The sequence below is a fragment of the Eurosta solidaginis genome, chromosome 5, assembly GCF_040869045.1.
Source record: "Eurosta solidaginis isolate ZX-2024a chromosome 5, ASM4086904v1, whole genome shotgun sequence".
Taxonomy (NCBI): Eukaryota; Metazoa; Arthropoda; class Insecta; order Diptera; family Tephritidae; genus Eurosta; species Eurosta solidaginis.
Genome location: NC_090323.1, coordinates 61563270 through 61851627, shown reverse-complemented (window position 1 = coordinate 61851627; position 288358 = coordinate 61563270). Strand labels below are relative to the sequence as shown.

Here is a 288358-nt window from a genome sequence, read left to right as displayed (position 1 = left end):
AAGTTCAAAGTGTAAACCATATTTCCCCACCCCTCGATTCCACCACAACCGACTCTGGCCAATACGAAGGCGACACCAACATATACGATCCGGAGAGCGAGGAACAATCATGGCAGGACTACTACAACACTTACGAACAACAGGAGCACCAGTATCGCCAAGACGACGCAAACGAATACGTGGACGTTCATTTTTTAGATTAACTCCCTCATCGCTTCCTTACTTTGAATGTAAAACAAGCGATGGCAGAATACTTAAATTCCTTATCGACACTGGTTCAAACAAAAATTACATTCAGCCCGCGTTAGTTACAAACCCTAAACCAAATGACAGCGTGTTCTTTGCAAACTCCGTAGGCGGAAAAATAAGGGTATCACATCATACCGAACTTAACCTTTTTGGCCTTAGAGATAAAAAGCTAAAGTTCTTTATCCTACCAACCCTGAAATCCTTTCACGCCATAATTGGCAACGACAGCTTAAAACAACTCAAAGCTGTTATTTACACCTCTAACGACTACATGCTTATAGAAAACAAAATAAAAGTACCCATTAAGCAACAAATTTCTAAGTCAGTGAACAACATAGAAATAAAAACTGAACATATGAATCCAGAACAAAAAGTCATTATCGGGAATTTAGTGCAACAGTTCCCCACATTATTCGCCGAACCCGATAAAAAACTAACATACACCACTAGAATCGTCGGCGAAATCCGTACAACAAACGACTCTCCAATTTACACCAAATATTACCCTTATCCAATGTCTCTAAAAAATGAGGTTGAAAAACAGGTCAATAAACTTGTCGAAGATGGGATTATACGACCATCTCACTCCCCCTATAATTCCCCAGTTTGGATCGTTAACAAGAAACCAGACTCTGCAGGAAATAAACAATACAGGCTAGTAATTGACTACAGGAAGCTCAACTCGGTTACTATTGCAGACAGGTACCCCATCCCCGAAATAAACGAAGTACTAGCGCAACTAGGACGTAATGGGTTCTTTTCCGTCATCGATCTGAAAAGCGGATTCCACCAAATACCCCTGAAAGAATCAGATATCGAAAAAACCGCATTTTCCATAAACAACGCAAAATATGAATTTACTAGACTCCCTTTCGGACTGAAAAACGCACCATCAATTTTCCAACGCACCCTCGACGATATACTACGGCAACACATAGGGAAGTTGTGTTACGTCTACATAGACGATATCATAATTTTCAGCAAGACAGAACAAGACCATGCTAAATCCTTACAAATAATTTTCGATACACTAGAGCAAGCCAATATGAAAATCCAGCTAGACAAATGCAAATTCTTCGCGCAGGAAGTAGAATTTTTAGGATTCATAGTCACTGCAGACGGCATTAGAGCAAATCCATTAAAGATTGAAGCAATAGAAAAGGTACCTATACCAAAAACACTAAAGGACCTCAGATCTTTCCTAGGAATGTCTGGGTTTTACAGACGTTTCATTAGGGACTACGCCAAAATAGCAAAACCCCTTACTCTCATCTTCAGAGGGGAGGAAGGACGAATGAGTAAACATTTATCCGCAAAAACAGCAATAACCATGAACAACGAAGCAATAGACGCCTTCAATAAAATAAAAAGGACGCTTACGTCCAACGACGTGATGTTACAATACCCCAATTTTGGTAAAGAATTCCATCTAACTACCGACGCCTCCAATTACGCAATAGGAGCAGTGCTTGAACAAGATAATAAACCAATTCTATTCATATCTAGAACCCTATCAAAGGCCGAGGAAAACTACGCAACAAATGAGAAGGAAATGTTAGCCATCATTTGGGCCCTCAAATCTTTGAGAAGCTATCTTTACGGCCCTGCCGTAGTCAAAATTTTCACAGACCACCAACCTCTTACATATGCCCTCAGCAACAAGAACAACAATAGCAAACTGAAGAGATGGAAAGCCATCTTGGAGGAGTGCAACTATGAGATCAAATACAAGCCCGGCCACACAAACGTCGTAGCGGACGCACTTTCTAGACCACCACAAGAAATAAATTCATTGACACCCACCCAACACAGCGACGAAAGTTCAGGTCAAACCCTTATTCCCTACACCGATGCACCCATCAATGCATTCAAGAACCAAATTTTTATTTCAGTAGGAGAAATTCCTTCATACCAATTTAAGATAATTTTCCCCACCTACCACCGTCATATTATAATCGAAAGAGATTTTACGGAGGAAACTCTCACCACCCTACTTAAACGATACTTAAATCCTTCAACAACAAACTGCATAAGAACCGAAGATAGCATTCTGGGCAAAATCCAAACAATATACCAAACTCATTTTAGCAGATACAGAGTACTCTATACCCGCAAATTCATAAAGGATATCTTGAACGAAGCGGAACAAGAAACAGAAATCATAAAGGAGCATAATAGAGCTCATCGAAATGCAGTAGAAAATAAAAAACAGCTTTTAGATAAATGCTATTTCCCGCAAATGACTGCTAAAATAAAAAGAATCACAAAACAATGCAAAATATGCAATGAAAATAAGTACGAAAGACATCCGACTGCCCCAATCATACAAGCAACCCCAATTCCCAATTACCCAGGACACATTGTCCATATCGATATATATCACACAAACAATAAGGTTATCCTCACAGCCATCGACAAATTCTCTAAATACGCCCAAGCGAAAGTACTTAGATCAAGGGCGACAGAGGATATAAAACAACCCCTTCAAGAATTGCTAACCTCTTTTGGTATCCCAGAAAAAATCGTTATTGATAACGAAAAATCCTTAAACTCTGTAACCATAACCTTTATGCTCGAAAACCAATACGGAATAGAGATTTACAAGACACCCCCTTACACCAGTACTGTCAACGGTCAGGTTGAACGCTTCCATTCCACCCTTTCAGAAATAATGCGATGCGTGAAAAGTGAAAGGACGCACGACAGCTTCGAAGATCTACTTAACAGATCACTCTGCAAGTACAATTATTCCATCCATTCGACAATTAAGAGAAAACCAATAGAAGTATTTTTCGGAAGGACTGTAAGTACCGACCCCGAACAATTGGAAAACCACAGGCAAGAAAACATAAAAAACTTAGCTGAAAAACAAATAAAAGATTTAGAATTCCACAATAAAAAAAGATCAATCTTCAAAATGTACAGTCCCAATGACATCATCTATGTCAGAATAAACAAAAGAGTAGGCAATAAGCTTACACCCAGGTACAGGAAGGAGGTCGTCAGAGAAGACAGGAACTCCACAGTCATAACCCAATCAGGTAAAACGGTGCACAAAGGGCTGATAAGGAGCTGATAAAAATATAACAAAAAAAAAAAAAATAAAAAAATAAAAAAAAAAAAAATTTTTTTTTTAAAGAAGAAAAATCACTTTTTCTCATTTCTTATCTTACCTCCATGTAACGAATTTTCCATCGATTAACACGCCATAGGCGAACGATTTAACAAATAAATTTCACAAAACTTCGAATAAATAGAGTAAGGAAATTTCATAAAATGGTCGTATCCCCAAAATTTTTATTTTTTTTTTCTCTCCAGCCTACTCGCCTGCTCTACCCAGGGAGAAGTCCAAATTCACGACTATTCCTCATCCCACTTAATAACCATCGATAATGGTTTCTCCAAAATCAAGGATGGCACCCTTAACTTTATCCACATCATTGATACCGCAGTCTACCGTCAAGTTCTGCAAAACATTACTGAGATGATAGACAAAGTTTTAACCACCGAAAATCCTATTTATCCCACCTTGCAACACGAGGCCCAACAAGCTATTGAAATGTTGGAAATCGTAGAGCCTCCTCATAGTCCCAGACAAAGAAGATCCCTAGATATCCTTGGCACTGCCTGGAAATACCTGGCAGGAAACCCAGATCATGACGACCTAATTATGATAAATGGTAATTTAGAAAAACTAATTAACAATAATAATAAGCAATATTATATAAACAATGCTTTTAAGCAGCAGATAAATAATTTAACGAAAATCACTAACGATATATTAAGTACCTTTCAGAACGAAGAGATAATTGTAAACGAAATCGCTTTAAATTTACAAAATAAAATTAGGCTTATAAAAGAAGAAATAATTAACATAAAATATGCCATACAATGGGCTAGATTAGGTATTATAAATTCCATGATTTTGAATAGGAAAGAAATTGAGATATCCATTAAGGAGTTTAATAAGGAAAATATGCCCTTCAACACAATGGAAGAGGCTCTAGAATTAGCCGAAGTTAGCGTATTAAGCAACTCAACTTCTATTTTGTACGTCTTGAAAATTCCATTAACTACAGAAGTAATTTATAACAATTTTATTATAAAATCAGTAATAAAAAAAGGTATAATGATTAATTTAAAATTCAATAATATTATTCAAAATAAAGAAGAAATATTCGGAAAAAAACTAGTTGTAAAAAATATAATTCAATTAGCATTTGTAAGCAAGACGAATTGTTAGATTTAAAAAATGACTTTTGTATAACTAACCTAATTAAAAGCCTTAATTCTTCGCGCCCCATGATAAATTGCCATCACATACCAAGAGACGAGCTAATTGCCCCAGGAATACTATTCCTTAACGATTACCATGGCAATATAAGTATCAGCGGAGATATGCGCAAAATAAATGGCACCTATATAATGAACTTCAAAAATGAGATGGTAATAGCTAACGGCAGAACTTATAGGAATTTCGAAACACCTCCTTTAAGGGTGATGACAGCAATAGCACAGCCAAATCCAAGGGAGGAGAGCTTCACCAAACTTTTGTCACTCGAAGCCCTTAGCGAGTTACACTTGAACAACACTATACAAATCCAGACCCTCCAAACAGAAAACACGGCCAACCGAATATTCTCAGGGATTACCATAATCCTAGTTATCCTTGTCATTGCCAGCCTAAGGAGGCACTGCAGTAAAAAAACAAATAAACCTATAGAGCAACCATTACAATCAATCACTCAAGGCAGCCAGAGCCAAGAAACAACCAGGCAAGTCCAAGTCCCAGTACCCGAAGTAAGGACTTTTCAAATTTTTCAGACGATCGAGGACAACCGTCTTTAAGAGGGGAGGAGTTAACACCACACACATTTAAACTTCACAAACATTCACATAGTGGGTTGCCTGCATTCTCTAAGTCACATCGCAGCACACGAGCATGCGATAAACGCTGACTAAGCATATTCACATCATGGGAATATTACTGATGACATGATATCAACAACATAAGCCACCTGCATTCTTCACTCCAGTTACAAAACGCGCATGCATATGAAATAAATGCTGATGCCTCACTACCGCTCCGTGGGAACATAGTTCACACTGCAAATACTGCGCATACCTTAGCTTCATATTTCTATACGAGCATCCAACAAACGTCAACCGCGCGTCACCAGCGGATGGGAACATTGGCAGTGATACGATACCACTGCAACATATGAAAATACCAACAACGATGCGACGCCGCTGCAATTGGGCCGTCGCTAAGAATTAATAAAAAGCCATACTAATATAGTTTTAAGTTCAGTTGTATTTCAGTTGTATTTCAGTTGTATTTTGCTCATGTAAAAGTAATAAAGTGAAAAACACCGGCATAAGCCGGCAAAAAAATAATTTTTTTTAAGTTTTAAACCCACAACGGGTTAACTTGTGCCTTAGTTCTATAGGTGAACGCCTTTTCGAGATATCGCCATAAAGGTTGGCCAGGGGTGACTCTAGAATGTGCTTGTACGATATCGGTATCAAATGAAAGGTGTTAATGTGTATTTTAAAAGGGAATGCGCCTTAGTTCTATAGGTGAACGCCTTTTCGAGATATCGCCATAAAGGTGGACCAGGGGTGACTCTAGAATGTGTTTGCACGATGTGGATATCAAATGAAAGGTGGTAATGTGTATTTTAGAAGGGAGTGATCCTTAGTTCTATAGGTGGACGCCTTTTCGAGATATCGCCATAAAGGTTGGCCAGGGGTGACTCTAGAATGTGCTTGTACGACATCGGTATCAAATGAATGGTGTTAATGAGTATTTTAAAAGGGAATGTGCCTTAGTTCTATAGGTGAACGCCTTTTCGAGATATCGCCATAAAGGTGGAACAGGGGTGACTCTAGAATGTGTTTGTACGATATGGGCATCAAATGAAAGGTGTTAATGAGTATTTTAAAAGGGAATGGGCTTTAGTTCTATAGGTGAACGCCTTTTCGAGATATCGCCATAAAAGTGGACCAGGGGTGACTCTAGAATATGTTTGTACGATATGGGTATAAAATGAAAGGTGTTAATGAGTATTTTAAAAAGGAGTGATCCTTAGTTCCATAGGTGGACGCCGTTTCCAGATATCGCCATAAAGGTGGACCAGGGGTGACTCTAGAATGTTTGTACGATATGGGTATCAAACGAAAAGTGTTACTGAGCATTTTAAGAGGGAGTGGGCCTTAGGTCTATAGGTGGACAAATTTTCGAGATATCGCCATAAAGGTGGACCAGGGGTGACTCTAGAATGTGTTTGTACGATATGGGAATCAAATGAAAGATGTTGATGAAAATTTTAAAAGCGAGTGGGCCTTCGGTGTATAGGTGAACGCCTTTTCGAGATATCGCCATAAAGGTGGACCAGGGGTGACTCTAGAATGTGTTTGTACGATATGGGAATCAAATGAAAGGTGTTGATGAAAATTTTAAAAGCGAGTGGGCCTTCGGTGTATAGGTGGACGCCGTTTCCAGATATCGCCACAAAGGTGGACCAGGGGTGACACTAGAATGTGTTTTTACGATATGGAAATCAAATGAAAGGTGTTGATGAACATTTTAAAAGCGAGTGGGCCTTAGTTCTATAGGTGAACGCCTTTTCGAGATATCGCCATAAAGGTGGAACAGGGGTGACTCTAGAATTTGTTTGTACGATATGGGAATCAAATGAAAGGTGTTGATGAACATTTTAAAAACGAGTGGGCCTTCGGTGAATAGGTGGACGCCGTTTCGAGATATCGCCACAAAGGTGGACCAGGGGTGACTCTAGAATCTGTTTGTACGATATGGGAATCAAATGAAAGGTGTTGATGAAAATTTTAAAAGCGAGTGGGTCTTCGGTGTATAGGTGGACGCCGTTTCCAGATATCGCCATAAAGGTGGAACAGGGGTGACTCTAGAATGTGTTTGTACTATATGGGAATCAAATGAAAGGTGTTGATGAAAATTTTAAAAGCGAGTGGGCCTTCGGTGTATAGGTGGACGCCGTTTCCAGATATCGCCACAAAGGTGGACCAGGGGTGACTCTAGAATGTGTTTGTACGATATGGGAATCAAATGAAAGGTGTTGATGAAAATTTTAAAAGCGAGTGGGCCTTCGGTGTATAGGTGGACGCCGTTTCCAGATATCGCCACAAAGGTGAACCAGGGGTGACTCTAGAATGTGTTTGTACGATATGGGAATCAAATGAAAGGTGTTGATGAAAATTTAAAAGCGAGTGGGCCTTCGGTGTATAGGTGGACGCCTTTTCGAGATATCGCCATAAAGGTGGACCAAGGGTGACTCTAGAATGTTTGTACGATATGGGTATCAAACGAAAAGTGTTACTGAGCATTTTAAGAGGGAGTGGGCCTTAGGTCTATAGGTGGACGAATTTTCGATATATCGCCATAAAGGTGGACCAGGGGTGACTCTAGAATGTGTTTGTACGATATGGGAATCAAATGAAAGGTGTTGATGAAAATTTTAAAAGCGAGTGGGCCTTCGGTGTATAGGTGCACGCCGTTTCCAGATATCGCCACAAAGGTGGACCAGGGGTGACTCTAGAATTTGTTTGTACGATATGGGAATCAAATGAAAGGTGTTGATGAACATTTTAAAAACGAGTGGGCCTTCGGTGAATAGGTGGACGCCGTTTCGAGATATCGCCACAAAGGTGGACCAGGGGTGACTCTAGAATCTGTTTGTACGATATGGGAATCAAATGAAAGGGGTTGATGAAAATTTTAAAAGCGAGTGGGTCTTCGGTGTATAGGTGGACGCCGTTTCCAGATATCGCCATAAAGGTGGAACAGGGGTGACTCTAGAATGTGTTTGTACTATATGGGAATCAAATGAAAGGTGTTGATGAAAATTTTAAAAGCGAGTGGGCCTTCGGTGTATAGGTGGACGCCGTTTCCAGATATCGCCACAAAGGTGGACCAGGGGTGACTCTAGAATGTGTTTGTACGATATGGCAGTCAAATGAAAGGTGTTGATGAAAATTTTAAAAGCGAGTGGGCCTTCGGTGTATAGGTGAACGCCTTTTCGAGATATCGCCATAAAGGTGGAACAGGGGTGGCTCTAGAATGTGTTTGTACGATATGGGCATCAAATGAAAGGTGTTGATGAAAATTTTAAAAGGGAATGGGCTTTAGTTCTATAGGTGGACGCCTTTTCGAGATATCGCCATAAAGGTGGGCCAGGGGTGACTCTAGAATGTGTTTGCGCGATATGGGTATCAAATTAAAGGTATTAATGAGGGTTTTAAAAGCGAGTGGCCCTTAGATGTATATGTGAAGGCGTTTTCGCGATATCGATCAAAATGTGGACCAGGGTGATCCAGAAAATAATCTGTCGGGTACTGCTAATTTATTTATATATGCAATACCACGAACAGTATTCCTGCCAAGATTCCAAGGGCTGTTGATTTCGCCCTGCAGAACTTTTTCATTTTCTTCTACTTAATATGGTAGGTGCCACACACAAAGTTTTTTCTAAAGTTATATTTTGCGTCAATAAACCAATCAAATTACCATGTTTCATCATTTTTTTCGTATTTGGTGTAGAATTATGGCATTGTTTTCATTTTTCGTAATTTTCGATATCAAAAAACTGGGCGTGGTTATAGTCGGATTTCCGCCATTTTTTATACCAAGATAAAGTTAGTTCAGATAAGTACGTGGACCAAGTTTAGTAAAGATATATCAGTTTTTGCTCAAGTTATCGTGTTAACGGCCGAGCGGAAGGACAGACGGTGGACTGTGTTTAAAAACTGGGCGTGGCTTGCACCGAATTCGCCCATTTTCACAGAAAACAGTTACCGTCATAGAATCTATTCCCCTATCAAATTTCAGAAGGATTGGTAAATTTTTGTTCGACTTATGGCATTAAAAGTATTCTAGACAAACTAAATGAAAATGGGCGGAGCCACGCCCATTTTGAAATTTTCTTTTATTTTTGTATTTTGTTGCACCACATCATTATTGGAGTTGAATGTTGACATAATTTACTTATATACAGTAAACATATTAAATTTTTTGTTAAAATTTGACTTTTAAAAAAATTGTTTTTAAAAAGTGGTTTGCGTGGTTTTGCTTATTTTTATTTAGCACATATATAGTATTAGTAGTACGTTCCTGCCAAATTTCATCATGATATCTTCAACGACTGCCAAATTACAGCTTGCAAAACTTTTAAATTATCTTCTTTTAAAAGTAGGCGGTGCCACGCCCGTTGTCCAAAAACTTACTACTTTTCTATTCTGCGCCATAAGGTAAACCCACCTACCAAGTTTCATCGCTTTATCCGTCTTTGACAATGAATTATCGCATTTTTTCGGTTTTTCGAAATTTTCGATATCGAAAAAGTGGGCGTGGTTAAAGTCCGATATCGTTCATTTTATTCCGATATCGTTCAATAGCGATCTGAGTTGAGCGCCCAGGAACCTACATACCAAATTTCATTAAGATTCCTCAAAATTTACTCAAGTTATCGTGTTAACGGACAGACGGACGGACGGGTCAATCAAATTTTTTTTCGATACTGATGATTTTGATATATGGAAGTCTATATCTATCTCGATTCCTTTATACCTGTACAACCAACCGTTATCCAATCAAAGTTAATATACTCCGTGAGCTCTGCTCAACTGAGTATAAAACAAGTAAGGAAGGCTAAGTTCGGGTGTAACCGAACATTACATACTTAGTTGAGAGCTATGGAGACAAAATAAGGAAAATCACCATGTAGGAAAATTAACCTATGGTAACCCTGGAATGTGGTTGTATGACATGTGTAACAAATGGAAGGTATTAAAGAGTATTTTGAGAGAGAGTAGGCCATAGTTCTATGGATGGACGCCATTTAGGGATATCGCCATAAATGTGGACCAGGCCTGACTCTAGAATTTGTTTGTACGATATGGGTTTCAAATGAAAGGTGTTACTGAACATTTTAAGAGGGAGTGGGCCTTAGGTCTATCGGTGGACGCCTTTTCGAGATATCGCCATTGAGGTAGACCAGGGGTGACTCTAGAATGTGTTTGTACGATATGGGTATCAAATGAAAGGTGGTAATGAGTATTTTAAAAGGGAATGGGCTTTAGTTCTATAGGTGAATGCCTTTTCGAGAAATCGCCATAAAGGTGGACCAGGGGTTACTCTAGAATATGTTTGTACGATATGGGTATCAAATGAAAGCTGTTAATGAGTATTTTGAAAAGGAGTGATCCTTAGTTCCATAGGTGGACGCCGTTTCGAGATATCGCCATAAAGGTGGACCAGGGGTGTCTCTAGAATGTGTTTGTACGATATGGGAATCAAATAAAAGGTGTTACTGAGCATTTTAAGAGGGAGTGGGCATTAGGTCTATAGGTGGACGCCTTTTCGAGATATCGCCATTAGGGTGGGCCAGGGGTGACTCTAGAATGTTTGTACGATATGGGTATCAAACGAAAAGTGTTACTGAGCATTTTAAGAGGGAGTGGGCATTAGGTCTATAGGTGGACGCCTTTTCGAAATGTCGCCATTAGGGTGGGCCAGGGGTGACTCTAGAATGTGTTTGTATGATATGGGTATCAAATGAAAGATGGTAATGAGTATTTTAAAAGGGAGTAATCCTTAGTTGTATAGGTGGACGCCTTTTAGAGATATCGCCATAAAGGTGGACCAAGGGTGACTCTAGAATGTTTGTACGATATGGGTATCAAACGAAAGGTGTTACTGAGCATTTTAAGAGGGAGTGGGCATGAGGTCTATAGGTGGACGCCTTTTCGAGATATCGCCATTAGGGTGGGCCAGGGGTGACTCTAGAATGTGTTTGTACGATATGGGTATGAAACGAAAGGTGTTACTGAGCATTTTAAGAGGGAGTGGGCGTTAGGTCTATAGGTGGACGCCTTTTCGAGATATCGCCATTAGGGTGGGCCAGGGGTGACTCTAGAATGTGTTTGTACGATATGGGTATCAAATGAAAGGTGGTAATGAGTATTTTAATAGGGAGTAATCCTTAATTCTATAGGTGGACGCCTTTTCGAGATATCGCCATAAAGGTGGACCAAGGGTGACTCTAGAATGTTTATACGATATGGGTATCAAACGGAAGGTGTTACTGAGCATTTTAAGAGGGAGTGGGCATTAGGTCTATAGGTGGACGCCTTTTCGAGATATCGCCATTAGGGTGGGCCAGGGTGACTCTAGAATCTGTTTGTACGATATGGGTATCAAATGAAAGGTGGTAATGAGTATTTTAAAAGGGAGTAATCCTTAGTTCGATAGGTGGACGCCTTTAAGAGATATCGCCATAAAGGTGGACCAAGGGTGACTCTAGAATGTTTGTACGATATGGGTATCAAACGAAAGGTGTTAATGAGCATTTTAAGAGCGAGTGGGCATTAGGTATATAGGTGGACGCCTTTTCGAGATATCGCCATTAGGGTGGGCCAGGGGTGACTCTAGAATGTTTGTACGATATGGGTATCAAACGAAAGGTGTTACTGAGCATTTTAAGAGGAAGTTGGCATTAGGTCTATAGGTGGACGCCTTTTCGAGATATCGCCATTAGGGTGGGCCAGGGGTGACTCTAGAATGTTTGTACGATATGGGTATCAAACGAAAGGTGTTACTGAGCATTTTAAGAGGGAGTGGGCATTAGGTCTATAGGTGGACGCCTTTTCGAGATATCGCCATTAGGGTGGGCCAGGGGTGACTCTAGAATGTGTTTGTACGATATGGATATCAAATTAAAGGTATTAATGAGGGTTTTAAAAGAAAGTGGCCCTTAGATGTATATGTGAGGGCGTTCTCGCGATATCGACCAAAATGTGGACCAGGTGATCCAGAAAATCATCTGTCGGGTACTGCTAATTTATTTATATATGCAATACCACTAACAGTATTCCTGCCAAGATTCCAAGGGCTGTTGATTTCGCCTTGTAGAACTTTTTCATTTTCTTCTACTTAATATGGTAGGTGTCACACCCATTTTACAAAGTTTTTTCCAAAGTTATATTTTGTGTCAATAAACCAATCCAGTTACCATGTTTCATCCCTTTTTTCGTATTTGGTATAGAATTATGGCATTTTTTCATTTTTCGTAATTTTCGATATCGATAAAGTGGGCGCGGTTACGGTCGGATTTCGGCCATTTTTTATACCAAGATAAAGTGAGTTCAGATAAGTACGTGGTCTAAGTTTAGTAAAGATATATCGGTTTTTGCTCAAGTTATTGTGTTAACAGCCGAGCGGAAGGACAGACGGTGGACTGTGTATAAAAACTGGGCGTGGCTTCCACCGATTTCGCCCATTTTCACAGAGAACAGTTAGCATCATAGAATCTATGCCCCTACCAAATTTTAGAAGGATTGGTAAATTTTTGTTCGACTTATGGCATTAAAAGTATTCTAGACAAACTAAATGAAAATGGGCGGAGCCACGCCCATTTTGAAATTTTCTTTTATTTTTGTATTTTGTTGCATCACATCATTACTGGAGTTGAATTTTGACTTAATTTACTTATATACAGTAAAGATATTAAAATTTTTTGTTAAAATTTTAATTTAAAAAAAAATTTGTTTAAAAAGTGGGCGTGTTCTTCATCCAATTTTGCTAATTTTTATTTAGCACATATATAGTAATAGTAGTAATGTTCCTGCCAAATTTCATCATGATATCTTTAACGACTGTCAAATTACAGCTTGCAAAACTTTTAAATTACCTTCTTGTAAAAGTAGGCGGTGCCACGCCCATTGTCCAAAATCTTACTAATTTTCTATTCTGCGTCATAACGCCAACCCATCTACCAAGTTTCATCGCTTTAACCGCCTTTGGCAATGATTTATCGCATTTTTTCGGTTTTTTGAAATTTTCGATATCGAAAAAGTGGGCGTGCTTATAGTACGATATCGTTCATTTTAAATAGCGATCTGAGATGAGTGCCCAGGAATCTACATACCAAATTTCATCAAGATACCTCAAGTTATCGTTTTAACGGACAGACGGACGGACGAACGGAAATGGCTCAATCAAATTTTTTTTCGATACTGATGATTTTGATATATGGAAGTCTATATCTATCTCGATTCCTTTATACCTGTACAACCAATCGTTATCCAATCAAAGTTAATATACTCTGTGAGCTCTGCTCAACTGAGTATAAATATTCGTACAACATTCGCTGAAAAGTGCGGCAAACACGAATGCACATAAATTAGAAAAAGCGTATTTAGAGTCAGCTCTTTTGATAGTAAAAGTAGTTTTCCAAAAAACTTCTGGAGGAACCTTAGAAATGTCTTCAAAATAGAGGAACTGCGGCATTTGTGGTATTGCGTTTAGTTTTTAGGTAATTTTGGCTTAACCAAAATTCCAATTCTCCTCTTTTTCGTCACATTTTGTTTTGTGAAATATCATCTATAGCGTACTTTATCAAATGTTGTAGACCACCAACAGTGTACAATTTATAAAACGAAATTCGGGTGAGCCCGAAATGCCGCTTCCCCAAATATTGGCGGGTAATGTGGTACGCAAACGTAGGCTAATTTGGCATAACATACCATTTAACCCGAATACTAAACAGATCAGTTTTACTAAATAAAATATTAAATAAATTCTTTTAAAATTTACCAATTTTATTAATAAAAGATAAATAGCTTCTCATAAGATAAAATAAAATGCCTCCTTGGCACGTTGATATTAAAAATGAATAAGATATTTGAAATATCAAAATTGCTTAAAAACTTCAATTTGTACAAGTCTCGCAAATAAAAATTGGATTTTTTTTGGGAATGCGGACGTTATAAGCCCAAACCGTATCGCACTGTAAACAAGCACTCCATTCTGATATATTTCTGTCGTCCTTCCAAAACTTTTCGCAAAAGGAGCAAGTTGCTCCGTCTGGAGGCATTTCCCCAAAATCCCCTTGGTTCGATTCTGCCTAGACGACGCACAGTGGCGCCTTTTGAGTTTTTTCTTCGCAAAAATCATAACTTTTGAACCAATGAAGATTTTTTAAAAATTTAAAATGCAAATGAAATCTAATTATTTGAAGTTTTATTGTATAAAAGCTCAGAATGTCACAGATACAGGGTGCTTCCTCAAATTCGAAAATTTTTAGAAAAATGCAAAAACAAAATGTTTTTAGTAAAAAATAAAATGAGATTTGTCTTATAATGACGTATTTAGGCATTAAATAAGATAAACTAATGATTTTGATAAGACAGCTGGCGCTGCCAACTTATGATAAAAAGTTGTATCTAAGTAGTCACGTAACCAATAATTACCAAAATCGATAGACGTATTGTTTCTTTTAAATGGCAATACTCTTATAAAACTCAAATGTCCGTTTTTGGTGCCACAATAACAAGGTGCTTCAAAATTCAACGTAAAATTTTACATGTTTTTTTTTAATTTACACGCCAAATAAGTATTTTATTAATAACTAAAAGTTATTGAAAGTGGTTCAATGAAATTATATTTGAGCTTAAGATTAAACAGCCAACGAATTTTGGAAAAAGGGAGTGGCACTGCCCATTTATGCTAAAATGATCTTAGTAACCGCTTTACCAATATGTACCAAACTTGATAGACGTATTGATTTCTATAAAAATTTAATACTCGTTTGAAGGCGAAATGCCTAAGCTTTAAAACAAATTTGATAAACTTTAGAGAAATGCAATAACGAAAAGTATATATTTATAAATTACTAAATTAATTCTTTTTTTTTTTAAATAAAAAATTAACTTGTACATAGATATCTTATTTTTCAGTAAAGTAACAAAATTGATTAGTAAATCTCTTTTTCATTGTTATGATAAAAATTGAGAACCTTATTTTATCTTAACATAGTCATCGTCACTGGAACCATTTCTGAGCTGTACGCATCTGTAAGATCCTTTTGTGTTCTTACATACCTCATAGATGATATGACTGGATCAGAAGAGATAGCTAACATGTTGAAAAGGTCTTCGTTTTGTCTAACTCGTTATACTTTGCAGGTGTTCATACATCTATATCTTTTGTATTTCTTGTTCTTAAATTCTTGAGCTTCTTCAGACAATTCTCCTAATGGTAATCACTGGTACTCTATTAAATCTTTTCCATGTGCTAAAATTTTATGTACCGTTGGTGTAAGTTTCTTCTCAAGTTACTTTTGATGCAGCAACTCTGTAATTTTAGATGCATATTCTCCAAATTTGGGTCCATTAGCTCGTTCATGGCAGTTTAAAATATTTAAAATTACTCCCAATCTTTTCACAATATCTCTATCAACTCCTGTTATGCGAGCAGTCACTTCATCGTTTTCAAAAAATCTTCTTGAGGAGTTACCATCATTTGTATTTCCGTATCCATACTTTGGACAGTCAACTCTAAGGCCAATCTCTTTATAGAATTCATCCTGAATTATTTTTTTTTTCCTGTTTTATTTCTTCTTACATGTTGTATTGTCGTCGAAAACTTCTCCATGTCAGCTTCAAAACAAATTCCATACATCTTATCCTAGCATGCAAAGGAGATATTCCATACTCATAATTTAGTTCGTCAGTAATTGAATCATCAAGATTTTCAAGACTTCTTCTCGTATTTAAATAATATCGGGCGGCACAATATAGTTGATGACGGACGTGGATTTTTCCAATATTCTGAAGCTTCATCTTTTACTCGTAATGGAACAATAGAAGCCATAAACATATTACTATCTGTAATTGTTTCATCGTCTACATTTATTCTTTGTTTATATGCGCTTTGTCCTGATGATCCATCACAGCCCCACTTAGTTATCAATACTAGCTTCTTTGGCAGTGATTTCAACTTTTCTTCAGTAAAAATGTGAAGGAGTCGTGTAGACGTATGATCGTTTAGGTTTTGTAGCTCAATTTCAACTGATAATTCGGTTATTTTAGGACTTAGAGGAACTGCTTCTTTCTTGGCTTGAGTAATTTTTTTGTATCCAGGTAAAATATCGGCATTACGTTGCAATAATGACTTACGCAATATAATACATTTTTTCTTCGTTAAACCGATATCTATAAACAGCGCCAAAGCTTCTTCGGGAGTGTATTTCCTAAGTAGCGCATTTGGTGGTGTGGGAAAGCTGTTTTTGATCCCCTCAGTTGCACTGGACTTGCTACCGCAACTGCTTCTGTTATATGACACTTCACGTTTTCTTCGTCTTTTTTATATTTAATAGCCAGTGCTTCTGAAAGATGAGTCGTGGCCATAGCTTTTGTAGTATCAGACAGCTTCCTTTTCCTTGTGTAGGTAGAACACTCATCTATGGGTTTTGTTGGTCTCCCTCTAGTTGGATTGGTTGACGTGCTAGGCGTTTCTTCGTCCAAAAAAGTTTTGTCAGCTAGCCACTTTTCATGCTTACCTAGAAATTTTGAATTTTTACGATATACGTCCTTCCATTTTCTTTCTATCATAATGTATTTTAAACCAATTTTTTTCTTCCAGGCCTTCCTTTTCTTTAATGCTTGTTTCACTCGCTAATTCTCTCATAATAGCCTCAACGAAGTCCCGTCTTGACTTTGTAGATTTAAACACCGCAAATAGTTTCGAGTTTTCTAGACACATATTAGAATTGGCTTCGAGTGTATCTGACTAAATATTAACCTGTGAACTATATTTAAAAATACTATTCACTTTATTTAAGTAAACAGAATACTTAGTTCCTTAATCTCCAAAAGACGAATGAAAATGTGCATTGTATGATGGATAGCTTTATATACCTACTCAAATTATTAAAACGAATATTTGATGTAAAAAGTGAAGTTGCAGCTGGACGCAGGTAAACTTTATGAATTTAGGTAACTGAATATTTCACAAATAACTACTCTTAATTTGACGGAGCACATATTTTAACATTTTTTTTTCCATCAAAATTTTAAAAAGGGCCTAAAAATAGGCATTTCGAAAAACAGGTATATCCGCCAACTTTTAACAAAAAAAAACTATTTTTTTTGTGTTTCAATCCTAAATTAAATTATCTTTAATTGCTATACAAGAAAACGACAACCGGCCACCTTATTTACTCACAAAAGCATTTTAAATACAACGAAAAAGAAGAAAATTTTCAAATTTTTCCCAATGTTGAAAATTGGTCAACTTTGAGCGGCTCTACCTGGTAAACTATATTTTTCTGTAAAAAAAAACAGTTGTATATTCTTGATCCCTGGAAAATTCTCTTTTAGAAACATGTATTAGATTTAGCGAACGCTTTCATGATTTTTGCCATGCTTTAACGGCAGAAGCGCCACTGTGCGACGCTTACTTGGGAGTCACTGGTTAATTCTTCACATGCAGTTTTTCTAGCTTTAGCTGCTGGTTTTTTGAAGGTTTCTTTTCTTTTTTAGTTTTTGGCTTCACTTTTTCGCGGACCTTCCGAATGCTTTCTTCGAACTGATTCTTATACGGTGGTTTTATTAATACTGTCGCTTTTGACTTTCTTCCTCTTCCGGTAGCAAATGGCTTCTAATCTTTGGCAATTTTAAAAACTGACATGGGAAAACGGCTCCTTTACTGGTTGATGCCACAGGTTCTGGAGAAGTCACTCGATTTGTATTAGATGTCGGTGAAGTAAGAGTACATCCAGTCTCCGAAGTTGCATTATTTTGCTCGGAAACTTTAGATTTTTCGGCAGTTACGTGCTCATACATATCATTTGCAGCAATATAGTCTGCATCAGTAAAAATATTTCGATAGAATACCAGTACATCTGAAACCGTTAACTGCAACCTGGCCAGTCCGAACCTTATAATACGCTTTGGAAAAGAGACCAACTAAATCGAATTTAGTAACTTTTCGTTAATCTTCTGTCATAAAACGTTTTAATTCGTTACTGTAATAAGTCTTGAGTGGGCTCATGTCTAGCGGCTGCATTTTATGAGTGGAATGCGGAGGCAATGATATCATCACCACTCCGGTTTCACGAGCTAAGTTGATCACTTCAATATTTATTCCTGTAGTGTCCATATAAAATCAACATTATTGGATCTATTTCTTGGTGTTTGAATATTTAAAATAAATCTGACATAGAAGGCAGGCTTAAATCGTCATTTTTCATTACAAAATCGTCCAAGCGTCATTCTAGTTGAAAATCGTCAAAATGACGACGGCGTCGTCAATCTGTCAACGCTGGTCACAAGAGTGATTAACAGCCCACCAACAACTTAACAGCCGCCTGCTGACAGCAATTGGGACAAATGTCGCATGTAAGTTCTCTTATTTATGACTTTGTGTCTATTCTCTTAACTAACACTCACATTTTTATTGATATAAGGAGAGTATCGTGATTAGCAGAGATTTCGTAGCGTTTGTTATTGACATTGTAGGCAGTGCATGGACTTTTAAAAAGAGAATGTTGGTAGACGAAAAATTAAAATAGCGGTAGAAGTTGGTAGATTTTTTTTCCAAGAAAACAATAGCTACACTTTATACATATATACAAAATAATTCATATTTTTTTTTTTAAACTTTACCGATACGTCTAATTACAACAACCAGTATTTTTCTGCCACACTGGCATGTGATCGTTTAATTAAAACTTTTTTATTTTCGTTCAAAATTATTCATAAAAAACTGATGAAAATAGCGTAGGAAAATATGTGCGAGTATATGACTACTACATTTCTTTCATAAACAAATTTATTTCTTGTATTGAAGTAGTGCACAAATTTTTCAAAATAAAAACCAAATTCTCAACAACAAAAAATTGTCAGAAAAAAAACAAAAGAAAAATCTAGTGCCACATGGGTGGTATGAAATACAAGTAACAAAATCACCTTCTACAAATTTAAATTTTTAGAAAATCTTATTAATTCAATTGGAGGTTGAAATAAAATCCGTCCGATACAATACTCTTTTATTAATATTTAATTGGAAATGCTTGAAATTTTTAATCCATTTCGCTTGGCGACTACGACCTTTCTGCGGCTGCATAACTGTGAGGAAATATTGCCAAGGAGCACATTTATTCACTCAAATTTTCAAACAAATTTTCTTCTAGAGGACTATTTTCAGTTCCCAATTTTATCCATCCTTTAAAAATACCGTCGGAAAATATCTTTTCTATTTTTTCCTTATCATATAACATTAGTGATCGCCATTAGTTGTTAGGAATTTCCATGAAAGTCTTGCGAAATGGAAAAGTTTTAAGTAAGGGAACAATCGTTGTCATTTGACTTGATTGAATATGTTTTGCATCAAAATATTCCAAAAGGTGTAATTTTTCGTCTTCGAAATTGAATCGTTTCTTAATTTCCGTACAAAGACAAATGTTGGTCGATTTTTGGGCTTTGTAGGCAGAAGTGGTAGAAAATAAAAATGGGCTAAAAAGTTGGTAGATCTACCAATAAAGTGGTAAAGTCCGTGCACTGATTGTAGGTTATTTTGCGAAATCAAGCTGCTCTCCTAGGTTAGTTTTTTTATTTTGTCTCTACACTACATTATCAATAGCTTTCAATTATCATTAGTTTGCTAAGTTAATTATTAGTTTTATCTCATTTTCTTACAGGAAAACCATATGTTTATACATTTTCACTTTAGTATTACTTTGATACGAGGGCTGCCTAACAAGTCTACAGCTTTGTAAATATTTAAAGTAAATCATGCCATTTTCGTTAAAAACATTAAATAAATTAATTGTACGTTTTGAAAATGAAATAATGTGGTAGTGAGTTTTGTTTATTGTGGGATGGTTGACCCTTAGGTCGGTTGTTTGGTTGGGTTTGGCGATGCGAAAAACGTATCTCTAAATGGTTGGGTAGGGGAGAGGGGAGGAGCAACTCCCAGGGGTTGAATGACGTAATCTCTACTCCGCTTATTGTCAGTGCGCTTTAAATAGATGGGTATTTTAAGTCACTTCGGTAGGTTGTTTTTGGTTAATCTACTGTTTCATTTTCTTTAGAAATTTTATGTAGTAATTTTCGTGCAAAAACGGTAGCGGGCAAGAACCACCTCCCATTCCGACGACCTAAGATCGCGGCGAACGCTAGCATGCACAAATTCCCCTGCCAGCACGCTCCAAGTTGATGACTTTATCACAATATCGATGCTGATGTCATAGTAAGGAAAGAAATCCACTCCCAATATGACTTCATCAACGATCCCTGCCATAACGAATTTGTGTAGTAACATAACCTTCCCAATTAAGACTTCACATACCACTTCTACCTGGATTTGGTTATGCTCGCCAGTAACCGTACGCAATCTTGCTCCAGGTAATGGCTTTACTCTCCTGTTGACCAAATCAAATCGGTTTAAAGAATGAGATGCGCCCGTATCTACAGTCAGTCAGATAGATATCACAGGGTATTCAATAGCTGGGGCAAGTTCTCGATCTATACATCTGACTCGCTCTTGCTTATCTGCGTTTACAACCGTATGCGTTTACGAGCAGTCAAGTTGCCACGACCGGTGCTGCAATGATGCAATTTGACCTAGGTTACCGCACTTGAAACACTTCATAACTCGGGGATTTTTCTTTTGTGATCCGTTCAGTGTTTCAAAAATTTTGTCTACCCAATCTGGCCTTTCCACTTTCACGCGATGAGCTTTGTATGCGGGCTTACACAAAAGTGACGCTGTTTCCTGAGTCAGTGCTGGGCTACCGTTTCAGCAAATGTTGGCTTTGGGTTTGCGTATGTCTCTCGCATCGTTTCCACATCTCGTATGCCATTTATAAAGCTCTGGACTTTTACCCTCTCGGTGTATTCCGCGGGTGCGTCCAATTTGCTAGATGAGTGAGCCCTTCAACATCCACCGCAAATTCCTGCAAAGTCTCATTCACTTTTTGGTACCGGTTTTGCAACTCAATTTGATATATCTGTTTCCTATGCTCGCTTTTGTAACGTCTCTCTAGAGCGGCCATCAATGCTTCATAACTGTTCCGCTCGTACTCTGGAATAGTCTGTAAGATTTCAGCTGCAGACCCTTCCAATGCCACGAACAGTGCAACAATTTTATCTTTCACATTCCAGTTGTTCAATGCTGACGTCTTCTCAAATTGAAGCTTGAATACCTGGAAAGGAACAGAGCCGACAAAAGATGGAGCTTTTACCTTCGGATTGCTCGCTGGAACAGCTGGGCGATTTAGTTGTAACTGCTCCTTAAGAATTTTCAACGCTTCTATCTCGACATCAATTTTTTCCTCGAGTTGTACAATTTTTGCATCCTGCTCTTCCAGTTTCGCAAAGAGCTGCGATGATACCTGTTCCGAAATTTGTGTTGACATTTCAGATATACGTGCCTCTTGCGCATCCAGTTGAGATGACATATATGTCTTCTGTTCTTCCAGTTGAGATGACATTTGCGACGACATTTCTGAAATACGTGCCTCTTTGAGTACTCAATCCAGTACTCAAAGAAAAGTATCCGAAACTCGCGGAAGAGGAACGCATACTCCCCAGGGAAACGCGTGTCACTCTTGCTCAACTTCGTTCTAGATACTGTAACAGGTTAAACTCTTACCTATCCAGAACCAACCCCGGCATACAAAATGTATGCCCCGCTTGCAATATGTCCCCACATGACACCAACCATCTCTTTAATTGTAATGTGGAACCAACGCCTCTAACACCCCTTTCCTTATGGTCCACCCCTGTTGAAACAGCAAGTTTCCTTGGACTCCCGTTAGAGGATATTGATGACAATTTGTGATCGGTCGCGGCTGTTAGGTGGGCAGAAGCATTGCTACAACAACAACAACAACAAATACGTGTTTCCTGTGACTCCTGCTTAGATGCCATTGTCGATTTTTGTGCAGATATTGCAGTCAATATCATGTTAAAGTCTGTGCTCGTCACTGTCTGCAGTGTTTCGTTTTTTTTCTTCCATTTTTGTTGTTGTCTTGTCGCTATCAGAATGAATGACATACTCTTCAGCATTGATTCCTTCAAATAGCATAGCTACCCTTAGTCGTCTTTGTAGCTCGGATTTATTGCCAGTAGTATCCAATCCGCGGGCTTCCAACTCCTCCTTCAGTTGCTGGATCTTCAATTCACTCAACTTAGCCATGTCCAAGTTGTGTTCAAAATCTTCGGAATTTATTCAACAATTCCTCTTCTGACACCAATTGTAACGAATTTGGGAAATTTCGCTTATTTGCAACCTTGTACTAACGTTCGTATCGCTGAACTGTCGATTAAATTACTCCAATATTCTGTATTGCAATATGATATTTATTAGATTGCTTTGGGAGTAGTACTTCACAATTATACGTCACAACTAATAGCGTGTTTAAATGAAACTGATCATTGTTTACTCAGTTTGCGCTGCTTTTAAACCCTCCGTTGCTTCATTCGCATATTTCTACTAAAGTGTAGACTTTTCGCCTTCTGGAATTGCTGTATATCCTGCTTGGTAATTTCTATATGCATGTTTATTTGTAGTTTATGTTTATCTTCCCTGCCAACCAACGCTAACCGCTTTTTGTCATTTTCACCTCGAATTCCAACACAACTCATATTTTTCTGAAAAATACTAACACCACCGCACTTTTGTGGTGTATTTTCCAAAATTCATACTCGCCTAAAAGTATGTATGAGCTGGCTCCTGGCTATTGAAGCCATGTTATTTAATTAGAAACTTTGTACAGCAACCGCAGAGAAAGAAGTAAATTGGCGAGGATCTTTAAAAGTGGAAATAACACAGCTGCTCCTGGTCAGAGATGGCTGAGGGCCGTTGCCTTGTAAAGCGGTAAAAGAATGGAACATTTTGGTTGTATATTGGATCTTGGGTCGTAGATGTTGAAGCGCCATTTAGCGAAAACAACAAACTGACAAGTAGAGCGTCTTTTCCACTGTTTCCAGTTAGAACAGGTGCTACCGTTGACAAAGTCAGACGGCGGGCCAACAGACGCGCACATAAGCATAAATACAGCGCGTCCCCAATTAACATGGCCTTGGTTGTTGGAGGTTGGATACTATCGTCGTGATACACCATTTAAAGAAGTAGGCCGAGAGGGTATAGCCATGCCATATCATTTTATTCTATTTCATTTCACTCAATTTCCTTTCGTTCCGCTCTATTTAGTTTCATATTATTTCATTTCGTTTAAATTCGTTTCAGTAAATTTCGTTTGATTTCAATTCGTTTCACTCAATTTCATTCCATTTCAGCTTATCTTATTTTATTATATTTCATTAAGTTTAAATTCGTTTCAATATATTTCGTTTTATTTCATTTCTTTTCATTCACCTTCATTTCCTTTCAGTCAATTTCACTTCGTTTCGTTCCATTTTATTTCAAGTTTCGTTATTTTATTTTATTTCATTTTTCACTTTTTATACTCAGTTGAGCAGAGCTCACAGAGTATATTAACTTTGATTGGATAACGGTTGGTTGTACAGGTATAAAGAAATCGAGATAGATATAGACTTCCATATATCAAAATCATCAGTATCGAAAAAAAATTCGATTGAGCCATGTCCGTCCGTCCGTCCATCCGTCCGTCTGTCCGTTAACACGATAACTTGAGTAAATTTTGAGGTATCTCGATGAAATTTGGTATGTAGGTTCCTGGCCACTCATCTCAGATCGCTATTTAAAACGAACGATATCCGACAATAGCCACGCCCACTTTTTCGATATCGAAAATTTCGAGAAATCGAAAAAGTGCGATAATTCATTACCAAATACGGATTAAGCGATGAAACTTGGTAGGTGAGTTGAACTGATGACGCAGAATAGAAAACTGGTAAAATTTTGGACAAAGGGCGTGGCACCTCCCACTTTTAAAATAAGGTAATTTAGAAGTTTTGCAAGCTGTAATTTGGCAGTCGTTGAAGATATCCTGATGAAATTTGGCAGGAACGTTACTCTTATTACTATATGTCTGCTTAATAAAAATTCGCAAAATCGGAGAACGACCACGCCCACTTTTTAAAAAAAAATTTTTTTAAATTCAAATTTTAAAAGAAAAGTTAATATCTTTACAATATATAAGTAAATTATGTCAAAATTCAACTCCAGTAATGATATGTTGCAACAAAATACAAAAATAAAAGAAAATTTCAAAATCGGCGTGGCTCCGTCCTTTTTCATTTAATTTGTCTAGGATAATTTTAATGCCATAAGTCGAACAAAAATTTACCAATCCTTGTGAAATTTGGTAGAGGCTTAGATTCTAGGACGATAACTGTTTTCTGTGAAAAAGGGCGAAATCGGTTGAAGCCACGCCTAGTTTTTATACACAGTCGACAGTCTGTCCTTCCGCTCGGCCGTTAACACGATAACTTGAGCAAAAATCAATATATCTTTACTAAACTCAGTTCAGGTACTTATCTGAACTCACTTTGTATTGGTGTAAAAAATGGCCGAAATCCGACTATGACCACACCCACTTTTCGATATCGAAAATTACGAAAAGTGAAAAAAATGCCATAATTATATACCAAATACGAAAAAAGGGATGAAACATGGTAATTGTATTGTTCTATTGACGCAAAATATAATTTTAGAAAAAAACTTGGTAAAATGCGTGTGACACCTACCATATTAAGTAGAAGAAAATGAAAAATTTTTGCAGGGCGAAATCAAAATCCCTTGGAATCTTGGAAGGAATACTGTTCGTGGTATTATATATATAAATAAATTAGCGTTACCCGACAGATGATGTTCTGGATCACCCTGGTCCACATTTTTGTCGGTATATCGAAAACGCCTTCACATACACAACTAAGGGCCACTCCCTTTTAAAACCCTCATTAATACCTTTAATTTGATACCCATATCATACAAACACATTCTAGAGTCACGCCTGGTCCACCTTTATGGCGATATATCGAAAAGGCGTCCACCTAGAGAACTAAGGCCCACTTCCTTTTGAATAATCATTAACACCTTTCATTTGATACCCATATCGTACAAACATATTCTAGAGTCACCCCTGGTCCACATTTATGGCGATATCTCGAAACGGCGTCCACCTGTGGAAATAAGCATCACTCCCTTTTAAAATACTCATTAACACCTTTCATTTGATTCCCATATCGTACAAACAAACGCTAGAGTCAACCCTGATCCACCTTTATGGCGATATCCCTAAATGGCGTCCACCTATAGAACTATGGCCCGCTCCCTCTCAAAATACTCTTTAATACCTTTCATTTGATACACATGTCATACAAATACATTCCAGGGTTACCCTCGGTTCATTTTCCTACATGGTTATTTTCCCTTATGTTGCCACCATAGCTCTCAACTGAGTATGTAATGTTCGGTTACACCCGAACTTAACCTTCCTTACTTGTTTCATTTCATTTTAATTTCATACCACTTCATTTCACTTTATTTTACAATATTTTATTTTATTTTATAAAACTTTATTTTGTTTTATTTTTATTTTATTTTAGTCTATTCTTGTTTAATTTTATTTTACTTTTTTTGTTTTGCTTTATTTTATTTTATTTTATTTTACTTTACTTTATTTTGTTTTGTTTTATTTTATTTTATTTTATTTTATTCCATTTCGTCTCCTTTTATTCCGTTTCATTTCATTTAACTTCTATATTTTTAATTTCATTGAATCTTGTTTCATTTTCTTTCATTACTCCTTATATTACTTCATTTAATTTAATTTTGTTGCATCTCACTTCGTTGAATTTTTTATTCATCTAGTTTTATATCATCTCATTCCGCTTCATTTTGTTTAATTTTTACTCATTTAATTTTCTTTCGTTTCATGTCATTTCCGTATCGTTTGCATTGTTTCATTTCACTTCCCTTAATTTCATTCCATATAATTTTATTTTATCCTATTTCATTTTTCATTTCATTTACTACATAGCATTTTACTTCATTTTGTTCTATTTTATTTCATTGCATTCGATTTAATTGAACTTATTTCATTTTGTTCGGTTGTTCCATTTCATTTCGTTTGATTTTATTTAATTCCATGTCATTTCATTTTATATTATTTAACTTGAACTAATTTCTTTCATTTCATTTCGTTTCACTCCATAATATTCTATTTTATTTAGTTGCATTTCATATAATTTAATATCATTTCGTTTTATTTCATTTCATTTCGATGATTTATATTTTTTACATATCATTTTATATAATTCTGTTTCATTTCATACAGTTTCATTTTAGCTTCTTTTCCATATCATTTCATTCCGTTTAATATCATATAGTTTCATATTATTTCGTTCCAGTTATTTTTTTCTGTTTAATTGCACTTCTTTCCGTTTCATTTTATTTTGACTCATCTCACTTCAATTCATTTCATTTCATTGAATTTATTTTTCTTTTAATTCGTTCCACTCCATTTTTTTATGCCAATTCAATTTATTCAATTTTATTCCATTTCTTTTTCTTTAGTTGCATTCCAATTTTTTTTTTTTACTTTATTTTATTTCATTTTATTTATTTCATTTTTTTTATTTGATTTTTATTTATTTACTTTAACTAAATTTTCTTTTATTCTTTTATTTTATTTTGTTTTGCTTCATTTTACTTTATTTAATTCAATTTATTTTATGTTATTTCTTTATCGTTTTTAATTTTATTTCATTTTATTCTGTTATTTTATTTAAATTTTATTAGTATTTTTTATATAAAATTTATATGAAATTTGTAAATAAAAAAAATTTATAAAAATTATGGAACATTTTGTTGGGAATTTTTTTGGAAATAAATAAGTGACTAAAAAATTTGGAACATTTATAAATTTTTGGTTATCAGGAAAACGGTTTTTGGGTGTTTTAAAGGACCGTCTGACAACACTGCACATTGATGTTCACAGCTGTCATTTGCACCTAAAAGTATGCAGTAGTTGCCGACTGACAGCACGTACACGAACTTTTCACCATGGATAATATCAGCGCCTCGCCGAACAAAATTATCCAATTTTTTGGGCAGCGTCAGTATATGATTACCCAAGTTTTTATCCACTCATGGTTGATAGGGTTATAGCCATATGCGTGTATGCGTGAGTACTACTTCGGCTGAAGATTACATGTGTTTGTGAGTATCTCTTCGTTGCCTTGCATGTATGTGTGTAAATGATGATTGATTTGTTTACGTACACATGAGTGGCAGCTTGCTTTATTGTTGTTGTTCCTTTATTTGTTTAGTATTAGCTTAGTGATGCTAATATTCGTTACAATATTATTGATATAATAAGCCTCTAATCCGAAAACTATGGTTCCCAGCTTAAGGAAGAGTATACAAGATTGAAGCACTCAGATTTGCGTTTATTACGCGAAAACGGGAAGCAAATTAAAAGCTGCATTCATAGTAAGAGAACAGCTATACTAATGTTTTTTTGGAATTCTCAAGATGTGGAGATGCCACCAGAAGATTTAAGAGATTAAAAAGGAAGGAATACGGGAAGTATATTTTTTTATATACTGCAAGGTAGTATACAAGTATCTAGAAGTGGTAGTGTGCCTGCCTACGTCAGGCCAACATTTAGTACTGTGCTTGATATGTATAACAATGAGGATTGAGATTGTCTTTGAGGACCATTTATGGCTAAAGCTAAGTCGCCAGGGTGGGGTAATGAGCTTAGTCTTGTTGCATTGCAGAGAGTAGTTATATACATGAAGTAAGCCTCAAAGTACAAGAAATACGCTTTATGCCTTACTGGACATTGCCACGGCATTCACCAATATCTTGCAGGTGCTGGGAATCTGCTTCACAACCGGCGATTGCTAGCTTAAGAGGAATGCCATCCATCTCTTTTAGGGAAAACCAGCTTGCATGGGACATTAACTCTTTTAAACCGTACAAGTCTCCGCGTCCCGATGGAATGATTCTTTTGGTGCTTCAGAGATCTTCGAAGGTTTCTTGAAGCTGGATATATCCCTTTTACTCAAACTGTCTACCGGTGGGTTATTGTTCCAACTCTTGGAATGTGGTCAAAGTCATCCTTATTCCATTCCAATGGTGGGGAAAGCTCTCTCGTCTCCCTTTAGAGTCTGTATGTAAGAATTAAAATTCCTCAACAAATATGTTGTAAATACGGGAGCAGCTCTGCATTCAGTTGTGACACAGATAGAGAGTTTCTCGAGAGCAATATATTTGTGCTGGGTAGATTTCTTCATGTTGAAGGTCCCTTCAAGAGTGTCTTATCAGCGACAATTGAAAGGGCCCTATCAACACTGAGAGTCGAATCGACTCCGTAAGTACTCATCAGCAGATTGTTGAGCGGTAGAACAACAGCGGCGAAGTAGGGAGAATCGAGGTCCTTCGTACAACACCTACACTGGCTTGCTTAATTCTATCTGTTTGAAATCAAGAGCAAAATGGCCGCACATCGGGGGCAATACGGCTTCTTGGCGCAGGATATTACCTTGCGAATTACAGGTACTTCTGCACTCTACCCTTCAACCTGGGTATTACTGTTTATTGGTAAGAGAGACTGGTGAGCCTGTGCTCGGAGTGATTAAGACTGCATGCAAGGCTTTGGGGTGGAGTGTTCTTGCATGAACTGGGGACTTTCTGGAAATTAAGGCTTCGAGATCACTGCAACGTCTTCCCGGTGGAGGTGGTCGCTATAAAGTTTAGGTAGATGGGATGCTATCAGTCACTGTTACTGTTAGAGAAGTTACCATTTACACACTAAGTTCTAGCACCTTGAGGTCGAGAACTGTGCCAGATTGCTTGACAGCCAGCTTGCAGTGGAATATTTCAGCCGAATTTCAATATTTGACCACCACTAAGCAAAAATTATTTGTTCTGTAACGAATGATTTCAAAAGCTAATAAAATAAAAACAAAAACTCAATGAACAATCTTATACTGATTTTTATTCGTGTCTTCATAGAAAATCGCAGAATACAAAAGTTATACCTTAATATATATTTAAAATTCGCATTTTGTAGGAAACAGATTCAAATATGGATTCTCTTCAACAATCTTTTCTACATACACGTACCCAAAATAATCAAGAAACCCGTCAAACAAAATGAACCACTACGTTGAATTTTCAATATATTTTACAAGATATCCCTGTCATTTCTACAATAAACTTACAGGTTATATGTACGTTGTTGGAAGCGCAAAAGTGCCCTCTTTCTGATTACCTAAAAGTTTTGTTCATAGACCAAACATAAATAAAGTTATAAACAAATATATGAATTAACCTATGAAAAGGGGGGTTTTGACCCCTAACTCCTGAGTTTGAAGTATATTGAAAAATGTAAGTACGTAGAGTCTACGTGCTCGACTAGATCTACAAATTATACAAATTGTATCTACAATTGTATATTTCCTCTCCCAAGCAATGCAATTAATATTAGATCATGATATTGGCGCCACAATTGAGCCGGAGGGTTGGTGCCGGGGTACAGAAATGGCAGAACATGCTATAGACGTGTATACGGATGGTTCCAAATTACTGGAAGGGGTTGGGTCTGCAGGCTACCAGATTACTGCAGCGTTTTCAAACGCAAATTATAGCTGTGATGAAAGCAGCAGAAATTCTGGAGGAAGCGTGCTTAAGCTGCAGTCGCGTCAATTTATATATTGATATTCAGATTGCCATTAAGGCAATAATCTCACACAGTACTTCATCAATCTGGAATACCAAGAAGCATTGCAAAAACTTCGCTCAAGCCGTACAATACATCTTTACTGGGTTCCCGGTCATAAAGAGATAGAAGATAACGAAAATGCCGATGAGTTGGCAAAGGAGGGTGCAACACTCGCTGAGTCGACGATAAACGTTCCAATTCGTTTGCGATAAATCAAAAGGAGACAGGAGTTACATTTGATCCATCAAGCAGGAAAGGCGTGGTCAAAAGCGCAGCGCTGCAAAATTTCTAATATATTGGACTCACAAAGCCTTGTCAGTAACAGCAAGTTTAGGAAGTGTGAGCTTCAGGAAGAAACGGCTGAGATAAAAATCGGAGGTTTATCTTCGAATTAAAACATAGTTCAGGCACCCCGTGAATATGTTTATTCAACAAATCTTGCGATAGGGTGATACATTTTCCCATACCCAGGGTACTATAAGTTTGATTGGATAACGGTTAGTTAAATTTTGGAACGAGCCTGGCACCACCCAAAATTTGGAAGTTTAACAAGCGTGATCAAAAAGCCGTTAAAGATATTACGTTGAAATTTGGCAGAGGCACTATCCTTTCCAAATTATATAGGTTGAGTGAAGATAACTAAAATCGTTAAAGACCACGCCCACTTTCCTAATGGTCTAACCTTAACAAAGTTTACAATAACTCTATGGTATTTAACTACACTTCAATTTACATTCAGCTAAGAGCAAAACTTAACCCAATTTTGAAAATGGGCGTGATACGCCCTTTTTTTACTATTTCCAATATACCTTTAATGCCCTAAGTCGAACAAAAATCTCCCAATCCGAACGAAATTTGGCATAAATATTTTTTTCATAGCTACAACTGTTTACTCTGAAAACGTGTGAAATTGCTGGAAAGCCACGTCAACTCTTTTATAATAGCTCTAAAAATGTGTCTGTAAAATTCGAAAAGCTATATTTCGCTTAACAAAGAAGCTATATAAATAAGAAATTTCACAGTTTCAGTGGCAAGTGCAAAGCTGGTATGTAATGTTAGGTTTCACCCGAACTTAGACTTTCCTACTTGTTTCAATAAGAGTTTTATTGATATTAACATGTTTTTCCGTGCCGATAAAGTGTCCCATTTGCTCGGCTGTCTAGACGAGAGAGATTCGGTATTTTGAGGAAATCACCTCCACAGACCAGCGTTTTTTGGTTCTGTTCCTCGTTAATATGCAAATGTGTATGAATCAAAAGAAACATCAGCATTAATAACTGGGAAATCAAAAGCAATAATGAATAAAATCCCAAAGCTAAATGAAAAGTAGTTGGTACAGGATATACATAAAAGTAAACATCTAGCAAAGATGACAAATTTCGACTGCAAATACCACAATTCCTAATGCATTTACGGGTGTGTGTGTGTGCAATGAAGGAAATTGCATGCCAAATGCAAAGGTAAAAGTTATGCAAATACAAACAACTAAAATAATTTCTAAATATTTACATATTCATATCTATGCACGAATATATTTTTATCTCCAGTAAAGTATGTGTATGGAGTATTCAAACAAACCAAAACAGTACATTTGCTTTGAGTTCCTTGGACACTGTGTCAAACCGCAAATGAAATATAAGTTAGTTAGGTAGGTAGCTCCTTTGCGCTTACATTTTGAGGTATTTTTGAGTGTAAGTAAAGATACCTTAATACAGAAACATAACTTAATTACTGTGAATATCAATAGCTCAGCTTTAACTTAGATTAATTTTAAAGTATTTATTTTACTTTCTCTAAATAAAAACAAAATTCTCTTAGATTTGGCTCGTTAATATTTCAGGGCCCTGATTTTTGATGTAATTGATTTTTGAATTTTGAAGGAATAAAATAAACTTTAAATATTTCTAAAAAATAAAATATATATTAATTTTTTTTTTTACAACAAACTGCCATTCATTTTGCTTCAATGTAGTTGTCCTCACGCATGCATAATAAGTTTCTGGCGATCGCTGGTATAGAGAGAGACAAAGCCTGACTCACTTTTTGAATAAAGTGGAGTGGGAGTCGCAATTTGGGTATGAATGGGAGTGAGAGAGCACGAGGGAATGAGAGTGCAATTTGGAGTGGATGTGAGGGTTGGAGTGGGAGTGAGAATTGAAGAGGGAGTGGAAGTAGTGCGGGAGTGAGAATTGAAGTGGAAGTGCGAGGAGAATAAATAGAATGAGGGATGGATAAAAAAACGAAGAAAAATGGAGGATAAAGTAGACAAGAATTGCATAGAGAGGGAATAAGAATAGCGAGGCTCAAATTTTGAATTTAGACAAACCAATTTTCTGCCAGGAAAAAGTCTGCCGGGTACACTAGTAGTTTATAAAAGAAAAAGAAAAATTGAAAGTATTATAAATTAAATTGGCGGCAACCGTGGTGTGATGGTAGCGTGCTCCCCTTACCACACCGTATGCCCTAGGTTCACACCCCGGGCAAAGCAACATCGAAATTTCAGAAATAAGGTTTTTCAATTAGAAGAAAATTTTTCTAAGCGGGGTCGCCCCTCGGCAGTCTTTAGCACACGCTCCGGGTGTATTTCTGCCATGAAAAGCTCTCAGTGAAGACTCATCTACCTTGCAAATGCCGTTCGGAGTCGGCATAAAACATGTAGGTCCCGTCCGGCCAATTTGTAGGGAAAATCAAGAGGAGCACGACGCAAATTGGAAGAGAAGCTCGGCCTTAGATCTCTTCGGAGGTTATCGCACCTTACATTTATTTTTTTAAGTATTAAATCAAATAATGAGCATGGTGAAAGAAGGGACGGATTTCGTCTGTTTATTCTACAGGAAAGTCTTACCATGGATCGGGTATTGCTGTTCCCATGATCTAGTGTAAAAAACATTCATATAAAAAGGTTTGGTTTCAATTCAACATTTATTTAATAATTTCTTCAAATATAATTGATTTTGTTTACAACATTTTTGAGTTTTATGTTACATAACATTATCTGTTGTCTTTTTTTAAACCTGATTATTATTTTGTATAATTTAGCGCATTTACAAACAAACATTGTTTCGTTAATTTTAGATGCGTCAAATGTAAACATTCAGACTTGATTATGGTATGAAACATCAACATACTCTTATAGGCATTTATTTATATAATTTACCTAAAAATAAGTTACCACTTAGACATTAAAATAATCTATTTTCTAAATTTTTTGTTATAAAAGAAGCATTTCAATATATTAAGCATATTCTTATTACTACCAAACCTAAACTTATTACATTAAATGTTGACACGTTTGTTTGAACTCTCTCTTCTACATTTACATATTTTATTGATCTAAATTGTTCATTTACATAACTTCGATATACCACAAAATACCAAAATTTTATAATACCTTGTAAGGACGCAAAGCGGGCACACCGAAACATGTCAACATAGTTTCAGGCGCACGCAAGGCGCAATAAAACCAGACAGGTGAAGTCTGTGTCCCCACATGACACCAACCATCTCTTTAACTGTAGTGTGGCCAAGGCCTCTAAGACCCCTCTCATTATGGTCCACCCTGTTGAAACAGCTAGTTTCATTGGACTGCCGTTAGAGGATATTGATGACAATTTGTGATTGGTCGCACCTATTGGATGGGGCGAAGCACTGTTACAACAACAACAAAAACGAAAACAGGCTAATTCAATAGTACAACAACAAAAATCTTAGGTCCCCATAATATTGTCATGAATTTTAAAGTAGTATGGGGGAAAATTTTGGTCGATTTTGCCACTTTTTAAGTACCTTTGTAATGTATTGTACGGAAAATGAAAGAAAACAGTGGAAATGGAAACGAGAAGTAGAGAAAGTTGGATGGAAGTCGAAAAAGTAACGAGAACTACAGGAAGAGGTACAGTGAGAGTAAAAGTAAGAAGAAGAACAATGGAGTAAAATGTAGTTGACAGGGAGTTTAAGAATAGAGATACAATTAAGGAAAATCGAGAATATTTACGGAATAATGACAGGAAATATGGAATTGAATCAGCCGATTAAGGTTAACTTGAAAAGACAGATGGGAGAGTAAATAAGAGAGAAAGAAGATGGTTAGACAGATGGCTAAGAGTACGAACAATCTCTGTCGGGTTTAGTCAGCCCGAACTGCTTAAAATAAAGTTGTGGTAAGCCACAGATTTCTTTTTCGCCATCAAATAAATCTATAAGCTCTGATTTTTTGAACCATTGTTGCTGTAAAACTTCTGCCGCTATATATGTATTTTTACACCAGGCACCTCTTTCTGCACAACGCTTGGTTTACATAGATGAACATAGATAAATGTAGGGTTTTGGGATCATATAACATCAATGACATTGTTCCAGTTCGTCAGTCATCCCATTGGCGTCAACAGTCTATTTCCTATTCCTCAATTGTGGACAGAGAACGAAATTCAACCATTCAGTTTCGTTGACTAAAAATTTTCCACTTCCTCTCAGGAAGAGGAAATAAGCCCTCCCACAAAAGGAAGTACAGACCGCAGGCGTTATTTTTCTGCTTGTTACTTCATATTTCAGACAGGAATTAACGTAGAATTTTTTTTAAGACATTGAAAAAATCATTGGTGCAGATAAGTCAAGTAGGTAGTAACACTTAAATTTTTGAGGACAAGTATTGTCAAATGTGGCTCCAATCTGTAAAATTTACTTCACCTGTCTGGCTTATTGCATCAGGTTGCAGGCGACGATTTTTTTTACACGACAAAATTTGCAATATTTTTTGGTCAAAGTTCACTTGGAAATTAGTGACTGTTTATATTTAAAATCAGGTGGAAATAAGCTAACATTAAAAAACGTAATTTAGTAAGAATTAAAATGACTTTTCTTCAAATTTTTATGCGTAATTTAAAATGCCAGATTTTTTCTACAGTACCATTTACACTTTTTTTATTTTCTATTTGCTCCGAAAAGTTGCTCTATAGAAAACCGTAACTTTATATTTCAATTTAAGTACATGCAAAAAAGCACTGCACAAATATGATTAACCCTTTATTAATATAAGCACAGCAGCAGTAACATTTCACGGTTAGGAATTCGATAACTAACTCGTCCCGCTAATTTTTCTAGTGAACTTTTTAAAAATTTCTAATTAGTTCTAATTATATTACATAGTTGTTGGATGATATTGGCAAACGTGAGCTGGAGCTTTTACGCAGGTATTGCAAATTTATAGGCGATTAAAGGGTGTGAAATCCGTTGCTTAAGCAAAAAAAAAGTGTATACAATTTAAGATTTGTGTGATTCTTTAAAAGTATGTATTTATACTGGAAGTAATTTTTGCGCCGTGCTAAAACTCTCAAAAAGTAATCCATATCGGTGCCCTGGAAAGTAATATTTTTTGAAAATCGTATACCAATTTCACACACACGGTTAATGAAATATTTAGTCAAGCTTTCTAGATCCAAGCCCATGTTGAAGTCAAACTACAATATAAATACAAAATCTTAATTATGTCTTTATTGCTTTACTGATGGAGACACAAGTCTACACCTTTTACAACTGTATTTGAGAAAAGGGAAAATATATTTTAGAAATTTATTAAATTATTGTTTTTAATTTTTTCTGACATAGATTTGTCGTTTTCGAATTACATTTGCCCCTTTCTCATATCCGATTTCACTGTTCCCAAACTCATTTGGCTATTTATCAAATACATTTGCCCGTTTCTCAAATACACATTCCCTTTTCTCAAATACATTTGTCCCTTCTCTCAAGTACATTTGTTCCTTTCTCATATACTTTTGCCGAATTCTCAAAAACAGTTGCCCTTTTCCCAAATTTATTTGACAATTTTTCAAACACATTTGCCCGTTTCTCAAATAGATTTTACCATTTCTCTAATAAAATTACCCCTTGATTTGTCAAATTCATTTGGAAAGAGTGTAGTTTTGTCGGTCCATGGGCTAAGCTACAACAAAGGAAATAAGTTTGCAAATAAGATGACCAGGAAAAATTTAAGAATGGACACAGTATATGCGGAAGGTCGATATTATTATATTGAAGGAGCGGCCTTGCGTTGTACCAACCGGGATGATTACGAGATCTTTACGATCAAGTTTTAATAGGAAAGGAACTAGCTTCTTTCTCAAGCCAAACCAATCTACTGTGAAGGTATTTACGGATGTCATCACAAGAATGCTCCTGCATTGGTACATAACAGCAATCTGCCTCTGCAGAAGTTGCTAGGATTCGAAGGAAGAGAAGTCGATTCGTTTTTTTTTTATATTTATTTTCCGACAGGGTGGATAATTGACATATATTGGAACGTCACCCATTGTCAACGTACAGGACTGCAAACAAGATCACTCAGATTTCTGGGTGCGACTTCGTAATCATCCCGGTTGGTTCATAGAAAGTCCGCTGCTCTAATAAAATATTATCGAGATTTGCGCATATCCTCTGTCCATTTCGAAATCTTTCCTGGCCATCTAATTTGCAGCCCGGTTCAAGTTTGAAAGATGCACCATTCGCTCCTACTTAAGTTTATCGAAAAAGCAATTGGTTCGTGGCGGACTACTAGGAGGTAGTTTGGTTGGACGAACGAGCCACCACCCGGCACTGGCTGAGTGCATTAACAAGGGACGAAAATCTCCCAGTGAAAGTGTGGTAAATTCTCATTCACGCGCTCTCAACCTAATCTAACATTAGTCGTGGAATCCCCAAACCCATGCCGACAGCTCTATACTGCGTGCATATGCACATATATCATTTTTGTTTTAATGCCAGAATACTTCTCCATCTTATACTTTGAGAGCGTCCCTTGTTTATAAATATAACTAAAGCGTAAAAGATGAGATGTGGTTTTAACTTAATTGTGAAATTTTGTTGAAAAGAGCATCAAGCTCGGTAATGGCAGTTTTATTTGCATAAAACATGTGGCAAACTTTACAACTGTTCATACCTTATATACCTTAATAATTAAGACCTTTATAAGTTCGTGATTTTCAAAAATAAGTTTATGTGAAGAACTTCCATAAAGCGTTGATCGTTGCGCGTTTCATTTATTAAATGGAAAACAGATGTCGACATGTTATTGACAACCGATATATACCGAAAGATTTTTTCCTTTTTTTTTATTATATAATAACGGAACATACAAAAAGAAACACCCTTCAAGTACCCAAAAGCGCCATAAAACCTATGTTTAGAGAAGCTTTGTGAAGAGCTTTCCAAATTATATTAACTATCAAACGCTGTGCTTAGTTTTAAACTTCCAAGTCACACATCATTGAAAAGTGCGCCTAAACATATGCTGCGCCGAAATGATGTTAACAACCCGGCATTAAATGAGAATGAGTTTATGTAAATTTGCAAACTGAAAGCGAAAAAAGTTCAATGGAGTTGATTTTGTTATAAACCATGCTGCATAATATTAGTGCAATTGACATTGGATGGCACTTTAAATTATATTTAACTGTATCCAACAAACGCGGATTTTTTCACAGACAACGTTGTAATATCACCAACCCATTGATTTTGATTAAAACATTTAAATGTAGACTTTTAGGCTTCTCGCGTGTATTTTATATGTACTTAAAGCCACGTATGTATATTTTCATTTAATACACATGTATTTGCTTTTCTGTTTAATTTCTGACATGCTATTATTTTCATTACTCGCTTATAACTACGCATCTGCATTAACTACACTTAATTAAAATGCTATTAGTTATGTATATTTTGTGCAAAACAATTTAAAACAAAAATACATTTACATTTCCACGAATTTTGTTCGCGCAACAGCCATATTTATATTTAAGGTATGCATATAAATTATCGATTTGTGAAACCCTTAGAAATTAATTTTTAATTAAAATTTATTATTTTATGCCTAAAAGCTCTTAACATGATATTTATACATTAAACGTTAGCATGCTTCACTACCGATGCAAAGCATATATCGCTGTTTGGTTCATTAACATCGGTGCTGTAGCAGCGATGTTTCACCTCTATGAACATCGATACCTCGTTCTTTAAACGATTTTTTACCATAGTTTTTTTTTCAAAATTTAACTTTGTGCCAGCCTTTACGTTTACCTCATATTGGTAACCTAGTGAACTCTTAAAATGTGCGAATGTTAGACGCATAAACGAGAAATATATAAGCAATTATTCAGAAAGGCTGTTCACGAAAAGTTGAGACCATGTGAGAAAAATTATGAAAAACCAACTGAGTGGTATATAAGCAGCTCAATCTATGGAATGATTGATCAGTTTTATTTTAACACGCTGTTATCGAAGTTCGTAAATAGTTTGAACTGTGAAACTATAGTCCCATTATTATGGTGAATAACGAAGCTTTTAATATACGGAAGATTGAAGTTAATTTATTGGATAGTTCAGTGATTCGAGCTGATAACAGATAGGTAAAAAAAAATTAATTTAAGGCGCGATAACCTCCGAAGAGATTTTAGGCCGAGCTTCTCTTCCAATTTGCGTCGTGCTGCTCTTGATTTTCCCTACAAATTGGCCGGACGGGACCTACATGTTTGAGTTTTCACTGAGAGCTTTTCATGGCAGGAATACACTCGGAGCGCTTGCCAAACACTGCCGAGGGGTGACCCCGCTTAGAAAAATTTTCTTCTAATTTAAAAACCTTATTTCTAAAATTTTGATGTTGTTTTGTCCGGGGTGTGAACCCAGGGCATACGGTGTGGTAGGCGGAGCAAGCTACCATCACACCACGGTGGCCGCCAATAACATATAGGTCCCGTTTGGTAAAAAAATAAATTAGTATTTCCCATGACGAAAATACATAGGTGCATCGTTTATAAGTATGGATCTTTTTGACATCGATATATATTTTCTTTGACTATTTTTATGAGCGATGTTACAACCCTATACCTCATCATACAAACAAATAAAAATTGTAATGGCTTTGTCCAAGAATTCCACCAAAAAATATCGGGTAAATTCTAAAAATTTACTAAAAGGCTAGCTAGTAGTAAACCATTTTACAGGAATACCCAAAATTACTCACTTTTTGTTAGCTATAAGAAATTAGTTACAAAACTATTTTTCTACTCACCAACTTATAGTTAACTCGTAGCTTCGTTATTTTTCTGCAGGAATACTATCCCTTTTTAATTTATGAACTGAACCACTCCTATTTAATAAAATTTACATTCTAAAACTATCTTGATTGATTAATGAGATGAAGCTTTTTGTGAGGTTTGCTCGCAAACATATCTTGAAGGCCTATGGTATGCCTAATATTAGCTTGGTGTCAGATTTTTCAATTGGTTCTAATTTTCGAGACATGCATACCTGAAGTTTTCAAAAACACGCATCTCCACTCTTCTTGAAACTTCGGTTGTGTTCGAATAGGAATATACAGTAAGGCTTTCTAAGTAGGTCCTGGTTTTCGACTGCATTCGCCAGGTAATTTCGACACCAGGACGACTTCTTTTATTAAATATATACATATACCATGTGAAAGCACAATAACTTCCTTTTCATCCCCCTAGTCTGAAAAAGGCCTGCCAAAAGGGAAACAGTTGCCCCTCAAATAATTTATATTGTTTTGGTAATGAAATGGTTCACGTTATGGAAGAACCAAGAATCCAAATATCTGCAGTTATAGGATATGGAATGCTATAATATGTTAATGTAGCAGTAGTGTTTGGTATTGATATGCTGTGTAGGAGAACGTACGTAAGATTAGTCCATAAACTATAGAGTAATTTGGGAGCAATTTGCGTGGTAAAGTTGATATGAAAGAAACTGTGTGATAACAGTTTACTATCGATGGGTCATTTGCGTGTTATTCATTTTATATCGAGGAGGTATGTAATGGGCGTGTTATGGATGAGGTATATACGAATTATCGATTTGTTAGCAAAGTATTATTCATTTTCTTTCGATTGCAAAGACTATGTTTTTTTTATTTTATTTGACGAGTTACCCGTTTATTTTGAAAAAGGTTGTCGATTTATTGTCGAATATCAACTGTTTGAATATCAGTTTTACCAATTCGTTATCGGCGTGTTTAAGTTATCGATTTATTAATGAAAACTTATCGATTAGCTAGCAAAAAGTGATATATTTATTACCTGAGTTTTATCAATTTCCTATCGGCGTGTTACCAATTTTCTATTGAAAATTTATCGATTTGTTATCAATTTCTTCCTGTAGTGGTACCAGTATGTTATCGATGCATCTAGCCGACAAGATACCAATAAAAGTCGATGAATCGGCTATAAAAACTGATAACTCATTAATAAAATTTCGATACTATACAATCACTTTGTTACATCGATTTTTATCGATAAGAAGCCCGAAATTATTTCTGCTAAAATCTCCAATGTTCAACTTCAAACTCTGGGCGAGCTTTGGCTTACTTAAAAACATTAGTTTCCCAGAATGTTTTCACATCGAACTTCATAAATACGAGAACTCATGACTTCTTTCATCATTTGTGAACTTTTTTCGGAAACTTTTCAGGTAGTTTAGGAGTAATTCTGGGCTTGCTTCGTGAAAGCGTTTATCGTAGAAGGATTATTGGCAGGTACATATTGAGGATCGAAATAAAATAATACGACGGATAATTCCGTGAATGCTTTAAGATTACTGGGGAATCTTAGAAAACTTCAAGAAATAATGCCGAAATAATTTCGAAGGAATCTGAAAGTCCCTGAAAATATTCTCAAATCCGATGTTTATGTAGGTATCGATGTAAGGATGCAAGGCGAAAATTTAGACACATATCCATAGCTTAATTCACAAAGATCCCAATCAATATATTTTACCAAAACATTGCAATGCAAGGAGGGTGCAACGTAGTTAATACTGCATACAATGAATGTAAAAATAAAATGATTTTTTATTTCTCATATAAAATTTTGAATTTTTTGGTTCGTACCTGGGAAATTAAGCTAACGATAAATACCCCGATGTATAATAACCAATGGTTGGTTTAGTATTGAGTATTTATTCAGTAATTAAACATTAGTACAATTAGACTTAGTCTTTTATAGTACAACAGCAAAATTATCAAAAATATAAATACTTGGGGAAACAATAAAATGGAGATATCAGATACATAATATCTTAAAACTAATGCAAATAATGGTTGTTGCTGTTGTAGCGATAAAGACTCCCTGGAAGGTTTTGGTGTTTATGGTCGCCAAAGCCTCGGCTGATAAAAAAAACAAAATTCGTCGCGGTTAGGTGAGGTTGACAATTGGGTTGGAGAAGCTATATATTCCGCTGGCACAACCTCTTGAATCATTTGGGTATTTTAGTCACCTCTTACGACAGGCATACCTGCCGTGGTTATATTCTAAGACCCTTAACCCGCTAGGGTACCAATAGTTGGTCATTTTCAGCATTGGCCACATTTTTCGAATATTATATTAAATTTTATGGGATTACATATCACACACAAAGATCAATAGGGAGCAAACTCTAAAATCTGAAATTTCGAAGCTACTACTAGCTACTAGTTAAGATCTCCATTAATCAGCGAGAAAATACTTTGTAAAAACTAAAAATGCATTGCCTCATATGGGGTCAGTTTTTGCATTTTCAAAAAATTCCGATTTTTTGAGCTGATGCTTGTTTTAATAAAGATGTCCGAAACGTAATCTTAAAAAAAATTTAATAGTTTTCATGAAAAATTTTAGGCGTTTTCGTAGAGGTGGAACTTATAATAAGCCTATGGTTTTTCAAAAGTTTTTTTGTTTCGGTGAAGCACGCTAATGTACATATTTTTTATGTTTATTTTTACATGATTTTATGAGTATTCAACTTCTAAACTTAATTCATTATTATTTTACTACTATTTATTACATTTATTTAAGGGTATTTTTAATTAATATTTTCTGTTCGAAATTACTAACAAAGCTCTTGACTGTTTTAACTGTAGTACATTTTTGTACTACCTATATTTTTAATGCCTAAAAGTATGCAAACATATGTACGTCGATCTTTTGGTAGCTCAATATTGAATGCATGTAGTTTTTATGTTAAAAGTGAAGGGTGGAAATTTGTTCGCGATATTTGTATGTATGTATTGATCTTTTTCTTTGTTATTATTATTTTTTTTAAATTATGTAATATAAAAAGTATATAAATGGTTTGGGTGAGAGAATTTTAATTTAATTTATAATGCACTTATTTTAAACCACCAAAAGCGGGGCTCATATTGTACGCTAATTTGCTACTTTTAGGCGGCGTGAACCTAAATTATACTCATGCGCTTTTAAAAGCTTAATTCAGTCAAGTTGTATATTAATTTTAAAATCATATTTAACAAACCATTACAACTACACAAAATATCTCTACGCTAGTTGACAAATATTTAATTTTCATTAAAATAACAATTTTCAATACTCTGTAGATTTAGAGCTAAAGATACACACATAAACTTTTGTTGCTTAATTTAGTTTTAAATAATATTTTTTTATTTATATACACATACTATTTTAAATTTTCTAAAAATATTTTCCAAATGCAATACAGTTAGCTAGAATTTTTAACTAAAATATATAAATTTCCATTTCATAAAAAAACAAACAAAAGAAAACATAAATCATCCAAGAAGTATGCAAGCGTTTATGCACTTCAAAAATATGTATAGCACTTATGGACTTGCATTTATACGCAACTTTTAATGACTTGATTATAATTGTTAAAGCTACAAGTTCATATATTCAAACTTTTTTGTTTATTAAATCCTATTTTATGCACTCGTTTGTATATTAATGTACATACAATTGAATCCTGCGCACTCTTATTGTACTTATGTGCATGTTACATTTGTTGCATATTTTAAGGCGCATAGAATGAAATAAAAAGGGTGAGAAAAGCAATTAAGTCCGTCACAATTAAAAACTGTGTACATAAATGCTCCTTCAATCATTCAAAAGAGTCATTTGAGCGTGAAGTGTAAAGGAAAAAAGAAAATAGAAAATAAAATCAACAATGCATAACTCTTGTGGAGGGCGCAATGCTTCCACTAAGGATGAATGGACCAGAAACAAAAACTTGGAAAACTTATTTTAATATTTGACTTGGAAATGACATACCATAGCCTCTTTGAGTTTGGAAATAATGAAACAACTTATGTATTGTATACTTTGACCTGGCGCTAGCGAGTTCAGAGAAAAAGCAACTGGTGAATTGGTGCCACCAACAACTTGTCGATTTGTACAAAAACAAGTAGGGTTTGGACAAAAAGAAGTTCTCAGGACCCCAGAACAAATTAACATGCTGAATTAATATTTTTTAATCAGTCAACCTTCTCGCCCTTAGTCATGTTAAACTGTAATATTTTATTTCGCGACGCTGGATCAAAGTACACCTGCTTTCTTTTATATAAGGAATTTTTGATAGAGGCATAGCTTTTGGACATGCCGAGAAATATGACTTTGATACGATTGATTTTGATATGCTCTTTGAAGAAGCTATTCACAGTTAATGTTTTATTGGCAATAATTCAACGATAAAGCTTTAGTGATACTTGTCTGCTGGTATTTAATACTAAGTCCGACCATATATCAGAAAGCTGCGAAGTCAATGTCCCACTTCCCTTTGAAAGATTATACACGGTAGAAACACAATTTTTCCCTCTAAGAGAAAAAACACATCTTGCCCAGTCTTATTATGACGTTATTTTTTCTTGCCTCATACAGAATGAAACCTGATGATGCATCTCGACAACCACCGCAGAAGTGCTTCCCCAACGAAGTTCCTTTTAGACTCCTCAGTGTAAAGCGAGATTGTGTCCTTCCTATGCATCCCGACCCTCAATGTAGTTCCCTCTTGAAGGGCACTTCGTCTCATGACTTTAGTTAAAACCTGGCGATGGCGTTTGATATTCTTTTGAAGGAGTCCCGTTGTACCTCCTTCTGAGGAAATTCCTATAACCATGCTGCTAGAGTTCCAACGCCCTGAATCACGACGTCTTACTGCTGAGCATGTTGCAGATTCTCGTGTGTGAAGTATATGGCTTAGCAGTATATTCAGTTCGACAATTGGACACGATTTAAGTGCCCCTGTAACCCGCCCGAAGGCTGCTCCCTGTACTATATTCGTCTTTTTAAATTGATCGTTATAGAATAGCTCCAAATGTTAGTACGGGACTGGCGACGGTCATATAGCCAAATCAATTGGGTTCTGCACCCCAGTTTCCCAGATACTTGGTTCTCGCGGAAAGTGCGAGGATAGTACCATTTAGGAAGAGAACTCAACGCTACATTGGCGAGTTATTAAGCCGAATCTAAGCACGACCAACGGCACATGAATGAGAGAAGAGCCACCTGTACGTGGTTACGCCAAGGTGTATATCAGGCATGCTTAACCAACGAATCGATATCATTTCGTTACGATAATTAACGATAATAAACGAAACAAAGTCATTTCGTTTCGTTACGATAATCAACGTTAATAAACGAAACAAAGTCATTTCGTTTCGTTTATTAACGTTGATTATCGTAACGAAATGATATCGGTTCGTTGGTTAAGCATACCTGTGTGAGTAATATCATCTTCGCTCTTAGCTGATTACATGTGTGTGTGACTATTTCCTTTTCTTCTTTGCTCTAGCTGCTGATTTAACGTACGAGTATTCGCTATAAGCTTTGCTTTTTACATGTGGATACATGTGGATACATGTGTGCGTGGCTGCTTTGCTGTTGTTGTGCATTTATTTACTAGCAGCATAGTGACGTACCAAACTGCTAATATTCGCCACAATATATTGAACTACTATTGCTTAACGCTTTTCTCCACTTGAAATGAAGATTTGCCTTCAAGAAGAGCTGTTTAATCTAGTTTATGCATAGTTGTACTAGACAAAAAAATATTGACCTGAATCATTGAATTAAAAAAGTTGCTCAATTTACCAATGAAATTTACTTTTTATACTGAATTAGCTAAAAGTTTTACACTTGGGCGATATTAAATTATTTTATTTAACCTACTTATCTACTATTATTTATATTTATTTAACCTACTTAACTATTAGTAACTTATTTATAAAATGTAATTAATGAATAATTTCATTTCAGGAGAATAATTTTGCACTTTAGCTGCAATATCGCATTCGGGATTTTAAAAATGCGTTTCAATCACCTGCAAATGAAATGGAAAAGTGAAAGGGTTATTAAAATAAAAGTTAAAAATGAAAGATAAATATATATGTACATACATAAAATGATTTGTTTTGAGACAAAAAAATGAATACCCAGATATACAGCGAGGAATTACTTTCGCCAACAAATGTTAATTTCACCTGATTAGGCAATCGAAGATCTCTCCCAGCAAAGGAAAATCAAGCTTCAACACCAAAGGGGATAAATATTATAAGAGACGTCACCAGTTACTTTGCGTAATGCTTTTGGTTAGGGTAATCGCAGGTTTTTTTTGGGCGAGATGTACATAGATGTCTTCTATACAATTCGTGGGGTAGTTGTGTTTATTTTTCCGACTATATTTAATTAATTAATTAATTATCTTTCCAAAAATCACATTTGCATAAGATTTCTACACGGCATGGATAGATGCGAGACAATTAAAAATGTCCCCCTCACAGAAACAATTAGAAATCAATTTTTTTGATTTCCAGCGAGCTACTCGCCACTCGTAGCAGACTGGTGGCTCTTATTTATTTATGCCCTTTGCCAACACTGGCAATATTAAAGGAAATGGCTTTGAAAGTATTCGAAAGACAAGTTTTTAATCTCTAAGGCTTTGTCTTAGATTCAAGGGTTATGAGAAAACCTACTTCACAAATGTCGTATTTTGGTTAAAATTTCTACTGGACGTAGTTAATGGATACCTCTAAGATTATAAGGCGTATTTGCAATGTCTGCACATTTCTAACAATTGTATCTGCGTACTTGTCACCGGAAGGAGTCATAACTGAATTGTTGGATATATTTCAAAAGAGTTTCTAACGTTGTATAACAAAAATAAAATAAAAAAAGAATTATTTGGGAAAGAATGGCTTTAGAACAACAACTTTCGACTTTTTTATTTTTTTAACTGGCTCGGGGTCAGGTGTAATAGAACACACACTTGACCTCGAACCAGCTTAACTCAAAAATAAACTAATGAAGGTCAACAAATTACCTTAATACATCTAATATAAGAATATAGGGTTTTAATATATAATTTAATACTTAAATCAGCTTCATTAAGAAACGGCGAATTAGGGTAGTTATTTTCTTATTAATCACTCGAGTGGTAAATCACCAATTTTTTTGACAGGCTTTTAAAAACAAACTATTTCAACCTAATTGAAATAGTTAAATAAGCACTTCACTTCATAAGAAAAAGAGGCATTGAAAATACAATTAAAGATTGAATTTAATTTTGTTAGGTTGACTGAAGGTTTTTATACTATTAGTATCCAAACTATCTCCCCCGAGACTCAGAAGATGCGTTATTATTCGTTGAAATTACCTAAAGGACCTTGGAGTCTGTCAAAACCCCAATGATTATTGAGAGAACAGTCTTAGCGAAGCCAATTATTTCGGTAGACCTCCTACCATCCACCTCTCGTCAGAAGGATCTTGCTACCCTGGAGGTTGTGTCCGCCCAACACTTGCTGACCTGACTCGATACCCAACTATGCTTCAGCCATCATCACCCGGTTCATTGTACCGATGCAGGCTAAGAGATACGCTTGATAGTTGCCCGGGATATCACTATGGCCCGGACCCAGATAATCTTAATCATAAAATAGTTCCATGCAATCGCAAGCGAGGTGAAGCACTGCCAAAACAACACTCAATAGCACTATAGTTGAACTCAATGCCTTAATAGCCGCTTGTCTATAAGAGTAGCATATCATTTAATCTACCGCATTCTTAATCACGGCAACTTCCGCTTGGAAGGAGCTGCATTGATCAGCCAACCTATAATTGTGGCTTACACTTATCTCTTTACAAAATACCCCCCAACCAACCATTCTTCCAGCTTCGAGTCCTCAGTAAACAAGTTAATTGGTACCCTCAGACTCCTCTCTCGGGGTGAAGGTTGCCACGGGAGTAGTTATCGGCACACAGTAGTACCTTCCCGATATAACTACTGGATGAACGTGTAGCGTGCTAGTACTGACACTAATATTTTGGTGGTGCTCGCCGTGTCCAGTGCATTCCACCAGACCAGCACGCTATAGAAGTATATATCCTAACTTAGTTCTTTGTGTTCCCGAGGGAAATGTTCTGATGCTTTTATCAAATGCAGTAGAATAATTGAAGATAAAGATTTTACGAATTTCGGAAGTCGACTGATTTGCCAAATCACTTTTTATTGAGCATTTTTATTTTTGTTTAATTTTCAGTAAAGTATTTTTAGGGCGGCCGTGCCGAGTACAAGTCGTCATACGCCAAAATCGTGTAAAGCCTTTTTTGTCTATTTTAAAAAATCTTTGCGCAATTTCTGGATATCGGGCATCAAATTTACCTGTTGCTTATTTATATTTTTTCGACTTAAATAAAGAATATTTTGGATGAATATTAATGTATTCTAGCACAAATTTGTACAGATTAGTGTTTTTAAACGGTTTTATTTAGCTTGAGTTGACAGGCAGGCCGCACGGCCGATGTGAACGAATCTTGTAATTGAAATTTAAGTTACTTCCCGATAAGTTACAAGCTTGAAACTTGGAATATAGTTCAGAACCCGATGACAATGCAATAATAAGAAAAAAATCGCCGCTAGGTGGCGCAAGGATCGAGATATTCGCAAAATACGCATTTGTGGTCCGATTTGGCTCATATTTGGAACACATAATACATGCAAGAATAGAAATCGACCTGTGAAAAAAAATCTCCGCTAGGTGGCGCATGGATCGAGATATTCGCAAAATTCGCATTTGTGGTCCGATTTGGCTCATATTTGGAACACATAATACACGCAAGAATAGAAATCGACCTGTGAAAAAAAATCGCCGTGATTTGGCTCATATTTGGAACACATAATACATGCAAGAATAGAAATCGACCTGTGAAAAAAATCGCCGCTAGGTGGCGCATGGATCGAGATATTCACAAAAATCGTATTTGTGGTCCGATTTGGCTCATATTTGTAACACATAATAAATGCAAGAATAACAAGTAAGGAAGGCTAAGTTCGGGTGTAACCGAACATTACATACTCAGTTGAGAGCTGTGGAGACAAAGTAAGGGAAAATCACCATGTTGTAAAAAGAACCTAGGGTAACCCTGGAATGTGTTTTTATGACATGTGTATCAAATGGAAGGTATTAAAGAGTATTTTAAGAGGAAGTGGGCCATAGTTCTATAGACGGACGCAATTTAGGGATATCGCCATAAAGGTGGACCAGGCCTGACTCTAGAATTTCTTTGTACGATATGGGTATCAAATGAAAGATGTTAATAAGTGTTTTAAAAGGGAGTGGGCCTTAGTTCTATGGGTGGACGCCTTTTCGGGATATCGCCATAAACGTGGACCAGGGGTGACTCTAGAATGCGTTTGTACAATATGGGTATCAAATGAAAGGTGTTAATGAGTATTTTAAAAGGGCGTGGGCCTTAGTTCTATAGGTGGACGCCTTTTCGAGATATCGCCATAAAGGTGGACCAGGGGTGACTCTAGAATTTGTTTGTACGATATGGGTATCAAATGAAAGGTGTTAATGATTATTTTAAAAGGACGTGGGCCTTAGTTCTATAGGTGGACGCCTTTTCAAGATTTCGCCATAAAGGTGGACCAGGGGTTACTCTAGAATTCGTTTGTACGATATGGGTATCAAATGAAAGGTGTTAATGAGTATTTTAAAAGGGAGTGGACCTTATTTCTATAGGTAGATGCCTTTTCGAGATATCGCCATAAAGGTGGGCCAGGGGTGACTCTAGAATTTTTTTGTACGATATGGGTATCAAATTAAAGGTGTTAATGAGTATTTTAAAAAGGAGTGGGTATTAGTTCTATATGTGGACGCCTTTTCGAGATATCGCCGTAAACGTGGACCAGGGGTGACTCTAGAATGCGTTTGTACAATATGGGTATCAAATGAAAGGTGTCAATGAGTATTTTAAAAGGGCGTGGGCCTTAGTTCTATAGGTGGACGCCTTTTCGAGATATCGCCATAAAGGTGGACCAGGGGTGACTCTAGAATTTGTTTGTACGATATGGGTATCAAATGAAAGGTGTTAATGATTATTTTAAAAGGGCGTGGGCCTTTGTTCTATAGGTGGACGCCTTTTCAAGATTTCGCCATAAAGGTGGACCAGGGGTGACTCTAGAATTTGTTTGTACGATATGGGTATCAAATGAAAGGTGTTAATGAGTATTTTAAAAGGGAGTGGACCTTAGTTCTATAGGTGGATGCCTTTTCGAGATATCGCCATAAAGGTGGGCCAGGTGTGACTCTAGAATTTTTTTGTACGATATGGGTATCAAATTAAAGGTATTAATGAGGGTTTTAAAAGGGAGTGGCCGTTAGTTGTATATGTGTAGGCGTTTTCGAGATATCGACCAAAATGTGGACCAGGGTGATCCAGAACATCATCTGTCGGGTACCGCTAATTTATTTATATATGTAATATCACGAACAGTATTCCTTCCAAGATTCCAAGGGCTTTTGATTTCGCCCTGCAAAACTTTTTCATTTTCTTCTACTTCTTTCTACTAGGTGTCACACCCATTTTACCAAGTTTTTTTCTAAAGTTATATTTTGCGTCAATAGACCAATACAATTACCATGTTTCATCTCTTTTTTCGTATTTGGTATATAATTATGGCATTTTTTCATTTTTCGTAATTTTCGATATCGAAAAAGTGGGCGTGGTCATAGTCGGATTTCGGCCATTTTTTACGCCAATACAAAGTGAGTTCAGATAAGTACCTGGACTGAGTTTAGTAAAGATATATCGATTTGTGCTCAAGTTATCGTGTTAACGGCCGAGCGGACTGTCGACTGTGTATAAAAACTGGGCGTGGCTTCAACCGATTTCGCCCTTTTTCACAGAAAACTGTTATCGTCCTAGAATCTAAGCCTCTACCAAATTTCACAAGGATTGGTAAATTTTTGTTCGACTTATGGCATTAAAAGTATCCTAGACAAATTAAATGAAAAAGGGCGGAGCCACGCCCATTTTGAAATTTTCTTTTATTTTTGTATTTTGTTGCAACATATCATTACTTGAGTTGAGTGTTGACATAATTTACTTATATACTGTAAAGGTATTAACTTTTCTTTTAAAATTTGAATTAAAAAAAAAAAAATTTTAAAAAGTGGGCTTGGTCGTTCTCCGATTTTGCTAAATTTTATTAAGCAGATTTACAGTAATAAGAGTAACGTTCCTGCCAAATTTCGTAATGATATCTTCAACGACTTCCAAATTACAGCTTGCAAAACTTCTAAATTACCTTCTTTTAAAAGTGGGCGGTGCCACACCCATTGTCCAAAATTTTACTAGTTTTCTATTTTGCGTCATAAGTTAAACTCAGCCATCAAGTTTCATCGCTTAATCCGTATTTGTTAATGAATTATCGCACTTTTTCGATTTTTCGATTTTTCGAAATCTTCGATATCGAAAAAGTGGGCGTGGTTATTGTCTGATATCGTTCATTTTAAATATCGATCTGAGATGAGTGCCCAGGAACCTACATACCAAATTTCATCAAGATACCTCAAAATTTACTCAAGTTATCGTGTTAACGGACAGACGGACGGGCGGACGGACGGACGGGCGGACATGGCTCAATCGAATTTTTTTCGATACTGATGATTTTGATATATGGAAGTCTATATCTATCTCGATTCCTTTATACCTGTACAACCAACCGTTATCCAATCAAAGTTAATATACTCTGTGAGCTCTGCTCAACTGAGTATAAAAAGCGACTTATGAAAAAAAAATCGCTGCTAGGTGGCGCAAGGATCGAGATATTCACAAAAATCGTATTTGTGGTCCGAATTGGCTCATGCTTGGAACACATAATACATACAAGAATAGAAAGAGACCTATCAAAAAAAATCGCCGCTAGGTGGCGAAAGGATCGAGATATTCACAAAAATCGTATTTGTGGTCCGATTTGATTTGGTCCATATTTGGAACACATAATACATACATGAATAAAAAGCGCCCTATGATGCCCGATTTGGCTCATATTTGGAACAAGTATTGCATACAGTCCAGTAGAAGTGACATCAAAATATTTTGGAGTTGGAGGAGGGACAAGCATACGTGGCGCAGAGGCGAGTAAAGTCTTTGGAAGGATTATGTATTGAGGACTTAGGTTGTAACATATTGTCAGGAAAGAGTACTTGTAATAATGAGTCACTAAATGAACTAAATATAATGAGAAATAACAGGAAATTAAATAAAGAATAAAAACTTAATAAAATAAAAAATAATTAAAAAAAATTTTTAAGTTAAACGGTTTTATTGAAAACAATACTTACATGAAATATAAAATAATACGAAAAGCTAGAAAATAATTAGGTAGGTCCTAAGTACTAGTCATCACACTCCTCACTAATCTAGGGTGTTGATCAGACAACTAAATAAAAGCGTTGGACGCGTCATATTTCTATTGGCAGTCATATATAAGACCAACTGAACCTTCATCAGGTTATGCTACGCCTCACATTTTTAGAAATTTCACGCGCCCAACGCCTTTATTTAATTGCCTGATCAACGCCCTAGAATGGTGAGGAGTGTGATGACTAGTACCTAGGACCTACCTAATTATTTTCTAGCTTTTAATATTATTATTATTACTTCATGTAAGTTTTGTTTTCAATAAAACCGTTTAACTTAAAATTTTTTTTTTTTAATTATTTTATTTCGTCACTTGAACCACTTTTCTGTGTTCCCTTCAATTTAGTAAGTGACAAATTTCCAATAAATGGCACCAAAATTTCTCTTTCAGTCACACTCATAACATCGACTTTTCTGCCTTAATCGCTTTCCCCTTATTCGAACATTGCTCAGAATAAGAGGAAAGGGAGAAGTGAATCAATTCCCAAGGATTTTATATTCCGAATAAGAGGAATAGGAGATGGGAAAAAACTCGCATGGAATTTTTATTTAGATTTATTTGAAAGTACACAAAAATCACAAGAGACTTGTTTCCTTTTTCTCGCAAAATGCATAACGAATTGCGGCCAAACGCAGCCTTACCGAAATTAACAAAAAAAATATTTATCTTTTGTTGCCTTTATATAGAGCAGCAGCAAATAACCCCGGGACATCTTTACTCTAATTAATGTGTCAAAGTGATTAATTTGCTTTATTAATGTGGCAAACAATTTTATATACGTATAAGTTTATATTTAATATCATTGTAAATACTAGCTTTACCCGGCGTACGTTGTAACGCCCGAGATCGAATGAATGTTTCGTTATTTTTTCTGTTTTGTTTGCTGCTAATTTAATTTATTGTTCTGTAAATTTAATGGAATTTTGTACTCATATTTGGTGAAATTTTCTGTTAAAACATTTTATTATTTTATTTCATTGTAATGCATGTGGGACACAATAGTTTTGGTTTATGCGTTCGGTGCAAAGATAAACAATTTTGTTTGTTTCAACTCTAGAGCAAGCAACATATAACTGGCCATGGGAAAAGCACGGACTCTCTAAATTTAAGCCTGCAACAGTAAGCTACTGTCCTTTTGCTTTGTTAATTTTATTTGCAAAAGCAAGGCGTACAGGAAACTGTAAGCGCTTCAAATTTAATGGCAAATCTGTAGGAATCATTGGGATTCATGGTATGAGCATGATTGTTGCTTCGATTACATTCGGCATTAATTTCTAAACGCAAAGTCTGGTTCCATTGCACAATTTTGGTGGGTTTAAATTCCGAAGAAGCATGATTGGTGAGCCAATTTTCAAAGTTGATATATGCGCAGGCATTCCAGGTGGTTCTAAAGAGTTTAGAAATTCAATTGGATAATTCACAATTTTATCTTCATCTAAAACTCCTACACAACTACACTTCAACAGGAAATTAGTTTTGAATGCGATCATTGACTTTGTTAACATGATCAGTTTTGGGAGCTAAGATAGTTCGCTCGCATAGCCAAAATACAAAAACATTTAAATTTAAAATTCTTAATTCTGAAATACGAAAACTTTCGTCTTGATCAACGGAACCTACAGCCAAAATTTGGTGATGATTGAAGTATGGGAAACACCTTTTCATATGGAATACAAACATATAATTTTATTTTTATAGAAGATGTAGATAAATTGAAGATAACGAATTTTTTTAACAGCGGCAGATTACTAAACGTCCAAAAGGCATAACAGCCAAACTCAAAAATGCAGTCAAACTTTAGGTGTTAAAATAACTTAAGTTTGTACGGCAGCCATAGTTCATAAAATCCCATTTGTAGGGAAGTTGCCACGCCCCTCTTTTCCCTCTTCCACATTTTACTTGAGGTGTTGGGACTTAACGTCATGTAGTTCCTTACCAATTTCCTACCTTTAATACATACAGAGATATACAGTAAGATATATTCCATTTGTATGGGAGGTGCCACGCCCCCTTTTTCCCAATTCCACATTTTCTTGGTGGTGTTAGGGATTGACCTCACATAATTCCTTACTGAATTTCAATGTTCTGGCATGTACCTATACCTTAAAAGTTATGCAGTACCAAAGATTCCATTTGTATGGGAGGTGCCACGCCCCTTTTATATATCGAAATTATTTTTAGCCTAAAACCTTCCCGTTGATCGAAGGAACCTATAACAAAAATTTGGTGATGATTGAAGTGTGGCAAATACGTTTCTATAGCGAACACACACTCACACATACACACACACACACACAAACCCACACAGAATATGATTTTTATATATGGGGTATTCCATCCCATTTCGACCAAGCTTTTCTTCTTTTTCTAGCTTACGAAAGACGTTTTTCAGAAGTTTTTCAAATTTTTTCATCCAACTCAAAAAAAGTTATGAATTTTTAAAAAAACACCTTTTTTGTTTTCAAAATGCTATAACTTTTTCAAAAATTGACTGTTTGGGATCTTTTTTTTTAATTTGTTTTTAAATGCACTTTTCGGAAAAAAACCAAAAATATTTTTAAAGTTTTTTTTTGTAATTTTTCAGTTTTTCGACATTTTTCGAATTTCGCCCTTTTTTTCTCATAAAAAACTTCAATGAATTAATTCTGCAATCATCCGCACTAATCCCGGAGTGGGCCGAGAATTTTTTTTTTTTTTTTTATTTAATTGAAAAAAAAACTTTAAAATCTTTTTTGTATTTTTTCCGAAAAGTACATTTAAAAACATATTTAAAAAAAATTATCCCAAACGGTCAATTTTTGAAAAACTTATAGCATTTTGAAAAAAAAACACCGTTTTCGAACTCAAAATAAGTTTTAAATATTTTGAAAAAAACGGTGTTTTTTTAAAATGCTATAACTTTTTCAAAAATGGACCGTTTGGGATCTTTTTAATTGGATAACGGTTGGTTGTACAGGTATAAAGGAATCGAGATAGCTATAGACTTCCATATATCAAAATCACCAGTATCGAAAAAAAATTTGATTGAGCCATGTCCGTCCGTCCGTCCGTCCGTCTGTCCGTTAACACGATAACTTGAGTAAATTTTGAGGTATCTTGATGAAATTTGGTATGTAGATTCCTGGGCACTCATCTCAGATCGCTATTTAAAATGAACGATATCGGACTATAACCACGCCCACTTTTTCGATATCGAAAATTTCGAAAAACGGAAAAAATGCGATAATTCATTGCCAAAGGCGGTTAAAGCGATGAAACTTGGTAGATGGGTTGGCTTTAAGACGCAGAATAGAAAATTAGTAAGATTTTGGACAATGGGCATGGCACCGCCCACTTTTACAAGACGGTAATTTAAAAGTTTTGCAAGCTGTAATTTGACAGTCATTAAAGATATCATGATGAAATTTGGCAGGAACGTTACTACTATTACTATATATGTGCCAAATAAAAATTAGCAAAATTGGATGAAGAACACGCCCACTTTTTAAAAAAAAATTTTTTTTAATTCAAATTTTAACAAAAAATTTAATATCTTTACTGTATATAAGTAAATTAAGTCAAAATTCAACTCCAGTAATGATATGATGCAACAAAATACAAAAATAAAAGAAAATTTCAAAATGGGCGTGGCTCCGCCCATTTTCATTTAGTTTGTCTAGAATACTTTTAATGCCATAAGTCGAACAAAAATTTACCAATCCTTCTCAAATTTGGTAGGGGCATAGATTCTATGACGGTAACTGTTCTCTGTGAAAATGGGCGAAATCGGTGGAAGCCACGCCCAGTTTTTATACACAGTCCTCCGTCTGTCCTTCCGCTCGGCCGTTAACACAATAACTTGAGCAAAAACCAATATATCTTTACTAAACTTAGCCCACGAACTTATCTGAACTCACTTTATCTTGGTATAAAAAATGGCCGAAATCCGACCATAACCACGCCCACTTTATCGATAGCGAAAATTACGAAAAATGAAAAAATGCCATAATTCTATACCAAATACGAAAAAGGGGATGAAACATGGTAACTGTATTGGTTTATTGACACAAATTATAACTTTGGAAAAATCTTTGTAAAATGGGTGTAACACCTACCATATTAAGTAGAAGAAAATGAAAAAGTTCTACAAGGCGAAATCAATAGCCCTTGGAATCTTGGCAGGAATACTGTTAGTGGTATTGCATATATAAATAAATTAGCAGTACCCGACAGATTATTTTCTGGATCACCTGGTCCACATTTTGGTCGATATCGCGAGAACGCCCTCACATATACATCTAAGGGCCACTCGCTTTTAAAACCCTCATTAATACCTTTAATTTGATATCCCTATCGTACAAACACATTCTAGAGTCACCCCTGGCCCACCCTAATGGCGATATCTCGAAAAGGCGTCCACCTATAGACCTAATGCCCACTCCCTCTTAAAATGCTCAGTAACACCTTTCGTTTGATACCCATATCGTACAAACATTCTAGAGTCACCCCTGGCCCACCCTAATGGCGATATATCGAAAAGGCGTCCACCTATAGACCTAATGTCCACTCCCTCTTAAAATGCTCAGTAACACCATTCGTTTGATACCCATATCGTACAAACATTCTAGAGTCACCCTTGGTCCACCTTTATGGCGATATCTCTAAAAGGCGTCCACCTATAGAACTAAGGATTACTCCCTTTTAAAATACTCATTACCATCTTTCATTTGATACCCATATCATACAAACACATTCTAGAGTCACCCCTGGCCCACCCTAATGGCGATATCTCGAAAAGGCGTCCACCTATAGACCTAATGCCCACTCCCTCTTAAAATGCTCAGTAACACCTTTCGTTTGATACCCATATCGTACAAACATTCTAGAGTCACCCCTGGCCCACCCTAATGGCGATATATCGAAAAGGCGTCCACCTATAGACCTAATGTCCACTCCCTCTTAAAATGCTCAGTAACACCTTTCGTTTGATACCCATATCGTACAAACATTCTAGAGTCACCCTTGGTCCACCTTTATGGCGATATCTCTAAAAGGCGTCCACCTATAGAACTAAGGATTACTCCCTTTTAAAATACTCATTACCATCTTTCATTTGATACCCATATCATACAAACACATTCTAGAGTCACCCCTGGCCCACCCTAATGGCGACATTTCGAAAAGGCGTCCACCTATAGACCTAATGCCCACTCCCTCTTAAAATGCTCAGTAACACTTTTCGTTTGATACCCATATCGTACAAACATTCTAGAGTCACCCCTGGCCCACCCTAATGGCGATATCTCGAAAAGGCGTCCACCTATAGACCTAATGCCCACTCCCTCTTAAAATGCTCAGTAACACCTTTTATTTGATTCCCATATCGTACAAACACATTCTAGAGACACCCCTGGTCCACCTTTATGGCGATATCTCGAAACGGCGTCCACCTATGGAACTAAGGATCACTCCTTTTCAAAATACTCATTAACAGCTTTCATTTGATACCCATATCGTACAAACATATTCTAGAGTCACCCCTGGTCCACCTTTATGGTGATTTCTCGAAAAGGCGTTCAACTATAGAACTAAAGCCCATTCCCTTTTAAAATACTCATTACCACCTTTCATTTGATACCCATATCGTACAAACACATTCTAGAGTCACCCCTGGTCCACCTCAATGGCGATATCTCGAAAAGGCGTCCACCGATAGACCTAAGGCCCACTCCCTCTTAAAATGCTCAGTAACACCTTTCATTTGATACCCATATCGTACAAACAAATTCTAGAGTCAGCCCTGGTCCACCTTTATGGCGATATCCCTAAATGACGTCCATCCATAGAACTATGGCCTACTCTCTCTTAAAATACTCTTTAATACCTTCCATTTGATACACATGTCATACAACCACATTCCAGGGTTACCCTAGGTTCATTTTCCTACATGGTGATTTTCCTTATTTTGTCTCCATAGCTCTCAACTGAGTATGTAATGTTCGGTTACACCCGAACTTAGCCTTCCTTACTTGTTTTTTTTAAATTTGTTTTTAAATGTGCTTTTCGGAAAAAATTCAAACAAATTTTTAAAGTTTTTTTAAAGTAATTTTTCAGTTTTTCGAGATTTTTCGAATTTCGCCCTTTTTTTTCTCATAAAAAACTTCAATCAATTCTGCAATCATCCCCACTAATCTGGGAGTGAGCCGAGAATTTTTTTTTTTTTTTTTTATTTAATTGATTGATGAAATTTTTTTTGTATTTTTTCCGAAAAGTACAGTTAAAAACATATTTAAAAAAAAATTATCCCAAACGATCAATTTTTGAAAAAGTTATAGCATTTTGAAAAAAACACCGTTTTCCAACTCAAAATAAGTTTTAAATATTTTGAAAAAAAAAACGGTGTTTTTTCAAAATGCTATAACTTTTTAAAAAATTGACCGTTTGGGATCATTTTTTTTTGTAGATATGTTTTTAAATGTACTTTTCGGAAAAAATACAAAAAAAAATTTAAAGTTTTTTTTTTTCAATTAAATAAAAAAAAAAAATTCTCGGCTCACTCCGGGATTAGTGGGAATGATTGCAGAATTGATTGAAGTTTTTTATGAGAAAAAAAAGTGTGAAATTCGAAAAATCTGTAAAAACTGAAAAATTACAAAAAAAAAAAACTTTAAACATTTTTTTGATTTTTTTCCGAAAAGTACATTTAAAAAAAAAATTTTAAAAAAAAGATCCCAAACGGTCAATTTTTGAAAAAGTTATAGCATTTTGAAAACAAAAACGGTGTTTTTTTAAAAATTCAAAACTTTTTTTGAGTTGGATGAAAAAATTTGAAAAACTTCTGAAAAACGTCTTTCGTAAGCTAGAAAAAGAAGAAAAACTTTCAGCTAATTCTATAGGGGTCGGGTTCAAAATTGGTCGAAATTGGATGGAATACCCCATATATAGACGTCCCGAAAAAGGCCTGCAATTGAAAGATTTTTCGTTTATTAAAACTGTGAACAGTGGTCTTTGCCTTGGGACTCATTTAGATTGTGCGCTTTCAGGGAACACAACATTTAATCTAACATTGCAAACATGTTTGCTTTTATTTAGTTAAGGATGCTTTTTCTTATGAACGGCGAGCTAAGCCACCGGCCAAATGAAATAATTGTTCCAAAGTTTCTTTGAAAACCGCCGTACCAAGCATAGCTTTAACACATAATTGCATACGAAATATGCAATGTGTAAAAGATTAAAATATGCAAAAAGAAGGCAATTGGGAAAAACTTTACAACAACTAAGACATGACGTAGCTGAATGCGTTTGTAACCATTTCAACTATCGTAGGAGTGCGGGTTCGACTCCCACTCCCGGGAGAAAAGGCTTTGAAGAGATTTACAAGGTATAATCGAAACACCTGCGGCCTGTCCGTCCTGATGTCACGTTGTTTAAATTTTTCCCAAATTATTAAATTAATTTAATTTAATTTAATTTGACGATTCCTTTCGTGCAGTTGAGGTATACCGTAAATCTAGACCATCCACTAAAACGAAACCTTCAGAGTACCTTTAACAGACGATATCGTCAACGCTGGTATCGTTAAGTAAGCGTCTTGTTCGCCAATCAGAATGAGGATGTAAGACGTCACTACACTCGCATATGTATAAAACCGCAGCGATTTAGAGATACTAAAGAGCACGACGTAAACAAGCAACTATTCGGCAAGGCTGTTCAGGAAAAGTCTAGACTCTGGTAGAAAATATTGACGAACCAACTGAGTAGTATTTATGGAGTGCCATCTGACGAATGATTACGAAGTTTGATTTTAGCTCGTTGTAAATTGTGCGTATAATTTGATATGGTAATGTCAAGTTCTACTACCATTATTGCATTGCATAAAAGCATTTTGGAAGTTGAGAATTAATAACGATAATAGCAGGCAAGATATAAAATAGGTAGTCGACGGTTTTTATAAAACCCGTAATCAGGGACACATTTTAATACATTTTTGTTTTTTTTTTTACTCGAAAAAGTCGGGTTTAAAAATTTTCCTAGGACAAAATTTATGGGATCCTGACGTCCCCGAGAGCATTTTCATGGCGAATCATGCTTCTTTTTATTTCTCGGATTTTTTAAAAAATTCCACAAATAAAAATAAGATCCGGAGCTTTATTTTATAAGTCAAAAAAGTTAAACGGTTTTTATGATGTGGATATACTATAATTGGTAAGTTGTGGTGCATGCACTCGTTTAATAATATTGCCAATAAGAAATTCTGTTAACGTTTTACCCAACATTTTTTGTCGTATTTCGTCTGTGCCTTAAGCCCCCATTACTGATACTTAGCATAGACTTGACTTGACTTGGCGTAAACTTGGCAACTTAGCCTCGATTATACTCCACTTGGCGCATAAAATCTGGCATCATAATCAGCATTGAAATTTATTTTTAAATAAAAGTCAATTTGTATGACAAAATGTCAAAATGAAATGGAAACAAACAAATGGCTCTCAAAATGTAAACGTCACTTAGAACTTACATAGAAAATCAAAATTCAACAGACTTCAAAGTCAAGTTAAGTTTTGAGTAATCAGTAACATGCAATGTTCATTGAACAGAACTATAAGTGACAGTTCGCAAGCCAAGTCAAGTATATGCTAAGTATCAGTAATGGAGCCTTTAGTCGCGGCCACCATTGCAAAGAGTTAGTGTGTTCGCCTAATGCACCCAGGATCTCAGGATGAAGTAACGCGACCTCTTACATCAAAAATCATTTAATAAAGTTTTCTGTCTGTCAGTCTGTGTCCGTCCATTTGTTTTTTTCGACCCTGTATATAATATACTACGTTTATACTTACGCAAATATGGCTTTGATACATTGCGTTAAAAGTCAAAACACATGTGTAAACAGTTTTTCATATCGTTGTGAAAATACGAAGCGGTGCGACTTGGCTTCATTTTCAAATCGGCAGTTCATATCTCCAGATGGTTAAAACGACCGTATAAACACTTTTCGAATTCAATGCCATAATATATGTTTACAAGTAGGACACGTGTGAGAAGGAAACAAGTTCTTTCTCTTTCTAAGATACTGCCGTTTGACACTGACCGAAGTGTCAAGTGGAACGAGCGTGGAACTTTAGTTTGCCACTGAACGAAGGTCAAATTTAACGGGGTTGCTATCGTCGAAAGCGACACAGGGAAACAAAAAAAGAAGCGGAATATCAGATATGGGTTGCTGTGGTGGTAACTTTTCTTGAACGAATTTAGTATGAAAATGTAAAGTTCACCTATATATGTTCTACAGACAATTATAAAATAGTATTCGAAAAAGCATACTTATGCCAACATTAAGAATAAAAACACGAGTGACACATTTTTCTACCCGTTCAACAGCTCTCCGCGAAAAACAGTTTAAAACCCTCTTCGGCTGCAAAAACATTTCCAAAAATGTGGAAAGAGGTATGAAAAAACACATTTTGTCCTGGTTCAAGTAATCCAAAGGCAAAACTGTTCGCATTATTGAAACCGTGACCAAAATGCGCCTATTAATGCCCCCCCCCCCCCACGGTTTTGGTCCTCTTTCAGCAATTATCCCCGGTAATAAAATATCACAAATTGAAACTAAAATTGTCCAAAATATATGAATTTTAAAGAGAGATGTAATTAAGTGCTCGTTTGAGAGTAAATAAGGGTATTTTACAATAAAGTTTTTACGCAGTTTTCGTTAGCAGCTACTACACTTTTTTTGGGCCCAAGAAGTACAACAGTACCAAATAGCATCCACGAAAACTGAACAAGAATAAGCTTTTTGATCAGGTGAGCATGGCTGCATGTGTGCGTGCTGCTACATATTCTACTTGTAAACCTTTACAATGTTCAATGCGAATTGAAACTGAGTTATTTGGCACAGTTTCCTCAAAATTTAATTAGGTTCCGTAAAATAAAGGTGATGTTTTGTAATTTAAGATTATTAACATAAAAATCCCTATTTATTTATTTCACACGATTGCTTTGATATCGATAGTAATGCAAGTATAAATGCTTCAAGTAATTCTGTGGTGAACCAAATCGGATTAAAACCATATGATTATTGCATTGGTATAAACAAGGTAATATATGCAATTAAAAATATTCTCTAAATTTTATTACGTATTTTTTTTACTCATGATTTCAACATTTAAAAATAACTGTAAATTTTATTGCTTTACTCTGCGTTTTGTGTTCATACATTTAATTCCCTTGTACATTCAAACCTTTCATTTGCATACCTTCAAATTTACATACATACATTATAACTTTGTATTTCTAAGAAGTTTCTGTAGCCTATTTTGTGAACTCAACTGTGAAACAATTGTTTTCTGCTTTGTCTACCACTTAAGCAAGAATCTGAATAATTTGCTGGATAAGTGCCTGAGTTGAAGATGAAGACATTATGTTATAAAATCAAGAAAACAAACATCCACAAAAACAGTCTGAGTTTATCAAATTTATGTATGTACTTTGTGTTTATGTAAAAAAAAAACAAGCCAAGCAATTTCGTAATGTAATGCACGAACGGGCATATATTATATTATTTATAAGCTTTTATTTAGTTTCACTTCTGTTGTATGTAATGGAATCTTGCAAGTTAAATTTGATACATTTCCGGTGTCCGATTGAGCTGAAATTTTGCACACATGTATAACTCCGATGACAGTGCAATATTACTTTGCGAGAATTCGATAAATTAATCGATAGCACAGTTATCGGTAAAGATTTGTGTTTACTTTTGCATAACAACCTAATACTATGTTCAAACAGAAAAATAAATTGAGGAAATTTCGATTTGAATTGAGTGCTGTTCATACAACTCGATTTAGCTTACACAATAGTAATTTGATAGCTGGTTGGCTCATCTCTACAGCAAGAACATACCTTTGTTCAGACTGTCAAAATGAACACGCACATTATCAGGCGAATGAAATGGAATGAAAACATAAAACTTTGAAATTTTTGTGTGTTCTAAGAAAATGTGTTCAATGTTTTGGTTTCATTTTGATTTTGCCATCTTCTTTTGAAATCCGTACTCCAGTGAAATGAAAGACATAAAATCAGCTGATTATATGAGCCAACCATATAGTTCAGCCATGCGTAACTGACGTTTAAGTATACTCAATAAACACACTTTACAATGTTGCATTTGCAGTTTGAAACAATTTATTACGCAATTTTTTTTAAATTGGCAATTTATTATTACAATTTATTATATGACAAATTGCGTAATAAATTGCCCAAATAGTATAAATTGCCAATTTGGTGTGTGTTTGAACCTAGTATAAGCCCCATACAAACCCGGCGGTACCTAACCGTGGATTCTGAGACTTATGCGGCAGTTACCCACCGACGTGTGCCGTACGTAAGGACGTTTGTCGTACGAAGCACGTTTGACCGAACTCTCAAGCCCGTAGGAATCAATGTGTGCGTCTGTGTACATGTACATAACATATTTGTGTGTGTATTGTTTACAGATAAGCACTGTTGCCATTGACCATTTTGCATGTATGCTTATGGAAACATCAACTTTTTCCAATTTAATTTTTGATATTGTAAAAGGCCGGAATACATATTAAATAAGTATAAATAGATTAAATATTTATAATCAGCACTTTTACATAATTATTTCGAATTATTTTCACAATTTTTCAAACTTTAATTAGGCGTTTTTGCATAAAATTGCAAACGGTCAAAAATTAGCGTACAAAAATTTACTAGGCAACTATGTCTAGTGAGAGAGCGATCAGCTGACACGTTCTTACGGAAAAAATCAAAATTGTTTTGATTTCTACGTTCCGGGCTACGTACGTACGGGCGTTGTACGTCGGTGAGTTTTCGTTTACATTGCACACTCATAAGATAGGTCGTGTCAGCTGACACGTTTTTGGTACGTACGTTCGTGAGTAACTGCCGCATTAGACGTGGTGAATCCCACGTTTGCGAAAAGCGGAGACACAACCCTCTGTTGTATTTCTGTGTATAACCAACATAGCTAATTTTTTTAGGCTATTTAACTCTGTAATCTTTGCTGTAGTTTATTTTGCTTTTGGAAAAATGACCTATTTGAAATAAGCTGGGTGAAAGATATTGGCATAACAGCTTAAGTTAAATCAACAATGGAAAATCTTGTAAAATTTGAGCAGATGTGGCAATTTCGCGCGTTCATTGAACGAAATATTGACAATCTATTGATCATCGCTAGGAAATTAGCTACATTTCATCAACTAAGCAGCACTTTAGCAATACTACCGTTATTATTTGGCTGCACAAACACACCCATATTAATTGTGCATTAAATCTAAAATATAAAACTCAAAAATGACTCAGGTTGTTATGTCCGTAGCATTTATTTGGTTCAAATACACAACCAATAATAGCCAAAGCCATAATAATTTACACGGGTCGTCAATTCTTTCTCTTATTCAAAAACTGAACTACCAGCGCTACAGTCATCAGCTCAGTGTCATCATTGCCAGTAGCGCCAATAACACCAAACTCGTGCCTGACACACAAAAGTCGTTTCACTCAATAGCGCAAGTGAAAGGTACTACGCACTCACTACTAAGTCGCGTCAAAAATTCGCTTGGAGTCATTGCGTCAATGAGCTACCATTGATCTGGCACCGCATTGGCGTTGGCGCCATGCAATTTACATCACTAAAATTGCGATGCGAATGCTCAGGCTCATGACTTTTTTAATCCTGATGGTGAAAACGAAGCAGGGGCAAAACGTTTGGTGTATTCCTGGCGCAGCCGTCCCCTCATTATCAATTCATATTTCTCATTATCAATTTATGTATTCTCAATATGAAGTAACATTTTTCACTATCAATTTATATTGTCTCAATAAGAAGATACGCTTCTCATTATCATACTATATTTTCTCATTATAAAGTTGGATTTCCCATTATCGATTTGCGTTTTCTCAATAGCCGTGTTTTTTTTACACGCGTATACGTTTCGTTTGCGCGTGAAAAAAACGACTATCCTCGCTTAGATAATGCTTAGGAGACCCATCTAGCGGCTGTGGTTAAACACCAGCTACATTAACAGGGTGTAGCGAAAAGCGGAGACAAAACCCTCTGTTGTATTTCTGTGTATAAAATATAGCTGAATCAGTTGTGATAAATAGTGGTCGCGCATATAATACACAGAATTAGTGCAGAGGGTGAAACATAGACACATATTTCAGTTACATCTGAGTATAATGCGTATTGAAATTTAGTAGTACTAATTTTATACGTAGCAATTTCAGAGGTGTATTTAAAGTGTGTCGCTTAGCAGTCCATATAAAGTTTAAGCGTAAACGTATATAGATTAGAAAAAAAAACACAGCTAATACAAACTTATATTTCTCAATACAAAGTTATATATTCTCATTATAAAGTGGAAAAGGTGTAGTGCGTAAACGAACTGTCAAATTTTGTATGAAAAATCATTCAACATTTCATGGTGTAAACGCGATAAACTCAAAGGAATGCAACCTTGCAAACAACTGCCGTTATTTTCATGTGTAAAAATTATGTTATATAACGAACGCTAACGCGGTTTAGCTGGAGACATTGATGCTTTATCGGTAACCGTATCGGTAACCTTATAACAGCTGATTCGACCAACTTTATGAGAATCAATGCAATCGATTATTGATCGATTATTGGTGCCGCTAAGGTCGTAACCCTATCGTAGCCAACCAATTGGGTTTTGGTTTACCGTCGTAACAATAAAAAGCTGTTTACGTTAGGGATACGGATACAGCGATACGACATACGGCACCAATGACTCCGGCTTTTGGCTGTTATCGGTAAGTATTGCATACTTTTCTGCGCACTTGATTTTGTTTTACAGATTTTTGGCGATGGAATTTTAGCTGAGCGAAAGTTGGAATTTTATTTTAAAACATATTTCACCCACAGAGCCTTCACATATACAACTAAGGGCCACTCCATTTTAAAACCCCCATTAATACCTTTAATTTGATACCCATATCGTACAAACGCATTCTAGAGTCATCCCTGGTCCACTTTTATGGCGATATCTCGAAAAGGCGTCCACATATAGAACTAAGGCCCACTCTTTTTTAAAATACTCAATAGCACCTTTCATTTTATACCCATATCGTACAAAAAAATTCTAGAGTCACCCCTGGCCCACCTTTATGACGATATCTCGAAAAGGCATCCACCTATAGAACTAAGGCCCACGCCCTTATAAAATACTCATTAACACCTTTCATTTGATACCCATATTGTACAAACGCATTCTAGAGTCACCCCTGGTCCACGTTTATGGCGATATCCCGAAAAGGCATCCACCTATAGAACTAACGCCCACTCCCTTTCAAAATACTCATTAACACCTTTCATTTGATACCCATATAGTACAAACAAATTCTAGAGTCACCCCTGGTCCACCTTTATGGCGATATCTCGAAAAGGCGTCCACCTATAGAACTTAGGCCCACTCCCTTTTAAATTTATCATTAACACATTTCATTTCATACCCATATCGTACAAATAAATTCTAGAGTCAGGCCTGGTCCACCTTTATGGCGATATCCCTAAATGGCGTCCATCTATAGAACTATGGCCCACTTCCTCTTAAGATACTCTTTAATACCTTCCATTTGATACAAATGTCATACAAACACATTCCAGGGTTACCCTAGGTTCTTTTTACAACATGGTGATTTTCCCTTACTTTGTCTCCACAGCTCTCAACTGAGTATGTAATGTTCGGTTACACCCGAACTTAGCCTTCCTTACTTGTTTTATACTCAGTTGAGCAGAGCTCACAGAGTACACTAACTTTGATTGGATGACGGTTGGTTGTACAGGTATAAAGGAATCGAGATAGATATAGACTTCCATATATCAAAATCATCAGTATCGAAAAAAAATTTAATTGAGCCATGTCCGTCCGTCCGTTAACGCGATAACTTGAGTACATTTTTAGGTATCTTGATGAAATTTGGTATGTAGATTCCTGGGCACTCACCTCAGATCGCTATTTAAAATTAACTATATCGGACTATAACCACGCCCACTTTTTCGATATCGAAAATTTCGAAAAAGTGCGATACTTCATTACCAAAGACGGATAAAGCGATGAAACTTGGTAGGTGAGTTGAACTTATAACGCAGAATAGAAAATTAGTAAAATTTTGGACAATGGGCGTGGCACCGCCCACTTTTAAAAGAAGGTAATTTAGAAGTTTTGCAAGCTGTAATTTGGCAGTCGTTGAAGATATCATGATGAAATTTGGCAGAAACATTACTCTTATTACTATATGTGTGTTAAATAAAAATTAGCAAAATCGGATTACGAACACGCCCACTTTTAAAAAAAAATTTTTAAAAGCCAAATTTTAACAAAAAATTGTATATCTATATAGTATATAAGTAAATTATGTCAACATTCAACTCCAGTAATGATATGGTGCAACAAATTACAAAACTAAAAGAAAATTTCAAAATGGGCGGGGCTCCGCCCTTTTTAATTTAATTTGTCTTGAATACTTTTAATAACTACTATTGTTACAACTCATAAACGGATGAATGAATTTAAAAAATTCTACTTTTCAGTAAAACTTTGAAATATTTACCTTCGATCTGCATCAAAAAAAATACTTGATTCCTATCTGATATCAGCCAAATTGTTTAAACAAAAGAAGCATTTTTACCAAAAAATTCGTGTATGTGATTGTTCGGTGTCAGCTGTGCGCTCTAATTGCTTTTGAGTGAGGCATGATGCGACACATACGTACATATGTACATAGCATTCGCTGCGTTATTTAACTTTGGGCGTAGGTTTATAGGCATGTATGAATGTACATATGTATGTATTTTCATATCATATCAGCTTGACATAGGTATGTATGGCTTTGGCTGGCACAAATCCTCGGGCTGAACCCTCCCAGAGGGTTCCGGCTGGTAATATGCACAACAGTTTCCCCTTCCAGGGGAGTGCTAGCTAAGTTTAGGAATCATTTCCATTTGTGCCCCAGCTCCTTAATAGCTAAGGCATATGGAAATGGTTTTTAAACGTGGCTTCAAGGTGGGAACTGGACCACGCCCAGTTGAAAAGGTGGTTCACCCTAATCCAGGGTGTTATGCGATTCCGTGCCCATTGGATGGTTTGCAGTCAGGAGCATCCGACTGTATTCTTACGGAGCCTCCCGGATACCGGTCCACCTCCGGGAGTAACGGCGACTTGCTGCGGTATGGGGCTCTACGGCAGTCGACCGCATTGTTTCCCCTATCCGTTAACTTCAGGCTGCCGAACGGTCTCACCTTAGTAGGCAGCTGACGAACCAGATGTAAAATGAACAACAAAAACCTGGCCTCGGATCCCTGCACGGGTAAAGATGCTGCCCTTGGACTAGGCATTAAAAAAGCCCACAATTCGTCGGGAACCGCACAGACGGCGCCGACCAGGCATTCACGGCAACAAACAAATCTTCGGCCACCTGTGCAAGCTAGCGGAAGAACTAAACCCCTTGAGGGCAAGTCCAATTCCGCAGCAGCCGGCAAAACTAGCCCCAAAGAGGGAAAGCAACGTCCGACTGAGCAAGCACAGGAGGCCCGTCCCACGCCCGTACCGGGCACCTCTTGTCAGCAGGTGGCTGGTAACAGCACTAAATCCTCCACGGGCAAAAGTACTGCCTCCACCGCTGCAAAGCTACCTCGCAAGCCGGCTGAACCCCAGCGGAACATTCGCAATGCCGTCAAAATCGTTGAGAAACTTGGCAACTCTCCCAGCGATAAGTTGACGGCAGAGCAAAAAAGTTCTCTGGCTTGGGCCAGGAAGATTATTGCTGCCAAGAAGAGCAGCAACAACAACCCCATCCCCCTTCCTCTTCTGCCACCAAACTACCTTCTGACTCGAAGATGCCGGCCCTTAAGAGACAAAGGTCTATGGGAAATGCCTCGAGCGATCGCAAAAGGCACCGGCGTTCGACCGCTACTCCCCCTGCCCTGACCAAACCCTTCAGCGAGGCGGCTAAGGCTAACTTTACGCTGGCGGTTTTGAACCGCGGTAACCCGGATGGGAACATAACCCCGGATAACTGGAAGGATGTCCATAACGGCCTACTCAAGATCTTTAAGGATATCACGACCAAGTATCCGGGGCCGGCTTCCACTATCCGTGATGGCGGCTGGTATCAGGGTAGGTTCAAGCTTGTTTCCTGCGCCGATGAACGCTCGTGCAAGCTCTACAAACTCGCCATACCTTCGCTAGGACAGCTGTGGCCTGGGGCCAGGTTGGATGCGTTCGGAGTGGAAGAAATTCCGAACAGACCGAGAGCTTGGGCCTGTGTCCCAGACGGCATATCGGATCCTGGAGAGATCCTGGATACCAACGCGGAGTCGAATCAGGGGCTACCTTAGAGCGATTGGAGGATAGTCCGGGTCGGCGAGACAAGGGCGAATCAGCGTTATGTTGGCTTCATCATAAACGAGGCTTCTCGCCCTTGGCTTGACGAATGTGGTGGAGTATTAAGCTACGGCTTCTACTCCATCACGTGGAAAATTCGAAGGGATGGTACGAAGGAGGAAACACCGGACGAGGGTGAGCCTGTACCTCAGGGCGAGGGGTCAGACAGAAACACCCCGAGTGGATCTGCCGCTCATGGCACTGGGGAAGGGACCGCCACCGCGCCGGAGGATCTGGTGATTGGGGATACCGCCTCGAGCGAACCCGCAACCGCCACAACGAATCTCACGGACCCATGCAACACCTTGAGTGGACATGGGGCCTTTATCGAACTGGCACGCAGCACTCCAGATGCCGAGAGCGATACACTCTCGGTATCTGAGTTTGGGGGCCAGTTCTTTACGGGCATGGACGAGCAGCTTCTGCTGGAATCCGACCAGTCGGATGCCGAATTCGACGATACTATCGTAGAGGAGGCATCCGACGATGCGGATTAGCAGAGGATGGACGTCGATGCCGCAAACGAACCGTAACGGGCGCGCAGGTACTGCAGATAAATCTGCACCACTCTAAGGCAGCCTCGGCTGCCCTAATCTTACGCCTCAGCACAACGTATGAGGACGTCGTTCTAGTCCAGGAGCCTTGGGTCGTTGGCAGCAACGTCTGCAAGCATACCTGCAAGTTGCATTCGCACAACGAGCGGAGAATGGGCCACTTCTAGTACGGAGATTCTGGAAACCCTGATCAGCACTCACTTTCCAGGCTGCATATCTCAACCATATATCTTAAATACGCAATCTAACCCAGGGCCATTTCAACCCCTGGACCACATGGTAAGCGAAAAAGGAGTTATCTGGGCAATCAAGTCCTTTAAACCCTTCAAACCTCCGGGAACGGATGGAATATTTCCCGCTGAATTGCAAGCTGCAAGCGATCTTATAAGCCCGCTGCTGTCTAAAAACTACAAGGCTTACCTCAACCTGGTCTATATCCCCACGGAATGGACCAAGGCAAAGGTAGTCTTCATACCCAAAGGAGGCAGGATATCGGGCAACAGTCCAAAGGATTTCAGACCAATAAGTCTGGCCTCCTTCCTCCTAAAAGTTCTAGAACGATTGCTGGACCCCTACGTTAGACGATCGGCAAATAAGGCACGAATCTCCAACAACCAACACGCCTACTCTAAGGGCACATCCGTAGAGACAGCTCTACATGCTATCACTACTAAGATATAGAAGGGTCTTGCCTTTAAAGAATTTATGCTGGGTATCTTTCTCGACATAGAAGGAGCCTTCAACAACGTTATCCCAGCAGCGGTCACAAAATATTTACGTTCACTAGGGGTGGAAGAGCCTCTTGTGAAATTCGTCGAGCTCCTTCTAAACAAGAGAATAATTATCTCTGAGCTGGGTAGCTCATCGTTAATAAGGTATACCAACAGAGGAACCCCCAGGGGGGCGTTCTTTCTCCTCTACTATGGAACCTGACGGTGAACGCTCTGTTATCTATACTACAGCCCACCGGTTGCCAAGTCATTGCATATGCCGACGACATAGCCTTGATAGTTACCGGCAAACACCTTCCGGTGCTTAGCGAACTCTTGCAAAGTGCTCTTAATCTAACAAACACTTGGTCTATGGAATGCGGACTCAGCATCAGCAGTGAAAAAACTGAGATGGTGCTTTTTACCCGCAAACGCAGTATACCGGAATTTACCCTCCCGTCCCTAAACGGGAAGGAAATCAAACTCTCTACCGAGGTTAAATATCTCGGAGTTATTTTAGACAGGAAGCTTGACTGGAAGCGAAATGTGGAGGAACGATCCAGGAAAGCAACAATGGCTCTCTACGCTTGTAAGTCGGCAATCGGAAAAAGGTGGGGTCTCCAGCCACGCATAGTCCATTGGATCTATACGGCAGCTGTGAGACCCATACTCTTCTACGCCGTCACCGTATGGTGGACGGCACTCGATATCGAATCTAACAAGAGTAAAGTAATGAGAGTACAGAGGATGGCGGCAATGCTCACCGGCGGTGCCCTTCCCTCCACTCCCACCAAAGCTCTTGAAACCATATTATTCCTTCTCCCAACTGATCTATATGGTAGATACTGTGCCTCCTGCAACGCGGCAAGGCTCAACGCTATCGAACCATGGAGGGACTGCAGGTTTGGTCACACCCGGATCCTGAAGCAAGTCCCCGAAACCTTCTTGAAATTGGACCATACAACATCGCCCCGTTGCTGTGACAACAAATTTTCCACAAGAATCCCAGAGAGGAACGAGTGGGCAAACGGCGTGGAGCCGGGATCACACGAAATCTCCGTTTTTACAGATGGCTCTAAACTAAACAACAGAGTCGGCAGCGGGATATTCTCGGAGAAGCTCAGTCTTAGCGAGAGCTTTCGCCTACCTGATCACTGCAGTGTTTTTCAGGCTGAACTCATAGCTATCTGGGAAGCAGCCCGCTATCTTGCTAACCTGCAGGTAACCAATTCTATTTCAATTTTCTCTGAAAGCCAAGCTGCCATAAAATCTTTGCAATGCAGTAACACCTCGTCACTAGTGGCATTGAAGTGCAGAGAAACCCTCAACAAACTAGCTGAAAATTGCAACCTAAGCATAATATTGGTTCCTGGCCACTGTGAAATCTCAGGAAACTGCGCCGCGGATGAGCTAGCTAGGGAAGGCACCAACTTGCAAACAATAACCTCCGCTGGTTGGGCCAGCCCTCCTCTAAACACTTGCAAATACCAACTGCGATCTCTTTTCACGGATCAGGCAAACGCCAGATGGGCGAGGGAACCTACATGTAGTATATCCAAGCAAATCTGGCCCAAGCTGGATGAAAAGAGATCGCGATCGGTGATATTGTTAAACCGTATCTCTATAAGCCCACTAGTGGGCCTTCTTACAGGTCACTGTCTCATGGGCACTCACGGTGCCTATATGGGCCTGCAGACAAATGACTTCTGCCGCAGCTGTAGGGACGAGGAGGAGCACTATCTGTGCCACTGTCCCGCACTGTCAAAAACCAGGTACCAATGCCTCCACAGACACTCTTTTGGGTGCCTTGCGGCAACCCAAACGAAATCTTGCGTTTCATTAGGCAAACGCGCTGGTTTAGCTTCACTGGGGCCTAAACTTTCTTCTTCTTCGAAAGTAGGGTAATAGGAAATAGGAGCCCCCGCGTGGTAGCACAACGGCCTACGTGAGTCTCCGCTCGGACAGCGGAGGCAGCCACTCTAACCTAACCTAACGTAGGTATGTGCATACATACTTATTACTTATGTAACATAAATGGTTAATTGTTAATGCAACATAAATAGTTAAGAATGCAAACATCTCTTGAAAAATACTCTTTCGTTAAAAATATTAAACATTTCTTTAAAATTCTTCAAAAAAGTTTTATTTTTTGGTATTTTTGCATGTATCACTATCACTACATATTATAAAACAAGTCGCTTTTGCTGTTTGTACAATGTGGGCATCAAATGGAAGCTGTTTATGAGTACTTTGATACGGGGTATTTTTCGTACCCGTGGGTGACTAGGGTCTCGATATATAGGGCAAAATGTGAACCCGGGTGCCCCTAGAATGTGTTTATAGAATATGGATAACAAATGAAAGCTGTTGATGAGTGCTTTAGTACAGGTTAATTTTCATATCTGTTTGTGACTAGGGTCTTGAGATATAGGCCAAAACGTGGATCAGGGTAACACTAGAATGCGTTTTTACATTATGGGTATCAAATTGAAGCTGTTGATGAGTTCTTTAGTGCAGGGTAGTTTTCATACCTATAGGTGACTAGGGCCTTGAGATATAGGCCAAAACGTGGATCACGGTAACCCTAGGATGTGTTTTTACATTATGGGTATCAAATTGAAGCTGTAGATGAGTGCTTTAGTGCTGGGTAGTTTTCATACCTATAGGTGACTAGGGTCTCGAGATATAGGCCAAAACGTGGAACAGGGTAACACTAGGGTGTGTTTTTACATTATGGGTATCAAATTGAAGCTGTTGATGTGTGCTTTAGTACAGAGTAATTTATACCGCTGGGTGACTAGGGTCTCGGGATATAGGCCAACACGTGGAGCCGGATACCCCTAGAATGCGTGTGTAATATGGATATCAAATGAAAGTTGCTGCTCAGAGCTTTAAAGTAATTTTCATTGTGATATTCGATTTAGTCGCATCAACCTGGCAAAACTGATAAATATGCATGCGAAGCCGAAAAAAAGCATGAATTGATAATACCCACATACCTATATACATACGTCCTATTCGATTTTCCTGAAAATTGGTATATAAATTTACCTATATTAGTATTTACAATCCTTTTTTCGGGGAAATAGACCAGAGATGAGCTGGGAATGAGAGTAGGACTAGGATTGCGACTCGGAGTGGGACTGGAACTCGGAATGGGACTGGAACAAAATACATACCATCCTATGGGACTGGCAATAAGGGATGAAAAAGAATGGGAAAAACTTGAGAGAAGAGAAAAGAGGGAAGGATAAGGAGACTGAGAAAGAGATATAGTGAGACGAAAATAGAGATAGATGAAGCAAAAAAGACGAAGGGAGGAGTGAATAAAATGATTAAGAAGAAGTGAAGAGGGGAGGGCAGAGTTAGAGCGAAAAAGCTTATTAAAATGTATGCAGATAGACCAAATTTAGGGCAGAACAACGTCTGACGGGTCTGCTAGTATGACATAAATACAACTCATTGTAGTGTCCACAAGGGTCGTATTTAAATAAATACCACATCAGGCAAGGCTATACCTTGGAAAAAAATAAAAATAAAATTACAAGGCGCAACAGCCTACGCGGAAACTTGGATCTTCGTTGTGGTAAGCGAAACCGCCACATCACATCGACCACTTTGAGGAAGACGGTAAAACATCTAGTGGCCGACCAAAGTAAGGGCTTATCGGGACGGACGCAAACGCCCACCACATGCAGTGAGGAAGCTTCGATATAAACACTCCTCGTGAGTCAATTTTCGATTACCTTTTTACAACTAACCTAGTAGTTTGCAATGTAGGTAATGAACGAACTTTTATTTCCAAAAACCATAGAGAGGACATTGACCTCACTATTTGTAGTAAATTCATTTATGGGTGGGTCAAAAAATGGCGTGTTCTTGAGGAACATTCCTTCTCAGACCAGCGGTATATTGAGGTAATGTTAGAATTTTTCGTTGGTCAGCCCATAGCAAGACGTAGCTCACGTAATACAAACTGGGAACTATATAATGAGCTGTTGGCAAGAGAACTACCAGCACTGCCCTCACAAAGTCCCTCATCAACGGAGGAGCTGAAGGGTCTGGTAAAAAACTTCTAAGCGTATACCTCAATGGCGGTCCCATGATTTGGATTTACTTTGTAAATCTTGTAGAGAACAATTCAACAAAGCCAAATGCCTCGATAATGGGCTAAAATACAAGTGCAAACTAAGGACTTACAAAAAAGTCCTGAGACAAGCGAAGAGAACTTCGTGAAGAAGTAAAACCCTGGAGGTGCTCCTGGACACACTTCCCGGGAAACATGCCCAACCCACCTGAAGTACCGGCAGCAAACCAAGCTGTAAATATACCCATCACTGAGGAAAGGGTTAGGTGGGCAGTTAAAAGTTTTAAACCGCTCAACTTATCTGCTTGCTTGGCTCTAAACTATATTCCGTGTGCATGAAGGAGCGCCACGGTCATATTCATTCCTAAGGCAGGCAAAGTTTCTCACTACGAGCCGAGGGACTACAGACCTATCATTATTTCATCCTTCGTACTCAAGAACCTTGAGAGGATAAATAGCGATTATCTCACTGCCAACATGAATAGGAACTACATTTCTGGCTGTTTGAGCGACTGACGTAGTCGCCAACAGCCAACCCTTCTATTTAATAGAAATTAGTCTTAGAAAACTTGAATATTGAAGTTTGAATTTATTTACATATGTACCTTTTACGTATAAGTACGCATCCTGAAGTATTTGCACGTACAAATACGTAATATCCTATATTACGTACTTATTCTTTATTAGATTTAAGTATTTGCAATGTTTGTATTGTACGCTAACACGTAAGCGTATTTCACCTCTCTGGCAACCCCAACAATGTGTTGACAGATGTGACTATGTACACACATACATATATTTATTATTGTTTTTGACATTTCATTATTTTATCACTAATTCGAAACTTTTCTCCACCCGTGTGTGACAATAAAATTGTATAAATCCCTCAGATTAAAGAAAGTAGTAGTTTTTATTTAACACTATAAAGTGCCTTTTCACTCGGTTTGCAAGTTGTATAGTTCACCTTGATTAATTATAACGATTTCGGCGTGCGTATCCCTACATACTGCACGAATTAAATTTTCCTGCAAGTGATTTGTGCACATACTAACCACCATCGAGATACCTGTGTTCAAGTTGTTGATACACCTGGACAGGATCTACCGCCACCGCCGCTACACCGACACCACATCATCGCCTCACCACCGCATCCGCAGCAGCCACATACAAGAAAGAAAAGAAGGTAAATTTGTATTGCCAGCCCCCGAAACAGTGGTCCTTCGTTGCCATCAAGCAGCCAGGGACACAATAAATACCCATTTGCCAAAAACCGTGAGTATTAAATCGAATTTAATATCTGCTTCCCAGTACGGAAATACACCCCCATACGAAAAAATATATATAGAGCGGAAAAATTTGACTCTCGAGGATTGGTGATTCCCGCCAAAAATCCTCATTTCCCGCCAAAACTTCTCGTATATACCTCTTAATATACACATATACCTTTTCGTATATACACATATATATATATATAGCAATAACCCCATATTGCACAACTCAATACGGTACATGTGCATAAGAAAAAATTATTAGTTAGCTACAGTGGGCACACTCGCTAAAACTACCCCTTAAATTTTAATTGCGACAAATCGCTAAATATTTTGAAAATTTTTTCATTTTAAATTAAAATATTTCTAGTCGGCAATTAAATATATTGCAAAACCTCTGCAAATTTCTCATTTTCCCCCACTTGAATAAATATTGAACAAATATTTTTCTTCACTTGCGTTCACACATCTATACAAACGCATACACAAAATTAATTACACAAATAAGCGGCAATACAAAATCTCATACAGTGGTACAAGAGTGGTTCAGTGCGTACACTAGCGTTTAAAAAATATATCTCTTCTGTGTAAAGCTAAAATTTTCCCGAGTAATCTAGTATTTCACTCTGTATCCCCATTTATACAGTCCACAAGAATATCGATAGAGAAATTAAGATAATTACTCATATTTACATATATATATATTTGTATTTTTCCCACGTATATTAAACCCTCACGCATATATACATATTAAATACAGTGCACCGCGGCACAGTGGTCAACTTTCAAATTAATTAAAACCTCTTTATTTCTGAAATTTGTCCCCCTCTCTCTATTGGGTTTTACACATACTCAAACCCCTCAATAAAATTTAACTTAAAAACTTTTTTTAGTTTTGGAAATTATTCTCTCTTGCTATTTAACGTGAGTATTTAAACGTAACTCCCTCACATAGTTAAAAGCAAATACTCTCTATTCAAAAAAAAAAAAGTTTTTTCTCTCTCTTAGTTAAATTATATTATATTTCCTCAACTCTAAGCGTCATAAAACAAAGCTCAAAAATGAGTGACGATGAAACCAAAAAAAGTGGCTCCAAAACTCAAGGAGTTAGAAGATTTAAAATCTCGTCTGCCCACAAAAAATTTACATCCGAAACGGACACTTTTATGGAATATTGTGCTCGGTTTAGTTCGACGTCGCTCCAAGACAACACTGAGTCCTCACTTAACATAAAAAACTCAAACATAGAAAAATTCTGGAATAGATTCCAACACGTCTTCGATAAAATTGTTGAAACCCCAGATCAGGAACTGCCCGAAGATTTTCCAACATCTGCTAATAGCAAATACAGGTTAGGTTAGGTTAGGTTAGAATGGCTGCCCGAGGGCACACTTAGGCCCGTTGTGATACCACGAAAAACACCGTTACCTTTCCTCTTCGAACCATTTTGAGGACCTGATGTAAGCTACCAGGTCCTTGACGTCATGCTCCACAACCTGACTCATAGTATCAAGAAATGGAGCTCCCAGAAAGCGCTGCCGTGCTCCGCTTAGCGCTGGACAGTTGCAAATGAGGTGAACCACCGTTTCCTCCTCCTCATCTTCTTTACAACTCCTACAGCAACGACGATAAAGTGCTCCTAGCCTTTCTGCATGCCTACCTATGAGGCAATGACCGGTTAGTGCCCCCACAAGTGTGGAAATTGTATCCCTTCTTAGGTTGTACACGTGACGGGACCTTTTAGGATCCCATTTAGGCCAGGTTTCTTTCGATGTTTGACATCCCGGTGTTTGTAGCCATCTTTCGTCGGCTTGACGGTAGATGTGCTCTTTTAGCATTAGCTTGCATGTGGACAGGGGCATACCCAAGCGTTCTTGTCCAGGAAGAACCTGATTGGTTGTACCCTGCCTAGCGAGTTCATCTGCAATGCAGTTTCCCTCGATATCCCTATGTCCAGGGACCCATGTGAGGTGTACACGGTTCTGTTGAGCCGGCGACAGTTTAGTGCTAGTTCAGAATTGAACGAGTGGGAGCCCAGATATTTTATGGCAGCTTGGCTGTCGCTGAAGATAAAAATTTCTTTGCCGACAATGTATGTCCCTATCCTAGCTGCGGCTTCCATTATGGCTGCAACTTCGGTCTGGAATACACTGCAGTGGTCGGGTAGTCTGAATGAGAGCTGGAGGTCAAGGTCCCTTGAGTATACTCCACCCCCAACTCTCCCGTTTAGCTTGGAGCCGTCCGTATATAAGGAAATGCTGTTGCTCATAGCAAGGCACTTATCCGACTCCGTCCAGTCATCCCTGCTAGGTATGTTTATCTTAAAGTTGGTTTCCGCAACTGTTGTGGTCGCACAGCGATCCGTGCTAGGAGGGAGAAAACTGTATTTGTTTAGTATACTTGAGTGTCCTGTGGTCCTGTTGTTCCAGCACGACAACTCCCTTAGACGCAGGGCTGACGTTGCCGCTGATCGATGACCAGCCAAATCCAATGAAAAGATGTCAAGAATGACCTGAAGAGCTTTGCTAGGCGTTGTTCTTAGAGCCCCGCTTATGCTTATCATGCTGGATCTGTGGACTTTACCCAACAAGTTTTGGTTTGACGCCTTGCTCAAAGCTGGCCACCATACGACTACCCCATACAGCAGTATGGGTCTGATAATCGCGGTATAAATCCATCTGCATATGTTGGGGGTGAGTCCCCATTTTTTGCCAATGGCTCTTTTACACGTATATAATGCAATGTACGCTTTCTTTTGTCGCTGGATAACGTTGTCCTTCCAGTTCAGCTTTTTGTCTAAAACTACGCCTAGAAATTTGGCTTTATCTGCCAGGCTTAGGCGCACCCCATTTAGTTCTGGTAGGTTCAACGATGGTATTTTGTATAGTTTGGTATATAAGACAAGCTCTACTTTATTGGAGTTGACGCTGAGTCCACATAGGGAAGCTCACAAGGAAACCTCTCGCAATGCTACCTGCATCAAGCCGCACAAAGTTTGAGGGAACTTGCCTCTGTAGATAATCGCTAGGTCATCAGCATATGCCACGACCTTCCCGCTCCCCCAACTAGTATCTCTTAATAGCGAGTTTACCGTTAGGTTCCATAGTAAAGGGGAAAGGACACCACCCTGGGGCGTGCCCCTTGCGACAAATCGTGTTATCTCAATCTTCCCTAGTGAGGAAAGCACTTTCCTTCCCCTGAGCAGTTGATCAATTAGTCCCACTAGGGGTCTATTTACGTCCAGATCAGTTAAAGCATTGTTAACGGCGTCTGGACTTATATTGTTGAATGCTCCTTCAATGTCTAGGAAGGCCACAAGACAATAATCCTTTTCGAACAAGCAAATACAGGTCCTGTCTAATAGCGTATTAAGACAAAGAAGCCCAGACAGAAGACCAGCTTCAGTTGTGGTTATGAAAAATGGCCCTCATTTCGTGACATGTTCACAGCTGTTTACATTAACCACCCGAAACTCTCCCAAGCGCAAAAATTGTATCACCTCAGATACAAAACCCAAGGAAAGACAGCTCAAATAGTCAACCAATTTCCCTTGACTGATACCAACTTTGCCTTAGCGTGGGAAGCCCTAAAGTCCCGATACGAGAACAGACGAGTTCTCGTAGATAACCAAATACGGGCCCTGATGAACTTAAAAACTATCACTACCGAAAACAGTGAGGATATACAAAAGTTGCAATCATCGATAAATAATTGCCTGCAAATTCTCCCCATACTTATTTATCTGGTTACCTCTAAACTCCCAGAAAATACAGTCACGTTGTGGCTTCAAGAAGAGAACTTCCTAACTGGTCCCAAATGGGCCAGTTCCCCACAAATCGATATGAAGTCGTAGAGCGAGTCGATCAATGGCGACCAAATAAATTTAAAGCCATCACCCAAACTAGGCCATCATTTAAACCCCAGCAGTCGCATCGCTTTCAAAATAGATCGATCTCCCACACCCAGTCTCATATGACAGAGCAGCGGACAATGTACAAGTGCGCTATGTGTAAAACCTCATCTCACCCCCTTATAAGTTGCTTCAAATTTAAGAAGCTGTTGACCTCTGATCGCAGAAGGTTTGTGAGAGAAAACAATATGTGTTTCAATTGCCTCTCTCAGTCACACATATTGAAAGACTGTTCCAGTACTCAAACTTGCAATCAATGTCAAGATCGGCACAACTCAGTTCTTCACGAAGACAGATCTCAAATGCCGAAAAGACAACCCTCACGATTACAAAAGACATCCTCACAAGCCACGACCACGAATTCCACAACCTCCTCCGGTAATACTCCCGATGAAGCGAATCCCCTGGATGAAAGCCCTTCATGCTCGCAGAAAAGCCAAGTCCAATCGTTTTATTCCGAAAACGATTGTGAAATCATTTTACCCACGGCTATCGTATCCGTAGAGCATAGAGGAGAAATTTTCAAACTCAGAGCGCTTGCAGATCAGGGATCTGAACGAACCTTTATCTCTACCAGAGCCCAACATAGACTCAAACCCTCCAGATTTGAAATATCAGGGATGGGCGGCAAGGTAGTTCAGACCTCAAACAAATTGTGCTCTCTGACACTGGTATCCCCCGATTTTAAAACCAGAATAAGTGCAGAGGCAATAGTATTACCCCGGCTAACAAAAATGCTCCCCTCGCTTAAGCTCACTAGCGAGCTTCAAGCACAATGGGCACACCTCAACCTCGCAGACTCGAACCGTCACTCCCCCTCGCAAATAGATCTTGTCCTAGGCAGTGATGTAATACCGCAAATCATCCAAAATGGCGTTGAGAAACTTCCCCCCCCCCCCCCCCCCCCCCCATCTTCTAGCGCAGAAAACCATTTTTGGATGGATTCTGAGCGGTAGATCCCCTGTGATGGTCAACTCTTTCTGCATGCAAGTGTCAGAAGTGACGAACGAAGATCTTAACTCTCTATTGCGAAAATTGTGGGAATTGGAGGAAGTTCCCACCAAACCCCAAATAACCCCAGAAGACGAGTTTTGCGAGAATTTCTACGCAGCCACAACCTCACGTGATGATAACGGTCGTTATATCGTAAGGCTGCCGTTTAAACCCAGCTTCCTAGAGTCAATCTCATTATCCCACTCTCGGTCTTCAGCTCTAAGCCAGTTTCTTGGAATGGAGAGAAGTTACCAGAAGAAAAGGGATCTAAAGACTCAATATGATAGTGTCCTAGAAGAATACCTCACCCTAGATCATATGGAGGAAACCGGCTCCTATGAAAAATTTGACGGAGGAAAATGCCTCTCATTTTATCTTCCTCATCACACAGTTGTCAAACCCGAGAAAAAGACATCAAAGTTGCGGGCCGTGTTTAACGCCTCAAAGAAGTCGGCATCTGGACATGCGCTCAACGACGTTCTTTATACTGGCCCTACCCTCCAACCCGATCTGATGCTTCTGATTCTCAAGTGGCGAACATACCAGTTTGTTTTCAACGGAGACGTAGAAAAAATGTATCGTCAAATTATAATGCACGAAGACGACAGAGACTATCAGAGGATCGTCTTCGCTCATCTCCGAGCGACCCCATAAAAGACTGTCGTCTGAAAACAGTCACATTTGGTGTGAACTGTGCACCCTACCTCGCCCTACGTACTCTTCACCAACTGGCCAAAGATGTAGAAGAAACTTTCCCCAAAGCCGTCCCTGGTTTGACGAAAGAAACATATGTAGATGACAATCTCTCTGGCAGCCATGAAATTCTCTCTGCTGAAACACCTCTCTCCCAAGCCATCCAAGTGTTAGCGTCAGCAGGATTTTCATTAAAGAAAATAACGGCCAATCACCCCAGTATAAAAAAAACATCAACGAAGAGAACTTGCTAGACACCAATCTTTTGGAATTCGAGAAAGCAAGCAACACCAAAACTCTCGGCATACAGTGGAACGCCCTGACCGACACGTTTTCGTATAAAGTGGGCTCAATACCGTTCTCGTCCGCTAGTACAAAACGACAAATTCTCTCCTCGGTCGCAAAACATTTTGACCCCGCAGGGTGGCTTACGCCGATTATGATTCATGCCAAGATTTTACTCCAAGAGTTATGGATAGACGGAACCGGCTGGGACGAACCAGTGAAGCCCCTCCGCTTCATTAAACGGACGCAGTTCGCAAAAAATTTACCCCACATCTCAAATATAAAGATACCTCGACGGGTTGACTACATCCCGAACCAGCAGGTTGAACTGCATGGTTCCTGCGATGCGTCAGAAAAGGCATATTGCGCCACTATATATCTGCGAACAACCCACGATGCCACCACGTCGTCCCACCTTCTGGTCGCTAAAGGCAAGGTTGCTCCTCTTCGCACTACCACTCTTCCAAGACTAGAACTATGTGCAGCTCTACTCCTTGCCCGACTAATCGCCGTCGTACAATCCCATCTCGAGCTCTCTCTTAAAAATCTTTACATATGGTCTGACTCGAAAATTGTGTTAACATGGCTCCAAAAGCCTCCCCACGCTTGGAAAACTTTCGTATCCAATCGAACAACTGAAATTATGGATCTCGTCGGAAGCGCCTCCTGGAAGCATGTAGGCTCTCGCGACAATCCAGCAGATATGGGCACAAGAGGATGCAAACCCATGGACTTGGAAAATTCTTCGCTGTGGTCGAATGGCCCTACGTGGCTGACCCAGCCCACCGAAGCCTGGCCAAAACCATCTACCCGCAGCATCATCCCGCCTGAAATGCGCCGAGTCGAAGCACTACACTCAGCTGAAGATGACCCCGATGTGTTGGATCGATTTTCCTCTTTTCCTCGCGCCCTCAGGGTCATGGCATATGCCTTCAGGTTCATTAATAATCTCAAGGATCGAATTCGAGGTATTAAACCCGCTTACAATCCCTCTCAGTCTCATGAAGATCTCCGCAAAACGAAAAATAAAATTGTGACGTTAACGCAAACCCGATATTTTCCTCGCGAAAGAGCATGCTTGGAAAATGCAAAACCCATTGATAAAAGAAGCTCTCTACTAACCCTCAACCCATACCTCGATGAAAACTGGCTCCTCAGGGTTCATGGTAGACTAGTTCATTCGACGTTGACTTACAATGAAAAACACCCCGTTATTAAATTCGGACAAATCTAGATTCGCTGTCCTCTATATACAGTACCTCCACGAACTTCTCCTCCAAGCCGAAATACGTCTAATGCAGCAATGCCTCAGACAGGATCTCTATTTCCACGACTGAAACCCCACATCAAGAGATGCATCCATCAGTGTAAAACTTGTACCCTCCACAAGCAGCAAATGCGATCGCAAATCATGGCGGCCTTGCTCCCGGAACGATTCACATACGCTCCGCCTTTCACCACTATCGGTGTCGACTTTGCGGGGCCTTTTCAAATAAAAGCCTCCTTGCTAAGGTCTCACACCTTACTGAAAGGCTACGTGGCCGTTTTTGTCTGTTTCGTGACAAAAGCTGTCTACCTTGAGCTGTGCTCGGACCTAACAACCAATGCATTTCTCGCAGCATTTGCTCGCTTCGTCGGACGTCGTGGATATCCTGCCACAATGATGAGTGACAACGGGAAAACGTTTATTGGAGCTAAAAGAGCGACCGAAAAGGAGTTCGTTGACTTAATGAAAACTGCCTCTCAAGAAGTAATCGCGAAATACTCTCCCCAGGGCATCAATTGGAAATTCATTCCGCCCGGAGCTCCCCACATGGGCGGCTTGTGGGAGTCTGCAGTGAATAGTTTCAAACTGCATTTCAAAAGGACTGCAGGAGCCCACAAGTTCACATTTGAAGAATTTACCACCCTCTTGGTAAGAATTGAAGCCGTATTAAACTATCGTCCTATCTCACCTTTATCCCAAGATCCCACCGAGTTTACCGCGCTGAACCCCGGCCACTTTCTCAGTGAATCACTCGGATTTATCTCTTATAAACCGATGGGACAGGGTAAAAAGCTTACATCATCAATTCAGCAAACGATGGAAGGAAGACTACCTAAAGGATCCCCAGAAAATGCAGAAGTGGAAAAATCCACAACCCGAACCCAAGGTCGGTGAGTGTGTCTGCATTCACGACGACTCACTTCCCCCGACCGAAAGGCGCCTTGGACGCATTGAAAAAATACATCCAAGTCCTTCCCCCGACCGAATGGCGCCTTGGACGCATTGAAAAATACATCCAGGTCCTGACGGCCATATACGTGTTGTTGACGTTCGTACTTAAAACCGGCACCCTCACACTACCACTTGTCAAGCTCTGTTTCCTCCCTCAGACTGAAAGCCCACCCTCTCGGGCAACCCCGGAGAATTCGTAGCTACTCTCAAACCACCTCTGCCCACTCTTACCACATCTCCTTCACTAATATGTCATATTTCGTAGCTGAAATCCCCTGTATCAGTATTTCTCCCCACTAAAATTCTTTTACAACTGTAATTACAGATCGCTATGGATCGTGAACATCGATCGTCGTCACGAAGGCCAGTGCGGTCGGAGATCGTTGCTCCCAACCGCGCCAATGAATCACGCAGCTCGACGCTAATAACGGATTACCGACGGTGCCGCATATGCATCTACCGCCACCGCCGCTACACCGCCACCACATCATCGCCTCACCACCACATCCGCAGCAGCCACATACAAGAAAGAAGGTAAATTTGTATTGCCAGCTCCCGAAACACTGGCTATCAACACGCTTACACCAAAGGGAAATCTGCGGAGAGTGCGCTGCACAGCCTAGTCTCTACTATCGCAGCATCCTTGTTCGAAAAGGTTTATTGTTTTGGGGTCTTCCTAGACAGCGAGGGAGCATTCAACAATACCGCCGTCAACAATACTTTAACGAGTCTGGCTATAAACAGACCCCTAGTGGGACTCATCGATCAACTGCTCAAGGGAAGGAAAGTACTTTCTTCACTAGGAAAGACACGCTTTGTCGCAAGGGGCACATCCCAGGGTGGCGTCCTTTCTCCTCTACTATGGAACCTAACGGTAAACTCGCTATTAAGGTAAACTACTTGGGGGAGCGGGAAGATTTTGGCATATGTTGATGATCTAGCGATTGCTTACAGAGGCAAGTTTCCTCAAACTTTATGCGGCTTGATGCAGGTAGCATTGCGAGAGGTTTCTCTATTGGCCTCCCGTTGTGGACTCAGCGTCAAATCCGACAAAGTTGAGCTTGTCTTATATACTAAACGATCCAAAATACCATCGTTAAACCTAACAGAACTAAATGGGGCGCGCCTGAGCCTGACAGATAAGGCCCAATTTCTAGGCGTGGTTTTGGACAAAAAGCTGAACTGGAAGGACAACGTCATTCAGCGACAAAAGAAAGCTTACATTGCATTATATGCGGGCAAAATAGTGATTGCCAAAAAATGGAGACTCACCCCCAACATATGCAGATGGATTTGTACCGCGATTATCCGACCCATACTGCCGTATGGGATAGTCGTATGGTGGCCAGCCTTGAGTAAGGCGTCAAACCTAAACTTGTTGGGTCAAGTCCACAGTTTCAGCATAATCAGCATAAGCGTTTCTCTAAGAACCACGCCTAGTGAAGCTCTTCAGGTCATTCTTGACACCCTTCCATTAGATCTAGCTGGTTGTCGCGCGCCGGCAACTTCAGCCCTGCGCCTAAAGGAGTTGTCATGTTGGAACAGCAAGACTCCTGGAGACTTTAGTATAATAAACAAATACAGTTTTTTCTCTCCTATTACGGATGGTTATGCGACCACAACAGTTGCGGAAGCCAAATTTAAGATAAACATCTCCAGCAGGGATGGCTGGACGGAGTCGGATAAGTGCCTTGCTATGGGCAGCAGCATTTCCATATACACGGACGGCTCCAAGCTAAACGGTAGAGTTTGAGGTGGAGTATACTCAAGGGACCTTGACCTCCAGCTCTCATTCAGACTACCCGACCACTGCGGTGTATTCCAGGCAGAAGTTTCAGCCAGCGTGGAAGCCGCAGCTAGGATAGGGACATACAATGTCGGCAAAGAAATCTTTATTTTCAGCGACAGCCAAGCTGCCATAAAATCTCTTACCTCCTAGCCGTTCAATTCTGAACTAACACTTAACTGTCGCCGATCTCTTCAAGAGATGGCCCAACGAACCGTGTACACCTCACATGGGTCCCTGGACATAGGGGCATCGAGGGAAACTGCACTGCAGATGAACTCGCTAGGCTGCGTACAACCAGGTAGATTCTTCCTGACCAAGAACGCTTAGGTATGCCCATGGTCACATTCAAGGTAATGCTAATAGAACACATCCACCGTCAAGCCGACGAAAGATGGCTACAAACACCAGGGTGTCGAATAGCGAAGGAAAACTGGCCAAAATGGGATACAAAAAGATCGCGTCACATGTACAACCTAAGAATGGATACAATTTCCACACTTTTGGGGTATTAACTGGTCATTGCCTTATAGGTAAGCATGCAGAAAGGTTTGAAGCGCCTTATCGTTTATGCTTCAGGAGTTGTAAAGAGGATGAAGAGGAGGAAACCGTGGTTAACCTCATCTGCTTTTTGGTTTCAAGATAATCTGAGCCAGGCTCATGACACCAAGGGCTATCATGTCCTCAAAATGGTTCGAAGAGGAAAGGTAATGGTATTTATTCGTGGAAACACAACGGGCCTAATATCACTGGCCTAAGTGTGCCCCCGGGCAGCCACTTTAACCTAACCTAATCTAGGCATAAGAGTATAATTATTCAGAGTATAACAAGCAACAAATTAGAGGTAAACATGCAAGAAGGTTAGCAGCGCGTCGATGCTGCAGGAGTTGTAAAGAGGATGAGGAGGAGGAAGCGGTGATTCACCTCATTTGCAACTACCCGGCACTAAGCGGAATACGGCAGCGCTCAAAATGGTTCGAAGAAAAAAGGTAATGGAGTATTTTCGTGGTATCACAACGGGGCTAATTGTGCCACCGGGCAGCCACGCCAACCTAACCTAACCTTTGTGAGGAGCTTAACTAAGGGCAGCGCATCAGGGCCATTTACAATTTTCATAAAATTTTCGTGCCTGGCATTAACATATCTATAACGTATCTACTGCCAATTTTACGATGGTTATAACCTTAAACAGTTTTTTCAAAAGAGTGAGCGTGATTATGACCCAATTTGGCTTAGATCTATGTATATAAGTAACCAAGGGCCATAATTATGTAAAATTTCAAAGTGAGACTAACGGCGTCTGATTAACGGCTTGCAACTACACTGAATTTGGGCGGTGCCACGCCCATTTGCTAAAATTTTACTCAATTTCATCACTTAGCCAGCATTTGGTAATGTTTTTTTTTCGGTTTTCAAAGTTTTTGTGGTTTTTACATGATTTGGAGCAATTCCAATGCAAATATAATTTGACATATGAGCACATGCACTTAAATTGGTGCAGATATCTTAATTTTTGGTCAAGTTATCTTGTCTACGGATGGACGGAAGCACAGACCAATCTGTCCTGGATTCTAAAAAGCCAGTATACCAAATTTCGTGAAAATATCAAAATTTGTGCTACAGTAACCACGTTACCGGATAGCCAACACAGACAGACAGATGGACAAGCCTCAATCAAAATCTTTTTTAAAGCTGAAAATATTGATATAATTAGTGATCTATATCTATCTCGAGGGTGGAGCCGTGAGCAGCAGTCCACACAAAAGCGAAAAGTTTCTGAATGCCATTCACCATGGAATGACCAGCGCGATTCTTTTGCCTGCGGGTCAAGCAGCTCACAACTTCTGGTCGCTTTCCGCCAAGTATCCTCTGGGTAGCCACTAAACTTCTGCTTAGTGGTGAGCTGATGGGAGCAGCGGACAACCTGGCTAGGCCACCCTAAATACTCGGAGAGAGGGGGGGGGGGGGCTTTTTATTGGCAGCACCAGTCCACCACAAAGCAGCAAGCGGGTGTCCATCTTGGATGAAGCTATAAAAACGTACACGTAATATTTGAATCGCCACTGAACGGATTTTGCGCTGGTATTGTGACGCGCCAACAACCAAACTCCAATGAAAACCAACAAAACGCCTCCGATGAAAAGACAACATTTAACTGATGACGACCATCCAAAGATTTAAAAAGTAATGATTTCAGAGCATGCACTTGGAATGTCCGTTTCCTAAATGGAATTGGTGCAGGTGCCCGGCTGATTGATGTCCTCGTAAAGCAAAATCCGACATCAGCGTTCTTAAAATCGCATATAAGGTCCTCTCAAGTGTATTGTGGGAAATATTGGAGGCCACTGCGAATCGGCTGGTTGGATCTTATCAGTGCGGCTTCAAACCTTGTAGATCTACCATCGACCAGATTTTCAAAATACGTCAAATCTGGGGAAAATACCACAAAAAAAGGATTGACACACATCACCTCTTCGTCGATTTTAAAAAATAACAATTTCAGAGCATGCACCTGGAATGTCCGTTTCCTAAATAGAATTGGTGCAGGTGCTCGGCTGATTGATGTCCTCGTCAAAGCAAAATCCGACATCAGCGTTCTTAAAATCGCATATAAGGTCCTCTCAAGTGTATTGTGGGAAATATTGGAGGCCACCGTGAATCGGTTGGTTGGATCTTATCAGTTCGGCTTCAAACCTTGTAGATCTACCATCGACCAGATTTTCAAAATGCGCCAAATCTGGAAAAAACACCACAAAAAAAGGATTGACACACATCACCTCTTCGTCGATTTTAAAAAATAACAATTTCAGAGCATGCACCTGGAATGTCCGTTTCCTAAATGGAATTGGTGCAGATGCCCAGCTGACTGATGTCCTCGTCAAAGCAAAATCCGACATCAGCGTTCTTAAAATCGCATATAAGGTCTTCTCAAGTGTATTGTGGGAAAATGTGGAGGCCACCGTGAATCGGCTGGTTGGATCTTATCAGTGCGGCTTCAAACCTTGTAGATCTACCATCGACCAGATTTTCAAAATACGTCAAATCTGGGGAAAATACCACAAAAAAAGGATTGACACACATCACCTCTTCGTCGATTTTAAAAAATAACAATTTCAGAGCATGCACCTGGAATGTCCGTTTCCTAAATGGAATTGGTGCAGGTGCCCGGCTGATTGATGTCCTCGTAAAGCAAAATCCGACATCAGCGTTCTTAAAATCGCATATAAGGTCCTCTCAAGTGTATTGTGGGAAATATTGGAGGCCACTGCGAATCGGCTGGTTGGATCTTATCAGTGCGGCTTCAAACCTTGTAGATCTACCATCGACCAGATTTTCAAAATACGTCAAATCTGGGGAAAATACCACAAAAAAAGGATTGACACACATCACCTCTTCGTCGATTTTAAAAAATAACAATTTCAGAGCATGCACTTGGAATGTCCGTTTCCTAAATGGAATTGGTGCAGGTGCCCGGCTGATTGATGTCCTCGTCAAAGCAAAATCCTACATCAGCGTTCTTAAAATCGCATATAAGGTCCTCTCAAGTGTATTGTGGGAAATATTGGAGCCCACCATGAATCGGCTGGTTGGATCTTATCAGTGCGGCTTCATACCTTGTAGATCTACCATCGACCAGATTTTCAAAATGCGCCAAGTCTGGGAAAAACACCGCAAAAAAGTATTGACACACATCACCTCTTCGTCGATTTTGGAGCCGCCTTGCTGCTAGGTCTGAATTTGGTTTCCCTGCAAAACGTATACGGGTGTGCAAAATGAAATTGGGCCATATACTTATGTAATACTCCTATATTGCTAATACAAAATGCTCGCAATGAGGTTTGAATTCAAAATCGAAAAAATACAGTCTACAAAATTTTTGTGATTGTAACAGCATAAGTGTCTCAAGAAAAAATTTAAATTTAGGTAAATTCGATTATTGAATACAAAAATTAAAACATTTAAAGAGCAATATATCGGCACTCTGATGTTTGTGAGTGTACCTAGCCTGTAGCGGCAATATATGAGTTAGGCAACAACTTCAGCTCAGTAAGAATTAGGGAGCACCTCTCCGAGCCCTTTGAAACTAAGCTAAGTTTCAGTGAGAGCGGTCCTCTCTCCAGGTGGAAAACAATTTAATCTGATAAATTGAGGAATATATGACTAAAATTCTCTTTTCTGAAAAATCGGTTATATGGGGGATATATGCTATAGTGGTCCGATGTCGCCGGTTCCGACAAATGTCTAATCGGACATCTAAATATACCCGCTCACCAAATTTTATCAAGATATCGCAAAAACTCAGGGACTAGTTTGCATACAAACAGACAGACGGACATGGCTAAATTAACTCAGCTTTTCATTCTGTTCATTTCGGTATAATTATCGGTCTATCTATTTCCCTTTAAGGACTTACAATTTTGAGATTCGTGGCGAAGTTAACCCTTATGCGTATACATAGGTCTGGCCAGACCGACACGAGCTTTAACTAATTTTTGTTTACAGAATAGTAAAACTATAAATCTAAGATCCAACGATATTCTAAAGATATAAAATATCTGCAGCTTTAAAGCAAACTTTTTTTTAATATTTATAAATTAAGGTTTTATTACAAAATTTCAAAACTTATACGTTACCGTACACCAAAGGTTTAGCGAGACCTATAAGATTATTAGTGTAAAATCAATAAAATTCGTTACATCCTATGCACCTTTACTTTGAAAAAAACAACGGTAGAAAGACCAAGAAAAATAAAAATTATTACAGTTTCAAAGAAATATTCTCCCAGCTGTTTTCTAAATGTGGTAAAATGTGGTCACAAGATCGTAGGGCATAAAAGGGTAAGCAGCATTAGTTCAGAAAATTTATAAAAAATACCCTTATATTTATGTATAGTCGAGGAAAAAATTGTTTAAGTAAATTGCTGTTTTCATCAAATTTTATTTTAACTTCATATTATTTTACTAAAAAAGTAAAATAAAAAAGGTACATGAAACTGGTGTAGCCATAAGGGTTAATACGCCATTTCATTTTCATGAAAGGAATAAATATCACGAATGTTACTCGTACGCCATGTATCTCCCAATGTCGTTTCAGCAATATCTTAAGTTACTAAATAGTTAATACTGGAATACATTAGTTAAAATATACTAGTCATAGTATAAATATAGCTTTGTTAATTTGAGCTCGATTTCTTGATTTCCGAAAAATGTATCAACGTTAGTATTAGGTTCCCTGTCACATGTGTCATATATGATTCATGCTAGCAATTTTGTACCGTGTCCGATACGCCCATTTATCATATATGAGCAACTTTAGATATATCTTATACTATAGAAATTACTTAAACATGGTGAGCTATTTCTGTTTTTCGTATGGGACGTGGCTGTACAGACTTTGTAAACTGTAAACTAAAAAAAAAAATTAGCATAATAGCAAAATTGGCATTTCAAATTACTATAGTATTAAAGACGTAATCCTTTGTAAATTAAATAATAAGAAAAGACATATAGTACTAGATGCCATCGCTGTTATAAATATGAACCTGCATGGCTCTGTGTAGTACAAGAGTATGTATGTGTGTGCTCAAGAGTAAGTAAACCCCTCTATGTTCTATGGCATCATTCCAAAGTATGCAAATAGTTTATTCACTTTTGTTATTATTAATAAAGCACGAAATGAAATGAAAATATTGTGACACACTGTTGTTTAACCATCCGCCTTTTTTTTTGTCGCTATAGTTGACATAAATTTCATCAAACAAACAGAAACTCAAAAGAATCAAATCAAGTCCCAATACACAATTGTGGTATGATATTAGCAGTAAGAAAAGCAGATGTTGGGAATACATGGATTTTGGTATGTGATTTCGGCAACCACTCAACTATTAATCGGCTTCTGATTAAACACTCCGAGAAAAAATCGTTCTAAAACGAAAGAAACACGTTCAAAATTAAGAACATTCGTTGACAAAAGTCTGTTAAGTACGTCTTTTCTTAACTTGTGACCGACGGGCTTGTTTTAAGAATAGTTTTTCCAAGCACACAGTTCGTATTTTATGACCACTTCGGTATTGATGTATGAACCTTCTGTGCTCATTTCAAGCACTGCTTGGGCTTGATTTAAGGTGTTTCGTGCTCACGCTTTGAGAACGATTTGTGGTCGATTTAACAGCTTTCGGTCTCAATTCAAGAACGGGTTGTGCTTGATCATTGGTGGGAGTGGGAAGGTACCATTTAGTGTTTTTTTTTATTAATAAATATTTTTTTTTGTCGTTAATAAAAAAAATTAATAACAAAAAAACTAATGTTAAAACCAAAAAGGTAAGAAAAAATGGATAATTTTAATTTTTTCATATATTTCTCTTATTGAGAAATTCTTCTTATTTGATGATGCAATTTGAATATATATTTAAAACATTTCATAACAAGTTTGAGAATTACCTGTGCATATGTGAATGGAATTGAAAGAAAAATAAGATTTAAAAAGTAGAATATAAAAAAATTGTTTTAAAAAACTTCAGACTTCGACGGTGATCGAACTCGCGCCACACGATCGCAATCGTAACATCATAGCCGCTGGGCCACTACAACTGCTTGATAGCTTGTGCCAAATGTTGTATTTAACATTGTAGTGCTCAGGAATTATACCGTTTCTTTTTTATTAAACTTAATTTGGTGAACTGGCGGCCACCGCGGTGTGATCGTAGCGTGCTCCGCCTACTACACCGAGTGCCCTGGGTTCACACCCCGGCAAGCAACATCAGAATTTTAGAAATAAGGTTTTTTAATTAGAAGAAAGGTTTTCTAAGCGGGGTCGACCCTCGGAAGTGTTTGGCAAGCACTCCGAGTGTATTTCTGCCATGAAAAGCTCTCAGTGAAAACTCATCTGCCTTGCAGATGCCGTTCGGAGTCGGCATAAAACAAGTAGGTCCCGTCCCGCCAATTTCTAGGAAAAATTAAAAAGGAGCACGACGCAAATTGGAAGAGAAGCTCGGCCTAAGATCTCTTCGGAGGTTATCGCGCCTTACATTTATTTATTTTTTTTATTAATTTAAGAACAATGTTCTCATTAATATTCATTCATATTTTAAGACCAGTCGTCCTCTTTCAAGAAAATGGGGGTCAGTTCAATAACAAGGTTGTTGTTTTGAGAACAGGTCGTTCGTTTTTTTTCAAGAAAAAAAGTAAGAATATGAAAAGCTTGAATTGAGTCCGGTTGTGCTGGATTATAGAACGACGTTTTTCTCTGAGTGTATGCAAGCCTGTAAAGGCAGGCATATAAATTTAAGCTCTACGTTCTTGCAGCAGGAGTCACCAACTGAAGTCAACTGTAAATGATGACATTGGTGAGTCAAGCACAAACCACGAAGTGGGATGATCACAAAATTAATCCGTACAGAGATGAAGCTGATAAACAGCAAACACATGTGTACATTTACGAACATATTGTCCTCCATTTACATATCCTATGTCAGTGCTTACATGCGACAGGCTGGCATAAATATTCAAAGTTAGCTCACATCCACTCTTTGAAAAGGAGGAAACAGTACACCGCTAAAGGCAACAAAAGCGCTTAACAGATGAGAGTCAACAGAGCTTTGTTTGTGTTCAGGGGTGAAGTGGAAAGGAAACAGGATGGAGGGTTAATCACCTCACTTTCGTTTATATAATAAGAAGTTTAAATGTAATAGAATCCCCTACGGCTTGCTTCGAAAATCGGCTGGATTAGTAAGTAAATTATACGAATTTCAACCACTAAAAAAATAAAAAAAAATGTATTTGAAAGATTGAATTTTTTTTATACAAATTGGCAAAACGGAACCTACATATTTTATGCCGATTCCAAACGGCATTTGCGTGGAGGGAGAATTTTGGCTGAGAAGCGTCGGACAAATACCAAGTTCTGTTCTGTTTCTTACCTTAAAATAAGCAGTCTTTGGTTTCGTCCTTAAATATTTGTATTTGTTTCAGTTTTATTGGCGGTTTAAAAACTTTTGTCAGCCCCATCTTCATTCTCACAATGAATGTGTAAGGCCTTTTTTAATACATGGTACAAAATAAAAAAATTAATACAAAAGTCGATAGCTCGTCGGCAACACGCCTTTAGTCTGTCATACGGAAGAGAAAGCCCTTCAAAAATAAATCGATAACACGGCGATCGATAGCAAATCGATGACCTGTATATAGCAAATTTATAGCTCGTTGATAAGTGTTGTTATCTATAAAAGCGCTTAAATACATCCATAACAAACCAATTGCCGATATCGAATGGATGAAAAGCCAATATCTCGTCGATAACGATCGCCGATAACATTTAAATAAAAAGTTTACAACAAACCGGTAACTTGTTAATAACGCTTATTACAGAAATTATTTAAAAATAGCTCCAAACTCATTCCGGAATGGTTCCTAAATATTCGCGGTATAATTCTGAAAAGGTCCCGGATTAGTGCCGAAGTAGTCTGAGATAACGCGAGAAGCTGAAACATTTTAGTTTTCCACGCGACCAACGAATCACATTAATTTTCTATGCGAGAAATTGAAACGTGTGAGGCTTCCCCGCGAGAGGCCGAAATGTGTTTGCTCTCTACGCGAACAACGAATCGTGTTAGTTTTCTATCTGCTTGAAGCACGTTTATATAATTTTTTTTTTTAATTTCGCATAACAGTGGATTCGAACCGTTGAAACAAAGTTTTGGGCGATGAATATGAATGCTACCCCAGCGTACATCATATCTTCCTACGTCTCTGCTAAAGTTACATAAGTAGCCTGTCATGTGTGCCAGATTGTATTTCTCTTTAGCCGCAAGCACAACCCGCCCCAACATCAATGGGCGGTTTTGGATTCGTGCTCATACCTATTTATACACATACGTTCACACACATACACGGATAAAAATATTAGTACAATAATGAAACTATTGACTTTTTTAAGAGAATCTTTAAAAATGTGTGTGTTTAGTAAAAAATCTTGAATTACACACCACGTTGTTTCCATTTATTCGGCTAAATATAAACTGAACTTAACAAAAGGGCTTAAATCTTAAACAAAGTGGTTTAAAACAAAATCCGGAAGTTTAAAGTTTGCTGGCTCGTTTAATTGTATTTGTGATTAGCAGAGATCGGAAATAAATGTTCCCAAATCCGATATTTCTAATCACTCCCTAATAAATATTAAATACCGGTACTGCTGGTTTTGGTTTCTCACAGAGAATAACCGTTTTATTTGCAAATTATAGGAACTGGATCGTGGACGAGAACAACCGATTCTCGAAAAAAATTTCATTAGGGCTTACAAACATATATGTTATGTGTATCTACATTAATTATTCACGGCCACCGTGGTGTGGTGGTAGCGTACTCCGCCTACCACACCACGATCATGGGTTCAACTCCCAGTCAAAGCAACATCGAAAATTTAGAAAAAAGTTTTTTCAATTAGAAACACATTTTTTTCAAGCATAATCGGCACTTGACATTGATATGGCAAGTACTCCGAGTGTATTTATGCCATGGAAAGCTTCTCAGTGAAAATGCGCAGTGAACATAAAACATTTTGGTCGCATCCCGCAAATTTGTAGGAAAAAATTAAGAGGAGCAAGGCGCAAATTGGAAGAACAGCTTGGCCTTGAATCTCTACGGAGGTTATCGCACATTGTATTTATTTTTATTTTTTTTTTAATACCCATATTTCCTCCTTTGCCAGATATTGATAGATATTTCCTCGGGATAAAAAGTTACCAAAGGTTCCTGGCTGCTCAAACTACAAAAAATAATCTGAAAAAAGTGGGGAATGGAAAAGGGAGATGAGGAGAGTATTTGTTATTGTTAGCGATTTTTTATTGAAAAGTACTATGTACGTTATCGAAAAGTAGACGGTTTGCTATCGATAACAACCATAATGAATTAGGTGCTCACATTTTAGTTATAGGTTTTTTGTCGGCGTGTTATAGACAAAGTACATCTGAGTTATCGATTCGTTATCGCACGGTTATACATTTTTCATCGATAACCAACGTTATCGATTTAATAACGAAGTTGTTACTGAAAAGCTTTCAATTCGTTATCGAAAAGTTACTGATTAGTTGTCGAAAAAATAATGATTTTTTATCGGAATGTTACCGATGTTCGTTATTGAGGCTTGTCTTCGATTACAATAACACTTCGGTAATACGCTGATAACAAATTTATATGTATATTTCGATTTTAAATCGATAACTGTTCAACAAATAATCGACAGCTTTTCTGCAGTAAACCGGCAACACGACGATTATAAACCGATACCAGCTGTTATCGATAACAAGTACCAATAATATGCCGCTTATAATAACATCCCGATAACTTTTCGTACACATAAATGAATTATTCCGAACCCTAACAAAATGATTCCAAAATAATCCTGAATTGGTTGCAAATTTTATCCCCAAGTTATTTTGAAATGACTTAGATTTGATCACTGGATGATTACATAGAGACTGTCGCGAAATAATACAGGAATAGTTCCGAAATGATCTCGAATAAGCCGTGCAAAAAATTTCGAAATATTTTCTTACACATTGTCAAAATGATAAACCGAAAAAATATAATATAATCGCAATATGATCTGAAGATAAACGAGAAATTATCCCTAAAAAAAGCATCCAAATGATCTTAAAATGATCTCTAAATAGTCTTCAACCCGACTATAAACCCGAAAACCATCAAATTTAAACAAATAATAAAACAGTCGGTAATATAGAAGCAATTTTTTTTTTAATGGTCAGAACAGCATAAATAAAATTTCTTTGTCTTCATTTTTAAATTACTTCAATTGTTAACCAAGCCAAACATTTATGTATGTAGTCCATAAAAGTTTTAATTTAAACTAAAATTTTTAATCATGTACATGCACATATGCGATAGTATTAAAATTGCTATGATGGCGTAATAAACAAGCATCGGTACGTAACTTCCGTCTGTACGTGCTAATACCACGTTGACAAAGAAGCAATAAGAATATGCGAAGTATGTAATAAAAATAAGTAAATATAGGATCTTTTGTTGATAAACCTTTTTTTTTTTTTGTCTGTCTTGTAAAGTAACTCAAAATGCTGCAAATTGATACTGAATTTTATGGTGGCTGCGAGTGGTCACATTATTCGTGACATAAAATAGGTATATTTTTCGCTGAAATGCTCAACTAAGCCTCACGAGTATTTACTAGATTAACCAAATTCCTTAGCTACTTTACACTTGAGTACACAGTTTGTGTTTCATTTATGGATACGCATACACAGCGGCTTAGAAAACATGTATTTAATTTATTTGTGAACAGTCACAGATTATGCAAAGGAACAAGAAAACAGCGACTGTCGAGGGTTTTCCTGCAGAGCTTGTTAAATACGGAGGTTTGAAGTTGGTATGTACTGCATTCTTAACGATTGGGATCGCAATATTTTCTGTTCAGTCTACAAACGAGATATCGCAAACTACGCCAACTTACGCGAAATTAAATACCTTAATAAAGCATATAAGGCCGTGTCAAGCATATTGTGCGGAAGGTGAAAGTCAATCGTGAAATCCACCACACTGATTGGTACTTATCGGTGCGTCACTACATAAGGTAAATTGGTTTTGGACAGAGTCATGAAATAAGTATTGGCACACATCAAAACTTCCAAAGTCTCCTTCGACAACAGAAAAACGAGATGCCTATAGTTGCGTGCTCTGAATTTAATTTTACCCTACACATCACCAGCTCAGCCAGAATTAGGAATATTCTTTCCTAGCTATTTAAACTAAATAGTGTCGCAGACTTTGTAACTTCTTATAGTGCGTTTTTTTTAGTTTGATGGCGGAGCTGATAATACAAGCCTCAAAATTAAGGCGATCTGGCCTAAATTGGTAGTGAACGAGGACAAAACGAATATCTAACTCCCATCGGGCAAGAGTGAGCGCACTTGAATTTTGGAGACCACGTGACAGTTGATAGTCATAATTTCGAAACAATAGACTTTATTTGGGAACCACTATTACCAAACAAACAGTATTTGTTTAGAAATTCAACTGACAATTACTCCTAACAACAAGTGCAAGGTAGTTCCACTTTGAGTTACTTGACATAAACTTTTTAACTGTCTACAAAATTATGTTTTAGAAATATTTTAATTTTTATATAGAATGTGTATTCAACTACAAATATAAGAAAGATAAAAATTTACAGAGATGCTAAAATTTGAACTGATTAAATCAAAAATGTAATACCTTAGTTCTTTTAAATGAGAAAAGTGCTTCTTAAACTCTGGCGTCTTGCGGCGGAAACCGTTCTGCATGCCACTGGTAAGAAATGTATCTAAAGATACCAATAATATCGTGAAGTTTTGTTAAAATAACTGTACCAATACAAATTTAAAATTTACCAGAAACCTTTCCTGCAAATCGGAACAAAAGCTAAGGTATAAGAACCACATCGAACCCTCCTCAATAGTAAAGAGGAGTTCCCTCGACGTAACTTCATTGAGCTGAATGATAATTTGTAAGACTCATCGCAACATTGATGTGTTTACGCCCCTCCAACATTTTGGGCATTGCGACTACATACATACATACACCTTATTTTATTTTCAGCACTAATGTAAGCGAGGTACTTCTTAATCCCGTACCGGTGTACTGCTCTTTTGATATCGCTCAACCTTATCAACTTCACTCCTTGTACCTTCTGAACGAAATGGTGGTAGCCGTTCCTTTAGCTAGTCTTAAATTATTCTAACTTTTCTTCAGATCGGTTACAAGCTTCAATTTATATCTGCCATAGAAATACTTTCGATCTATTATCGCCCCAGTCAGCAACTGAGAAACTGGTTGGTCGCTTCGGTCATCTTCTTGGTGACACCCAAGCAGCAAGCGTTTGCTCCTTTTGGAATCTATGAGTAAACCGGAGTCTCTTTGTTAACTCAATTTATTTTATAAATAATTTCGCTTGGTTAGGGAAAGCTCTGTTCAAGTGTCGCACATGCATTCAAGTCGCTTAGCAGTATAGTAGATCGCTGTGATGTTCTGCTAAGCCTGCACGCCAGTGCTTGCGGAAGGAGCAATCGTTACCTTCAGCCAGATACAAACATTTATTCGGACAGATGCTGTTCTTGTATGCCCTTGTACCAACGAATCGATTGAAAAAACGTTAGTTTTTAAGGATATGGTAGCGCTGTTTTAAAAGAGAATGCTAAAACACAGTTTATATCAAATAGGGGCAATGGCGAAGAAGAAGTTGAACTACCTTTCTATATTTGTATCATAATTCGAACTAATTCTCAAGCTCTTAAAGTCATTCATTATATTCTTCCTGCTGGCGTAGATATCTTCAGATAATATCACATTGAAAGTATTACAGAGAAAAGTGCTTCGAAAAATGTATGCACAGCAACGCGTTGGCGATGGCAATTACTAAAGAAGATATAGCGATATATGAGTTTTACGCAGACATTGGCATACATCGTACAGCAAACGAAGACCCAGCGATTCCATTAACTAAGGCTTATGGCGCGTATGAATAAGTATGTTCCGCCTAGAAGGTATTCTTATCGCAATCTGTCTCTGAGTGCAAAACAAGCGGAAGGCTGCTTACTCCGTTAGAAGGACCAAGTGGAGGAATAGTCTAAGATCTTAAAGAATATCAAATGAGCACAAGATGGAAAAAAAGAGAAATGCTAATGCTTTTTCACTTCTAGCTTGAATTATAGATTTATGTTCTTCTTAAAGGTCGAAACGCACTAGAATCCCTAGATTGCCTGAACCAGAACATACATTTGTAAATTCACAAGTGAAATGTAAATGCAAGTATATTCATACAAATATTGCTTTTTAGCTGACATTTATTGCAGACATTAATTTCATAAAACGAATTCAATGAAATTATTATCACAGTTAACAAAGAGAAGATTAATATTAGTACTTCACATTTTCTATGACTTCCAGATTTATTAATTTGCATTTAATCAGAAATATTTTTTAATTAAGAGAAACTTTAGTACTGCTCAAATTTCTAAAGAAATATAATTGTCAAATTCAAGGCCATTTATATGCTTAAAGCCAAACAACATTATTATATTACCCGAAAATTAAAGCGATTAATATTTATGAAAATCGCTTAACAGCTTTTGTTTAGAGCAAATTCAATGTTGTACGGTTTGAAGGGAATCTAATCTTTCTGCGTTATATGTCAGGATATGTTTAAGTATGTATAGATACTATGTCAAACACTGAAGAAATATAGGGTAAAGAGTTTGTTGTTGTGCTTTATTAACGATAATGGCACTCCCTGAAGCACCAAAGAGGTATCAGCCCGATCATCTGGGGAACGATTAAAACGACCACATTAAACCTTCTATGTTATCCCGCCCCCGCTCCCCAGTTTCATGAGATACTTGGAGTGAACATAGCCTCGCCTGCTAAATATGTGTATGATATATATTTATATTTGTAATAGGATTCCCCTCGCGTAGATGAGGTTGACAGTGAGATTGCGGAAGCTCTGAAGCTATAGCTCTGCATTACGCTTAGGTACAGAGATTCAATGGCAATAGCGCAAACAAGCTTTACATTAAGAGGAGTACAAACATCTTTAACACTTACTTTATATTTAACTCGGCAGAATATATGTCCTTGAACACATATGTATGTAGCTATGTAAACAGTAAACGTTAGCCATGATGAAGCTTAGTATATGGTTGATTTTATGACAAAAAATGGATGTTTGGAATATATTAAGGAAGAAAATTTTAAAGTTTTTCAAGCCAAAAATCAAAAGCCGTTGAAAACATCGTGTTGAAATTTGGCATGGATGCTGTCCTTTCCATTATATATTCTTATATATACATATGATTAGCTAAATTCCCAAAGGCTCTAACCAACAGAATTTTCGAATTTGCTTTATTCTCTGGTTTATGTATGATGCACTAAAATACACCAACAGTCAAAATTTGATAGAGTTAGAACCAATAACAAATCAGTTATGCTATTTAAGACGCCATTTCTGCTTCTCTAGTAAAATTGTAAATATGTTTGATTAAGGCTTTCGTAAATTAAGCTAACGATATATGACTTATGAAAACTAACAACATCGGTTGATGTTAATGTTTATTAGAAAAGCGGTATAAGATGTATTTCTGTATCAAGCGAATTTTTACAATAGACTGACTTGAGAGACAACAGTTATCTGAAATAATAAAAAACATGTTTTTCGCCTGCTGTCGCTGATGTTCCTTTTGTTACGGTTGTTGGCTTTACATATGCACATAGAGAGCGGAGATCGACCAATCAAACGAAAAGTAAGATGCACAAAGCATAGCTACCGATGAAAGGTGCACTCTCAGTATATATTCATGCGTTTTTATTAGGGTTGCTGTACTGCCTGATTGTATTGATCTTTAACATTCCGCCCACCTCGTCCATCCAGTGCGATGAAATTTTCCAGTGACAACCGCCCACCATGCGAATCAATATCAGGGTCGGTCGGTAAGGGGACTAGCTTAGAGATGGCGCGCTTAAATGTTGACGTGGCAGTGCGTATAGTTGCCACCCTCACAATACCATCGCTACCTGGGTGTATCTCTACAACTCGACCAAGGGGCCATTGCAACGGAGGAGAGCGTTTATCTCGAAGCAACACTAAATCGCCGATCTTAAGGTTCTGACACGTCTGCTTCCATTTGTATCTGACTTGCAACGCCGGAAGATACTCACGGCTCCAGCGTTTCCAGACATCTTGTTGAATCTGCTGTAACAATTTCCATCGTTTCAGCCTATTTGTGCTTAGTTCAAGGAGGTTGGGCTCAGGGATAGCGACCAACGGACCGCCCACCAAAAAGTGGCCGGGAGTAAGTGCTGTTAAATCACTGGGATCATCCGTCACAGCACATAATGGCCTTGAGTTTAGTGCTGCCTCTCCTTCTTTGAGTACAGTAAAGAACTCTTCGAAAGTTAGTGTTGCTCGGCCTATGACGCGTTTTAAATGATGCTTTGCTCCTTTGATTCCAGCTTCCCATAGACCGCCGAAATTCGGGGAGCCTGGTGGTATAAAGTGCCACGAAATGCCTTTGACTGCCAAAAACCGAGCTGCAGCTTCAAATTGTTCTTTACAGGCCGCAAGGTCAGCCTTAAGTTCTGCATTCGCACCAACAAATGTAGTTGCGCAGTCGCTGAATATGTGAGAAACAGACCCTCCCTGCGAGATAAACCGTCGTAGAGCAGCTAAAAAGGCATCGGTGCTTAAATCGCTAACAAGCTCCAAATGAACGGCGCGAGTAACAAAACATACAAACAGTGCGATATACCCTTTGTAGCTGTGATGGCCTCTACCCTTTGTAGTGCGAATATAATACGGTCCACCATAGTCGATACCGCAATAATCAAATACTTTAGCTGGATTGCAGCGATGTGAGTGGAGGTTTCCCATAAGTTGCGTGAGTGTTGTTGGGTTTTTCCTGACACATTTTATACATCTATGAATGTACTGTTTGACGGCTGGTCGTGCTTTGATAATCCAATAGCGCTGTCTTAAAAAAGTAAGAGTTGCCTGTGTACCTCCGTGTAAGGTAGTTTCATGTGCGTGCGCAATTAACAGATTGCTCAGTATTCCATCATGCGGTAAAATGACTGGAGAACGTTCACCTTCTGAGAGAAATCGCGCGTTTTGTAATCGCCCATTTAACCGAATGATACCATCTTTATCAAGAATTGGATTGAACTTAAGAAGCTTGCTTTTTGTATTGATCGGTCGGTTCATGCGAAAACAAGACAATTCGTTATTAAAATGTATACTTTGAACGTGCCTTAACCAGAATTTCAACGTTTCTGCCCGATCTTCGGCAGAGCACCATGAAGTAGCTTCGTGTGGTTTCTTCTTTAAGACTGCGATGAATCGTCGAACAAAGGCGGTGACTGCTAGCAATTTGTTAAGATTTGAATACTTGGAGAGTAGTGCCGTTAAAAACGAGGCAGAGTCGCTTAATGGCGTTGTGACCAACGACGAAACAATTCCATCACTCTTAGCTGGTTCATGGTGAGTTTGTTTGGGCCATTGGTGAGGTGGCAACTGAAGCCATTTCGGTCCATCTCACCAAGTAGAGAGCTCCATTAATTGTGACGGCATGCAACCACGCGATGCTACGTCTGCAGGATTGCTTGCTGTTGGAACGTACTTCCAAGAGTCATTCGATGTGTAGGCTTGAATTTTGCTTATTCGGTTACTGACATATTGTTTATATTTTCCAGGATTTGATCAGATCCAACTGAGTACAGTTTTTGAATCAGGCCAACAATACTTTTCAAGAGACGGTAGCTGAAGCGTTTCAGAAAGTTGGCTTGCAAGCTTGGCTGCCAAGAGAGCACCATTTAATTCCAAACAAGGAATGGTAATTTTCTTTAGGGGAGCGACCTTTGTCTTTGCCGCTAAAATCGAAACTTGAACGTTGCTATGCGATGTGTTAATTCTTAGGTATGCTACCGCAGCATATGCAATGTTAGACGCGTCGGAAAATACGTGCAGTTGAAAACCTCCAGACTTGGGTTCTACACCAAGCCACCTGGGAATCCTTAGACGTTCAATTTCACCTAAATCTTTTCTAAATAGTTGCCATTCCAGCTGCAATGGGTCGGGGATGGGATCATCCCAGTCTAAACCTACTAGCCACAGCTTTTGACACATAGCTTTTCCAGTTACAGTTATGGGGGCTAATAAGCCTGGAGGGTCATAAATTTTTCCGATGTCTGATAGTTGCTGACGTTTGGTGATTTGTGTCGGTGAAGAAGTCAAGATAACTTTGTATGTTAAGGAGCCTGAATCACACAGCCAAAAAATACCAAGAGCTTTCGTCTCGCGGTCTAGATTTAGGTTACAGCAAATGGTTTTCTGCTGGTCATCTTTGCTTAAACGCTGCATGAAGTCTGCGGAATTTGAGCTCCATTTACGAAGAACGAACCCACCTCTTTCGAGTAACTTTCGGAGTTGGTATTGCACTTCCAATGCCGCTTCAACGGTGTCAGCTCCATGCAAGCAGTCGTCGACATAAAACGACTCTCGTAAAACCTTTCACGCCTCCGGATAATCTTTCTCTTCATCGTCAGCTAATGTTCGCAGTACTGTAATTGCAAGGTATGGTGAGCAATTCAACCCGTATGTGACGGTTAGCAACCGATATGCTGCTGCCCCACCCTCGTCATTTCTCCAGATAATGCGCTGCATGTCAGCGTCTTCTCGACTTACCAGAATCTGGCGATAAGACTTTTCTATATCTGCCATGAAAGCAATGCGATGTAGTCGCCATTGCATAATTATTTGGCTTAAGTCGCTTTGTAACTTCGGCCCGACATGGAGGCAGTCATTTAAAGAGATGTGCCCTCCCGGTTTACGGGACGCGTTAAACACGGTACGCAATTTAGTTGTAGAACTTGATTCCTTGTACACGCCATGATGCGGTATATAGCAAACAGCTTTTGGTTTGTCGTTTTCAACTACTTTTTCCATATGCCCTAAAGATAGGTACTCTGTCATGAAGGCCGTGTACAGCTGATTCATTTCAGGGTTATTTCTAAGTCTAATTTGCATATAATGGAAGAGATTGATAGCGTCAGCTTTCGATCTTGATAATTGTGTAAGGTCACAGTGTTCTTTGAACGGATAACGAATTTGATACCGCCCTAAACTGGTTCTCTGAACTGTGGATTTGAAAAATTCTTCGCAGAATAGTTCGTCTTGTGTCATCGTGGACATAGGTTGAATATCATCGCATTCATGGAACTTCCACATCTGCTGGACTAAACTGCTTAAGTCATCCGCAATTGTTGTAGTACACAGCGTTGGACATAGCTGAGGAGATGCAGAGCTGGGTATTCGCCCATAAACAACCCAACCAAGGTGTGTATTTTGTGCAATAGACGCACCACAGGCGGTGTGCTTGACATCACCTTTTAATAATAGACCATAGAGGTCTGCGCCAATGATGACGTGAATCGAGCCTGGCTCGAAGAAACAGGGATCTGCGAGTGTAAGGCCTAAAAAGTCCGTGTATGGTTTTGGATTGACTCTCTTTAATGGTAAAAGATTTCCCAACCTTGGCAAAATGAGCGCAGAGCAAGTGACCCTAAACGATGGTTCTGTAGGTGATGTTAAAACGAATGAGGTTATACCTTTTGATTCGCCAACGCTACGACCGCCGACGCCTGTTATGGGAATTTGCATCCGATTCCTACGAAGTCGTAATTGTTGAACGGCATACTCGCTTATAAAGGATACTTGCGAGCCGTTTTCGAGTAATGCCAGCAGTTTTATGTAATGCCCCGTCAATGACTGCGCTTTGATATACGCCGTAGCTAGCAAAACAGCTGTAACACTGGTTTTAGCATGGCTATGAGTTTGGTTATCGCAGTGGTCTGAACACATGTGAAGTGCAGCGACGCTACTACGTGGTGACGACAGGCTGTCGTGAGAAGAGTGTGGTGCTTCAGAGAGCACCTAAGACAAGTATATGATGATTGACATTCGTCCGCGGAGTGATTTGTTTTAAGGCAGTTTTTACATAGTTTGAACTTTAAGACCAGGTCAAGCTTCAACGCTGGTTGTTTCTTCTTAAACTCAGCGCAGTACATTAACGCATGCTTACCTGCACAACATACGCAACATCCGATATTGGTTTGATGAGTACGAACTGTACCAAGAGCTATTGGCTTACTACTGAATGATGCTTCTTTCGATTTGGTCTTATGAGCCGAAGAAACTGTTCTAGTCCCTGAATACGTTTTTCGAGAAATTGTACCAGTGTTTTATATTCGGGTATAACATTCGCCGATTCCAATGACATTTCCCATTCCTTAACTGTTGCCGGATCTAACTTCTCAGTTACAAGTAGGACAAGCCAATCATCCCAATGCTCTGTAGGTCGTCCAAGCTGTTGTAGTGCGCGAACTGATTCGGTGACAGTATCCAATAGTTTTCGCATGGCAACGTATGACTCATAGCTGATTGTTGGAAGTTTGGTGATATTTCGAAGATACGACTTAACGAGGCGACGTTTTTATCATAACGTTGTTGAAGCATATCCCAGGCTATTGTAAAATTCTTCTCCTGTACAGTGATACTGCAAATAGCGGCTTCGGCCTCACCAAGTAGACTGCCTTTCAAGTAATGCATACGTTGTACATCCGATAAATTTGATTCGTTTATAACGCATGTTGTGAACATGTCCTTGAAACTTAACCATTTGTCAAAGGAGCCATCGAATTTGGGCAGCACAATCTTCGGCAGTTTGGACGTAGATGTATTGCTCGACCCGCCACATGTAGTATTAAGCATGGCTGATCGAGAATCTTCCCGATGATTGCTGTCGAGTTCATCGATTTCGTCGTGTATTTCGCCTAGTGCTTCGCAATATGCCGACTCTATAGTTGCTAGCCGAGTTTCGCTTAAAATCGTCTTAATTTTTTCTTCTTCCCCATCGGGAATGTCCGCTGAACCAAATTCAACGCGAGCGTCATTATAGCGCTTCCAATAATCCGATAATAGATTGCGCCTTGCCACCAGGTAACCCTTCGTCCTCTTTTGTTTCGAGACCTTTTTGTTGTTTGCAGCAAAGTTAAGAATTAACCTGGATAGGCCTTCCTCCTTTTTAATAGACATATCTAAATGATTGCGATAATTTGTAGTGGACTTAATTATTTTACGAGCGTAGCTAACAATTAAACAATTGGCGAGAGACGGGTCCCCGCAAGGGATGCCAAAATTTTAATGTTTATTAGAAAAGCGGTATAAGATGTATTTCTGTATCAAGCGAATTTTTACAATAGACTGACTTGAGAGACAACAGTTATCTGAAATAATAAAAAACATGTTTTTCGCCTGCTGTCGCTGATGTTCCTTTTGTTACGGTTGTTGGCTTTACATATGCACATAGAGAGCGGAGATCGACCAATCAAAGACTGCGAACACATCAAAAGCTCGTGTTAACGAAAGTAAGATGCACAAAGCATAGCTACCGATGAAAGGTGCACTCTCAGTATATATTCATGCATTTTTACTAGGGTTGCTGTGCTGCCTGATTGTATTGATCTTTAACAGTTGATGACTACGCCTACTTCCAAAAAAAAACGATATTGAAATTTCTAAAAATGGAATAAACGCGATGATGCTTTAGCAAGGGCAAATGAATTATAAAAATTTGATATGTGGATTGACTTTAAGACGAAAAATTTAAGTCTTGAAAAATGGGTGCGGCACCGCCCACATTAAAAGGAAAATAACCTAAAAGTTTTTTAACGGTTAATCAAAAACCCCTCGATGAAACCGTGTTGAAATTTGGCACGGTGTAAGGATTCTAAATATATCACCCAAGGCGCTACCTCTCACAATTGTTTTCCTTATTTAAAACATTTCCCATGGGAAATCCTACAAAAATTTAATCAAGTTCCAATAAGAAAGAAGTAGATCCTAGAGGCTGCCAAATTACTGCAGCGTTTTTCAGGCGGAAATTAAAGCAGTGAAGAAAGCAGCAGAAATTCTGGAGGAAGCGAGATTAAGTAGCAGTCGCGTTAATATATATATTGATAGTCTAGCTGCGATTAAGGAAATAATCTTACACAGTACTTCATCAAGAAGTGTTCTGGAATGCAAAGAAACATTGGCCAAATTTCGCTTAGGCCGACCATACATCTTTACTGGGTTCTCGGTTATAAAGGGATATAAGGTAATGAAAAGGCGGATGAGTTGGCAAATGAGGATACAACACTCGCCGCTTGTGAGGAATCAAAAGGAGACAGGAGTTGCACATGATCCATCAAGCAGGAAAAGCGTGGACAAAAGCGCGGGCTGCAAAATTTCTAAGGTCATGTGCAAAGCGAGATCATGTGAAGAGAGAAGAATTAAGGCACACGATGGGCATACTGACTGGACACTGCCTTCTGGCCTCACTTGCAGGACGTGTGAGCAGGAAGAAACGGTCGAGCACGTTCTGTGTTCATATCCTGCGCTCGCCAGGTCAAGGCTCCAGTTATCAGAGGCGGAAGAGTTGCCAGATCTCGAGGCAGCAATTAAGCTGGGTCCTAGAAAACTCCTGGTATTTGCCAACGTATGTCCTGACACCTGATTGGGGTTCTTCTGTTTCGTCGTCAAACAAATTCTGATAACACTATGGACACATTCAGTATTTTTGACCGGTTCAACGTAACCTAATTATTCCTTCCGTCCGATTTTCCCTTATATCTATATCTTTGCGACATATAACGTAACTTTTTGTCATATGTGATAAATACTAATTGAACTATGAACAATATTTTAAGTTCAGTATCTCATCGGGAAAAATAGTTAAAACTTGTTTCTAAGATTTCAAATTTTTTATAAATTTTGTATCCGACTCGTTAGGTTAGCTGAGGTTGAACTGGTCGGACCGTGAACATCTTACATAGATTGAATGAGACCATAGTGCTACCAGAAGTTTGTTAAACGGAAAACACACGCCTATCAAAAATAAGGACCAATATTAAAAAGTACCCCATGATCTTGGTAAATACTATAAGCTTTATAGGCCCTTTGGTACTTGCTACTCATAGGCCTGATGGCGAGCAGGGCACAAGCACAAAGTGTGCTCGGTCTTTTCCTCCTCAAACCCACTCTTCCCGAAATTTCTATCAATAAATAAGTCTAATTTGAAAGCAAAAGAGGCTAGAAGGCAATGTCCAGTCATCACCCGTAAAAACCCCTCAGTCGTACGCCTTTCCTGCTTGGTCGATCAAGTGTAAATCTCGCCTTCTCCCAAATGCGTTAAATTTTATTAAGACTTTGGGATCCACATTTTGAGGGATGGCCCGTTTTAGGTAGCTCAAACGCTTCTTAATTCACATCTATTCCCAAGTGGAACCCAATATAGATGTATCTAAATTCATGCCTTAAGAATGTGTTTCCTTTTTTGTTAAAAGCTCTCAGTGCCTTGAAGTAAGTGTAACGTGTCCAGTTTCTACGCAATTAGGAGTTATATAAATGTCGATCGCAATACTGTACTTGCTTTGTATGGATTTTTAAATAACTCTAAACACCTAGGTTCCTGTCCCATTCGATATAATACTTTCCTTAGAATTGCATTTTAGTAGAACTCTTAGCTGTGTTAAAAGTTTAAAGTAAGTTTGTAGCCCTTTAGTAAAAATATATACACTTTTTTCCACTTTCAATCCACTGACTTATATTAATGAGCAGGTGTGTCAATCAAACTTTTAGAGTTTTTCTAATTTAAGTTAGATGAGTAAGAAAAAACTTTATGAAAGGTGGCTAATCCACATTGTTGTTTGTGGTGAGACAAAGACCTTTTAAACCTTGATTTTTTGGTATGACTAACATTATTCATGAAATGTTGCTCCCGCAATATTTAAAAAATTTTGCTTCAGAGTGCAACGGATAAACTTTTTCCATCTGTCCATAACGACAGCACCTTTATCACGCCAAGAAAAAAAATTGTTTATCCTGCACGTTATTTAAAGCGCAGGAGATTCAAACAGCGGCAGCTGTCAGCAGCTTTATATATATTTACAGCCGTACATACATACATACATATATTGCAGGTGTAATCTCTATAATCAGCAGTCACGAACTCGAACAACATCCAGGAAAGAAGTTATGCGAAATCATCAAGCTATCTACAAACAAAGAAAACCTTACAGATCCGGCCGAATGACACGCAATGTCAACAAAAGCTATATGCAACAATAGAAATGCAATTACAACAACAGCGTCATGCACCATGTGCCTTTATCCTTTACACTTGCCCTTTTAAAGTATTAAGTATTTACTCGTACCATCTGCTACATGCAAACGTTATTCTTTTAAAAAGGGAATATGTTAAAAGGATGCGCGCGTCATCATCATCATCTATTGTATCAAACAAGCATTTTCTTCATTTTTCTCTGTACGTTGAATTTTTTCTTTATTATCAACATATTTTGATATATGCTGAGTGGCATACATGGATAAATGTTTGTGTGTATATTTGTGGTCTTCACAATTTGAGAGGGAGGGGAATAATGCTTGAGATAAGGCTCTTACAAGCATTAGTCGCATAGTCGCATAAGATTCAAGTATGCCGTGTTTGTTTGATTCATGACATACGTTAGATTGGCTGTGCGTATATGATTTCAGGGACATTTGAATTAATGGTGAACTTGCTCATATCCACTTACATATCTACTATATCAAGACAGGATGATATTGACTCGATTATTTTACTTTAACTACATTTTTCGTGAACTTAAGCAAAATTCTTTATAAATTTCACTTAAATTGTGTTTATGTGTTCTTCTGGCCTAAATAGTACTAGCAATATCCCTATTGTTAAGCCCTTTATGCTGTCGTTCATTTAAGTTTTACAAAGAAAACGCAAATATATCCATTAGGCTGCGTCGATTTATTAACAGATATCGCACCATCGATTTGACGATAGGATTTGGGCTCAGGAAAAAAAGTTCCACTACACATACCCAAAAAAATAATTTTCGAGCCGGCGAAAAAAAAATGGCGAAAGGGTCAATTTTTCGACCAAAACACTCTCCAAAACCCAAAAAATATATATATATTTTTTTTTTTCAAAAAACTGTTATCGCCAACGTTTTTACAACAGATTTTGAAAAAAAATTATTTTTTGGGTTTTGGGGAGTGTTTTGGTTCGTCCATACAAATCGACCCAGGTTAATATCCATATCAAAAGTCGGGTACCTGCGCGTATACATAACATTTTTTTATTTGGTACTAGCTATTCCCCCCTATTTCGTATGACCGGAATGTTGAAAAAATTATCTTTTATTTTTGCATAGAACTAGGGTTTGTGGTTTCTAAAATCATTTAAGTATGTACTTAATATTGCAAATTACAAAGAAATTTTCCGAACAAGTTATCGACGCACGGTGGGGTATTTAACCAATCTAGCTGGCCAAAACTAAAACAGCAGTTATTTCTGTTAAAAAAGTAGTTGTGTCACTTCATTTTTATGAACGGAAATTATTCACAGTAAATTCGCGGTGTTCCGGCAAGATTTACTATAGACCGATCACCCGGTTTCGGAGGAAAAGGAGGGTCATTTTTGGCATTACATGAGCTATGTATGTCAATATGGAACGAAAAGTGTTTTACTCCGTATATCTATATACTTTTAAGTAGGGTTGTCACTTAGGGTTGCCACCTCACCTTCTTTTTTATATTTCTTTGTATATCCACTACCATCTCGGAAACGGCTTAAACGATTTGGTTTGAATCAAAGGTACATCGATATAATATTACATTTTAAGACTTTTCACCTAGGTGTTGCCACTGAGGATGTTTTCACAAGGTTTCCACCTTTTGCCAATAGGGGTACCAGTCTCTTAAAAAATTGATCACCACTCAAAAAATCGCGGGTATGCGCAGCCGTTTTTGTTATTAAACTTTGAAACAAACACAAGCTTATGTATTGCCAAAAAATTACTGACATGATATGCCATGAAAAAAATATAACATTTTGTTTGCAACCTTTTTAAAAAATTTAAAATTGAAAAGTAGTAGTATTACAAGTAGAATAAATCAGTTAAAACATGCGGTATAAAAAATCTAACATATGAATTAAAACACACATTTACATACCTGTCCCAAAAGAAAAAAAACTTTTTAATCCTAAAATACATCGATCTGCACACAAATTTTATACAACTTTAGATGTGCGCGGTTAGCTCCGTTGACTTTCGAGATGGATTTTGGGGTATGTATACTATTCAGTGGACATCGAGTAACGCCAGGGAGTTTATATTTAAAAAAATTTGGAATATTTTAAAAAATCGACTTTTGGCCAGCTAGATTGACCAAATACCCCACCGTGCGATGGGCAATACTACTGTAATTTATGCCAGCTGCCAATTAAGTTTTGGGCATAGATGTAGCTCGCCCATATAGCCAAGAATTTTGCATTTGCTTTATCATTAATACGATTACATTCGATAAACTACGACTTTCATTTAGATTTATAGTGCTTGATCTTTCAGCCTACTACTGTACGCGGAGGCTTTTAATATATTTATCACTTATTCAGGCTTCTTACTTCATATCACACAGAGGTCACGCTACCCAGGCAGATACTTTCCCTGCCTTACCAGAGCGATGCATTCGGCGAGTATGTGAACTGGCGTTTCATCATCTATCTCACAAAAGCGACTAAGTTGTGTATCGGATAGATTTAGCTTAGATAGTCTAGTGATATCTTTCACAACAATCTTCCGTATAGTACCCAGTGAGAGCTCGTAAGTTTTTTCTGCTTAGCTTATTGAGTTTGGCTGACGCCCTCTTTGCTGAGACTATAAACAATGTGTCTCTTTAGGCATTCAATGTTTGTTTGTTTCCCAGTTACTTCTGGTTCCCCCAGTGTTTGCCTTTTTGCTTGGCTAGGTAGACTGCCTTTTCATTCCCTTTATGTACCTAATGCCCGGCAATGGATACTTACTTGTTTCTCGCTCCAAGGTCATTTAAAACCCGGATGCATTCATCTACCAGATTGGAAATAAATGTAAGGCTAACTGGCTGTCGGACATGCAGAGGATACTCCTCGAGGGTAAGCCTCTCAACTTCAAACTTATACTGCATGGATTTCTTCCTGAATATTGGTAAAGGAAACATCCCAGTGGTATCGTTTTCTGAAGGTTGGGCCCATTGATCACAGCTCCCATTTTTCCGTCATAAAATTTGTATCCATCCATGAACCAGACCTCTGAGTCTCAGTATGTGGATTCCCTGTTTCCCAAAAGCTCTGTTCACAACAGACACCTTCAAACACCGTGAGATTCTTGCTCTACTTATGTAGAAGAATAGTAGGGCCTTGTATAGAAAAGTTGGCGCTGTTCATGGTTTAAATATACTTGGTGCTAATTCTTAAAATGAACTTCTCTATGCTTTACCAGGATATCGTTTGTGGATACGAGACCCCAGTAACATTCAAACACGGAAGGTGTTATAAATAACTTAATAATTATTTCTTAATAATAAAAGTTAACTCTTCTAGCAAATTTTCTTTAACGTACATGCCATATACAGGCATCGGGTGGTTATAAAATTGTATGTGTGTTAGGGTCTGTGATTTACTGTGATGATCCGACAAAAAAAAAAAAAACAGATCATACAAGCTGCCAGATCATTGCTGTATTTTTCAGCCGGAAGTAGTAGACACAACCAAAGAATAGACACACGAGAAGAAAATAGCCTAAGCTGCAGCTGTTTCAGTTTTTACATTGGCAGCGAAGTAGCAGGACAGGCATAGCACAACATCTAAAAGTGTGTTAGAGCATTAGCAATAACTGGAAGGAATCGGGATAGGGTCAAGAATACATCTTTATTGGGCCCAATGTCATATGGAAATAGATGGAAATGAAAAAGCTAGCTAAAATGGCGCATCCCTTTAAGCTTGCTTCGTATACGTCCCAATCAGATTAGGCACGATTAAGAGAATGCGAGAGAAGCACATGATCAACCAAGCAGGATAAGCATGTATCCAAGCACGGTGATGTAAAGCGTCGAAGATAATGTGAAAGTCTTACAATCTTAAACCAACAAAGTAACTTAAAAGAGAGCACTAATGACGGATATTCTGACTGAAAACTGCCTTCTGGCATCTGTTTGGAATAGGAAATGATCGATTACCTTTTCTGCTCCTGTCCATCGCTCGCTAAGCTGAAACTCCAGCTATCAGGAGTGATACAGCTATCAGATCTAGAATCTGCAAATGTCATGAGTCCAGAGAGTTTCTAGTATTTTACAAGAGGACGGAGTTATATTATGACAAAGGTACTGGCTTTTGATATCGTTTTCAGTTTATTCGTTAATAAAACTTCTGGTAACACTATGGACTTATTCAGTCTATGCGACGTCATCACGAACCGGTCAGCTCATCTGACCCTACCTATATGTTGCGTGCTAAACATTTTTTTCTTGTCGATTAATGTCACTAGGCCATTCTCCAGAAACCAATTGTTGCACAAAAATTTATTACGGCAACCACGAAATAAATTTTAGGCCTATGTCGTAGAAGAACTTTTTGTTCGTGCCAGCAAGAGGAGTCATAAGTTCTGCTTAGCTTAATCAGATGCGATACATACCGTCCCAGTCTATTAAACACACATATTTGTAATCCCAAGTTATAAGTGTTTAAGTCCTATAATTTTACATATACCATGCAATTGGATATCATATCTGAGATTTAAGCTCATAAAAAATACTTCTTTTGTCAGAATCATCTCATTTTGTCTACACTAGTTTCTCTTTTCTTTTTGATTTTGTGTCAGCGAAACTCGCTTGTAACTTCTACATCTGATGGCCATGTCAGTTGATGCTATAAAATTACTCGTCTACTCATTGTGGTATGTGATTGTGAATTATCATTCACTTTTGTCAGCAAGCTGGTAACCCTACTCACGAAAAAAGAAATGAGCAACAAGATGGCTGTCAGTCAGTCGATTGCGAGAGCGAGAATTGAAAGCGTCCGAACTGCAGAGCCGTTGTGAAATTAATGCAATTTATGCAACAACTCTGTATAGATAATCGATTTAATAAACACTAACTATATTCATTGTAATTATTTAACTTTAACTCAAGAGGTCTCCTGACACTTTTCTTCAGTCTTTTTATCTTATCTTGGCTTTTTTACTTGATTGCATGTAGTTAGTTTGTGAAAGAAACCACTGTTTAAATGAGCAAAACAGAAATACTTATTTCGCAATACAAACCAGATCAAATCAGGAAAGTCTTTGCGGTAATTTACCGCTAAGTGTTAGGAAAACAATTAGTCTGAAATTTATAGAGCGGATTCTTTGTATATATATAGTTTATACAATTTTATTAAATGCTACAGTGGATTTGCATGTTAGACAACAACAATTGTTTTCATTAATAAAATTATGTATACTTAAGGACAACAAAAAACAAATATACGTAACGTGCACCCTTTAACAAATTTGAACACTGAAACAAAAAATACACATACATATAAAACACCTCACTAGAGCGGCAAATCTAAGTGCGATGATATCTTATAAGGAAATACATGCTTCGAGGCACAAGAAAACAGCTTGCAAAGCTGATATCTCAAGTGGTATAACTCACTAAGGGGGCACTGCACACATCGGTGCATCCCCGGGGTCAAACGCTGGCTGTCAGGAACGCACTGAGCCATGTACTTCCACCTTATCCAGTTGTTCACCGGGCATGGGTGTTTTAAGGACTATCTCCACCGCTTCAAATACGACCATGATAAGATATGTGAAACTTGTTAAGCTGAAACAGTACAAGATGTATAACATGAAAGGAAAATTGGTCATGACGTGTTAACATCAGACCGACGCCTCAGAAATAGCGAATTGGCTACAGGACAAGACCAAAATCAAAGTGGTTTAAAAACGTCCCCTTTCCAATGCAAAAAAAAAAATTAGAAAACAAAACAGCGGCCGCCATGTTGTGGTAGAGAAAGAAGTCTTTCCAAAGACTTGGAGTGTATTTTAACCGGTTTTATTTAGCTTGACTTGACATGCTGACTGGCCAGCACGAATTTAGTAATTGAAATATAAGTAACTTCCCGATAAGCTATAAGCTTGAAACTTGGAATGTAATACAGAACCCGTTGACAATGCAATAATAAGAAAAAAATAATAATAAATATAAAATATTTAAAACAATACTTACATGAAGTAATAATAATACTAAAAGCTAGAAAATAATTAGGTAGAGCCTAGATACTAGTCATCACACTCCTCATCAATCTAGGGCGTTGATCAGACACTTAAATAAAAGCGTTGGGCACGTGAAATTTGTAAAAGTGTGAGGCGTAACATAACCTTATTAAGGTTCAGTTGGTCTTATATATGACTATCAATAGAAATTTGACGCGTCCAACGCATTTATTTAATTGTCTGATCAACGCCCTATATTGATAGTGTGATTACTAGTACCTAGGACCTACCTAATTATTTTCTAGCTTTTAGTATTATTATTACTTCATGTAAGTATTGTTTTCAATAAAACCGCTTAACTTAAACATTTTTTTAAATTATTTTATTTTCAAGTTTTTAGTCTTTTTTTTATTGCCTATTATTTCTCATCCTATTTAGTTCATTTAGTGATTCATTATTACAAGGACTCTTTCCTGATAATTTGTTACAATCTAAGTCCTCAATACATAATCCTTCCAAAGACTTTACGCGACTCTGCGCCACGTATGCTTGTCCCTCCTCCAACTACAAAATATTTTGGTGTCACTTCTACCGGACTGTATGTAATATTTGTTCCAAATATGAGCCAAATCGGACATCATAGGTTGCTTTCTATTCATGTATGTATTATGTGTTCCAAAGATGAGCCGAATCGGACCACAAATATGATTTTTTTGAATATCTCGATCCTTGCGCCACCTAGCGGCGATTTTTTTCTTATTATTGCATTGTCATTGGGTTCTGAACTATGTTCCAAGTTTCAAGGTTGTAGCTTATCGGGAAGTTACTTAAATTTCAATTACAAAATTCGTTCCAGCCTGTCAAGTCAAGCCATGTAAATAAAACCGTTTAAAAAACTCCGATAGGTGGCGCATGGATCGAAATATCTCAAAAAAATCGTATTTGTGGTCCGATTTGGTTCATATTTGGAACACAAAATACATGCATGAATAGAAAGCGACCTATGAAAAAAAATTGCCGCTAGGTGGCGCAAGGATCGAGATATTCAAAAAATCGTATTTGTTGTCAGAATTGGTTCATATTTGGAACACATAATACAGTTAAGAATAGAAATAGACCTATGAAAAAAATTCGCCGCTAGGTGACGCAAGGATCGAGATATTCAAAAATCCCCCAGTGGGTAAGGGTTAAGAATATACCCGCGGTGGGTATGCCTGTCGTAAGAGGCGACTAAAATACCAGATTCAAGGGGTGTGTAGCGCAACCCTTCAGGTTGCCAGCGCAATATATAGCTTCTCCAAACCTTATTGTCAACCTCACCTATCCGCGGCGAATCCTGTTTCACTAACAGACGAGGCTCTGGCGACCCCAAGCTCCTCATGGAACTTGGGGGTGGGGAGGGAGGGGATGACTTGAAGGTTTAATGTGGCCACATAAATCGTTCCCGAGATGGTCGGGCTAGCACCTTAATAGTGCTGTGGTACCGGAGCGTACTGGATCTGTATCCGGCAAAGGACCATCACATCGATAACACTCCCCAAAGCCTTCGGGGAGCAACCTTTTCGCTACAACAACAAAAACAGATATTCAAAAAAATCGTATTTGTGGTCCGATTCGGCTCATATTTGGAACACATAATACATACATGAATAGAAAGCAGCCTCTGAAAAAAATCGCCGCTAGGTGGCACAAGGATTGAGATATACCAAAAAATGGTATTTTTGGTCCGATTTGGTCCATATTTGGAACACATAATACACACATGAATAATGAAAAATTAGAAAGAGCACGACGCAAATTGAAAGAGAATCTCAGCCTAATTTTCTTCGGAGGTAAGTCGCACCATGTATTTATATATTTTGTAAACTAAATATTTAACCAAAGACACGAATTGGAGACAAGACCTCTACAACCGTCCAATTAGCAACACAGGAGGAAACGTTTTACTACCTATATGGATAGTCCATGCTGAGGTGCGGATAGGAGATAAGGTCTCTCTAAACCTTCAGCATTGGCCGGGTAAATAAAATAAAATAGGTATTATTACGGCTACCGTGGTGTGATGATAGCGTGCTCCGTCTGCCACACCGTATGCCCTGGGTTCACACCCCGGGCAAAGCAACATCAAAATTTTAGAATTAAGGTTTTTCAATTTCGCGCCTCGGCAGTGTTTGGCAAGCGCTCAGGGTGTATTTCTGCCATGAAAAGCTCTCAGTGAAAACTCATCTGCCTTGCAGATGCCGTTCGGAGTCGGCATAAAACATGTAGGTCCCGTCCGGCCAATTTGTAGGGAAACTCAAGAGTAGCACGACGCAAATTGGAGAGAAGCTCGGCCTTAGATCTCTTCGGATGTTATCGCGCCTTACATTTATTTATTTTTTTTTAGGTAAATATTGCCTACACACGGATTGCACACCTGGTCTCTTCAATCGTCCAAACTGCAGAGAAGTGCGCATTCCAATAGTACTGGAAACAAACTTGGCTAGATAAGCGTTACTTAGAAGAGCAACACCATGGCGCCTAGAGTAAAGGCAGGAATAAACTGACATACATGGCTCCTTTGGAAAAACAAAAAATAATAATACAAAAACACACACATAGCTACAGCACACTTGGTAAAATGGCATTAAAATTCAAATGTCTGGTCGTTTCTTTAGAAGGTAGCTCCTCACAAATTGTAGGAAACTGACAGAACCCCAAAAGAATGCTAAGGTTTCATAAAACCCTTCGACGGGAAATCATATTTCAGAAGCTTTAAAAAAATCCAAAATGCATGAAAGGATTGGGGATTCATCAAGTTGTCTTTTGTTGTCAAAACTATTTAATATATGTAAATTTTATTGACATGTCTTTCACAATAATCGATATTAGGGCGGTCCTGCACTATCTGTGCCACTGTCCCGCACTGTCAAAAACCAGGTACCAATGCCTCCACAGACACTCCTTTGGGAGCCTTGCGGAGCTCGAATCTATAAACCCAAACGACATCTTGCGTGTCATTAGGCAAACGCGCTGGTTTAGCCTCACTGGGGCCTAAACTTTCTTCTTCTTCGAAAGTAGGGTAACAAGAAATAGGGGCCCCGCGTGGTAGCACAACGGGCCACAACGGCCTACGTGAGTCTCCGCTCGGACAGCGGAGGCAGCCACTTTAACCTAACCTAACCTAGGGTGGTTCTTACATGAGTGCAAAACTCTTTTTGTGTTTCTTTTTGGCAGGGCAACATCTCAATTGGTTCTGTTAAACTATTTCAGTGTTTTTCTCAAATTTTTTGAAAAATATGTAGAGGTCGCTTACGAGGACAGAACTTTGTATGACGAATTTACTATTTTACAATTTCTAGTAGCTTTCATCGATTTTTGTCCCTTACTTGGATAATCTTTCAGATTATTAAAATTAAGTTTCCGATTTTTCCTGTTTTATCACAATGATTTTTGTAAATTTGGACCTTCGGTAGGGACTTCTGGAAACATTAAAAAAACCAGGAAGGCAGTCTAACTTCGGGTGTAGACGAGGATTATGTACTCAGGATGAGCTTCAATTTTACGGTTCATATCAGATAAATTACTTTTTTACATAATACGTGGCACCGCCCATTTAAACGAAACAAGTTCCTCTTACAATAAATCTTACGACCCTTTTAAACATCTTTCATATCAAAATGGCCGTGGTCGTAATCGATCGCGTCCATTTTTACTAAAAGTATTTCCTGCTATAAGAAAAATATGTTTACCTAATTTTATTACGATATGTTAATTTTTCTTTGAGTTATGGCTCCCTGAATATAGGATTTTGCTTAGTCATAAAAGGGACGAAAAAATTTGAATTCCATCCTATTTCTTGTTATAGAAAATTTGGGGAAATGTTGGGAAAAGAAATATAATTTAAATAAAACTCATTTTGTAAAGATATACATAGCTCATTTGACTCATCCACGCCCCCTTTAAAAATCAATTATATAAAAGTTATGTGGTCTTTAACCGATATCGTGAATTTTTTTCGAAGCATTCCTTTTAGTAAAAGAAAGCCCTCTGCTGAATTTAGTTATGATGGGTTTAATGGTTTTTTGATTTAAGACTAATTATATTTGTTAAACGAATTTTATCACAAGTGGCACCGGACCATATTCCAAACTTTTTTGGAACTTATATTTTTCGTCATAAAGCCAATCCACCTACCAAATTTCATTAGCTTAACGGTATTCGGTTTTGAGTAATCTCATTTTTTCCATTTTTCTAAATTTTCGATACCAAAAAGTGGTCGTGGTTATCTTCCGATTTCGCTCATTTTCAACACCAATCTATTCTATGTTTAGGCCCGTATACTAAATTTGGTGAAGATATGCCAATCTTTGAACAAGTTATCGACAGGACGGATAGAGGGACGGACGGACATGGCTTCATAAATTTTTTTTTTCGATACTGATCATGTTGATATATGAAAGCCTATATCTATCACCATTCCTTTATACCTGTACAGCCAACCCCTATGTTATCAGTATTTTTGAGTCAATAATAAATTATATAAAAGTTGAAAAATAAGCACCACCCTTATCTATATATTAAATTATAATGCTTTATTGTGACATAAAATACTGAAAATAATTAAACACTCTCGCTACCATAATAACCATTGCCACCCTACCAAAATTAAAATCCAAGATCATAGTTTTTGAAAAACACAAGCAGCTCCGTTAAAACCTCTCCAAGCCGTTCGGAATCAAACTAGGTTACAGTTATATTGTCTCCCTTATTGTGCCAATTGCACTGCAATAATATCTTTAAGAGCTTTTAAATTGATTTTACACTCTGATACCATTAACATCTTAGACCTAGTTTACATATAACGACATTATCTCCATTTCCGTACTTAAGTCCTAATCGTTAATTGTACAACTAAATTTCCATATACACTTTCCCCTCGCTAATTACGAATATAGAAAATGTTCCACCTCTAGAGTGTAATCTGTCATTGAAGCACAAAATAAGAGAGAAACGTAAAAATTTGACAGAAGATAATCTAGTTCCCAGATATGGAATATATGTAAACGCGATGATTATCTATTGACGATTTATTGTAGATTAAGGCATGTGTAAACGTGGTATTAGACATTAAAACAACCACAGATATTCCACAGATTTCGCGCGAGGAAAGAGTTTGGTGATAACGCCCTCCTGAATAACTTTACTGCTACCCAAAAGATTTTGAAAAGCTTTAGTGACTTTTTAAATTTAGAGGCGGTGTTTATAATAATTACGAAATCGATATTTTTTTCTTTTTATTTTATCTGCTTTTTTCCACCAAAGTTGATTGTGTCACAGTTTAGCGTTGTCGTCTGGCTAGACGAACATAGCCTATAAGACCTTATAGTTCGTATTCATTTGAAAATCTAATATATAAAATTCTTGTGTCACGGTGTTAGAGGCTTAACTCCTCCGAAACGGCTGAACCGATTCTCATGAAATTTTGTGAGCTTATTTGGTAGGTCTGAGAATCGAACAATGTCTACCCTTTTTTTCGCTACGTACTTAGGGTCTTGAGATCAAAAGGTGGACCCGGGTACCCCTAGAATGTGTTTATGCAATACGGATATCAAATGAAAGCTGTTGATGGGTGCTATAGTACAGGATAATTTTCATACAACTGGGAGGCTAGGGTCTCGAGATATAGCCCAAAACGTGGACCTGGATACACCTAGAATGTGTTTTTACATTATGGGTATCAAATTGAAGCTGTTGATGTATGCTTTAGTAAGAGTAAGTTTTACACCGCTGGGTGACTAGGGTCTCGAGATATAGGCCAAAATATGGACCCGGATACCCTAGAATGTGTGTGTATTATGGATATCAAATAAAAGCTGTTGCTGAGAGCTCTAAAGTTCATTGTGATATTCGATTTAGTTGCATCAACCTGGCAAAACTGATAAATATGCATGCGAAGCCGAAATAAAGACAAGAATTAATAATACCCACATACCTATTTACATACGTCCTATTCGATTTGCCTGAATTTCTTATATAAATTTGCCTATATTAGAATTTACGATGCTTTTTCCTGGAAGTATACCAGAGACGGACTGGGACTGGGATTAGGACTAGGACTGGGACTGAGACTGAGACTCGGAATGGGTCTGGAACAAAATACATACCACCCTCTGGGACTGGCAATAAGAGATGAATAAGAATGAGAAAAAATTGAGAGAAGAGAAAACAGAGAAGGAAACTGAGAAAGAGATAGAATGAGACGAATGTGGAGATAGATGAAGCGAAAAAGAAGAAGGTTGGAGTGAATAAAAAGATTAGGAAAAAGTGTAGAGGGGTAGGACAGAGTTAGACGGAAAAAGCTTACTAACATGTATGCAGATAGGCCAAATTTAGGGCAGAGCAACGTCTGCCGGGTCTGCTAGTTTATCAATAAAAATTCAAACTTTTTCTGGTAGTCACAGTGTGTAGTAAACATTTAAATATTTTTGGATTTTGTTTTATCTTTTTTTGTACCAAATTTGATTGAGCCACTTTTTAGCTTTGACGTCTGGCTAGACGAACATATTTTTAAGCCTATAAAACTGCATAGATCGAATTCATTTCAAAATGTATCAATCAAGATTCAAACTTATCACAGCTCGCGTCTGCAACGAGTTTTCTTCAAAATTTAAATAAAAATTCACATATATTGTCTTTTAATAGAGGCCAAATACATACAAGCTCTCTGCAAAGCTTGTGGACTAGCCCATGCGTTTGCATTGACCTAGTTCTCAAATTTAAATTATTCTGAAATTACTTCACTTTTTAGTCGTTAGGCATTTCTGTGCGTAACATAATACTTAAACTGCTTTTCCGCTTTTTGAAATGCAGACGCGGTTGCCAAGGACGCCCACGAGTGCACAATTTTACATTTTCTTTTTTTTACACTTTTATTAGTGGTAGAAAGACATTATGTGATCTGAAGCAAGTTGCAAACAAATGCAGCAGTGATTATTAATATTTCGAAATGTTGTCAAAAGGAAGAAGTATGATATGTTGAAAGTTAAAAAGACAGCGATAACGTTTAACGTATTTAGTAAGTGCGTGATTATGAAACAATTTTGCTGGTTTAAGACAATCGTTGGTATTATTTTTTGCAAAGCATCATCACAACAACTTGTATGCATTGCATACGATTGCATTTTGGCACATTTACAGCTTTAGAATTGTGATAAACCATCTAACTTAAAAATGAGTGGTGACATACTGTCGTTGATGTTGCGGTAGCAGTGCTTCATCCCATAAAAAACGTGCGGTCACTCACAAATTGCCATCAACATCCTCTAATATGAGTCAGAGGAAACTTGCTGCTTCAACATGTTTGAACCAAATCGATAAGGGTTTGAGAGGCGTTGGTTTCACTTTGCAATTGAAAAGATGGTTGGTGTGGGAACAGCTTACAATCAGGATATACTTTGGATATGTCGGTAATGATTCTGGATAAGTAAGAGTTTAACATAATAGTCCGACGACCTTTGTGGATGTCTATGAGAGCCTTTTCAAGCTCATTTTTTCCATACGGCAAACTTCTTAAGTGACGGATTTCTTCTTAGTGCTGACGGAAATGACTTGTCAAGTTTCTTGGGAGCTGGGTCACTTCAATCACAAATCGCTTGGAATGGCCTGGTTTCAGGGAATTTAGCAGAAACTGTTGTTTAAGTATTTAATTTCTCTCTTTTATGGGGATTTTTCTCTCTTCACTTTGTAAATGATGTTCTGGAGACATAAAAATACATCCCGCAGCAAATGTGAGCGCTATATTTTGACAGACCTGCAGTTTTCTGTAGTGTGTTTAAGACTAGGTGACCATATTGGGGACGCGTAACATACAAGCGGCCGGCCAATTTCTTTAGGAGTGGTTACGAGTAATTCTTTGTCTTTGTTGCAAGTGCTGCCGGCGAAAGACTTTAAGATTTTGTTACGGCTCTGTACTGAGGTACAGTTTTAAATAAGGTCGTCGAGGATTTGGTCGGTAAAAGTGCCAGGTTAAACGAGGTGAGAAAACTAAAAAGACTAGGGAGATAGTCGCTAACTTCATAGCATAGCTCATCAATGGTTGGGCCAGGATCTGTTGCCATTGCCGTGCAGTCATCGTCGTAGGACACAATGGCATTTCCTTCTGCTGGGAAATATTAAACAAAAGTGGGTATAGGATACCACCTTGTGGCACCCCTTGTTTAGTTCTTCTGGGTTTTAATGTATTGTTCCTGATCTGCACCGATGCCCGCTGAAAACATAGGTAATTTCCAGAACACCTCTTTAGACTGGGAGGAAATGTATCGCCAAGTTAATGGATACTTACTTGTGCTTAGTCGGCTGCAGTGATAAAATCTAACAGACTTGTTGGTGTATCCAGATATATAACTTGAGATAATATTTTTCTATTATCATTATCAAGCGTGATACATGATCCCTAGTTCTGGTGCTGTAACGCTAATGTGCTGACCGCATGAACAATTATTTCAGACAAGATTTGGACAATCACTGACGATCTACATCTTTGAACTAAACGCAAAACAAGACTAAGCCAAAGACGCGTAAGTGCAAAACAACTCAGTTTTCCGACAGTTGATGAAGACGCAACTTATTTTGACTTTAGGACCGTTTAGACAATGCTAAAAAGTTTAAAGAAGTTAAGTCCTGTTCCTTTAATTTTGGTTATTTTTATTTAATTTCTGACGCAACTTTTTAAATTTTTTGTCGCAACCGTGGTATGCATACATATTTATGTTTGCAGTATATTTATTTTTGGCGGCCACCGTGGTGTGATGGTAGCGTGCTCCGCCTACCACACCGTATGCCTGGGTTCACACCCCGAGCAAAGCAACATCAAAATTTTAGAAATAAGGTTTTTCAATTAGAAGAAAATTTTTCTAAGCGGGGTCGCCCCTCGGCAGTGTTTGGCAAGCGCTCCGGGTGTGTTTCTGACATGAAAGGCTCTCAGTGAAAACTCATCTGCCTTGCAGATGCCGTTCGGAGTAGGAATAAAACATGTAGGTCCCGTCCGGCCGATTTGTAGCAAAAATCAATAGGAGCATGACGCAAATTGGAAGCGAAGCTCGGCCTTAGATCCCTTCGGAGGTTATCGCGCCTTACATTTATTTTTTTTAGTATATTTATATGTATGTTAATAGTTTTCCTTGAATATCTTGCGTTGAACACACAATGAACTATTCAAATGTAATGCCATTCACTTATCGCGCCAACACTTTTAACATTCACATTATGAATATCGTAATAATAAACTTTTCATATTTCACATGAAGGGCACTAGGAATGAAGTAAAAGGGGATTCAAGGGGTTGTGTAGCGCAACATATAGCTTCTCCAACCCAATTGTCAACCTCACCTTCGAGCGGCGAATCCCATTTCACTAACAGACGAGGCTCTGGCGACCCCAAGCTCCTCATGGAACTTGGGGGTGGGGAGGGAGGGATGGCCTGAAGGTTCAATGTGGCCATATAAATCGTTCCCGAGATGGTCGGGCCAGCACCTTAATGGTGCTGTGTTACCGGAGCGTATCGGATCTGTATCCGACAAAGGACCATCACATCGATAACACTCCCCAAAGCCTTCGGGGAGTAACCTAATCGCTACAACAACAACAACAACAATGAAGTAAAAGTATAAAATTGCATTCGCTTGTTCTTAATATTTTTCATGCTTCACTATTGTTCGTTGCATTACTTTTACTTGCTTACTTATGTACATATATAAATTTCGTGTAACATTTTTTGGTGGTAAACATTGAAAGAAAGGGCCGTCCCACCAATTTAGAGGAAGAATTAAAAGCAGCACGAGAAAAGCTTGGCCTAAAATCTCTTCGAAGGCTACCGCGCCTCATAATTGTTTTAATTTAAAAAAGAATAAGGTTATACATGGTTACTGGTACCACCGTTTCGGAAATGCCAAAAGTAAAATTTTTATAGAGATATTTTATTTGTATGTTCAAAGCCATCAGCTTTTCATTTATCAATGAATTCATCCAAATTTGTTTATCAAATACTGATAGTGAACAATTATCTGGCCAACTGCTGGCCCACTTTTACATCATCAATTGAAAATTGATATAATGAGTTATGTAAGGAGCTGCTAGCTTACAATGTAGACTGAGGCTTTTCTAATGACGATGTCTTTATACGGGCAGCTAGTAGTGTTATGACATATATGTAAATGGTGCAGAAGAAGTATGTATGTAAATTAAATGTAAACAAGTAAGGAAGGTTAAGTTCGGGTGTAACCGAACATTACATACTCAGTTGAGAGCTATGGTGACAACATAAGGGAAAATAACCATGTAGGAAAATGAACCGAGGGAAAACCTGGAATATGTTTGTATGACATGTGTATCAAATGAAAGGCATTAAAGAGTATTTTATGAGGGAGTGGGCCATAATTCTATAGGTGGACGCCATTTAGGGATATAGCCATAAAGGTGGATCAGGGTTGACTCTAGAATGCGTTTGTACGATATGGGTATCACATGAAAGGTGTTAATGAGTATTTTAAAAGGGAGTAATCCTTAGTTCCATAGGTGGACGCCGTTTCGAGATATCGCCATAAAGGTGGACCACAGGTGACCCTAGAATTTGTTTGTTCAATATGGGCATCAAACGAATGGTGTTAATGAGTATTTTAAAAGGGAGTAGGCCTTAGTTCTATAGGTGGATGCCGTTTCGAAATATCGCCATAAAGGTGGACCAGGGGTGACTCTAGAATGTGTTTGTACGATATGGGTATCAAATTAAAGGTATTAATGAGGGTTTTAAAAGGGAGTGGTGGTTGTTGTATAGGTGGTCGCCTTTTCGAGATATCGCCATAAAGGTGGACCAGGGGTGACCCTAGAATTTGTTGGTACAATATGGGTATCAAAAGAAAGGTGTTAATGAGTATTTTAAAAGGGAGTGGGCCTTAGTTCTATAGGTGTACGCCTTTTCGAGGTATCGCAATAAAGGTGGACCAGGGGTGACTCTAGACTTTGTTTGTACGATATGGGTATCAAATGAAAGGTGTTAATGAGTATTTTTAAAAGGGAGTGGGCCTTCGTTCTATAGGTGTTCGCCGTTTCGAGATATCGCCATAAAGGTGGACCAGGGGTGACTTTAGAATATGTTTGTACGATATGGGTATCAAATGAAAGGTTTTAATGAGTATTTTAAAAGGGCGTGGGACTTAGTTCTATAGGTGGACGCCTTTTCGAGATATCGCCATAAAGGTGGACCAGGGGTGACTCTAGAATAAGTTTGTACGATATGGGTATCAAATTAAAGGTATTAATGAGAGTTTTAAAAGTGAGTGGTGGTAGTTGTATATGTGAAGGCATTTTCCAGATATCGACCAAAATGTGGACCAGGATGACCCAGAACATCATCTGTTGGATACCGCTAATTTATTTATATATGTAGTACCTGCCAAGATTTTAAGGGTTTTTTATTTCGCCCTGCAGAACTTTTTTAATTTTCTTCTACTTAATATGGTAGGTGTCACAACCATTTTATAAAGTTTTTTCTAAAGTTATATTTCGCGTCAATAAAACAATCCAATTACCTTACCATGTTTTATCCCTTTTTTCGTATTTGGTATAGAATTATGGCATTTTTTTCATTTTTCGTAATTTTCGATATCGAAAAAGTGGGCGTGGTCATAGTCGGATTTCGTTCATTTTTCATACCAAGATAAAGTGAGTTCAAGTAAGCACGTGAACTAAGTTCATTAAAGATATGCAGATTTTTGCTCAAGTTATCGTGTTAACGGCCATGCGGAAGGACAGACGGACGACTGTGTATAAAAACTGGGCGTGGCATCAACCGATTTCGCCCATTTTCACAGAAAACAGTTAGCGTTGTAAAATCTATGCCGCTACCAAATTTCAAAAGGATTGGTTAGTTTTTGTTCGAATTATGGCGTTAAAAGTATCCTAGACAAATTAAACGAAAAAGGGCGGAGCCACGCCCATTTTGAAATTTTCTTTTATTTTTGTATTTTGTTGCACCATATCATTACTGGAGTTGAATGTTGACATAATTTACTTATATACTGTAAAGATATTAAATTTTTTGTTAAAAGTTTACTTAAAAAAATTTTTTTTTTTAAAAGTAGGCGTGGTCCTTCTCCAATTTTGCTATTTTTTATTGAGCGTACATATAGTAATAGCAGTAACGTTACTGCCAAAGTTCATCATGATATCTTCAACGACTGCCAAATTACAGCTTGCAAAACTTCTAAATTACCTTCTTTTAAAAGTGGGCGGTGCCACGCCCATTGTCCAAAATTTTACTAATTTTCTATTCTGCGTCATAAGTTCAACTCATATACCAAGTTTCGTCGCTTTATCTGTCTTTTGTAATGAATTATCGCACTTTTTCGGTTTTTCGAAATTTTCGATATCGAAAAAGTGGGCGTGGTTATAGTCCGATATCGTTCATTTTAAATAGCGATCTGAGATGAGTGCTCAGGAATCTACATACCAAATTTCATCAAAATTTACTCAAGTTATCGTGTTAACGGACGGACGGACGGACGGACGGACGGACGGACATGGCTCAATCAAATTTTTTTTCGATCCTGATTATTTTGATATATGGAAGTCTATATCTATCTCGATTCCTTTATATATGTACAACCAACCGTTATCCAATCAAACTTAATATACTCTGTGAGCTCTGCTCAACTGAGTACAAAAAAAATGTAAAGTAAGAATTTCTAGGTTAGGTAAGGTTGAACTAGTTGGTCTTTGAGGTACTCACATAGACTAATTGACTCCATGGTGTTACCATAAGTTTGCTCAACAACCAAACTGGAAAACCCCATCAGAAACCAGCCCATGTGTTGCTACTTGTTACTTAGAAATCTGGTAATTGTACCACTAATTATTGCTACAGTCCTTGCCTTGCCAGCGCTAAGCAAGAGCACAAAATGTGCTCGATCGTTCTATACTCCAACCCGCCCTATCTTCACCTGCTATCAATGAAAACACTTATTTAAAAGGATGTGAGGCCAGAAGGCACTGTCAAGTCAGATAACCCATCAGGAGCATTTAGTCCCTTCATTTCAATGATAAGAGGAACTTTGTTAATCCAGGGGTGTACGTGCACATGATATTGAACACTTTGCAACCCCACGCTTGGTTCAGTCCCATACCAGCTTGGTCGTTCATATGCAGCTCTTACTTTTTTTAAATCTGGCTCAATCTAATTGAAACATATACTTCGAGTGGTGCAATCTGTGTCATCCGTTTTTTCATTCTCATCAATTCCAATATGCTCTAGGACCCAATAAAGATGTACGCTTGCATCTATCCCGATTCTTATAAGGGATTGTAAACACCCTAACAAACTTTCAGATGTTGTGCTATGAGAGATGAAAGCCTTAAATGCTGCTTGGTGGCAATGTAAAAATTTACGCAGATGCAGTTTAGCTATTGTCGTGTAGTATTTCTACAACTTTAGTCATGGGTACTACCTCCGTCTGAAAAACACTAAAAAGATCTGGTAGATTATAGTGTCTGTTTACTTTAGGACCAGCATAGTATACCGCAAATCCCACCATTTCCGCTACTTGCAACCATCTATCTACACGTGTTTCGCATCGTCTGCGATTTGGCACACTTGCTTCAAACATTCACCTATGTCCTAGCTTAAAGAGTTCCTCCGAAACGTAGATACGAAATCAGGTAGTATGTTCGTCCTGTAATTGATGGCGCTGAACTGTTATAGCCGTATTGTCTGCGTTCAAGCTGGCCCGAGGTAGAATAGCATACAGTGGAGCCGTCTGGGTGGTTTTCAAGGCTAAAGTTATGCTAAGCATTGATAACCTCTTTAATTTTTTGAACTAAGTTCTCCTCCAAACAAAGACTCAATAGCTCAATCGCTGTAAATACCCAAAGAGAGAGGGCACTAGGCTCCACATGCACCGCAGCATTCTTTTACAAGCCTAAAAATCCGTCGATGCGTTCTTCACTCTCTCGTCCTCTTTAAGCTTCTTTGAAAACTTACTGTCTAGAATGATTCCTAGATTTATTGTACAAGGTTTCTCCCGCAAGCTATAACTCTTAGCTTAATCCTGATCCATTTTAAGGCCTTGTACCTCTTAGTAAACAAGAATATATCCATTTTCTTTGCATTGGTGGTCAACCCGACAATAGATGGCCAGATATATATATATATATCCCGAAGCGCATGATCCATCACAGAGCTAGTTGTTGCAACGTTATATGCGTTAGTTTGACGGGACGCTTATCGAATCACCCGAGCAGTCGGTTGATGATCACCAACCACAAAACAGGTGAAAACACCACAACCTGCGGCGTGCCTTTGTCCACTAATTTCGGCATGGAACTCCCATTGTGAAGTTATTTTTATAAAATTTCACATTCAGCCTATCCATTTGGTAATGGCTGGATGTAATTTGATGCAGTTAAGACCATCCATGATCGCCCGTTTGGAGACATTGTTGAAACCCCCGGCAATATCTAAAAAGCTCCTAAGGCTTACTCCTTATATTCCAGGTCTTTCTCTATGTTTATAACCACCATTTACAGTGTCCTGTCTACCGACTTGCTTTTGGTGTACGCATGTTGTATTGTGGGGAATAGTTTTTCACCTACGTTGGACTTTTTGTTCACGACTATCACGAATAATATTTTCCTTCATGTGGGATGCATGCATGAATCTGTGAATCGATAAAGGTTTTCAGGCTTTAATTTCACATTTGCAGAAACCGGCTTGCAAATTTAAAATAAAATTCGTATGTGCCTTCATTCACGAATAAGAACAGAAAGCGAATACTATAACTTTATAATTTTGAAAGCCTTGCAAAAGCCAGTTAGTGGAAATGAGATGACGGATTTCCCAAGCATTGAGTTACATAAGGCGACAAAAAATATGCAATATTTCTAAGAAAAAGAATGTGCTTCTCAAAAATAAAGGCTACGATTTCACAAGTAAGGGACTAGAAGTGATTTAAAACATGAATGTAAATCCTAAAAGAAATATCACTTATTTTTTTTAAATAGAGCATTCCGCTAGGCAGTCCGGGCTTTTCAGCTTGATTGAAAGTCACGTCAACACTTTATACAAATTAATGCATGAAATCAATTAAGCATAACCTTTGCCACCATTTTAGGTAATGAATGAATATATTAATTTATATTTACAATAATAAGCACAAAAATCATTAGCACCAATTCCCATTCAAGTTTAACAATACCCACGGGCAACAAAAACAAATATTTATGCTTTTAATACAGCACGCCTCCTCACTTATTTACCTGTGAATGGCTGTAATAGTTCTTACTAGTATACATATTTACATATACATATGTAATACCTCTAGGGTGGGCCACATATTGTTTTGGTTTAATAAAGTTTTTACCTCTTGCTCTCCCTTCACCTCTCCCCCATTTTTCTCTATCTTTTTATACACTCCTCCATCTGAGTCGCTTTCTTTCTCTCCCCAATGGAAACATGCCTCCATTTCCTTTTGAGTGCTGGTGAAAAATAAAAACAAACAAAATTCTAAAAAAAAAAAATTAGGACCCTTACCATTTTGGGATATGACAATAAATAAGATCGCACTCCCAAATCTACTCGATATACTCTCAAAATTTCATGAGAATCGGTCGAGCCGTTTCGAAGGATTTCAACCAAAAACACTATATAGACACTAGAATTTCCTGTATATGATAGAGAAAATACCCCTGAACCACATCTCCTAAACGGGTTGAGATATTACAATAATTGTGTCTTTAGATTAAAGCTCCCATCATCAGCTTTCATTTGATATTTTTATTGTACATCCATACTGGAAAAAACCCGGCTCCATGATTTTGGGTTTCAAGACCCTTGTGTGTCTGATTTAAACAATTTTTAATCCAAAACATAAAAGTCCATGTACGTGTGTGAGTTTGGTCAAGATCACCTCACCTGTTTGAGCTCCATCCCCTAACATCGAAAAATAGCCTCAATTTATATATACTATATAGAGTCTATGATTGAAAAATTGTACGAGTTTTAGACGACTTTTATGGGATTTTTTTAATAAAAATAAGAATTATCACCTCCTCCAAACCTTTTTAATTTGATTCTGTTCAATAAAGCATTGAAAAAAAACATTACCCGAATATGTTTAAGTTTCAACAAAAATAATAGGGAATGTGTCTTACTTATTATTTTTTTTTTTGACAAGGGATGACGGAAAATCGTTCCAATATACATCGAATACGTCTTACTTTACTGGTGAATATGTCACCCCCACTGCAGTATCATAATACCAAGAAATATACTCGACTTATATCACTGCAGCAGGCGTGACGTAATCTCAAGTCAAAAACTTGTTGCTGTGCCACTTGGAAATATGTCTTGACACCAAATACTATCATGTTATAAAAACAAATACCTTTTTTATTTTGGTCCAACCTAATGTATTTATGTTAATGTGTGGCAACTCATACAAATATACAAACAAACATATATATGTACATATGTGTTATTATTTATAGATTGCTCTTTCCACAGCTCTTCTTTTGTTGTGTTGTTAATTGCATGTCGCAGAGGAGTTAAATGAAATGCCTGTCTAACATAATGAAAACGGAAAATGTCACGCATACGCCACGGCATACCACCCAACTGTTTTTAATATCACAGGTGCCAGGAAAGCTTTATATACAAAGGAAACCTAAAAAGGTTAACTGACATTCATTATAAGTAATTTGTGGTAAGTTCTCGTGTCACACGTCGGTATTATATAAAAACAAGTAAGGAAGGCTAAGTTCGGGTGTAACCGAACATAACATACTCAGTTGAGAGCTATGGAGACAAAATAAGGAAAATCAATCTGGGGTAACCCTGGAATGTGGTTGTATAACATGTGTATCAAATGAAAGGTATTAAAGAGTATTTTAAGAGAGAATAGGCCATAGTTCTATGGATGAACGCCATTTAGGGATATCGCCATAAAGGTAGACCAGGGCTGACTCTAGAATTTGTTTGTACGATATGGGTATCAAATGAAAGGTGTTACTGAGCATTTTAAGAGGGAGTGGGCCTTAGGTCTATCGGTGGACGCCTTTTCGAGATGTCCCCATTAAGGTGGACCAGGGGTGATTCTATAATGTGTTTGTAAGATATGGGTATCAAATGAAAGCTGTTAATGAGTATTTTGAAAAGGAGTGATCCTTAGTTCCATAGGTGGACGCCGTTTCGAGATATCGCCATAAAGGTGGACCAGGGGTGTCTCTAGAATGTGTTTGTACGATATGGGAATCAAATGAAAGGTGTTACTGAGCATTTTAAGAGGGAGTGGGCATTAGGTCTATAGGTGGACGCCTTTTCGAGATATCGCCATTAGGGTGGGCCAGGGGTGACTCTAGAATGTTTGTACGGTATGGGTATCAAACGAAAGGTGTTACTGAGCATTTTAAGAGGGAGTGGGCATGAGGTCTATAGGTGGACGCCTTTTCGAGATATCGTCATTAGGGTGGGCCAGGGGTGACTCTAGAATGTGTTTGTACGATATGTGCATCAAACGAAAGGTGTTACTGAGCATTTTAAGAGGGAGTGGGCATTAGGTCTATAGGTGGACGCCCTTTCGAGATATCGCCATTAGGGTGGGCCAGGGGTGACTCTAGAATGTTTGTACGATATGGGTATCAAACGAAAGGTGTTACTGAGCATTTTAAGAGGGAGTGGGCATTAGGTCTATAGGTGGACGCCTTTTCGAGATATCGCCATTAGGGTGGGCCAGGGGTGACTCTATAATGTGTTTGTACGATATGGGTATCAAATGAAAGGTGGTAAGGAGTATTTTAAAAGGGAGTAATCCTTAGTTCTATAGGTGGACGCCTTTTCGAGATATCGCCATAAAGGTGGACCAAGGGTGACTCTAGAATGTTTGTACGATATGGGTATCAAACGAAAGGTGTTACTGAGCATTTTAAGAGGGAGTGAGCATTAGGTCTATAGGTGGACGCCTTTTCGAGATATCGCCATTAGGGTGGGCCAGGGGTGACTCTATAATGTGTTTGTACGATATGGGTATCAAACGAAAGGTGTTACTGAGCATTTTAAGAGGGAGTGGGCATTAGGTCTATAGGTGGACGCCTTTTCGAGATATCGCCATTAGGGTGGGCCAGGGTGACTCTAGAATGTGTTTGTACGATATGGGTATCAAATGAAAGGTGGTAATGAGTATTTTAAAAGGGAGTAATCCTTAGTTCTATAGGTGGACGCCTTTTCGAGATATCGCCATAAAGCTGGACCAAGGGTGACTCTAGAATGTTTGTACGGTATGGGTATCAAACGAAAGGTGTTACTGAGCATTTTAAGAGGGAGTGGGCATTAGGTCTATAGGTGGACGCCTTTTCGAGATATCGCCATTAGGGTGGGCCAGGGTGACTCTAGAATGTGTTTGTACGATATGGGTATCAAATGAAAGGTGGTAATGAGTATTTTAAAAGGGAGTAATCCTTAGTTCTATAGGTGGACGCCTTTTCGAGATATCGCCATTAGGGTGGGCCAGGTGTGACTCTAGAATGTTTGTACGATATGGGTATCAAACGAAAGGTGTTACTGAGCATTTTAAGAGGGAGTGGACATTAGGTCTATAGGTGGACGCCTTTTCGAGATATCGCCATTAGGGTGGGACAGGGGTGACTCTAGAATGTTTGTATGATATGGGTATCAAACGAAAGGTGTTACTGAGCATTTTAAGAGGGAGTGTACATTAGGTCTATAGGTGGACGCCTTTTCGAGATATCGCCATTAGGGTGGGCCAGGGGTGACTCTAGAATGTTTGTGCGATATGGGTATCAAACGAAAGGTGTTACTGAGCATTTTAAGAGGGAGTGGACATTAGGTCTATAGGTGGACGCCTTTTCGAGATATCGCCATTAGGGTGGGCCAGGGTGACTCTAGAATGTGTTTGTACGATATGGGTATCAAATGAAAGGTGGTAATGAGTATTTTAAAAGGGAGTAATCCTTAGTTCTATAGGTGGACGCCTTTTCGAAATATCGCCATTAGGGTGGGCCAGGTGTGACTCTAGAATGTTTGTACGATATGGGTATCAAACGAAAGCTGTTACTGAGCATTTTAAGAGGGAGTGGGCATTAGGTCTATAGGTGGACGCCTTTTCGAGATATTGCCATTAGGGTGGGCCAGGGGTGACTCTAGAATGTTTGTACGATATGGGTATCAAACGAAAGGTGTTACTGAGCATTTTAAGAGGGAGTGGGCATTAGGTCTATAGGTGGACGCCTTTTCGAGATATTGCCATTAGGGTGGGCCAGGGGTGACTCTAGAATGTTTGTACGATATGGGTATCAAACGAAAGCTGTTACTGAGCATTTTAAGAGGGAGTGGACACTAGGTCTATAGGTGGACGCCTTTTCGAGATATCGCCATTAGGGTGGGCCAGGGGTTACTCTAGAATGTTTGTACGATATGGGTATCAAACGAAAGGTGTTACTGAGCATTTTAAGAGAGAGGGGGCATTAGTTCTATAGGTGGACGCCTTTTCGAGATATCGCCATTAGGGTGGGACAGGGGTGACTCTGGTATGTTTTTGTACGATATGGATATCAAATTAAAGGTATTAATGAGGGTTTTAAAAGCGAGTGGCCCTTAGATGTATATGTGAAGGCGTTCTCGTGATATCCACCAAAATGTGGACCAGGTGATCCAGAAAATCATCTGTCGGGTACTGCTAATTTATTTATATATGCAATACCACTAACAGTATTCCTGCCAAGATTCCAAGGGCTGTTGATTTCGCCTTGTAGAACTTTTTCATTTTCTTCTACTTAATATGGTAGGTGTCACACCCATTTTACAAAGATTTTTCCAAAGTTATATTTTGCGTCAACAAACCAATCCAGTTACCATGTTTCATCCCTTTTTTCGTATTTGGTATAGAATTATGGCATTTTTTTCATTTTTCGTAATTTTCGATATCGATAAAGTGGGCGTGGTTATGGTCAGATTTCGCCCATTTTTTATACCAAGAAAAAGTGAGCTCAGGTAAGTACGTGGGCTAAGTTTAGTAAAGATATATCGGATTTTGCTCAAGTTATTGTGTTAATGGCCGAGCGGAAGGACAGACGGTGGACTGTGTATAAAAACTGGGCGTGGCTTCCACCGATTTCGCCCATTTTCACAGAGAACAGTTACCGTCATAGAATCTATGCTCCTACCAAATTTGAGAAGGATTGGTAAATTTTTGTTCGACTTATGGCAATAAAAGTATTCTAGACAAACTAAATGAAAATGGGCGGAGCCACGCCCATTTTGAAATTTTCTTTTATTTTTGTATTTTGTTGCATCATATCATTACTGGAGTTGAATTTTGACTTAATTTACTTATATACAGTAAAGATATTAAATTTTTTGTTAAAATTTGAATTTAAAAAATTTTTTTTTAAAAAGTGGGCGTGTTCTTAATCCAATTTTGCTAATTTTTATTTAGCACATATAGAGTAATAGTAGTAACGTTCCTGCCAAATTTCATCATGATATCTTCAACGACTGCCAAATTACAGCTTGCAAAACTTTTAAATTACCTTCTTGTAAAAGTGGGCGGGGCCACGCCCATTGTCCAAAATCTTACTAATTTTCTATTCTGCGTCATAACGTCAACCCATCTACCAAGTTTCGTCGCTTTATCTGTCTTTTGTAATGAGTTATCGCACTTTTTCGGTTTTTCGAAATTTTCGATATCGAAAAAGTGGGCGTGGTTATAGTCCGATATCGTTCATTTTAAATAGCGATCTGAGATGAGTGCTCAGGAATCTACATACCAAATTTCATCAAAATTTACTCAAGTTATCGTGTTAACGGACGGACGGACGGACGGACATGGCTCAATCAAATTTTTTTTCGATCCTGATTATTTTGATATATGGAAGTCTATATCTATCTCGATTCCTTTATATATGTACAACCAACCGTTATCCAATCAAACTTAATATACTCTGTGAGCTCTGCTCAACTGAGTATAAAAATTTGAAACGATCAAAAGGCACGGTTAAACTAAGCCGGCCGAATTCACAAAGAAAATTTGGGCAAAATTTTTTCAATGTGGTTAATTAGAAATAGTTGTCATCTTAAAGAAAAATTTGATAAATAGCGTTATAAAGTACGATATAAATATATTGACTATTACCTTATTAGTATGGTTTCATTTGACTTGAAAAAAGTTTCATTTGAAATGAAAAAAGTTTTATTTAAAATAAAAAAAGTTTCATTTAAAATGAAAAAAATTTCATTTGACTTGAACAAAGTTTCATTTGACTTGAAAAAAGTTTCACTTGACCTGAAAATGCTATATACTATATATCAGGACGGATACGTTAAGTGACTTTTAGAGCAAAATTTTCGTTTCGAGAAGGGAGTTTACTTTTCAAATGTCTACATACTGCAAGAAGGATTCATTGCTGCTTTCCATCTAAAATGTCATAAATTGAAGATATTTTCAAAAACAAACTTTTTTTACAAATTTGAAGTCTACTTTTAAGTATCTAGGATACAATATGACTGCATGTGGGTGACTTCAGTAGACGATGCAAATTTTAGTAAAATCATATTTAAATGGTAACAATAATAATCACTACTTTATTAGGTCAAGTGAGTGTCGGGACAGTCATTTCATTTCATTTATATGAGTTTTTTGTACAAGTAAGACATAGTCTTTTAGATAGTACATCAATCGTATCACATTATCAAAAATAAAAGTAGAGTAATATAATATAATCTAATATAATATAACGTAAATACAAGAGTTGAAAAGATAATAAAATATACTTATTCTATAACAATTAAACATCCTCAGTTCAAAATTTTTGTGGCAAGGATAAATATATATAATTAAAAGAGTTAAGTGTTGAGTGCGTTCCAAAGACGGATTGTACTGACAAAGAACATTCTGGATGACGTTGTGTACTTAAAATTCGGGACTTATAGATTCAAAGTCCGTGTAGTTAGTTTGTTAAATAAGTACGGCGGCTTTTGTGAGTGTATTAGCTTATGCAAAAAACAGAGATTTCGCATTTTTAGGAAATTATAAATATTGCATCCGAGAATCTGCATTGCAAATGAAGATATGTGATCAAATTTATTTTTAGAAAAAACAAACCGGGCAACATTGGTAAAAGCCAGCTGCAATTTGTTGAGTGACATTGAGTCCAGGTTACCGTATATTAGTTCACCATAAGAGACTTTAGGTATTATTAGAGCTTTGATCAGTTTCATCTTAGCGTCTCGTGGTAACAAATATGCAGTTCTGAATAAATTACGCAAGGTATTATATATCTTCCTCACCACAAGGTTGATATAGTCAACACAAGTCGTTTTGAGCCACTGAATAAATTTGAATTTAAAGCAGTATCAGAATTAGAGATTTGTAAAATAATTATGGACATCAAGTCTAATGCTATTGGGGAGGATGGGATCTCCTTGAAGTTCATCAAACTCGTTCTGCCGTTAATTTTAGGAACACTTACGAATATTATTAAGCATTGCTTCACAACTTCTTGTTTAACTGTGAAGTGGAAGAAGGCGTTAATTATTCCTGTCGCCAAAACAAATATTGTTCTTGAAGCTTACAATTATAGGCCAATTAACATTTTAGCTACGTTTGCTAAAGTGTGTGAGTCCTTGTTGGCGGGTCAAATTTTAGCTTATGCTAAGGAGAAGAACCTTTTAAGTCCACTGCAATCAGGATTCAGACCCAAGCGCAGTTGCTCTAATGCAATGAACCAAATACTTGACGACATAGGAACTACTTTTGATAATAGTGACCTAACCTTTTTGTGCCTCCTTACCTTTTCTAAGGTCTTTGGCTCAGAGAAGCACAACCTCCTTTGCAAATTAAAATTCGTATTCTATTTCGAGTTCTCTATTAAATCTGTTGAACTTGTGGTCAGTTACCTGGAGGGAATAACCCAGAAGGTAGTTTGAAAAAACTCTGCATCCAAATCTCGTGTTGTCCCTTCTGTTGTGTCGCAAGGCTCTGTGCTTGGTCCTCTTCTGTTTAGTCTTTTCGTCAATGACGTTTTGTAGGTGTGCCAACACGTAAAGGTCCACGCATATGCTGATGACATTCAGTTATACCTATCTAGTCGTGTCGGCCTTGTCGAAGATTTATATTATAAAATAAATAGTGACTTGCCTGCAATCTGGAAATGGGCTTGTGAAAACTGTTTATGCTTAAATGCTGAAAAGTCATATGTGTTGCCCATAAGTAGTAGCGTTGTACATATTGAAGATATTCCAAAACTCTTTGTTGGAAATAGTGCCTCCTCGTTTACTGAAAATATTCGAAATTTGGGTTTTGTGATAACCTCCAAGTTGACCTATATTGACCACGTTAATAAAATTATAAGTAATGTTTATTCTATTTTGCGTCCTTTAAGAGCTTCTGCTTCCTTTACACCTTTGGATAATAGAAAAAGGTTAGCTAATCAACTGATTGTGCCACAGCTAACATACCCTGACATTGTCTACAACCAATTAGAATCTGCTTCAAGCCATAAAATTGATTTTGCATTTAATAATATAACCCGTTATGTCTATGGCCTTAAAAGGTATGACCACATCTCCGCATGGAAATGCAAAGTTCTAGAATGCATTTTTTTTTTTAATTATATTGCTGCACGAAACCATATATTTATGTCCAAACTTATTGAATTCAAAACACCAAATTATCTTTATGAAAAACTATAATTTTCCAAGTATTCTAGACACCCCAAGCTAATAATACCACGATATTTATATTGGTCCTCAACGAGGCTGTTTTTGGACTTTGTCTTAAAGATACAACCACTATGTTAAATAAATAAATAAATAACTACCTAAGTTAAAAGGAATAATATCAACTACTTTATTTGCTATCCAACTGCAACCCCAATAATAGAAAGTGTGCTTAAGGGTATGCTACAAGTATTGATTTTATTTGCAAAATTCAGTATTTGCCAAGAGGGCGGATTTTTTTTATAACATATGTCCTGGTTTCTGATATATTTTTTCAGTTTAATTTTTGGATAAACTTCTGGCAGCACTTTTGACTCATTTCATCTTTATGAGATCCTTACAGAAAAGCCTTTTCAACTTAATCTAGCCATGCTATTGAAAATTGATTTATCATAATTTTATGTAAAATTATTCCGAAAACCCGAAACGAATTAAAGATCTATCTTTATATTTAGGTTTAGAGTGTTCTTAGAAATGTATCGAATCATTTCTGTGTCTGCAGTTTTTTTTTAATTTTGATGGCCTTTGTGAACCTTCATCTGCTGTGCACTGAGAAGCAAGGTCCTACCTCAATAAATAATGTAACGCTTCGTTTATCTGCGCTCAGTGCAGAGTAGCGAAAAAGGTTCAGCAACCAAAAGCTTTTTCTCTCATACATTCTAAAAGTTTCAAATACTTAATTAGCTCAATCCCCTTAAACATTTCTGTAGTGCTCATTACTTATTCTATGGCTATTCTATAATGAGAAATATTATAACATTGTAACGAATTTTTGGGGGATTCCGATTATTTTGCACCTTTTGCTAATATTCGAATCGCTGAACTGTAGATTAAGTAACTCCAATATTCAGTATTGGTCTTTATTTAGACATCTGCCCCAAGTACTTCACAATAACAGTTATACTTCACCTAATAACGTGTTTAAATCAAACTGATTAGTGATTCCGTAGCTTGTGCTGCCTTTATGCTCTCGGTAACCTCATTTGCCCATTTCTCCCCATTTTAAGTTTATTTTGTAAATTATTTTTAACTTTTAAGTTCGATATTATTAAGAAGCGTGTTTTTTTAAACTATATTTATTTTTTTTAATAGTTTGGAAAAAATGTAAAAAACGTGACGTCAGGACAGACAAGGAGGCAGCTTTTTCGATTATATCTTGTAAATCTCTTCAAACCTTTTCACCCGGGAGTGGGATTTGAACCCACACTCCTACAATGGTTGAAGTGTTACAAACGCATTCAGCCACGTTATGCCTTAGTTATTGTAAACTTATCCTAATTGCCTTCTTTGCATATATTTATTTTTATTTTTACAGTGAAAACTGTCTCTGTGCTATACACTATAGGGTGCGTCAAACTCTTTATAACTTCTGTTAGTGCTTTCGTTGGTGTGCCTTTAATGAGTGCAATAACCTGTTTCCCTTCCCAGTTTTAATGTATGATTTCCCAACTTCTTTGTCAAATATTTGAAACTTGTAATAAAAAAGTCTCACGATAAATTCTAAGCTTGGTTTTATACAATAACTGTTATATAGGAGTCCAATCCATTTTCATGTGATATATGCAATAAGGATGGTATCGCCATCTCAAGAAGGGAAATGAGCTTAAGCGTTCCAATTGAAGTCCGAATATTTACTGCGTCATCGCGTATATATCCACATAAAAGTATATCCGTCAATATATATCAGAAACCATCTTTGCTAATACAAGTTCCAAAATATATATGTCACAGAAAATGCCAATAAAATACTCAATGTAATTTACATGCAAGAAAAAGGTCAACGAGCGGGTTTATTATTGGTTTATGCCAACTTCAACGTCATCTTCAAGCAGATGAAATTTCGCTGAGAAGCCTTTCATGACAGAAATAAACTCAGAATTTTTGCCAAAGCCAAATGACCCGCTAAAAGAGTTTGTTTCAAATAGAATTTTTTTTTTTTATTTTGAAGTGGCTTTTTCCGGGCCTTGAATCGAGAACCTGTGATGTGGAAAACGAGCACGCCACCAGCACTTTATGGTTGTCGTGGTTGAACTTGTGACTATAAATTGAAATTGAAGATATCGCAATGCCGAAACATGTTTATCTTTAAACCGCATAGGAAATCAATGAATACGGGTTTCTTATCGGAACCCACCTATGGAAGCAAAGGACGAGCACTATCTCCATTGTCGAAAGAGGTTTAAAATGATTTGAGTTCCCTTCACGTTTATACTGGTAACAGCTAGCTTAGTAAAGAGTCGACAGCGCAAATTCTTGTACGGACGAAACCGTCTAAGAGGATAAGCGCTGGTGTAGTACGTAAGTAAAATTACAAATAAATGGGTCTCACACGGTGATATTTGTAAGCCCAATACCAATTTTATCATCGCCACATGAGGACATATCCTCACATTTTATATCTATGTACACTGAAAGAAAAAGACTGGTAAAATCAACCGAAATGAGGGTCAATTCAACCGAAATTTCTGTAAATTTGCATCCATCGCAACAAGATGTTGAATCAACTGCGCTCGTTGATTTGTAATTGACCGTTTTAGTAGTCAAATGAACAAAAAAAGTTGTAAATAAATGTAAGGCGCGATAACCCCCGAGGAGATTTTAGGCCGAGCTTCTCTTCCAATTTGCGTCGTGCTCCTCTTGATTTTCCCTACAAATTGGCCGGACGGAACTTACATGTTTTATGCCGACTCCGAACGGCATCTGCAAGGCAGATGAGTTTTCACTGAGAGCTTTCCATGGCAGAAGTACACTCGGAGCGCTTGTCAAACACTGCCGAGGGACGACCCAGCTTAGAGAATTTTTTTCTAATTGAAAAATCTTATTTCTAAAATTTTGATGTTGCTTTGCCCGGGGTGCGAACTCAGGGCATTCGGTGTGGAAGGCGGAGCACGCTACCATCACACCACGGTGGCACTTACTAACCGAACGTCAATTGGGCTTACATCAAATATGCTGGCACACATTAAACATTATACACTTTATTATTTTGTTTTATTAAACGCACTTTCACCAAATTTTATATTTTATAATTTATTTAATTTATATTTTTGAACTTCGCTTTTCAAATAGAAATGAAAATAGTAGTCACAAAACTGATTCTTAATTCTTTCGGTTGCAGCTCAGCTCATTCTCAATTTCTTCTGTCGCATGTAGTTGCCACACTTGATTGTTTCGAACTTGTAGTATAAATGTTTTACATAACATTTTAAATAGAGAACTTGTAAGTTATAGAAAAGTAAAGAATCAAATCGCTAGAAGTTAAGTCACCACTGGAGTGGTGAGCGGAGCTCACAGAGTATATTAACTTTGATTGGATAACGGTTGGTTGTACAGGTATAAAGGAATCGAAATAGATATAGACTTCCATATATCAAAATCATCAGTATCGAAAAAAAATTCGATTGAGCCATGTCTGTCCGTCCGTCCGTCCGTCTGTCCGTTAACACGATAACTTGAGTAAATTTTGAGGTATCTTAATGAAATTTGGTATGTAGGTTCCTGGGCACTCATCTTAGATCGCTATTTAAAATGAACGATATCGGACAATAACCACGCCCACTTTTTCGATATCGAAAATTTCTAAAAATCGAAAAAGTGCGATAATTCATTACCAAATACGGATTAAGCGATGAAACTTGGTAGGTGAGTTGAAATTATGACGCAGAATAGAAAACTAGTAAAATTTTGGACAATCGGCGTGGCACCGCCCACTTTTAAAAGAAGGTAATTTAGAAGTTTTGCAAGCTGTAATTTGGTAGTCGTTGAAGATATCATAATGATATTTGGCAGGAAGGTTACTCTCATTACTATATGTCTGCTTAATAAAAATCAGTAAAATCGGAGAACGACCACGCCCACTTTTTAAAAAAAATTTTTTTTTAATTCAAATTTTAAAAGAAAAGTTAATATCTTTACAGTATATAAGTAAATTATGTCAACATACAACTCCAGTAATGATATGTTGCAACAAAATACAAAAATAAAAGAAAATTTCAAAATGGGCGTGGCTCCGCCCTTTTTCATTTAATTTGTCTAGGATACTTTTAATGCCATAAGTCGAACAAAAATTTACCAATCCTTGTGAAATTTGGTAGAGGCTTAGACTCTAGGACGATAACTGTTTTCTGTGAAAAAGGGCGAAATCGGTTGAAGCCACACCCAGTTTTTATGCACAGTCGTCCGTCTGTCCTTCCGCATGGCCGTTAACACGATAACTAGAGCAAAAATCGTTATATCTTTACTGAACTTAATTCACGTATTTATCTGAACGCACTTTATCTTGGTATAAAAAATGAACGAAATTCGACTATGACCACGCCCACTTTTTCGATATCGAAAATTACGAAAAATGAAAAAAATCCCATAATTATATACTAAATACGAAAAAAGGGATGAAACATGGTAATTATATTGATCTATTGACGCAAAATATAACTTTAGAAAAAACTTGGTAAAATGGGTGTGACACCTACCATATTAAGTAGAAGAAAATGAAAAAGTTTTGCAGGGCGAAATCAAAAGCCCTTGGAATCTTGGAAGGAATACTGTTCGTGGTATAACATATATAAATAAATTAGCGGTACCCGACAGATGATGTTCTGGATCACCCTGGTCCACATTTTGGTCAATATCTCGAAAATGCGTTCACATATACAACTAAGGCCCACTCCTTTTTAAAATACTCATTAACACCTTTCATTTGATACCCATATAGTACAAAAAAATTCTAGAGTCACCCCTGGCCCACCTTTATGGCGATATCTAGAAAACGCATCCACCTATAGAACTAAGGCCCACTCCCTTTTAAAATACTCATTAACACCTTTCATTTGATACCCATATCGTACAAACAAATCCTAGAGTCACCCCTGGTCCACCTTTATGGCGATATCTTGAAAAGGCGTCCACCTATAGAACTAAGGCCCACGCCCTTTTAAAATACTCATTAACACCTTTCATTTGATACCCATATCGTACAAACAAATTCTAGAGTCACCCCTGTTCCACCTTTGTGGCGATATCTCGAAAAGGCGTCCACCTATAGAACTAAGGCCCACGCCCTTTTAAAATACTCATTAACACCTTTCATTTGATACCCATTATGTACAAACGCATTCTAGAGTCACCCCTTGTCCACGTTTATGGCGATATCCCAAAAAGGCGTCCACCCATACAACTAAGGCCCACTCCCTTTTAAAACACTTATTAATACCTTTCGTTTGATACCCATATTGTACAAACGCATTCTAGAGTCAACCCTGGTCCACTTTTATAACGATATTCCGAAAAGGCGTCCACCTTTTATAACGATATTCCGAAAAGGCGTCCACCATAAGAGGCCCACGCCCTCTTAAAATACTCATTAACACCTTTCATTTGATACTCATATCGTACAAAATAAATTCTAGAGTCACCCCTGGTCCACCTTTATGGCGATATCTCGAAAAGGTGTCCTCCAATAGAACTTAGGCCCACTCCCTTTTAAAATTATCATTAACACATTTCTTTTGATACCCATATCGTACAAACAAATTCTAGAGTCAGGCCTGGTCCACTTTTATAACGATATTCCGAAAAGGCGTCCACCTTTTATAACGATATTCCGAAAAGGCGTCCACCATAAGAGGCCCACGCCCTCTTAAAATACTCATTAACACCTTTCATTTGATACTCATATCGTACAAAATAAATTCTAGAGTCACCCCTGGTCCACCTTTATGGCGATATCTCGAAAAGGTGTCCTCCAATAGAACTTAGGCCCACTCCCTTTTAAAATTATCATTAACACATTTCATTTGATACCCATATCGTACAAACAAATTCTAGAGTCAACCCTGGTCCACTTTTATAACGATATTCCGAAAAGGCGTCCACCTTTTATAACGATATTCCGAAAAGGCGTCCACCATAAGAGGCCCACGCCCTCTTAAAATACTCATTAACACCTTTCATTTGATACTCATATCGTACAAAATAAATTCTAGAGTCACCCCTGGTCCACCTTTATGGCGATATCTCGAAAAGGTGTCCTCCAATAGAACTTAGGCCCACTCCCTTTTAAAATTATCATTAACACATTTCATTTGATACCCATATCGTACAAACAAATTCTAGAGTCAGGCCTGGTCCACATTTATGGCGATATCCCTAAATGGCGTCCATCTATAGAACTATGGCCCACTTCCTCTTAAAATACTCTTTAATACCTTCCATTTGATACACATGTCATACAAACACATTCCAGGGTTACCCTAGGTTCTTTTTACAACATGCTGATTTTCCCTTACTTTGTCTCCACAGCTCTCAACTGAGTATGTAATGTTCGGTTACACCCGAACTTAGCCTTCCTTACTTGTTTATTATATTATTAAATTCGTTCGCTTGAGTGAAAATTCGTAAAAACTTGAAGAAAATGTTCCTAACTTTGGAAAAATCCTGTTCGTTCAAACAAAACTTTTGCAACAAGAGGGCACCATCGTCATAAGTACAAAGTAGAGAGCGCAGTGAGCGTAAAATTCTCTTTGAAATTTGCTCATGTATTGACAGTTGATCGCCGTTGAAATGACCTGTAAGATCAGTTGTGTTAACAGAAAAATCAGTTAGATTGACCAGGAATATGTCAATTTTACATAATTATGTTAACTTAAGAGCGATAATTACTCTTCTGTTGAAATTACTAAACTAATTTGTTCGTTTGACAAAGAACTCGTTCGAATTAACCATAATGGGATCAATTTCACCGAATCTCCTTTAAGTTAAGAACAACAGAACCGATTTGTTGATTTTACTACCACCATTTCTTTCAGTGTATTGTGGCGATGGTAGCAGTTCTATACATCACTATGCTTCTACTAAATAAATGCACAACAATAAAAAGCAAGCAGCCACACTTATGTACATGTACACAATAAAGCAATCAGTCACACATACATAGAATGCAATGAAGAATATTCCACACACATAACCATCAGCTCGAAGCGAAAATATAATTTCACATACACATATGTAGTCAGCAGATAATAACGAAGAAGAGGGAGAGACAACCACACATCACGTTATCATAAGCTAAGAGCAGAAGCTGTTACTCACACATACACACGCATATAACTAGAATAAAAATATAAACTACAGATATGCATGTTCCAGAAGGACTGTTCGTGAAAAGTCCAGACCCTAAGAAGAATAGGTGAACGAGGCTAACAGAGAGTATAAAATAAGCGCGGTGCAAGCGATAATGAATCAGTTTGATTTTAAAACGCTTTTAACGAAGTAAGCGAGTACTATAACTGTGAAGTACTACTACTTCAATAGAGTTGTAAATAAAGGAGGTATTTCTATACTGAATATTTGAGTTATTTATTCAACAGTTCAGCTATTCAAACGATAGCAGAAGGTGCAAGATAATCGAAATTTTCCAATGGATTCGATAGCAATTTTAACCAAATTTGTTTTAAAAATATAAATTCTTTTTTAGTTATTTAACTTACTACGATTTACTTTGTCAAGTATTATAAATCACCTACCTTTGATTGTCTCTTTGTAATAAATAAAACATACGTGGTTCAAATGACGTGCTACAAATGTATGAGTTTTATTTATTTTTCTTTTTTTCAAATTGTTAACGTCAAAATTTCAATCAACTGACTCTACAAGTAACTCTGGTGCTATATAGAAAAAGAAAAATAAAACAGTTTTGTAAATAATAAGTATTTCAAAGAAATATGCACGCAATTTAAACTCACCGTTTAACTTTTTTGCGCTCGTGTTGTCCTGTCCTCAATATTTTCCTCTGCATGTTGTACACGCGCACATTTGGACAATAAATTGCTGAAGGAACGTGTCTCATTTCAGGTTGCACTTGAACATAAAATTTATTTGTCTACACATTGTGGAGCTTTTTTATTCTCTTAACTTCTACGTTTTCACAAGTTTGTCAAAAAAGTAATATGATTGGTTATTTATAAGTACGTGCACACATACATTTGTATGATGCAAACTAGTTGTATGCTAATAAGTATTGAAGGATCATAATTTAAGATTTTATTAATATTATGGAAATTATTTTATGCCAAATATATTTGTATACCTTTTTCAAAATATGAAGATAAAATAACTTTGTTTTTTATTTGTTAGTAGTCAAAGAAAATGGGCAAATCTCATCAAGAAGTATACAAAAAGGATCAGAATGATAAGCTAATTCGACCCTATCCTTTCAGGGTGTCGGCTAATACGTCGTTAGCTATATGTTTAGAAATATATATCGTGAATCTATATTTATATAAACACAACGAATGTAAATTTCTAATTTTTTATTAAAGCTTTATGAACTTTGTCGGTATATAAATATTGTTGTATAAACGTGCAAATGTAAAAAAGAAGTTATAGATATTATTAGATATACCTTTAAACTTGAGTAAAGACGGGCTTGTGTCCAGCTTGATCGAAGGCTAACTGTCCAACTCATATTCAGTTTTAAGAAATAACGAAAAAAAATTTTGTTTTTGTTTTTATCGGCCCATTGATAAATGATTCAAGGTTTGATTCGAGCTCAAGGCCAGCACGATAATTTTTTTTATTTTTTATGATAATTATTGTTATTTTTTAATTTCTTTGTATTTTTTATTTGGAATAGTAAGTAGAAAATTTTCCAGACAACCTGCCATAGCTGCGCAGATAGATCCATTTCGAAGGGTGCTAAGGCACGCTGCGCTAACCATTTAGCTATACAGCGGTGGTTTATTTGACTGACAAATTGCTACTTCTATTCCTTCTTACCAACTATATTTTTATTCAGTGTTGCGCCATCTGTTGCAAATCACTGATAATGCTGGATTAGTTTATTGTCAATTACTTTGTTTGACATTCCCAAGTGCTCATGGTTTATTAACAATTGTTTTTGTCTTTATCGGCCTATTGATAAATGATTCAAGGTTAGATTCGAGCTCAAGGCCAGAACAATAATTTTTATACTCAGCGTGCTTTGCACACAGAGTATATTAACTTTAATTGGATAACGGTTGGTTGTACAGGTATAAAGGAATCGAGATAGATATAAACTTATAACTTATAAAAAATTTGATTGAGCCATATCCGTCCGTCCGTCCGTCTGTCCGTCTTTCCGTTAACACGATAACTTGAGTAAATGTTGAAGTATCTTGATGAAATTTGTATGTAGGTTCCTGGGCACTCATCTCAGATCGCTATTTGAAATGAACGATGTCGGACTATAACCACGCCCACTTTTTCGCTATCGAAAATTTCGAAAAACCGAAAAAATGCGACAATTCATTGCCAAAGACGGCTAAAGCGATGAAACTTGGTAGGTGGGTTGACCTTATGACGCAGAATAGAAAACTAGAAAAATTTTGGACAATGGGCAAGGCACCGCCCACTTTTAAAAGAAAGTAATTGAAAAGTTTTGCAAGCTGTAATTTGGCAGTCGTTGAAGATATCATAATGAAATTTGGAAGGAACGTTACTACTATTACTATATATGTGCTAAATAGAAATTAACAAAATCAAATGAAGAACACGCCCGCTTTTTAAAAAAAAAATTTTTTTGAAGTCAAATTTTAACAAAAAATTGAATATCTCTACAGTATATAACTAAATTATGTCAACATTCAACTCCAGTAATGATATGGTGCAACCAAATACAAAAATAAAAGAAAATTTGAAAATGGGCGTAGCTCCGCCCTTTTTCATTTAGTTTGTCTAGAATACTTTTAATGCCATAAGTCGAACAAAAATTTACCAATCTTTCTGAAATTTGGTAGGGCAATAGATTCAATGACGATAACTGTGTTCTGTGAAAATGGGTGAAATCGGTAGAAGCCACGCCCAGTTTTTATACACAGTCGGCGGTCTGTCCTTCCGCTCGGCCGTTAACACGATAACTTGAGCAAAAATCGATATATCTTTACTAAACTTAGTCCACGTACTAATCGGGACTCATTTTATCTTGGTATAAGAAATCGCCGAAATCCGACTATAACCACGCCAACTTTTTCGATATCGAAAATTACGAAAAATGAAAAAAATGCCATAATTCTATACTAAATACGAAAAAACGGATGAAACATGGTAATTTGATTGGTTTATTGACGCAAAATATAACTTTAGAAAAAACTTTGTAAAATGGGTGTGACACCTACCATATTAAGTAAAATAAAATTAAAAAGTCTGCAGGGCGAAATCAAAAGCACTTGGAATCTTGGCAGGAGTACTGTTCGTGGTATTACATATATAAATATATAAATAACTAAGGGCCACTCCCTTCTAACATCCACATTAATACCTTTAATTTGATGCCCATATCGTACAAACACATTATAGAGTCACCCCTGGTCCACCTTTATGGCGATATCTCGAAAAGGCGTCCACCTATAGAACTAAGCGCCTCTCCCTTCTAGCATCTTTCATTTGATACCTATATCATACAAACGCATTCTAGAGTCACCCCTGGTCCACCTTTATGGCGATATCTGGAAAAGGCGTCCACATATAGAACTAAGGCCCACTCCCTTTTAAAATACTCATTAACACCTTTGTTTTGATACCCATATCGTACAAACATATTCTACAGTCACCCCTGGTCCACCTTTATGGCGATATCTCGAAAAGGCGTCCACCTATAGAACTAAGCGCCTCTCCCTTCTAGCATCTTTCATTTGATACCTATATCATACAAACGCATTCTAGAGTCACCCCTGGTCCACCTTTATGGCGATATCTGGAAAAGGCGTCCACATATAGAACTAAGGCCCACTCCCTTTTAAAATACTCATTAACACCTTTGTTTTGATACACATATCTTACAAACACATTCTAGAGTCACCCCTGGTCCACCTTTATGGCGATATCTCGAAAAGCGTCCACCTTTAGAACTAATGCCCACTCCCTTTTAAAATACTCATTAACACCTTTTATTTAAACCTATATCTTACAAACACATTCTAGAGTCACCCCTGGTCCACCTTTATGGCGATATCTCGAAAAGACGTCCACCTATAGAGCTAAGGTCCACTCCCTTTTAAAATACTCTTTAATACCTTCCATTTGATACCCATGTCATACAAACACATTCCAGGGTTACCCTAGGTTCATTTTCCTACTTTGTGATTTTCCCTTATTTGGCTCCAAAGCTCTCAGCTGAGTATGTAATGTTCGGTTACACCCGAACTTAGCCTTCCTTACTTGTTTTCTCATGATAATTATTGTTATTTTTTAATTTTTCTAAATTTGAAAAATTGAATTTTGTTTTTGGAATAGTAAATAGAAAATGTTTCAGACAACCTGACATAGCCGCGCAGATATGTAGATCAGATAAAAGCATACTGATGATGAAAGCTTAGCAACATTCGAAATGGATCTATCTGCGCAGCTATGGTAAGTTGTCTGAAAAATTGTTTACTTACTATTCCAAAAACAAACCCCTACACATTTTACAAGCACAGTGTCATATCATCCGTACATACAAACAAAAAAATGGAGTGTTAAGACTTTTCGGAGTGATATCCAAACTTATTTTGGAGTCAATGTTGCTACCTGTTGTATTGAGTAAAAACAGATTTGAACAGCAAGCAGAAGTGGGTGGCCTCAGCCGAAACTACATACATCGGAAGCATTTTTTATTTCCTTTATATTAAGTCGGTTGAATTTTTGTCCGTTTTTCATACAAATCTTGCAATCGATTTTTAAGTAACTTCTCATTGAGCTACAAACGTGAAACGTAGAACACCGTGACAATGCAAGAAAAGGAAAAAAATCCGTTAGGTGGCGCACGGATCGAAATAATTAGATAAGAATTTGAAAAATTTCAAACCAACTTTTAAGTAACTTCTCTATGAGCTAGAGACTTGAAATTTTAACTTATTTCAGAGGTCGATGAAAGCCGATGACAAGATACAAAGAGATTCGCTAGGAGGCGCACGGGATGAGATATTTAGAAAAATCGTACGAAACGGAGGGAATTTTGGGATTGATTTTTATGTAAGTTCTCATTGAGCTACAACTGTAAAACTTCACAGATAGGATAAGACGCCGAGAAAATTTAAGAAAAGGAGAAAAAATTCCGTTAGGTGGCACACGGATGGAAATATTTAGATAAGATTCTGCATACTTGGTACTTTGAGATCGATTGTAAGTAACTTCTCATTGAGCTACAAACATGAAACCTCAGAGACAGGTTAAGACACCATGACAAAGGAACAAAAGCAGAAAAAATTCCGTTAGGTGGCGCACGGATCGAAAAAATTAGGTAATAATTTGGAAATTTGAAACCGGGTTTTAAGTAACTTCTCAATGAGCTAGAGACTAAAAATTTAGAGCTTAATTCAGAGGTCGATGACACAATAAAAAAGTTTCGCTAGGGGGCGCACGGACTGAGATATTTAGAAAAATCGTACGAAACGGAGGGAATTTTTGGATTGATTTATATGTAAGTTCTCATTGAGCTACAAGCGTAAAACTTACCAGATAGGTTAAGGCACCGAGAAAATATAAGAAAAGGATAAAAAATATAAATAAATAAATAAATTTTAAGCACTTCCTTTATATAAATGGACAAAAATCAGCGGAAAATGTCTACTTATATAAAGATATACTCTAGCTAAACTTTTATTTTTAAATTTTTACAAAAAAATTGCAAAAATATTTATGAGAAGTAAAAATATAAAGGTGGAGCGCAATTGATTGACCAATAATATCCCCTTTCCTACCAACTTTCCAATCAAAGTAATGTGCGCTCCATTTTTATATTTTTACTTAAAATTTTTTTATTTTAGTTTTATTTATGATTATTATTATGATTTAAATTCTATTTTTAAAGCATCGTTCACTCTAAATCTGTACGCACATTTAAAATCATATTATTTTACATCATTTATACTTTAAACAAAAAGTACCTTCTCTCTTTTCTTAATATTCGCTGTTAATTTTTGAACAATTTTTCTAGTGACGTTTGGACTTTTTTTACAGTTATATTATTATATCACTTATAATATTGTCGAACATATTGCGGGTTGTCGTAACCTGGAGGAAATTTATTTATATTCGCCATTGTCATATTTTTCTGTCTCCTTAAGTGCTAATAAGAAGTACTTGCGAAATTAATCCTCCTTGGCACAATAAATAAATAAATGTAAGGCGCGATACACTCTGAAGAGAGTTTAGGCCGAGGTTCTATTCCAATTTGAGTCGTGCTCCTTTTAATTTTTCCTACAAATCGGCGGGATACGACACAGATATTTTATGCCGACTCCGAACGGCGTCTGCAACGCAGATGAGTCTTCACTGAGAGCTGTTCATGGCAGAAATACGCTCGGAGTGGTTACGAAACACTACCCAGGGGTGACACCGGAGTGCAGAGCACGCTACTATCATACCACTGGGGCTTGGCGCAATATTTTACGAATTTATGTATGTATATTGAGAACACATTTTCACAAACCTTTACGAAATAAGTTATTTGCCCTGCGAATTATGTTATACTCAGGTGTATGATAAGTCGCAATACATTCACAAAACCCCAACAATTTTTTCAAATTATTACCATTACGCAATCAAAAGAAGCCTTTGACTGCTCATAATTGCACGATTAAATAATTTATATGATCAAAAGCTAGAATAGACTTAAGTCCGAAGCTTTAACTGATAATCTTAGCGGTAAAATTCTAGTATCACTTTTTAAGTTTCTTAATATTGGATAGATAATCCAACACTTTTTAGACCCTAAATGAACATGAAATGGTATATTAACTTTGGTCCGATGTTTGTAACGTTGGGAAATATAGAAGATAGACTCGCCATTAAGTATACCGAATTGATCAGGGCGACGAACTGAGTTGATATAGCCATGTCCGTCCGTCTGTCTGTTTGAACGCAAACTAGTCCCTCAAATTTTGAGATATCTCAATGAAATTTGGCACAAGAATGTATTTTTGTATTATATTAGACAATTGTCGGATCCGGTAGGATCGAACCACTATAACATATATTTCCCATACAACCGATCGTTCAGATAAGACGAATTTGTCATTCCTGCCGCAATTTAGAAAGTATAAACGTGAAACTCGGTGATATATATTCTAATATATCATAAAAGATATCCTTAAAAAAACACTTTGATCGGATCTATATCCCATACAACCGATCGTTCTGATAGACAGATTTTTGGCCATTTCTCTCTTAATTTAGAAAGTATAAACGTGAAACTCGGTGATATATATTTTAATATATCATAGAAGATTTTCTGAAAAAATTACTTTGATCGGAGCTATATATAGTATATATCCCATACAACCGATGGTTCAGATAAGGGGTTCTTTGCCATTTTTATACTCAGCTGAGCAGAGCTCACAGAGCATATTAACTTTGTTCGCATAACGGTAATCCGTAGACGCATAAACTAATCGAGATAGATATAGAATTCTATATATCAAAATGATCTGGGCGAAAAAACAAATTCATTTAGCCATGTCCGTCCGTCCGTCCGTAAACACGATAACTTGAGTAAATTTTGAGGTATCTTGATGAAATTCGGTATGTAAATTCCTGGGCGCTCATCTCAGATCGCTGTTTAAAATGAACGAAATCGGACTACAACCATGCCCACTTTTTCGATATCGAAAATTTCGAAAAACCGAGAAACTGCGATAGTTCATCACAAAAGACGGATAATGCGATGAAACTTGAAACTTGACTTATGACGCAGAATAGTTACTCCTATTACTATATGTGTGCTAAATAAAAATTAGAAAAATCGGATGACGAACACGCCCACTTTAAAAAAAATTTTTGTTTAAGTCAAATTTTAACAAAAAATTGTATATCTTTACCGTATACAAGTAAATTATGTCAACATTCGACTCCAGTAATGATGTGGTGCAATAAGATACAAAAATAAAAGAAAATTTAAAAATAGGCGTGGCTCCGCCCTTTTTCATTTAATTTGTCTAGTATACTTTTAATGCCATAAGTCGAACAAAAATTTACCAATCCTTCTGAAATTTGGTAGGGCTTAGATTCTGGGACGATAACTGATTTCTGTGAAAAAGGGCGAAATCGGTTGAAGCCACGCCCATTTTTTATACACAGTCGACCGTCTGTCCTTCCGCTCGGCCGTTAACACTATAACTTGACCAAAAATCGATATATCTTTACTAAACTTAGTTCACGTACTTATCTGAACTCACTTTATCTTGGTATTAAAAATGGACGAAATCCGACTATGACCACGCCCACTTTTTCGGTATCGAAAATTTCGAAAAATAAAAAAAAAATGCCATAATACTATACCATATGCGAAAAAAGAGATGAAACGTGGTGATTGGATTGGTTTCTTGACGCAAAATATAACTTTAGAAAAAACTTTGTAAAATGGGTGTGATATCTACCATATTAAGTAGAAGAAAGTGAAAAAGTTTTGCAGGGCGAAACAAAAGTCCTTGGAATCTTGGCAGGAATACTGTTCGTGGTATTACATATATAAATAAATTAGCGGTACCCGGCAGGTGATGTTCTGGGTCACCCTGGTCCACATTTTGATCAATGTCTCGAAAACGCCTTCACATATACAATTATCACCACTCCCTTTTAAAATACTCATTAACACCTTTCATTTGATACCCATATCGTACAAACAAATTCTGGAGTCACCCCTGGTCCACCTTTATGGCGATATCTCTAAATGGCGTCCACCCATAGAACTATGGCCTACTCCCTCTTAAAATACTCTTTAATGCCTTCCATTTGATACACATGTCATACAAACACATTCCAGGGTTACCCTGGGTTCATTTTCCTACATGATGATTTTCCCTTATTTTGTCTCCATAGCTCTCAGCTGAGTATGTAATGTTCGGTTACACCCGAACTTAGCCTTCCTTACTTGTTGAGTTTAACTTTTTCGTTTGACTCATGAATCTTATATAGCCTTCGACTTAGCTGAAGACAATTGTACCTAACTTGGCAAATTTGTTTTTTGTTTGTTTATCATGCTTGTGTGCATAACTTCTTTTATAATTAGATTTGTCGTCTTTTGCTGCATATTTCTTTATTAAATACATATTTCGTTCCGAAATTTATGAATCATGACAAAATGGGTTATTTTGTATTACGTAAATTGTGTGGAAAAATTGTTATTGAATAAAAGTAATAAAAATTGATGAAAGCCAATTCGATTTCCTATTTCATTACGCCCAAACTTTGTAGGCAATTTAGAAATCATAAAATGAGACCTTTTAATTTGGAGATATTCAATGCACAATGTTATAATAAATTGAAGAAGGATATTATATAAATAAAGTTTATGAATATATTAAGTTAAATATAATTTATTGGTGTTTTTTCATATAGTCGTAAAATATGTATATGATGATGTGCATCGTGCAATGCAATAAGCATGTCTGGTATTGAGTGGATTTTTGTAGTCGACATTTAAAGGACCAAAATGGTTATCTTAGATTCTTGGTCGAAAGTATGGTTGAGCTGGTAAGCTATATGTTCCCTGTTGTAAAGATCCATCCCACTAAGACGGTTCATCCTGAGCTGTTATAACACACATTCTAATGTTGCTCTGCTACGAAATCCCTGCGATCATCAAATGAGAAACGTTGCTATTATTCGAAAATTACGATTCTTTAAACAGCGAAATGTTGGAAGTGAAAAAAATGCAATGTTAGTAGGCGCAATCGGGACAAAAGAGGTAAGAAACAAAAAGAGTGCTGACTATACAGCAAACACATGCAGCATTTTTGCTGCCTTCCCAAATTCGGCTAATGTTCGTCATTTAATCCGCGTGAGTTCTTTTTTCCCCCGGCAATAATTATGGAAATCCGGTGAAGTTTTTGCACGGAGGCCGCAACAACGTAACAAGGACATGGCAAACCTCAAATACGGTACATAAATTTGTGCATCAGACGAATTATGCATGAACACATTCGGCAGAATTCGAAAGAACACCTGTGGAACTGTGACCTTTCTGCCGGTGTTGGTACGCTATCGTCCACTTAAGTGCCTTTCAAATCCAATAAAGAATAATTAAAAAATATGAATCGCATTTGATGATAAAATTATATCAGACGCGAACAAATAAGCGCGACACAAACACTGTGCTTCTCCCGTTAACATCACCGCCAAAGAAATTGAACATGAACTTGCTGGGCCATCAAACACAGGAGGCCCGGACAAGATTGCCAGGTCAGTAGCCAAGACTACAGCACATAAATAAATTGTGGATTGAACTAACAACCCCATCACAAACTATAGCGCTGGACTTATCAAAAGCATATGACACAGTCAATCACAGCAAGTTACTGCAAGACTAAGTAAGGTCTAGCCATCCACCTTGTCTCAAAAGTTAGACAGCGAATTATTTGTGTAGTCAGCAGGCATCCGTTCAGTTCAGGAACGTAACAAATTGCGGTTCGTGATGAAGGCTTTTGCACCCATTGAATATTATCTTAAGCCATTCCATTAACTGCTCGAAATTTGTAGCATGGCTGGAAATATACCATATGCGCCGGGCGATTTAAACTTAGAGAAAGTCTTCATCGCCCAAACGATCTTGGTATTGGTCACCACCCATTGCATTACCCGCTCAGTGATCGAAGTATAAGTGCTGTCTGCTGGCTCTTTTGAATCATTTCCCGATAGGAAATTTGTGTCGAAAAGCACATCAAGAGGCATTTCACTATAACGTGACCATTTCCCGTTCTCTTTCTTTATTACTCTCCTCTCGCTGGGACTTTCCTCAGCCCCGTAGTTTCACTGAAGCCCTCTATGACCGCCGAGAAAGTTTTCCATGAGATACTTTTCACCGTGAAAATTGCACGCTTGTAGATCATCAACAGCTCACACGTTTCCTTGACCTGTCTTCTAAGAAGACTCAGCTCATTGCTCCACCATGACGGCTTTGCTTTCCCTATGAATTTTCTAAGAGCACAAAGCTCTGTTATACGGAGTCATAAACGTCTTTGTTATGAAATCATTGAACTCTTCCAGTGTCTCTACATAGGAAAAATGTTACATTTCGGGTATTTCGTCCAGTTCATAACCCTAGATTTTCTAATGGTTCCTCTTCCCTACCCTTGGGGACGCTGTAGCTTATACCTGCCTGATCGTAGAATGGTCTAGCAATGATGGATGGTGGATCAACATATGTACATTTGTAGGGACAACTCCCCCATTTGCTATCTGCAAAATGGTTTGAAATATGTAATACAAACAGACCCGCCTCTATCATTCATATCACCTTAACCCCATGAATTGTGCTGCGCATTTGGAGCACTAGCATACCATGTGTATGTGAGTCCTGCATGGGAAATTTGGAAAGTTCCGACGTAATACCAACCATCTATCCGGTTGTTCCATGGAACTAACTTTTCTAACAAACCCTCAGCATCAAACAGTGTCTTAGTGATCCATTGGTCCCTTTTAAAACTGCTGCTTCCCAACATTTCCCTTAAAACGTCTCTATGAAAATTTTCCTATTGGACATGCTGATTAAGCTAGCAAAGTACTGTTACTCAAGAAGCAATGATCTTTTTAACACCAACTAAAATTGTATCGAAAGCCGCTTACGATAAAAAAATTCCTCTCTTTGTACTTTTCAACGAAAATAAGAATATAGCAATTCATAACTTTAATTGCTTTGAAGAGGAATGACAGTTTAAATGGCATTCAAATGATTATGTTTATCACATTTGATTTTGTTTATCTTTTGGCTACTTACAACAAACTGGAAAAAGTAAAAAAATTTGAAACAGCATTCAAAGGTGTTTAAGTACGTACCGTATAAGCGTGTACATTAGATCCAATTTAAATTTATTTTAAAAAGAAACTCCAACAAAAATAATTTAGTTTTATTAGCCACATTTTCAATATTTGTGATCAGATACAAAAGCAAAATATACCGAAATATTTTTCTCAAAGATATAATTTTCAAGCCCACGTAAGGGGAAACGTAGTGACCAGAAAAACACAATTGGGAAAACAATCACATATTGGGGTAAGTAAGCTCATCTTCTCCTTTCTGGACACCGTTCAATGCCGTTTAAAGTGCCCAAATAATAAAAACCCCTCATTTTATTAAACATTGTAAATATAAAGGACCAAAAATTTAATAAATAAAATAATAAATTGTTAACACGAATATCTTCATTCAACCTAACTCAAGTAGGGCGTAACATTCACACAGTTAAATTTATATACATATACATATATATGTATGTATACAAAAAGGCAAGCAAATACCTAGTCAGATAAATAGGTTGCAAAACAAAATCCAACTCAAATAAACATGAAAGGAAGATGGTCGCCAAATAAATTGGCTACTCTATACTTTTCTCAAAAATAATGAAGGAAAAAGTTAAAAATTCTTTAATTTCGCTGTTGTTTGTTTATGAAGGAAAAGAAAGCCAAATGAGGGTAGAGACTTTTCAAATGATAAAAGAGAGTAAACATACAAATCATAAACAAAACGATACTATCAAAAACATAATAAGAAGCAAGTTTAAAAGGGCAAAAGTAATTTAAAAAATCAAACATCAAACATGTTCTGGCAATTTACTTTAAATAAGCCAGAGGCTCCAGTAATTGCGAAAAGATTGACTTTAAACACTGCATACGCCGAAACTATTCATACAAACCAGAATGATCAAAGAAAATTCAAGAATATAAGCATGCGTATTCATATTAATAAGGCGGAATATTTTAAAAGGTGTCTTAATCGGTGCCCTCCATAAATTCACAAGAAAAAAAACATTGTAGAGGTTTACAAGTAGGATATGCATCAGCTGTGCATTCACACAGTACCGAAGAAGATTTAACGATGAGCTGTACGAGCTCTATGCAGACATCAACATAGTCCAGCGAATTAAAATGCAGCGGCTGCGCTGGCTAGGCCATGTTATGCGAATGAAAGATGACGCTCCGGCCAAGAAAGTGTTTCTATCGGAACCCGCCTATGGAGGCAGAGGTAGAGGGCGGCCCCCACTCCGCTGGAAGGACCAGGTGGAAAACGATTAAAACTCCATTGGTGTGACAAATTGGCGCCTGTTGGCAGAGAGAAGGAGTGACTGGCGCACCTTGTTGGACGGCCATAATCGTTTAAACGGTTAAGCGCCAATTAAGTAAGTTAAGCGTTTATTGCTTTGTGTTTATTTGTTTTTGTGTGTTTGTCGGTTGTACCTGTGTGATTACTTAACACGTTTTAAAGGCATTAACTGGGAGTATGCTAATCCTTGAAAGGATGTGCGAATGCGGCAGCTGAAATTACCTCTATACGGGAAATACCTCGGACGAAGCAGCAAAATATATTAGTCAGTTATAACTTCAAATAAGTATCCCTATGCAATCCGCATCAAAACTAATTTTGGGGCTAACACTCCAAATGGAGAAATGAGAAAAGCGAATCCTGTCTCTTTAGCAGCTGAGGCCCTGGCGACCCGAAGTTCCTCATTGAAATAGGAGGTGGGGGCAGGATGACCTATAAGGTTCCGTATGGTTATATTAAATGGCTCCCAGGATGGAGGGGCTTGTGCCCTATTTGTGCTTGTTTCCGGATCCAAACCGGATCTATATTCGATACTCTCCCCTCCTTAGCTGAGTATCTTTATTGCAACAACGGTAACCACAACAACAACAAGATGAGCAATGCGATCATAAAGCTGTCCTTATATTTAATGAAACAGATTATTAAAAATTTTCCATTAATTTAAGCAAAGTGGAAACCGTAAAACCAAACACTCAAATACACACAAATACAATTCCTAGTATATTTTGTTATGTTTTTCCTAATAAATATGTAATTACTTTCACTTCATTTTAGCTCAATTTGCAAACATGTTTTCATGATTGGCTATTTTACTTGTATTTCATGTTGAGTTAAGCTAATCAGGAAAAAAATTTATAAATAAATGTTATGTACATAAGCACAGGTTTGCGTTAGCTTGTTAATACATACATACATATATATATGTAAGTATATATTTATGCTTTTGAAATTTTCTACCAGGAATTTCTTATTATTTTATATGCATGAGACCAATTTTTCTCGCTTCACTTAGATAAGCACTGTTCCGTCTGTCCCTCATTCCATCTCCAGATGTCTTGAATTGGGTAATTTATGTGGAAATAACAGCAACGGCAAGTTTTTAGCTTTGCCTTAAGCCGGAATTAATCCGATTAGCCACCATATATCTAATAATTGATACTGCGGACACACGAAACAAAAAATGGGTATTTAATCTCCTATATATGTAAGTAAGTATGTGCATGTCAGAGATGAGGCTGGAGCATTATACTGAGATGAGTAAAGCTCACAGAGTATATCATTTTTTTCCGCATAACGGAGGATTGTAACGGCATGGTTAGGTTAGGTTGAACTGTACGGTCCATGAGGACCTCGCACAGACTGATTGAGTCCGTAGTGTTACCAGAAGTTTGTTTTAACGACCAAACTGAAAAAACCTATCAAAAACCAGGACCTATGTTATAAAATAACTCCGTCCTCTTGGCAAATACCAGAAGCTTCCTAGGACTTAAGCCAATTGCTGCTTCTAGATCTGACAGCTGTATCACTCCTAATAGCTGAAGTCTTAGCCTGGAAAGTGCAGGGAACGAGCACAGAACGTACTCGATCCTTTCCTCCTCCAACCCGCACTTTTTACATCTGCCATCACTGACCCAGCCTAATTTAAAGGCATGTGATGCCAGAAGGCAGTGTCCAGTGAGAATACCCGTCTTGAGTCTACAGTCGCCTTCGCTTAATCTCGCCCAGTCTAATTGGGACGTCTACGGAGCAAGCTTCAAGGGATGCGCCCTTTTTAGCTAGTTCGTCCGCTTTTTCATTCCCATCTATTCCCATATGCCCTGGGATCCAATATAGATGTATGCTTCTCCCTGTCCCGATTATCTCCAGAGGCTGCTTACAATCTAATACGCATTTAGATGCTGTGCTATGCGAGATTATTGCCTTAATTGCTGCTTGACTGTCAATATAAAAGTTAACACGATTGCAGCTTGGGCTATTTTCTTCCAGAACGGCATAATGGAGATAAACATGAAGAAGAGTGAAAAATGCCATGTCCGTCTGCCCGCCCGTCTGTAAACACGATAATGTGAATAAGTTTTGAGAAATTTTGAATTTTTTGCCAATCAGCTCTAATCGCTCTCCGAAATTAACGAAATTGGACGTAAACCAAGCCCACTTCATAATTTGGATACAATAAACAAATTTTATGTGTGTGTTAGGATAGCGACCCCTATATTTAAAATGTTTTAAATTTTTAAAAAGAGTGTGTCACCGCTGCTTCTGAAAAAATTACTTCTTGAAAAATTATTGGTCGTATTGTTTTAAGAAGCATTGAGACTGTGAAAAGTGGGCGAAATCGATTATGGTCCACGCCAAATTTTATGTAAAACGTTTTAAAAATGATCGTAGCCGAATACAATAGAAAATATCGTTGCAAAGAGCAACTTGACATCAATACAATTTTACTTCTAAAATGTATTCATAACATTTCGTCTGCTGAGTGGAATATCATCCTATCTGCTGCCGTTTCGAAATTTTTGGATAACACCCTATTTGGAAATATGTTTCAAAAACGCTCTTACTCAGAACTCGGTTGAAGACCTCGTATCTCACAATTTGTTTCAAAAACGCTTTATCTAAGCTCAAGTTCATTTATTTTTGGCTTTATTATTTTTTTCAAATATGACCTCCTCTTTTAACTAAGCACTTTCTGACAGTTCGGGATCCATAACTCAAACAGGAATTCCTTTCAACACCAGATATTTCCAATTAAAAAAGAAGAAATCGTTTGAGGACCGCGCCCACTTTTATATCCATACATATTTCAAACCATAGTCTTGAATTTTAAAAATAGGCCATATTGAATACTACTGAATGGATTGGGATGTAAATTTTTTGAAAGATGTGTAATGGTGTGAGTAGTAAATCAACTTCGATTCGTTTATTTGTCTAACGAACTGGTGTGTCGTGTGTGTTGTTTATGTTCAAGATAATGTCACCATATGTAGATTGAACGCTTTTTAAGCTGTCAATTACACATCAGCTAAATAACAAAATAAAAAGGAAAGGCCAAATTGAAGCTACCAAATACGGTGAAATAAACGTAAACCGTGAAGCAAACAATGAACTCAGTATCGAGTATCATAAAGACGAATTTTTTGTTGTTTTTCACATTCTTATTAATACTTCTGTTTTGTTACCTCATAAATTTTAAGTAAATTTCCTTTTGAAATGTTTAGATAAATAAATAGAGTTATTCAAGACAATAAATTTCAAAAAAAATTGTTGACCGTGTATAAGTAGCATAACAATAGCATAACGCCGATGCCATAAAGTGCCAGTATATGAAACGGGTAATATGTGGCTTCGAATATGTATCGCCAGTGAAGGTTACAGGTTACATAATAACAGAGTTATTACAGATCTTTCTGTCACAGTTCGATTTTGGGTTTCAACTGGGAAGCGTATGCTATCCGCAACTCAGCTAAAAGCATTTTTAGGCTTGGTTTGGTTGAGCTAGAAACAAAAAAAGGGTGGAGGGATGGCTTGACGCTCCCTTGTTTGTGAACGTGGGAGGTTGGGATGGGCAGAGCATCTTTGGGTCTGTCTTAAGGATAGATCTTGCCCTCACAACATGAAGTGACAAATAGTTTTGAAAACATATCACTGATTTTGTGCCTGGCATGGTGCCATTTAAAAACCAAAAAATTAACTTTGTTACGAGAAATAACTTAATTTAAATATAATTGAATAACGGAGCTGATGTGTGAAATGAAACGACAATCTAGAAAGACCATTTTGGTTTTGTACCTGCCTATGTGTTCATGGAACCCTACCATTAATCCCAAATCCCAAAAACAAAAAAAAGGTTTCTGTCATAATCTATTTGCTGCATTTGGTGCATGCAAATTATCCTTCTATTGTCTTATGTAATATGACCGTAATATGCCCATATTCTTTCGCTTTAAAATTCAAAGATAAATCAAAAGTCATGTCTTGCTAATAAGGAAATCTTGCTCAGCTACTACTAAACTAAAAAGAATAACATATATGTGATGTGAGAACGAATAATTATTTCACTAGCTGTTTAAGTAAAGTATAAAATAAAAAAAAAAAAAACAATTTGTATCTCCCAAAACTAGAGTACTGAACTGTTAAAAGACTTATGAAAAAAATCTAACATAAATAACGTAAATGATACTAATTGTTCAGCTTTATTCAATTTCCATTATCAAACGGGCAAGGAAGTGTGAGTTTAAAGTGTTTCTAATCAAAAATATGCCTTAACAGAAAATAGATCGCAATATCAGCATGACAGTTTATTTTTTTAACACGCTTATATTAGCTTCACTTTTATGTATGCTAGCGACAGTGGTTTAATAACTCGCTACAAAACGAGTTGTGCTTAATAGCGGAGACACAAACCTCTGTGCTCTGTGTCACGGCGTGTTTTGTAGCTTTATTAAACTATAATTATTTACTTTTGTTTTAGCTTGTTTTCATGGTCTTTGTAGAAGGATTTCGTCCAGAATACCCTTGGCAAAATTTCCTATCGAATATTTTTTGTTAGAACATTTATTTCTTTTCCAGAAATACCCTTCCTTTCTCCCCCATGGGAACTGGGGCTGTAATTGTTAACAAAAATTTGCCTCTTGGTATCCAACTAAATTTAAACTAACAAAGAACTAGTCGAGCGGGTTAACTCGAATCACCCTTAGTAGTTGCCGCTATCTTTTTGGCAAATCGTTATAGGCAACTTATCGCACTTTAAGTGGAAATAATTTGTTCAGCAATTTGCATTGGTTTATGATAGTGAGTGCTAATCAAAAGTTGTACAAAATATGGAGTGAAAAAACGAGAAAGAAATTCTTAGTAGTTCTTATATATCTAAAATAATGACGAGCAATTGTGTTTTTGTGTAGTGAGTAGAGTTTCAAACCATTTTTTGTCCATAAAGCAACGCCAGTCGGGCCAGGCCCAGGGCAGCTAAGAGAAAATCTGGGCCCGGGAGCATTTGTATATACATGTATTTAAAGGGCGGAGCCACGCCCATTTTGAAATTTTCTTTTATTTTTGTATTTTGTTGCACCATATCATTACTGGAGTTGAATGTCGACATAATTTACTTATATACAGTAAAGATATTCAATTGTTTGTTAAAATTTGACTTTAACAAATTTTTTTTTTAAGTGGGCGTGTTCTTTATCCGATTTTGCTAATTATTATTTAGCACATATATAGTTCTAGTGGTAACGTTCCTTCCAAATTTCATCGTGATATCTTCAACGACTGCCAAATTATAACTTGCAAAACTTTCAAATTACCTTCTTTTAAAAGTGGGCGGTACCACACCCATTGCTCAAAATTTTACTAATTTTCTATTCTGCGTCATAAGGTCAACCCACCTACCAAGTTTCATCGCTTAATCCGTCTTTGGTAATGAATTATCGCATTTTTTCGGTTTTTCGAAATTTTCGATATCGAAAAAGTGGGCGTGGTTATAGTCCGATATCGTTTATTTTAAATAGCGATCTGATATGAGTCCCCAGCAACTTACATACCAAATTTTATCAAAGATACCTCAAAATTTACTCAAGCTATCGTTCTAACGGACAGACGGACGGACGGAGATGGCCCAATCAAATTTTTTTTCGATACTGATGATTTTGATATATGGAATTCTATATCTATCTCGATTCCTTTATACCTGTACAACCAACCGTTATCCAATCAAAGTTAATATACTCTATGTGCAAAGCACCCTGAGTATAAAAAATACAAAAAGTATTTAAAAACAGAATACATACAAACATACTTTCGAAAATACTTTGAAATCGAAAGCTTACATTTTGGTATTATTAATCGCTATACGCAAATCAAAAGCAAACATTCAAGAAAAATTTTGCATTTTTCTTGAGCATGAAAATAGCAGCAGGCACAAAATTTAGGCATTTCACGATGCATGGCAATTTATACATGAATATCGCTCTTATAAAAATAAAACACAATTTATAGCATTTTGAGATTTCCGGTCCCCTCCATAGCCCGGGCCACTTTATTTTTGCACTATTATAGAGCTGATGATGAAGGTGGAATACCGGACAATGAATGACCAACTTAACTAAGGGACGGGTGTGAACTTTGTTTTTGAAAATGGCGTGCAAATCAATACCAACGACCGCGATGATGCGGAACTTCCATGATGATTTCGATGATTGTGTGCCAAATTTTAGTTTTTAAGGGTTGCGAAAGGATTTCCTCTATATATATAAGACCCTTGGTCAAGCTTACCTGGCGTTGCCATATGGCAACTGGAAATTTCGAGACCGCATGACTAGGACATGCAATCTAATGATACAGTTTTTTTTTTTTAATTTGACCTAAAGCATACAGACAAAAAAATCTTTTCAAAATTTTACGATAAATTTTCGAAACATATTCCTGTCGTAAGAGGCAACTTACACGCACAGGTCTAGGTTTGACGTGATCATAGCAAATCGGTTTCGATATGGTCCTAATTTCGGGAGTCCAATATCCGGCAAAGGGCGGTCACCATCAATAATATTCCCCAAAACTTTCGGATACTGTGTTTATCGCTACAAAAGAAGAAGAATAACTGTTTCGCTCAAATTTCAATCAGTTTCTAACAAAACCCTTATGTAATTTCAGGCTTCAGGCTTCAGGCTTCAGGCTAGACCCCAAAACCCGACGTCCTCGTAACAAAAAAAAAAGAACTTTTTCAAATAATTTAAAACTATGTCCGCCTTTAACTTTATGGGTTGAAGCCTCTTATCTAGGGTAGAATTGATTCATTTGGATGTAAGTACTAACGGTATTCTCACTAAAACTTAAGTGCACAATGCCATACTCTGGCGAAATAAAATACAATCTACATATACATACATGCATTATATAAGAATAAATTATACATATTCATATACTTTGTAATGAGAAAGCAGTAATGAGAACGTAAAAAAACATACTTCTGTCAGTTGATTTTTACTTTTTCTAGCCTTCTCTAATGACCATAATTAGCTGAGCTTCAATGTGTGGTTTATTTATGTAAATTTGTTGGTAAAGCAAAGTATTTATGCTAATGCTTTAATATTTTAGCTGACTAAATGAAATACAATTATACGTTTGTAGTTGTTTAATACAATATATTTCTTATAACAAATTAATCTCGACTAACCAAACACTTCACCTGATCCAAATTCCATCTTGACTCATGGCAGAATTTACAAGTACGAACCTTTACTCTCAGCCCTTCCAAAACAGACTAAAATCGTTCACTAGTATAATTTTAATCAAACCTTGTAACATGGTTGTTCAGAATAAGAGGATGCAAAATCGAATTTATTTTGTACATGGTCTAACATAAACAAGAACCACCAAAAAGTGAAATTTACAAAAATTAGCATCTGCATAATATCTTTTATGCATTATTATTATTAGGCCTGGAAGCACTGCGACCAGGAGGCTTTTGATGTATCTAAAGAACCTCTTCATTCATTTTACTCCATATCAAATAGGGATTAAGAGCACACCACCTATATGGGAGAGTCTCTGTCCGGGAACTCATCCTAACATATCGTTGTTTTTGGCTCCCAAGTCATTAAGGGTTTCAACGCAGTAATCCACTAGCTTAGATGTAACTGTGTAGGATTGGAAGGCACGCAGGGCCACCTGGCTGTCCAACTTAATGAAGAGCATCTCGATGATGACCCTCTCCGCAGACATTCTGTACCGCAGACTTCTATTGCATGGATTTCTGCCTGAAATATGGTCGAGTAGCATCCCATTGGTATCGATTTCTTAAAGTTCGGCCCGCAGATACCAGCTCCCATTCTCCCTCATCGTATTTCGATCCATCCGTGAACCAGAGCTCTGAACTAGGTTCATGATAAGGATTCCCTGTTTCCCAGTGGGTCCTGTCTACAATGGATACTTCAAAGTTCCGTGAGATTCTGAGCTTAGGGGACATTACGTCACGCAGTTGTAATGTAGGAGTTCCTATAAATTTTCTTATTACTTTCATATATCATGTTTCTTTGCTTCAACTCCGAAATATTTTGAAGTCTTTGTGTGCCTAATGTTTCCTCTTTCTCTATCATTATAGGGAAGGGAGGTATTCACACTAAAGCACAGCAGAGGACTTTCTCATCGCACCCGTTATGCCAATGCAAACTAGTTGTTGTTGTTGTAGCAATGCTTCGCCCCACCTAACAGCCGCGACCGATCACAAATTGTCATCAATATCCTGTAACGGGAGTCCAAGGAAACTTGCTGTTTCAACAGGGGTGACCATAAGGAAAGGGGTGTTAGAGGCGTTGGTTCCACATTACAATTAAAGAGATGGTTGGTGTCATGGAGGGACACATTGCAAGCGGGGCATACATTTTGTATGTCGGGGTTGATTCTGGATAGGTAAGAGTTTAACCTGTTACAGTATCCAGAACAAAGTTGAGCTAGAGTGACTCGCGCTTCCCTAGGGAGTATGCGTTCCTCTTCCGCAAGTTTTGGGTTCTGTTCTTTGAATACTGGATTCACCGGCCATTTCCGGCATAGAAGTCCGACGACTGTTTTTGGAGTTCACTGAGGACCTGCTTGTGTTTTTTTGCTTCATGCGGCTGAGTTCTCAGGTGCCGTATTTCCTCATTATGCCTACGGAGATGACTCCTTAAGCCCCTAGGCGATGTTGGCTCATCAATCAGATGTATGTTGGGATGCTCAGGTTTCTGGGTATTAAACAGGAACTGTTCGGTCAGCATCTAATTTCTCTCCCTGATGGGGACTATTCTCGCCCAATTATGTAGATGGTATTCTGAGGACATAAGAAGACAGCCCCTGGCGGTTCAGATAGCAGTATTTTGGCAGGCCTGTAGATTCTTCTAGTGTGTAGTTTTTAGACTTGGCGACCATATAGGGGACACGTAGCATGCAATCGGCTAGCCAATTGCTTTGTATGTGGTAATGAGCGTTTCTTTGTCTTTTCCCCAAGTACTGCCAGCAATGGATTTGAGGATTTTATTACGGCTCTGGATTTTTGGTACAATTGCGGCTGCATGCTCACCAAATTGTAGATCCTAATCAAACGTCACATCCAAGATTTTGGGATGTAGGACAGTCAGTAGCGTAGTGAATTCGTCGTGGATGTTCAAAATGGTCGACATTTGGGACGTCTATGTTGTAAATAAGGTCGCGGAGGATTTAGTCGGTGATAATGCCAGGTTTCGCGAGGCGAAAACACTATAGAGGTCAGGGAGGTAGCCGTTTATTCTGGTGCAAAGCTCATCGATCTGTGGGCCTGGGCCTGTGGCCATTATTTTGCAGTCATCGGCGTAGGAAACGATAGTAACTCCTTCTGGTGGCGAAGGTAGCTTAGATATGTAGAAATTAAACAAAAGTGGGGATAGGACACCACCCCTTGTTTAATTCTTCTTGGTTTTGATTTTTCATTTCTGAACTGCATCGATGCCTGCCAACCACCCAGAAAACTTGCGGTCCACCTTTTAAGACATGGAGGAAGGGTAGACCCTTCCAGGTCTTGCAGTAACTTTCCATGGTTGACCGTATCAAAAGCTTTTGATAGGTCTAGCGAAACGAGAACTGTTCTATGGTGGGGGTTTTAATTTAAACCGCAATTCATCTGGGTGCTAAAGCGCGGTGGTGGTGCTATGGAGTTTTCTGGCTTCAAGCGTCTTTGCTACTGGCGACCGGGGAAGGGGGCATCTCCGTTTATTGTGCAGAACGTCGTGTCTTCGATTTGATCGGCCAACATCTCACCACTACTGTCCGCCCGCAAGTTTGAATGCCATAGATCGTGATGAGCATTGAAATCGCCTAAGATAATGCGATTGTTGCCAGTGAGTAAGGCGCTGATAATAAGGCGGTATCCACTGGCGCAACAGGTGGCAGGAGGGATGTAGATGTTGATGATTTCTAGGTTTGCATCGCCTGACCGGACAGATAGGCCTTGATGTTCTAATACATTGTCCCTGCGACCGATGTCGGGATCAAATATATTATATTGCACAGAGTGGTGGTGGTGTATGATAAACGCGAGGCCGCCTCCATTTCCGCTCTCGCGATCTTTTCTGTGGACATTATAATCAGAACAGGTCTGCAGAGCAGATCTTGCTGTGAGTTTAGTCTCTTGAATCGCAGCAATACGGATGTTGAGCCGCTTCATGAAATCGACTATCTCCGTGATTTTTCTAGTTAATTCATTACATTTTAACTGCAGAATTCTGAAGTGCATGGGCGGAGACGTCGTCACTCTGGGAGTAAGTGACGGGTGACAACGCCTGGGTTATGGAAGGCTAGGACGCAACTGCTTTTGTGGCCCTGGGCCTGGACGTCCTATGGCGTAGACTACGGGACGCCCTAGGGCGTGAGCAGCAAGCAGCCACAAAAGATTTATAGAAGTTACCTGGACGTCTGGTTTTGGGATCTAGCCCAGAACAACCTGTCCGATGCAACCATCCCTTACAAGAGGCACACTGACAAATGTATGCCCGTACTAAAGAGATTCTTATACGGCAGATGCAGCAAAACCATTTCTCAGGACCAAGGTCAGGAGGCGGGCCCGGATTGGGTTCGATACCTTCCGGGAGCAAGAGAATATGGAGCAGTCCCGCTGCAAGGAGCTGCTGGGAGGATGAAAATTTGTGGGAGGGACGCAACAAATTAAATGGGGTTACACTGAAATGATAGTCCTTGGTTGAGAAAAATCCCGAGTTGCTCCGGTACATAGAACCGACTGCCTTGGGAAGCGACTGCCTTGGGAAGCGTTGAGGCATTCTTCAATCTCTCCTCCACGTTGAGTTTCCATGACAGCTTACTGTCTAGGATGATTCCTTGATATTTTGTGCAAGGTTTCTCCTGTAAGGTCACCCCTCCTAACTTAGGCCTGGTCCAATTTGGGACCTTGTACTTCTTTGTAACCAAGACCATATCCGTCTTCTCTGCATTTACTTTCAACCCGACATTAGATGCCCAGGTATGAATATCCCGAAGCGCCCGATCCATCAAAGAACTAATCGTTGGAAGGCACTTTCCACTTATGAGAATTGCAACGTCATCTGCGTAAGCCGTAAGTTTTACGGGTCCCTCATCGAATCGCCTGAGCAGCTGGTTGATGACAAGCGTCAACAGCAGTGGTGATAGCACCCATCCCTGCAGCGTGCCCCTGTCCACTGATTTCGTGGCCTCGTACAATCCCCATTGTGATGTAATTTTCCTGCAATTTAACATGCCGCCGATCCATCTGGTTAAGACTGGATGTACTATAATGTAATTAATACCATCCATAACTGCCCATTTAGAAACATTATTGAAAGCCACGGCAATGTCCAAGACGATTCCTAGAGCATATTCCTTATATTCCGGGGATTTCTCTATGCTTATTACCACCCTATGCAATGCTCTGTCTACCGACTTGTCTTTGGTGTACGCATGCTGTGTGAGCAGCTTTTCATCCACGTTGGACTTTATGTACACATCTAGCAGCCTCTCAAAGGTTTTGAGCAGAAATGATGTTAAGCTGATGGGTCTATAGTCTTTGGGATACACGTGAAAAACTTCCCGCCTTTGGTAGGAAAGCTACACGATCATTTCTCCAAGAGTGCGGTACATAATTCAGCCTTATGCACCCATCGAATATTATTTTAAGCCATTCCACGACCGCCATACTTGAAACTTGTATCATGGCCGGGAATATATCATCTGGGCCCGGCGATTTAAACTTAGAAAACTTCTTCACTGCCCATTCGATCTTGGTATCGGTCACCAAGCTCGGCACTACCCGCTCCGTGATCGAAGGGTGAGTGATGTCTGCTGACTCTTCTGAACCGTCTCCCGATGGGAAATATGTGCCGAAAAGCACCTCAAGGGATTCCTCACTAATACGTGACCATTCCCCGTTCTCTTTCTTTATTAGTCCCTGGACTATGTTTCCCCTTGCTAGGACTTTTTTCAACCGTGATGTTTCATATAGCTCAGACTTAAGCACTGTTGGTATGAAAGTGGCTACCAACTGTCTTGCTCTGTATCATATTACACTAGTTCGGAAATAGCCGTTAAACCTGTAGTACAAAACTAGTGCTTTGCATAACTGTCTCTCATTTTCGCTACAGGGAAGCTGGTCATAGTAAGAAACCAAAGCGCGCACATAATTGCAGTACAGTAGATTATCGGCGTTTCAGCAAATGTTCACTTTTTATGCATGGTGAAACCATTATATATCATCTGCATTACTTTCCCACAGCGAAGACCTCTTATCCCACCGAGGGGTGGTGACCGCAAGTTCTTCATGATACTAGTGGTGGGGCGGGATGCTTTAGTAGGTTCAATGTGATCGGGCAAACACTTTAATAAGCACCATTACCGGAATGTCCCAGATCTGTGTTTGGCAAAGAACCCAAAACCTTCGGCGAGTATCTTTTCGCGACAATAACAACAACAACAACACTATCACACAAATTACCGCCGATTTGTCTAAAACTAAGAAGGTAAAGATTTTCCAGCTTATGTTCATTTCTATTATTAACTTATCTCGATATTGCCTGAGAAAAAACATAAGTAAATAACAACAACACCAACAAACTAAAATTTTGTTCAAAATATATAATTTTTTGCCAATAGAATTATAAGCTACCTTGTAGTTAAGTGAAGTGAAATCAGGATCTTAACCGATCACGGTGTTCTGGAAAATGGATTAGGTTTCCTTGCAATAACGAAAAATACTGAAATAGCAGAACTATGCAGTAGGTGGCCAGAAAATAGAAAAATTTTATCCCAAAATCGTAACGGTTGATGTGTTTGAGATATTCATTATTTATGGTCCGATTTTTTAGATAATATTTCTTACCCTGATTATCACGTCGGTTAGCTGAACCGAGAATGTTATATATATCTATAAAGGTATAGACGTGTGAAAAATGCTGTGGAGGTACAAATATATGTTTTAGTACGCATAACTATGTAAAGTTGCTTGCTACAAAAACTGCGTCTCATTAGGTATAGGAGTACAGTAAAAAAAGTGTAATAAAATTTATTTATATGTATGTATGTATACTTGAAATATGCAGGATTTATTTTGTTTTCGAAAATATTATTATTATATTTTGTTTTCTTATATATCTTATAAATATGTACTAAATATGCTTGGAAGAAAAGTCAACCACAGCTGCTTGTAATCTTATGCCATAATTTGGATCCTGCAGATTATTAATTTTTCGTCTGTTGCAAAATTTTAAGAATTCGTGATGAATACTTTCGCCAGCTTGTTCAGACCACATACCGAAACCTTCCTCTTTGTCCAAACATTCAAGCGATTCTGGAATATAGCTCAAAATTATATGAATTTTCAAAGTTTGACTCACATCAAGAGCAGCGAGAGCTTTCTTGAGATCTGTTATATGTTTATCTAAATCTGACTTCACAATTTAGTCTATGGCTCTAAATGCTGCAACGAACGAAATAAGTGATAATTCTACATCCACGATGCTACAGATTTCAGGATTTACCAATTTTGCTGATTCCTTGAGTAATTTCTGCAAGAATTCCCTTCAAACGCTTCTCCATGGTAATTTTTCGACACCAGACCCAGATTTTGACGCCATAAAAGGGCTTTCTCTCTGCCGAAGTGCGGTACAAAGCATTTCCAGAACATATGATTTACGGAGCCGTGCAATATATAGAACTCTGGCACCACGCATTTTTCTAACCCTCTGAAGTCATCTGGTTCATCGAATAAAGGTGGATTGATAGCAATTCTACTATGAACGGAATTTTTTTCTTACCTCCTAGTAATACAAATTGTTCATAATCGTGACGCAAATCGCCATAAGTTTTAGCGGCCAAGAGTTCATCTGACATTTCTATGTCGCAGTTATCATTTCCTATTGAGTCTAAGATATTCTCTATTTCCTTACAATCTCGCAAATCTTGCAGTTTTATAAAGCAATAAGGACAAGGAAAATTTGCTGTGGCTGTTTGCTGCCCATTCACGAGAGATAACAGTTTGAGCCGGACACAATTTTCATGAAAATATCATTGATTTTTATGAGATCAAATAATATTTTAAAATTTTCGTAGGTCTCTTTGATGCGCGGTACAATACCTAACATAATCAACTTGCGTACAATCGTATACACTTGATAATGTGTATGTCATGTAGATTTTCAGATACCTAATTTTCTGGAATAATGGACATACACATTTTAAAGAACCTTGTCCACGATCAGCCATAACGTTGTCTGAGTAGTTACCAATCAAACTACGTGTATATCAGAAATACAAGCTTGGGGTATTCCGGGGGCTACTTCTTGGAAACAAGTTGAGCAAAGATTCAGATTTTTTGGAATTTTTACGACTGGATCTTGATGCTTGAGTGCTGAGATCGGTACGTTCCATTGTTGCGATTAATTTTTATCGATAACTCAAGTGTTTTACCAACAGGTAATTTTTTTTCATGTTTATTTCTCCTTTATGTCTACCAGTTAAACATATGTAACAGTGGCATATGAAATTGTTTTCTTTAGATGACCTGGTTTCCTTGGATAGACATTTTAGACATGATCTTAAACGGTCTTCTATCATTATCCCGTGCATGGTATTGAAGAATTTGAAGACAGGTTACACAGATACTTGAAGAGAAAGAAATATTATCTATAAAATCGGACCATTAATAATGAATATCCCAAGCACATGAACCGTTACGATTTTGGGATAAAATTTTTCTATTTTTTGGCCACTTACTTCACAATTCTGCTATTTCAATTTTTTTCGTTATCGCAAGGAAGCCTAATCCACCTTCCAGAACACCGTGCGATATCGTAAATGAAACCAAAATGAATGAAAAAATAAGGTCCAAGGCGGGACACGAAATCAGAACTGGGCATTGATTTGGCACTTAGGAATATACCGAAATCAAAGCTGACTTGTTTACTTAATTTTTACCTCGAAATGATATTCCACAACATAAATTAAAATGTTAGATAGGTAAAATCAAATGTAAGCTCCAAGTCGACTGGTGGGTGGAATGTCACCGCCCTATATCAGAAAACTTTTGAAAGACGTCCTATTTCGAAAGTTGTGTGAATATTGTATCTGAGAATTTATTTTTAAAACATTCTACCTATGCATAAATTCAATTTGATATAAAATAAGGCATTTTTGAAAAACATTCCGAGATAGGGGGATCTTGAACCGAAATCGTTTTTGAAACAATTTCTAAAATAGGACATTCGAAATGCTCATTATCAAAGTTTAACGCAGAGTAAACTTTCCTTCCTTCCAACTAGCTAGCAACAAAAACCACGTCCCTAAGGTTCTAACCTGAAAATGCTTCCGCTCGTACCATTCTGTTATATTCCGAACTATCATAACTGCGCTCTTTCCTCGATTCCTCCCACTTTTCCTGCCACCGCGACCTTGCGCTTTTCTTGGTATCTTCAGATGGTCGGCTGATTCCAATGCCATTTAAACAAATGATCTTTACTTTGGAGCGTGTGGTCTGATGTTGATATAAGTGACGTAAATTCTGTCTTTATCCACAAACAAGGAACAACTTTTTGCAGCAACCTCTGCTTTGAATTTGCAGCCTATTTAATCCAACGAACCAAATTCGCGCAACACGAATATACCTTACAAAAATTCCATCATGAGATTAGGTTAACTAAACCGTGCCTACTGCAAAATATAATGCGTTTTGCTGGAAGAACAAACCTGCCATCTCGATATATTGAATTGACTTGATACGTTTCCGAGGCACATACTATTCCCACATATAGCTTTAGGACAGAAGTTTTGCGCTCCAGCGGGTTAGGGAGTTAAGAGTATTGCCGCTGTAGGCATACCTACATATTGTAACGAATTTAGGGAAATCCTGGTTATTATGCACATGCTAAGCTGCCGAATAAGTAACTCCAATATTCAGTATTGCAAACAGGCCTTTATTATGATTAATTTGGGAGTACTTCACAATTATACTTCACAACTAATAGCGTGTTTAAATCAAACTGATTCCTCACCTTGCGCTGATTTTATACTCTCGGTTTTCTCATTCAGCCATTTCTCCTTAGGTCTAGTAACTAACTGCGCGAACAGTTGTAACTCATGCTTGGTCACCAGCTATATACACGTATATTTGAAGTTTGTGCTTTTCTACAAGCCACATGCATGCGTGTGTATGTGTGAGTAACTACTTCTTCTCCTAACTTATGACTACATATGTGTATGTGAGATAATCTTCTTTTCCTTCTATTTACATAAGTGTTGCTTGTCTTGATGTGTACATCGCCACAATATAGTAAGTGGCGACTAAAATCCTTCCGTCAAAGGTCCTGTTTGTACCAAAAGGTACTAGTTTCGAACTTTAAAGTACTCTCTTGTAGGTGTTTAATGAAATACTCAGAAGTAAAGCGAGAATTTGAGCAGGAAGTTCTGTCCGAGGACATCGCCATGCCAAACCACCTTTGTTTTGTATGACTTGCTCTTAACTTTTGAGCACTCTTGAGACCCTAAAAGAGTAATATGTTTATCATCTATAGTATACGCAAAATGTTTTCTGTGATTTTGCAACAATTTCGATTGGGTTATATGAACACATTTTTGGTTTGACAGGAAGAGAGCAACGAAGAAGGAATATGTTGCCGAGATCAAGCTATTGCATCAAGAGTCAGTACTAGGTTTAATTTTGTCCTCTTGCCGTGCTTTCAACTGATACTTTCAACATTGTGATATTCTACGAAATGACATTTAGCCCCCTATGCAGTCCCATTGAGCATGTTCTAAACTGATTCAGTCGTAGGTGGTTCTGACATAGTTGCAGCACTTGTTTGATTAATGTAAATATATGCGGTTTAGACTCAAGCGCAATTGGTTAAAGTTTGGCTGCCAATTGTTCCGCCCTGCATCCGATTAGCACCGGTTCACAGATTGTCACTAAACTTCTCGTGCGGAGCTAAACCTTTTGCGCGACTGTCTCACATTTTCGCTGCAGGCTCGAGAGTATTCCAAGATGACAAAAACATATTGTAACGAAATGTTGGGAGATCCTGATGATTATACGTTCGAATCGCTGAACTGTCGAATAAATAACTCCAATATTCAGTATTTCAGCCGCCGTAGTATGATGGTAGCGTGCTCGGCCTACCATACTGAGGAGCACGGGTTCAATCCCCGGGCAAAGTAACATCAAACATTTTAGAAACAAGGCCTTTCAATTTTTCTAAGCGGGGTTACCCCTCGGCAGTGTTTCGGCCTAAAATCCCTTCGGGGGTTACCGCGCTTTACATTTTTTTATTCAGTATTGCAAAATATTCTTTCTTTAGACTACTTTGGGAGTATTACCTCATTATTTTACTTCACAACTAATAGCGTGTTTAAATCCAACTGATTAGCTGTTCCCCAGCTTGCGCTGCTTTTATAATCTCTGTTGCCTCGTTCACTTTTCACGAACATGGAACATTTGTATCGCATACTTGGTTATTTAGCTATATGCGTATATATGTGTGAGTAACACTTCTGCTCTTAGCTGATCATTACACATGTATATGTGAAATAATCCCTTTACTGTAAGCTGCTGGTCATGTGTGTGAAATATTCTTCGTCGCCTTCTATGTACGTATGTAAATGGATTACTTTGATGTGTTCATGTACATAAGTGTGACTGCTTGCTTTATTGTTATTGTGCATTATTTACTAACAGCATAATGATGCCAATATTCGCCACAATATGTTCCAGTTATTTTGAAGAAAGCAAACGAACAGACTAGGTAAGGTTTAAACGAAAGTGCAAAACGTTTTCTGCAGAACAATAACTATTTGGCTATTTAAATAATTTCATTTTTATACCTGAATTTAATAGCTTACATAAAATCATATTGGAGAGCGCTTTATTATACAATATAGGCATTCTCTTATCGTTCATCCATAGTTCATAAGATAGCACTAAAAAAATGTGGCATTCAACATGCATATGTAGTATTTGTATTTACTTTACCACTTTTTGTTCAACCCGTTTATTCTGGCTTTGCTTACAATAAAAATATAGTGGCCCTTAGCCACTATCAAATTGCTGCAGATAAGAAGCTGCATTCAGGACACTCTCCACATTCAGCAAATTTGACCCACTTTTTCGCTTTTTCTTCGATTTTCATTTCTGTGGGCATCATCAAAAACACTTTAATTTTTTTTTCATTTTTTATTTCGCCTTTTTACTTTTGCACTATAAATGTAGATATTTTGTGGCACTTAAACTGCGCACTTTCAAAGAGTAAGGCAATTTTATGTTGGTTCTGCTTTCGCTCCACTTAATGTGTCCATTTATATTGCCACAAATTGTTATACGAAACTTTAGTGGAAATACATGAAGAAGTAATATTTTCTTGTGAATATCGATCAAAATATACATCTACTATTGGCCTTTTGAAGCCAAGCATGTAGTGGCTTTTGCTTCGCTGGTTTTTGAGGCATTAAAAACTTGCGTAAGGCAAAATTGTGTTGGCATTTAAGGCTCTAGAGCTGCCCGTGCTTATACGTATTTCTTATATGCATCATAACATTTCCTTTGTTGTGAAACATTAAAGAAAATTTAAAACAGTTTAAAAGCTTTATTGTAAGTCGCATAAAAAATTTGGAGTCATTTCATAGGGGCTAAATTTTTAGCATAAGGTTGCATTTTAGATATAGAAACTATTTTTAACTTGGTAATCTCATTACCGGGTCAACTAGCACGGGGGCCCGCAAAATTGCACAATGAGCGGCAAAGTGAAACGGTTTCATAAAAGCTGGAGCTCGATCAATAAGTAATCTTTTTAAGTGAGTTGTGCTCACTGACTTCCGCTCATACAAACCTGCAAGTGAAGTAGACTGGAGTCGTGTAGTTCTTCTATAAATACTTCCTTTTTATTCACATCATCCACCATGATCAACAACGGAGCACGGACCTATTATCCATCACCAAACTCGGAGTTATCATCACACTTTTGTCATAAAACAATATATCATTGATCATCTATCATCACCACAAGGAGTAAATCACTGTAAGTTGTATCATTCTTTACACAATCATCCGAAATAGTGCTTGCGCTGCGTTAGCTCCCTATCATTAAACAACCCTTGCGCGGTCGAAATGGTAATCTATTTCAACACATCGAATTTTCCGTAAATCTCCTTTATCTTTCATTAAAGTTCATTAAAAATTAATTGTAAAAGGCGAAATTATATTTCCTATTTTATTCATTGGCGGCAATCGTGGTGTGATGGTAGCGTGCTCCGCCTGCCACACCGTATGCCCTGGGTTCGCACCCCGGGCAAAGCAACATCAAAATTTTAGAAATAAGGTTTTTCAATTAGAACGAAATTTGTCTAAGCTGGGTCGTCTCTCGGCAGTGTTTGGCAAGCGCTCCGAGTGTATTTCTGCCATGAAAAGCTCTCAGTGAAAACTCATCTGCCTTGCAGATGCCGTTCGGAGTCGGCATAAAACATGTAGGTGCCGTCCGGCCAATTTGTAGGGAAAATCAAGAGGAGCACGGCGCAAATTGGAAGAGAGCTCGGCCTTAGATCTCTTCGGAGGTTATCGCGCCTTACATTTATTTATTTATTTTTTTTATTTTATTCATCATTGAAAGCTATCATCATTGAATTACTATCAGAATATATTAAATCCATTGTTAGTTTAAGGTTCCAATCGTCATTGCCTTTAACAAATCAAAAACAAAAGTTGTATAATAAAATATTAGATTATCATTAATCGACTAGTGGTAGATTCGACTTTTCGAGGACTCAACTATTCGAAAGCAGATGCGACTATTCAAGATATGAAACCATCAATCTTCGCCATGCATGTGTCAGCTTGGTGCCAAAAATGTCAATAAGCAAAGCAGTCCTTAAGCAATGGAATGGGTCGAAATCCGAACATTTCTGCATAGGAAACTAGAGAGATCTGATGAGATTGCCACTAACGAGGGTTGGGTAAGTACAAAACATCGTAACAAAGGCGCTAATAATTGCATATAATTAAGACTGACTAAGAGAGGTGAATCACAGCCGCCATTATGAAGCAAATATCTGGATATTCTTTGGAAGCAGGCCAAGAAAATGTTTAAATAAGCAAAAGTATTGAAATTTAAGGAACGCTTTGAAATATCTACATTGAGCGCTTTAACAGAGCAAAATATCCTCGCTTATAATGAAGAAGAATGACGAATGACTTCATATTACCGAAAAAGTCCTCATTGGAGCAAATTTTGCGCCGGAAGCACTTACACTCCTATTGTGGAATAGTGGCGACTAATAACGAAAGACCTTTTTAAGTTACATATACTATACCATTTGCTTATTGTCGTAAAGATAGATTGCAAATAAAAGTATATACAAAAAAAAAAGTTCCATATAGAATACTCTCTGCCATGCTACAAATGTAGGGTGAAACAATCGTTGAAAAGTTCAAGAAAATATTTGAAGGATGCCTAAGATTGAGTTATGAGTAGGAAGTCTAGCGTTGTCTTCCTTCCAATTTATTTTAAGCTATTAGGCTATAATCATTTCTTTCCAGAAATATGTGCATATAAAGTCCTACATGAAAATTAGTTGTTCTCCTAAATATACAATGTAGACTCGTTCAGTATAACTGAGATCTTCACGGACCGGCGAGTGCAACCTTACCTCAATGCACCATATGTATACCAAAGGAAAATCTGTGCACTGCATAATTCGGAAATAAAGCTAGAGATGCCCAGCAGCGAATCGCACTAGCGCAGGCTAATGTTATTAAGAGCCAGTACTAGTTCTAATACTGTCCCTTGGCAGTGCTCTAAACTGACACTTTAAACATTTTGATGTCCTACGAAATGGCAATTGCCACCCTTACAGACTTTTGAGTGTATTCTTAACTGGTTCTGTCGTCGGTGGTTCTGAAAATATGCATATAAAATACTGCTCAAGTGGCCATGGCGGGCGATAGGCGCATTAGGTATTAACAGCCTATATTCCCCTACGGAGCCTTTTTTGGTGAAGATCTACCCATAAAGAAACATACAGCAATACACTGAAGCGGTGATTGGGAATACCAATTAATTGTAAAAAACTACCCCGAAGACTGTTCCGCAATAGTAGTATAGCGTAATCCAATTCTATATGGAGCGACGACCTGCTTCCGTGACTGCGCTTCGATGGAGTCCTTAGACCAGAGGTGCACAGCGCAAGCAGAGCTTGGAATACAAATGCAGTAATTATCGTATAATTCAATGTCTTTCAGGTGGAGGTGGTAGCCATTACACCGACAGTGGAAATACTAGAGAGAAACATTTTCGCATCCACTTTAACTTTTGCACTGTCAGGCAGGCAATGGACACATGTAGAACGAATTGGAATGGGATAAACTTACACGAATGCTGAGTCCTTGAACTTAAAGGCATATACGGCAATAAAAAGGCTGAAGAAGCGAAAAATTAGGCGCAACCTTTGAAGAAAATTTGGTTGGCCTTTTAATCAGATTAAGAGATCAAAGTTTAGTCAAGCGTTGGACGCGTGTCAACAAGTTATCTATTAGGGCGCGAGTCGGCAAAACGTGTAGGTACTAGAAATGCTGTAGTATTTGCTATCATCTGAAAAAACTCGGGCAAGCACTATAGCAGCATTCATTCTTTGTGGGGCCCATATTGACGAACATTTTTCAAACAAACATTTTTTCCATAAGCTTCCACAGAATTTGTGTAGGAGATTTGACTATCCAAAATTTGGCAGTTTTAATATGTGTTGTACATGCCTTTTAATTATAGTAGTATCCATCCTTTCACCCAAAATTAACTAAAATTAAATAGTGGAAAAACCACTTATGTCTTGGTATTCCAAAAAAAAGCTATCAATCTATCATCGCCATCCTCGGCGAGCTGTAATTAATCATGGAAATCATGCCGCTATCGTAAATTTCTAAATCATTGCAACGATTAATCTCAACAAGCCAACATTTTTTTGTCTGCTTAAACCACATGTCCTATTTTTTGCAGAAAAAAAATTTTTTTTTATTAATATTTCATTCTATTAGTAAATGCCTAGTGACGATGAAATGAACGTGTTTTTTGTCTAATACTACTTTCTCAAGGAGTCTTGCATATGAAGTACTTCCAGAGAGTGAGCAGTTTATATGCAGATACGTATGTATAAAAAAACAATAACAAACTCTAGATGCAAGGATATGCATTAGAAATACCAAGAGAAACATTGTGACAGTATTGGCTTATTAAAGTCTAAAGTGTTCGGTAAACTTTTTTGATATACTGAGCTTTATTTTATGGCACCTGAGTCCGAAAACAGCAAAAAACTATTGGTTTGCTTTTGAGTGCTTTTCATGCCCCTACAACTCACTCTGTAAGCATGTGCAACAGCAATAAATCCAAAAGTGAGGAAAAATATTAAACTTTTATCACATTATTAAAACATACCAGAGACGGATACAGAAAATATTTTCGGAGGGTCCAATATTCGTTTTCATAATACTGATTGCGTAAGAGCGGTAAATATATATAAGATAATGAGGAAACATATCTTCAGAATAAATTACAGTTTTATACTGTAACCTGTGTAGCCGCAGCCAAAAAACGACATAGAAATACCAGCAGATCCGCAGACGTTTTCTACTTTTGTCTAGCTGCAAAACCTTTATAAGTTTTTAGCTCTAGCTCTCTTTCTCCCTTTTTCACTTCTTCATTCATCTCTTTCTATCACTTCGCCTTTTATATCCTTTGCTTTCTCCCTAGCTCTCTCTCCTTATTCCTCCCATGCTCTATCTATCCTATCTCTCTATCTTCGTCTAACTCTGTCTCTTTACCAGTCTCTTTCTCCTTCCCTCGTTTTTTAACTTTGGACAAAGAGTATATATTTGTCAAGAGGCGTCACTCGATACTTTTGTTGTTGCCAAAGCAAATTACTTGATGTTTTCTCAAGGTAGTCGTTGGTTTTTTTTATCAGATGTATTTATAAAAACGCCTTCTATACATTTTCGTGGGGTATTTGTGTTTATTTTATTGATTGTATTAAATTAATTAATTAATTCTCTTTCCAAAAATCGTAATTATGCAAAGTCACTTTACCGCATAACTATATAGGATTCAATTAAAAAAAACTAAACAAAACTTCCTTGAGAATCACATTGGACATGACAGGGTTGCTTTGGCAACAACAAAGTATCGAGTGACGCCTCTTAACAAATATATACTCTTTGCTTTGGATCTTATTATTCTTCTCTATTCCTTATTTCCAGTCCCAGTTCAAAAAAAAAAAAACAAGTAAGGAAGGGGCTGCCTTCGGCTGTGCCGAAGACTTCATACCTTTCATGAATGGGGCTGAACAATAATCTTATCCAATTCGTAATCTCCAAATAATGCGCTTTATAAGATAAGAAATATATAGTGAATAGATGTACATACCTAAACGATTTTAAGATAAATATAAAGAAATGGCAAAAAACCCCCTTATCTGAACGATCGGTTGTGTGGAATATATATTATATATGGCTCCGATCGAAATGATTTTTACAGGAAATCTTCTATGATATATTAGAATATATATCACCAAGTTTCACGTTTTTATATTGGAAACTAAGGGAGAAATGGCCAAAAAAATTTCTATCTGAACGATCGGTTGTATGGGATAGGTATATACTATATACATATAGCTCCGAGCAAAGTGATTTTTTCAGAAAATCTTTTATGATATATTACTAAACTAAATTAAGGGATGGACCACTCTACTATTTTTCGTTTATGAAAAATAGATAAATCCGATTGTCAGACCTACTCAATATGCTCACAAAATTGCATGATAATCTGTAGAGCCGTTTCGAAGGAGTTCAACCACTAACACTGTGACAGTTTCTCAGTCACTGGCATTGGGCTCTTTAAGCGAACACTATTTTTGTTGATACGTTACAAAAATATCTCCGTCAGTTGAGTGATAAAATATTTGCTCTCTGAGCGGCGGGGGTCCCTAACCTTGGACCCCCTTAATCCGTCCCTAATATACACCTACTATATAACAACAACTTTTGATTTGCAAATATGGGCGTTTTCGAAAAAATCTCAACTCGGAGCTAAAAACTTATGTTTTGCCTAGGATAATGCTGTAGATTTCAATCAAAACACATAAATATATCATCCTCTTTAGTCGGTTACTTGAATTATCTTTTTTGTCTTCGTAAATCGACATCATATCGTCCATAATACTGCTATATTATTAGTGAAATAAAAAGAGAATAACTTATGCCAATAAATACCACTTTGGGCTGAGTATGAAATTGAAAAGTAAAGTCTTCTCTCATTATACCTATTCTGATGTATGGCGCGGAATCAGGAACGGGGCCGATATGTGAGATGGCTCTTAGAGTGTTCGAGATACAACTTCTCCTGAAAATATATGGCCTCCCACGGAATGCCGGCGGCGAGTACCGAAGGTGGTAAAATGATGAGTTTTACGAAGATATGAAGATAGTGCAACGGCTAAAAGCCCAAAGGCGCCGCCTCCTAGGTCATGTTATGCGAATGGTGGACGCTCTGGCCAAGAATGTATTTCACTCGACACTCCAGCTTGAAAGCAGAGGAATTGGACACCTCCACTGATTGCATGGAACGCTGCAGCCACAAATAGAAAGTATGGCAAACAGTAGCGAAAAAACTTAGAAAACAATATTAATATGTGGCCAAAAATAATTGTAACTTATATTTTTGGTTATTTAGCTTAGGTAAGGTTGAGCGGGTCATTTCTTGAGCGAAACCGTGCATAGACTGAATAAGTCTATAGTGTTACCAGAACTTTGTTTAACGACCAAACTGAAAAACCCCTATCGAAAACCGGTTCTATGTTATAAAATAACTCCGTCCTTTGGACAATTACTCGAAGCTTTCTAGGACCTATTCCTCTTGCTGCTTCAAGATCTGATAGCTGCTTCACTCCTAAAAACTCCTCCAATCCATACTTCCAACCCCACGCCCGATCCACACCTTTCCTACTTGGTATATCGTGTGCAACTCACGCCTGCCCTATAATCTCGCCCAATGTTATTGGGGCATCTACGGTGAAAGCTTCGAGGAATTCACCATTTTCAGCTAGGTCATCAGCCGTTACGTTCCCAATTATTCCCATATGTCTTGGGACCTAAAATAGGTGTATTCTTCGACCTGAGCCTATTTTTTCCTGAGATTGCTTAAAGTCTTAAACCATTTTAGATGTCTATGCTATGCGATATTATTGCCTTAAATGCTGCTTGCCCGTCAATATAAAAGCTGACGCAGCTCCGGTTTAAGCCGTATTCTTAAAGTATTTCTACTACTTTGGTTACGGCTACTACTTCCACCTGAAAAACACTACAGAGATCTGGCAGCTTATAGGATCTATTTGTTTCCGGATCAGCACAGAATACCGCAGACCCTACACCTTCCATTACCTCAGAGCCATCGGTGTACATGTTTATAGGCTCGTCTGTCACTTGGTTACCCTTGCACCAAGCATCCACCTCTATTTTAGCTTTAACAGCCCCTTAAAATGCAGATACAGAACTAGGCAATCTGCCCGTCTAATATTTGATGGCTCTATATTACAATGGCCGTATGGTACGATCTGAAGCTGCCCCGAGGTATTGAGCATCGTTGCAGTTATTAACGTTCGCCACCAGATCTTCAGGTGAAGTGAAAAGATTCGTATACAGTGCGGCCGTCAGGGATGCTTTTAGAGCTCCCGCAATACTAAGTATTGATAGACTGCATACACCCTCTAATTGTTTGAGGAAGGTTCTTTTTTGTAAGGCTGTCCACTAAAGAAAGACTCCATAGCAGTGGATTTGATACACCCCAGCATTATTTTACATACTAATAGTACCATCTACGCCCTCTTCACTCTCTTCCAAAATGATTCCTTCATAATTTGCGCAAGGTTTTACCGGAAGCGACACCTCCCAAAGCTTAGGCTTAGTCCAGTTTTTACCTCTTACTAAATAATACCATTTCCATCTCCTACACGTTGGCGGTTATCCCGAAATTAGACGCCCACGCATGTATATCCCGGAGCTCTCGATCCATCAAAGAGCGAATTGTTGGAAGCCACTTATGACAACTGCAATTTCATCTGCGTACGTCATTTTTCGGGTCCCTTGTCGAAGTATTGGCTCAAAAGCGTAAAAAAGTTTAAAGGTAAAAAACGTTACTCCCATTTTCTTCCATATTTATCCTAATCCTGGGTATTTCGAAAATATCATTCCAACTTCATTGTTGCCAAGTGCAATGTCCAAACACGTGGTGCTTATAAAGAGAGGTAAATAACTAGAGAGACAAGGGATATAGCTGTGTATTTTGAAGCAAAGCTTATCTTTAGAAAAGTTCGGGTCTGTTGCTTTTATTATGCAGTCGTCTGTGAAGAGCGCTATGGCTACTCCGTGTAAAAAGGTGTATGTAGACATACATAAAACTCCCGGTAGTCCCTGTTTATTCTTCCCTTTTTTGAATTTTTTCGTTTTGCTCAATAAGTACAGTTGTTGTTGTAACGAGAAGGGCACAACTCCGAAGGCTTTGGGGTGCACTACTCGACTGTGATGCTTATGGTGTCGTTTTAAAACATGTCGGTGGAACAATGAACTAATTTGCAGCATCCCAAATAATTTTTAAATATTTAAGTAAACAAATGAAAAACCTAATAGTACTCATCATTTTATATTGCACAGCACTCACAATTCGATTTATTGGTAATGCGAACTGCTCATCTATGCTTAAAGAATACGTAGAATTTACAAATTTTATATATGCCCTTATAAATGAGCACAATAACCGTGGAATTGCGTAGATTTTTGAGATCCCATGTGTATATATGTATGTATCTATTTACATAAGTAGTTTTGCGCGTTTATTCATATTTAATTTTCTACGATTTTCGCCTATAGGCGATATTCTAATCCTCTTACTTCCGCAATTGAAGCAAATGAAATCCAGATTAAATAACTTTTATTTGATATGTTTATGCATGTGTATACTTAATTTAATTATATTTATTCTATACATAAGTGAAAGGAGTGTTTAAAACGGGATTCAAGGGGTTGGTAAGCGCAATACAAAGCTTTATAGCTTCAAAGTTTCCGCAACCGAATTGCCAACCACACCTACGCGAGTGGAATCCTGTTACACATGTGAATGTATCATACACATATGTAGCAGGCGAGGCTCTCGCGAACTCAAGTTCCTCATGCACCAAGGGGCGGGGGCGAAATGGCCGATAAGGATTATTGTGGTTAATCGTTCTCGAGATGGTTATGCTAGTACCTTAATGGTGCTTTGTTACCGGAAAGTACCGGATCTATATCCGGCAAAGGACCATCAACATCGATAACACTCCCCAAAACCTTCGGGGAGTATCTTTGTCGTTAATACAACAACATCAGTGTCTGGTTCAAATCCAGACCTTTCACTTAGAAGCTTTTCATGGCAGAAATACATTCAGAGTGTTTTTTAAGTTTTTGATATTGCTTTGTCCGGGACTTGAACCCAGAGTTTTTGATGTAATATACGGAGCACGCTATTAGTTTGGCTATATTTCAAAAAATATTATACATTTTTCTTTTTTTGGCCAATAGAGTGTTAACAACCGGTTGGAACATTTGTTTATCATTATAAGCCATGTTCAAACACAACTAAGATTGGCCTTAAACTCATTTTAAATATATTTGTGGCATGCCTGAGTGAAGTTGCAGAAAATAATCTTAGTTCTGTATATTAATACGTGTATATAAATATAATACAACAACAAATTTTTAGGCTTAATATATGTGAATTAAGCTGAGCTGCTTTGCAATATGAAGTAAAAATAATGGGATGTAAGGTATCTCAGGAGCTACCGATATCCGATATAACTTTTAGCTGCTCATTTCATTTGCGGTTTGGTTGGCCACAGAATAGCAATTCAGTGTTACGAATGCAAATACATTAGGTTTTATGGCTTGACACAGAATATTAGTTTACCTAACCAGGTAAATTATACGCTCTTCCACCAATTCCATACATTTATAAAGGTAGCAATTTGTTAAATTGGGAATAGTTATAGATATGAATTTCACTTTCTTTGTTGAATTACCAAAGGCTAACGATCACCCAATTTCTTATCACACTTTCCCCTTCATATTGAACTGTTGAAATTAAGAAAATGTATACCTATAAGTACAACTCAGAATACCCTGGATGAGCCTGAATCCAAAATATGACCGGTTTGTATTCGAAACAACTTTGACAAGGTTTGATGGAAAATCGTTTCAACATACATCAATTATCCACCCTGTTTGAAATTCAACAAAAAAAATTTAAGCCTAATAATTCCAAATATTGAGATAGATGTAGAAGTTTTTGGCAGGCAGGACACACATTATGAGTCCAAAGGATGCTGATAGATATAGATACCTAAATTTGTATGTCCTAAAAACTTTTTTCATTTATATATGTATATATAGGATAGAGAATGCATTCAGAGTAGACGTGTTAAAACCGCTGCCGCTTTGTTATACATTTATTTGCGTTTGCCATTAGTTAAAAGCGCCAAACAAGTTGCAATCCGAAAAACTAAAACTGCGGGTTTTTGTTTTTACATTGATTTATCGAAATTTTAGTTTCGGTAAATAAATAAAGAAATAAATAAATTTTCTAATTTCGCGAAATGTATGCATCAAGTGTAACAAAAAGAAATCAAGCAGCGCGCCAAATTGTCGTCTCTCCGAATCAATCAACGTCTCCGCTGGCTGTACAACAAAAAAGCGGCAGCTCTTCAAACAGCTGGATTTCACAAATTGATGCGAAATTGAATATGCAAAAGGAGAGCATCATTAAAGAGCTATCTGAGAGCGTCGTTAAAAAGATGTCTGCATGCATGAAAGAGTCAGAGGAGCGCGTAATGCAGAGACTCGGGGAGTTGACGGCTGACTTCACCAATCTACAACTGTTTGTGGGAAAAATCGAAGAACGAGTGGCGAAAGTTGATATTGAGTGTGCACAAGTACAACAACTGCGCTCTGACCTGGACACAATAAAAGCGCAGCTGCATGACCAATCCGAAAATGCACTACACCAGCTGAATTCTGAGGTGCAAACACTACGTTCGCATTTGGATGACTGCCAAAAATCCCTTATTTCAGCTGATGTTATTATAAGAGGTATCCCGCAAACGAGTGAAGAGAACTTGAACGAGACATTCTTTCAACTGTGCCGTGTAGTAAATATAAATCCCCCACCAGTACGTGCTGCTTTTCGCATACCGAGCAAAGACACAAACAAACCAACAGCGATCATAATTAAAATGATGTCTACAAATGACCGCTCATTATTTCTTGCAGCGTCTGCTCGTTATCGTAAGTCAGCTAATAATTCAGTTTCTCTAAGAGACATTGGTCACAACAAAGACGGCGACTGGGTATTTATGAGAGCCTCACAAAACAGAGTAGAGATGTTTTGCAATTCGCGATGCAGCTTAAGAGGCAAAATAAAATATCTTCTGCATTTTCAATGCGAAGCCAAATATACGTACGGGTGAACCCCAAATGCAAAGCACTAAAAGTATCCAACATAAGCGATGTGCAGAAAGCAGTAAACGCGTGAAAAGAAGAGTGAGATTAGATTGTACCTAAATTGTTATTAACCTTGTTTTTTAACACGCGTATATCCGTTTACGCTTAAACTTTATATTGACTGCTAAGGGACAAACTATAAATACACCTCTGAAATTGCTGCGCATAAATTTTGTCCTACTAAATTTCAATACGCATTATACTCAGATGTAACTGAAATATGTGTCTTTGTTTCACCCTCTACACTAATTCTATGTATTCTATGTGTGTCCACAATTCATCGCAACTGATTCAGCTATATGTTATACCCTATTGCCATCAGAGCGTTGCGTCTCCGCTTTTCGGTACACCCTGTTGCTGTAGCTGTTTGTTTAACCACAGCCGCTAGATGGGTCTCCTAAGCATTATCTAAGCGAAGATACGCGTTTTTTTACACGCGAAAACGAAACGTATACGCGCGTGTTAAAAAACACGGCTATTATCTCTTTGTAAACTTACGTATGTATGTATGTGTACTGCAATGTGTGCTAATTTATATATTAAGCGCTGGTATGTCCCTCTTAATCACCTTTTCCTTTTTCCACTTCTTTCTTTGCTTTCACTTCCAATAATCTTTCATATTTTTGACAGATTTCGTATTTGCATACTTGTTTACATTTTACATGCGCGCATAGTTTTCTTGGAAGAGCAATGCCAGATTATTTCGTTTGATTGTTTTTGATGCATTGTAATAGTTATGTTTGCTAAAGACAGTTCCCGCAGTATGGTTCGCGTTTTAAGTAAGCAAAAGCAAGGTTTAAAAATCTGCCACATTAATGCGCAATGCTTATCGAAAAAAATGGATGAATTCAGGTTTATGTTCGAGGGTTCTGATGTAGATGTAGTCTGTGCTTCGGAGACATGGTTTTCTGCTGGTTGCAGTGATCAATTATTTGCTGTAAATGGGTATAATCTATATCGTGTGGATAGAATCGGGCATGGTGGGGGAGTGGCTATTTATGTCAAGAGTGGTATTTCATGCAAACTTGCCTATGCGTCTTCGGCTCTAAGCTCGAATGAGTATATTTTTTTGGAAATTTTTTCAAAATCTCAGAAATTGCTTATTGGTTGTGTATACAGACCCAACAAACAAATTAATTACATGCAATTTGTAGATTTTCTAGAGAATGTATTGATCGGCTATAGCAAAATCATTTTGACACGGGACTTTAATTGTAATATTCTTACTGATTTAAAATTTCCGCTGACTATACAACATTTGGGCATTTTTCTTGTAAACAACACTGAACCAACCCACTTTACTTGTTCTTCTAGTACTCTTTTTTTTTTGGTAAACGATGCATCTAAAGTGCTTTTGTATGACCAGATTTCAGTTCCGAATTTCTCCAAACACGACCTGATATTCTTAACGTACGATTTTCAATTTGTTAGAGCCATTTCGTCTTATTCATATCGTGATTTTAATAACATACAGTACCAACAACTCGATACAGCCGTTAATGACATTAACTGGAGGTCTATTTATCAACTGGCGTCTGTCAATGACCAAATAAACTTCATTCAGAAAAACATAAGTATGCTCTTTGACCAATTTGTCCCTCTTGTAACAAAACCTACTAAATCTGAAAGACGCCCGTGGTTTAACGCCTATATTCAGAAATTAATTGAAAGACGTAATAGAGCGTACTCGGTTTGGAAGAAGATAAAGTCAGAAAGTGCCTTCACTAACTATAAGACTTTGAGAAGAGACGTTACTAGAAGGATTAAGAATCATAAATGGAAATACTACGAAAACCTATTCAGTACAGCTATTGGCTCTCAACAAACCTGGAGGCAGATTCGTAATATAGGAAGCACTAACAGAAGCACGATCACACATAATAATATAAATATAAATGCCAATAAATTGAACCGAGAGTTTGTTAGCTTGCTTTGCAATCAGAGTAATGCAAACTACTCTCGCTATAGTGTTATTTCTGATTTTTCTTTTTCCGGTTTTGGTTTTCAGTGTGTTGATGACTGCGACGTTGTCGATTCTATACTGTCAGTAGAATGATTTGCCGTCCGCCTTGATGGCGTTCATCCAAAATTTGTTAAATGCCTATTGCCAAAAATTCTACCATACCTCACTTATGCTTTCAATACAGTTTTAGCCACGGTGGTCTTTCCAAAATGCTGGAAAGAGGCGAAAATTATTCCTATTCCAAAGCCCAATGGTGATTTTAGGCCTATCGCTATTTTGCCATTTCTGTCAAAAGTGTTCGAACATATAGTGAATCGGCAGATAAACCCGTTCGTAAATAGTAACTCCCTAATTAGTCCATAGCAGTCCGATTTCAGGAAAAATAGAAGCTGTATCACAGTGCTATTAAATGTCTCGGATGATATAAGGCAGAATATGGACCATGATCGTGTTACCTTTCTTGCTCTTTTAGATCACTCGAAGGCATTTGACTCGGTCGATCATGCATTACTTTGTTTTAAGCTTAAGCACCTTTTTAACTTTTCTAAACCAGCTGTAGATCCAATCAAGTCGTACCTCAATGAGAGATCCCAATCAGTAAGTGTGGGTAGTTCTATGTCTGACCTATTGCCTGTAACTAAAGGTGTTCCGCAAGGAACTATACTTGGGCCTTTACTTTTCGTGTTATATATAAACGACCTACCAAATGTTCTTAAGCACAGCAATGTTCACATATATGCAGATGACGTTCAAATATATCTAAGTAGTCCATTCGCCTCCATTGAAACTTGCATACGCAATCTGAACGTCGATCTATGCCTATTAAATGAATGGGCTAGTGATAATGGACTATTCTTAAACCCCAGTAAATCGCAGTGCATCGCTATTTATAAGAAACCCTTTGCCCTTAACCGCTATCCCAAAGTAATGCTTAACAACACTGAGATACCATTTGCCGTCACCGTTAAAAACCTTGGTGTTACTTTCAACAACAATCATATTTTTGCAGCAATAGGCAAAGTCTATGGAAGGCTAAGAGTACTGTGGACTACTCAGCACTTCACACCATTTAAAATAAGGTTGCTCTTAGCGAAGTCATATTTGATTCCAACGTTACTTTATGGTTGCGAACTTTATGCGAATTGTGACAGTGTCTGTAGTAGAAAACTTAATGTTTTGTATAATAATATTGAACGCTATATCTAAGATATTAGCCGTTACGAACACATTTCCAAATATGCTGTGAAAATATGTTGTGTTCCACTAGATTATCTACTAAAGTTCAGGTCCGTAGCACTCCTACAAAGGATTCTGGTAAATAAGGAACCCTTAAATCTTAGTGAACGGCTAAAATTCACAAGATCAGTGCGCTCCTCACAAATACTGCATTTGGCATTCAACTCACGAACATCTGAGCGTCAATTTTTTGTTTCTGCGGTTCGTCTTTGGAACACATTACCAATGGAGATTAGAAGTATCAAGGGAACATTGCCCTTTAAAAGAGAACTATTGCGTTATTTTGTCCAACAAATTTAAATATTTTAAAATGTGACCCTTTCTTTCTATAAACTTTCCATACTTTCCTACACCTATTTTTCTTTATCTTTTTCTACTACCTATTGCCCTTACAACCTCATCAATCCTTCTTACTATTAAAATTTAAACTATTTAAAATTTTTTAAACACACTTTGTATCTACGTATATTTACTTTGTTTTAAGTCCTATTGTCAAACACTGTAAATAAAACTTATAGTTGTTGTGTTTGATTCCTTAAATAAATAAATAAAAAAGTATTTGTGTGCGTTAGTCTCGCTAAATCGCAAAAACGGCCTGACCGATTCCGTTGTTTATTTCTTTTTTCATTCGATATGGCTCAAGTATGGTTTTGAAAAAAATTTCGGAAAAGAAGGCAGTGCCACGTCTCCTGTTGGGATAAACTTTTAACTCGCTTTATCTCCGCAATTATTTTAAGAAGGTGTTCACAATTTATTGCAGGGATTCCATATATAAGTGGGATCGATAGTGGTAGTAGAAGTGAGAGTTGAAGAGGGAGTTGGCGTGAGAGTAGGAGCGGGAATGAAAGTTGGGCCGGGAGTGGGAGTGATGGTGCGAGTGGGAGTGGGAGAGGGACTGTGGGTATAATTGGGAGTGGTAGTGGGATTGAGAGTAGAGTGGAAGTGAGGGTGCGAGCGAGAGAGGTAGCGGGAGCGATAATTGTAGTAGAAAAGGGAGGGATGTAATATAATAAGGGATGGACAAGAACATGAAAAAGTTTAGGGTAAAGTAGACACGATTAGTGTTGAGAGAGAAGAGTGAAAGCAGGGCTCACTTTTTAGATGTAGGCATAAGGACAAAGTCTGTCGGGTGCACTAGTATGATATATTAAATTGCAAAAGTAATGCATTTTAAGCTCGACAAGCGAGAGACCTCATACATGTCATGAGTGAAGCTGAACGGTTATCTGATAACGCTTGGAAAATTCATTCATAAAATCTGAGCACTCGGTTGCATTGGACAATAAATTATGCCATGTATGCAAGCATCAGCTAAAACATCAAGCTTCTTCCTCTTAGGAAGAAATTACGAAACCACTCCTATCTGAACAATCGGTTGTTTGGGATATAAATTTTGTGTAGAACCGATTTTTACAATTTTTTAGGCGGAAATTTATGCTATTTTCATATGTAAGCTATGGTGGTAGCGTGCTCCCAATACCACACCGAGGGTCTAGTTTCAACTTCCTAGCAAAATACCACCAAATTTAACACAAAAAAAAAGGGTTTTCAATAAAAAAATTTGAATCTGGGTTGCCCTCGGAAGTGATTTGGCTTCTCAGTGAAAATTTATTTGCCTTGCAAATGCCATTCGGAGTCGGCATAAAACATGTATGTTCCGTCCCGCCAATTTGTAGGGCAAATTCAAAAAAGGACGATGCAAATCGGAAGAGAAGCTCGGCTGAATCTCTACGTAGGTAAATCGCGCCAATTATTAGTTTTTTTTACCTATGTGAGCATCCTGTGAAATTTCAAGTTTCTAGCTATTAAAATTAAGAAGAAACTCCTCTTATCCGATACTATATGGGTCCAATCCGTTCGGTTCCGACAACTGATTTATGAGGCCCCTTAATGTAACCCTTAGCCAAATTTAATGAAGATATCTAAGAAATTGAGAAACTACTTTGCATTCAAATAGACAAATGGGCAGATGGATAGACAGACGGGCAATACTTAATCAAATCAACTTATCATACTTATACTTATTGGTGAGTCTATTTCTTCTCTTTAAGGCCTTACAATTTTCGAAAATCGAACCAATCTTAATATATCATTTAATTTTTATGAAAGTTATTATCAGAAAGTGAATTAGGAATAAGAAACTTCGCGTTAACTTGGAATTTTACTCGAAAGAGTTTTTTCATAGCGTGAATTGGTTCATCAATGAAAACCTTGCATACACTTCTCTTTATTATATCGACCAAATTCATCTTAGCTTGGAATAAATATCGGCAGCTGGTGTAATAAATATCTGGCCACTTTCTGGTGTGGATGTATGAAGAATGCATGAAGCTCTCCACAAATATATTCTGTCCCAGTTGCGATTATATGGATCAAGCACGTAAACCATGTCTGACCTTTTTAGCAGTCAGAGCATAACTTCGCTTAGCAGACATGGTCTTTAAACAAACCGATGCTGCCGTTTCAATGGTCTTTGATGTAACGTAGAAGAATATTGACACTGCGAATGACATCACAATATGTGAAAAGCTGCAAGTGTATCTCTCAGTCTTGAGTTATTATCCGAATTGCTTAATTTATTACAATCATAATATTATCCTAATTTTAAATTAGCAAAAGGATAACCAACGCAATAGCCGTATATATACAAGTGCCATTTAAGTAACACATTTACGGAAAAGTTGCATTGGAGTTCCAACCCTAGCGGAGTACAATAAGGACTTCACCCAGCATATGGGATCTCCCTCCTTAGCGTATCTGGATGAAGATAGTTTTAATGAAATAATGTAAAGAATCCCATGTTTCAGCTCTACTTGATATAAACAAATTTAGACAAATGCGTTTGGCGCAATTGATCCACAATCCCATAAAGAAAATATTAATATCCTATCTTACATACTGAACTCACCCTTCCTCAGTTACACCCACGTTCGCCCACCTCATTGCAGCTGCTACCCGTCTCCACCATGCTAACAGCCGTCGTAGTATCCGAACTCACGAATGGCGTTTCCGAGAAACGCATCTCGATAGTCTGCTCATCACTCGAAACGCAATCATCATCCATCGCATTTTTATTCGAAAGATATTTTGCTTTATCATTCAACATAATATCCACCACATGCGAATTATGCACCAGCGCTGAGTTGAGACCACGATTAGGTGACAAGATACTACCACAACCGCTATCATTGCCATAAGTTGGTTCACGTGGTATTATTGTCAGTTTATATTTTGGTTTGGCCAAAGATGTCTCCTGTGTTATGCCATTCTCATCACCATCATCAACATCCATGCTGCCCATGCCGCAACCATTGCCGTGATGTAAACGCGGACCACACGTATTACGGTCGGAACGATTGAAACCACGCCTTGTACTTAAGTTATTATTGGAAGGATTAAAGCAAGGCAGTACATGCTTAAACTCTTTGCGAAAGTTCTCATTAAGCCAAGCATAGAGGAAGGGATTATAGCAGATCGAAGACATAGCAATTGAGTGCGCAATGAAGAAGAAGAATGTATAAAATTGCCATTCATTGGACTTTTCATAAAAATCATCCATCATATTCACCAAATTAAGTGGCAGCCATGAAATCGCAAATACCAAAACCATTGCAATCAACATATAATTTGTGCGTCTTTTACGTTCACGATCAGCTTCCTCACGACGCAATGATTTCGAACCAGGTTTGGAACGTTCACGCATATTTAATTTAATTGACACCCAAATATAGCAGACCGTTATAACAGCTAAGGGTATGCCAAATTGTAGAGTGGTAGTAACAAAACCAAACACTTTACGAAATGTCTCCGAAGGCCAATTTTCCTCACAATAATGAATTGTTGTCGAAGTATCTGATGTAGACTCTGCGGCGTATGATGGGTTTGTTGATGTCTCTAGCCCTACATTCGCAACTGTTGTCAACGCAGGCGATATGACATAAGCGCCATACGCTATTGTAGAGCTATCATTCACATCGACAACTGTTTTATTCGTACTTAATATTAGTGATTCATTTTTGTTGCTTAGCTCCATATCACCCATTTTCATAAATATGCCATAGGGCGTAGTAAATAACAATGAGAATACCCAAATAATTACTATAATAGATTTGCATGTTGATAGTTTCATGCGTGGACGAAACGGATATACGATAACACAAACTCGATCGATAGCAATCGACATTAACGTCAAAGTCGATATATAAATGCTACAACCTTGCGCAAATGAGACTAGGTGGCAGAGTGTATGACCGAATGCCCAACGGCCCATGAAGGTATAGAGTGGCGTAAAAGGCACCGCCAGCACGCAGAGTAGAATGTCGGAGAGTGCAAGATTTGTAATGAAATAATTTGTGACAGTTTGCATAGCACGATTACGTAAGACCACATAGCAGACAAGTACATTGCCGAATACACCCAACGCAAATACCGTCAAATAGATGATACAGAATATGATTTGCACCAATTTGTTATGAATTAAATCTTTATTTTGCTCTTCTTCATACAATTCAAAGTTGCCACTTACACGTGCATACGCACTTGAACTCGTCGCTCCGCTGCTACTACTACTATCTGATACTGTGGCATGCAAAGTGGTGGCAACTACAAAAGTGTCCGTTGTAAATTTTGCACTTGCTGTGGTTGTCGTAGTGGCATTGGCTGCCTTCGCTGCCGTATCCAATGCATCTCTAACGCGCATAATGATGCTTTCATCATGCTTGTGAGTGCCATTTAGTGTGGTTGCTCTTGTTGTTGTAGAGGCTTGAGTTGTTTTCAATGTTACCGCTGTTGTTACGGCTATTGCGGCTGAAATGATATTGAACACCAACATGCCTACAATCAAAGTGGAAGAGCTACAAAGTGTTTTCGCTGTTATTGTGGAGGATATTGTTGGTGTCGACCTACGTCGCCAAATAGTCGCCGTTTTACTAGTATATGAGCTTAGCGCTTGTGCTTTTGACATATTTGTTATTTCTATTGGCGTTGTCGTTGTCATAGTTATGTGTTACGTTGTCCTTGTTTTTGTTTTTTGTCGTATAATAGCGTCACAGCAGTTACTGCATCAGCTCCCAAGCATGCCACAATAAATCAGCCCAAATTGTGCGTTTGTTGGAGTGTTGCGTACAGCGAGGAAGAGAATTCAATTAGTGGTTCCGCTTTTAATTTTTGGGTCACAATTTCTAATGGCTTTAGTCACATTATCACGCGGTGTGCACAGCAATTATTTTATTATAACGGAATAGAGACATCTGCTCTAACAATTACGAAAAGCAGTGGGAATAATGTAATTACGGTTTTGTCAGTGTTTTAAAATTTGTAATTTCGTTTTGCATTTCTGAAATTTTAGAAAAAGAATTCAATATTACTGAAACATTTGATTAGTTTTGCTAGAGTACAAATTTTTACATATTCTTCAGCCAGAATTCACATACAATACATATTACACATATAAAACTAGCCGAACCCGTGCGCATCTTGCGCAACAAAATACAAAGTCTTATATCAAAAATCAACATAAATCAGCTGTTCTATCATTCATCTATCAATAAAAACTTACGTGCGCTTGCGCTGCCATCTGGCGAATGTTAGCAACTGCCGATAATGCTATGTTAGTTCTAATAAAATATTCACAATAGTACCATAGTACAAATAGATTTCTTTGTGTGCTCACAATCGTTTATTTTTAAACGGTTTTATTTAGCTTGAGTTGACAGGCAGGCCGCATGCACGGCCGCACGGCCGTTGTGAACGAATCTTGTTAAACGGTTTTATTTAGCTTGACTTGACAGGCCGGCTGCACGGCCGGCCGCATGGCCGTTGTGAACGAATTTTGCAATTGAAATTTAAATATCTTCCCGATAAGCTACAAACTTGAAACTTGAAATATAGTTCAGAACCCGATGACAATGCAATAATAAGAAAAACACACCGATAGGTGGCGCATGGATCGACATACTTAAAAAAATCGTATTTGCGGTCCGATTTGGTTCATATTTGGAACAAATAATACATACATGAATAGAAAGCGAGCTATGAAAAAAAATCGACGCTAGGTGGCGCAAGGATCGAGATATTCAAAAAAATCTTATTTGTGGTCCTATTGGGCTCATATTTGGAACACATAATACATACAAGAATAGAAAGCGACCTATGAAAAAATCTCCGATAGGTAGTGCATGGAACGATATCTTTCAAATAAAAAGATGATACAAAAATTTTAAGGACTACCTTTATATAAATGAACCAAAAAATAGAAGGCTATTCTTCCTTTAATACACACATAGTCTTGTTGAATTTTGACTAAAAAACTTTAGCAATAGGTCTTGTAAGAATTTTGGGACTTAAAACTATAAAGGTGGAGCGCAATCTTTCAATTTAAGGCATAACATGTACTTGGGATTAACTAATTGATTATTTAAAATTTAAACACGCACTCTACCTTTATAATTTTAAATCCCAAAGTTCTTTTACAAGAGCTATTGTTAAAGAGTTTTAGTCAAACCTCAACAAGACTATGTCTGTATTAAATGAAAAATTGCCTTCTATTTTTTGGTCAATTTATATAAAGGAAGTCCTTGAAATTATTTTATCATCTTTTTATTTTCAATTTTTTAGTACTGCCTTCAAAAAGGCAAATGCAACTTTGATTAGTGATTTAAGTAGTTCCTAAGTGAAAATTTTTATCTTTATTTATTTGTTCAAAATAGCAAGATTTAAGAGAATTAGTGGAATTAGTGGAATTTTCGCTTACAACACTGGCGAAAACAACAGAATACCACCTCGCATCATATCCAAGGACGTGCATTGAGTTGGGCCTTCAACGAGGTGGAATTCTACAACGCCTGCAATACATAGGAGGCTAGCCATGAAAGTATGGCCTAATATTCTAAATAGTTCGACTTGTGCGTTACGTAGCTCACATTTTTTGATCAGACATTGCACTGTCACCGAGTTTTAAACTACATTTCAGGTTTCAAGTCTCTAGATATCCAGGAAGTTAGTTAGAAATCGATTGCAAGATTCCCAATTTAAAACTAGTTTTCTCAATATCTCGATCCATGCTCCACCTATCGGAGTTTTTTGGATAAAATATTGCATTGTCACCGGGTTCTGACTTACGGCCCAAGTTTCATGTCTCTAGCTCATCGGGAAGTTACTCGAAAATCGATCGCAAGATTCCCCCTGCTTTTAAAGGATTTGCAGTTATCTTGACTAGCGCACCACCTAGCCGAACTATAAGTTGTATTGTCGCCAGGCCTCTAACTAAGTGCCAAGTTTCAAGTCTCCAGGTAAACGGGAAGTTAGCTAAAAATGGATTGAAAGATTCACAAATTAAAATAAATTTTCATAATATCTCGATCCATGCGCCGCCTAGCGACATTTTTTTGATAAAATATTGCATTGTCACCGGGTTCTGACTTACGGCCCAAGTTTCATGTCTCTAGCTCATCGGGAAGTTACTCGAAAATCGATCGCAAGATTCCCCGTTTTCAAAGGATTTGCAGTTATCTTGACTAGTGCGCCACCTAGCCGAACTATAAGTTGTATTGTCGCCAGGTCTCTAAGTGCCAATTTTCAAGTTTCTAGGTAACCGGGAAGTTAGTCAAAAATGGATTGAAAGATTCCCCAATTAAAATCTGTTTTCTTACTATCTCGATCCGCGTGCAACCTAGCGATTTTTTTTGTTTGATCAAATGTTGCATTGTCAACAGGTTCTGATCCACGGCCCAAGTTTCAAGTCTCTAGCTCACCGGCAAGTTACTCGAAAAGATCGTAAGATTACCCTCGTTTTTCAGAGATTTGTAGTTATCTCAATTAGCACGCCACTTAGCGGAACTTTGTTTTCTATAAATTGTATTGTCACCGGCTCTCGAAATATGTGCTAAGTTACAAGTGTCTACGTAACCGGGAACAGAGTTAAAAATGGATTGCAAGATTCCCAAATTAAAACTAATTTTTCTAATATCTCTATCCATGCGCCACCTATCGGAATTTTTTTGATAAAATATTGCGTTGTCGCCGGATTCTGACTAACGGCTCAAGTTTCATATCTCCAGCTCACCGGGAAGTTACTCAAAAATCTATTGCAAAATTCCCCTCGTTTTTCAAGGATTTGTAGTTATCTCAATTAGCACGCCACCTAGCGGAACTTTGTTTTCTATAAATTGTATTGGCACCGGGTCTCGAACTATGTGCTAAGTTACAAGTCTCTAGGTAGCCGGGAAGTTAGTTAAAAATGGATTGAAAAATTTCCAAATTAAAATTAATTTTCCTAATATCTCAATCCATGCGCCACCTAGCGACATTTCTTTGATCAAATGTTGCATTGTCACCGGGTTCTGACCCACGGCCCAAGTTTCAAATCTCTAGCTCACCGGCAAGTTACTCAGAAATCGATCGCAAGATACCCCTCGTTTTTCAGGCATTTATAGTAATCTCAATTAGCATGACACCTAGCGGAACTTTGTTTCTATAAAACGTATTGTCACCGGGTCTCGAACTATGTGCTAAGTTACAAGTCTCCAGGTAACCGGGAAGTAAGCTAAAAATGGATTGAAAAATTTCCAAATTAAAATTTATTTTCCTAATATCTCGAGCCATGCACCACCTAGCGACATTTTTTTGATCAAATGTTGCATTGTCACCGGGTTTCGATCCACGGCCCAAGTTTCAAGTCTCTAGCTCATCGGCAAGTTACTCAAAAATCGATCGCAAGATTCCCCTCGTTTTTCAGAGATTTGTAGTTATCTCAATTAGCATGACACCTAGCGGAACTTTGTTTTCTATAAATTGTATTGTCACCGGGTCTCGAACTATGTGCTAAGTTACAAGTTTCCAGGTAACCGGGAAGTTAACTAAAAATGGATTGAAAAATTCCCAAATTAAAAATAATTTTCCTAATATCTCGTTCCATGCGCCACCTAGCGACATTTTTTTGATCAAATGTTGCATTGTCACCGGGTTCTGAACCACGGCCCAAGTTTCAAGTCTCTAGCTCACCGGCAAGTTACTCAAAAATCGATCGAGGGGCATCGTTTCGTCCGGCTCAAGTTTCATATCTCCAGCTCACCGGGAAGTTACCTCAAAACTCGATTGCAAGATTCCCTGCGTTTTTTCAGGGATTTTCGTTTATCTCGGTTCGTCTGCTACCTGGCGGCATTTTGTTTTCCACTGATTGTAGTGCCATCGACTCGCAAACTATGTGCTAAATTTGAAGTCTCTGGATCATCGAGGAGTTAGTTAAAAGTCGATCGCAAAATTTCCATTTTAAAATTAATTTTCTGTATATCTCGAGCCGTGCGCCACCTAGCGGATTTTTTTTCCACTTGCACTGTAATATCTCTCAGATCCGAATTTTTCTAAGTAACAAGTGTCTAGCTCAACGCGAAGTTACCGAAAAAGACTTTTCCGTGGTTCAAAATTTCGTATGGAATTGAGGTAAAGGTAAAATGAAACAAGTAAGGAAGGCTAAGTTCGGGTGTAACCGAACATTACATACTCAGTTGAGAGCTGTGGAGACAAAGTAAGGGAAAATCACCATGTTGTAAAAAGAACCTAGGGTAACCCTGGAATGTTTTTGTATGACATGTGTATCAAATGGAAGGTATTAAAGAGTATTTTAAGAGGAAGTGGGTCATAGTTCTATAGATGGACGCCATTTAGGGATACCGCCATAAAGGTGGACCAGGCCTGACTCTAGAATTTATTTGTACGATATGGGTATCAAATGAAATGTGTTAATGATAATTTTAAAAGGGAGTTGGCTTAAGTTCTATAGGTGGACGCCTTTTCGAGATATCGCCTTAAAGATGGACCAGGGGTGACTCTAGAATTTGTTTGTAGGATATGGGTATCAAATGAAATGTGTTAATGATAATTTTAAAAGGGAGTGGGCCTAAGTTCTATAGGTGGACGCCTTTTCGAGATATCGCCATAAAGGTGGACCAGGCCTGACTCTAGAATTTGTTTGTACGATATGGTTATCAAATGAAATGTGTTAATGATAATTTTAAAAGGGAGTGGGCTTAAGTTCTATAGGTGGACGCCTTTTCGAGATATCGCCATAAAGGTGGACCAGGGGTGACTCTAGAATTTATTTTGTACGATATGGGTATCAAATGAAAGGTATTAATGGGTATTTTAAAAGGGAGTGGGCCTAAGTTCTATAGGTGGACGCCTTTTCGAGATATCGCCATAAAGGCGGACCAGGCCTGACTCTAGAATTTGTTTGTACGATATGGTTATCAAATGAAATGTGTTAATGATAATTTTAAAAGGGAGTGGGCTTAAGTTCTATAGGTGGACGCCTTTTCGAGATATCGCCATAAAGGTGGACCAGGCCTGACTCTAGAATTTGTTTGTAGGATATGGGTATCAAATGAAATGTGTTAATGATAATTTTAAAAGGGAGTGGGCCTAAGTTCTATAGGTGGACGCCTTTTCGAGATATCGCCATAAAGGTGGACCAGGGCTGACTCTAGAATTTGTTTGTACGATATGGTTATCAAATGAAATGTGTTAATGATAATTTTAAAAGGGAGTTGGCTTAAGTTCTATAGGTGGACGCCTTTTCGAGATATCGCCTTAAAGATGGACCAGGGGTGACTCTAGAATTTGTTTGTAGGATATGGGTATCAAATGAAATGTGTTAATGATAATTTTAAAAGGGAGTGGGCCTAAGTTCTATAGATGGACGCCTTTTCGAGATATCACCTTAAAGATGGACCAAAGGCGACTCTAGAATTTGTTTGTACGATATGGGTATCAAATGAAATGTGTTAATGATAATTTTAAAAGGGAGTGGGCCTAAGTTCTATAGGGGTGACTCTAGAATTTATTTTGTACGATATGGGTATCAAATGAAAGGTATTAATGAGTATTTTAAAAGGGCGTGGGCCTAAGTTCTATAGATGAACGCCTTTTCCAGATATCGCCATAAAGGTGGACCAGGGGTGACTTTAGAATTTGTTTGTACTATATGGGTATCAAATGAAAGGTGTTAATGAGTATTTTAAAAGGGAGTGGGCCTTAGTTCTATAGGTGGACATCCTTTTCGGAATATCGTTATAAAAGTGGACCAGGGTTGACTCTAGAATGCGTTTGTACAATATGGGTATCAAACGAAAGGTGTTAATGAGTATTTTAAAAGGGCGAGGGCCTTAGTTCTATAGGTGGATGCCTTTTCGAGATATCGCCATAAAGGTGGACCAGGGGTGACTCTAGAATTTGTTTGTACGATATGGGTATCAAATGAAAGGTGTTAATGAGTATTTTAGAAGGGCGTGGGCCTTAGTTCTATAGGTGGACGCCTTTTCGAGATATCGCCATAAAGGTGGACCAGGGGTGACTCTAGAATTTGTTTGTACGATATGGGTATCAAATGAAAGGTGTTAATGCGTATTTTAAAAAGAGTGGGCCTTAGTTCTATATGTGGACGCCTTTTCGAGATATCGCCATAAACGTGGACCAGGGGTGACTAGAATGCGTTTGTACAATATGGGTATCAAATGAAAGGTGTTAATGAGTATTTTAAAAGGGCGTGGGTCTTAGTTCTATAGTTGGATGCCTTTTCGAGATATCGCCACAAAGGTGGACCAGGGGTGACTCTAGAATTTGTTTGTACGATATGGGTATCAAATGAAAGGTGTTAATGAGTATTTTAAAAGGGCGTGGGGCTTAGTTCTATAGGTGGACGCCTTTTCGAGATATCGCCATAAAGGTGGAACAGGGGTGACTCTAGAATTTGTTTGTACGATATGGGTATCAAATGAAAGGTGTTAATGAGTATTTTAAAAGGAGTGGGCCTTAGTTCTATATGTTGGCACCTTTTCGAGATATCGCCATAAAAGTGGACCAGGGGTAATTCTAAAATATGATTGTACGATATGGGTATCAAATTAAAGGTATTAATGAGGGTTTTAAAAGGGAGTGGCCCTTAGTTGTATATATGAAGGAGTTTTCGAGATATCGACCAAAATGTGGACCAGGATGATCCAGAACGTCATCTGTCGGGTACCGCTAATTTATTTATATATGCAGTACAACGAACAGTATTCCTTCCAAGATTCCAAGGACTTTTGATTTCGCCCTGCAAAACTTTTTCATTTTCTTCTATTTAATATGGTAGGTGTCACACCCATTTTACCAAGTTTTTTTTCTAAAGTTATATTTTGCGTCAATATACCAATAAATTACCATGTTTCATCTCTTTTTTCGTATTTGGTATATAATTATGGCATTTTTTCATTTTTCGTAATTTTCGATATCGAAAAAGTGGGCGTGGTCATAGTCGGATTTCGGCCATTTTTAACACCAATACAAAGTGAGTTCAGATAAGTACCTGAACTGAGTTTAGTAAAGATATATCGATTTTTGCTCAAGTTATCGTGTTAACGGCCGAGCGGAAGGACAGACGGTCGACTGTGTATAACAACTGGGCGTGGCTTCAACCGATTTCGCCCTTTTTCACAGAAAACAGTTATCGTCCTAGAGTCTAAGACTCTACCAAATTTCACAAGGATTGGTAAATTTTTGTTCGACTTATGGCATTAAAGTATCCTAGACAAATTAAATGAAAAAAGGCGGAGCCACGCCCATTTTGAAATTTTCTTTTATTTTTGTATTTTGTTGCACCATATCATTACTGGAGTTGAATGTTGACATAATTTACTTATATACTGTAAAGATATTAACTTTTCTTTTAAAACTTTAATTAAAAATTTTTTTTTTAAAAGTGGGCGTGGTCGTTCTCCGATTTTCCTAATTTTTATTGAGCAAACATACAGTAATAAGAGTAACGTTACTGCCAAATTTCATCATGACATCTTCAACGACTGCCAAATTACAGGTTGCAAAATTTTCAAATTACCTTCTTTTAAAAGTGGACGGTGCCACGCCCGTTGTCCAAACTTTTACTAGTAGTTTTCTATTCTGCGTCACAGGTTCAACTCACCTACCAAGTTTCATCGCTTAATCCGTATTTGGTAATGAATTATCGCACTTTTCCGATTTTTCGAAATTTTCGTTATCGAAAAAGTGGGCGTGGTTATTATCCGATATCGTTCATTTTAAATAACGATCTGAGATGAGTGCCCAGGAATCTGCATACCAAATTTCATCAAGATACCTCAAAATTTACTCAAGTTATCGTATTAACGGACAGACGGACGGACGGACACGGCTCAATCGAATTTTTTTTCGATACTGATCATTTTGATATATGGAAGTCTATATCTATCTCGATTCCTTTATACCTGTACAACCAACCGTTATCCAATCAAAGTTAATATACTCTGTGAGCTCTGCTCAACTGAGTATAAAAAGGTAAAAAAAAAAAAAATAAAACAAGTAAGGAAGGTTAAGTTCGGGTGTAACCGAACATTACATACTCAGTTGAGAGCTATGGTGACAACATAAGGGAAAATAACCATGTAGGAAAATGAACCGAGGGAAACCCTTGAATGTGTTTGTATGACATGTGTATCAAATGAAAGGCATTAAAGAGTATTTTATGAGGGAGTGCGCCATAGGTCTATAGGTGGACGCCATTTAGGGATATAGCCATAAAGGTGGATCAGGGTTGACTCTAGAATGCGTTTGTATGATATGGGTATCAAATGAAAGGTGTTAATGATTATTTTAAAAGGGCGTGGGGCTTAGTTCTATAGGTGGACCCCTTTTCGAGATATCGCCATAAACGTGGACCAGGGGTGACCAGAATGCGTTTGTACAATATGGGTATCAAATGAAAGGTGTTAATGAGTATTTTAAAAGGGAGTAATCCTTAGTTCCATAGGTGGACGCCGTTTCGAGATATCGCCATAAAGGTGGGCCAGGAGTGACTCTAGAATTCGTTTGTGCAATATGGGTATCAAACGAAAGGAGATAATGAGTATTTTAAGAGGGAGTGGGCCTTTCTGGACCAGGGGTGACTCTAGACTTTGTTTGTACGATGTGGGTATCAAATGAAAGGTGTTAATGAGTATTTTTAAAAGGGAGTGAGCCTTCGTTCTATAGGTGTTCGCCTTTTCGAAATACCGCCATAAAGGTGGACCAGGGGTGACTCTAGAATGAGTTTGTACGATATGAGTATCAAATTAAAGGTATTAATGACAGTTTTAAAAGGGAGTGGTGGTAGTTGTATATGTGAAGGCGTTTTCCAGATATCGACCAAAATGTGGACCAGGGTGACCTAGAACATCATCTGTTGGATACCGCTAATTTATTTATATATATAATACCTGCCAAGATTTTAAGGGTTTTTTATTTCGCCCTGCAGAACTTTTTAATTTTCTTCTACTTAATATGGTAGGTGTCACAACTATTTTATAAAGTTTTTTCTAAAGTTATATTTCGCGTCAATAAAACAATCCAATTACCTTACCATATTTCATCCCTTTTTTCGTATTTGGTATAGAATTATGGCATTTTTTTCATTTTTCGTAATTTTCGATATCGAAAAAGTGGGCGTGGTCATAGTTGAATTTCGTTCATTTTTCATACCAAGATAAAGTGAGTTCAGATAAGTACGTGAACTGAGTTTAGTAAAGATATATCGATTTTTGCTCAAGTTATCGTGTTAACGGCCATGCGGAAGGACAGACGGACGACTGTGTATAAAAACTGGTCGTGACATCAACCGATTTCGCCCATTTTCACAGAAAACAGTTAACGCCATAAAATCTATGCCCCTACCAAATTTCAAAAGAATTGGTTAATTTTTGTTCGACTTATGGCCTTAAAAGTATCCTAGACAAATTAAATGAAAAAGGGCGGAGCCACGCCCATTTTTAAATTTTCTTTTATTTTTGTATTTTGTTGCACCATATCATTACTGGAGTTGAATCTTGACATAATTTACTTATATACTGTAAAGATATTAAATTTTTTGTTAAAATTTTACTTTATTTATTTTATTTATTTATTTATTTATTTATTTGTTAGTCTACAAATTTTACAATCAATCAGACTAAATATGACTTAATGAATGAATATAAATGCGGATTACAGTGTAAAATTAACAAGCATACATAGTGAGCAAAATTATATTATAAAATATGTATATACATATATTATTGAATCAGTTGTCGGGATGGACTGTGATGCCGAGCAACGGAATTGATTATCAGTGCTGTCGGAATGGACGTGATTTCGAGCAGCTGATGTATATTTAACACACAATAGAAGGGCTGCGATGTGTGGGAGGTTGGAAAGGACGTGATTCCAAGCCACCCGCCCAAAGTAACTATTGATTATTAGTGCTGTCGGAATGGACGTGATTTCCAGCAGCTGATGTATATTAACACACAATGAGTAGGGCAGTGATATGTGGGAGGTTGGAAAGGACGTGATTCCAAGCCACCCGCCCAAAGTAACTATTGATTATTAGTGCTGTCGGAATGGACGTGATTTCGAGCAGCTGATGTATATTTAACACAAAATGAGTAGGGCTGCGATGTGTGGGAAGTTGGAAAGGACGTAAAAAAATTTTTTTTAAAAGTGGGCGTGGTCCTTCTCCGTTTTTGCTAATTTTTATTAAGCGTATATATAGTAATAAGAGTAACGTTCCTGCCAAATTTCATCATGATATCTTCAACGACTGCCAAATTACTGCTTGCAAAAGCTTTAAATTACCTTCTTTTAAAAGTGGGCGGTGCCACGCCCATTGTCCAAAATTTTAATAATTTTCTATTTTGCGTCATAAGTTCAACTCATCTACCAAGTTTCGTCGCTTTATCGGTTTTTTGTAATGAATTATCGCACTTTTTCGGTTTTTCGAAATTTTCGATATGGAAAAGGTGGGCGTGGTTATAGTCCGATATCGTTCATTTTAAATAGCGATCTGAGATGAGCACTCAGGAACCTACATACCACATTTCATCAAGATACCTCAAAATTTACTCAAGTTATCGTGCTAACGGACGGACGGACGGGCATGGCTCAATCAAATTTTTTTTCGATCCTGATTATTTTGATATATGGAAGTCTATATCTATCTCGATTCCTTTATATATGTACAACCAACCGTTATCCAATCAAACTTAATATACTCTGTGAGCTCTGCTCAACTGAGTATAAAAATCGTATTTGTGGTCCGATTTGGCCCATATTTGGAACAAATATTACATACAGTCCGGTAAAAGTGACATCAAAACATTTTGTAGTTCCAGGAGGGAGCAGAGTCGAGTAAAGTCTTTGGAAGGATTATGTATAGAGGTCTTAGATTGTAACAAATTGTCAGGAAAAGGTCCTTGTAATAGTGAGTCACTAAATGAACTAAATAGGATGAGAAATAATTGGCAATTAAATAAAGACTAGAAACTTAAAAATAAAATAATTTAAAAACAAGTAAGGAAGGCTAATTTCGGGTGAGCTTTGGAGACAAAATAAGGGAAAATCACAATGTAGGAAAATGAACCTAGGGTAAACCTGAAATGTGTTTATGTGACATGTGTATCAAATGGAAGGTATTAAAGAGTATTTTAAAAGGGAGTGTGCCATAGTTCTATAGGTGGACGCCTTTTCGTGATATCGCCATAAAGGTGGACCAGGTGTGACTCTACAATGCGTTTGTATGATATGGGTATCAAATGAAAGGTGTTAATGAGTATTTTAAAAGGGATTGGGCCTTAATTATATAGGTGGACGCCTTTTCGATATATCGCCATAAAGGTGACCAAGGGGTGACTCTAGAATGTGTTCGTACGATATGGGTATCAAATGAGAGCTGTTAATGAGTATTTTAAAAGGGAGTGGGCCTTAGTTCTATAGGTGGAGGTTTTTTCGAGATATCGCCATAGAGGTGGAACAGGGGTGACTCTACAATGCGCGTGTACGATATGGGTATCAAATGAAAGGTGTTACTGATTATTTAAAACGTAGTGGGCCTTAGTTCTATAGGTGGATGCCTTTTCGATATATCGCAATAAGGGTGGACCAGGTTTGACTCTAGGATGTGTTTTTACGATATGGGTATCATTAATGAGGATTTTAAAAGAGAGTGGCCCTTAGTTTTATATGTGAAGGCGTTTTCGAGATATTGACCAAAATGTTTACCAGGGTAACCCAGAACATTATCTGTCGGGTATGCCAAAATTCCAAGGGCTTTTGATTTCGCCCTCCAAAACTTTTTCATTTTCTTCTACTTAATATGGTAGGTGTCACACTCATTTTCAAAGTTTTTTCTAAAATTATATTTTGCGTCAATAAACCAAACCAATTACCATGTTTCATCTCTTTTTTCATATTTGGTACAGAATTATGGCATTTTTTTCATTTTTCGTAATTTTCGATATCGAAAAAGTAGGCGTGGTCATAGTCGGATTTCGGCCATTTTTTATACCAAGATAAAGTGAGTTCATATAAGTACGAGAACTAAGTTTAGTAAAGATATATCCATTTTTGCTCAAGTTATCGTGTTAACGGCCGAGCGGAAGGACAGACGGTCGACTGTGTATAAAAAATGGGCGTGGCTTCAAACCGATTTCGCCCATTTTCACAGAAAACCGTTATCGTCATAGAATCTATGCACCTGCCAAATTTGAGAAGGATTGGTAAATCTTTGTTCGACTTATGGCGTTAAAAGTACTCTAGATGAATTAAATGAAAAAGGGCGGAGCCACGTCCATTTTGAAATTTTCTTTTATTTTTGTATTTTGTTGCACCATATCATTACAGGAGTTGAATGTTGACATAATTTACTTATATACTGTAAAGATATTAAATTTTTTGTTAAAATTTTACTTTAAAAAAAATTTTTTTAAGTGGGCATATTCGGCATCCGATTTTGCTAATTTTTATTTAGCACACATATAGTAATAGGAGGATCGTGCATGCCAAATTTCATCATGATATCTTCAACGACTGCGAAATTACAGCTTGCAAAACTTTTAAATTAACTTACGGAGTACCGTTATGCGAACAATGTTAATATTCTCTCTGAGCTCTGCTCGGCTGAGTATAAAAATGTTTAAGTTAAACCGTTTTATTGAAAACAATACTTACATGTAATAATAATACTAAAAGCTAGAAAATAATTAGGTAGGTCCTATGTACTAGTAATCACACTCCTCACCAATCTAGGGCGTTGATTAGACAATTAAATAAAATCGTTGAACGCATCAAATTTCAATTGATAGTCATATATAAGACCAACTGAACCTTAGTAAGGTTATGATATGCCTCACATTTTTAGAAATTTCACGCGTCCAACGCTTTTATTTAATTGTCTAATCAACGCCCTAGATTGGTGAGGAGTGTGATTACTAGTACCTAGGACCTACCTAATTATTTTCTAGCTTTTAGTATTATTATTACATGTAAGTATTGTTTTCAATAAAACCTTTTAACTTAAAAGTTTTTTTTTATTATTTTATTAATAAAATATAGCTAAACAAAAGCACCATGACCAATAATGTCCAAAGCTCGCTAATAGGACGAATCTCCATCTTTACAAGCAAAACTTTATTTATAGATTTGGATTCCAAATAAGAGCTAAACAGGGACCGGCACATAAAAACAGCAATTAGAAATAATATATAAGATAGGTTGCATAAGAAAATGCCGAGGAACTTTTTATCAAGATGTGCCGTCAAGCACTGGCAGCTTCCTAATGCCTCCGTGAAAAAGTAGTGAAAGGAGCAATGCTGGAATTCCAAGTATTAGTATGAAATATAACTTATGATGAGTAAACATAGTTTTTATGTGTAAACACCTTTGCTTACGGAATGGGTGAAACGCGAATGTAGGCGTAAGGTGTAAAGTGTAAGAGTAATCTTAGTATTTCAAATACACTGGGGGTGCCTATATGTAAATGTAAATGCAGGCGTAGTATGTCGTATTGCCAAACTGTATGTTACTGTGGAGTACAACTGAATGTGTAAGTTAGGCGTAGGGAGTGGTATTGGTATACTGTATGGAGTAATACAAAATGTAAGCATAAGTGTAAGCACTACATTGTAACGTAAAAAGGAAGCAATTAACGTAGTTGATGTGAGCGAAATCAGAGAGCAAATTAAGGCCGAAAAGGCAAGGCAAGGAAAGGAAACGGAAGGAAGGGAATGGAGGAAAGGAGTGTAATAGAGGGGCAAAGAGAGAACCGAAAGTGTGTTATCAATTTATTATCGAAGTGCTAAGTTTAGTTATTGATGAGTTTTTCGGTTTGTTATCAACGAAATATGGAAGTGCTATTAATTTATTGCTAGCGAGCTACTGATTTCTTATCGAATTGTTGTAATCTTGCTAGTCATAACAAAGAATATGTTGTACAGTCATCCCCCCAAAACCAATAAATAGAATTAAGTACAACTTTCACATTTGTATCAGCAGAGGTCCAACCAGCAACTGCCATTACATTTAAACCACAGAAGCCAGGAGAAAGGCACTAAAAAGTGGACACGTGTAACAATTGAATTTGTTTATACCATTGACAGTTCGGTCCTCATATGAAATAACAAAATCGAAGAAGAGCGCACCTGAATTTGAAGCTTATATCGAGGGTCTTGAAATTGTTTTTGGATTCTCGAAAATAAGGCCAAAATTGTATTATAAGCATGCTTATATTAGCTTCACTTATATGTTTGTGTGCATGTAATTCTTTTAAAGTAAATATTAGACCCGGCAGACCTTGTTTTGCCCTAACTTTGTTCTATCTGCAGAACTTTTAAGAAGCTTTTACCTCTTACTCCCCTTCTCCTTTTCCCTATTTCTTTATTTACTCCTCCTCTTTCTATTTCTCTACGTCTTTATCTCCCTCTCAGTCTTTCCCCTCACTTATTTTCCGCTGCTTCTATTCCAATCTTTTTATCTTCTTGTAACCCTATCTCTTTCCTATCGTTTTTCTTCTCAAAAGCTGTTTTTATTATTGTTCATCCTTTATTTCAAGTCCATCCTAATTCGGTTCCAGAGGATAGAATGTATATTTGATTGCTGTTTTTTGGGGGAAACGCTATGCATGCTTTTAGGTGATACAACGGAAAAATTACATTGAACAAAACTATATGAAAACAACTTCAGAGCTCTGAGGTCATTAAAAGAAAATATACTACTTTTAAAGACCAAAATATCTATATATCAATTTTAAAAATCGGGTGTAAAATAACCGAGTTACAATAAAAAACCAATGTCGCTTTTTTGGGAAGATCAAACAAAAATTTAAAAAATTTTCTTGAAAGCACTTTATTTACGTAAGCTTAAAGATTTTTTCCGACTACATGTGCGCTTATTTTGTAAAAGATAATTTACTGAAAGAAAAAGACTGGTAAAATCAACCGAAATACGTGTCAATTAAACCGAAATTTCTGTTAATTTTTACCCATCGTAACAAGATGTTGAATCAACTGAGCACAAATCGTTGATTCGTAATTGACCGTTTTAGTAGTCAAATGAACAAAAAAAGTTGTTGCGACAGCTTTGTAGGAAAGTACCTATGTTGCCATATAAATAAATAAATGTAAGGCGCGATAACCTCCGAAAAGAACAAAGGCCGAGCTTCTCTTCCAATTTGCGTCGAGCTCTTCTTGATTTTCCCTACAAATTGGCCGGACGGGACCCTACATGTTTCATGCCGAGACTCCGAACGGCATCTGCAAGACAGATGAGTTTTCACTGAGAGCTTTTTATCGCAGAAATAAACTCGGAGCGCTTGCCAAACACTGCCGAGGGGCGACCCCGCTTAGAAAAATTTGCTTCTAATTGAAAAATCTTATTTTTAAAATTTTGATGCTGCTTTGTTCGGGGTGCGATCCCAGGGCATACGGTGTGATAGGCGGAGCACGCTACCATCACACCACGGTGGCACTTACTAACCGAACGTCAATTGGGCTTACATCAAATATGATGGCACACATTAAATATTATACACTTTATTATTTTGTTTTATTAAACGCACTTTCACCAAATTTTATATTTTATAATTTATTTAATTTATAGTTTTGAACTTCGCTTTGCAAATAAAAACGAAAATAGTAGTCACAAAACTGATTCTCAATTCTGTCAGTTGCTGCTCAGCTCATTCTCAATTTCTTCTCTCGCATGTAGTTGCCACACTTGACTATTTCGAACAAATCTTGTATAAATGTTTGACATAATATTTTAAATAGAGAACTTGTAAGTTATAGAAAAGTAAAGAATCAAATCGCTAGAAGGCACTGGAGGAACTTTACATGTAATTCGGCAAGTTTAATTTTCGTAACACTTTAAGTTGAAACGATTCCAAAACAACTCAAACTTTTATGTTGTCGGAAACGTCAACATTAAAAAAGGAGGTTTTTTATTATCTTATTAAATTCGTTCGCGTGAGTGAAAATTCGTAAAAACTTGAACAAAATGTTACTAACTTTGGAAAAATCCTGTTCGTTCAAACAAAACGTTTGCAACAAGAGGGCGCAATTTTGCATTTCGCTTGGAGGAGGAGTTGCAAAATTGTACCCGATAAATAGGTGCCCGGTATCTCATAATTTTTTGCACCGTAAATTCAAAAAAGGGTTTTTCATCTTGTATTGATAACTGAAAGACTAGTTTTTTGTTGTTTTCCCATTTTGTGTGTTTTTTCGATTTGGTGGTTTTCTTATTTTGGTATTTTTTTTTTAAACAGGCTTTATCACTGTGGGACATATTTGCCACAACGATTGAAGCGACCGTTGAGAAAATGGGTGTTGAAAAATGTTGCAGTGCCTAGGAAAAGACCAACATACACTAGAAGGACAATCTTCGTACGAAACATATTTCCGTATTACTATAAAGCGAAAGCGATGACGAGGCCGAAGCGATAATCCCTGACGACGGTGTATATTTTCGAGCACCCTAAATAACATGATGTAGAAAGAACGGTAACCAACCACCAAACGAAAACCACGCCCTCTCTTTCGATATCACAAATGGAAAACAAAAACGATAATTAATTTAAATATCTTAGCAACTCAATTTAACAAGATTTGGTACGAAATTGTTTCTATCACAGTAACTGATTTGTAGCTCCTAAGGGGAGGGCGGCCGCCTTCGCAGGGTGGTACTGTGCTCCTCCTCCCACATCGAGAGTCCTGGATTCAACTTCCGGGCAAATTAACGTCAAAAATTTAGAAAAAATTTTTTTCAAATGTTATCTTGCCGTCCTAATAAAAAATATAGGTATCATCTGCGCTTTTTTTCGAAGATTAGTCTTTAACAAAGTCTTTAAGTTCGCTTAAAAGGAGTTCAAATTTAAACTTTTCTTTTTTCATCAAAAAAAGTGATATATTTATTTTCAATACAAAAAACTGCATATGTATGTTAGAAAGTTACAAACAATTTAAGTTCAGTATAACAATTTCTTTTTTAGGTCGGCAGTAGTGTGTTAAAATTCCATATAATTAAATGTTCGCGACGCTTCTCTTAAATGTATTCATAATATATGAGTATTCATTCAATAAATTAAAATTTTTGGATGAAAGTATTATTTATAGAAAAACCCAAATGTTACTCAAAGCGCGCAAGAACGTGCAAAAATTTATCTAAAAACGATTACTAGAAAAATGTAATTTATTCTTTACCGTTTTAATCGAGATTCATTCATTCCGTAGATGCTTTAAACACCAAAGAATTGTTTGCATACTGTTGCAAAAACATACAATAAATTCACGAGGTATATGTATGTATATTTATATGCATATGTATGTACATACAAACATCACATGTACACATTTTTTAGAGATAGCGAAGCAAAAAATTTTATAAATGGCGTATGAGTACTAAACCATTTATATATGTGCATCAGTGAGCTGCTATTATTCATCCTTTAAGGTTATTAGTGGACTAACAAAAAATGAGTATTAGTACGTATGCAAACAAAGAATATCAAACACTTATATCCACTAACACCCATTTATATAGTCATGCTGCGTAAAATGAATAACCGCTCATAAGCCACGAAGCAGTTCAGTACTCAATTGACTTATTGAGCAAGAAAGTCAACGGTGTTATACCAAAACACTAATTGGAATAACTAAGACTAATAGTGCAATAAATAGAATAAAGGCATATCAGTCTTCTGACGCTAGCAACACAACGATGTACACGAAACTAAACTGAATACAGCGCCAAAGTAAACCCAATGATAAACGAAATATACAGTTTATTACACGCGAAATCAAAATGCTACTGAGTTAAAGCGACTATGACATTAGTTTATACTCAACAATGTCATATATGTATGAGACATATGTGTTACGGGGTAGTCGTATATATTTTCTATTTTATGTGCTAATCACTCATAGCATTTGTCTGTACTTGACTAAGTACATATTGAGACACAATTTTTTGGCTCATGACTAAGTGCACTAATTTTATTAGTACTGAAAGCAGATCTCTGATGTGCATGCGATGAATGCCTGGTTTTTCAGTGCGAGTTAAACTCTAGTTAAAATTGTCTAGAGTTTAATCTCGCCACTTTGTTCGATAACATAAAATTTTGCTGCTCATCTCAGCTTAAGCGGCCGAAGTGGCAGGGTTAAACTCTAGTCAACTTTAAGTAGAGTTTAAACTCGCACTGAAAAACTCGGCCTAAGCTAAGAATATTTATCTTTTCATTGAGGCCTCATATGGCCACAGAATGCAATCTCAGCCCTACAAAACATGATTACATATGCTTTTATATGTATAGGTACCCAATAAGCAAGACGAAACGAAAGCTGTTAAAATTTGTAAAAAATTTTAACTCATTTCTCGATGACATCACTTGAAACGACACTGTTTTCAATTTATTTACTAAATACGAAATATTTAAGAAAGGGCTTTTATATGCATATGTATTGTGACGAATATTAGCAACACTAAGGGATACTATCATCTCTAAGCCGATGCTAAGCAGTGACTTGTATGCACATCAATAAATCAATCATTGTGTCTACCCATATGTCCATACGAGCAGCGGATAAGAGACGCACAAACACATGCATATATCTTATCTAAGATGCTTACAAAAGAAGGCAATAATTGTGCAAGTATCACCCATATATATACGCGCATATCAGAAGCTATAAACGTAGTTATAGCTGGTAATTTTATAGATGATAACTAACTAGTAAATTCTAGAATAGAAAAGCCTAGAAATATGCAACGAGGAAGCCAGACAGTATAAAAGGCTGCGACAGTAGAGGCACGAAAATCAGTTTTATTTAAGACTATATGTGGCGAGCAATAGAAGTGTTATTTTGAAAGTAGTCTAATAAAGGCCATTTTGCATTATTGAATAGTGGAGTTATTTATTCAACAGTTTAGTGATTCGAACGTTAGTAGAAGGTTGCAAATAAGAGGAATTGTACTAAATTCGTTACAGTATGATAACACTTTACATATACGCTAGGGTTGAACTCGACGCTCAATAAAGAGTTCACATAGTCTGAATGTGACCACAGTGTTATCAGAATTTCTTTGACGACCAAAGGGAAACCCTCATTAAGGTACCAGTACTTATGTTATTGAATCACTCCATCCTTTTGGCAAGTACTGAAAGCCTTCTATGACCTTGCTTAATTTATGCCCCAAGATCTAGCGAATCTGTGGCACCTATTAGCTGGGGACTTAACCTTGTAAGCGCAGGACCCGAACACACGAAACGTTCCCTACCGTTTCCTTCTGCAGCTCACACTTCTTAAATTTGCTGTTACTCACAAGGCTTAACTTATAAGAATGTCACACTAGAAGGCTTTGTCCAAGTAATATGCCCACCGTGAGCCTTAGGTTAAGTTAGGTTAAGAGGGTGTGCGTGGGTATTACCCACACTTGCACTCGGAGATATTTTTGTCCATTGTGAGTGCCGTCAGTAAGAGGGGGGGGGGGGGGGGGGGCGGCACATTGGTTTAACCCCATTACTTCCCCAACAAACCACTTGCTTCCCTGATGAATCCAAGAAGAAGCAAAGCGTCCGCCTTCCCAACCTCTGCCAGGCTACCGAGGAACCATGCGCCCAGAAATCTGAACCTTCTTCTTTGAAGCCCCGGACATCGGCAGAGAAAGTGTTAGATCGACTCTTCTTCCTCCTCATAGTGACAGCTTCTTCAGAGGAAGCTTGTATGTATTCGCCACCGTCGGAGCGTTGGTGCAATAGAACAATTACCTGTGGTGACACGCGAAAGTATCCTCACCGCGGATTTATTCAGTTTGAGAAGGAAGCTGGTGCCTTTCCTTTCCAAGCATGGCCACAATGACCTTGGGACTTCGCAGTCAATCCTGTTGGTCCATAGCCAGGCCGTTGCCCTTTTCCCATATTCCTCGATTCTCCTCAGGATATAGCCCAGCGGTGGTCGGACGGAGCTATCCAATTCACTTTTGTCCAAATCCGAACCTTTCCTAGCTATCTTATCTGCGAGTTCATTTCCTTCAATACGGATGTGCCAAGGGACCCAGCAAAGGGAGACATTGAGATGACTTATAGAAGCCAGGGAGCCTCGACACCTCTGCACGATATCCAATTTTATCATGTTGGACTCTAATGCCCTTAAGGCGGCTTGGTTGTCAACAAAGATTGTTACGTCGGTGTCGAAGGCCATAATATCTTTAAGCAGCTTTGCTGCCCTGTCTATGGCACAGACCTCGACCTGGAATACACTGCATGCGTCAGGAAGTCGGAATGATTAGTTTAACTGTAGATGTATTGAATACTTCCCAGATCCAGTTCCCTTTTCCATTTTCGAGCCGTCGGTGAAGATTGTGATGTCCCTACCATTGTCTAGGCCTTCTTTCCATTCCTCTCTTGAAGAATATCGTATGTTCTGAACCAGGAAGTCAAAAAGCACTGTGATGTGGTCGGTTTTGAATCTAACATCGTCGGCTATTATTTCGTTTAATTGTCACTTCGTCATGTCGTCCAGAATCGTCGCGTGTCCGTGCTTAGCTGATTTCCACATGCTAGATTCTCTTAGTCGTACATTTCCTCTTACGGCTAATCCCTGCACGAAGACTTGTAGAGGCATCAAGTGCAGTCCCACACCTCTGTATACACCTTTCCTGCTTGATGTATCATATTCAGTCAAGTTTAATCGGGGTTTGAAAATATGAAATTTCTAAATTTTGGATTTTGTGGCAGTTTTATTCACAAAAAATTTACTTTTTAGTTTGACAACACGATCAACGGTTATTTTAGATGATTTAAAGAACTAACATTTGTGATTAAAGAATATGATTAGTTATCATATGCATTCGAAATTGAGACTGTACAAAACTGTTTGTTGGGTATCCACACATACATATATCCGCCATTCAGCCTTCCCTTACATAAGGGCGCAGGTGTAAAAAAAATTGGTGAAAACTCATTTAAAAGAAAATTTGACGAGAAAAAGTAAACATTGTGAGTAGGTCACAAACATCAACAGCAAAGGCACCAACACAACCAACTAAATCAAATATTTTACTTATTGTGTTGACTTAGCGTTAAAAAGTGTAGTTGTAGTCGCAACCACCAGCCGTCAGCAACGTTTAGCATAATGAATTCGCGGTGACGAAAACTCCAAAACAATTTTGTTTACTAAAGCCCATATTGCTATAAAAATGAAGAAGAAAAGGTGTTAAACATTTGCTCAAGAAAATTGAAAATGGGTTGCACATTGCTTTGAGCGCTTGATGTGGTCATTAAATTTGCATGTGTATGTACATGTATGTGTTGTTGACAAAGGCGAGAATGAAAAGGTACATAATGTTTGCAACATATATTTTTGCTGAAGAAGTGGTTTAAAGATCGGTTTAAAAATTTAAGGTAAAATTTATTTTCTTTATTATGAAACTTATTCCGCTGCTCCACTCACATTCACGCGCATGCCGCCATCCTATTCGTTATACCGTTGTGTAAACAGCCATGGTCAGGGCTTTAGCGCACTTTTCTTAATTCAATTTCAATTTATAAATTACTAGCCCCGTCCGCAAGGAGAAAATGAAATATGTGCCTAATGCATTTTATTTTTGTAATTGAGTAACAAAAAGAACTTTATGAGCTGATAACCTGATAGGATCCCAAAATGATGACGAAATTATCCAGAAAAATCCACGAAATGACCCCGACGCTATCGCGGATGGATCCCGAAAACCATCCAGAAACGCCCCGGAAATGTTTCCAAAAGTTCCCGAAGTAGTTCCAAAAAAACCCGAAATGACAACGACACGATTCTAGACTTATCCAGAGAACCACACAGAAATGTTGCCTGAAGGGTACCAAATTGATCCCGAAATAGTCCCGAAAAAGTTCCGAAATTACCCTGACGGGCTCCCGGACGGATCTCAAAAACCATCCAGGAAGGGTTCCTAAATTATCCCGACATAGTCCAGAAAAAGTTCCGAAAAAGTTCCGAAATGACCCCGAGGGATCCACAACGGATAGCGAAAACCATAAAGAAATGATTCCGAAAGGGTCCCAAAATGATTCCGAAATAGGCCGAAAATTACCCCGATGGAATCCCGCACGGATCCAAATGTGATCCCGGAAGGGTTTCAAAACTATCCCGAAAAAGTAACAAAAAAAATCTCAAAATGAATCTTACGGCATCCTGGACGGATCCAGAAATGATCCCAACATGGTCCCGAAATGACCCTGATGGATCCGTCAAATGATCAAGAATTGATGCCGGAAGGGTCTTCAAATGATCACGAAACAATACAGATAAAGTCATGGAATGACCCCTAAGTGGTCCCCAAATGATCCCGAAATAGTCCCGAAAAAGTCCCGAAATTACCCTGATGGGTTCCCGTACAGATCCCGAAATCCATCCAGAAGTGATGCCGGAAGGGTCCAAAAATGATCCCGTATTGTCCCCCAAAAAGTCCCTAAATGACCCAGACGGGATCCCGGACGGATCCCCAAAACTATCTAGAAATAATAAAGGAAGGTACCCAAAATGATTCCGAAAAAGTCGTGAAATAACCCCGACGGATTCCGGACGGATCCCGAAAACCATCCAGAAATGATCCCGAAATAGTCCCGAAGAAGTCCCGAAATGTCCCTGACGGGATCTCAAACGGCTCCCTAACTGACCCCGCCGGGATCCCGGACAGATCCCGAAATCCATCCAGGAATCATTTTGGCCCAAAATGATTCCGAAATAGTTTTGGAAAAGTCCACAAATTACCCTGACGGGATCCCGGACGAATCCTGAAAACCATGCTTAAATGATCCCGAAAAAGTCCCGAAATGACCCCGACGGGATCTCGGACGGATCCCCAAAACTATCTAGAAATGATGAAGGAAGGTACCCAAAATGATTCCGAAAAAGTCCTAGAATAACCCCGACCGGATTCCGGACGGATCCCGAAAACCACAGAGAAATGATGCCGGTAGGTATCCCAAATGATCCCGAAATAGTCCCGAAATGACCTCGTCGGGTTCCCGGACGGATTCCGAAAATTATCCAGAAATGATGCCGGAAAGGTCCCCAAATGATCCCCTAATAGTCCCGATATTACCCTGATGGGATCCCGAAACCATGCCGAAAGGGTTCCCAAATAATCCCGTATTAATCGCGAAAAAGTCCCGAAATGATCCCGACGGGATCCAGGACGGATCCCGAAAACCATCCAGAAATGATGCCGGAAGAGCCCCCAAATTATCCCGAAAAAGTCCCCAAATTACCCCGACGAGATCCCGGACGCATCCCGAAAACCATCCAGAAATGATGCCGAAAGCGTCCTCAAATGATCCCGTATTAGTTGCGAAAAAGTCCCGAAATGACCCCGAGGGGATGCCGGATGAATCCCGAAGACCATCCAGAAATGATGCCTAAAGGGACCCAAAATAACCCCGAAAAAGTTCCGTAATGATCGCGGCAACCATCAAGAATTTATCTCTCGAAGGTACGCAAATGATCCCGAAAGTACCCCGACGGGATCCCGGACGGATCCCGAAAGCCATCCAGAAATGATGCCGGAAGGGTCCCCAAATGGTCGCGAAATAATCCCGAATTGATTCCGGAATAGTCCCGAAAATGTCCCAAAATAACTCCGACGGGATCTCGGACTGATCCCGAAAACTATACAGAAATGATTCCGGAAGGGTTCCAAAAAGATCCCGAAATAGTCCCGAAAAAGTTCCGAAATTACGCCGGCGGGATCCCGGACCGATCCCGAAAACCATCCAGAAATGATCCCGGAAGGGTCTCCATATGAGGTGAAGCTAATTATAAAACCATGTTAATAAGGCAGCAGGCGCAGGAGCGAATGAAAAGTTACATAGAAACATACAGGTAAAGCTAATAAAAGCGTGCTAATGGCGGGAGTAAAAGGAGAGGACCACTGATCGTTCCTCCAAAATTGTCTATATCTCGATCTGTATGTGCCAGATACCAAAAACTATTGATTTAGGAGAAAATTTATATTGAGTTATAACAATTTATAGATTTTACACCAGAGAGGGAGATAAAGGGGGGGGGGGGAGGGGCGGAGGGTGTCACTGCTTACTTTGTAAGCCCTCGACTTATTTGACCCCTTGAGCCTGTGATATTGGTGAAGGCCAGTATACGTAAAGTTATAATGTGTAAAAATTATTAAAAAGTAATTGCTCGAAGAGTACGTGGGACCCCCACCCCTCTTTCCATGTTCGAAAAAAATTTCGCTAGTAGACTACTGTCTGTGTCCCAAATTTCATCAAAATCCGTGTGGCCATTCTGGCGTGATTCAGTCGCAAAGACGAAAAAATATAATAATTAAATTATAACTGTTCCTACGGGGCGGGGACCACGCCCCTTTTCAAAAATATATAGCTAGTAGATCCTTCTAGACTATTGGCTATATGTGTGCAAAATTTCATCCAAATCGGTCCAGCCGTTCTTGCGTGATTGAGTCACAAATACAAACGTCTGGACAAACATCCAAACATCCAAAGATCTAAACATCCAAACTTTCCCATTTATAATATACTAGCCTTTACCCGCGGCCCCGTCCGCAAGGAAAATTTTAAATATATGGGCTATTCGCGTTAGCCTGCTTATTATCTGTTTAAAATTTTGTTTTCTGTCTAATGCATTTTATTTTTGTAATTGAGTAAAAAAAAGAACTAAATGAGCTGATAACCTGATAGGATCCCAAATGATCCCGAAATTATCCAGAAAAAGCTACGAAATGACCCCAACGCTATCGCGGACGGATCCCGAAAACCATCCAGAAATGCCCCGAAAGGGTCTCCAAAAGTTCCCCGAATAGTCCCAAAAAACCCGAAATGAGAGCGACACGATTCTAGACGTATCCAGAGAACCACACAGAAATGATCCCTGAAGGTGTTCCAAAATGATCCCGAAAAGGTTCCGAAATGACCCTGACAGGCTCCCGGGCGGATCTCAAAAAACACCCAGAAAATATCCAGGAAGGGTCCCTAAATTATCCCGTCTAACTCCAGAAAAAGTTCCGAAATGTCTCCGAGGGGATCCACGATGGATCGCGAAAACCATACAGAAATGACTCCGGAAGGATTCCAAAATGATCCCGAAATAGTCCGGAATTGACCCAGATGGGATCCCGCACAGATCCAGAAATGATCCCGGAAGGGTGCAAAAACTATCCCGGAAAAGTAACAAAAAATCCCGAAATGGCTCCTACGGCATCCCGGACGGATCCAGAAATGATCTCGGAAGGGTCCCCAAATGATCCCAAAATGGTCCCGAAATGACCCTGATGGATCCGGCAAACCATCAAGAAATTATGCCGAAAGGGTCCCAAAATGATCCCGAAATAATACAGAAAAAGTCACGAAACGACCCCTAGAGGATCCCCATATGATCCCGTATTAGCCCCGAAAAGGTCCCGAAATAACCCCGACGGGATCCCGGACAAATCCCGAAAACCATCCAGAAATGATGCCGGAAGGAATCCCAAATGATTCCGTAAAAGTCCCGCATTGATTCCGATGGGATCCCGAACGGATACCGAAAATCATCCAGAAGTGATGCCGGGAAGGTCCTAAAATGATCACCTAATAGTCCCGAAATGACCCTGACGGCATACCGGACAGATCCCGAAATCCATCCAGAAATGATCTTGGGAGGGTCCCAAAATTATCCCCAAATAGTCTGGGAAAAGTCCAGAAATTACCCTGACGGATCCCGGACGAATCCTGAAAACCAATCTTAAATGATGCCGAAAAAGTCCCGAAATGACCCTGATGGGACCCGGAAAGGATCCCGAAAACTAACCAGAAATGATGCCGGAAATGTCCTCAAATTATCACCTAATAGTTCCGAAAAGACCCTGACGGGATCCCGAACGGATCCCGACAACTATCCATAAATTTTGCCGAAAGGGTCCACAAATGATCCCGTATTAGTCGAGAAAAAGTCCCGAAATGACCCCGACGGGATCCCGGACGAATCCCAAAAACCATCCAGAAATGAAGCCGGTAGGTATCCCAAATGATCCCGAAATAATCCCGAAATGACCTCGTCGGCATCCCGGACGGATACCGAAAATTATCCAGAAATGATGCCGGAAAGGTTCACAAATGATCCCCTAATAGTCCCGAAATTACCCTGATGGGATCCCGGACGGATCCCGAAAACCATCCAGAAATGATGCCGGAAGAGCCCCCAAATGATCACGAAAAAGTCCCCAAATGACCCCGACGAGATCCCGCACGGATCCCGAAAACCATCCAGAAATGATGCCGGAAGAGTCCCCAAATGATCGCGAAATAGTCCCGAAATGATTCCGGAATAGTCCCGAAAATGTTCCAAAATAACCCCGACGGGATCCCGGACGGATCCCGTAAACTATACAGAAATGATCCCGGAAGGGTCCCAAAATGATCCCGAAATAGTCCCGAAAAAGTCCCGAAATTACCCCGGCGTAATCCCGGACCGATCCCGAAAACCATCCAGAAATGATCCCGGAAGGGTCTCGATATGACCCTTACGGGATTACAAATAAGGTGAAGCTAATTATAAAACCATGTTAATAAGGCAGCAGGCGCAATGGAGCGAATAAAAAGTTAGATAGAAACATACGGGTAAAGCTAATAAAAGCGTGCTAATAAAAACAATTGATGGAGGGCGGATGGCGGGAGTAGAGGAGAGGACCACTGATCGTTCCTCCAAAATTGTCTAGATCTCGTTCTGTATGTACCAGATACCAAAAACTATTGATTTAGGAGAAAATTTAGATTGAGTTATAACAATTTATGGATTTTACACCAGAGGAGGAGATAAAGGGGGGCGGGTGGAGGGTGTCACTGCTTACTTTGTAAGCCCTCGACTTATTTGACCCCTTGAGTCTGTGATATTGGTGAAGGCCAGTATACGTAAAGTTATAATGTGTAAAAATCATGAAAAATAATTTCTCGAAGGGGTCGTGGGACCCCCTTCCCTCTTTCCACGTTCGAAAAAAATTTCGCTAGTAGACTACTGTCAGTGTCCCAAATTTCATCAAAATCCGTGTAGCCATTCTGGCGTGATTCAGTCGCAAAGACGAAAAAATATAATAATTAAATTATAACTGTTCCTAGGGGGCGGGGACCACGCCCCTTTTGAAAAATATATAGCTAGTAGATCCTTCTAGACTATTGGCTATATGTGTGCAAAATTTCATCCAAATCGGTCCAGCCGTTCTTGCGTTATTGAGTCACAAAGACAAACGTCTGGACAAACATCCAAACATCCAAACATCCAAACATCCAAACATCTTAGCATCCAAACTTTCCCATTTATAATATATACTAGCCTTTACCCGCGGCCCCGTCCGCAAGGAGAAAATAAAATATATGTGCTATTCACGTTAGCCTGCTTATCAAGTTGTCTGTTTAAAAATTTTTTCTGTCAATGTATTTTATTTTTTAATACAGTAAAAAAAGAACTAACTGAGCTGATGGGCACGCTTACATGAATAGTACAATACACTTTTTTCGAATTAAAAAAATACATTTTGTTTCTAAGTTAAATTAATTGATATGACAGGGGTGAAAGAATTACTACTCATAGAACAAAGGAATGAAACTACAATTAGCTAAAACCAAAAAGAAGTTTTTAAATGAAAGCAGTGTTGCTTTTTCGGGTATTTAGTTGGTTAAAATATTACAAAAATTTTAATTATAGTTGTAATAGTTCGTTACAGGATTCATTTAAAAATAGAACGAAAAAGCTGTGATATATTAAAGATAAAACATACCGAATTTTAATTACGAATAATTTGCCGTAAATCCACGGCCATGTGTGCTGAATTACCGGTTTCGAAGAGACCTAAAATGATCCCGGAAGTGTCCCTAAATGACACCAAATAGTCACGAAATGATGCCGACGGGATCCTGGACAAATCTCGAAAACTATCCAGAAATGATGCCGGAAGGGTCCCAAAATAATCCCGAAGTAGTCACGAAAAGTCCCGAAATGACCCTGACGGGATCCCGGACGGATCCCGAAAACCATCCAGATTTGATTCCTGAACGGTCCGCAAATGATCCCGATATAGTCCGAAAAAACTCTAACGGGATCCCGGACAAATCCAGAAAATCGCCCAGAAATTATCCCGGAGGAGTCCCAAAATGATTCCGAAATAGTAGTCACGAAAAAGGCCCGAAATGACCCTGACGGGATCCCGAAAACCATCCAGAAATGACTCTGGAGGGATCCCCAAATGATCCCGGAAAAGTCCACAAACCAACCAGAATTGATCTCTGAAGGTTCCGCAAATGATCCCGAAATAGTCCCGAAAGTCACGAAAAACTCAGACCCATCCCGAAAATCATGAAGAAATTATCCTGGAAGGGTCCCAAAATTACCCCGAAATAACTCCGACGGGATCCCGGACAGTTCCCGAAAATCATCCAGAACTGAGCTCTGAAACGTCCGCAAATAATCCAGAAATAGTCCGGAAAAAGTCCCGAAAAAACTCCGTCGGGATCCGGACAGATCCCGAAAATCACCCAGAAATTATGCCGGAGGGGTCCCAAAATGATTCCGAAATAGTCCCGAAAAAGTCCCGAAATGACCTTGAGGGGATCCCAGACCGATACCGAAAACCATCCAGAATTGATCTCTAAAGGGTCCGCAATTTATCCCAGATAAAGTCGCGAAAAAACTACGAAGGGATCCAGAACAGATCCCGAAAATCATAGAGAAATTATCCCGTAAGGGTCCCAAAATGATCCCGAAATAGTCCCGAAAAGGCGCGAAATAACCCTGACGGGATCCCGGACGGATCCCTAAAACCACCCAAAAATGATCTTTAAGGGCAACTGACCCCGAAATAGTCGTGAAAAAATCCCGAAATTACCCCGACGGGATCCCGAAAACCATCCAGAAATTATCCCTGAAGGATCCCCAAATGATCCAAGAACAGTCTCGAAATTCCCTGACATTTTCCCGAAAAAGTAAAAAAATAAACCCGACGGGATCTCGGACGGATCCCGAAAACGATCCAGAAATAATGCCGGAAGGGACCCCAAATGATCCCGAAAAATTCCGAAATTCCCCCGATGGGATCCCGGACGGATCCCGGACCATACAGAAATGATGCCGGTTGGTACCCCAAAATGATCCCGAAATAGGCCAGAAATGACCCCGTCGGGATCCCGGACGGATCCCCAAAAGTATACAGAAATGATGCTGGAAGGTGAAATGATCCCCTTAAAGAAAGATGAAAAATGAAATGATCCCCTTATAGTTCCGAAATGATCCTGACGGGATTCCCGACGGATCCCGGAAACTATCCAGAAATGATGACGGAAAGGTTCCCAAGTTATCCCCAAATAGTCCCGAAATTACAATGACGGTATCCCGGACGGATCACGAAAACCATCCGGAAATGATGGCGAAAGGGTCCCCAAATGATACCGCATTAGTCGCGGGTTCCGAAATGACCCTGACGGGATCCCCGAAGGATCCCGGAAACTATCCAGAAATGATGCCGGAAAGGTTCCCAAGTTATCCCCAAATAGACCCGAAATTACCCTGACGGTGTCCCGGACGGATACCGAAAACCATCTAGAAAAGTGGCTGGAAGATACACCAAATGACCCCGAAAAAGTCCTGAAATGATCCAGACGCGATCCCGGACGAATCCCGAAAACTATCCATCTAGGTACCCCAAATGATCCCGAAATAGTCCCGAAATGACCCCGCCGGGATCACGGGCGGATCCCGAAAAAGTCCTGAAATGACCCCGACGGGATCCCGTACGGATCCCGAAAATCATCCAGAAATGATGAAGGTAGGTACCCAAATGATCCCGAATTAGTCCCGAAATGATCCCGACGGGATCCCGGACGGATCCCGAAAACCAACCAGAAATGATGCCGGTAGGTACCCCAAATGGTCCCGATATGACCCCGTCGGGATCCCGCACGGATCCCTAAAACTATCCAGAAATGATGCCAGAAAGGTCCCCAAATAACCCCCTAATAGTCCCGAAATTACGCCGACGGGATCCCGGACGGATACCGAAAACCATCCAGAAATGATGCCGGCAGGTACCCCAAATTATCCCGAAATAGTCCCGAAATGACCCTGACGGGATCGCGGACGGATTCCGAAAACCATCCAGAAATGATGCCGATAAGGTCCCCAAATGGTCCTGTATTAGTCGAGAAAAAATTCCAAAATGACTCCGACAGGATCCCGGACGGAACCCGAAAACCATCCAGAAATGATGCCGGAGGAGACCCCAAATGATCCCGCTAAAGACCCAAAATGACCCCGACAGGGTCCCGGACGGATCCCGTAAACCATCCAGAAATGATGCGGGAAGAGACCCCAAATGATCCCGCAAAAGTCCCAAAATGACCCCGACAGGATCCCGGACGGATCCCGTAAACCATCCAGAAATGATGCCGGAGGAGACCCCAAATGATCCCGCTAAAGTCCCAAAATGACCCCGATAGGGTCCCGGACGGATCCCGTAAACCATCCAGAAATGATGCCGGAAGAGACCCCAAATGATCCCGCAAAAGTCCCAAAATGACCCCGACAGGATCCCGGACGGATCCCGTAAACGATCCAGAAATGATGCCGGAGGAGACCCCAAATGATCCCGCTAAAGTCCCAAAATGACCCCGACAGGGTCCCGGACGGATCCCGTAAACCATCCAGAAATGATGCCGGAAGAGACCCCAAATGATCCCGCAAAAGTCCCAAAATTACCCCGACAGGATCCCGGACGGATCCCGTAAACCATCCCGAAATGATGCCGGAAGAGACCCCAAATGATCCCGCAAAAGTGCCAAAATGACCGCGACAGGATCCCGGACGGATCCCGTAAACCATCCAGAAATGATGCCGGAAGAGACCCCAAATGATCCCGCAAAAGTCCAAAAATGACGCCGACGGGATCCCGGACGGATCCCGTAAACCATCCAGAAATGATGCCGGAAGAGACCCCAAATGATCCCGCAAAAGTCCCAAAATGACCCCGACAGGATCCCGGACGGATCCCGTAAACCATCCAGAAATGATGCCGGAAGAGACCCCAAATGATCCCGCAAAAGTCCCAAAATGACCTCGACAGGATCCCGGACGGATCCCGTAAACCATCCAGAAATGATGCCGGAAGAGACCCCAAATGATCCCGCAAAAGTCCCAAAATGACGCCGACGGGATCCCGGAGGGATCCCGTAAACCATCCAGAAATGATGCCGGAAGAGACCCCAAATGATCCCGCAAAAGTCCCAAAATGACGCCGACGGGATCCCGGATGGATCCCTAAAACCATCCAGGAATGATTACGGAAAGGACCCAAACTGACCCCGAAAAAGTCCAGTAATGATCCCGGAAACCATCAAGAATTTATCTCTCGAAGGTACGCAAATGATCCCGAAAGTACCCCGACGGGATCCCGGACGGATCCCGAAAACCATCCAGAAATGATGCCGGAAGGGTCCCCAAATGATCGCGAAATAGTCCCGAAATGATTCCGGAATTGTCCCGAAAATGTCCCAAAATAACCCCGACGGGATCCCGGACGGATCCCGAAAACTATACAGAAATGATCCCCGAAGGGTCCCAAAATGATCCCGAAATAGTCCCGAAAAAGTCCCGAAATTACCCCGGCGTAATCCCGGACCGATCCCGAAAGCCATCCAGAAATGATCCCGGAGGGTCTCGATATGACCCTTACGGGATTACAAATAAGGTGAAGCTAATTATAAAACCATGTTAATAAGGCAGCAGGCGCATTGGAGCGAATAAAAAGTTACATAGAAACATACAGGTAAAGCTAATAAAAGCGTGCTAATAAAAACAATTGATGGAGGGCGGATGGCGGGAGTAGAGGAGAGGACCACTGATCGTTCCTCCAAAATTGTCTAGATCTCGTTCTGTATGTACCAGATACCAAAAACTATTGATTTAGGAGAAAATTTATATTGAGTTATAACAATTTATAGATTTTACACCAGAGGGGGAGATAAAGGGGGGTGGGCGGGCGGAGGGTGTCACTGCTTACTTTGTAAGCCCTCGACTTATTTGACCCCTTGAGTCTGTGATATTGGTGAAGGCCAGTATACGTAAAGTTATAATGTGTAAAAATTATTGAAAAATAACTTCTCGAAGGGGTTGTGGGACCCCCACCCCTCTTTCCATGTTCGAAAAAAATTTCGCTAGTAGACTACTGTCTGTGTCCCAAATTTCATCAAAATCCGTGTAGCCATTTTGGCGTGATTCAGTCGCAAAGACGGAAAAATATAATAATTAAAATATAACTGCTCCTAGGGGGCGGGGACCACGCCCCTTTTCAAAAATATATAGTTAGTAGATCCTTCTAGACTATTGGCTATATGTGTGCAAAATTTCATCCAAATCGGTCCAGCCGTTCTTACGTGATTGAGTCACAAAGACAAACGTCTGGACAAACATCCAAACATCCAAACATCCAAACATCCAAACATCCAAACATCTTCACATCCAAACTTTGCCATTTATAATATATACTAGCCTTTACCCGCGGCCCTGTCCGCAAGGAGAAAATGAAATATGTGGGCTATTCACGTTAGCCTGCTTATAAAGTTATCTGTTTAAAATTTTTTTTCTGTCTAATGCATTTTATTTTTGTAATTGAGTAAAAAAAGAACTTTATGAGCTGATAACTTGATAGGAACCCAAAATGATAACGAAATTATCCAGAAAAAGCCACGAAATGACCCCGACGCTATCGCGGACGGATCCCGAAAACCATCCAGAACCGCCCCGGAAGTGTTTCCAAAAGTTCCCGAAGTAGTCCCAAAAAAACCCGAAATGACAACGACACGATTCTAGACTTATCCAGATAACCACACAGAAATGATGCCTGAAGGGTACCAAATTGATCCCGAAATAGTCCCGAAAAAGTTCCGAAATTACCCTGACGGGCTCCCGGACGGATCTCAGAAACCATCCAGAAAATATCCAGGAAGGGTCCCTATATTATCCCGACTAACTCCAGAAAAAGTTCCGAAATGGCTCCGAGGCGATCCACGATGGATCGCGAAAACCATACAGAAATGATTCCGGAAGGATTCCAAAATGATCCCGAAATAGTCCGGAATTGACCCAGATGGGATCCCGCACAGATCCAGAAATGATCCCGGAAGGGTGCAAAAACTATCCCGGAAAAGTAACAAAAAATCCCGAAATGGCTCCTACGGCATCCCGGACGGATCCAGAAATGATCTCGGAAGGGTCCCCAAATGATCCCAAAATGGTCCCGAAATGACCCTGATGGATCCGGCAAACCATCAAGAAATTATGCCGAAAGGGTCCCAAAATGATCCCGAAATAATACAGAAAAAGTCACGAAACGACCCCCAGAAGATCCCCAAATGATCCCGTATTAGCCCCGAAAAGGTCCCGAAATAACCCCGACGGGATCCCGGACAAATCCCAAAAACCATCCAGAAATGATGCCGGAAGGAATCCCAAATGATTCCGTAAAAGTCCCGCATTGATTCCGACGGGATCCCGAACGGATACCGAAAATCATCCAGAAGTGACGCCGGAAAGGTCCTCAAATGATCACCTAATAGTCCCGAAATGACCCTTAAGGGGTCATGGACGGATCCCATAAACCATCCAGAAATGATCCCGATATATTCCCGAAGAAGTCCCGAAATGACCCTGACGGGATCTCGAACGCACCCCTAAATGACCCTGACGGGATCCCGGACAGATCCCGAAATCCATCCAGAAATGATCTTGGGAAGGTCCCAAAATTATCCCGAAATAGTTTCGGAAAAGTTCAGAAATTACCCTGACGGGTTCCCGGACGAATCCTGAAAGCCATCTCTAAATGATCCCGAAAAAGTCCCGAAATCACCCTGACTGGACCCCGAAAGGATCCCGAAAACTATCCAGAAATGATGCCGGAAATGTCCTCAAATGATCACCTAATAGTTCCGAAAAGACCCTGACGGGATCCCGAACGGATCCCGACAACTATCTAGAAATGATCCCGAAAGGGCCCGCAAATGATCCCGTATTAGTCGAGAAAAAGTCCCGAAATGAACCCGACGGGATGCCGGACGAATCCCAAAAACCAGCCAGAAATGATGCCGGAAGGGACACCAAATGATCCCGAAAAAGTCCCGCAATAATTCCGACGGGATCCTGAGCGGATACCGAAAACCATCCAGAAGTGATGCCGGAACGGTCCTCAAATGCTCACCTAATAGTCCCAAAATGACCCTGAGGGCATCCCGGACAAATCCCGAAATCCATCCAGAAATGATCTTGGTAGGGTCCCAAAATTATCCCGAAATAGTCTGGGAAAAGTCCAGAAATTACCCTGACGGATACCGGACGAATCCTGAAAACCAATCTTAAATGATGCCGAAAAAGTCCCGAAATGACCCTGAAGGGACCCGGAAAGGATCCCGAAAACTAACCAGAAATGATGCCGGAAAGGTCCTCAAATGATCTCCCAATAGTTCCGAAAAGACCCTGACGGGATCCCGAACGGATCCCGACAACTATCCAGAAATGATACCGAAAGGGCCCGCAAATGATCCCGTATTAGTCGAGAAAAAGTCCCGAAATGACCCCGACGGGATGCCGGACGAATCCCAAAAACCATCCAGAAATGATTTTGGAAGGGACCCCAATGATCCCGAAAAAGTCCCGCAATTATTCCGACGGGAATCTGAACGGATACCGAAAACCATCCAGAAGTGATGCCGGAACGGTCCTCAAATGCTCACCTAATAGTCCCAAAATGACCCTGAGGGCATCCCGGAGAAATCCCGAAATCCATCCAGAAATGATCTTGGGAAGGTCCCAAAATGATCCCGAAATAGTCTCGGAAAAGTCCAGAAATTACCCTGACGGGTTCCCGGACGAATCCTGAAAGCCATCCTTAAATGATCCCGAAAAAGCCCCGAAATGACCCTGACGGGATCCCGAAAGGATTCCAAAAACTATCCAGAAATGATGCCGGAAAGGTCCTCAAATGATCCCCTAATAGTTCCGAAATGACCGTGACGGGATCCCGAATGGATCCCGACAACTATCCAGAAATTATGCCGAAAGGGTCCGCAAATGATCCCGTATTAGTCGAGAAAAAGTCCCGAAATGACCCCGACGGGATCCCGGACGAATCCCAAAAACCATCCAGAAATGATGCCGGTAGGTATCCCAAATGATCCCGAAATAATCCCGAAATGACCTCGTCGGCATCCCGGACGGATACCGCAAATTATCCAGAAATGATGCCGGAAAGGTCCACAAATGATCCCCTAATAGTCCTGAAATTACCCTGATGGGATCCCGGACGGATCCCGAAAACCATCCAGAAATGATGCCGGAAGAGCCCCCAAATGATCCCGAAAAAGTCCCCAAATTACCCCGACGATATCCCGGACGGATCCCGAAAACGATCCAGAAATGATGCCGGAAGAGCCCCCAAATGATCCCGAAAAAGTCCCCAAATGACCCCGACGAGATCCCGCACGGATCCCGAAAACCATCCAGAAATGATGCCGGAAGAGCCCCAAATGATCCCGAAAAAGTCCCCAAATGACCCCGACATACTCCAGAAAAGGTTCCGAAATGGCTCCGAGGGAATCAACAACGGATCGCGAAAACCATACAGAAATGATTCCGGAAGGATCCCAAAATGATCCCGAAATAGTCCGGAAATGACCCAGATGGGATCCCGCACAGATCCAGAAATGATCCCGGAAGGGTCCAAAAACTATCCCGGAAAAGTAACAAAAAATCCCGAAATGGCTCCTACGGCATCCCGGACGGATCCAGAAATGATCTCGGAAGGGTCCCCAAATGATCCCAAAATGGTCCCGAAATGACCCTGATGGATCCGGCAAACCATCAAGAAATTATGCCGGAAGGGTCCCCAAATGATCCCGAAATAAAACAGAAAAAGTCACGAAACGACCCCTAGAGGATCCCCAAATGATCCCGTATTAGCCCCAAAAAAGCCCCAAAATGACCCTGACGGGATCCCGAAAGGATTCCGAAAACAATACAGAAATGATGCCGGAAAGGTCCTCAAATGATCCCCTAATAGTCCCGAAATGACCGTGACGGGATCCCGACAACTATCCAGAAATGATGCCGAAAGGGTCCGCAAATGATCCCGTATTAGTCGAAAAAAAGTCCCGAAAGGACCACGACGGGATCCCGGACGAATCCCAAAAACCATCCAGAAATGATGCCGGTAGGTATCCCAAATGATCCCGAAATGACCTCGTCGGCATCCCGGACGGATCCCGAAAATTATCCAGAAATGATGCCGGAAAGGTTCCTAAATGATCCCCTAATAGTCCCGAAATTACCCTAATGGGATCCCGGACGGATCCCGAAAACCATCCAGAAATGATGCCGAAAGGGTTCCCAAATGATCCCGTATTAGTCGCGAAAAAGTCCCGAAATGACCCCGACGGGATCCCGGACGGATCCCGAAAACCATCCAGAAATGATGCCGAAAGGGTTCCCAAATGATCCCGTATTAGTCGCGAAAAAGTCCCGAAATGACCCCGACGGGATCCCGGACGGATCCCGAAAACCATCCAGAAATGATGCCGGATGAGCCCCAAAATGATCCCGAAAAAGTCCCCAAATGACTCCGACGAGATCCCGGACGGATCCCGAAAACCATCCAGAAATGATGCCGGAAGAGCTCCCAAATGATCCCGAAAAAGTCCCCAAATGACCCCGACGATATCCCGGACGGATCCCGAAAACCATCCAGAAATGATGCCGGAAGAGCCCTCAAATGATCCCGAAAAAGTCCCCATATGACCCCGACGAGATCCCGCACGGATCCCGAAAACCATCCAGAAATGATGCCGGAAGGGTCCCCAAATGATCGCGAAATAGTCCCGAAATGATTCCGGAATAGTCCCGAAAATGTTCCAAAATAACCCCGACGGGATCCCGGACGGATCCCGTAAACTATACAGAAATGATCCCGGAAGGGTCCCAAAATCATCCCGAAATAGTCCCGAAAAAGTCCCGAAATTACCCCGGCGTAATCCCGGACCGATCCCGAAAACCATCCAGAAATGATCCCGGAAGGGTCTCATGACCCTTACGGGATTACAAATAAGGTGAAGCTAATTATAAAACCATGTTAATAAGGCAGCAGGCGCATTGGAGCGAATAAAAAGTTAGATAGAAACATACAGGTAAAGCTAATAAAAGCGTGCTAATAAAAACAATTGATGGAGGGCGGATGGCGGGAGTAGAGGAGAGGACCACTGATCGTTCCTCCAAAATTGTCTAGATCTCGTTCTGTATGTACCAGATACCAAAAACTATTGATTTAGGAGAAAATTTAGATTGAGTTATAACAATTTATGGATTTTACACCAGAGGGGGAGATAAAGGGGGGCGGGCGGAGGGTGTCACTGCTTACTTTGTAAGCCCTCGACTTATTTGACCCCTTGAGTCTGTGATATTGGTGAAGGCCAGTATACGTAAAGTTATAATGTGTAAAAATTATGAAAAATAATTTCTCGAAGGGTCGTGGGACCCCCACCCCTCTTTCCATGTTCGAAAAAAATTTCGCTAGTAGACTACTGTCTGTGTCCCAAATTTCATCAAAATCCGTGTAGCCATTCTGGCGTGATTCAGTCGCAAAGACGAAAAAATATAATAATTAAATTATAACTGTTCCTAGGGGGCGGGGACCACGCCCCTTTTGAAAAATATATAGCTAGTAGATCCTTCTAGACTATTGGCTATATGTGTGCAAAATTTCATCCAAATCGGTCCAGCCGTTCTTGCGTTATTGAGTCACAAAGACAAACGTCTGGACAAACATCCAAACATCCAAACATCCAAACATCCAAACATCCAAACATCCAAACATCCAAACATCCAAACATCTAAACATCCAAACATCCAAACATCTTAACATCCAAACTTTCCCATTTATAATATATATTAGATTAGATTAGATTAGATTTAAGATACATTAGCGCATTAAGACTAGGTCTTTTATTGCACAATACAAGCAATAGACTTAAATATATAATATGTATGGTATACTAGGTCGCTTTATTAACCGATATCGTGCCATCGATTTTTCGATAGGATTTGGGCTCTGGTAAAAAAAGTTCCACTACGCATACCAAAAAAAAAAATTTCAAGATTGCGAAATTTCATTTTTTTATACCTTTCACGAACATGAAATGGTATATTAGCTTTGGTCCTATGTTTGTAACGTTGAGAAATATGGAAGATAGACTCACCATTAAGCATACCGAATTTATCAGTGCGACGAACTGAGTTGATATAGCCATGTCCGTCTGTCTGTTTGAACGCAAACTAGTCCCTCAAATTTTGAGATATCTCAATGAAATTTGGCACAAGGATGTATTTTTGTATTATATTAGACATTTGTCGGATCCGGTAGGATCGGACCACTATAACATAAATCTCACATACAACCGATTGTTCAGATAAGACGTAATTCTTGCCGCAATTTAGAAAGTATAAACGTGAAACTCGGTGATATATATTCTAATATATCCTGAAAAATCACTTTGATCAGATCTATATATAGTATATATCCCATACAACCAATCGTTCAGATAGAAAGATTTTTGGCAATTTCTCCCTTAATTTCCAATATAAAAACTTTAAACTTGGTGATATTTATTCTAATATATCATAGAAGATTTTCTGAAAAAATCACTTTGATCGCAGCTATATGAATATAGTATTGTTACGAATATTAGCAAAACTAAGGGGTGCTGCTATCTCTAAGCCGATGCTAAGCAGTGACGGGAATTCACATCAATAATTCAATCATTATGTATCTACATAAACGAAACAATAAATGCGTCTACACATATATACCATGTACGTATACGAGCAGCGGAGAGTCAATGCACAAACACATGCATATATCTGAGATACTCCTGAAAGTATGCAATGAGAAAAGCTATAAAATCGTGCAATTGTAGTTACAGCTAAGAAGTTTGAGAGCAACTACCATTTTTCATTTTTCCATTTTTCCGAGGTGGATGCGTTGAGAGGTTGTATACAGGAGTTGCAATTACATCGCCCAGCTGTTTCAGCAAGCAATCCAAAGATAAAAACACCATCTTTTGACGGTTCTGTTCCTTTCCAGGTCTTTAAGCTTCAGCTTGAGAAGACCGCAACAGTGAACAACTGGAGTGCTGAAGATAAAGTTGCTGCACTATTCGTAGCATTGAAAGGACCAGCTGCCGAAATCTTACAGACGATTCCAGAGTACGAACGGAACAGTTATGAATTGATGGCTGCTGTAGAACGACGTTATGGAAGCGAGCATAGAAAACAGATATTCCAAATTGAGTTGCAAAACCGCTACCAAAAAGCAAATGAGACATTGCAGGAGTTTGCTTCAGATATTGAAAGTCGATGAGTGCTTACAGCAGTCCCTGTCTAAGAAGACCTACCTCCGGTGTAAAACACAGATCAATGTCCGTTGATCTTCGGCCCAACAAGTTGGTACCAATCGGTGAGCTGGGGTGTTCAAGTCAACCAGCCTTGGTTTGGCCGAGGAAGACTATCCATCCCCCCCTTCCATTTTCGGGTAATGGCACCCGGTTGCACGGCAACTCCACCGCGAGTTCCGTGCTTGCCCCAGAATCCCTCTTTCATTGATTTTGATAACTCGATATCTGATTAACATATTAATCAGATTGAGATATTGTGTTTTGTCACAATTTAGGAATGTGACCAACCTTTTCTGTCCTCCAGTGTTACAACAATGTATAACACATTGTTGACGACGGAGCTGGTTTTGCTTAGATATTGCTTAAGGGCCGCACTACGTTGACAAACAGAGTGACCTTGGCACCTTTTATGCTCCGTATTAAACTCAATCACAATTAATATCAAGGGATGTGACCAACCTCTTCCGCATACAGACCTGTGAGTGCCGATTGCCCGCCTCAGCAATGTCTCTCGACATCGCTTAAGACCACACTCGTTGACAAACATTGCGCGCCATATTGCGCTACATTTGGCTTCCATTTTTGCTACTAATTTCGCTCCAATTTTCACTCAAATTACGCAACAATTATGCTCCATTTTGCTTCCGAATACACTCCTACCACAATTAAAAGGATGTGTCCAACCTTTTCCGATCACAGACCTGTAAGTGACCGAGTACCTGCCCCAGCAACATCCTCACATTGCAGTCCGCCACACTGCAGTGATTTGACAGCATCAAATCTTGCCACATTTAGGATGTGGCCATCCATTCCGCGAACGCCTCCTATTCGCTTACGCAGTCTAAAGCAACCTCATACATCTCCAAAGACGTGATGAACACCGGCCCACTCGTACAATTATCGATTGTTTTTCGGCTGACGATAGACATGCGTTTCTTCACCATCTTTCGTCACCATTTTTCTTCGGTTGCCACAATTATGGGATGTGACCAACTCTTTCATCTGCCCCTCAGGGTCAGTTTCTCAATGAAATTGGGATTGCTGTGGCAAGCATGAGACCGAATTCCCTTGGGTTTGCACGCCCCAAGGGAAAACAAGTCTACTCAGAGCGTGTGTCATAAGTGAACTCTATTTGAAACCACAACCCCCGCGATGGTCCCACAAGGGGGCCATCCCAGGACAGGAGGTGAGACCTGAGTACAAAGCATCGTTCGATGCAGTGCATCAGATCACACTGGCTTCTCCTGCTCCCGCGGTAGCAGTTTTTATAAAGACCTTGCCTAGGGTCCCACAGGGTGATACCCGCGTCCACCCTGCTACCTTTCGAGTAAAACACCTTACTCATGGATTGGGTACCCATGGTATTATGGTCGCCTTTTACGACCGGTATACCTACCGTGGGTATATTCTTTCCCCTAGCCCACAGGGGTTCAGATATTGAAAGATTGGCTCATCTTGCAAATGCGGACGCACACGTGGAATACACCGAGAGGGTAAAAATCCAGAGTTTTATAAATGGCATACGAGACGCCGAAACAAAGCGACCTACATACATAAACCCAAAGCCAACATTCGCAGAAACGGTGTCACAAGCTCTGATTCGGGAAACAGCGTCGTTTCTGCGTAAGCCAGTTTTCAAAGCACGCCGTGTGGAAGTAGAAACGCCAGAGTGGGTAGACGCAATATGGGAGGCGCTGAAAGGATCGCAAAAGCGGAGTGAAAAAGTTATCAAATGCTTCAAATGCGGGAAGTCCGGTCACATTGCACGTCATTGCGATCTTGGTCCTAATAGTTCCAACAATGTGGGTGGCCGTAAACGCAAAGCTGGAGGAGATTATCAAGAGCGAGTAAGAGGTAGAGATCGAGAGCTAGATCCAGCTATTGAATGCCCTGTGATATCTGTGTTGCAAATTGGTAGAAAATCGAGCAGTCTTACCGTCAGAGGAAATGTGGATGGTAAAGAACGTGTACTGACTGTAGATACGGACGCATCTCATTCCTTGATCCGATCTGACTTGGTCAACAGGTAAATAAAACCGTTACCTGGAGCAAAGTTGCGTACGGTCACTGGCGAGTACAACCAAATTCAGGGAGAAGTGATATGTGAAGTCTTGATTGGAAAGGTCACGGTTATACACAAATTCGTTGTGGCGAAGATCGTTGAAGAAGTCATATTGGGAGTGGACTTCTTGGTTGACCATGACATCAAGATCGATATGCAGAGAAGGGAGATGCGTTATGGGAACCAGGATATACAACTTAAATTCAAGTTGGAGAAAGGGTTCAGTGTAGTAATCGAGTACTGGTGGAGAAGACTCGACAAAAACCGCGGAAGTCAATGGCAAAGGTTAATACGTCGAATGGGCCAAATAAAGCAAAATCAAAAGTACCTGCGAGAGAAACACTGGCATTGACGAAACCTAAAAACGCAGGAAAATGAAGCAACGAATTTCCGAAAAAAGATTGCGAGGGTAGTTTCGAGCCGGAGCGCACTACTGTTGTGAAACGTGAGAACGATACTGATTATGCGAAGCCAATCCGTCAAGCGCAAGCTCTACGAAGTAGTTCACCGGCCAAGCAACAGAGTGCAAGGGAACGATCCAGGATAATGATTAGTAAGATGAAACACAGGTACGACAAGGAAAATAATTTGGAAGGTTTCCGGGAGGGAGATTTGATACTGCTATACAACCCTTACCGGCGGAAAGGTGTTCCATCCAAATATCGGTGCAGTTGGGAAGGCCCGTACAGAGTTGTGAAGACGATCAGTGATGTCATCTACCGCATACAAGCAATTGGGAAATCACGAAATAGAAGAGTGGTACATTTGGCATTGCTAGCAGCGTTTAGATCGAGAGATTTGTCTGATCGGCACAATCAGACTTAGGTGGAGGGCAGTGTTACGAATATTAGCAAAACTAAGGGGTGCTGCTATCTCTAAGCCGATGCTCAGCAGTGACGGGAATTCACATCAATAATTCAATCATTATGTATCTACATAAACGAAACAATAATTGCGTATACACAAATGTACCATGTACGTATACGAACAGCGGAGAGTCAATGCACAAACACATGCATATATCTGAGATACTCCTGAAAGTATGCAATGAGAAAAGCTATAAAATCGTGCAATTGTAGTTACAGCTAAGAAGTTTGAGAGCTAATGGCAACTAGTAGATTCTGGAAGCGCCTAGAAGATGCGAACGTTGAAATCAGAGAGTATATAAGGCAGCAATTGCAGAGGCGCTGGAATTCAGTTGGAGTTGAGCTATCAAGCAGTTTCGATTAAGACGCTATCTAGCGAGCCATATCAGTATTATTTTGAAAGTAGAGTTTCATTTGAGCTATCAATAAGTTTGGTTGTTAAGCCAGCTAGTTGCAAAGTATAAGTGTTATTGTGAAGTACTGTAATAAAGGCCATTTTTCCATTATTCAATATTGGAGTTATTTATTCAACAGTTTAGTGATTCGAACTTGGCAGAAGATTACAAATAAGAGGAGTTGCAAGTAAATGCATTACAGTATATACCTATCCCATACAACCAATCTTTCAGATAGAAAGATTTTTGGCCATTTCTCCCTTAGTTTCCAATATAAAAACGTGAAACTTGGTGATATATATTCTAATATATCATAGAAGATTTCCTGTAAAAATCATTTCGATCGGAGCTATATATAATATATATCCCATACAACCGATCTTTCAGATAAGGGGGTTTTTTGCCATTTTTTGTGTTTATATTTATCTTAAAAATCGTTTAGGCATGTACATCTCTTCACTATATATTTCTTATCTTATACATCCGATTATTTGGAGATTACGAACGGGATAAGATCATTGTTCAGCCCCATTCATGATAAGTATGAAGTCTTCGGCACAACCGAAGACAGTCCCGCCCTTACTTGTTTTTACTTTTTTTCGACATTGATTTTTAAGGTTTTTTTCATGACCTACTAAAAAATTTTTCATTTCATTGTAAAATTTTCATGGATGTCCTGTCCGACCCAAAAATGTCCGCTTAAAACGTTGGCGATAACAATAAATGGTGACTTATCCATAAGCAGATAAAACAGATGATAGAACCAACCTTATGGAAATCAATGTAATCGATTAATGGTACCATAACGCTAAAGCCACAACCATATCACATCCAACCAATTGGTTTTTGGTTTTTCGGCATATCCATAACCTAAAAATATTTGAGTTGGTGAATTTATTAACTTTTTGTATATTTTATTTATTGTTTTGGATACGTTTTGACTAAGAAACTTGTTGTTTGTGGAATATGTTTGTAATTTTTTGGGCTTTCCTAATTTTTATGAAAATGTCAGATAATTAAGGTTATGGCACCATTAATCGATCACAATGGAGATGGTTATGGATATGGGTATGGTTACAGGGTATGGCGTTAGGGTTATGGAAGTTTAATTGGCCCTTTAATCGTTTCAATAGTAAACGTTAAAATTAACGTTACGATGCATCCCTGGTCTCGAGGTTATCGAGAAGTTCTTTAAAACTCGAAAGCAAAATTTCTAAGTTAAATTATCATCGGGTTCCGATGTGTGTTTCAAGTTCAAACGCTCCGGGAAATTACTTAAAAATGGATTGCAAGATTCTCCAATTTCTTATGGAAATTGGTGGAAGTAAAAATAGATACAAGTTTGCTATGGAGAGGTAAAAGTAAAGTACTAAGAGAGTTGGTTTTAGTTTTTCTATGAAAAAATGTATAACTAAAAGTTACAAATTACCACAAAGGTATAAGATATAGATATTAAGAAGAATTTACTGTTGAAAAAATCCTTTTATTGGTATGAGTCGTTCCACAGTTATAGAGCCGGATTTTAATATAACTTTTATTTCCGGACTCATAAAATAGATGTCTTTTTTGAAAAAAAAAATGATATTAGGATCGTCGGGATCTCATAAACTTTCACCTGGAATTATTTTTTTACCCGCACTTTTTCGACTAAAAAAAAAAGAAGAAATTAACTACTAAAATGGGCCACTGGTTTATGCTGGTTTATATTTTCTTAAACCTTCAACTAATTTTGATTCGTTTTTTAATCAAGAAATGAACAGTTTTTATACTCAGAGTACTTTGCACACAGAGTATATTAACTTTGATTGGGTAACGGTTGGTTGTACAGGTATAAAGGAATCGAGATAGATATAGACTTCCATATATCAAAATCATCAGTATCGAAAAAAAATTTCATTGAGCCATGTCCGTCCGTCCGTCTGTCCGTTAACACGATAACTTGAGTAAATATTGAGTTATCTTCACCAAATTTGGTACACGAGCTTATCTGAACCCAGAATAAATTGGTGTTGAAAATTTGCGAAATCGGATGATAACCACGCCCACTTTTTATATATATAACATTTTGGAAAACACAAAAAACCTGATTATTTAGTAAATAATGCATCTAGAATTCGAGAAATTTTATTTTTCAAATTGTTTACAGAACAAAAATGAAATATCCAAAAAACATATATTCAAATGTTCAATACTTAAAGTATTTGAAAGATAAAATTTTGTAAGGAAAATCTTCAAGTCCAAGGTGTGGAAATGAAAATATCTAGCATCAATACTGCTCAACGGAATATCTCTCGATATTTTTGGTAGCGTATTAGCAACTAGACTTTTACCGAACCTTCAAATCGGTGGAGCCTATCGGCTCCTATTAAACTTTAAAAGAAAAAGGACAAAGAAAATTCAAATGGCGATAATTAAGTATACAGTATTTTTGAAAAAATCGAAGAAGAGCATTTGTTTGTATTATCGATAGCTATCAAATAATATCTTTGTTCCTCAAAAATAAATTATGACGTTTTTCGGTGACCACTTTCAGAAATTTTCACTCTGTGTCTTTAAATATAACACTTATTTACATTGTTATTATTACATTGTTTTATTAAAATTATATAAGTATGAAATGTACACTGGCCGCAACTGGTATGGAGAAACATAAATATTGAAAATCCTGAAATTTTTTCTTCTTAAAACATGAGGTTAGAAGTAAAAAGGAATGGTGTAATTTTTCAGCCCGATGCGATGATGCTAAAACGTGCTTTGTGGAGTTCAAAGTAGATATAATATATATAGATAATCGTGTTTACTTTATTGCACTTTAAGCCAATTACACATCGCAATTAGGAAAACAGCTGACAAAGTCTTGTTCTTCTTGTCCATATTTGCAATATAGTCGGTGTCATTGCATTGTTTTGAAGCTAAAAATTAACTAATCGGTAAAAAAATGAGTTATAAATCGTCAGCGGGCATTTCAAAGAAAAGAATACGTTCTGAGCAAGATATATTTTTAGTGGGCAAATGTGAGAGTGTTATTTCTGGGGCCAAGTTGCCATCAGGGAAACCATGTGCTCCAATTATTATTTTACAAAATGCGCAAGGAAAATATGAGTTTGCAATTCAGTATGAAATTCACGATTGGTGCCACGATTGAATTTTGGAAAAAAGCAAACATCCCTACAATAAAAGAAAGCAATTGTATTAAAAAATTAAAAATACCTTACCAGAAATGGAGAAATTTACAAAAAATTGCAAATTTCCCTATGCAAAGTATCGCAAAAATGAATCAGACTTTTTAGATAAAATAGAGAACTACATATTCGACTTAGCAGCCCCGAATGCTCTGGATATAATACAAATACAGGAAGATAAAGATTTTCTTTTGCTTCAAAGGAATAAAGGTCGTCCAGGTAGTATATGTGGTGCTGATACTGTATTGGCTAGAAAACAAAAATGCAAAGAACAACGAATGGAAGAAGAAAGAAAGCGTGTTGAAAAGCATCAAATCCTAGGAAAGTACATTTTAGTTTAAGTTTGCATTTTTTTTAATTTAAGTCACTTTCATATATCTAGCTGCTGAAAATACTAACGCTTTTGGAAGCACTTTCCCCGAAGACAGTCATATGGACTGTGTACCTGGCGAAGAAAATGTGCCTACTGATATAATTGATATTGAAAATACTGACATTAGGTTAGAATGCTTGCGAGTATGGCCAAATGTAGGTTCTCTACAAGAGATGCCATACATTTGGTAAGTGCAATGGTTTCCGCTTTCGTAAACAAACTGCAAGAAGTTAATGTTGGAAAATTGCCGATAAAAATGGAAGATTACGTCCTTAATCGAACCACAGTACATTCGATGAGAAAGAATTTTCGTCGCAGACAAGCGGAAGAGATTATTGATGTATTCAATGTAATACATTTGTATTTCTGAATACGTTTATGAGTATGTTTGTTTTTTTATCCTGCTTTAGATTCCTGAAATTTTTGTCCTTCACTGGGATGGTAAGCTTATTCCAGAAATCAGTGGCACCGAAAAAAAAGGATCGATTGTCTCTCGTTTTAACAGGGCAAAACATGGGGAAACTGCTAGGTATACCTAAAATGGAAAATTCAAAGGGAGAGACTATATCTGTAGATATTTATAATTTTTTGTGCGCATGGAAACTCGAAGTATTAGTGGAAATTATATCATTTGATACAAGGGCTGCTAATAATGGACTTAATAATGGAGCTGCTTTCCTGCTTGAAAAAAGAATAGGCCGCACTCTACTTTTCTTCCCATGTCGTCATCATATTAGCGAGCTGTTAGTAAAAGCAATGTTTCAATTGAATTTTGGTAAATCATCAGCCCCAGATGTTCCACTTTTCGATCGTTTTTCTAGCTACTGGAAAAATATTAAAAGTGGAATATCGGACGTAGAAGTTCGGCGAGTCTTAACAATAGCAGAAATAGATACTTTTAAGAATTTCTGCTTAACTACATTAAATAAACACCACATTCGTGCTGATTATAAACAGCTGTTACAACTATCTCTACTCTTTGTTCGGGAAGACGTACCAAGTTTTTCACAAGTTCGGTTACCTGGTGCAACATCGCACGCAAGGTTTATGTCGAAGTGTCTGTATTGTTACATTGAAATTGATCACCGACTTCAATCGATCACTGACTTATAATGAAGAAGATAAACAGTACTTATTGCAAGTTGTTGAGCACTACAGGCAAAGTTATCCATCTTGCACCAAATCGTCTCTCATTAAATAAGTAATAAACTTTTACTTCTTTCGGAAATAGTACTATATACTAATAAAAAAAATGGTGAATTAAAATAAATGTTTTGTTACACTTCTTTAAATTGTTCTTTTATCGTTTCAAAAACAATTTGAACAAACTTCAAAAAAGTGAAAAATTACACTAAAAATCGTAAAAATTGTAATTTTCTTGAAGTTCTACGTAATTTGGCCTTCAGAGGGCACGTTAGGCGATGATCGGATCGAGCAGAAAAATTATACTGTTTCTTTTTACACATAACCTCATATTTTAAGATGAAAATATTAAAGGTTTTCCAAAAAAAAAAAATTACGGCCAGTCTAATGTACACACCCAGTGATGATAAAAGTACCAAAAAAAAATACAAAACGTATTCAAAAACAGAATACATACATACTTTCGAAAATACTTTGAAATCGAAAGCTTACATTTTGTTATTATTAAAAACTGTACGCAGATCAGATTTTAAAAAAAATTTTGCAATTTTCTTGCGCATGAAAATAGCAGTAGGGACAAAATTTTGGCATTTTACGATGCATGGCAATTTGTACATGAATACCGCTTTTATTAAAATAAAACAAAATTTATGAAACTTCTTGATACCATTTCTCCCTTCAGCCAAGCTCACGATCCGCCACTGCATTCACTACATATGTTAAACTGGCTCACACGGCATATACGCAAGAGGCTAACCTTGACATCTACGAATAAACAAAACAAAAAAACAAGCAAAAGTGTCTAAGTTCGGGTGTAACCGAACATTATATACTCAGCGTGAGCTTCAATTGTACATTTCATTTCAGATGAAATACTTTTCTGCATAACACGTGGCACCGCCCGTTTAAAAGTAAAATGTCTCAATATCAGTCCACATGTCAAATTTCAACATTCTATGTGTATTGTTTACTAAGTAATCAGGGGTTTTGTGTTTTCCAAAATGTTATACATAAAAAAGTGGGCGTGGTTATCATCCGATTTCGCTCATTTTCAATACCAATCTATTCTGGGTCCAGATAAGCTCGTGTACCAAATTTGGTGAAGATATCTCAATATTTACTCAAGTTATCGTGTTAACGGACAGACGGACGGACATGGCTCAATGAAATTTTTTTTGATACTGATGATTTTGATATGTGGAAGTCAATATCTATCTCAATTCCTTTATACCTGTACAACCAACCGTTATCCAATCAACGTTAATATACTCTGTGTGCAATGCACGCTGAGTATAAAAACATCTAGATTTTACACTCAAGTAAAATAAAAGCAACAAAAAAAAAACTATCAGAAAAAACGCTTAACGACAAAAATAGCAAAAACATCGTATAACACCAACCAAAATGTTTGTATGTATGCAGCTGTAATCACTAAGCTATGTATAAAATATTTGAAAAGAAAAAGATCAATTTTCTTTCGAGGTTCTGGACACCTGCCAAAAATACATTCATTAATTAAAATATACTCAAATGGAATTAAGTCCATAAGAGCATTTTGTTAAAAAAATCATTCGAACAATTGTGAAAAAATTAAAGAATCACATCTTTGAACCATAACATATACTATAATTATAAAAGCAACGAATTTTTTGAATGGACTATCAAAGTAAGCGTATGAAAAAACGATGAATAATTCGATATGTTATTTTTAAAATTATTGCCATAAAATGCTGCCATTAATTTGTGGCTAATAGAAAAAATATATGTATGTACATTAGGTGGCCCTTATTTTTCAAAGTGTCCGGATTATCGATAACACCCCCAGAAATATTGGAAGAGCCCTAAAATTTCTACATACAAAATTTCATGCCAATTAAAAAGTTTTAGAGGTTGCGAAAGGAGCTTGATATCGTAAAAAGGACGAAATTTTACATTTCATTGGTCCACCCTAACTCAAATTATATTGCGGGCGGAATTGTCTCTCACTTGTAATCAATAACATCTACAGATTTTCTTTGAAACATATCTAAAGTTACAGAAAGTGGTCAAATAATAAAAAGTTAAAAAATAGAGGAGGTGCCAAGATTTCAATTACGCACAACAATTGCGCACATTTCAACTTTTTATTATACTCAGTTGAGCAGAGCTCACAGAGTATATTAAGTTTGATTGGATAACGGTTGGTTGTACATATATAAAGGAATCGAGATAGATATAGACTTCCATATATCACAATAATCAGGATCGAAAAAAAATTTGATTGAGCCATGTCCGTCCGTCTGTCCGTCCGTCCGTCTGTCCGTTAACACGATAACTTGAGTAAATTTTGAGGTATCTTGATGAAATTTGGTATGTAGGTTCCTGAGCACTCATCTCAGATCGCTATTTAAAATGAACGATATCGGACTATAACCACGCCCACTTTTTCGATATCGAAAATTTCGAAAAACCGAAAAAGTGCGATAATTCATTACAAAAGACCGATAAAGCGACGAAACTTAGTAGATGAGTTGAACTTATGACGCAAAATAGAAAATTAGTAAAATTTTGGACAATGGGCGTGGCACCGCCCACTTTTAAAAGAAGGTAATTTAAAACTTTTGCAAGCTGTAATTTGGCAGTCGTTAAAGATATCATGATGAAATTTGGCAGCAACGTTACTCTTATTACTATATGTACGCTTAATAAAAATTAGTAAAATCGGAGAAGGACCACGCCCACTTTTAAAAAAAATTTTTTAAAGTAAAATTTTAACAAAAAATTTAAAACTTTACACTATATAAGTAAATTATGTCAAGATTCAACTCCAGTAATGATATGGTGCAACAAAATACAAAAATAAAAGAAAATTTAAAAATGGGCGTGGCTCCGCCCTTTTTCATTTAATTTGTCTAGGATACTTTTAACGCCATAAGTCGAACAAAAATTAACCAATCCTTTTGAAATTTCGTAGGGGCATAGATTTTATGGCGTTAACTGTTTTCTGTGAAAATGGGCGAAATCGGTTGATGTCACGCCCAGTTTTTATACACAGTCGTCCGTCAGTCCTTCCGCATGGCCGTTAACACGATAACTTGAGCAGAAATCGATATATCTTTACTAAACTCAGTTCACGTACTTATCTGAACTCACTTTATCTTGGTATGAAAAATGAACGAAATCCGACTATGACCACGCCCACTTTTTTGATATCGAAAATTACGAAAAATGAAAAAAATGCCATAATCCTATACCAAATACGAAAAAAGGGATGAAATATGGTAATGTAATTAGATTGTTTTATTGACGCGAAATATAACTTTAGAAAAAACTTTATAAAATGATTGTGACACCTACCATATTAAGTAGAAGAAAATGAAAAGTTCTGCAAGGCGAAATAAAAAACCCTTAAAATCTTGGCAGGTATTACATATATAAATAAATTAGCGGTATCCAACAGATGATGTTCTGGGTCACCCTGGACCCCATTTTGGTCGATATCTGGAAAACGCCTTCACATATACAACTACCACCACTCCCTTTTAAAACTCTCATTAATACCTTTAATTTGATACCGATATCGTACAAACTAATTCTAGAGTCACCCCTGGTCCACCTTTATGGCGATATTTCGAAAAGGCGAACACCTATAGAACGAAGGCCCACTCCCTTTTAAAAATACTCATTAACACCTTTCATTTGATACCCATATCGTACAAACAAAGTCTAGAGTCACCCCTGGTCCAGAAAGGCCCACTCCCTCTTAAAATACTCATTAACTCCTTTCGTTTGATACCCATATTGCACAAACGAATTCTCGAGTCACCCCTGGCCCACCTTTATGGCGATATCTCGAAACGGCGTCCACCTATGGAACTAAGGATTACTCCCTTTTAAAATACTCATTAACACCTTTCATTTGATACCCATATCGTACAAACGCATTCTAGAGTCACACCTGGTCCATCTTTATGGCGATATCTCGAAAAGGCGTCCACCTATAGAACGAAGGCCCACTCCCTTTTAAAAATACTCATTAACTCCTTTCGTTTGATACCCATGTTGCACAAACGAATTCTAGAGTCACCCCTGGTCCACCTTTATGGCGATATCTCGAAAAGGGGTCCACCTATAGAACTAAGCCCCACGCCCTTTTAAAATAATCATTAACACCTTTCATTTGATACCCATATCATACAAACAAATTCTAAAGTCACCCCTGGTCCACCTTTATGGCGATATCTCGAAAAGGCGAACACCTATAAAACGAAGGCCCACTCCCTTTTAAAAATACTCATTAACACCTTTCATTTGATACCCATATCGTACAAACATATTCTAGAGTCACCCCTGGTCCATCTTTACGGCGATATCTCGAAAAGGCGTCCATCTATAGAACTAAGGCCCACTCCCTCTTAAAATACTCATTAACTCCTTTCGTTTGATACCCATATTACACAAACGAATTCTAGAGTCACCCCTGGCCCACCTTTATGGCGATATCTCGAAACGGCGTCCACCTATGGAACTAAGGATTACTCCCTTTTAAAATTTTCATTAACACCTTTCATTTGATACCCATATCGTACAAACACATTCTAGAGTCACCCCTGGTCCATCTTTACGGCGATATCTCGAAAAGGCGTCCATCTATAGAACTTAGGTCCCCGCCCTTTTAAAATACTCATTAATATCTTTCATTTGATACCCATATCGTACAAACGCATTCTAGAGTCAACCCTGATCCACCTTTATGGCTATATCCCTAAATGGCGTCCACCTATAGAACTATGGCCCACTCCCTCATAAAATACTCTTTAATGCCTTTCATTTGATACACATGTCATACAAACACATTCCAGGGTTTCCCTCGGTTCATTTTCCTACATGGTTATTTTCCCTTATGTTGTCACCATAGCTCTCAACTGAGTATGTAATGTTCGGTTACACCCGAACTTAACCTTCCTTACTTGTTAGAATTTATAACATTTTCGAGTACGCAAGTATGTAGTTCATTTAATTTGACTCTAACTGTATGCAAGTTTCGAAGCGCTATCGACTTCCGCTTAATTTTGAGAATTTTTTTTGTAACAGGTGTTGGTCATCTTCTTCTATACAATGAATGAAGAAAATCTGTTTTTATTTATATTCTATTTTGATCTGTAATTCTGTTATTAATGAATTTTTAAGATTGTAGCCATTTTTAAAAAGTTCTTTTGTAAAGATGTAAACATTTCTAGGACAAAGGAATATGCACACTTGAAACAAACTTCAGGACTTCAAGTTCCTTGCGCAACCCCTAATTCTTTTTAGATTGTCATAAAACTTTGTTTATATTCTTTTTTTGCGATATTCCCATATATCTAGGAGGTGAGATAGAAATCCAAACACTTTTTTTCGAACCCACCCTAATGTGTAGGCATACACACATTGTGTATGTTAATGAAACAAAATAAAACTAAAAAGAAACATAACAATTTCGTTATAAAAATAAATGTTGCACATATTAAAAAAAAATCTTAATTTTATCATTTTTTATACTCAGCGTGCGTTGCACACAGAGTATATTAACTTTGATTGGATAACGGTTGGTCGTACAGGTCTAAAGGAATCGATATATATATAGACTTCCATATATCAATATCATCAGTATCGAAAAAAAATTTGATTGAGCCATGTCCGTCCGTCCGTCCGTCCGTCTGTCCATTAATACGATAACTTGAGTAAATATTGAGATATCTTCACCAAATTTGGTACACGAGCTCATCTGGACCCAGAATAAATTGGTATTGAAAACGAGCGAAATCGGATGATAACCACGCCCACTTTTTATATATATAATATTTTGGAAAACACAAAAAACCTGATTATTGAGTAAATAATACACCTAGAATTCTAAAATTTGACATGTGGACTGATATTGATACTCTTGATAAAAATTTGAAAAAAATTTTTAAAATGCGCGTGGCACCGCCCACTTGTGATAAAATCAATTTTACAAATATTATTAATCATAAATCAAAAATCGTTAAACCTATCGTAACAAAATTCGGCAGAGAGGGTGCCTTTACTATAAGGAATGCTTTGAAGAGAAATTAACGAAATCGGTAAAGGATCACGCCCACTTTTATATAAAAGATTTTTAAAAGGGTCGTGGACGAATAAAATAAGCTACATCTGTGCAAAATAGAGCTTTATAACAATGGTATTTCATTTCCCAAGTGGCACCGCCCCTTTTATTACTAAGCAATTTTCTATGTTTCGGTAGCCATAACTCGAAGAGAAATTAACGGATCTTAATAAAATTGGGTACACAAATTTTCCCTATAGCAAAAAATATTTCAAGAAAAATGCACGAGATCGGTTAAAGACCACGCCCACTTTTATATAAAAGATTAAAAAAAAAGGCTCGTAGACGAAAATAATAAGCTATATCTTAGCGAAAAAGAGCTTTGTATCAATAGAATTTTACTTTCTAAATTGAATTATAACATTAAATTTGCCAAAATGGGTGTGGCACCGTCCCTTTTTTGTCTAAGCAATTCTTAATGTTTCGGGAGCCATAACTCGAAGAAAAATTTACATATCGTAATAAAATTTGGTACACATATTTTCCTAATAGCAGAAAATATTTCTAGTAAAAACTTACTAGATATAACAACTTAGATATAAAACAAGTTTAAAAGGTTTAAAAGGGTCGTAGACTAGAATAATAATCTATAACTTAGCAAAAAATAGTTTTGAATCAATGATATTTCACTTATCCAGTTTTATTGTAAGAGGAAATGGGGAGACATTCTTTTTAAATGGGCGCTGCCCCGTGTTATGTAGAAAAGTAATTTATCTGAAATGAAATGTGCAATTGAAGCTCACGCTGAGTATATAATGTTCGGTTACACCCGAACTCAGACACCTTTACTTGTTATTTGTAATTTTAGTGGACTATATGTTAATTCATATGTTCAAGTTATTTGTTTGTTCTTATAGAAAAACTGACGATGCTCAGCATCTGTTACGCCTTCGTTCGTATTTGATTAGGGGGAGTACCACGAGGGGAAAAGCTTCTGACTATTTTTCTTTAAATTGATATGTATAGTCATTGAAAGTGAGTCTTTTGGCTCTGAGGATGGGGGCGAGCACTTGGTCTCTGAGTTATTGACTGCGTTTTGAGCCACCTGATTTTGCTTTGAACCAGAAACGAGTTGAAGGGAAACGACAATTTCGAGATAACTTCAGAACTATTTTGGGACTATTTTGAAATTGTTTTGGAATTATCTTGGGATGATTCCAGAGCCTTATTGTTATTATTCCGAGACTATGTTAGTGACTAACTATTTCATGATCATTTTACTATTTTGAAATTATGAATTCGAAAAATGATCGTCCTTTTTTTAATATCGGATGTTTGTTATTACGAGTTACCGGCTTGTTATCGTTAAAAACTGTTCTCGAATACGTTTAATATTGAAAATTTATCGATTTGCTATCGTCCAAAAAATATTGATTTGGTGTCCAAAAAATATCGATTTTTTATCGAAAAGTGTTCGATAACAAGTCGATAGTTTTCAATACCAAACCGTCGTATTCGCGTTAGCAAACCTATAATTTCGATAAAAAATCGATAACTTCTGATAATTAACCAATAAGTCATCGATGACATTTCCTGCCAATAACAAATTTATAACCCTTCGATAACAAATAAATTTAACGTTCTTATAAGGTTTTTCGAAAATGACAGCGAATTCATCGTATTCTGATTAGGGATAATAACGTTACTATCAAAATAGGTGGTAACGTCTGTTACGACTGTTACCATGCGATTTTCACGTGATTAGTAGCGTTTTCTTTTCTGAAAAAAGTGTTACCATTTTTTACGCTACGCAGGGGTTGTAAATATTTTCTATTCTATTCTAAAAAGCAGACAAGGCCGTAAAAGTTGCTACCTATTAGCAACGCAAACACGATACACTTTTTACCCTGCACTACGGTGTGGCAGTGTAACCCTGCTAAACCAACTGACCGTGACAATGTATTTTCGTAACTTCAATCTTTAGAGAATAAACCTGAAATGGGGGCAATAATTGCTAATGAATTTTTAAATTTTAATTATTTATTGACAGCGCGTTTGTGAGAATCAGGGGTAGCCATTTATGTTATTTTCATGCACTGGAAAAATTGCCAATTTTAAGTGGTAGGAGCAACCCTATACGGTTTTACCCTTTATTTATTTAACAACTTTTTTCAGAAAAGAAAACGTTATAATAACTTTATATTTGAAAAAAATAGTTTAAAAAATGTGTATTCATATTCGTGTACAAAAAAATACAAACAAAATGTATTATCCAGCATTGTGTTGGTTTCGAATGGCTGGAAGGGGTCTCTCCCAATTATTGCGATGGTGTTTCGTTTCATTTAGCAAAGCCTCATTAACTTTGCAGAGAACTTAAATTTGGTCATTCTACACTCAGGCGGTGGTATGCCTATCGTAAGTGCCAACGAAAATCAAAATTCCGTATTAAGACTGTGCACTGGGCTTGAGACTGCTGAGTAAAATGGAATGTCTCCTGATCGCAGAACACAAAACCAAATTGATTACGTCATCAATAATTACAGGCGTAGCTCCATTGTTCTGGATGTGTGCACTCTACGAGGTTCATACTGGCATACACGTTCAGTTATCCAGTGCCTACCCGAGACAAGAGATTAGCCTGATAGTTCCCAGGCATATCCTTAAGCCCTCGCATGCAAACAATTGTTGTCAAAAAGTAGTTAGATGACACTGCAAGTTAGTTCAAACATACCCTTACAGTATTCGGCCGGACGACGGCAGAGCTTAACTTTTTGACCACTGCCTGACTATCTAAGTAAATGTTGAATTTGCTGACAGTAACAGCGGTGGGCAGCATAAACTATAAGCTAACACCGTGCTCATGGCAGAATATTCCAACCCTGCAGTTCATTCTGAATCCATCAGTGAACAGGTTCACCAGACACGACACTCAATAACCCTGTGAAGCATTCCTCAGTGTACTCAGATATATCCCCCTGATAAGAATTGGCAGGTCATAAGCCATTACTTGGCAGCCCCTCGCGAAAACGCCCGCCCCAAATATTTGAGATAACACAACAAAACTTTCGATCGATATGTAGTTATTATTAAAATAATTTTAACATACGAGTTGTTGTACATTTACATAGATATAAATGCAGGTATTTGAACCACGCAAACAGAGCTTATTCGAACATAAGTTGGTGGTTGTGGTAAATCAAATAATACAATCGCTTAAAAATCTATTTTGCCTGTCAAAAAGTATAAATATATTTGAGAAAAAATTTGTAATAATAAATTCCGAGCTTTGTATTTGACGTGTGTTTATTAGGTACTTCTTTACCTAAAAGCGTATGCTATTGCATAAATGTATATTAAGGTGATCCGATGACAGTATAATATTAAGCTTTGACTGAAGCTGTTTATTTGTTTAAAAATATGCGTGTTTTAAGTGTAAAACGTATTTTATTTTCGCTACTACACGGTTATTTTAATTTGTTAAATGAGTTGTTCTTCCGATTAGAATCCGAACATTATCAGTCGAAATCAAAAAGAATGATTCAGTCTCCCTAGTACACATTTGAAATCTATACCGAATGGAACCTCAATCGTGCTAAGAAAATTCAAACATTTTTCATTCATGGAAAACTGAATATATGTATGTATCCAAAATTATCAAAAATTTATCTTAGATACACTTCACTGGCCGCGACCAATAACAGCTTAAATCAACATAGGAAAAAAGTAAAATTTTACTTACTCTTTACATACCATTAATGTATAATCTGTTACTGTGACATGGGCTCTATAATTCAAAACTTCTTTGAAAGAAGGCTTGAGCTTTTTTCATGATGTTAATTTACTTTAAGGAAATTTCACGTTTTCGGGGGTAACCTCAAATATGAGTCGTTTCTTCGAGTTCGAATGTGGCAACAATAACATACAATAGCTCCTTAAAACTGACAGTTTGCTGTGTAATAAAATGTTCAAGGATTACGCGTCTCACTTGTAACCTCTGCAGGTTCTTTGCAACAAAGTGCGTCACGTAATATAGGCACGCTCTCTAAAATTAAATTCTGCTTATGATAGGAATAGATAATTTAGCTGTTAACGCTATATCCAACACATCCATTTTTATAAATTTACACTTATGGATTGACCAATTACACGAGTATCAATATCTACTATTATCTTATCAATTGTGGTTTGAATGTACCATTTAGTCACACCAGTCAACTTTCATTGTTACATGTCTCATATCAATATTTAATTAATTTGGGGTTAAAAAGTTCAATAAATTATTTGGAAAATTTGGACTTAAATGCAGATATTATAAATTATTAGTACTATTAGCATTATTCTCATATTTTAGCTAAGCATATAATTTTTTTTGTTTGGGGTTTATACAAAAAAAAAATAAACCTGTTAACTTATTGCGTGATTATACATAATATAATATAATGTGGCTTTTTGGAATTTATATTTATTAAAATTTAATTTATCCAGGATTAATTTAAAAAATGTGTGGCTAAAAATTGATTTAATTAAACATATTCACATAATGGTGTTAGCAATATTTACTAGCTTAGTAGTCAGTAAAGTAAATTTCGCAAATAAAGAAAAAGCATTCAATTGCACTTAAAAGCGATTCTTGCCAAAAAAAACTTTTTGCAAACCGTGATTCAATTACCAGAGGTTTGTTCTTCAATGCAGACAGAGCTTTGACACTCACAAATTTAAAAATCTGGACTGGCTGCTTTTACGAATTAAGGAAAGCGGAGAATAATTCATTCTCCTTCAGCGAAAATTGTAGTAGAAAAGTACCTTTAGTAGTGATAATAAACTTGTAAACGCCAAAAGGTTTTATTTAAAATAACACTATCTCAAAACTAGTTTAAAAATCTCCCTATCTGAGCATAAGTTCAATGCATTTTGACATAAGAAAAGCATTCTGAGATAAGGCGTTCTTCAACCTAATTCTGATAAATTCCAAATTTTTGAAAAATATTTTGAGAGAGGATGATTTCGAACTGGCAGCCAACATGGGATGATACTCTACTCAGCAGCCGCAATGAACTAACAAAAAAAGTAAGAGAAAATTGCTTATTGTCTTAGAACTTCATATTCCGCCCTCGACTTTGACAGAAGAGTCAAGCTTTTGTGCGGTCCTGCTACACAGGGAGTATTTACCTTTTTATTCTTAAATTTCGGAAAACTCTTTTCCGTTTAAGTATTAATGGAAGCGTTCCGGATAAATCGTTAATTTAGAATATTCGGAACACGTTTGTTTAATAATACCTCACGAGGCCCGAATATTCCAAATAAGTATACACATAATAATCCAAATATAAAACGACTCCACAAATTCTTAAATGCAGACAAATGGTCCGAACATGCGGACTGAATAAGTTAACAAGCCCAATGAGTACATGTCGTTATGGTATCTCCATTATTTACTAATGACATTTTTACGTGAGTCGATTTACTAGTAGTGTTTTTGACGTTGAACGATGCATTTTAAATTGGTTTAGGTTTCGTATATACATAGGTTTACAAAAGTGCGCGATCTCTTGGTGTCCGTACTTTTCATAAAATTACCTATGTTCAGCCACACTAATAGATCGTGGCATAGTTTATAAATTCATCATAAAATTTAAAAAATTATTTTAAGGTATTATGCAGTTCAGTACTTATTGGGTATTTGTAAACTAATTACCTCCCATTTCTACATTTAATAACTTTCGAAAAATCGCAGACCCCACACAGTTAAAGGATTTCAACTCGATTTGGTAGCAAAATGGCTGCAATTGTTAAACCGAGTAAACCTTTTGTGATTGAATCATGTTGCAAACCAAATTAAAAGTTTTTTCAAATCAAGTTAAACTTTCTTCATATCAAGTGAAACAATTTTTTGTATTTTGAGATATACAGGTTTGGGCCTTGCTTTTACCCCCAAAAATTATGGCGCTATTTTAAGTGCGCGGTAACAGCTTCATAAATCGACTGCTGAGTAGAACTTCCCTATCTTGGCTGCCGCCTCCAAAACCACCTACGTATTTAATACATTTTTTGAAAAAACAACATATTTTGCATTTTGTTTGAAGAACTTCCTACTTCTAATTTCTTCGAAAAAGTTCTATCTCATAGTTTGGTTCACTAACGATGTATCAAAGGAAAATGTTAAAAGTAGCAAATCGGAGGAGAAGCTCGGTTTAAATTTACGCGAAGTTATATCTCGGATATGAATACGAATATGATAACTTTGCCGATATCTAAAAGTTCGTAAAATTTGAGAGTTTGCATAGGCGTTTCAACTTCACAAATAGATTGGATTTTGGAAAATAGGTAGGTTACGGTCTACACTTGATAGAAATACAAAAAAAAAACATAAATATATAGATCGGTACCTAGAGAAAGCATTGGCACAACGTTTTACATTATCGTCGGTATACGAAGAACGTTTTATGTCAGCAAATCGAACGCAAAGGTTGAAGCAGGTGTATAGTTCCATATGCCACCTAGCAGATTTTTATAAGCTACGGTTTTCATTAATGATAGTTTCTGGAATATATTCAACATTTCATCACTGTAATGCTCTCCGCATATGACTCGGTTCGTCATTGTATCGTACTCATATTGTTAAAATAGCAACGATGACGATACGCTTTAGATCTATAACCAATGCAGCAAACGATCGTCAAAGTATAAAAGTGAGGATAGGTTTTAGTCATACGTAGACAGACGCAAGACGTAAGATCTTTGACATTGAGAATTTCCATGTCACTCTACATAAGTTGTGCCGGCATCATAACGAGACGTATCGCAGCAGTGATGAATGTATGGCTTGTCACTCAAATCATCCAGAGGCTGGCGACACATAAACCTGATGAATTGCTCGCAAACATGCAGAATTAAGTGTTTTTCAATGTGAACCCAAGCTAAGGTCGCTCTAGAACGTCAAAATAAATATTTTAAGTTATCCGATCGATGGAAAAAAGTTCGGTTTCTTAGTGTTTTCTACATTGGTGAAGAAAAATATATAGTTCAATGTGATTCTCTTGCATTGGAAAATTTTCGAGGTTTTGCTAGGCCGTTTCCATTTTTGAGGTACAACAAAGAAGCGCAGAGGTTTAAAACATGTATAACGTAGCTGAGTTCCACATCGCCAATGTCATTGAACATCAGTATGAGTAGGGGTCAACAACCTTTAAGTCTTTGGCCTTTTTGATGTCTATAGATGTTTGTTGTTGTGACGGTAATAGGCCCAGCATGGTTTTTATGCTTTTTCTCCTGTATGATGATTCTACATCTGAACTGGTGTAACAAAAAAAACATAACAAATTGCCAGTTAAAAGCGTTTTATCACTTTTCGGGACAGACTTAACTTCCAAAAGAGATAAATATTTTTTTAGTATAATTTTAAGCAATTGAAAATGTCTTCACTGGTGGACCATGGCTAGCCCGCACTAACAGTGAGGGAGGTTTGCAGTTCTTTAGGTACTTTTTTATGCAGATCAACCAATTGTGACATCTGGTTGCAAAAATCAAAATCGCGAATCGAAAATCCTCCCTCTCTGTAAAAATTATAACAAAACATCTTTATGCGTGTCGCAAATTTTTAGCTGTATGCTTTGTACGATCTCTGGGTTGTTGGCAAGCAACTCAAAATCGGTGTTTTTATTCGGAAACTCGCACGGAATAAGAGGTTTTAAGTATATAGCTCAATGGTAAGCCTGTTGAAAACTGATAGGAAAGTTAGGCTGAACCATATGGTTCTCTCAACAGTGTGTCTCGAAACGAAATGTTACGCCCAAGAATTGAGCTTTAAATCGCTTTTGGATCACGTTTTAAGTTCCAAGCATACTGAGAAGCTTCTTATCGATCAAAAATTTCAAACCTTATACTTGAACTATGTGTGAGGCTTTAAATCTGTAACGAAAACTTCGAAATTGATGGAAAGATTTCCCTATTTCGTACGATTTTTGCGAATATCTCAATCCACGTCCCACCTTGTCGTAAATATCTCACTACCTAAATCCTAAGACACCATCATCTCTTCGTCGATTTTAATGCCGCCTTCGACAGCACGAAAGGAGCTGCGTTTTCTGTCGATATCTCTGCATTTGGTTTCCCGCAAAGCGTATACGGCTGTGCAAAATTACGCTAAGCAACACCATCACTCAAAATTGGAAAAGACCTCTCGAGCAGTTAGAAAATAAACGATGTTTCAGATGTTGGCCTCCTGTCGTCCGATATCTTTAATTTAATGCTGGAAAAAAATTAAACTAGCTACAGAACTTAACCTCTAGAGCGATATTCTATAAAAGAGTACAATTAAGGGCGTATGCAGGTGACATTGATTGGCCTGAACACCCGCTCTGTAAGTTCTGCTGACTTGAAACTTGAAAAAAATAGCGGAAAAGATGGGTTTGATGGTGAATGTGAACAAAACGAAGTACCCGCTGGCATCGAGCAAGGAGTCAGCACATTTGCGCCTTAGCAACCACGCCACGCACGTAAATGGTGCAGAAGTATGGGCTACAACAACATCAGATTAAGCGGATCTGAGAGTGTTCGAGAGAAAAGTCCTTCGAAAGATGTAATGCCCTCTTCGCGTTGGCGACAGCGAGTATCGCAGCAAAACATTTTTTTTCATGATATTGACAGAGTTGTTAAGGAATGCATTCCATTTGGAATACTTATTCCTTTGATTGCAACCCTAGATGATTGCAATACTTTTTTGTTGACCCGGAAAAAGGAATAAAAAATTCTAGTCACTATCCTTTTCACTTCCTTTATATTATTATTATTATATTATTATCGGTTGAATGTTTGTCCGCTTTCATAAAAATCTTGCAATCGATTTTTAAGTAACTCCTCATTGAGCTACAAACGTGAAATTTTACACATAGGTTAGAACACCGTGACAATGCAAGAAAAGGAAAAAATCCGTTAGGTGGCGCACGGATCGAAATAATTAGATAAGAATTTGAAAAACTTCAAACCAACTTTTAAGTAACTTTTCTATGAGCTAGAGACTTGAAATTTTAAACTTATTTCAGAGGTCGATGACAGCCGATGACACGATACAAACAGATTCGCTAGGAGGCGCACGTGATGAGATATTTAGAAAAATCCTACGAAACGGAGGGAATTTTGGGATTGATTTTTATGTAAATTCTCATTGAGCTACAACTGCAAAACTTCACAGATAGGATAAGACGCCGGGAAAATTTAAGAAAAGGAGAAAAAATTCCGTTAGTTGGCACACGGATCGAAATATTTAGATAAAAATTTGGAAATTTGGTGTTTTTTGATCGATTTTAAAGTAACTTCTCATTGATCTACAAACATGGAACCTCAGAGACAAGTTAAGACACCATGACAAAGGAACAAAAGGAGAAAAAATTCCGTTAGGTGGCGCACGGGTCGAAAAAATTAGATAATAATTTGGAAATTTGAAACCGGGTTTTAAGTAATTTCTCGATGAGCTAGAAGCTAAAAACTTAGAGCTTAATTCAAACGTCGATGACAGCCGATGACAAAATACAAAAAGTTTTGCTAGGGGGCACACGGACTGAGATATTTAGAAAAATCAAACGGAACGGAGGGAATTTTGGGATTTATTTTTATGTAAGTTCTCATTGAGCTACAAGCGTAAAACTTAACAGAGAGGTTAAGACACCGAGAAAATGTAAGAAAAGGAGAAAATAGAAATAACATAAAAAATTTTAAGCACTTCCTTTATATAAATGGACAAAAATCAGCGAAAAATATCTCCTTATATAAAGACATATTCTTGCTAAACTTTGATTTTAAATTTTGACATAGAATTTAAACAATGACTACAAAATGTATTTATTATCCAAAAAAAAAAAAGTCCAGCAACGGGAATGCGTGTATTGCATTCCGGGATGATTGCATTCCAGAACACCTCTGGATGGAAGTATACATATGTAGTTATAGCTCTACGGAAAATAAATTAAAAGGCACTTGCAAGATTTTTCACGTTTGTATTGATATTGGCGGCCACCGTGGTGCGATGGTAGCGTGCTCCGCCTACCACACCGAATGCCCTGGGTTCACACCCCGGGCAAAACAACATCAAAATTTTAGAAATAAGGTTTTTCAATTAGAAGAAAGTTTTTCTAAGCGGCGCCCCTCGGGAGTGTTTGGCAAGCACTCCGAGTGTATTTCTGCAATGAAAAGCTCTCTGTGAAAGCTCATCTGCCTCGCAGATGCCGTTCGGAATCGGCATAAAACAAGTAGGTCTCGTCCCGCCAATTTGTAGGAAAAATTAAAAAGGAGCACGACGTAAATTGGAAGAGAAGTTCGGCCTAAAATCTCTTCGGAGGTTATCGCGCCTTACATTTATTTATTATTGATATTTTCGCAATGTGGGAAAATTTTTGAATTTTTTTTACTGCACTCCCCTTTTTTTACACTACATCATAATGCGAAAGTGGTTTTCAGAGTGTTGATTTTTTTTTACCCACGAAATTGAAGTAATGTTTCATTGGCTACTAACAATTAAGCGTTTTTCAAGCATTCATTCAAACAAATAACTACATCATACAAAAGAGCATTCAATTGGAATCACTGCTCCGTTTGCTTTCGATGAAACTTTTGTTTTTGCTCACTAAAAAAACAAAAACAAATATAAGGCGTGATAACCTCCGAAGAGGTCTAAGGCCGAGCTTCTCTTCCAATTTGCGTCGTGCTCCTCTTGATTTTCCCTACAAATTGGCAGGACGGGACCTACATGTTTTATGCCGACTCTGAACGGCATCTGCAAGGCAAATGAGTTTTCACAGAGAGCTTTTCATGACAGAAATACAACCGCAGCGCTTGCCAAACACTGCTGAAGGGCGGCCCCGCTTAGACAAATTTTATTCTAATTGAAAAACCTTATTTCTAAAATTTTGATGTTGCTTTGCCCGGGGTGTGAACCCAGGACATACGGTGTGGTAGGCGGAGCATGTTACCATCACACCACGGTGGCCGCCGTGCTGACTATGCTGCATAGAATTTGAAGGTTTGATATTTTTATAAATCGTGTATTGACTTGGCGAATTGTGTATATGGATTCCATACTCTTTTTGCTCTGCATACTTATAGCATATGGCAGTAAATTCATACATATGTGAACTGCACACGTGCTGTTTATAGTGCAAATTTATACCCAAAAATTTCAACAAATTTCATATTTAAAAACAAAAAAGCATTATTAATTAACTAAATGTAATGTCATGTTATAAATACTAACTATCAACATCGAAAAATATTTTGCTAAGCCATGTTCATCCGTTCGTCGATTAACACTATAACTTAGTAAAAACTGAAATATTTTCAGAAAAGATTGGTACGGGAAATGAGTGAAATAGAACGATAACCACGCCCACTTTTTCTATATCCAAAAGTTCAAAAAACTAGATAATGCGATAATTCATAAACAAATACCTATAAAGTAATGAAATTTGACATGTGGATTGACTTTCTAACAAGAAGTAAATATTTGGAAAATTGGTCAAACATCGCGCAAATTTGAAAAATACCGTTTTCCTAGCCATAAATCATAAATAGAAGTTGTCCTTGCTACTAAACATAAATCTGATGAAAATGAACAAAATCGGTTTACGGCCACGCCCGCTTTAAACATTTTTTTTCCAAGCCTGTATTGTTTTCAGTTTTAGTTCAGACAGATGCAGTTTAAGTTCAGAAAGTTACAATTTGATTAACAAAATTTTAAATTGAAGTTCAGAAAATTAGAATTGGTGTTCAGGAAAATTCCAATTGAAGTACATCGCCACAATCAACCAAGATATTGCGTTTGTAAATATGAAGGAACTTCAGACTTGGCAATTAAAGTTTATTACGCCTTGCCCATTCACATTCAAAATTTCGCGAAGTATTATTGTAAACATTCTCCCCATAAAACAAAAATACTTGCTAACATATTTTGTGCCGTATTCGATTGTTATATTGCAGTTTACAATTGCGTAAAATGTTAGAAATTTTACCAACCAGTGGGAAAAATAATGTCACTTGCAAAGTGTGCCAACACCCGTAGCCAAAGCAAATGTTAAATTCTTCTTATGATTTGCTTGGAACAAAATTTGGGAGTTGGCTACTTTTCAATATCAGATGGTGCCAGTGTCGCTCATTGTACCGTTCTCCATAAAAATACGTGCAATCTACTCATAATGCATAAGCATGTGTTAAACTCATCTATATGAAAAACTGCTTATGTGTCGGAGCTTTTATGTATAGTGATACCCAAAAACAGCAACAATGTAAGCAGATAAGACAATAAATGGCTATGCATATATATCTACATCAAACATCGGCAAATAATGACACAATTGTGCAGACTAATTTCACACGTATTCTTATTCTCTTTAGTTTAGTCGCCGCTGAGCATTTGACGCAGTAACATCGATTGTGTGCATTGCTCGATATGTTGACGAATGGTATTGGCAAGCAACAAGCAAAGATCGTTTGTTAGATTTTTAAATCCGCACAAGCGAAAAATATTTAATGTTGACCAACCCTTTTCCGCAAATATAATGTATTTAATAGTATAAGCGCTCTCACTAACACATCTGCATAAATAAAGAGAGTTTAATATGCAGAATATAAGTGTTTATTTCTTCGACTGTTTGGAGAGCCTGTCCGTCTGTCTCTTTGTATTCAAACTAGTCCATCAATTTTTGAGATATCTTGATAAAATTTGGTGAGCGAGTATATTTAGGTGTCCAATTAGACATATGTCAGAACCGGCCGGATCAAACCACTAGAAAAGAGGATTTTTGTCATATCTTCCTCAATTTATCAGATTGAAGCTTCAAACTTCACTATATGCTTTCGTATATTGCACACATTATCGTCGGAAAAAATAGATGAAATCGGCCGTATATATATCATATATCCCCCACAACCGATTGTTCCGATAAGAAACTTTTCGTAATTTCTTCCCCATTTTAACAGATAGAACCTTCAAATTTCACCAAATACTTACGTATACAGCATATATTGTCTGAAGAAATCATAGAGGTTGGTGGTATATGTATTATATACCCCATATAAACTCTCATTTCTGACCCCTTTTTTACCGCGAGAAGCTTCAAGTTTCATCAAATACTTACGCTTACGTCATATATTGTAATAAGTGATTCGTGATCATAGTTTTCACATGCAGACCACAAAAAACGTGAAACTTTGCATTCTAACACAAAAACCTACCTATTTTTAAACTGTTTTATTTAGCTTGTCTTGACAGGCTGGCTGGGTGGCTGGCTGGCACGAATTATGTAATTGAAATTTAAGTAATTTCCCGGTAAGCTACAAGCTTGAAACCTGGAATATCAGAACCCGATGACAATGCAATAATAAGAAAAAAAAACTCCAATTTGGTTCAGTTGGTCTTACTTATGACTATCAATAAATATTTTATGCGTCCAACGCTTTTATTTAATTGTCTGATCAACGCCCTAGATTGATGAGGAGTGTGATGACTAGTACCTAGGACCTGCCTAATTATTTTCTAGCTTTTAGTATTATTATTAATTCATATAAGTATTGTTTTCAATAAAACCGTTTAACTTAAATTTTTTTTTTAATTATTTTATTTTATATTTATCTTAAAAACCCCATAGGTATGTACATCTCTTCACTATATACATATTTCTTATCTTATACAGCCGATTACTTGGATATTACGAATGGATAAAATTATTGTTCAGCCGTAGACAGTCCCGTCCTTATTTTTTTTTTTTTTTTTTTTTTAGTTTTTACTCAAAATTTTACTAAAAGTGATTTTTCACACTTTTATTAGAAAGGGAACATGTGAATTTTGTCACGTAGATCGATTTTTCTATGAGATATGTGTCGCTGAATATCGCTTGGTAAAAAAGGATAGTTTTAGGCCTAACTTCAAAGATGTGTATGAAAATAATAGACTACAAATAAAGAAATTAGTAGCAGAAAATCTTATTTGTAATGCCAATTCAAAATCGCATATTTTTTATAAAATAATTGCGTGAGGTCCCACTCCCACGTTTGATCGACGAAAGTACTATTTCCAAAAGGGTTTGCTGCAAAAACGACTTATCTAGAAATTTTTATGTATACTAAGCTCAGTTGAGCTTATTTTATATACTGTCTCATTCTGGGGTTTACTATTTTAGCTCTCTGGTACACGCATAGACATAGTTTTTGGCTAGAAAAAACTAACATTCCATTTGTATGACCTTTTAGAATTTTGTTAGCAATTTTGATTGAATTTGCTTTTGAATTTTTGCATTAACTTGTATATACGTATCTACATATGTACATATAAATATATCTCGCCAAGCAACGAATTTAAAAATGCCTACACAATATCAATAACTTAATTAAAATTGTATTATATTTTTTCAACCATCCTTGTTAAGAAATCCAATTTCATTTGACCAATGGAATTTTGGTAAATATTTTACGGCCAGATTATTTATGGCGACGGAAAACCTTGCGTCGAAGTCACTCACATTCCCATTCACCACTACATAATGACAAAAATTTCGCAAAGGCTTTCAGGTTTACTTTCACTCACTGAAGTGAATGAATGGACTTTTATCATACGAAGTTTGGTTCAAGTTGAAAAACATTTCTGGTTGCGTTATACATAATTTACCCTTTCATTTTAATGACCATAGTTTTTATACTCAGCTGAGAAAAGCTTGGGTTAGGTTGAATTGACCGGTCAATAAAGACCCCACTTAAAAGACTGAATGTGTCCACAGGCCCGACGAGAGAGGGAGGGGGTGATTCCCCGGGCCGGGGTTTCTCAGGGGTCCCACGATATAGAGGTACTAAGACATTTTTTTAATTCTGGACAGTCTTTAGTTCTTCCATGTGCAAATTTTAAGCCGAATTTCAAAAGCAACGAATATTTAAAATGATTTTTTGCCTGGGCCTGAGGAGACAATAAAAACATCAAACAAAAATGTGTTTCTCAGGGGGCCCGCGATTTATAGGCACTAAGACATTTTTTTTAATACAAGAGAGTCTTTAGTTGTTTCATGTACACATTTTAAGCCGAATTTCAAAAGCAACGAATATTTATAATGATTTTTTGTCTTGGCCTGAGGAGACAATAAAAACATCAAACAAAAATGTATGTTTACATGAATCAGAAATCGTAAAATTTTCGTGGTGACACTGATGGAGATTCATCTTCAAAAAGTCTTCCAACAATATCACCAACTCTGTATCAAAGTTCGGATTAACTTGATAATTTTGATTGAGCTTTTGGCCAGATTATTGAATAAAACTTCTATTTTTAGTAGTATTCAAAATATATTTATTTGTTCGATATTTCGACTTCAACCTGAAGTCATCATCAAGAATCTACGAAAAGAAAACAATTAACATTTTTATACTCAGTTGAGCAGAGCTCACAGAGTATATTAAGTTTGATTGGATAACGGTTGGTTATACATATATAAAGGAATCGAGATAGATATAGACTTCCATATATCAAAATAATCAGAATCGAAAAAAAATTTGATTGAGCCATGTCCGTCCGTCCGTCCGTCCGTCCGTTAACACGATAACTTGAGTAAATTTTGAGGTATCTTGATGAAATTTGGTATGTAGGTTCCTGAGCACTCATCTCAGATCGCTGTTTAAAATGAACGATATCGGACTATAACCACGCCCACTTTTTCGATATCGAAAATTTCGAAAAACCGAAAAAGTGCGATAATTCATTACAAAAGACCGATAAAGCGACGAAACTTGGTAGATGAGTTGAACTTATGACGCAAAATAGAAAATTAGTAAAATTTTGGACAATGGGCGTGGCACCGCCCACTTTTAAAAGAAGGTAATTTAAAATTTTGCAAGCTGTAATTTGGCAGTCGTTGAAGATATCATGATGAAATTTGGCAGGAACGTTACTCTTATTACTATATGTACGCTTAATAAAAATTAGCAAAATCGGAGAAGGACTACGCCCACTTTTAAAAAAAATTTTTTTTAAAAGTAAAATTTTAACAAAAAATTTAATATCTTTACAGTATATAAGTAAATTATGTCAAGATTCAACTCCAGTAATGATATGGTGCAACAAAATACAAAAATAAAAGAAAATTTAAAAATGGGCGTGGCTCCGCCCTTTTTCATTTAATTTGTCTAGGATACTTTTAACGCCATAAGTCGAACAAAAATTAACCAATCCTTTTGAAATTTGGTAGGGGCGAAATCGGTTGATGCCACGCCCAGTTTTTATACACAGTCGTCCGTCTGTCCTTCCGCATGGCCGTTAACACGATAACTTGAGCAAAAACTGATACATCTTTACTAAACTCAGTTCACGTACTTATCTGAACTCACTTTATCTTGGTATGAAAAATGAACGAAATCCGACTATGACCACGCCCACTTTTTCCATATCGAAAATTACGAAAAATGAAAAAATGTCATAATTCTATACCAAATACGAAAAAAGGGGTTTAATATGGTAAGGTAATTGGATTGTTTTATTGACGCGAAATATAACTTTAGAAAAAACTTTATAAAATGATTGTGACACCTACCATATTAAGTAGAAGAAAATGAAAAAGTTCTGCAGGGCGAAATAAAAAACCCTTAAAATCTTGGCAGGTATTACATATATAAATAAATTAGCGGTATCCAACAGATGATGTTCTGGGTCACCCTGGTCCACATTTTGGTCGATATCTGGAAAACGCCTTCACATATACAACTACCACCACTCCCTTTTAAAACTCTCATTAATACCTTTAATTTGATACCCATATCGTACAAACTCATTCTAGAGTCACCCCTGGTCCACGTTTATGGCGATATTTCGAAAAGGCGAACACCTATAGAACGAAGGCCCACTCCCTTTTAAAAATACTCATTAACACCTTTCATTTGATACCCATATCGTACAAATAAAGTCTAGAGTCACCCCTGGTCCAGAAAGGCCCACTCCCTCTTAAAATACTTATTAACTCCTTTCGTTTGATACCCATATTGCACAAAGGAATTCTAGGGTCACCCCTGGTCCACCTTTATGGCGATATCTCGAAACGGCGTCCACCTATGGAACTAAGGATTACTCCCTTTTAAAATACTCATTAACACCTTTCATTTGATACCCATATCGTACAAACACATTCTAGAGTCACACCTGGTCCATCTTTATGGCGATATCTCGAAAAGGCGTCCACCTATAGAACTAAGGCCCACTCCCTCTTAAAATACTCATTAACTCCTTTCGTTTGATACCCATATTGCACAAACGAATTCTAGAGTCACCCCTGGTCCACCTTTATGGCGATATCTCGAAAAGGGGTCTACCTATAGAACTAAGCCCCACGCCCTTTTAAAATAATCATTAACACCTTTCATTTGATACCCATATCATACAAACAAATTCTAAAGTCACCCCTGGTCCACCTTTATGGCGATATCTCGAAAAGGCGAACACCTATAAAACGAAGGCCCACTCGCTTTTAAAAATACTCATTAACACCTTTCATTTGATACCCATATCGTACAAACAAAGTCTAGAGTCACCCTGGTCCACCTTTATTGCGATACCTCGAAAATGCGTCCACCTATAGAACTAAGGCCCACTCCCTCTTAAAATACTCATTAACTCCTTTCGTTTGATACCCATATTGCACAAACGAATTCTAGAGTCACCCCTGGCCCACCTTTATGGCGATATCTCGAAACGGCGTCCACCTATAGAACTAAGGCCCACTCCCTTTTAAAATACTCATTAACACCTTTCGTTTGTTGCCCATATTGTGCAAACAAATTCTAGGGTCACCCCCGGTCCACCTTTATGGCGATATCTCGAAACGGCGTCCACCTATGGAACTAAGGATTACTCCCTTTTAAAATGCTCATTAACACCTTTCATTTGATACCCATATCGTACAAACGCATTCTAGAGTCACCCCTGGTCCATCCTTACGGCGATATCTCGAAAATGCGTCCATCTATAGTACTTAGGTCCACGCCCTTTTAAAATACTCATTAATACCTTTCATTTGATACCCATATCGTACAAACGCATTCTAGAGTCAACCCTGATCCACCTTTATGGCTATATCCCTAAATGGCGTCCACCTATAGAACTATGGCCCACTCCCTCATAAAATACTCTTTAATGCCTTTCATTTGATACACATGTCATACAAACACATTCCAGGGTTTCCCTCGGTTCATTTTCCTACATGGTTATTTTCCCTTATGTTGTCACCATAGCTCTCAACTGAGTATGTAATGTTCGGTTACACCCGAACTTAACCTTCCTTACTTGTTAAACATACATTTCCGTGGAAAAAATACGACTTACACATATGGATATGTATGATCGACTAAACAGAAATAATGACAACATAATTTTAGTAGAAACAAAAGAGCGAAAAATATAAATAAAGATAAATCAAAAACTCCCGCGAATATAAACAATTTCATGTACCGCAAGTGTAAACAAAAATCATTTGTATACAATAAAAAATGTGTCAACAAAAGTTAAAAATATATATATATGTATGTATGTACGTATTTAATGTATGTTATCCTCTCAGCATTGCTAGAGTTATTGTTCCAGCTTAAGTTTAGTGAGTGTGCTTAACTGACAGCAGCGTGATGTTGTTGTTTTAAGATCAAATTTCTATAGGTTTGTGCACAGTGGTCTACATCTGATTTAAAATTCATTTTTATATCATTAGGGGTGTTCAAAATGTGTAAGGTTTCTAAAATGAAGCGCTTATTATAAGGTTTTTCATGTTCCAGAATGGTTACGTTTTCAAAATCTGGATAGTGTCCCGTGTAGTTGCAATGCGCAGCCAATGCTGTCTTCTTTTCTGGATTATTATTTCTCAATTTAATGTTCGAGTTTTGGGCGGAAAGCCTCGTCTTTAGTTTAAGTTTAGTTGTCCCTACATATACTTGTTCGCATACGTGGGACCCGTCGCCGTTGCATGGAATTTTGTACACCACGTTGGATTTCTCATGATTTAGTATTTTGTCCTTTAAATTACTATAAATTGGTCGTAGAGTGTTGTTGTAAGTAAACGCGATTTCATATTTCTCTTTGTCATATAAATTTGAACCCTTGATTCTTTAAGACACTCCTGGGATATATGTCATTGATTTATAAATTTTATCACCTTTCTCGGTTGTATTATAATTGGCGTTCGCTGTGTGAAGTTTGTGAATCAGTTTGTTTATAAGGGACCTGGGAAAAGAATTTTGTTCCAGGGTTTTTCTAATTATCGCTATGTTTTTTTTGTGAAACATCTTATCACTTATGTTAAGAACCCTTCTTATAAAATATTTCACTGTGTTCAAAATAGTGTTGGGTGCGTGTTTGGAATTATAATTGATAAGTCTACCCGAAGCTGTTTGTTTTTTATACCAATCAATGTATAATTTATTATTATTTTTAATTATTAATGTGTTAAGGTAGGAAAGTCTGTTGTTTTTCTCCACTTCCATAGTAAATGGTATGGATTTGTAATATGTGTTGAGTAGTTTAAGCATGTTTTCCATTTCGCTCGTTTTGACGATGGCAGATAAGTCGTCAAAGTATTTGGTTAACAATCGGGGATTTTTGATTCCATCTCGAATCTTGTTAGCAGTTCATCTAAAACAATGTCAGCTATCACTGGGGAGGCTGGAGATCCCATTGGCATACCTGATCGTTGTTCGTAAATTTTGTCGTTGTATTTAAAATATCTATTGTCCCTCACGCAAAATTTTAATATGTTCATGAATAATTCTTTTGTTAAATATGTGTGCTCTTTAATGTCAGTCCACCTGGACGCAATGATGTCGATAGCCGCATCGACGGGAATGCTGGGAAACAAAGAAACCACGTCAAACGACACCAAACTCTCATCATCGTAAATGTATGTGTCTTTAACTTTTTCTTTGAACTCTGTGGAATATTTGACATTGTATTTTGAAGATTTTGTAATATTTTTAAGTATACGGACTACATATTTACACAAGTTATAGGAAGGGGACCCGATAGATGAGCAAATTGGGCGCAACGGCATGCTATCTTTATGGATTTTTGGTAAACCATAAATCCTAGGAGGATTTGCAACTTTGGAAATTAGGAAATTCTTTTCTTTTTCTTCTATGTGGCCATTTTTAAACATTTTCATTACTATCTCATTGTTTTTGTCCTGTAGTTTTATTGTGGGACCCTGTAATCAGATATATTGTTCACAAGGAAGGAGGAAAATACAAATTATTGTGAGAGATCCCACAACAAAGCTCCAGGACAAAAACAATGAATTAGTAATGAAAATGTTTAAAAATGGCCACATAGAAGAAAAAGAAAAGAATTTCCTTATTTCCAAAGTAGCAAATCCACGATGATGAGAGTTTGGTGTCGTTTGACGTTGTTTATTTGTTTCCCAGCATTCCCGCGGATGCGGCTATCGACATCATTGCCTCCAGGTGGACTGACATTAAAGATCACACATGTTTAACAAAAGAATTATTCATGAACATATTAAAATTTTTCGTGAGGGACAATAGATATTTTAAATACTGTGACGGACTTTTCCTTTGACTTTGCCGGGGTTGGCCTCAGTCCGTCCAGGGTTCCTGAAAGCAGGAATTCCTACCGGTCCTTCTAAAAGAATAACCCTGTTTATTTCGTATAAAAACGTTATAAGAGTATTTATTTAATAAAAATTCTATTTCTACTCCTATCTGATTCCCTTGCTTTGTAAGAGGTGACTGAGGTAATAAAGCCCTCGGCCAACCTCTGCGGTCGAATGGAGTAATAAAGCCCCCAGACGAATATACTTTTAGTACAAATGAAGTCAAAAACCTTCAGGTGTACTCTTGGTCGGTAGTCATAAAACCTACCGACTCGTATGCCTGTCTCCTAATCTCTGAATTTTAATGCGAACTCGTCGCCCTTACATACTAATTTTTGCACGCAGGCAAACGGTTATTTTATAATAACAACTTCTAACTAATAGTAATAACAATATAAAACAACTGTTATTCCCGTTATTCCTAGCCATGAATTTCCACGCTCCTTATTGAATACAATGCCTTTGTACTTGCTCATACCGTGCTTTCCAGCCTTTGCTTTAACTATTGTGTGTTTGTACATTTGTTTCTGGTCACCTGATTCTAATGTTGTGTTTTCCTTTGCCCAATGCTTCTGCCGTCTGTTGTATGGCGTGCGTTGGTGTGTTGTATGCTAGTGCGTAAATATGTATAGCGAAATTTCAATTAGTAGCGGCGCTTATTTTGACGACTTGCTGCTGATCTCCGTTCACTTAAGTTATTATGTATGTTGTATTTTTAGCTGGGTGTATTGGATTTTGAGTGTGCAAAGAGTTGATTGACTGCTGCATTTTTATGTTTTGTGCGTATCTACCTCCCTTCCAAATATTCAAATTTATGTTTGCGAAAATGTAAATATTTTGCTTGCGTGCAAAAGTGCGCAAGTCTAATTTGTTCTTCGATTTAATAATTATCAATTCAATGTACAACAGAGTATATGTATTTAGGGTATAATTCATAAAGGTATACATATGTATATTTCTGGTGCTTCATATAAAATGTATACGTGATAAAATCAAATATTATTATAAATTTCAAGTTATTTCAAAATGTATGTTCTTTAGAAAAATGTATGGATATGTGTATGTTATGAGGATACAAAGTCCTCGGCTTTGAGGTCCTCACAATACATCGACAAAATTTACGAACAACGATCAGGTATGCCAATCAAAAAGCCCCGATTGTTAACCAAATACTTTGACGACTTATTTGCCATTGTCAAAACGAGCGAAATGGAAAACATGCTTAAACTACTCAACACATATTACAAATCCATACGATTTACTACGGAAGTGGAGAAAAACAACAGACTTACCTACCTTGACACATTAATAATTAAAAATAATAATAAATTATACATTGATTGGTATAAAAAACAAACAGCTTCGGGTAGACTTATCAATTATAATTCCAAACACACACCCAACACTATTTTGAACACAGCGAAACATTTTATAAGGGTTCTTAACATAAGTGATAAGATGTTTCACAACAAAAACAGCGATAATTAGAAAAACCCTGGAACAAAATTCTTTTCCCAGGTGCCTTATAAACAAACTGATTCACAAACATCACACAGCGAACGCCAATAATAATACAACCGAGAAAGGTGATAAAATTTATAAATCAATGACATATATCCCAGGTGTGTCTTAAAGAATCAAGGGTTCAAATTTATATGACAAAGAGAAATATGAAATCGCGTTTACTTACAACAACACTCTACGACCAATTTATAGTAATTTAAAGGACAAAATACCAAATCATGAGAAATCCAACGTGGTGTACAAAATTCCATGCAACGGCGACGGGTCCCACGTATGCGAACAAGTATATGTAGGGACAACTAAACTTAAACTAAAGACGAGGCTTTCCGCCCACAAATCGAATATTAAATTGAGAAATAATAATCCAGAAAAGAAGACAGCATTGGCTGCGCATTGCAAAGACACGGTACACTATCCAGATTTTGAAAACGTAACCATTCTGGAACATGAAAAACACTATAATAAGCGCTTCATTTTAGAAACCTTACACATTTTGAACACCCCTAATGATATAAAAATGAATTTTAAATCAGATGTTAACTCAGCTGGAACAATAACTCTAGCAATGCTGAGAGGATAACATACATTAAATACGTACATACATACATATATATATATTTTTAACTTTTGTTGACACATTTTTTATTGTATACAAATGATTTTTGTTTACACTTGCGATACATGAAATTGTTTATATTCGCGGGAGTTTTTGATTTATCTTTATTTATGTTTTTCGCTCTTTTGTTTCTACTAAAATTATGTTGTCATAATTTCTGTTTAGTCGATCATACATATCCATATGTGTAAGTCGTATTTTTGCCACGGAAATGTATGTTTAAAAATGTTAATTATTTTCTTTTCGTAGATTCTTGATGATGACTTCAGGTTGAAGTCGAAATATCGAACAAATAAATATATTTTGAATACTACTAAAAAAAGAAGTTTTATTCAATAATCTGGCCTAAAGCTCAATCAAAATTATCAAATTATATTAAACAAGGCTATTAAATTTACCAATAAAAAGTTCAGATTATTTAAGCGACTTCGACATCGGTACCGTGAATAATGAGTTTTTGCGATCTGAAGAAGTCAACGAAATAATTCGTCGAGGTCATCAAAAGTGTCCTGTTATATTGCCACGTGATCGTCATGACGGGGCATTTCCTACCTCGTTGTTAAACAGAATCTTGCCAAATGGAGAGAAAGTGGAGCGTGACTGGTTTGTGTGAAGTGCCAGTAGCAATGCTTTTTATTGCCTACCATGTCTTCTATTAAGCACCAATACTTTAAATCGACCTAAAATTTGTTCTGCGGATTTTCGAAATTCCAGGTATGGAAGAAGCTACACGATAAACTGCCATCACACGAAAATACTCAAGATCGCATTAAATGTTATATTCAATGGCGATATTTACAAAATCTAATTAAAAAGGAGGCTACAATTGATACACTTATCAATGAACAGCTAATCTCTGCAACTCAAAAGTGGAAAGAAATTTTATATAGAATTGTGGACACTATTTTATTTTTGGGTGAAAGAGGCCTAGCTTTCAAAGGCGAAAGTATATATATCTTGGTGAACGGAACGATGGAAATTTTTTGGGCATTTAAGATCTCATAAGCCAATATGATCCGATACTAATAGATCATTTGGAGAAAGTTAGGATTTCACAACAGCAGCACAAACGTTTACAAGTTCACTATCTTTCCCCAGACATTCAGAACGAATTTATAGAAATTTGTGCAAAGCACGTTAGGGAAAATATATTAGATCAAGGCAAGAAAGCCAAGTATTTTGCTATTATCGTTGATACTATGCCTGATGCTAGTCGCGTTGACTACGTTCATTTTTCGCTAACTCCATATCAATTGGAAAGCAACAAATTTTACAATTCAAGAACGGTTTTTGGCTTTCGTGAATTTTAACCAAAAAAACTGGTCACAAAATCGCTGATCTAATTTGCCATACCTGATTGAAGATTGTCGTGCACAAGGGTACGATAACGGCGCCAATATGAAAAGAGCTTGCAACGGAACACTACGTCACATTCTCGACAAAAACTCGAATGCTGATTACTCGCCTTGTGCAACCCACAGTCTCAATTTATGTGGTGTTGATGCTGCAGAATGTTGTACGGCTGCAATTACTTTCTCCGGAGTTGTACAAAAATGTTTTACTATTTTCAGCAGCACTCCACAACGATGGGACATCCTCAAAAAAAATTTACCGAACTCTCTTCATAGTCTTTCAGACAAAAGCCAAATTTGACTGCACAAGCATACGGAGATACTGTCCTCAATTTGGTTCAAAATACTGACTTCCATTAATGAAAGCAACGTGGTCCTCCAAGCTAGAGACCATAGATGTTGAGGTCCGACATCTAGATGCCTTATTAGCTTCTTTGAAGTTGATCAAGAACAAATGGGAAACAATTTTAAACGAATGCAAAACAGTTGCTATTCAATTGAACATCTCGCCATAGTTTCCGGAAGTTCGAAAGGGAAAACCCAAAAGACGTTCTGAAGATAATTTAAATGAGATGATTACGGATGATTCAGAGTCTGATTACATTCCTGGTGATCGTTGATTAAATCACTGGCATTACTGAACGATTTGTAGCTATGCGAAATTTGAGCGAGACGTTTTCCTTTTTGTGGCAATTTGAAGACATGGCTGAACTACGGTTCGGGCGAGCGGAACAAAATTTGTCGGACATTTCCCAAAGCTTAGAATGCGAAATAATTTACTTGAAACACACTTACGAAGCAAATTTTGATAAAGGTCTGTCACCATTGGAATTGCTAAATGCCATCTACATATGTTCCAAATCTGTATACAATTTTCCCCAACATTTGTGTTGCTTTACGTATCATTTGCACTATACCTATCACTGTAGCTAGTGCAGAACATTCCTTTAGCGTCCTTTCAAGAATCAAAAACTTTCATAAATCGTGTTCATCTCAAGAGCGAGTTTCAGGACTTGCCACTCTTTGTGCTGAATCCGTTTTGGCAAGACAATTAGATTTTGATATTATCATAAAATATTTTGCAGCGAAAAAACCAAGAAAAGCGACTTTTTGATATCCGAACCTTCTATATTGAATAATTGAAATTTATAATCATCATAAAATTTATCAGAAATGTATTAAAATGTTACCAAATAACTAGAACAGATTATTTGAAACAATATGTGGCTGCTAAGAGAGAATTTTATTTCTACGTTACAATAAAATAGTGTAAAGAGTAAATGTTCTGTTTTAATTTTATTGTCAGCTCTTAGTCCAAAAATCATTTAGTTGATATGGCAAAAATTTGTTTGGTGTAATCCATCATTGGCGGCCACCGTGGTGTGATGGTAGCGTGCTCCGCCTATCACAACCCAGGGCTCAACTCCCGGGCAAAGCAACATCAAAATTTTAGAAATAAGGTTTTTCAATTAGAAGAAAATTTGTCTAAGCGGGGTCGCCCCTCGGCAGTTCTGGCAGGCGCTCCGAGTGTATTTCTGCCATGAAAAGCTCTCAGTGAAAAGTCATCTGCCTTGCAGATGCCGTTCGGAGTCGGCATAAAACATGTAGGCCCCGTCCGGCCAATTTGTAGGGAAAAATCAAGAGGAGAGGAGGATTGGAAGAGAAGCTCGGCCTTAGATCTCTTCGGAGGTTATCGGGCCTTACATTTATTTTATTTATTTAATCCATCAATAATGATTCATGAATGAGACGTCATTAATTCAAGTTAATCAAATGTGTTAGTGAATTTTTTATAGGGGGTCCGTAAATTGTTTACCCCGGGCCCAGATTTTCTCTCTACGGCCCTGTGGGTCCATATGGCTACTAGAATTTCTTCGGCGACAAAACGAGAAACCCCCAATAGGTACCAGGACTTACGTTATAAAAAAACTCCGTCCTAATGGTAAATACTAAATACCGCCCAGGTAGCTGGAGCCTTGACCTCGCGAGCGCAGTACACGAACACAGAACTTGCTCAGCCGTTTCTTTATTCAGCTCTCACTTCCTACATCTGATATTACTTACGAAGCCTATCGTATAAGCATGTGATGTCGGAAGATAGTTTTCCGTTATCATCGCCATTGTTAACTTTAAGTCTTCCTTCTTAGACTTGTTGTGTCTAGTGTCGTAGAATTTCCACATGATCTTTGAATCTTTGTAGCCGCGTGCTTCTGTCCGCGCCTTGCCTGCTTCATGAATCATATGTAACTCCCATCTCCTTTTGATTCCTCCCATACGGTTTGGGACATCTACTGTCGATAATTCGGCCTTCTCCCTACCTTCTGTACCTTTATGATAGGGAACCCAGTATAGGTTAATGATCCGGCCTGAATGAAGTCTCTCCAATGCTTCTTTGCATTCCAAGACACTTCTTGACGAAGTACTCTGTGATATTATTGCTGAGCAAAGCTTCCAAAGTATTTTATAACTTTAAACGAGCTATTCTTGTATATTTGTATAGCCGAACATTCTCGGGAACGGCTCAACCGATTTAAATGAAATTTGGCACAGAGATAAGGTATCACCTTCTAAGACTTCCTACCTAGGTGTTGACACTCAGAATGTTTCACAAGGTTGCCACCTATTCGAAATTAAAAAAAAAAATTGCATGGGATATGCCGATATGAGTATCAAACAAAAGGTATTTCACTCCGCATTACAATAAGGACATTTTTGAGTAGGGTTGCCATTTAGGGCTGCCACCTATTCGAAATTTAAAAAAATGCATGAGATATGCCGATATGGGTATCAAACCAAAGGTATTTCACTCCGCATTACAATTGGAGAAATTTTGAGTAGTGTTGCCATTTAGGGTTGCCACATATTCGAAATTAAAAAAAAATTGCATGAGATATGCCGAAATGGGTATCCGCATTACAATAGGGACATTTTTGAGTAGGGTTGCCACCCTTTCTAAATTTAAAAAAAATTGCATGCGATATGCTGATATGGGTATCAAACGAAAGGTATTTCACTCCGCATTACAATAGGGACATTTTTGAGTAGGGTTGCCATTTAGGGTTGCCACCTATTCAAATTTAAAAAAATTGCATGAGATATGCCGCTATGGGTATCAAACGAAAGGTATTTCACTCCGCATTACAATAGGGACATTTTTGAGTACGGTTGCCATTTAGAATTGCCACCTATTCGAAATTAAAAAAATGCATGAGATATACCGATATGGGTATCAAACGAAATGTATCTCACTCCGCATTACAATAGGGACATATTTGAGTAGGGTTGCATTTAGGTTTGCCACCTATTCGAAATTTAAAAAAATTGCATGAGATATGCCGATATGGGTATGAAACAAAAGGTATTTCACTCCGCATTACAATAGGGATATTTTTGAGCAGGGCTGCCATTTAGGGTTGGGGTAGTTAGACGAAATAGAACTCTACTTACTCATATTCTATTAAAGCTTTAAAGGAGAATATTAAAGTTAAAAATCTTCGTTAAAAAATCTTACACATCATTCGACTTAATTTTCTTGATTTCACACACGCTAATAAAATTGGAATGCAATATGAAGGCACTATGGAAAATTCTAGCAAAATATATTTAAATGCATATTTTTGGCAAATATAAATGAATAATTGCAATTTCTAACAGATTACAATTAGAAAGATTTCTCACCATAGCAAAAAGTTATCTCACCATGGTAATTTACACTAGAGGCATATGTTCAATTCGAAAACGACATCTAATCATTTAACTACTTACCAAGAGATGGCGCTTAGGGAAGTAAGTTGACATTTAATTAAACTAACTGATAGTTGTCTTAACTGATAGTTGTCATTCGTGAAATTTAAAATTTTTTTAGAATGTAAGAAAATTGTGAGACTTTTATAGTGTATAACTAAAAAAATGTTTGAAATTAATAACTCGACGCATGAAGATACTCGACCCAAACAACTTAGTTCTCGATTTCACTAATTATCATAACATTCTCTTATTCTATAGGCTGGAATTACCAATTTCAAATTTTTCATTCCAGTTCATTTTGCGGTTAGTGTTGGTATGTTTTTGAAATCTATTTTTAAGGAAATCAAATATTGGTAAGTAAAAATATATAATATATGTACATATAAAAAAACTAAAGTTTGATTAATGATGACATGTAGAACAAAGTATGTTATGCGGCATACTCGAAAATTGCCGAGCAAAGCTCGACCGCCCAGGTACTATTCATTTTAATCGCATAACAGTAACCAACAGTAATCAACACGGATTCGTACCTGTGAGGTCAAGTGTTTCCAATCTGTCGGTCTTTACCGAGGATTGCCATTCCTGCTTTCGGAATGGCCTTCAAATTGACACGATACATACTGATTTGTCCAAGACATTCGACAAAACTTCTCATAGTATTCTCATTGAAAAACTCAGTTTTATGGGTCTTCATGCTAGTTTGCTGAAGTGGCTCAAGTCTTACCTTCATTGCTGGAGCTTCACTGTTGCTATAGACGGTGAGTTCTCGGAGCCATTCTATGCTACATCTGGTGTACCACAAGGTAGCATCTCAGGGCCTTTATTATTCATCTTATTCATAAATGGTATCTCTTCTTGTTTCAAAACGTCTAAATATCTTTTATATGAAGATCTTCAAATTTTATTCCGTCATAAGTGGATCACATGATTCGTTAGTGCTCCAAGGGGAGCATAATAACTTTTTTGATTATTGTGTTGTGAACAGACTTTGTTTTAATATAAACAAATGCCACAAAGTGACTTATTCGAACGGGCTATTATTTAGCGGACTCATGCCTAACCGAGGTTAGTGAAATTAAGTATCTAGGAGTGAACTTGGATAGTAACCTTAGTTTCAACACGCATTTAAATTTTGTAATTTCTAGCTCCTTCGGAACACTGGCCTTTCTCAGGCGCCACTCTTCTCACTTTTCAGACCCATATACTTATAACACTTTGTATTCTGCTTTTGTTCGTTTCAAGCTGGAATACTAGGCTTACATATGGAGACCATACCACGGAGTCCATATAAATCGATTGGAGAGAGTTCATAAGTTCTTTATTCGTTTTGCATTACACTCTCTAAATTTTTCTGACCCGACTCCGTCTACCGTTGCTCGTTGCCGATTAATCGGTTTATTATCTCTATCTGATAGAAGAACGCTCTTACCAATATCTTTTTTAATTGACCCTGTGTCTGGCAATATTAATTCTCCTTCTATGCTTCAGCTTATTATCTTTAATGTGCCCTGCAGAAACTTACGCAATTTTGATGTTTTTCGTGTTGGAGTTAACAGAACAGTTTATGTTTCCAATGCCCCATTGTACAGAACACTATCTGAATATATGCAACTGTTTCTCATATTCTTTAGATTCTAAATCGGTAATTCATTTTGTTTAAGTGAGTTTCTCCACTTATACCACTCTTCTATGACTCAGGCTCATTTGAAGAGTCTACGAGTACTGTGGTGACTCACGTTCCCGCAGTTTTCCCCACATCAGTCACACATATGTGCATAATACATCCCTGCATGCACTCGTCACTATTTGACAACTCATTGGAACGGGCTTCCAATGTCCAAAAGGTTATATAAGCGCTGGGCGCTTTGCCACTTCCTTCTCTTTTTGCATCACCAATCCACAAGACGGAGCATCTCCCGTAACGACACGGGATCCTACTCAGCAACAACTACAATCAACATACATAAGTATTCAACATAATTCTATTAAATCCCTTTATTTTTCGTAAATTAAAGTTTCATTTGGAATTGCTTTAAAGAATTACATAGCAATTTAATTTTGTAAATAATTGAATAATTTGATAAACTACTGAAAGTGAATACGTAACTTTAAATTAATCTTGTTAGACTAAGGCCAAAGTTTGTGAATAAATTGCAATCATTGAATATAAAATATAAATTAGCTCGTGATTTAACATTGGTCCTTGCGAGCCAAATTTGGATCAGCAAATTGGCAACGCAAAAATTTCCCTCTAATTCCTTACGCAAAGAAACAACATTGGCCTTAGCTTTGACAGCGATCACTCGCTGAACACACTCTCACACTTCATTTTCGGCATACGGCAAATTTTTCGGCAGCAAGAAAAACAAGCGTGAACAAAAAAGTGGATAAAGAAATAAAATTGTAAAAATCTAGCTAAAAAGCTTAAACATAGAAAAAACAAAGTGAAAATTTAAAAAAGTTGTCGAAAGTAATACCAATTCAAAGAAAATAGTATCGGTATAATGAAAGCTAGTGTGCGAATACTAAAGTAAAACGAAAAATCAGCATTTTCTTCTGCTGCCCACCGAGGGACATCTGGAGTAATTTTGTAACCATTTTGTGGCGTCAACAGGTGGCACATTTCACACCGGCCATATTGCTGGCTCCACGAGGGAGCACCACATTACCGAAAGTCACCATAATAGTCCCAGAAGGCACATTGGTAAAGTACAAGGAATTATGTCCAGGTGAGTCTCTGAGAATTTTCCATTTCAAACGGCACATTTACTGTTACCGGCAAACGGTTCGTATGTATATATATATGCACATCGCCAAGTAAAAGTACTCGTTCAAGAAGTACCGAAAATCCCCAAGGCGACTGATATATGTACATACATTTGAGGTTACATTTGCAATTTGTGCTAAATACCCTTATTCTCATAATAAATAAATTCTTCCCATGTAAACTCCCACAAACATGCATACATAATTTTTAAAGCAAATTCTCTTTCATTTGGCGTTAAAATTCTTAATTTTCATTAAACATATGTACATGGGCATAAAATATATGGTCGAGTTTTTGTTGTTGTAAATCTTTCGTTCGAGCATTTGTACATACAAAAAGACATCATATACCAGCAAACAGTTGCGCATCGTATCGACTTAGGAGTTTCAAATAATAATTTTCAATCAAAGTCCCACTTTCAAGAAATTAATCCCTAAAATCACTCCAAATTGTGATATCACAGCCATTATTGCGTTCTTTTAAAATCCTATCAATTTGCAAGTCCCGTAAGAAAATATATAACTATTCTTAGTCCCTTCTACCTTTTTCAAATACCATAAAACTACACATTAATAATCCAAGAGGTTTGGAACGTAGCAGTTATTCTATTTGTTAATTGATTTCGCAAAACCTAATTGTAATTGGAACACTTGTGAATTTTGGTGTTACTTGGGTTATTTACCGACTCGCTGCCGGCGTCAAGCATACAACATAACGTAGCTTGGAAGAAGTGACCATAGAAGATATATACGTAGACGTAAAAGTTAAAACATTTGGGGAATTAAACCAAATTGAGTCGATAGCGGAAAATATCTAACTACAGTAGCGTGCAATAAAAAAGAAACGGTTGAACACAGACACGTTTATAAAATTGTAAATTCGCTAAAAAATTCCACTGTATACATACAAATCCCCAAATATCACCTCCACATACACTTTCTCTCCATTTTTAAATTTTCCTTAAAATCAAGCTCGAAATCTCATATTACGTTTAAAATTAAACCATGGCAACGGGTGCAGCAGCAATGTCCGCTATCATTTTGGACTCTAACAATTTGATCAGTTTTTGTTCACATTTTGAAAAGGAAGATCCCGGGGTTAATACCGACACTTTGTTAGATGTGAAACTCCAAAACCTCACCACACGCTGGGAAACCTTGCAGGCCTCGTATCGCACTGTAGGTCTTGGAGATGTCCAATGTATTTCAACGGACTTCAAAGAGGAAGCAGCTAAGAAATTTGAACTTTGTACTGATAGTTTTTATATCTGTAAGTCCCAAATTTTGGATCAGCTTAAGCTTCTCCAAGGCGCTTCGTGCGAAACAAACAACCAATCCCGTCAATCTCTCTCCACATATGTCAACCCCAATTCATTTCCTTGTATCAAAGTACCCCCTTGCGATACCGAAATATTTTACGGTAGCTACGAAGATTGGCCGTCATTCCGTGACATGTTCACGGCGGTGTATATCAATCATCCCAAATTAACCCTTGCCCAGAAATTGTACCACCTACGAAACAAAACCAAAGGAAAAGCAGGAGCAATCGTGAAGCAGTATCCATTGGTTGATGGGAATTTTCAATTGGCCTGGGAAGCACTAAGAACACGATTCGAGAATAAACGGATTCTCAGTGATATGCAACTTAAGACGCTTTTTAATATTACTCCAGTCACGTTGGAAAATAGCGAGGGAATCCAAAAAGTACAAAATACCATTAACGACTGTTAAATTATTCTCAAATCCCAAGGGGTGTCTGTGTCCGATTGGGATCCTATTCTGATTTATGTGTGTTCCACCAAGCTTCCTGAAGAAACCCTTTCTTTATGGGAGCAATCCTTAGAATCCCGAAAAGAGCTCCCCAACTGGTCCCAAATGAACCAGTTCTTAACTAGTAGATATGAGGTAGTTGAACGCCTACATGGGTACAAAAGTACCAAATCCCGGAACTCAGTTACCACTAAATCTCCTCCCAAAATCCAAACATTCAGTTCGTAGAGCGAAACCAGTATTGTAGTAACTGTTTCGCCTACAATAATGCACTTTCTAAATGTTCCAGTACATTCCGATGTGCACATTGTAAGAAAAATCACCATACAATGCTGCACCCCCAAGTCACTAATAAGCCTAACCCAAAATCAAACGGTAGAACTTCCTCTACTACATCCTCTCAAAATCCAGCCTTACTTCACACTGAGTCAAACCAGAAGTCCAGGCATCCGCTATTTGACCTAACATAGGGCAATTGGCAGGAATCCTCTTCATCGTCCAAGACTAGTCCAGGTAGCGAGTCAAAGGTCCAAGCGAATTTCTCCATCAGTAATGAGAAAACGCTTCTTCCCACCGCCCAAGTTCAAATTGAACACCTGGGTTCGCTTTATACCTTAAGAGCCTTAATTGACCAAGGTTCGCAAAAAACCTTTATATCCCAAAAGGCTCAGACTCGTTTACAACTCCCTACATCTAAAGACAATTTTTCAGTCACAGGAATGGGTGGAAAAATTGTCGAAAATGCAAACCGAGTTTGTCAACTTACGCTAGTTTCCCAGCGCTACAACACACGCATCAACACCAATGCGATCGTTTTGAAAAATCTAACGAGTTTTCTCCCATCTTTCCAAATCCCTAAACCAGACGTTTCCCAAATTAAAGATTTAGATCTCGCTGATCCCTATTTTTACACTCCCGGTCAAATAGGTCTTGTTATAGGCAGTGACCTCATTCCTCAAATTCTGCTCCAAGGCATCAAACATCAGGTTTTTGGCATCTTACTCGCACAAAATACCATATTTGGTTGGTACCTTAATGGACCTCTATCTTCCACTTATTGTTCCACTTTTCATAAATACGCTACCGGGATTTCCTATGAAAATCTCGGCATGCAACTGAAACGCTTCTGGGAGATAGAAGAAGTGCAAGAATCACATCAACCATCAGATGACGACGTAATCTGCGAATCGTTTTACAAGGAAACCACCTACAGACACCCTGATGGACGGTACGTGGTACGTCTACCATTTAAATCGGAATTTCCCTCTAATCTCGCCCTTGGTCCCTCTCGGGCGCAAGCCATGAAGCAAGCCATTCGAATGGAGCACATGCTCACTAAGAATCCAGATCTCAAGGACGAGTACCATCGATCCCAAGGAAATTCAGGAAAACGGTAATTATTTCTCGTATTACCTTCCCCACCATTCAGTAGTTAAGCCAGATAGTAAATCTACTAAGGTTCGAGTAGTTTTCAATGCTTCCAAATCAACCTCATCTGGCAAATCTCTGAATGATATTCTCCACATTGGTCCCATTCTGCAGTCTGATCTAATGTTAGTAATTTTAAATTGGCGACTTTACAAATTCGTATTCAACGGAGATATCCAGAAGATGTACCGCCAAATACTATTACACGAGGAGGATCAACAATTTCAAAGGATTCTTTTCTGCATGAGCAACGAAACAAAGCTTACCGATTTTGCCCTCAAGACTGTCACGTTTGGAGTAAACTGCGCGCCGTACTTAGCCATACGCATCTTACATCAGTTGGCGAATGATTCGAGAGTCACTTATCCCTTAGCAAAGCGAATTTTAACAGAGGAAACCTACGTGGATGACATACTGTCCGGTGGACATGACATTCCATCTTGTATCCAGGCCCAATCCCAAACAATTAGTTGTTTAATATCTGCAGGTTTTCTCTTTAAAAAGATCACTGCTAATCATCCCGATCTCCTTAGTCACATCTCAGCAGAAGACTTGCTCGATTCAAATTTTCTGAAATTCGATTGTTCCAGTTCTACTAAAACTCTTGGCATCCGATGGAATGCTTTAAGCGATGACTTTTCATATACCATTGAGCCAACCCAGCCCCCTACTAGTGCAACCAAGAGGCAGATTTTATCGTCGGTGTCGAAACTTTTTGACCCGCAGGGTGGCTAGCCACAATTCTTATTCAGGCGAAAATATTGTTGCAACAAATATGGTTGGAAGGCACGGATTGGGACGAATGTGTCAAACCATTATCTCTCCAAAAATGGCTACAGTTTTTAGCAGACTTTCCAATGATAGAGCAAATTTGAATACCGAGATGGACTGAATTTTCCCCTAATAATAAAATACAAGTACACGGATTTTGTGATGCATCAGAGAAAGCGTATTGTGCGGCCGTTTACCTTCGTTCACAGTCATACAGCAAAGTCTCGTCTCATTTACTTTTCTCTAAAACTAAGGTCGCGCCATTACAAACAGTGAGCCTTCCGCGCCTGGAGCTGTGTGGAGCAGTCTTACTATCCAAATGCATCAAAAATGTCATCAATCAACTTCCCTTAAGAAATATCGAACTCTTTTTATGGTCAGATTCATCGATCGTGTTGTCATGGCTTGAAAAACCGCCATGCACATGGAAAGTCTACGTGGCAAATCGCATATCCCAGATCATACAAAATGTTGGAAACATCAAATGGCGCCACGTATCCACAAACCACAACCCTGCTGATCTCGGTACTCGAGGGTGTAGGCCTCAAGATTTAATCCAACTACAACTTTGGTGGAAAGGCCCTGACTGGCTGCTAAAACCTTCCGATCATTGGCCCATTTCGTCCAGAGAAAAGATAATCCCTCCAGAAGAACGAAAAGTTCAAGCTCTACTTACTTTGGATAGTGAACCTGATATACTTGATCGCTTCTCATCATGGCCGAGAGCTCTCCGGGTCATAACTTACATGTTTCGTTTTATACATCGAACCAAGCCCATACAGTCCACTCCATCAATAAATTATGAATCCCTAGTTATCTCCCAAGCAGAAATTCACTGGGTCAAAGCACGCCTGATTAGGCTCACTCAGAAAAGATATTACCATAATGAATATGCCAAACTTTCGAACCAACTACCAATTTCCAACAAAATTAAACTTTTGCCTTTGAATCCTTCTCTAGATGAAAACGGCCTTCTTCGAGTAAATGGTCGATTAGCCAACTCCAATCTCCCACACAATGAAAAGCACCCTATAATCATCCCTGAATCTTCACGTTTTTGCCATCTTTTTCTCCAATTTGTACACAATGTATTAATGCATGCTGAGCATCAACTCATGATCCGGACGGTCAGGCAAGAATATTTCATTCCTCGACTGAAGTCGAAAATAAAACTATGTATTCGCAGTTGCAAAACGTTCACCATTTTTAAGAAGAATACTCAATCCCAAATCATGGCAGCGTTACCACCAGAACGCTCCAACTTCTCCTTACCATTCACATTTACCGGGTTGGACTTCGCAGGTCCCTTGGATCTCAGGTCGTCAGCTCTCCGAAAATCGTTCATAATAAAGGGCTATGTCTGCGTTTTTGTATGTTTTTCAACAAAAGCAATTCATTTAGAGCCTTGTTCTGACCTTTCCAGCAAAGCCTTCGAAGCAGCGTTTCTGCGATTCATTGGAAGGCGTGGGCTACCAAAATGCGTATATTCTGACAACGGGAAAAACTTTGTCGGCGCAAACCGAGCCTTTCAAAGGGATTTCGACCGGTTCCTCAAATCCACGTCCGTCGATATTCAAGCAAGGCATGGCATACATGGGTTCGAATGGCAGTTCTTACCACCGAATGCACCTCACATGGGTGGCCTGTGGGAGGCAGCTGTCAAAAGCTTCAAATTGCATTTTAAACGTGTCGCTGGAAGCCATCACTTCACCTTTGAAGAATTAGCTACATTGCTCGCGCGTATCGAAGCGGTGCTCAATTCCCGCCCATTATCGCCTATGTCGGACAATCCCGACGAATTACTAGCCTTGACACTAGGACATTTTCTGCGCGGTGCGCCATTGCTGGCTCCCCCAGAACTCCGAATAGATAATCTTTCACTTCAGAATCGATGGGAAAAACTAAAGATTCTTCACCAACAATTCAGCCAGAGATGGAAGGACGAATATCTTAAGGAGTTACATCGGCGTTATAAATGGAAACACCCTCAGAAAGATATCTCCGTAGGTGACTTTGTGGTCGTCAAAAATGACTTACTTCCCCCTCAAGAATGGCGCTTAGGCCGAATTGAGAAGGTCTACCTTGGAGCGGATAATCGTGTCAGAGTTGCGGAGCATCTCCCGTAACGACACGGGATCCTAGTCAGCAACAACTAGAATCAACATACATAAGTATTCAACATAATTCTATTAAATCCCTTTATTTTGCGTAAATTAAAGTTTCATTTGGAATTGCTTTAAAGAATTACATAGCAATTTAATTTTGTTGAATATTTTTGTTGATAATTGAATAATTTGATAAACTACTGAAAGTGAATACGTAACTTTAAATTAATCTTGTTAGACTAAGACCAAAGTTTGTGAATAAATTGCAATCATTGAATTTAAAATATAAATCAGCTCGTGATTTAACACATTTAAAATTAAAAACTTAGTTTTTAAGCAATTTTTAACTAACGTTATTATATACTTTAGTCTTAAGTGTCTGCTGTATTTTTTAGACACAAGTAAATAAATAAATAACCCGTAACCGCATAAACTTCAAAATATCCAGGATGAAAATAGGAGTTCATCAAGACGAACAAGTAAATCGCATATTTTAAAACGCATCCAAAATCTATTGTTAACCTTATAACTGAAGATCTGATGAACCAACTATAACAATTATAGCTGCTTGGTTTCATATAGTTTCGCACTTCTGAGATAAAAACGAAAATATGAACCACGGCGACCCCAGCATTTCTTGTCCAATATAAGTATCAAATAGGGTGTGTTGATAAAGATTTTAAAAAGGTGTGGTGTTTAAGAATAATAGCGAGAGAGAAAAGGAGAGTTATACAAAAATTCATAGGCAGAAAAAGAGAAAAAGAAAATCAGGGATAGGAGCGGGAGCTGGATAGAGGCAGAAAGAGAAGGGGGATATGAAGAAAACAAGAGAAAGCGTGATGAAGAGGTAAGAATGTGGGAGTAGGCAATGGAGATAAAATTTAAGAAAGTGCAAATGGAAGATAGGATGGAAAAGAAGCAAGAGAAGGCAAGGATATGTAGAAAATTAGAGAAAGACTGCGGAAAGGATAGAAAATTGGAGTAGAAGAGAAAAGAAATCTAGAAAGTGAAAGGGGGAATATATGGTCGAAATTCAGGTTCAAACAGGGAGAGGAGAAGGGAGAAGCGAGAGAATACACAATCTTTTTATCCAGAAGCTACAATATAACAAACGCCACATTTAATTTCCTTTTCGACAAATCGTTCTTCTTCTTTTGGGAGCTATAACTGAATCAAGAACTGACTTATGATGAAAAAATAAACAAGACACATGACACTTAATGCGTTTTGATTTCTAAAAATAATGTTGCACTTTTGGTTATTCTCAGCTCTCTAGTAAGTCTATGTGTTCCTTTCACATATCTAATAGTTCCCACTAATTAAGAAATACAAATTCAACCTTTTAGCAGATCGCCAAGTGACTCA

The 288358-nt window shown here is 37.9% G+C and overlaps 1 protein-coding gene across 1 annotated transcript; it reads right to left on the bottom strand.

Moving 5' to 3' along the window:
* Positions 1 to 44826: 44826 nt before the first annotated feature.
* Positions 44827 to 196610, bottom strand: sNPF-R (short neuropeptide F receptor). The gene is made up of 2 exons (XM_067757711.1): positions 194341 to 196610; positions 44827 to 44840 (listed from the first exon to the last, which is right to left on the bottom strand). The coding sequence occupies exon 1, from the start codon at positions 196426 to 196428 to the stop codon at positions 194347 to 194349; it is 2082 nt and encodes a 693-aa protein (XP_067613812.1). The 5' UTR covers positions 196429 to 196610; the 3' UTR covers positions 44827 to 44840; positions 194341 to 194346.
* Between the last annotated feature and the right edge of the window lie 91748 nt (positions 196611 to 288358).

Bases quoted from the DNA above. Each gene is read 5' to 3' on its own strand.
- sNPF-R (XM_067757711.1), bottom strand. From the start codon at position 196,428: ATGACAACGACAACGCCAATAGAAATAACAAATATGTCAAAAGCACAA.